At 38.2% G+C, this 288,358-nt stretch overlaps 8 protein-coding genes, 1 long non-coding RNA gene and 2 other non-coding genes across 14 annotated transcripts; 7 read left to right on the plus strand and 4 right to left on the minus strand.

Moving 5' to 3' along the window:
* The first annotated feature begins 9,652 nt into the window (after positions 1–9,652).
* LOC111901732 (protein DEFECTIVE IN MERISTEM SILENCING 3) lies at positions 9,653–106,727 on the plus strand. Its single transcript, XM_023897617.2, has 11 exons — positions 9,653–9,834; positions 14,094–14,175; positions 81,442–81,621; positions 100,434–100,520; positions 104,106–104,234; positions 104,475–104,598; positions 104,701–104,926; positions 105,031–105,222; positions 105,316–105,636; positions 105,904–106,129; positions 106,650–106,727. Exons 1-11 carry the CDS (start codon positions 9,653–9,655, stop codon positions 106,725–106,727), a joined length of 1,827 nt encoding a protein of 608 aa, XP_023753385.2.
* A 2,318-nt stretch (positions 106,728–109,045) lies between these two features.
* TRNAQ-CUG (transfer RNA glutamine (anticodon CUG)) lies at positions 109,046–109,117 on the minus strand. Its single transcript has one exon. It is a non-coding gene; the product is annotated as a tRNA-Gln (tRNA).
* A 25,939-nt stretch (positions 109,118–135,056) lies between these two features.
* On the minus strand, positions 135,057–140,611 carry LOC111901752 (uncharacterized). The gene is made up of 12 exons (XM_052767709.1): positions 140,476–140,611; positions 140,195–140,323; positions 139,926–140,015; positions 139,692–139,826; positions 139,351–139,596; positions 138,807–139,242; positions 138,321–138,718; positions 138,074–138,256; positions 136,664–137,743; positions 135,737–136,396; positions 135,536–135,637; positions 135,057–135,451 (listed from the first exon to the last, which is right to left on the minus strand). The coding sequence occupies exons 1-12, from the start codon at positions 140,609–140,611 to the stop codon at positions 135,057–135,059; spliced, it is 3,990 nt and encodes a 1,329-aa protein (XP_052623669.1).
* A 1,970-nt stretch (positions 140,612–142,581) lies between these two features.
* On the plus strand, positions 142,582–147,207 carry LOC122195942 (uncharacterized). Of its 2 annotated transcripts, none has more exons than XR_006187065.2 (4): positions 142,582–143,087; positions 143,170–143,316; positions 145,660–146,142; positions 147,079–147,207. It is a non-coding gene; the product is annotated as an uncharacterized LOC122195942 (long non-coding RNA). The 2 variants fall into 2 exon arrangements; XR_008226444.1 differs by having other exon boundaries at positions 145,660–146,134.
* Positions 147,208–149,459: 2,252 nt separating this feature from the next.
* LOC111901591 (RNA polymerase sigma factor sigA) lies at positions 149,460–153,188 on the plus strand. 3 transcript variants are annotated; one of them, XM_023897466.3, is made up of 10 exons: positions 149,460–149,550; positions 150,427–151,226; positions 151,407–151,605; positions 151,711–151,803; positions 151,879–152,007; positions 152,089–152,142; positions 152,242–152,292; positions 152,400–152,462; positions 152,593–152,705; positions 152,885–153,188. In XM_023897466.3, exons 2-10 carry the CDS (start codon positions 150,577–150,579, stop codon positions 152,991–152,993), a joined length of 1,461 nt encoding a protein of 486 aa, XP_023753234.1. In that variant the 5' UTR covers positions 149,460–149,550; positions 150,427–150,576; the 3' UTR covers positions 152,994–153,188. The 3 variants fall into 3 exon arrangements, with proteins under 3 accessions (XP_023753234.1, XP_023753233.1, XP_023753232.1); XM_023897465.3 differs by having other exon boundaries at positions 149,463–149,568; XM_023897464.2 differs by having other exon boundaries at positions 149,494–149,651.
* A 3,837-nt stretch (positions 153,189–157,025) lies between these two features.
* Positions 157,026–157,334, minus strand: LOC111901733 (60S ribosomal protein L6, mitochondrial). Its single transcript, XM_023897618.2, has one exon. It carries the CDS (start codon positions 157,332–157,334, stop codon positions 157,026–157,028), a length of 309 nt encoding a protein of 102 aa, XP_023753386.1.
* A 1,551-nt stretch (positions 157,335–158,885) lies between these two features.
* On the plus strand, positions 158,886–160,877 carry LOC111901593 (ras-related protein RABD2a). Its single transcript, XM_023897467.2, has 8 exons — positions 158,886–159,106; positions 159,535–159,607; positions 159,693–159,740; positions 159,823–159,870; positions 159,941–160,012; positions 160,122–160,277; positions 160,358–160,461; positions 160,551–160,877. The coding sequence occupies exons 1-8, from the start codon at positions 159,093–159,095 to the stop codon at positions 160,645–160,647; spliced, it is 612 nt and encodes a 203-aa protein (XP_023753235.1). The 5' UTR covers positions 158,886–159,092; the 3' UTR covers positions 160,648–160,877.
* A 7,178-nt stretch (positions 160,878–168,055) lies between these two features.
* LOC111901594 (ethylene-responsive transcription factor 2) lies at positions 168,056–169,255 on the plus strand. The gene has a single exon (XM_023897468.3). The coding sequence runs from the start codon at positions 168,152–168,154 to the stop codon at positions 168,845–168,847; it is 696 nt and encodes a 231-aa protein (XP_023753236.1). The 5' UTR covers positions 168,056–168,151; the 3' UTR covers positions 168,848–169,255.
* A 60,642-nt stretch (positions 169,256–229,897) lies between these two features.
* Positions 229,898–230,004, minus strand: LOC128129439 (small nucleolar RNA R71). The gene has a single exon (XR_008227338.1). It is a non-coding gene; the product is annotated as a small nucleolar RNA R71 (small nucleolar RNA).
* A 5,396-nt stretch (positions 230,005–235,400) lies between these two features.
* LOC111901763 (uncharacterized) lies at positions 235,401–236,269 on the plus strand. Its single transcript, XM_052767710.1, has 3 exons — positions 235,401–235,610; positions 235,686–235,990; positions 236,059–236,269. Exons 1-3 carry the CDS (start codon positions 235,401–235,403, stop codon positions 236,267–236,269), a joined length of 726 nt encoding a protein of 241 aa, XP_052623670.1.
* A 20,250-nt stretch (positions 236,270–256,519) lies between these two features.
* Positions 256,520–257,679, plus strand: LOC111901595 (ethylene-responsive transcription factor 5). Its single transcript, XM_023897470.2, has one exon. The coding sequence runs from the start codon at positions 256,704–256,706 to the stop codon at positions 257,493–257,495; it is 792 nt and encodes a 263-aa protein (XP_023753238.1). The 5' UTR covers positions 256,520–256,703; the 3' UTR covers positions 257,496–257,679.
* The last annotated feature ends 30,679 nt before the right edge of the window (positions 257,680–288,358 follow it).

Below are 288,358 nucleotides of genomic sequence, written 5' to 3' on the forward strand. Positions count from 1 at the left end.
TCCAAAACCATAATTATAAATCAGAGTATCCCAAAATCATAAGTCAAATAAATATCTAGGATGATGTACACAATCACGCCTTCACCTTGCCCCTATCCTTTAATGTACCTGAAACATAAAATCAAATTGTAAGTTAAAGCTTAGTGAGCTCCCCCAAAGGACTACATACAACAATGTAATACAATGCATGCAACTAGGCCTGCAACACTAGGCCGGACCACCATCGAGCCTTCAGCTACTTGTTGGACCACTCCCGAGCCTACATCATAAGTTGGACCGCTGCCTTGCCTACAACATAAGATGGACCACTCCCTTAGGCCTACTGGATCAACTGGACCGCCCAAGTATCTTGGCCTTCAAAATAAAGCAGGACCGCCTCAACCCCACAACACAATAACACGTCGACATATACAACTATAACCAATAGCCAACAAGTATAGGTAATCATACAGATTTACCAATCTAACATATAACCGACATAGCATCATCCTATATACTAGGATACATAATGTAGTGGGTCGACACTAGTGCCTTCGACCCACAAGTATAGTGAGGAAAACTCACACCAACGTCTGAAGGGTAGCTGAATGGATCATTGCTCCCAACATTGTCTCTACACGTCACTTATATAATAAACAGTGACCAAACCTCAATCAACTACTCAAGTTACTCTATTTGACCTAAAGTCAAACTTGGTCAACGGTCAAAGGTCAAAATTCACACTCTAAGGTTTCTCAGCCAGTCTTCACGTCGCCACCATCTAGTGGTCACATCGTGGCCTAGAAGACAAGGAAATCAGGGGTCATTCCAATCTCACGCCGTGAGCCATAAGTTTTCACGTCGTGAGAAACGCGATGAACAACTCGATGCAATAAGTTGTTAATCATTTTAGACAAGCAATCAAAACTTTCGGAATGTCTTATCTACTTCAAAACATCATAAAGATCTTGGATTTTTGGCCATACATGTCTAATGCATGTCCCAAACACAAGCTTGAGCATAGAAGGAAGAAATGGCATTAAGAGCTCATACAAGAGTATCAAAACCTAACCATACTTCAGATCCAACACTTATATCATCAAAGGGGCACTATAGATCCATAAATTTGGCAAATTTATGGACCCCAAACACTATATCAACCTACACATGAAAGATAATGCATATAAACCTAGATCTAATCTTATTAACTCATAAAGCATTAAACTTGGAAAATCACAAGGGTCTAGAAGCTATGAAGATGGATGATGGTGAGACTTGAATGCTAAGATGGTGTATTATATGGTCTTCTTCATCTTCTTCTTTGCTAAAATCACCACAAATGAGCTCAAAATCAACTATAGGGTGCTAGGGTTTCAAGGGGAAGTATTAAGAGGTGATGGAGGCTGAGGGTGGACTAATCCTAGCCCTCACTTCCTTTAAATACTGGGATAAATCCCCTAAAAATTAGGGTTTGCCTAACATATAGGTCTCACATCGTGAGTCTCGAAGGTATGCATGTTTCTTCCAATTCGGGTTACGTTGTGACACCTAAGTCTTCACGTCGTGACTAGGGTTTAAACTTAAGAATTTAATTAGAAATTCAAAAATGGTGCTTACCTGGAATTGGGTGTTACAATTCTCCCCCACTTGAATCAGACTTCGTCTTCGAAGTCCGGTGCTGCAAATAAATCTGGGTGATGCTCGCGCATCTCCACCTCGGGTTCCTACGTCCACTCATAACCCTTCCGATTTTGCTACTGGACCTTGACCAAAGATACTACTTTGTTGTGCAAGGCCTTTGTCTTCCTATCTAAAATAGTCACCAGCCTTTCCACATAATTCAGGCACTCATCGACTTGAATTTCGTCAATGGGAAGTGCCACTGAATAGTCAACCACACACTTTCGAAGCTGAGAAACATGGAAGGCGTTGTGAATCTGGCTAAGCTCCTTAGGCAGATCCAATCGGTAGACTACCTTGCCTACCCTGACCACTATTCGGGATGAATAAATCGGGGGCCCAACTCCCCTCTCTTCCTGAAGCGTACATGTTGATAAAAATGTGTACTTGCAAGTATACGAGGTCGTGCAAGTAATACAATCATAAGACCAAATATCATACCCACAAAGACTATCTATCTTACAGGAAGATGAATAAGGTAGTTGTTGGTAAAAATGTTTTGGTTTGATTTAACTAATAAAACTAATTTTAAAAACTAAAATTAAATAAAACTAATAAGCAACTAATATCTTTAAAACTAACTCAAGTAAATTCAGTAACACAAGATTATGAACCAAAGTGATTGAAAGAAACAAGCGCACAAATTAGGATTTCACAGACAAGAAAAACGGGGTTTAGTTGACATTTACAAGTCTATAATCCATCTAATGCAATTAATCAACTAACACAAATGCAGTGCTAATAAATTTGCTAACACCATCTAAAGTTATCAACTACCTCTCGGTCTTATGATCCGATTTACAATCACTCACTCATATCTCTATGCAGCTCATGAAATTAAAAAGCATTAAGTTCAATGGCTTTGTTAAAAGTGCATCAACACACGTATATGTTGATTTTAAGTGGGATCACGAAATTACACACTCATGTTTAAATGACTTCCCAACTAAAGTTTCTCTCGAAATCATTAGTTGCAAATAATTACGGAACGAAATCCGAATTAATTTTTAACATCTATTACTGGCGAGATAATAAAAATTGTCAATAACCTAATTTCATTAAATAATTTTGACATTAGATACACGTTTAAACATCAAACAGTTACCACACATTGCATCAATTAATTTAAAGCATTAAACTTATCAATTTCCCGGGTCAACTAAACCCACAAATAAATTACTCCATAAAATTAAAACCAACAACAATCACTAAATCAGGTTTAAACATCATTTGTTTAACAAAATTAATTCTAAATCTCACACTAAATACTAAATGATGTTAAAGAAGTAGAATAAAAGTACTCCCCTGACTTGTTTCCTGCGTGTGATTGGAAGCCCAAAGAAGAGATCAGATTAACCCAAAAGAAAATATAGTCCAACTCATAGACAAATTGGGCAACAACCTTCTTGGATCACTTTCTGCGTGCGTATTTAGTACCCCAGACGATGACATGCCCTACTTCTGCTTGTATGACATGCAACAGAAGGAAAGGTCGATCTTTTCTTCTTCTTCTTCAAATCCGATCGACACCTTCCCAAATTGCAGGTACTTCTCGCTCTCTCCACTCGATCGCACCTTTCTCCCCCTCCCTTCTTCTTTTCTGTTTTGAATCGATCGCAGCCCCTTCTCTTTTTTTTGGCAGAATATGTGATTATTGGTGGTTTGGCAATGGTTAACAGGTATAAGGTTGGGTTGTAATGTTGGTCGATGGCTGTTGGTGAATAGATGAAGGGATAGTGGAGTGATCGATATTGGTTGTAATGGGGTGAAAAGGCGGAAATGGAAGAGGCTGATGTCGTGGTTCAGAAGAGGGAGTGAAGGAGTGATTAAAGTTTCAGCTGGTCTAGGTTGATGATGGTGGTCCGAAGATGAGATGTGGTTCCAAGGAAGTTGAATGGGGGGTGGTCTTTGGTGGAGGCTGTTGAGGGTTAAGGTGAGTGTATGTTGTGGTGGTGGGGAAAAGGAGGGCGATGGGTATTGTTTATTTCGGTTGAAGGCTGCTAAAGGTGAGGGTGTTGACAGGTGGAAGAATGGTTATTGTAACAGTTGAAGATGGAGGCTGGAGTTGAGGTTAATAGAGGTGGGGTTATGGTGGAGGTTGGCTGAAGATGGTGGTGAGAGGGTTCGGATATGGCTGAGAAAGGAGAAAGGTGGTGGTGAAGATGGCAAGGGGTGAGGGGTGATGGAGAAAGGTTCAGGTTGCCCTCTTTCGAATAGTTCCAGTCTTTTTTTAATTCCAAGAAATATTTTAAAAAGTGCAAGCCAACAATTATCTTTTGCTTCTTGAAATCCATGTTAACATGAAATAAGAAACTAGCAAAATTTCTTTTTCCTTGTGTGTTTGACATGTTAAACCGTCAAATTTAGTCTTCTTGGTGTTTCTTTTTGTCCAATTGTTTGTGTGTTTCCAGCAGCATAAAAAACCACATCAAATGATGCACCTAAATGGACTTTAGACTAATTGATAGCCTTCTAAAACTTGCCCATGCCTTGTATGTGGATGTGTTGATCAATTGGTTGCTGAATAATTTATCTTGAACGTTTGACCTTTGAACAACCAAACCTGAATATTTTCACAATAGATCATTCATGGAAAAACTTGGACGCGAACCACATCCGTCAAATCCTTGTGAAAAATCATTTGGACTTCATAAAAAAAATGACCGTTGCACTGTCAATTCCTTAAGATTTTGGACTTTATAAAAATTCAAACTCCTATCATCCAGTCGAATATGAAATGAGGGACCCACCAAAGTAGGCCGCACTTGTTTTAACAAGTCAAATAAAATCCATCAATTCATTTGCAAGCACAACATTATACTTTGATTTTCATAAAACAAAAACCAACTCCCACCAACTCATTTAATAAACAGAGGCGAACTTGAGAGCCTCAAGTTGCACTTATGATGACAAGTGGTGATACAAGCCGTCAATTCATTTCATAAAGCTTATAAAAAGTTATATTTGGATTTCGCGAGATGAAAACCAACTCCCGTCAATATCCGTGGAATAGGCGATGGGGACCTAAGAAACTTAGTCGAACTTTTAAAAACAGTTAATGAGCCACCAATTCATTTAAGAGTTTTGGACTTCATAACAAGGAAGCCCAAATCTCACAAACCTATCGAATAGACGATGAGGGACCTACCAACGTAGATCAATCCCAACTGAATGGGACAAAGAAACATCAAACATGAGATTTGAAACCCATCACCAAATTTAACATAAAATTGTCCTTTTAAGCTAAAAAACCATGTAAAAATTTTAAAATTAGGGTTGAAAATAGGCTTTTTAAATCATTTAGTGAACGTAAAACGAGTACTAAATAATATAACACCCTTCCAGGGTGATACTTTTAGTAAAACCATATCCCCGACTTGGAACTCTAACTTGAATTGTCATCTGTCGGCATAACTCTTTTGTCAGCTTTGGGTCGTCTACAATCTCTATCCGATCTGCTGGATGAGCTCTGTCGTCTGAAGGACTACTTCGGTCCTCCCCATGACCGTGTAGCTGACCTCTCCCTAACACACTATCGTACGACATTTCCTTCCATAGAAAAGCTCGAAAGGCGGTGCACCAATACTAGAATGATAGTTGTTGTTATAGGAAAACTCGACTAGGGGAAGGTAAGAGTCCCAACTCCCACCAAAATCGATAATACAAACCCTTAACCTATCCTTGAGTTTCTGAATGGTATGCTCACTCTAACCATCAGTCTGAGGGTGATAAGTTATGTTGAAATGCAACCAAGTACCCAACTCCTCGTGAAACTTCTGCCAAAATCAGGAAGTAAACCACACATCACGATCAGATACAATATAGACTAGTACACCGTGGCGAGCGACAATCTCATGCACATACACGTCGACCAAATTCTCGACCGAAGAACTCTCCCAAATGGTAAGAAAGTGGGCACGCTTGGTCAACCGGTCAACGATAACCCAATTTGCATCAAAACCTTGGCCGTCCTCAGAAACTTGGTGATGAAATCCATATTGATATGTGCCTATTTCTATATGGGAACCTCTAAGGGCTACAACTTTCCATGCAGCCTCTGATGCTCAGTCTTGACCATCTTACAGGTCAAACTTCTCTCCACGTACCATGCAATCCCGCGATTCATGCATGGCCACCAGTAACTAAGTCTCAAGTCCTGATACATCTTTGTGGCTCCAGGGTGAATCAAGAATCGAGACTTATGGGCCTCTTCTAATACTATCTACCGAAATCCTCCAAAAAAGGAACCTATACCCGACCACATCGGATCAAAAGTCTGTGACTATCAGTAGAAAATCTATCAATCTCATCTATGATCCTCTCCCGCTTCCAATTCTACATCTTGACCCCCTTAGCCTAAGTCTCCCTAATCAGATCCAAAAGTAGGGAGTCAATGGTCATCCTCAAATAGTGCTCTCGAGCAGGAGTACTAGCCGCCTTGTTGCTCAAAGCGTCGACGACCACGTTGGCCTTCCCTAGATGATAAAGAATCTCATAATCATAATCATTTATTACGCCAAGCCATCTACACTGCCTCATGTTCGGATTCGGCTGATCCATAAGATATTTCAAATCTTGTGATCCGTGTAGGTGGTACATCGGACCCCATAGAGATAATGTTTCTAAAGCAAGAGGATCCTGAAGAATGAATAAATGAAGAAGAGACATCAGAAGATGATCATGAAGAATGGGTAGATGAAGAGGAGACATCAGAAGATGAGGGGTTGAACATTAAGGGTCTCATGGAACTTGTAAATGGTTCCCCTGATGACATTTGTGACACTGATGATTCTTATGTTGTTAAAGGATTAAGTCAAAATCTAGGTCAAACTTGGTACCTAGACAGTGGAAGTTCTAGACACTTGACTAGTTACAAGTCACTCCTAGCAAATTTTGGATGGTCTAATGGTGACTTTCGGTGACAATAGTGGAAGAGCTGTAACAGGTGTTGGGACTTTTGAATGCAGGATAATTAAGCTGAAGGATGTGATTTATGTAGAAGGACTGAAAGGAAACTTCATCTTCATCAGTCATCTTTATGACAATGGTTTCAAAGTTCTTTTCAACCGTGATGTGGGAAAAGTGTTTGATTCTGAAAACAAAATCTTGCTTTCTTCTCTCAGAGAGAACGATATTTATATGGTTTGATTTCTTGATTTTGACACTGATACTTTATTTTTGTTTTATGATTTGCTACTTTTAAAAATGTGAACATAACCTGCTACACTTTTAATTTATTTTTGGTTTGTTTGCATTAAAAAATTTCTTTTATTCTTTACCAAAGAAGTATACATTGTGAATACACTTTCTTTTTCTACTAACATTTCCTACATGATCTTCTCTATCAATAGTGATCTTATCGGACTGATCTACTTTGAAGGGATCAACATTCCTTGATTGCATCACTCTTCTTATAGAGCCAATTGACATTGACTCTGCATCTTTTCTTCAACAACAACCGCCCTCTCGCCGACGCTAATACACACTGATTGACATGTTGTTTTATGCTGATGAGACCATATAGGGGATAATTGTGCCACTAAGTGTTCTTCAGGCACATATTATATCTGTCTTGAACAACCTATTTCGGTCGCAGTGGGATGAAGTGAAGTTAGCTGGCATAGCACGTCTAATTTCTATTGATGCTAGTACCAACACTCCATCACCTCAAAGATCCAAAGGCCTCTTCAACAAGACAGTAATCCCATTTTCTGTTCCTTCATGGATCTAAATGAATGGAACCTTCCAGTTTTATCTTGGTGACTCTTATAACTCGAAGGTCAGAAAGATTGGATCCCTCTAACTCGTTGGTTACAAAGACTGGTTCATGTTCTTCGTTTGTTCTTGGTGAACATGAAGCTTGGAATCCATCTGCAGAACCTCAATGATTAAAGGCATTCTCTCTCCTTGTTTACTATGAATTGTGTTATTGTTTGATATGGTTGATCTTTTTTGTTCTCTTTTATTGCTGAAATTTCAAGTAGTAGATATCTCGGAAAATGGAAGTGCATTAATGAGCATTCAATTCCAAAGATTTGATGGATCGAGTCTTTATCACCTTTCTGAAAAAGCTGCACATTTTTCTCTGTTTAAACTATTTTCTTGTTTGGCTATTTATTTTGTTTGTATTCTTAAATTGTTTATTCTTTTGTACCATTTTGTAAAGGAATCTGACGGTGGCAATTTTGAGCCTAGTATGCAACTTTTGACACATGATCGTCCCTAGAAGCATGTTGCTATATGTGACAAAATCTCCCTATGTTTCTCATCAGTGAGACCATCTGCTGAGAACATTGAGTCACCCTCTCATGCTGATTGTTTAGCACTATCTAAACTCTTAAAGTGAGATTGCCTAGTCCAAATAAAATTATTAATAAAAGGCTAGGGTGTTTATTTTTAAGTTAATAATATTTACCCGACCCTATCCCTGGAAGAATACTTATTGTATGCGTCAAGTCTCATGTTCTGATGTAACATAGAGCATAACCCAATGTCTTACCCTGATTGTATAGTCATCAACATAAGTGATCTTTTCAGGTCCTTAAATGACAAAGGGTTGTTCATGTCGATGGGTATATGATTGTCCGTGATATATTACACGTACCTATCCAATCTTGCTATTTTTCTTCTAATAAAAGATATTTATGATTCAGTGTATGAAACCACATGCTAATGAGATACCACAATACTATGTCAGGGAATGGTAGTTTAAGCCCATACTATCAGAAGGCATCACAGCCTTACTAGGTGACCATCTTGAGCCACTCACTGATCAACTTTGTTGATGCTGATGACATGTATAAAGTATCTATCTTATCCAAATAATAACTTTTGAATGACAATTAAAAGGTCTATCATTATCTTAGGACACAAGATTTTTACGACATAAGATCTCTTCAGTCATGATTACATAGGAAGAAAGTTTTTTGGGTATAAATTAGGAATTCATTATCCTATGTCACATTTACAAGCCATTCAAGAAATTAAGCTCTCTCTCTCTCTCTCACACACACACACACTTAAAAAGACTCCAAATCATCATCTTCCTCAATTCTTTCACCATGTCAAAGCCCTTATATGAGTTTTCCCCTAGCACTAACATCATCAAAGTTTCTCATGCTCCTGACTCTATCATCATCATCCAATCCACTAATGTTGTGTGCTCTGTTGATACTGTTGCTCGAACCATTACTGGTACCATTGGAGATGGTCAATATATGGTTACCATTGATGTGGAATCCCTTCGAACTGCTCTTCGTGTTCCTCAATTTGAGAGTTACTATGAAACTCCCTCTGAAGAAAGTTGTAAATATGTTCGTGAAAAATTAGAGTATAATTTCAAACTTAAGGGCCTCACTCGTGATCCCTACAAGAACACTCTTTTTCAGTGTTGTAATGTAGGATGGAAATACTTAACAGATGTGATTATAAAATCTCTTGGTCACAAGATTGGAAGCTTGGATCAATTGAATCTCTTTGAGTAAAAGATTTTATATTCTATTGTTTACAACAAGAAATTGAATTTTGCTCAACGTTTTCTCGATCAAATGGTTGACTGCTTTACTGGGAATAAGAAGCCATTGAATGTTCCTTATCCTCATTGGCTTGGTCTGATCTTGTCTCGAGAAGAAGGCTATGTTGAAAGTCATGGGATTATCATTCCAATTCTTGCCCTTTCCTCAAAGATTATTAATGCAGCTTCATCTCAAGGTGATTTGTCTATTACTGCCAGGATGCAAAAGTGGATTGAAAAACCGTATATGATTGAAACCTCAGACTCTGAAGAGGATGCTCATAATGATGATGCTGGTAATGAAGAAGATAATGATGATGAGGATAATGATAATGATGATGCTGGTGATGAAGAAGATGATGATGGTAAGAATGATGATGATTGAGAAGCTGGTAATAAAGAAGGGGCTAATGAGGAAGAAGACACTGATAAATATGAAGAAGAATCAGTAGCTGACATAGGAGAAGACTTCACTCAAAAATGAACCCTCCTCCAAGGTTGAACAAGCATATTCGTTTTTCAACTACTTCTTCATCCTCCTCCTCTGCTGATGACACTGAACATCATGGATCAACCCGTCCTATTGGAGATACTACTAAGCCAATGATCCAAGATGATTCCCCTTACACCATCATATATTATTATTGTTGCTCTTCATCAGGGTGATCAGGGAGAATACAGCTCCAACTTTGAAATTGATGTGCTTTCCCAACTCTCCTTAATTGTGCAGTTAACTCACTCAATGGATGAAAGGTTGACTAAAGTTGAAAGGAATGTAGCTACAATGTCGGCATATAAACAAACAAGAAATCAAGTAGGCACATAAATATAGACCACTACCAATATACCTATCAAACAACTCACTACCGCCTACTTGGTCCCTTAGAGCACACTGCTCTACTACCGGCAGTCTCCAGGGAATATTGAATAACCATATGTAACCAAATGTGAGATAGACACCCAAACAAATGATCCTACTCTAGAGCCACTACCAAACAATGAACATGAAAGAAAGCCTACATCAAGAGTTCTCTGGATATTCTACGTGGCTAGATACATCCTATAGAGTATTGCCATAGACGATAACCCGCCTATTGGTACTCTAATTAGCTTACACCACTCCTATATCCTACGCACAACGATATATATATATATATATATATATATATATATATATATATATATATATAGTAGATCGTGACAACATAGCAACATCTATACACAAGGATACATAATCAAATCTAGTGGGCCGACATTGGTGCCTTCGACCCACGGGTACAATGAGGAAAACTCACCCGAATCAAAGAACCCAGAAACACTGTGACATGATCCCTTCCTACACTCGTTGCTCCCACAAACCTACTAGCACCAAAACATGGTAGAATCTTAATCAACAACCTAAATCCTTCAAGTTTGACCCTAAGTTAAACTGGTCAAAAAAGGCAACGGTCAACTTGGTTAAAGTTAATGCCATGTCGTGGCCCTTCTTAGTCATGTCATGTGAATGCAAGGTCAACCAGTCAACATGATGGACATTTTTACGTCGTGGCAATGATAGGAGAAGACAATCACGATCTTAAACTTAGCCACACTGTGGCTACCCGTTGCCACGCCATGGCTACTAGCAGAATGTCATTTCTCTTATTAAGAGCTTAATCCTTATAGATCAAAGATCATACTTCTACATCTATTCTTCCACCCTGACCCAATGGATAAAGTTTCCAACATTATCCATTAGGACTCCATTCCAAGGCTAGATCTAGCATTTTAAGTCTATTAAGTCATTAATGAGTCTATAACTTAAACATAGACACAAAATACACCAAACATGGTCCTTTTCTCAATCAACAGAAGTCCAAGGACTTAGGAAAGCCACCACACATTCTGGAGTTCTTCAAACTCCAAGAACATTCAAGAAAGGGACCAAAACCACCCAAATATGACCTAGAAATTGAATCTAGAAGAAAATGTGTAATGTCCCAAAATTCAAGACAAAAAATTTCTTTTAATAAAGTATCACTTAAAGTAAAATCATCATTTCAAAACATAAACAGAGTATTAGTTTTCAAAACACATGTTCATTATCAGAGTAAAACATTCCCAGGCTGACTAATCTATGGTGTGTGCCATGCGATCATCCCGAGCTCCATCATCCGCTACCGGAAGTACCTGAAACCAAAACTGAAAGTCGTAAGCACGAAGCTTAGTGAGTTCCCCAGATACCACATACCATACAAACCATTCATAGCCAAGAACCATACATAACCGACTTATCCATAACCAAGTAAGGTGCTATGTGCCAAACATAGTCTTGCCATTATGCCACGGGCCGCACGTGGTCTTCCTGGTCAAGCCTGGGCCGCTCCCTGGGTCTTACAGACAAGTGCCAAGGGCCACCCCCTGGTCTTACAGACATGTGCCAAGGGCCACCCCCTGGTCTTACAGACAAATGCCAAGGGCCACCCCCTGGTCTTACAGACAAGTGCCAAGGGCCACCCCCTGGTCTTCTATGCAAGTATCACAAAGACAACCGTACATACTACTCTACTTAGCTAAAAAGCATACAGTGTGCCAGAAGCCACCTCCTGGTCTTTCATATCTATAGCATACAATGCGCCAGGAGCCACCTCCCGGTCTTTCATACATATTGCCTAGGGCTAACCCCCGGGTCTTCCTATCATCCATAATAACATACTGTATGCCAGGAGCCGCCCCCTGGTCTTTCATACATATTGCCTAGGGCTAACCCTCGGGTCTTCCTACCATACATAGTAACATACTGTGTGCCAGGAGCCGCCCCCTGGTCTTTCATGCATATTCTAAATGGGTCGGCATTGGTGCCTTAGACCCATACAAACAGTGAGGAGACTCACCTGATACTGCTGAACTGCTGCTGCTAATCCATTTGACCGCTACCCAACCACTGACTGAACTCCTGCTCTACTTGCTTCCCGAGCTATTAATATCAAAGCAACACCGAGTCTAATTGACCCTCGAAAGATAACCAAGTCAACTCAGGTCAAAGTCAAAGTCCTGGTCAAAGTCAACCTTCCAGGTCAACCCTACTCGTCGAGTCACCCTACTGACTCGCCGAGTTCATAAGTCCAGAGTCCTTCCACTCGCGACTCTACTCGCCGAGTCAGCCCCTGACTCGCCGAGTCTACTGATTCCCGATTCCTGTCCTGTCCAACTCACTGAGTCCTTGCTCGACTCGCTGACTTGAGTCTTAACTCGAAGGGTTTGGGACTCCGCGACCTGACTCGCCGAGTCTAAGAACAGACTCGCCGAGCACAAGGAAATCTTCATCCAACTCGCCGAGTTGTTCATCCAACTCGCCGAGTCCATGCCCATCTTCATCCGACTCGACGAGCTGTTCATCCCACTCGTCGAGTTCCTCCTCATCTTCATGGTACTCGCCGAGTCCACTCAAAGGACTCGCCGAGTCCATTCAGATCTCCAAACATGCAGAGGGCTTTTGAGTCATGCAGGGACTCCAATCCATAGATCCATACTTCCAAAACTCAATCCCTACGTAAAGTTGCAAACTTTACGTATAACTAAAGAGATCTAGGCTCAAAACACATTAGGGTTTGGTTTAAGGACACAAGGGCTTCACCAACTACTCATCTACTGATGCTTATGACATAATGGACCAACCCAACAATGGATCTGAAGTGGCAACAACATATCTAAGCCCCTAACCCGATTTGGGTCTCAAACAACCATAAAACCCCCAAATCTCATGACAAAAATAGATCTAGATGCAAAGAAGGGAAAATGGCAGCTTAATACCTCCAAGATGAACACAAACTGAAGTAGATCTCGAGCACACACCTCTCCCTTGAAGCAACCTTCTTGATCTTCAAGTTTCTCTCCAAAGTTTCCTTCCTCCAAAGCTATTTCTCTCAATAATGGAAGCTCACACGAATTATAGGGTTTACAGGTCCTCTGGAATGATATGGGGGCTGAGGGAGGGACATAACACCCTTTATATAGGATACAACTCCCGGAATTAAGGTTTTCCTCGCACAGACCAGACTCGCCGAGTCACCTTGGCCGACTCGCCGAGTCGATCACTAACTCCTCGACCCGGATCCCGATCTGACTCGCCGAGTTCCTCCTTGGACTCGCCGAGTCGTCCCTTAACATTAAAGTTTTCTTTCCTTTCTTGGCCTTAAAAACTTGGGTGTTACAAAAGGTGTCAAGGTATGAACTTTATACCTTCAACAATTCAGAAAACTGAAGAGAATGTTAGATCCAAACTTGCTTCTTCTTCCCTTGCTTCCTTGTGAACTTTCCTTTTCCAAAGCTCCACTAAAAACCCAAGAATATGGCTCAAAATCAAGGAAATGGACTCTCAAGATTGCATGGAGGCTAAGGTTTTGAGATGGGGAGGTGGAGGCTGAAGATGATGCTCTAAACCTAAGGTTTAAGGGCTTAAATATGGAAGAAACCCTAACACTTCGTGGGCTTAGGCTGCACCACCTGCCACACTGTGGAATATTGCCATGCCGTGGCGACCATCCAAAGCACGCATTTAATTTCTTCCTTGCCACGTCGTAGCTATCCATGCTCCATGTCGTGGCACTCTGTAACACTCGGTCTTAGTTATGCATTTAAATTTAAGCCAAACTTCATATTTTGCCCTTGGACTCGACGAGTTGGAGGCTCGACTCGTTGAGTAGGATCGACTCTGGGTCGGGGGATTAAGTGACCTACTCAACGAGTCAGAAGACTGAATCGGCGAGTAGGAGATGTGTGAGTGAAACCCTAAATTGGAGGGTTTGCACCCTATTTAAACAACTTTTCAGGCTTCCACCCCAGCCTCCATCACCCCAAACCCTGTCCTCGAAACCCTAAGCAGTTGTTAGCATCTTTGAGCTATTTAGTGCCATTTTGAGTATTCTTGTGTAAATTGAAGCTTGTGTGAAGAAGAGGAAGAAGGAAGGCTTCAAGAGAAGGTTGCAGATCCAGGAACAACATCATCTTCGCTTCACTTTCTGGTAATCAAGCTTCATACTTGACTTGTAGTTTCTTAGATCTCCTTGTGAGCATTTTTATGGAGTTTTGGGCCAATAAGCTTAATTCATGGGACTTGGACATCCCAAGTCGATACACCTACAGATTTGGAACCTTAAAGGGTCCTCATGGCATAAAGGTGCCATCTTTATAGCCATGAGAACCATATACATGTAATAAACCCCATTTTTGGTCCTTTGAGCATAAATGTCCTATGCATGCATGTAAATTTCATGACTTTACGTGTTATATCGACCTTAGGATCCCAAATCTACCTTTTGGAAGAGATTTTCACAAAAGAAATCGAGTTATAGACCTGGACATTAGTCGACTCGACGAGTCATTCTTGGGACTCGGCGAGTCGAGGGTTTGGTTCCCCAACCTTTTATGATTTGAAGGAATCCATTTGAGTTTAGAAGGGATTTAAATGAGTCCAAAAGAAGGACTCAATGAAATAGACGAAGTTATGGACCTGAAAACCATGGGACTCGGTGAGTGTATGAACAAACTCGGCGAGTCCAAGGCAATCTCCTAGCCCATGAAGATGAAATCAATGAGTTGTTCATACAACTCGGCGAGTCACAGACTAGACACGCTCATATGATGAATATGAACTCGAGGAGATCAAGGAGGAACTTGGCGAGTCAGTTGAAGATTGTCCCGATGTTATGATTGAAGGAGAACTCGTCGAGTTCTTGCTAGAATCGACGAGTAGAGTCTGGTTGGGGACAAATAAAAGAATAGGGGCTCGGTGAGTTGGCGGACCAACTCGGCGAGTCAAGTCAACTAGAAGTTGACTTTGACCAGGATGTTGACTTTAGATAGGGGTTAAATGGTCATTTTACCCTAAGATTAGTTATCAATGTTTGACTAAATGTATTTATGTAAATTATAGCTGAAGAATTGCCGGAGCAGCAAGCAGAGATTCCTCACCTAGAGTTTCAGTAGTTAGACACACGAGGTGAGTTTTCCTCCAGTAGGAACCGGTCTAAGGCACCAATACCGGCCCGTTTAGGTAGTAGAGTATGTCGGGGTAAGCCCGATGTCGCGATTATCCCGATGCAGTTTATATGTTCAGTTTATTCTGGACTTCGGTCCAATGCCGGGGCGGTCCCAAGAAGTAGTTAGGAATGGTTGATGTCTTTGTGATTCATGCATGTTTATGTGTTATGTGTTATATGCTCCAGGCTTCGGTCCGATGTCGGGCAAGCCCGATGCAGTATATATGATTATGTTATATGTTATGTGTTCCGAGGTAATCCCAATGTCGGGGCAAGCCCGATGTATGTTAGTCATCATGCCATGTATTATGTATTCGGGGCAAGCCCGATGTATGCTAGTTATGTGTTATATGTTCCGAACCTCAGTTCGATGCCTGGGTAAGCCCGATGCAGTTTAGATGATTATGTTATGTGTTTATGATATATGTTATGTTGAGTATGTGTGGGGGTAAGCCCGATGCCGAGGTGAGCCCGATACTCGATGCGGTTGGATTCCGGGGTGAGCCCAATGTCGGACATGAGTTCGATGCCGGGATTCGTCCCGATACAGTTGGGAAGAGTCCCAGAGTTATGTTATTTGTTATATGTTCTTTATATGGTATGTGGTAGTTTGGGGGAGCTCACTAAGCTTCGTGCTTACATTTTCAGTTTTGGTTTCAAGTACTTCAACTAGTAAAGGGAAGGGCTCGAGTTGATGGCATGGCACAAACCACAGTTGACTAGCCTGGGAGTTTACTCTGATATTTGTTATGAGATTGTTATATGTTTGTCAGATTTTATGAATTTTCGAGATACATTTTTTATGGTTTTACACTATGGCAATGATATTTATGTTTGATAAATGATTTTGAAAACGAAATTTTTGTCTTGTATTTTTGGGATGTTTCACACTCAGTCTTTCCCAGCAATCCTTTTTTTGATTCATCCAAGCTCTCAGCTGACCTACACATGAAAATGGGTGTCACATCTTTGTAATTTTGTATTGAATTGATTTGTGACTACCAAGGTATCAACCATCGAAAGTAGACAAAAAAAAAAACAAAATCAAACAACTTTAATGACTTTAAAATGTGAATTGCTTCAACTTTATGATCGTGATCACTATTATCTTCACCAAGCTTTTCAAGTATTTCACAAACGAAAGAATATATGTTCTTGATATTCAGTAGAGATGCAAAATGAGAACCGCATCAAGTATCAAATGGTCGTTTGATACCTACTTCATGGTTTAAACTGGTACCACTCTCACGATTACCTAAATTCACCATAAAAAATTTAATTAGCATAACATAACTAAACAGTATTTTACTAATTAATGTAGTCCAACTATAAATCAAACCTTCAACCAATGCTTCCACAAATTTATTTTTGTGTTTTTTTCTTAAATTATTCCATGGGTTGAAGAAATATCCAATAATGTTTAACAGCCGAGAAACCACATCAAACAAGTCATTAACCTTCATGTGATTTTTTGCAATAAACATCAGGGATAACTACAACTGGTGAAAAATCAATAAACAAAGAGTGTAGATTTTTGTTTTGTAACACCTGTAGGTTCGGGCTAGTCAATTAAGATATAATAAGTATTAAAAATGAATTTTGATAGAAGATTATTTAGGATAAATAATATTAACCAAAGTTATAGTATATGTGAAAAGGATTACGTACATATAAAGAACAATGAAATTTGACTTCGTATGAAGAACTTATGATTCTTCCAAGTTTCGCGATTAAACCAGCACGACTCTGAAGAATATAAATTTTTAATAAATTACTTTTTAGTCTAACTGATCTAAATGAAAGTCACACTGGTTGTAAAATCGAGAGCATGCATATAGATAACGTCCAAATATGACTTCATGAGAGGAGGTTATGATTTTTCGAAGTTTCAGCATAGTAGTGCAAACATAGAAATAGAAATTCTAATCGGTTGATTGTTAGCCGAAACAATCTAAACGAGAATTGAATAGCTCATGAATATGAACTTTTCGATATAAAGACAGTCGAGAACGAAGTTCATATGAAGGAGTTATGAATTTCTCATGAACTTTAACAAACTAAACCGGTCTAAATATGATTCTTTGTTAGCACAAAAATTAGATGTTGAGACCTTAATGAATGTTGTAGAGCTCGTTGAATGGATTTCGGGGATATAAAGAATGTCTAAAACGAAGCTCATATGCGAAAGTTATGGTCGTTCGAAGATCATGAGAAACTGCATGGGTTGATGACGTGGCAGCACCAAAGTACGCCACGTGGCAAGTTGGCCGCCCACTCCGCCAAGAGACAAGTGACATGACATGTTGTGGACGTGACACGTGGCCCCACAAAAAGTGAACATGTGGCAGTCTTCTAGAATGTATGATGTGGAGGGACCATAGCATAACACATGGCGAAAATGGGATGAAGCCAACAAGGTTGATAGGTGTGGCGCGCCTCATGGCCTTACACGATGTGCCTCCCCTGCACTTTAAATACTCCTTCAAATTTCTTCATTCTCACACCAATCTCTTATTCCATTCTCTCTGGGATATTAGTTATTCTTGAGTCTGAACTTTTTGTGGGTTTCCTTGGAATATTTAGCAAGGTTTTGAGGGGTCTAGGTGTAATAGCGTAAAAATTAAAACAATTTTTTGCATTTTCAAACACATTTTTACAAACTCATTCATTCATTAAATGTCATAGTATCATGTCTTTGTTTCACAAAATATCCCCCAATATCAAAATACATAAAATCCCATGTGTGTGTACGAATCAAGCCGGCGCCTTCCCGCGGTCATCACTGGTACCTGAAACACATAACAGTAACACTATAAGCATAAGATTAGTGAGTTCCCCAAAATACGATTCTAACACATAATAGCCACTCAAGGCTGAAACTTTGTCGACCCTCTGGTCAACGTGTCTCAGTGGGGCCCTCCAGCCCCAACTCTCTATGGGCCCTCTGGCCCTAACTCTAGGGACCCGAAAGTCCCAACTCTATAACTCTGAATCATGCATATCATATATCATAATAAATCACAACACATAAATAACATGCAAATTCACTGGCATATAACTCTATAGTACTCTGTCACATAACTCTGTTACCACACTAGGTAAAGTATAGTGAGAAGACTCACCTCAGGCGTCTCGGTAAATCTCTGACTTGATGGGAAATATTGCCTAGCCTCCGTCTATTCACATAAATAAATACTCTTATAAATATAACTCTCGAGACTAGACTCAACCTGCCATTGGCACCCTCAGAAGGGTAAAAGACTATTTTACTCCCTCTTGTCACAAGGACTCCATTGATGACCAACCCTAAAAGTCAACAAAAGTCAATGGTCACATTTTGACCCTACTCGCCGAGTGCACCCTGGTGACTCGGCGAGTTCACACATGTCCTCTAACTCTTTGTCCCGCTTAACACGCCGAGTCCCTCCCTATGCTCGACGAGTCATACCAGTCATGAATCGCGGGGCCACCCCGACTCAACTCGCCGAGTCTCAAGAACAACTCGGCGAGTACCGCCTTGAACTCCAGTCCTCTAACTCCCTCCTGACTCACTGAGTCATCCCCCAACTCGGCAAGTCTACTCACTGAACAATTTACGTGAAACCCTAACCCTACTCGCCGAGTCTCAAGAATAACTCGGCGAGTTCATGCCATGAACAAACTCTACTGGCCCCCTGAGGTCAGATCTGTTTCCCCAAACCATAGATCTGGCCTCCCCAAGCATGAACGTCACGTAAAGTTTGAAACTTGATGCTTGCACAACCACAACAAGGCATCAAAAGGAGATTTAGTCCCAAAAATGGCAACCTAAGTCCAATAACCCCAAACTGATCCATAAAGCTCCAAGGGTTAAGGTCTCTGGACCTCTTTGAGTCCAGATCCAAGGCACAAACTCGAAGAGGGACCATTTGCTCCACATAATCACTCTCCAAAGGGGTTAGAAAACCCTAACTCTAAAGATCAACACCAAAACTGAAGGAGGTTCGAACTATTACCTCAAAATGACGTCTCTAAACTCTGGAACTGCTTGAATCGCACCTCCTCTTTGCTCTTGTCACCTTCTTCTTGCTAAACCAAAGGTACAAGGATCAAAAAGTGACTTCTTCTCCCTCACAATGATTTGGCTCACTTAGAGTTCTCTCAAGGGACTGGTAGCCGCAATGGGAGGCTATAAGTGCCCTTAAATAAGCTCCAAACCCAGGGGATTAGGGTTTCATTAAACAGCGTGGACTCGCCGAGTCCGGATGTTAACCCGGATGAACATCCGCGACCCTACTCGGCGAGTCTTGGCTCCAACTCTCCGAGTTCCTCCACAAACTCCAAAATAATTAAATAAAATAATATACCTAGGAAATCAGGATGTTATAATTCTCCCCCACTAGATTTAGACTCCGCTCTCGAAGTCTCACTCTGGAAACAACTCCGGATGCTGCTCACGCATCTCGCGCTCCGGCTCCCAAGTAAGCTATGACCCTTTCCGGTGTTGCCACTGGACCTGCACCAGAGGCACCTCTTTGTTCCTCAGAACCTTGATCTTTCGATCCCGAGTAGCCACCGGTATCTCAACGTAGTTCAGGCCCACATCCAACTGAATATCCTCTAATGGCACTAATGCTGACTCATCGGCTATACATTTTCGTAGCTGCGACACATGGAAAGTGTCATGGATCTGACCTAGGTCCGCAGGTAGCTCCAACCGGTAGGCTACCCTGCCTACCCTTGCGATCACCCGAAAATGGCCGATATATCGGGGCCCCAACTTGCCCCTCTTCCTGAATCGGATCACTCCTTTCGAAGGAGAGACCTTCAGGAGTACAAAGTCGCCGACCTGGAACTCGAGCTCGGACCGGCGCCTGTCCGCATAACTCTTCTGACGACTCTGAGCGGTTAATAACCTTTGACTGACCTGTTGTATCTGCTCAGTCTTCTGAAGCACGATCTCGGTACCACCCATAACACGTTGCCCGACCTCTCCCCAGTAAATGGGGGTCCGACACCTTCTCCCATACAACAATTCAAAGGGTGGCATACCAATGCTCGAATGATGGCTGTTGTTGTAGGAAAACTCTGCCAAGGGCAAATACGTGTCCCAACTCCCACCGAAATCCAACACACATGCCCGGAGCATATCCTTGAGCGTCTGAATCGTCCGCTTGCTCTGACCGTCAGTCTGGGGGTGGTATGCGGTACTAAAGTGCAGCCTAGTACCCAATTCCTCATGAAATTTCTTCCAAAATCTGGAAGTGAAACGCACATCTCGGTCCGAGACAATCGAGATCGGCACTCCATGCCGCGATACCACCTCCCGCACGTACATCTCTACCAATTTCTCTGCGGAAGAGCTCTCACTGATAGCAAGGAAGTGGGCTCTCTTTGTCAACCTGTCCACAATCACCCAAATTGCATCGACTCCCCTAGCAGTCCTTGGCAATTTGGTGATAAAATCCATGGTAATCTGTTCCCACTTCCACTCGGGAACCTCCAACGGCTGCAACTTACCATGCGGTCTCTGGTGCTCGGCCTTAACCCTACGACAGGTTAAGCACCTCTCAACAAACCATGCGACATCCCTCTTCATACAGGGCCACCAATAATCCTTTTTCAGGTCTAAATACATCTTAGTGGCCCCAGGATGGATCGAGAACTTCGACCGATGAGCCTCTTCCATCAAAATGTTACGCGTCCCTCCCATAAACGGTACCCAGATACGACCCTGAAATGTCATAAGCCCCCGGCTATCGGTAACGAACTCCGATACCAACCCGACAACTCACTCTCTCTTCTGGCTCTCAGGCTGCACAGCCTCAGCCTGGGCCCCACGAATAGCATCCAAAACCGGGGTCATCACCATCAATCTCAAACATACATCTCGCAATGGGGCGCTCTCCGCCCTACGTCTCAGTGCACCGGCTACAACATTAGCGTTGCCCGGGTGGTACAGGATCTCACAATCATAATCCTTAACCACGTCCAACCACCTCCTCTGTCGCATATTTAGGTTGGGCTGATCCATCAAATACTTCAAGCTCTTGTGGTCCGTGTATATCGTACACCAAACCCCATACAGATAGTGACGCCAGATCTTAAGGGCGAACACCACTGCCCCCAACTCTAGATCGTGGGTGGGATACCTTGTCCTCATGTGGCTTCAGCTGCCTCGATGCGTATGATATCACATGCCCTCTCTACATCAGCACCGCACCCAATCCCAAGATCGACGCATCACAATACACCACAAATTCCTCCATTCCCTCTGGGAGGGCTAACACCGGGGCTTCGCATAGCCTCTGGCGAAGTGTCTCGAAGGAGGCCGACTGCTCTGGGACCCATGAAAAAGCGACACCCTTCCGGGTCAACCTGGTGAGTGGCACGACGATCTTGGAGAAATCCCTGATAAATCTCCGATAATAGCCTGCCAGCCCTAAGAAACTCCTGATCTCGGTGGGTGACCTCGGTACCTCCCAACTCATCACTGCCTCAACTTTGGCCGGGTCGACCAATATCCCTTTCTGGTTAATGAGGTGCCCTAGGAACTGGACCTCTCGCAACAAGAAATCACACTTGGAGAATTTGGCATAAAGCCTCTCCGATCTCAGAACTCCGAGGATCTCCCTCAAATGCTCCTCATGCTACTCTCTAGATCTCAAATACACCAAAATGTCGTCGATGAATACGATCACTGAGCGATCCAACATCGGCCTGCACACTCTGTTCATGAGATCCATGAATACTGTCGGGGCATTGGTGAGTCCGAAGGGCATCACCACAAACTCATAATGCCCATAACGATTCCTGAATGTTGTCTTCTGGATGTCCTCATCTCGCACCCTTACCTGATGATACCCAGACCTCAAATCGATCTTGGAGAACCAAGATGCTCCCTGCAACTGATCGAACAAATCGTCAATCCTCGGCAATGGGTAATGGTTCTTGACCGTCAGCATTGTTCAACTCCTGGTAATCAATGCACATCCGGTGTGAACCATCCTTCTTCTTGACAAAAAGGATAGGCGCTCCCCACGGCGAAGTGCTCGGCCGAATAAACCCCTTTCCCAGCAACTCCTGAAGCTGCGAGGATAACTCCTACATCTCTGGAGGTGCAAGGCGATAGGGCACCTTGGTGATAGGCGCGGTCCCTAATACCAAATCGATACTGAACTCCACTTGCCTCACGGGAGGCACGCCTGGTGATGTGTGTAAAACCCACTAGTTTTAAACCTACTTTTAATTATCAAATAACACACAAAAGGCAGTGAACCTATCAATTGTGGTATAGCTAAATAAGCAGGGTATCGAACACAGGGAACGGCAAATTAAACTAAAAACTAATTTAATCTAAGTTAATTAAAAAGCAGGGTTTTTTCTCTAGTTTTACAAGACTAGAAACTTGCTAATATTTACTTATTTAAGCTAGAAAATAAAGACTTTGACTAGATTCAATAACGGAGAAGTACTTCTATTTAGTTCAACTCAATTGATCCTATGGTTGATTTCAAGGTAAAAGTGCAATGGATTAATTCTTTTGCTAGTTACCGATTCAATTGATTAGTTCCGTATTCACTTCATTAATCCTTAGCAAATAAATCAATTTAAACAATGGCCAGTTGTCTATTTCAATTAAATTTACTAGATATAATATTCGGGTTAAGTTAGACTTGCAATAGCTAATTAATTTATTCTTTTAATTAACTTCTTGTTTAATGGTCATCTCACAAGCTTGCACATAAATTTACTTGATTTTCTTATTAATCCTAGTTTCATGTTCACTACACTAGACATATGACAAAAAGTGCTCACTAAGCATATGAGATTGATAACTAATAGATGTTCATGCTAGTTAATTATCTCCCTATTAACAGAAAATCAATTATCATTCACACACAAGGTTCTTTAGCAAGCTAAAATAACTAAATTAACCAACATAGAATTAATCCTACCAAGAATCAAACCATATTACCAATTTCGTATCCCCAAATAGAAGTTTAAAGAATTTAGTTCATAACTAAGGTAAATAACAGCAAACAAATAAGTTCAAGTTGCTTAATCATGTTGACAAAACAAAAGAAATAAATAGAATGGTGAAATTATGCCTTAATTACTTCCGGAATTGGATTCTAGCTTCCTTGGTCGACTTCTAGGGTTCTTCTGGCTCTTATTCGCAGCTAAGCACCTCTGAAACTTCCCAGAACTCTTCCAGAACTCCCCTATCGATCTGTGGAATTATCTTTAAATATAGGATCCGACTCGTCGAGTCAAGTGGTGACTCGTCGAGTCCCTCTCACATTCTCCGTATTGCGATAACTATCTGGGATCCCGAGTCATTATCCTTCTGATTCCTCGACCGGACTCGTCGAGTATCTATCTGACTCGACGAGTAGAAGCTTCTTTTTCAGTGTTTTCCTTCTTCATTCCACTCTCAATCTTCTAATTGTTTCTCTTGCTTCCTTTTGCTTCCGAGCTTCATCTTGGGACTGAAAAACATAATTTAACACTTTTAAGTACCTTTTGTCCATAATATGCGATAATTTAGCTAATATATGAATAAAAAACTATACTAAATACACACTAAATATGCACATATCAAAATACCCCACACTTGTCTTTTGCTTGCCCTCAAGCAAAACTGAATTTTAACACATTAGAATTATGTATAACAACTCCAATCTAACCCAGCCATTATGCCAAGACCGCAACGCATGCATTTGTGTCTAAAATTTTTCCTAAAGAACCTCCCATATTCCAAATACTCACAATCCTCATAAACATTCACCCACTCACCCCGAACTATGCTCATTTTATGCAACCCTCCGAATCCATCCGCAGAAAACCTCTTTACCCTCAAGGTATTTTTAATTGAGCAACCCAAGCATACATATTCTAGAAAATTACAACTTTTCGATACCACTATGGAATTCTTTGAATTCTTCACTTTCTTGATAATTTGATCTTTGATATCTCTGAATTCACCAACTTGTATTGACTTACGGCATCTTCAACTTTTTTGGATTTCTTGGAATTTTGATCTTTTGATCTTCACTTTATTTGCTCCAAAACTCTTATAACTTTTCTTGTAATTCTCTTTTTTTTTCATGTACCTTTCTTTTTTCACTGAAAAACCTACATGCTTAAGCAGGGGCGCTCAACTTCAACCTTTATTGGCTAACGATAATAATTTTCCTGGATACATTTCAGGTTTAGGCTGCTAAACATATTGCATCCTTCAAACTAAGCAAGGTCGTGTTTTTGTCCCATGATTTCACTAGAATAAGGAAGCCACAAATGCACTAGAACGTATATAGGCTCAACTAAACATTTGGGTCTTCATGCAATTATTAACACAACTCTAACATGGAATCCTAATTTTACCAAAATTTTCTAATTAAAGACCTAAGTAAAATTTTTTTTTTTAAAATAAATTGACTATTATGTAACCAACCCCCTACCCCACACTTATGTGATGCAATGCCCTCATTGCATATGATGCATAAAAACATAAAAAGAAACTAAAGAGGGAATTGGAACAAACTCCCCTGGGATAGCAATCCATAGGCTGATCACACTCATTTAAGCTCCAACTTCAATCAACTTTAGACATGGTAACATCTCATCCATGCCTTGGGTGTCAAGTATCGTGTGGTATAGATCCAAATGTAGACGAAAAAACTCTCGGAAACGCTCGGAAAATGTTCTTCAAAGGTGTAGCCAATTGTCGTATCAAATCATCAGCTTGAGAGACAAAATAAGGATCAACTCGTCGAGTTTGTAGGGTGTCTTGCCGAGTTGTAGCGTAATACTTGCAGAAGTCGAGTTTTTATACTGGGACTCGTCGAGTAGGTAAGTGCACTCGCCGAGTCCATCGTTGTATAAAGAAAATGTTTCTGCTCCAGGTCCGATTCTGATGTGTGTGAGGAATATTAAATTGATACTTTCCCCATTTTTTTCTTTAGTAAATGAGCTCTTAATAACCTCTTTTATCACTGGGCTCTTAACTAAACTCAAAACTTCGTTTTCTCTCTCGCCTAGACTCGATTCTTTCCTTAGGTTATCCTTGACTCTAGACTCTCGCATGCATCCTTACACTCAAACTGAAAAGATCAAAACAACACACAAGTAATAGAAAAAGGAAAACAAACGTTAAATTCCTAAATTACCCTAATAAACTAGAAGTTTAAAAAGAAAAAGAAAAGCAAACTCTAATGACGGGTTGCCTCCCGCAAGCGCTTCTTTTTGTGCGAGTCTTTAGCTGGACTCCCAACTTAATAAACTTCCAATAAACTCAATGTCGTTCCATCCATTGCATTGAATATCTTCTTTGGACCAATTTGTAAAATTTGGCTCTTTTCTTCTAAAATTGTCCAAACAAGCTTGAATACATAAAACCCAAGAATATTGACAAGGGTTGGAACCGGTTGGATACTAATCAGAAATGGATCGCGCTTCAGAACTTTCTCCAAAGTTGGAATCATCACCCCATGCTTCGAAACACAAACTGAAAATACAGGGGGCCATGTCGTGGTAATGGTCAAACCACGGCTTGGTTCCTGCAACTCAAGTTCTTCTTGTTCTTCATCTGACCTCTCTGCTAGCAATCTTTCCAGCTCCTCCAAATCCCTTTCTGGATTAAATTCTTCATCTTCTAACTTTAGTTCTTGTGACTTAAATTGTTCTTGATCGTTAGACAAGATGTTATCTAACCATCTATCAAATTTCTTCAAATCATCATCTGAGTCATAATCCTCATCTTCCTGCTCAATTTCCTGCACTACTTCCTCAAGAAAAGCATCAAAAGCATCGAGATTTGGAAAATACATAATAAATCAAAATTAAAATTAAAATAAAAAAAACTAATCAATAAAATAAAAACGATAACAATTAGCAAATAAAATTAACTATTTGAACCGTTCCCCGGCAACGGCGCCAAAAACTTGATGTGTGTAAAACCCACTAGTTTTAAACCTACTTTTAATTATCAAATAACACACAAAAGGCAGTGAACCTATCAATTGTGGTATAGCTAAATAAGCAGGGTATCGAACACAGGGAACGACAAATTAAACTAAAAACTAATTTAATCTAAGTTAATTAAAAAGCAGGGGTTTTTCTCTAGTTTTACAAGACTAGAAACTTGCTAATATTTACTTATTTAAGCTAGAAAATAAAGACTTTGACTAGATTCAATAACGGAGAAGTACTTCTATTTAGTTCAACTCAATTGATCCTATGGTTGATTTCAAGGTAAAAGTGCAATGGATTAATTCTTTTGCTAGTTACCGATTCAATTGATTAGTTCCGTATTCACTTCATTAATCCTTAGCAAATAAATCAATTTAAACAATGGCCAGTTGTCTATTTCAATTAAATTTACTAGATATAATATTCGGGTTAAGTTAGACTTGCAATAGCTAATTAATTTATTCTTTTAATTAACTTCTTGTTTAATGGTCATCTCACAAGCTTGCACATAAATTTACTTGATTTTCTTATTAATCCTAGTTTCATGTTCACTACACTAGACATATGACAAAAAGTGCTCACTAAGCATATGAGATTGATAACTAATAGATGTTCATGCTAGTTAATTATCTCCCTATTAACAGAAAATCAATTATCATTCACACACAAGGTTCTTTAGCAAGCTAAAATAACTAAATTAACCAACATAGAATTAATCCTACCAAGAATCAAACCATATTACCAATTTCGTATCCCCAAATAGAAGTTTAAAGAATTTAGTTCATAACTAAGGTAAATAACAACAAACAAATAAGTTCAAGTTGCTTAATCATGTTGACAAAACAAAAGAAATAAATAGAATGGTGAAATTATGCCTTAATTACTTCCGGAATTGGATTCTAGCTTCCTTGGTCGACTTCTAGGGTTCTTCTGGCTCTTATTCGCAGCTAAGCACCTCTGAAACTTCCCAGAACTCTTCCAGAACTCCCCTATCGATCTGTGGAATTATCTTTAAATATAGGATCCGACTCGTCGAGTCAAGTGGTGACTCGTCGAGTCCCTCTCACATTCTCCGTATTGCGATAACTATCTGGGATCCCGAGTCATTATCCTTCTGATTCCTCGACCAGACTCGTCGAGTATCTATCTGACTCGACGAGTAGAAGCTTCTTTTTCAGTGTTTTCCTTCTTCATTCCACTCTCAATCTTCTAATTGTTTCTCTTGCTTCCTTTTGCTTCCGAGCTTCATCTTGGGACCGAAAAACATAATTTAACACTTTTAAGTACCTTTTGTCCATAATATGCGATAATTTAGCTAATATATGAATAAAAAACTATACTAAATACACACTAAATATGCACATATCACCTGGCAACTCCTCTAGGAATACGTCCGGGAACTCATGCACTATCGGAACCTCATCAACTGACCTCGGTCTCTCTGAATCAACCCGCGTATCCATCACATACACTACAAAACCCCTACAGCCCTGCTGTAGACATTGCCTTGCCCTAGCGGCCGAACAAAATGCTGACCCAGAACGTGTACCCTCGCCGTACACCGTAAGAACTCCCCCACTAGGGTCTCGTATGGTCACCAGCTGTCGCTCGCAGACGATAACCGCTCCGAATCTGCTCAACCAGTCCATGCCCACGATGACACAGACATCTCCCATCGCAATAGGCACTAAATTAATCGGGAACCCAACACCGAAAATCCCGAGTACACACCCTCGAATCACCTCTGTGGCATATACCGCCCTTTCGTCAGCTATGGAAACTCTCAGAGGTCGACTCAACGCCTCTCGACTAACACTGATGTGCTGACTAAAAGTAAAAGATACAAAAGACCGACTCGCACCCGAGTCAAATAACACCAAGGCAGGTACAGAACTCATAAGAAAAGTACCTACGCATAACATAATATAAGCACAATACCTCAACATCAAAATAAATACACGAAAGAATACATACCAGCCACGACATCGGGCGCTGCGCGGACCTCCTCCGCGGTCAACTGAAAGGCTCTCCCTCGTGTCTTCGGTGCCTCGGCCTTCACTGGCCGGCTCTCAGTAGCTCTGATGGCAGCAGGGGTAGATCCCTGAGATGCTCCCTGTGCTGATCCCCGCAGCTGCGGATCTGCCTTTTGGTGTCCGGTCTGGTTGCATTAAAAACATACTGCAAACCCCTTGGGGCAGTCCTTGGCCATATGCCCCTCCTTGCCACATTTGTAGCAAGACCCTGCTCTGCACACCTCATCGTGGCTCTTGCCGCACTTGCCACAAGTGCGGCCCCTCTGGTTCCCTTATCTCGAATCAGCGGGCTTGGCCCGCTTGTTTACCGGCTGAGATTGCACCGGTCGCCGATCCCTCCCCTGAGACTCAACCTCCTCCCTAGCCTGGGTCTCCAGCTTTATCTCTCTCTTCTGGGCATTTGCCTGAAGCTCGGAAAATGTCCTGTACGTTGATTTCGCCACAAACTCTCGTATATCCCTTCTCAAAATGCTCAGATATCGGCTCATACGTGCCTGCTCGGAGGACACGTGCTCTGGGCAGAACATCGCGCGCTCATGAAACATCTTGGTAATCACCGTAACCGACTCAGTACCCTGCTTGCGGGTCAGAAACTCCTGGGCCAAACGCTCCCTCTCCACCTGGGGAACGTACTCATCTTGGAACATAACAGTGAACCTCTCCCAGGTCACTATAGCAAGCTCAGCAGGCGTATAGTGCGCCGTCACAAACTTCCACCAATCCTTCGCTCCCAAGCGAAGCTGGTTCAGCGCGAACCGAACTCTCAAATGCTTTGGAGATGAGAAAGTAAAGAAACACCCCTCTATGTCTGAAATCCATCTCATCGCCACAATCGGGTCCTGGGTCCCGTCAAACTCTGGTGGTTTTGTGTTGCTGAACTCTCGGAACAGCAACGCGTCACCACCCTGCGGCCTAGTTGCAGCTATAGCTGCAGTGGCCGCAGCAACAGCAGCCTCAGAAAGAGTAGCGTACTTCTCATCAAATGTCTCTATCAGCGTGGTCTTGATAGACCCGAACATCTCTGGTATCTCTGCCCTGATGGCCGCAGCCACCTCCTCCTAGATGATCCTACGGGTCTCCTCATCACTCGTACTGCTAGTCCCTGGTGTGTGGCGCATCCCAACCATGATCTCCCTCTCCCTAAAATACAACACAAGAATAAATATCAGGGACTCGATCGACTATGCTCACACTCAAATACCCCACCCTACTTGTCCCTTGGTACTCCAAGGATTCTTACTTGGACTGTGCACTAACCCCGTGTCTTCAGTAGTACGGGCCCAATACTACCGTCCACACCGCATCAGCATCCACCCCAAGTCCTCCTCCTAGAGTCCCAAATCACAAGTACTCTACTCTCTCTAATCATATGATACTCGCTAGCAGATCTCTCACAACCTCCTCGCTGCTACCCAAACACTCTGAAGTATTCCTAGCAGCAAGACTCCTAGACTCAGGCATCACATATCATGCCACTCTAGTCCTAATAATAATACCTAGTCTACTCTAGCATGAATAGCATAGCTCATCATATAACATATCACATCATATCTTATAACACTTATAATAATTGTATTTTGGGAAATCACCGTTCGGGCGTTGGCTGTTTGTACACACGACTCTGCTCTGTTTGTCTCGTAAGTTCTTCTTTTGAAAACTTATTTTATTAACAAAATTTCCTCAAATCCTCGGTTTGAGTTCAGATATGCCCGAAGGTGCACCCAAATCCCTCAAACCAAGGCTTTGACACCAACTTGTAACACCGTAAAAATTAAAACAATTTTTCGCATTTTCAAACACATTTTTACAAACTCATTCATTCATTAAATGTCATAGTATCATGTCTTTGTTTCACAAAATATCCCCCAAGATCAAAATACATAAAATCCCATGTGTGTGTACGAATCAAGCCGGCGCCTTCCCGCGGTCATCACTGGTACCTGAAACACATAACACGTAACACTGTAAGCATAAGCTTAGTGAGTTCCCCAAAATACCACTCTAACACATAATAGCCACTCAAGGCTGAAACTTTGTCGACCCTCTGGTCAACGTGTCTCAGTGGGGCCCTCCAGCCCCAACTCTCTATGGGCCCTCTGGCCCTAACTCTAGGGACCCGAAAGTCCCAACTCTATAACTCTGAATCATGCATATCATATATCACAATAAATCACAACACATAATTAACATGCAAATTCATTGGCATATAACTCTATAGTACTCTGTCACATAACTCTGTTACCACACTAGGTAAAGTATAGTGAGAAGACTCACCTCAGGTGTCTCGGTAAATCTCTAACTCGATGGGAAATATTGCCTAGCCTCCGCCTATTCACATAAATAAATACTCTTATAAATATAACTCTCGAGACTAGACTTAACCTGCCATTGGCACCCTCAGAAGGGTAAAAGACTATTTTACCCCCTATTGTCACAAGGACTCCATTGATGACCAACCCTAAAAGTCAACAAAAGTCAACGTTCACATTTTGACCCTACTCGCCGAGTGCACCCTGGTGACTCGGCGAGTTCACACATGTCCTCTAACTCTTTGTCCCGCTTGACACGCCGAGTCCCTCCCTATGCTCGACGAGTCATACCAGTCATGAATCGCGGGGCCACCCCGACTCAACTCGCCGAGTCTCAAGAACAACTCGGCGAGTACCGCCTTGAACTCCAGTCCTCTAACTCCCTCCTGACTCACTGAGTCATCCCCCAACTCGGCAAGTCTACTCACTGAACAATTTACGTGAAACCCTAACCCTACTCGCCGAGTCTCAAGAACAACTCGGCGAGTTCATGCCATGAACAAACTCTACTGGCCCCCTAAGGTCAGATCTGTTTCCCCAAACCATAGATCTGGCCTCCCCAAGCATGAATGTCACGTAAAGTTTGAAACTTGATGCTTGCACAACCACAACAAGGCATCAAAAGGAGATTTAGTCCCAAAAATGGCAACCTAAGTCCAATAACCCCAAACTGATCCATAAAGCTCCAAGGGTTAAGGTCTCTGGACCTCTTTGAGTCCAGATCCAAGGCAAAAACTCGAAGAGGGACCATTTGCTCCACATAATCACTCTCCAAAGGGGTTATAAAACCCTAACTCTAAAGATCAACACCAAAACTGAAGGAGGTTCGAACTATTACCTCAAAATGAAGTCTCTGAACTCTGGAACTGCTTGAATCGCACCTCCTCTTTGCTCTTGTCACCTTCTTCTTGCTAAACCAAAGGTACAAGGATCAAAAAGTGACTTTTTCTCCCTCACAACGATTTGGCTCACTTAGGGTTCTCTCAAGGGACTGGTAGCCGCAATGGGAGGCTATAAGTGCCCTTAAATAGGCTCCAAACCCAGGGGATTAGGGTTTCATTAAACAGCATGGACTCGCCGAGTCCGGACGTGAACCCGGATGAACATCCGCGACCCTACTCGACGAGTCTTGGCTCCAACTCGCCGAGTTCCTCCCCAAACTCCAAAATAATTAAATAAAATAATATACCTGGGAAATCAGGATGTTACACTAGGTATTCAGAAAATTGGAACTTTCGGTTTTAGAATTCTATTCGTGCGTTTTCTTGGTTTCACTAAAATCTATGTTAGTTAAGCTATACTCTTTTGCTTTCAGTGTAACTTATATTTATAGTCATAGGTCATTATTACAAACCTATAAATAAGTTTTATCAGTAATTCCAAGTCATTATATTGATTGATCTACTTACGAGGATGATGTCTAGGTTTGATTTAGTGAGGTGTTTAAAGTGGAATTTCCAAATTGTATGCTTTGTATACCAAACAGAACCTGTCTCCGATATGGTGCTACCTTGTTGTTACTTACTTGATAGATCTTGATATGGACAATGGGATTGTTGTAGTATGTAGACTATCATTTATCATGGGGAATATAAGACTAAGACTTAGTAGTATGAAATTAGGTCACATCAGAGGAAAAGAAAAAGTACCAAGGCGAAGTTCTGCCCACATTATGAGGCATCCACTTTTATCAAGTGGGTGCATAGTTACTTTCAGCTTACACATAGATATCAAGTAATTGGTTTTCTTTGATTCCCTATCTGCTTATTATTTGCGTTCTTGGTAATTGTGCTAAATAAGATCATGATTTTTACTCGTAACAAATTATATATGTATTTTTACTACACTTATATTGTATCATGTAAAAAGGGTAGAGAGAGAAAAGAGATAATATAATGGTGAGATACCATACCAGAGATAATATAATGGTAAGAGGCCATGTCAAAGATAAAATAGTGGTGAGAGACCATACCAAAGATAATGGTGAGAGACCATGCCCAACTAAGAGTAGTCATCTAACAGAGTATTGATGACAACCATTGACTCTTCTAGATAGTCCAGTGGAACACTAGCAGACTTGCAATCTGTAGGTGTTAACGAATTATGCTATCCAAGATTATGGATTGTATGTTCATTTGAGTACTCTATCCCCATCATGGTTTCCTTACTGACATGTATTGCTAAGGAATCCCCGAAACAATATTGTCTATTCTTTGTTACAAAGATCCTCTAGGGTAGGTCCCTTGAGATTATCATTAGGATCAAGGAGTGAGAATAACGGGAATGGATAATTAGGATTAATCTGTTTGGTGTGTTATATATAACAATATAATAATAATATTGTGGGTTGGAAAACCTATGTTCTCATCAGGCTCCCTATCCTGACCCACTTAGTTTATTTGTATCACAGGTACCGGTACGAATGAACAATCCACTGAGGGATTTAAGGAATATAAGCCATTAGTGCAACGAGTTATTGTAAGGCCTGTAATGATTACGTTGATTCTTATGTTTCTTGTATTGGTTATGACATCCTAAAGTTTATCATAATCAATGAAAAACATTTTATCGAAAATACTTTTTTTATGGGACAAATTTTGCATTTATAGTAAACTCTATTTTAAAATTAGCATAATTAAACGGTCTCTTTTTGGCCGAGAAAATTGGGGATGTCACATGTTTCATTCATAATCAAAGTCCTCAATCCATTGAATGCACCACTAATGTCATTAGCATGTGACTCGTCTACAAAAATTGCAAACTATAACACTAATGTAAATTGTTCATTACAAGAAACATCATGTGACTCCTTTAGTAAAATTTCAACAAAAAAAATCCAAGATCTTCAATAATAACATCTACAACTTCATCTGAACATGCATGCATAATATGTTTTTGGATACCAGTGAATTTCATTTGTGAGCTTTTTGGAATATTTATAACACAACACGATCTAACACATCACATCAATCGACTAACCTTTCTAAAAGTTCAAGAAAGTTACCTTTATTATCTGAGTCTTCATTCTTATTATAACCACAAAATGCCAATCCTTAACGCAATAAGAATCTAACACAATTAGTTATAGCATTCAAAAGAGTACAATATTCTTTATCATGTAAAGTGGTTTGTTTCAAAAAAGCAGACACGATGGATTGCCTTTGGTTTATCAAAATTTGACACTTTTAGACAATAATATTGTGTGTATTTCCATCTTTGTGATCATCTAGTCCCAATTTCCTGTTGTATGCTTTGAATCCATATTTGACAAAATAATTTGATCCACCTTAGTTTGGTATATGGATTTGAATAGATAAGAATATACGGAAAATACAACATCCTCTTTTATACTATATTCTAGTCAATATTTATTATCATCAAACCACAATAGACTAAGTTTTCGCTGTTTACCTATGAAAGCATGTTGTGAGAACTTATAGTTTTGAGGTTGATAAGGTCCATTTTGCAAGTATGCTCTTCTAATTTAATGTCTTTGCTTCACATGATAAAAATTTAAACTTGGCCGTTGATGTGTATTTTTATATAAATTTTAATCACTCAAGTGTAACATCCTGAAATAAGGTACATTTTATCATTCTTTGAATCTTTATCAAAAGTGTCACATTTGGACCCTAATAGAACAAAGTTGGCAAAAGAGGTTGTACGCGGGGAGTACATATGAGTACACTTAGCGTACTTATGCAGCCTGCATGGTCGCAGATAGCTAGCTAGTACGTTGGGCGTACATGTGGTATGTTGGGCATACTAGCTCAGGTGTAAACCCTAATTTTAAGGGTTGTCCATATTTAAGGAACATTATGGCTTTATTTCTAGCCACCCTTATCAACCTCCAACCCTCCCATAAACCCTAATCTCGTGCGCGTGTGGCTTGTGTGTGTGTGTGTTATTGCAAGTTTTTAGTGTTCTCGGCTCTTGTAGTTGAAGAATGAGGTTAGATAAGAAGAAGAAGAAGAAGAAGGTGCTAGCTGTGACCTCCCCATTTTCACGACCATAAAAGACCGGTTTTGTTTATGCTTTATAAAAATCAGAGTACCTTCTTTTAATAAAAATGTTACGAAATTTGTTCCTAGTAAAACATGATAAATATGTTATCAGAGCATTTCCGAAGAAAAGTATTTTTATTCATTTTAAAACATTTGGGATGTCATCGTCAATACAGAAACATAAGCATAAACAAAACTTACATTCATTATCACTAGTGATTTATATCTCCTTAATCTCTCAATGTAATGTGACTTCATATCCACACCTGTGATATAAATAAACAGAGTGGGTCAGGTTGGGAAACCTGGTGAGTACATAGGGTTTTCAACCCACAATAATATAATTATTATGTTTAATTATCAAACAGTTAACCTAATTACCCATCCCCATTATCTTCTTTACCCTTAAGGATCTACCCTAAGAATCAACTATTTCTCTTTCATTCACTCCTAAGGATTGTCCTAAGGAATAGGTAAGAAGTCCATCGTTGTCAATGACACAGCTGTCAAGCATAGCTACTAGTTCTATCACTTAGGCGCAACTGCCAGAATTGTGACATTCTCTATGAGGCGCATCTGCCGGTATTGTCCATTAGGCGCAGCAACCAGGGTTATCTCGTTTATTGACAGTATCGTTTTCGAGAGTCCACTTGCAATACATGTCAATGGGTTTTTAGAGTACACCGGTGAACACATTGTTCACAAGACCTACAGGTTGCGAGCCTACTAGTGTTCCACTGGACTGTCTAGAATAGTCCATGGTTGTCATCCATACTCTGCTAGATGATGGGGCCATCGCTTGGGTCATCACTTAGATCATCGTTTGGCTCATCGTTTTGGCTCATCACTTAGGACATCGCTTCTCACCATATTTTAGCACTTATATATCATCGTTCATCATTAATCTCATCTCTCATCGCTCATCATTTATCTCATCTTTAATCTGCCCATGTTCTACCCAACACATTTTGTAGATATAAAATACGTATACAGTTTAAATCATTTAAAACATATATAAAATCGTTCATCCAACATAAACAGCAAGTATTCAAGTAATATGCACACATAGCACGTAGTTTATATAAAATACTTCATATCTATGTGTAAGATGAAAGTAACTATGCACTCACAACACATAATATATATTAAATACTTCATATCTATGTGTAAGATGAAAGTAACTATGCACTCACCTGAAAAGGTGGTGACTCGGCACTCGGACAACACTTCGTTACTCTTAACACAATTTTCCTCTGAAAAAACCTAGTATCATTACCACCAGAGTTTTAGTCTAATATTCACCGAGACTAATTAATAGTCTAACTATTATTACTATTAAATAAGTGTTAAACAATACTCTTCACCCACTATGTACAGACAGGGGCCAGACATAAAACACCGGAGGGCAGGACCGTTTTGGCGTATAGCACTTCTGAAATCCAACAACCCTATACGGCCCTTTAAACTATATTCCCCGTACCGCGAGTGGTTAAAAAGATATTATAACGACACTTATATAACTCATAATAATAGCCCAAATATTTATTATAAGGTCCTAATAACATTACTATATTGAATCATAAGCTATACTAAAGATAGGTTAGGCGTAGCTCACTTACAGCAGGGTTTTCTCAAAACTGGGCTCCGTCGAAGTAGAGTTTCTGAGCCGAAGGCTTTTCTTTTTGGAGCCGTCAAGTGCTCCTGGGCTTCTGCCTCGTGCTAGGGAGTTGCCCTAGGCTTTGGGGGGGGGGGGGGAGGGGGGGTTTGGGGCTTAGAGAGATGTTTTAGAGAGAGAAAGAATTGGGTAAAGGTGTGAGGAAAAGAGGCAGCCCCGAGCCTCTATTTATAGGCCTCCAGGAGCGTCAACACGTCGTGGTGTTGCGTAGGCTCCAAGGTTTCGCCTGGTGCCGACACGCGGCGTCGCACACAGGGTGAAATCAGCCGATTTTCAAAAAATTCATAACTTTCGCATAAGAGCTCCGTTTTCAACGTTATTTTTTCCACACGTAAGTAAAAACAATATCTACAACTTTCATTTAGACTCCGTCGGCTAATTCTCGACCACTCTTAAATTTAACAGTAGGAGGAGATTAGATTGTTAAATGACTGTGGAGAATTCGTAACTCCTTCATACTGACTCCATTTTCGTCTGTCTTTTTATCGTTGAGTTCTTATTAATGAGATCTTCAACTCTCATTTAGGTCGCGTAGGCCAAAAACCACTCGAACGAAAATTCGAGTTTCGGGTCGTACACTGCAAAACTGAAACTTCGAAAAATCATAACTTCCTCATACGAAGTCAAAATTGGGCGTTCTTTTGTTGATGTTCTCATGTTAACATATTATATGAATTTAATTTAGATTACTAAGGCTAAAAGTCACTCTATCATAAACTCACTATTTACGTCTTCCCGGTGTCGTGTCGGTTCCGTCGCGAAACTTCGACGAGTCATAAGTTCTTCGTTATAACTCGGATTTCGACGCTCTTTATATGTACAGAACCTTTGAGATATACTCTACAACTTGGTTAAGATTATTTATTCTGAAAATATTTTTTTCAAATAGTCATTTTCGACCCCTATTATCTCTAAATTGACTAGCCCGGATCTATGGCATTACACTAGCAAGCTTGAAGATCTAGAAACTTCCAACCTTTGTGCATCATTTTCAAGTATAAAGCGTATTACTCGGCTAGTGTTCTTCTAGATCTCTTTGGTTTAATATTTATGAGCTAAAAGTCCCCAAGTTTGGACCTTTTTGAGTTTAGGACTCTCTAGAGGGTTTAAGTTGTCCTTTCATGCATATTAATACATCAAGATTGATAAAATGTTTGCTTGATCTTCCCCTTTGACTCATGCATGAGTAAAGTAGATTAAAATGGAAGAAGTGATGGTTTGATCCTTTCCTAGCCATGTAATGGCTTAAAGCCCATGACTTTATGGATTAAGAGGCTTTAAATTAGTTGGATCTGTAGTTGGTTTGGTTGTCTTAAAGGATTAAGACACCAACTTAGTGGATTGGAGACTGATGGAGTACACTGGGAGTACTCCTGGCTACGTGCAGTGTAGCCTGATTACTCCCCGATGCATGCTGACCTAGTTGTACGCCCAACGTATGGAGTGGTACGCTCAACGTACGCGCTGAGTGTTGACTTTCGTTGACTTTGAACCTTCCTCAAGTTTTATGGTTTTTGGACCATGGGAAGGGAAAAATGGTCCTTTTTCCCTTAAAAGGTTTATATGTGGGATTTACACTCACAAGTGAGTTTTAAACTTTAATTATTTTTAGGGTTAATTATTTTGTTGACTAGGCAGAGTCTAGATCCAGCAGTTCGGGTGCTAGGTTTTTTTGTGTCATTAGTATAAGGTGAGTCTCCTTACTTACTTTTACATGTATGGTAGGATAGATGTATTATGATGACCAACTGGGTCTATCTACTATGTTATGTTATATTATGATAATTATATGTGATTGAGGCTGCTGATAGCCATCCAGAGCTGCTGATAACCCATCGAGCATGTTGTTAGCTTACCGAGACTGCTAATAGCCCTAGAGTTGCAAATGACTCATAGCGGAACTCACTAAGCTTTGTGCTTACAGTTGCTAATTTATATGTGGCAGGTACTTCACAGGACTGCGGGAAGGTGAAGGTCTGATTATACACACGCGTTGGGGAATTTACTACTAGGACATGTTTATGAATTCTGATAATTATGATACTTTTTGTTTTCGAATGATCCTGTATTCGATAACTTGGTTGTGAAACTATGGTTTTTGGTAATTTAGAAATAAAAATTTTGGTCTAAAATTTAAGGTGTTACAATTTGGTATTAGAGCCCTGGTTTGAGGGATTTGGATGAAACTCTGGGTGATTCCAAACTCAAACTAAGGATCTAAACATTTTTAAGAACCTAACAAGAAATTAACACTTTTACAGGAGGAAAAACCCAGAGAAGCAGTGTGTACAATCGACCAACGCTCGAGCGGCAGTTTCCCAAAATACCTCAATTTACATTTTGAATAGTGCAGAGCAGACATGTTTATATATGAGATGATAGAATTGCATGCTAGCTAGGGGTAGGCTAAGGAATCTTGCAGTGTTAGTGTGAAAATGTTGCCTGATTTATGATGCCTTAGCCTAGGAGTTCATCCCTTATGAGATTGAATTTGTCTTTATTATTTACTTAGTGTATGCTATATAGTTGTACATTGTTAGGATTTTATAGCCTTAGAATGTACGATTAGACTTTCTTCTTGTTGCTTGTTTGGTTGTGGATTTGAGTTAGGATCATTTATTCGAATGTCTATCGAGTCTCATACTATTTACAATTGGCATACGCGAAGCAAATAGCGAGGGCATCGGAGATATCATGAGGCAGAGCAGTGCAAGAGCAATCTAGAGCTAGTGTCTAGATGTATGGTTGTGGTTCTAAGGAACCAGTAGGGCAATTCCATAACTGATGTGAGGAGGTAGAGTTCTTGGGGTCTCGGGGGTACGGCTCGAGACAAATACGGATTGGTGTGGAAGGTAGTATTGGGCCCGTACTACTGGAAGCACCGAATCTGTACGCGGCTCAAGGAATAACCTTAAGGGAAAAAGATCTTGTAGGGGTGTGAATGTCGGTATATGTGTTTACCCTATTTCTGATAAATTTATTATGCATTTTAGTATGGTGGTTACCCAAGGTTCAGGCTACAGCGACCTCGAGAGGCCGAGTGCCAGTGATGATGAGATCTGCAGGATTGCTGCCGCAGAAGTGGCCGCAACAATCAGAGAGGATATCCCGAAGATGTTTGGGTCTGTCAAGACCACATTGATTGAGACTTTTGATGAGTGTTATGCTGCTGTCACTGAGGTTGTTGCTTCCACAGCCGTCATGGCTCTTGCTGCCGTGATATCGTAGGGGTGATTCGTTGTGGTATCAGGAGTTCACCAACATGAAGCCACCCGAGTTTTATGGTACCTAGGATCTGATTGTTTCTATGATATGGATCTATGACGTTGAGGGATGTTTCTATACCTGCTCCTTTCTGGAGAATTTGAAGGTTTGATTCACATTGAACCTGCTTCGCGTGGGAGCAAAGGACTGGTTGAAGTTTTTGACGGCTGACTACACGCTTGCAGAGCATGCTGTGATGACATGGGAGAGTTTTACTGTGATGTTCAGGGATAAGTTTGTACCCTTATTTTAGCGGGAAAGGTTAGCCCATGAGTTCCTGTCTCTCAAGAAGAAGATAGAGACCGTAAATGAGATCACCATGATGTTTCATGAGAGGGCTTTGTTCTACCATGAGTAGGTATCCATAGATCAGGTTCGTGTGACTCGGTATTTGAGTATTCTGAAGAAGGATATCAGGGAGTTCATGGTGAACACCACATATAGGATACTGGCTGAGCTGCAGACCAATGTCAGGAGGAAAGAGATCAAGCTGGAGACCCATGCTAGGGAGGAGAGGGATTCCCAGGGAGAGACAGGAGGCCAATGCAGTCGCAACCGACGACTAAACGGGTCAAGCCCGCTGATCATAGAGCTGGAGTCCAGAAAGTCCGCACCTACGGGAAGTGCGGCAAGGGGCATGAGGGAATATGTCGGTCCGGGTCGGCTTGATACCTGTGTGAAAAAGGAGGGGCATATGGCTAGGGATTGCCCCAAGGGATTTTGGGTTTGTTTCAGCTGCAACCAGATGGGCCACGTGAAGTAAAATTGTCATCATCTTGCATCTAGGGCGGTTCAGACTCCTGCTCCAGCGACCCTGCATATCACTGATGGCCGACAGGGGAAGGCTGAGGCACTGAGGGCTCGAGGTAGAGCATTCAGTTAACTGCACAGGAGGCCGGTGCAGCTCCATACGTCGTGCTGATATGTTTTCTTTTTATTTCTATTGATTTATTTATGCTGCTTATATTATCAATTGTGTAGGTACTATTCTTGTGAATTGTGTGCCTGTGTTATTGCTGTTTGACTCGAGTGTGATTCGATCATTTATGTCATCATCATTTTGTCGCGGTTTTAGTATTCTATGGGAGACTTTAAGTAGGCCATTGAGTATCTTGATACCTGAAGAGCGTCCCGTCTCTGTTACTGATGTCTACCAAAGTTGTGTATTAGAGATATTTAGTGTTGGATATCCTATAGATCTCATCCCTATCACGATGGGATATATTTGTTTGATTGTGGGTATAGATTGGTTAAGCCGGTTTGGGGATCTGATTGACTGTGAGCATCAGCTAGTTACAGTTCGGGATCCTAGTGGGCGAGCGTTGACTATCTATCAATAGGGTACTAGATCAGTGTCAACTTTCTATTCTGCCGCCAGGGAAAGATAGATTTTGCAGCATAGGTGTATGGGTTATATGGCATATATAGTGGATACTCGGGTTGAGAAGAAGGGATGTACCTTTGTTTCTGATGTTTTGGTGGTATGTGACTTTCCTGATGTTTTTCCCGAGGAGTTACCGGGTGTGCCTCTTGTGAGACTGGTGGAGTTCTGAATCGATCTGATTTCGGGTGCGGTGCCTATCACCAAGGCGTCGTACCGTCTTGCACCTCCTCAAATGCACGAGTTATCCTCTCAGCCGCAGGAACTGTTGGGAAAGGGGTTCATTAAGCCGAGTAGTTCTCCTTGGGGAGCCTTGATCCTTTTTGTCAGGAAGAAGGATGGTTCACACCGGATGTGCATTGATTATCAGGAACTGAACAAGCTGACAGAGAAAAACTGTTACCCTTTTCCAAGGATTGATGATCTTTTTGACCAACTTCATGGGGTATCTTGGTTTTCCAAGATCGTTTTGAGGTCTGACTATCATCATGTAACACTCTAAATTTTCAAATAAAATTTTCATTTATAAAACCACACAAAACACAATTCATATTTCTCAAAACCAAATTTATAAGTTATGCAAAACACAAGACAACAAAATGATTGACAATATGCAAGAATCCTCAAAACATAATCTCTAACTGGTGTGTACAATCATGCCGGCTCCTTTCTGTGATCCTAAGAGGTACATGAAACACATTTCACAAAACATTGTAAGCACGAAGCTTAGTGAGTTTCGCAAAATACCACGCACAAATAATTAGCCTATCATGGCTATATCTCGATAAGGACCCTCCGTTCATGTGTCTCAGTGATGACCCTCCGGTCTCACAGCTTGGGTCGGACCCTCCAGTTCGGTATCTCAATGAAGACCCTCCGGTCTCACAACTCGGTTCGGACCCTCCGGTCCTAACTCAATAAGGCACAGAAATAATATACACCATAAATCACAAAGACAAAATGCATGATATGACATAACTCAGTATAAGGACATAAGACCCTCCAGTTAATAACTCAAAGAAGATCCTCTGGTCACACAGTATTACCACTTAGGTAAGTATAGTGAGAAAACTCACCTTGTAAGTAAGCAAGTATGTCTCGTACTCAATGGTAGGGTCTAGACTCCGCTCACATATATCATAATCATTTATAATTAACAATTTATAATAACAACTCTAAGGATGTTTGAATATTCCTTTACTAACTCTCAAAAAGGGTGAAAGACCATTTTACCCCTCCATGGTCTTCTAAGTCCATAACTTGACCAAACCCTAAAAGTCAACAGAAGTCAACCCTGAAGTAAACAGTCCATGTTGACCCAACTCATCGAGTGCATCAATGCAACTCATCGATTTCCTTCGTTTCTCTAAAAAATCAGGAAAATTCAACTCAACTTGTCGACTTGTCTCACCAACTCGTCGAGTTTGTAACGCGTCCAGACTATCGGGGAAAACCCTAACCAACTCGTCGAGTTCCTTCAATCCATTATCTCATTCATACGTTTTTAAGCAAGGCTAAGGCCCCAAATGATAGGTTTTGTGCATTCTAACACTCCTATGGTGTACATGCAAGCCTAGAAACCCTAGATCTATGTTTGACTAAGATACATGCAAACAATTATTTTTCCAAGGTTCTTATCCTATCTAGCATGGCATGGGGATCTTGAATCAAATAAATCTAGTAGAATTACTTACCTTGTAGTTGTAGTTGATTGTGTCACACCCCAAAACCGGAACGGCGGAAACGTTCTGGGGTGGATGACGTCATGTCAAGTATCACAACACATGCATATAGTAATCAAAGTACAACAAAACATTGCATTAATAGTAATAATTTTACATGGTTACATTACATAGTATCAAAGTAATACAAGCAAAATATATATAAAGTGCAGCAAGGTACTTAAGCCATCTTCATCAGCAGCTCCAGGGGATGTACCTGTCTAATTGCTGACCTGAGATTACAAGTTATTTGAAAAGCGAGTATCAGCATTTTTACAAATGCTGGTGAGTTCATAAGTATTTAGTGTCATTTAGTCAAATAACTTTAATAAGTAGTAGTTTAAGTGTTTTCAGTGCATCAGTGTTCTTTCCAGAAAATCCTATATTTTCTTTAAATAAAGCAGCCTTCTACCAAGACTGTTCAGTGTATTGTGGTAAGAAGCAGTTTTCCCTTAATTGCTATTATTATCAAAATACTGAATTTGATTATTAAAGAAAGCAAGAGACATCAGGGAATAACATATGCCTCAGCAGTGAGGACTGCTGACTAAGGCAAGGAATCATAGACTCCAGGAGGGTATCGAACTGACGACACACCTGGTTCAGTCTAACAGAGGAGAGACATAGACCCCAGAAGGTACCAAATGAAAGATACAGCTGGTAAGGTCTAAAACAGTGAATATAGACCGAAGACGATACCAAATGAAAGGTATCTCTCGCAAGGTCAAAACAAAGACTACAGACCCCAGACAGTATCAAATGAAAGATACAGCTAGCAAGGTCGAAACAAAGATTACAGACCCCAGACAGTATCAAATGAAAGATACGTCTAGCAAGGTCAAAACAGTGTGACTCTGAAAAGTGATATCAGCATACAGTGTACATTGCTGACGAAATACCGTTACCTTAAAGCCATGAATTATAAGGTAACCCCAGGATACTCGTAACCATACTGACTAGAGTTCCAGACGCCCTACAAGCATCTATATAATGTGACATTTGTCACCCCTTGGCTTGGTGAGCCGTGGACTGTAGCTAGCAGTCAGGGTGCGGGGGTGTCAATCCCGTATAGATCTATACACACAATGTCCGCTCTCCCTACAGGAGACTCTGGTTACCAACTAGACGACGAAGAAGACCGTGTCCTGAAGATGCATCCCAAATAGTGGGTTTCTAATGAAAGTGCTGAACTAGAAGTAGAGACTTCCCAATAGTGGGTTTCTAATGAAAGTGTAAAATAGAGGTAGAGACTCTTAATTGAACTGACTGAAGTGACCCGTATGTCTAAGCTTGTATACATAGTATATAACTAATGAATCAAACGACCTTCGGATGGACATCCGATCCCACCAGACCACATCTCAACGAAGAAAAGAAAATCGGGCGGACAACCTTCCTAAGTCCTTCAACCATTATTTATATGCATCTACACAAACATAGACATACATCTAACTATGCTTGAGTGGGTATCAAGTAAAAGTGATTCTCGTGAAGTAGGAGTGTCTAACAAGTGAAGTAAGAGTGGTCGGAAGTGAAGTATAAGTGTCGGATAAGTATAAGCGCATCGCGAAGTGGAGATGACCACAAGTGAAGTAAGAGCGGTCGCAAGTGAAGTATAAGTGTTGGATAAGTATAAGCGCATCGCGAAGTGGAGATGACCACAAGTGAAGTAAGAGCGTATCAAGTATAAGTGAAGTAAAGTCGATCTCAAGTATAAGCGAAGTAGACTCGTATTACTAAGTAAGAGTGTGAATAAGTATAAGCGTCATCAGGTATAAGTGACTTCAGGTATAAGCGAAAGCATTACAGAGTAAGAGTATAAAATAAGTATAAGCGAAACAGCAGTAATTAACAATTAAGAGTATTCATGAAACCTTTGAAAACTTTATTACTCAGGAAAATCGCATTTGTATTCTTTGATAAAATAGGTGTGAAAACCTTTAGAAATCTTTGGGAATCTTTATAAACCAGTTTGAAAATGAATCTTTGATAAGCTATGAAAGTAAGAACTTGAACAATTTAACAACCCTTTTTGAAAGCCATTTACAGTGTCCTACTCGGTAAAACAGTGTACAGTGGTAAAATCTTGTGCATGCGGGTTATCAATCACATGTGATTGATATGATAACTGGCATGTTTAACTTGTAATCCCCCCCATAAAACATTTAAAAGCATTTAAAAGGTTCATTCAGGGTTATGAACTCACCTGGTGTAAGTAGGTCCGACGGAAGTGCCGTTTAGGCGTTCGGGGTCACGCAAGGACTTGAACACACACAAGGACCTATTTTAACATATGATAACATATGTTCACATACAATTAGCATATAATATACTAATTAAACAATTATACACACTCAAAGGAGTGGAAAACACTTTTGGTTGAGTGTTTGTGAAACGACCCAAAAATACGACCCAAAAATTTCGTTTTCAACATAACCAAAAACCATAATTTGAGTGTCATATCATAAACCATACATGATGGTAATGCCTCCAAATCTTGAGGGCAAACACAACTGCCCCCAGCTCCAAATCATGGGTAGGATAATTAGCCTCGTGAGGCTTCAACTGTCTCGAGGCATAAGCTATCACATGGCCTCGCTGCATCAGAACTGCTCCCAAACCTGTGATCGAGGCATCACAATAGACTACAAAATCCTCTACTCCCTCTGGCAAGGTAAGGATCGGAGCCTCGCACAATCTCTGCCTGAGGGTCTCGAATGCTGTCTGCTGCTCCGGACCCCAACGAAATACCACTGATTTCTTGGTCAGTCGGGTGAGCGGCACTGCTATCTTGGAGAAATCCTGAATAAATCTCCGATAATACCCTGCCAACCCTAGGAAGCTCCGAATCTCAGATGGAGACTTCGGGACCTCCCACTGCATCACGGCCTCTATCCTGGCCGGATCTACCAGAATACCCTTCTGGTTGACGAGGTGACCAAGGAACTACACCTCGCGCAACCAGAACTCACATTTGGAGAACTTTGCGAAAAGTCTCTCCCTCCTCAAAACCTCTAGCACCTCCCGCAGGTGCTCCTCGTGCTACTCCTGCGTCTTGGAATACACCAAGATGTCATCTATGAACACTATCACTGACCGATCCAGCATCGGCCTACACACGCGGTTCATGAGATCCATGAACGCGGCTGGGGCATTGGTGAGCCCAAATGGCATCACCACAAACTCGTAATGACCATACCTGGTCCTGAAAGCAGTCTTCTGCACATCCTCATCTCTAACCCGCATCTGATGATATCCGGAGCGTAGATCGATCTTGGAGAACCAAGACGCTCCCTGAAGCTGATCAAACAAATCATCTATCCTCGGGAGTGGGTAACGGTTCTTCACCGTTACCTTATTCAGCTCCCGATAATCAATACACATACGATGCGACCCATCCTTCTTTCTCACAAACAGGATTGGCGCTCCCCAAGGCGAACTGCTCGGCCGAATGAAACCCTTGTCTAACAGCTCCTGCAGCTGTGTAGACAACTCCTGCATCTCAGGGGGAGCTAGTCGATACGGTGCCTTGGCTATCGGAGCCGCACCAGGGACGAGGTCGATCCGGAACTCGACCTGTCTCTCAGGAGGTATCCCCGGCAAATCCTCAGGAAACACATCCGGGTAGTCTCGAACAATAGGAACATCATCCACTGTCGACTTTCCCTTCTCCCGGCATCCAAAACGTAGGCTACAAAACCGGCGCAACCCTGCTGAACATAGCGCCTCGCCCTTGCGGCGGAACAAAAGGTCGGTCCTCGCTGTGGCCTTTCGCCCTGAATCACCAACTCTCCCCCACTGGGAGTGCGAACCCTCACTAACTGAAGCTCGCAATCAATCACCGCCCCATTGGGGCTTAGCCAATCCATACCCACAATAACCTTATTCCCTCGCAGGGGAATAGGTACCAAATCCACTGAAAACTGCTCATCAAATAACTGAAGAGAACACCCTCTGTGCACTCTGCCGACCCTCACGGTCCTATCATCTGCTATCTCAACCTCTAATGGACAATCCAGCTCCCCTGGGGCCCTACTGAATCTCTTGCTAAGCGCAAGTGATACGAATGATCGGGTAGCCCCCGAATCGAATAATATCAAAGCAGAAATGCCGTTCACAGAGAACGACCCTGAATAAAACATGTAACCATAAGCAACATTTAATCAATAATAATAACAAGATAAAAGGGAAGATACATACCCGACACCACATCAGGAGTCGCTCGCGCCTCCTCTGCTGTCATCTGAAACGCCCTACTCTTCGCCACTGGCGCATCAGCTCGGCCCTGCCGGCCATCTGTAATCCTCAAGGTAGCAGGGGCAGGTGCAGCCACCTTCCCTGCTGAAGCTAAACTCGGACACTGGGACTTTTTATGTCCCCTCTGATTGCACTGAAAGCAAATCAGATCTGACGCAGCAACGGCAGTAGCAGGAGCCGTACAATCCCTACTCAAATGTCCAACCCGACCGCACTTGAAGCAGCCGGAACTCCCTGCCTTGCACGCTCCCTCGTGCATCTTCCCACACCTACCACATCGACCGTAGCTCGGCTGCCCCCTGGACCTATGATCTGAAACCCTGGGCTTTTTGCCCGAACCTCCCGAACCCGAAACCGCCTCCGGTTTCCTCTTCTTCTCCATCTCGAGATCAATCTCCCTCTCCCAAGCTCTAGCAATCATATCTTCCAGCGTTTTACAGCTGGACCGGCTCACAAACTGGCGGATGTCGCTCCGCAACATCTCATGATAGCGGGCCTTCTTCATTTCCTCATCAGCTACATACTGAGGAACGAGAAGAGCCCTCTCCCTGAACTTGGCGGTGATCTCCGCCACTATCTCTGTAGTCTGGGTGAGGTCCTGAAACTCCCTAGCTAGCTGTTGCACCTCAATGACCGGTGCAAACTCCGCCCTGAACCTGGTAGAGAAATCAGCCCAGGTCATAGCGTCCAATGCTGCATCATCCCCAATAGCATGCCCGACCTCCTCCCACCAATCTCGTGCCCTGTCCTTCAGAAGACAGGACGCCAATCTGACCTTGTCCCCCTCGGGACATCTGCTAGTACGGAAAGCGTTGGCCACATCTGCCAACCATCTGGTGCTCGCTATGGGGTCCCGCGCCCCATGATAGTCCGGGGCTCCACATGCCCGGAACTCCCTGAAGGTAAGGGTGCGCGACCCCATCATGGCCGCCACCTCGGCACGGAAGGTGCCCAGTCTCTCATCCATCAGCTCTAGAATCCCCTCCTTGATCGAACCAAAGATCACAGGAGTCTGCTCTATAATGATGCGCGTAATCTCCGAAGAAAGAAACTCTCGGGTCTGCTCATCCATGCGCTCATCCCCCGAGCCTGAACCTGATCCCTCCCCGGCACCTCCGCTGCCGGCTGCTGGTCTCGAACGCAAAACCACCATTCTGAAACACATCACAACTACATCAGAAAACAGAAATATCTTGAGGGATCATTGCTACTACAACTAGCTTCCTGGTCTTGTCTCAGCCTTTCTTGATTCGAGTACGGATCCTCTGCTTCCAGTAGTACGGGCCCATACTACCTTCCACATCTATCCGTACTTTCTTCAAGAACTGCCCTGACTCCACCAAGTCACTTCTACTACTACTGATCTCTGCTACTCTCATCCTAGGCTTGCCCCAGGGAAACCTCAGACTTAACTCAACTAGTCCTCAGCTGCTGCAGGTCTCCTTATAATGCTAATTAACCATCACCTGAACACCATCACATGGGATGAAGATCAGATAATCCTTCAAGTAAAAGACCCGTCCCTATAACGGTTGGACTCAAACAAGAGCTGCGCAATAGGGTCAGTTCCAGCACTCTGGGATTATTCAACCCTGATCACATGTGGTGTAACGTGTTCACCTAATGGCTAACTTCCATCACTCAGAACTCCCACAAAGCACGAAGCAGGCAGCATTCGGATAAAGGAAACATACTCAGGCAAAACTATTCTCAAATTGAGAAACTGATCTAGCATACAGTGCTAAGCTCATATTATCAGGCATAACCTAAACAGGCTATCCTACTGCTGTCTACTCAATACTAGCATGCAATACTCATAAAGCAGGCACATAAGGCATCCTCCTAGATCCTTAGTCCTATACTAGCATGCTATTCAACTGAAACTGAAACTGAACAAATAACTTGTATGGGTAATTTGGGAGTACTTACTTGAGCTCGGCTGATCGCATGCACCACACCCTTATCTTGTTTAAAAAAAATTTCTTTCTTTCTAAGTGCTTTCAAAATTTCTTTTAGAAAAACATTTTCCTTTTTAAAAAAAATCTTTTTGTTTCCCCTTAGTTTGAGTTCAGATACACCCGGAAGTGTATCCGAATCCCTCAAACCAGGGCTCTGATACCAACTTGAAACGACCCAAAAATACGACCCAAAAATTTCGTTTTCAACATAACCAAAAACCATAATTTGAGTGTCATATCATAAACCATACATGATGTATCTCAAAATAATAATAAAAACACTGTGCGGAAAACTGTATCATATCCATGTCATATAGAAATCAAGAACCAAATCATCTCCCAGGATAAAAGCTGAAGCGGTGGTGTGTGCGATGCCATCATCCCGAGCTCTTCCCTCTACAAGCGGAAGTACCTGAAACCCAAACTGAAACTGTAAGCACGAAGCTTAGTGAGCTCCCCCAAATTACCACATACCATACAATAATATATCAAGCACATACGGGGCCTTGCCCCCTCCATCGGACCGAAGTCCGAAGCTGACTGACTGGGACCTTATCCCCTTCATCGAACCGAAGTCCGAAGCTAACTGGGACCTTGTCCCCTACATCGAACCGAAGTCCGAAGCTGACATCGGACCGAAGTCCGAAGCTAACTGGGACCTTGTCCCCTACATCGAACCAAAGTCCGAAGCTGACATCGGACCGAAGTCCGAAGCTAACTGGGACCTTGTCCCCTACATCGAACCGAAGTCCGAAGCTGACATCGGACCGGAGCCCGAAGCTGACTGATCATAGCATAACATATCACTAACATGAACACACATAATCTTGTCTGAGCCACGAAGGCATCAAACATGCTAACTACTGCATCGGATAACATCCGGATACTACTGCTAGCTAAACGGGCCGGCATTGTGGCCTTAGACCCGTTCCTACTGAAAGGAAACTCACCTCGTAAACTGGCGGCTGAGTGTGTGTGTCTGAAAGCTACCGGCTGCTGCTCCTGAATCTCCTCGGCTACAAGCCCATGAACACACTCAATCAAATACTAAACACTGCACTTGGGGTAAAATGACTCTTTTACCCATGGTCAAAGTCAACTTACTTTTGGGGCTGACTCGCCGAGTTGGGCCACCCAACTCGCCGAGTCCTACTCTCACTTCTCAGTTCTACATGCTGCTACTCGTCGAGTGTGGCATCGACTCGACGAGTACCCTCTTGATCCAAGGACTCAGACAATCTTCATCCGACTCGCCGAGCCGTATGAACAAACTCGACGAGTTGTTCATGATCCTAAGAAGATTGCCTTGGACTCGCCGAGTTGTATGAACAACTCGCCGAGTCCCTCCATCACTGAGTCTACCCTCAACTCGCTGAGTCCACTCTCTAACTCACTGGATTCACTCGACGATGCTCAAAATGAAGGACTCGGGAACCCGCGACCCAACTCGCCGAGTCGTTCTTCCCGACTCGCCGAGTTGCCGCCATGCAACTGATTTTTTCTCGATCTTGTTTGAATCCAACACATACAATTGATAGATCTGAGTCCAATAAGCTGATTTACCACGTAAAGTTTCCAACTTTACGTGCACAACCTCATGAATAAGGGAAATAAGGCTAAAAGATGCATAAAATGGGTAGATCTATGATTATTATGCAAAGTAACTCCAAAAAGACAGTAGATCTGGGCTCTACAACACCCCAACACTCAGATCCGAAGGTATTTCGACTTATTAAGACATTCATGCAAACATAAGGCTTTGAACAACATCAAATAGCTCTTAGAAGAGCTCTAATGGAAGATTAAAACATATAACAAGAAGGGAACTCCGAAAATACCTCAATAAACTCAGATTTGCCCTTGGATCTTTGCACTACAACTCGATTCCTTGCTTCTTTCTTCTTCTCCTTCTTCACACCTTCACAAAATGGCACCAAATCACTTATAGGCTCTCGAGGAAGGATTAGGGTTTTCTCACTGTGTTCTCAGGGTGAGGGAGGCGAGAATGGGGCTATAAGATGGTTTAAATAGTGGGCAACCCGGGGATTTAGGGTTTCATCCAGACGGATGGACTCGCCGAGTCCAGGATATGGACTCGCCGAGTCCCCGGCTCACGCGTGCTCTCAGCCGCGACCCCACTCGGCGAGTCAGGCTATGAACTCGCCGAGTTCCTCTTGCAAAACTCACAACAATTACCAATAAATTAACATATCGGGAACGGGTCGTTACAATTCTCCCCCACTTGACTCAGACTTCGTCCTCGAAGTCTGCTACGGCTGGATCTGCAAATAACTCTGGGTAGTGCTCTCTCATCTCCTCCTCAGCCTCCCACGTCCACTCAGACCCCTTCCGGTGCTGCCACTGCACCTTTACTAACTGAATTTCCTTGTTCCTCAAGGTCTTGGTCTTCCGGTCCAGAATCGCGACCGGTCTCTCAATATAATTCAGGCTACTATCAACCTGAATATCCTCTAGGGGAACGACTGCTGATTCATCCACCAAACACTTCCTCAACTGAGACACATGGAAAGTGTTGTGGATCTGACTAAGCTCTTCAGGAAGATCTAACCGATAAGCAACCCGACCCACCCGGGCCAAAACCCTGAAAGGACCAATAAATCTGGGGCCCAACTTGCCCCTCTTCCAGAACCTGATGACACCCTTCCAAGGTGAGACCTTCAGAAGGACCATATCTCCCACCTGGAACTGCAAGTCCGAACGCCTCCTATCGGCGTAGCTCTTCTGCCGACTCTGAGCAGTTTGCAGTCTACTACGGACCTGCTGGATCAACTCAGTCGTCTTGAGCACCACCTCTGTGCTCCCAATGACTCGCTGACCGACCTCGCCCCAACAAATCGGGGTCCTACACTTCCTCCCATACAGCATCTCAAAGGGAGGTCGGTCAATGCTCGCATGGTAACTGTTGTTATACGAGAACTCCGCTAACGGAAGGTACGTATCCCAACTGCCACCGAAATCTAGAACGCATGCCCTGAGCATATCCTCTAGAGTCTGAATCGTCCTCTCGCTCTGCCCGTCTGTCTGAGGGTGGAAAGCGGTGCTGAAATGGAGACGAGTACCCATCTCGTCGTGGAATCGCTTCCAAAATCTGGATGTGAAACGGACATCTCGGTCAGACACCACTGATACCGACACTCCATGGCGTGCCACGATCTCACGCACATAGATATCGGCTAACCTTTCCGCCGATATACTCTCCTGGATCGGGATAAAATGGGCACTCTTCGTCAACCGATCCACTACTACCCATATCGAGTCCACTCCACGTGCGGTCCGGGGAAGCTTGGTGACAAAATCCATGGTAATGTCCTCCCATTTCCACACGGGAATGTCTAACGGCTGCATCCTGCCGTGAGGTCTCTGGTGCTCCGCCTTGACCTTCCGGCAGGTCAGGCATCTCTCGACGTACCAGGCGACGTCCCGCTTCATGCAGGGCCACCAATAATCGGGTCGAAGATCCCGGTACATCTTTGTCGCTCCTGGGTGGATAGAAAATCAAGACTTATGAGCCTCGTCCATCAATACCTGCCGTACCCCACCCCAGTACGGTACCCATACCCTACCATGAAGCGTCAGCAAACCCCGACTGTCGTACTCAAATGAAGCTACTCGGCCTACTATCCTTTCACACTTCTGCCTCTCCTCCTTGAGGCCCTCCATCTGAGCCTCCTTGATCCGCTCCAACAGTGGAGTGATCACTGTCATCCTCATACACAGATCCCTGATAGGGGCCGCCGGCACCTTGCGGCTTAGGGCGTCGGCCACCACGTTGGCCTTCCCGGGATGATAAAGGATCTCACAGTCATAGTCCTTCAGCACGTCCAACCACCTCCTTTGCCTCATATTCAAACTCGGCTGATCCATAAGATACCTCAAACTCTTATGATCCGTGTATATAGTACATCGGACCCCATAAAGGTAATGCCTCCAAATCTTGAGGGCAAACACAACTGCCCCCAGCTCCAAATCATGGGTAGGATAATTAGCCTCGTGAGGCTTCAACTGTCTCGAGGCATAAGCTATCACATGGCCTCGCTGCATCAGAACTGCTCCCAAACCTGTGATCGAGGCATCACAATAGACTACAAAATCCTCTACTCCCTCTGGCAAGGTAAGGATCGGAGCCTCGCACAATCTCTGCCTGAGGGTCTCGAATGCTGTCTGCTGCTCCGGACCCCAACGAAATACCACTGATTTCTTGGTCAGTCGGGTGAGCGGCACTGCTATCTTGGAGAAATCCTGAATAAATCTCCGATAATACCCTGCCAACCCTAGGAAGCTCCGAATCTCAGATGGAGACTTCGGGACCTCCCACTGCATCACGGCCTCTATCTTGGCCGGATCTACCAGAATACCCTTCTGGTTGACGAGGTGACCAAGGAACTGCACCTCGCGCAACCAGAACTCACATTTGGAGAACTTTGCGAAAAGTCTCTCCCTCCTCAAAACCTCTAGCACCTCCCGCAGGTGCTCCTCGTGCTACTCCTGCGTCTTGGAATACACCAAGATGTCATCTATGAACACTATCACTGACCGATCCAGCATCGGCCTACACACGCGGTTCATGAGATCCATGAACGCGGCTGGGGCATTGGTGAGCCCAAATGGCATCACCACAAACTCGTAATGACCATACCTGGTCCTGAAAGCAGTCTTCTGCACATCCTCATCTCTAACCCGCATCTGATGATATCCGGAGCGTAGATCGATCTTGGAGAACCAAGACGCTCCCTGAAGCTGATCAAACAAATCATCTATCCTCGGGAGTGGGTAACGGTTCTTCACCGTTACCTTATTCAGCTCCCGATAATCAATACACATACGATGCGACCCATCCTTCTTTCTCACAAACAGGATTGGCGCTCCCCAAGGCGAACTGCTCGGCCGAATGAAACCCTTGTCTAACAGCTCCTGCAGCTGTGTAGACAACTCCTGCATCTCAGGGGGAGCTAGTCGATACGGTGCCTTGGCTATCGGAGCCGCACCAGGGACGAGGTCGATCCGGAACTCGACCTGTCTCTCAGGAGGTATCCCCGGCAAATCCTCAGGAAACACATCCGGGTAGTCTCGAACAATAGGAACATCATCCACTGTCGACTTTCCCTTCTCCCGGCATCCAAAACGTAGGCTACAAAACCGGCGCAACCCTGCTGAACATAGCGCCTCGCCCTTGCGGCGGAACAAAAGGTCGGTCCTCGCTGTGGCCTTTCGCCCTGAATCACCAACTCTCCCCCACTGGGAGTGCGAACCCTCACTAACTGAAGCTCGCAATCAATCACCGCCCCATTGGGGCTTAGCCAATCCATACCCACAATAACCTTATTCCCTCGCAGGGGAATAGGTACCAAATCCACTGAAAACTGCTCATCAAATAACTGAAGAGAACACCCTCTGTGCACTCTGCCGACCCTCACGGTCCTATCATCCGCTATCTCAACCTCTAATGGACAATCCAGCTCCCCTGGGGCCCTACTGAATCTCTTGCTAAGCGCAAGTGATACGAATGATCGGGTAGCCCCCGAATCGAATAATACCAAAGCAGAAATGCCGTTCACAGAGAACGACCCTGAATAAAACATGTAACCATAAGCAACATTTAATCAATAATAATAACAAGATAAAAGGGAAGATACATACCCGACACCACATCAGGAGTCGCTCGCGCCTCCTCTGCTGTCATCTGAAACGCCCTACTCTTCGCCACTGGCGCATCAGCTCGGCCCTGCCGGCCATCTGTAATCCTCAAGGTAGCAGGGGCAGGTGCAGCCACCTTCCCTGCTGAAGCTAAACTCGGACACTGGGACTTTTTATGTCCCCTCTGATTGCACTGAAAGCAAATCAGATCTGACGCAGCAACGGCAGTAGCAGGAGCCGTACAATCCCTACTCAAATGTCCAACCCGACCGCACTTGAAGCAGCCGGAACTCCCTGCCTTGCACGCTCCCTCGTGCATCTTCCCACACCTACCACATCGACCGTAGCTCGGCTGCCCCCTGGACCTATGATCTGAAACCCTGGGCTTTTTGCCCGAACCTCCCGAACCCGAAACCGCCTCCGGTTTCCTCTTCTTCTCCATCTCGAGATCAATCTCCCTCTCCCAAGCTCTAGCAATCATATCTTCCAGCGTTTTACAGCTGGACCGGCTCACAAACTGGCGGATGTCGCTCCGCAACATCTCATGATAGCGGGCCTTCTTCATTTCCTCATCAGCTACATACTGAGGAACGAGAAGAGCCCTCTCCCTGAACTTGGCGGTGATCTCCGCCACTATCTCTGTAGTCTGGGTGAGGTCCTGAAACTCCCTAGCTAGCTGTTGCACCTCAATGACCGGTGCAAACTCCGCCCTGAACCTGGTAGAGAAATCAGCCCAGGTCATAGCGTCCAATGCTGCATCATCCCCAATAGCATGCCCGACCTCCTCCCACCAATCTCGTGCCCTGTCCTTCAGAAGACAGGACGCCAATCTGACCTTGTCCCCCTCGGGACATCTGCTAGTACGGAAAGCGTTGGCCACATCTGCCAACCATCTGGTGCTCGCTATGGGGTCCCGCGCCCCATGATAGTCCGGGGCTCCACATGCCCGGAACTCCCTGAAGGTAAGGGTGCGCGACCCCATCATGGCCGCCACCTCGGCACGGAAGGTGCCCAGTCTCTCATCCATCAGCTCTAGAATCCCCTCCTTGATCGAACCGAAGATCACAGGAGTCTGCTCTATAATGATGCGCGTAATCTCCGAAGAAAGAAACTCTCGGGTCTGCTCATCCATGCGCTCATCCCCCGAGCCTGAACCTGATCCCTCCCCGGCACCTCCGCTGCCGGCTGCTGGTCTCGAACGCAAAACCACCATTCTGAAACACATCACAACTACATCAGAAAACAGAAATATCTTGAGGGATCATTGCTACTACAACTAGCTTCCTGGTCTTGTCTCAGCCTTTCTTGATTCGAGTACGGATCCTCTGCTTCCAGTAGTACGGGCCCATACTACCTTCCACATCTATCCGTACTTTCTTCAAGAACTGCCCTGACTCCACCAAGTCACTTCTACTACTACTGATCTCTGCTACTCTCATCCTAGGCTTGCCCCAGGGAAACCTCAGACTTAACTCAACTAGTCCTCAGCTGCTGCAGGTCTCCTTATAATGCTAATTAACCATCACCTGAACACCATCACATGGGATGAAGATCAGATAATCCTTCAAGTAAAAGACCCGTCCCTATAACGGTTGGACTCAAACAAGAGCTGCGCAATAGGGTCAGTTCCAGCACTCTGGGATTATTCAACCCTGATCACATGTGGTGTAACGTGTTCACCTAATGGCTAACTTCCATCACTCAGAACTCCCACAAAGCACGAAGCAGGCAGCATTCGGATAAAGGAAACATACTCAGGCAAAACTATTCTCAAATTGAGAAACTGATCTAGCATACAGTGCTAAGCTCATATTATCAGGCATAACCTAAACAGGCTATCCTACTGCTGTCTACTCAATACTAGCATGCAATACTCATAAAGCAGGCACATAAGGCATCCTCCTAGATCCTTAGTCCTATACTAGCATGCTATTCAACTGAAACTGAAACTGAACAAATAACTTGTATGGGTAATTTGGGAGTACTTACTTGAGCTCGGCTGATCGCATGCACCACACCCTTATCTTGTTTAAAAAAAATTTCTTTCTTTCTAAGTGCTTTCAAAATTTCTTTTAGAAAAACATTTTCCTTTTTAAAAAAAATCTTTTTGTTTCCCCTTAGTTTGAGTTCAGATACACCCGGAAGTGTATCCGAATCCCTCAAACCAGGGCTCTGATACCAACTTGAAACGACCCAAAAATACGACCCAAAAATTTCGTTTTCAACATAACCAAAAACCATAATTTGAGTGTCATATCATAAACCATACATGATGTATCTCAAAATAATAATAAAAACACTGTGCGGAAAACTGTATCATATCCATGTCATATAGAAATCAAGAACCAAATCATCTCCCAGGATAAAAGCTGAAGCGGTGGTGTGTGCGATGCCATCATCCCGAGCTCTTCCCTCTACAAGCGGAAGTACCTGAAACCCAAACTGAAACTGTAAGCACGAAGCTTAGTGAGCTCCCCCAAATTACCACATACCATACAATAATATATCAAGCACATACGGGGCCTTGCCCCCTCCATCGGACCGAAGTCCGAAGCTGACTGACTGGGACCTTATCCCCTTCATCGAACCGAAGTCCGAAGCTAACTGGGACCTTGTCCCCTACATCGAACCGAAGTCCGAAGCTGACATCGGACCGAAGTCCGAAGCTAACTGGGACCTTGTCCCCTACATCGAACCAAAGTCCGAAGCTGACATCGGACCGAAGTCCGAAGCTAACTGGGACCTTGTCCCCTACATCGAACCGAAGTCCGAAGCTGACATCGGACCGGAGCCCGAAGCTGACTGATCATAGCATAACATATCACTAACATGAACACACATAATCTTGTCTGAGCCACGAAGGCATCAAACATGCTAACTACTGCATCGGATAACATCCGGATACTACTGCTAGCTAAACGGGCCGGCATTGTGGCCTTAGACCCGTTCCTACTGAAAGGAAACTCACCTCGTAAACTGGCGGCTGAGTGTGTGTGTCTGAAAGCTACCGGCTGCTGCTCCTGAATCTCCTCGGCTACAAGCCCATGAACACACTCAATCAAATACTAAACACTGCACTTGGGGTAAAATGACTCTTTTACCCATGGTCAAAGTCAACTTACTTTTGGGGCTGACTCGCCGAGTTGGGCCACCCAACTCGCCGAGTCCTACTCTCACTTCTCAGTTCTACATGCTGCTACTCGTCGAGTGTGGCATCGACTCGACGAGTACCCTCTTGATCCAAGGACTCAGACAATCTTCATCCGACTCGCCGAGCCGTATGAACAAACTCGACGAGTTGTTCATGATCCTAAGAAGATTGCCTTGGACTCGCCGAGTTGTATGAACAACTCGCCGAGTCCCTCCATCACTGAGTCTACCCTCAACTCGCTGAGTCCACTCTCTAACTCACTGGATTCACTCGACGATGCTCAAAATGAAGGACTCGGGAACCCGCGACCCAACTCGCCGAGTCGTTCTTCCCGACTCGCCGAGTTGCCGCCATGCAACTGATTTTTTCTCGATCTTGTTTGAATCCAACACATACAATTGATAGATCTGAGTCCAATAAGCTGATTTACCACGTAAAGTTTCCAACTTTACGTGCACAACCTCATGAATAAGGGAAATAAGGCTAAAAGATGCATAAAATGGGTAGATCTATGATTATTATGCAAAGTAACTCCAAAAAGACAGTAGATCTGGGCTCTACAACACCCCAACACTCAGATCTGAAGGTATTTCGACTTATTAAGACATTCATGCAAACATAAGGCTTTGAACAACATCAAATAGCTCTTAGAAGAGCTCTAATGGAAGATTAAAACATATAACAAGAAGGGAACTCCGAAAATACCTCAATAAACTCAGATTTGCCCTTGGATCTTTGCACTACAACTCGATTCCTTGCTTCTTTCTTCTTCTCCTTCTTCACACCTTCACAAAATGGCACCAAATCACTTATAGGCTCTCGAGGAAGGATTAGGGTTTTCTCACTGTGTTCTCAGGGTGAGGGAGGCGAGAATGGGGCTATAAGATGGTTTAAATAGTGGGCAACCCGGGGATTTAGGGTTTCATCCAGACGGATGGACTCGCCGAGTCCAGGATATGGACTCGCCGAGTCCCCGGCTCACGCGTGCTCTCAGCCGCGACCCCACTCGGCGAGTCAGGCTATGAACTCGCCGAGTTCCTCTTGCAAAACTCACAACAATTACCAATAAATTAACATACCGGGAACGGGTCGTTACAGTTTGGGGTCCCGGGTAGCGTTTAAGGGTGCTAAGGGTCTCCTATCAGCTGTGGGACTTTGCTATACTCACATATCAAGTGTGTAAATGGATTTAAAACACCAACATGGACCAAAAAAGGAGTTTACGGCCCAACCTAAGGGAGTTTACGGCCGTAAACTCCCAAGGTCAATTTCTTGGGTGTTTGATGCTTCTAGCTTGTTCATAGAATTATTCCAAGCACTTTTCCTCAAAGGCATGAGTGGGTTTGAGGTTTCTAAGGGCCTTATAATGGAGTTTACGGCCTAAGAACAACTCCTAAATGAGTTTACGGCCGTAAACTCTAAATCATTGAGTTTTGTGATGTTTCAAGCCCCTAATGCCTTTCTAGTGATTTCTAATGAAGTGTGATGCCATTTTGGGTGATTAAAACCAACATTTGAGGGGGTTTTGGGGAGTTTACGGCCTAGATAATGCTTGGTCCGTAAACTCCAAGAAATCCCTCATTTTCCTTGTGTTTAAGCCCTTAATTCCTTTCTAGCATTTTATAGAAATAGCCTATGGTCATTTGGGGGGCAAAAACTACACTTTTGGGCATGATTTAGGGTGTTTACGGCCTTGACCATGTCTGGGCCGTAAACTCCTTTCTTTAATTCATTTTGGAGTGTTTCAAGGGTCTAAACTCAAGAGGATAAGTCCCTAAATTATGTAATAAGCCCTAGGATGAGTTTGGGAGTGTTTTGGGGCACTTTTGACATGATTTTGAGGAGTTTACGGCCTAAGCTTGTGCTTGGGCCGTAAACTCTTGTTTGAGTCCTAAAATCATGCATTTTAATGTTTAAACACCCCTAGGCTATATCCCCTAATTATTTCCAAGCTTATGGACAAGTTTGGAGGCATGTTTGGCACCATTTTAGGGGTTTACGGCCCTAGAATGTTCCTGGGCCGTAAACTCCTTATACCATGCCTTCTTGGATGATTTTTGGGCTATAAACATAAATTAATACGTTTAGAATACGCTAGGGTAAGCGGACTTACAATATGGAAGCGTTTGGTTGCGAATTCGGGGCGAAAACGGGTCTAGAGAGAGTGTTTAGAGAGAGAGTGTAAAAAAGTCTCCAATGGACTCCACTCACCCATATATAGGTTTCACAGTCGGGGCTCAGTGGAATTTTACCCGATACTGCCGTTAAACGGGGCTTTTGGTCGCACCCGATTTAGTGGTCGTAATAATAAAACTTGACATTTTCCAAATGAATGAAAATGTGTGTCTGTGTTTTTATTTCCTTTTATTACGACCTAACGACATGTTAAAGGTAATCAAATGGAATGTTTATTAAATTGATGCCCTCTAATTAACGGAACTTTTATACAGTGGAATATTCCGTTAACGGTAACGGGGAAATGTAACAGGGCAACTTGGGTTGTCACATCATCCCCCCGTTAGAGGGAATTTCGTCCCGAAATTCAAGTCTAGACAAGGAAGTAGGTATGAATGGCCAAGTAGAGATGAGGGAGTACTTCCTATACGGTTGCCCTCGCATTCCCAAGTGATCTCTAGTCTGTGTTTGTCCTTCTCACAGACCATCACATACGGGATGTGGATTCCGTCTAGTGTAGCTAGCGGGTTCCGACTGGTGTATCTATGAAGTCAGGGTTCCCGATGGATTCTATCAAGATGAGTGAGGCACGAAAAGTGTTGTCGGGAAATCACATATCAAGTCTAAGAAGTGGATCGATCGGGTGTGAATCTGTTGGCATATCCGAAGGTAGTGGCAGCCTGGAAAGGGTTGGACCAAGTCTCCATGAGTATTCTCGGATGGTCCTACGCTCTCGGAAGGGTAGAGCCTTTCAGTACTTAGAACATAGTGTACTTCTATGCCAAGATCATCACTGGCGTGATCGCCATTCCGAAGTTCCTAACGTTCTCTCTCGTACTAGTAGTGTAGTCCTTCGGGTTGGTTCTTAGGAATCTCAAGTGGTCTTCAGTTTCATGTTTTCTGTCAACTGGCTGATAGAGACTTCCTAGATCGTCAAGTGGGTTGCGCGACTATGGTCATCGGTTTGCTATAGAGTGTCTATCTCAATCTTGTGCAACATGGACCTGCACTAACGAACCTTGAGATACGGAAACCCTGAGGGTCGGGGAGATAAGGTTTCACCAGACGAGTGTTGGACTATCTCGGGAGGTGGTTCTACTATCTCTGCCCGAGATAGTATTCATGGAACACCTAATAGTCCAAGGAATCTCTAAGACTGTGGTTTATTCTAGTGTGGAAAGTGCGTGCTCCTGCATAATCCCTCGACTAATACCAAGGCTGGTGTCGAGTCTATAATCTCTTCGGGATCCGGGTCCTGAGATTTAACGCAACTACCTTCGCACTTGACCAAGTATTCTTGGCTGCGAAGGTTATCCTATGGTTCTCGGTATCCTAGTGTTTACTTCGGAGAATGAAGTCTATCGTCTATAGGGCGACGACGATTTCCCCCTTGCGAGAGGGTGGAGGATGATAGGCACTACCTGTCTATAATTGGGTGGGCAAGGTGCCTGGGTAGTGTGAGCATCTACTGCAACTACTCTCCTGAAGGTTCTGAGTTTTCTCGGTCTAAGTCAAATCTAGTGGGTATAAGGTCTCTTCACTCGGAACTTTACTAGCTCAATCCGCAGTAGTTCTCTTGATTTCGGCCCCTATGTTTTCGATTAGGGTGAAAGTGTTTTGCGAAGAGGTTCGTGGTAGAGCTCCTGCTTGGTTTAACCGCCAATACCTGATGGATGCCAGCAGTATACCTGGTTATAGTGGTCAGCCTCATGAGTTCTATTCTCTGGGTTCACGAACCTGATGTGCGAGGTGAGAAGGGTTTCCCAGGGAAATCTAGGGAGTATGCTCCGGATGGTTGTCATCTTCTAAAGTATCTGCAGTGTCCTTCGCTTCGGTGTTCATCTGACTACGAGGGGTCGGTCGACGGCGTGGGGTACCCTCACTGAGGTACTTCGGAAGGTTTGAAATAAGAGAGATGGTTGACGGATCACATTAGGTTTGATTATTTGTGTTAGGTTTAGGTTCGGGAGAACCTTCATTTGTCGATATGGCTATGGAGAAAGCTCACAGCACTAAGAATGTACACAGGATTGCACGAAGTCAAACCATGCTCAATAGAGTCGTCAAAGTTGGCACACTTCGACATGATATAAAGTGGAGATCGATAGAGTCATGTGCCGAACAGGCACACAAGTCCTATGCGTCTCGGGGTTTCGTCATATGTATCCCTACCGCAAATACTTGGACCGATTAGAGTCGACGCGGAACTATAGTGAGTTCTAAGTGCTTCCGAATAGAATATCTTTTCATGAATGGATTCTCACGAGGCATTTCTATAATCTCCTCACACATACTAGTCATGTATATTTAAGGTGGGGAGGACTGTTGACTGAGCGGCTCCGCCCTAAATCCACAACCAAACGAGGAACAGGAAATGAGGCGGCATTCGCTCACTCTAGGTCTGTCCATCTCAAATATACATGGCCGTAACGTATATGTTTAGCCATCATAGTTTTACCTAATGAATTTTAAATTTTATAACAGTGCTGCGACTTTCGCCTTACTGGAAAGAATTTATATTTGAATTAGTCTTTTATTGTTCTTAGCTTAGTTATCCGAGATCAAGAGACGTACCAAAATCTAACGAGTTTCCTTGCTGCCTCTCCCTAAGCAGTAGTGTCAGGCTCCTTCTGTGTCTTTGTTGTTTCTTTTAGTTGGGCAATCCCTTCTGAAGTGTCCCATTTTACCACATAGGTGGCAAACTGTACAGGTCGCCATATTGGTGGTTGATGTAATGAGCTCAACCGGGGTTCTGCAGACGCGAGCAGTATGCCCCGGCATGTGGCACCTAGCACAATAGAGTTCCCGGCAGGCACCATGATGATGGTAGCTGCACTTGCTGTAGTGGGGAAGGTCTCCTAGGTATGGTCTTCTTGAGGTCGGGAGGGAAGGATTGACAGGGGTATAGACTACCTCAACTCGTTGCCCTTCGGAAGGTCCTGGAGCCGAGGAACTTCCCTTCTCTATCTTGAGTTTTCTCTTTAGTAGGTTCAGTGGAGGTTCTTGGGTGGCTGAGTGTGGAAGTGTTGGTTGTTGCTGTCCATTGCCAGGATTGGAAATCCCGACAGGGCCCTTGCTAACATTGGCGTTGTTAGCATTCAGGTGAGCCATGACAGCTGCTACGGCTGCTGAGACTGCAACTTGGAACGTAGCTTCATCGAATAAGAGGGCAGGTTTCTTGCTTGCGGATTGGTTACGCTTCTTCGGTGGCATGGTTTTTCCTACACGGAAAAGAATACAAGGTAATGAGAGACGATGGTTAACCCTGGACATTTCTGTCCTGAACGTATTAGGCCTAAACTTTTCCCGTGCCTCGGGTACTGGTTGTCTGAGTGTCGACCTACATCCCTATGATGTAGTCCTGGAAATCAAGGTAAGAGTATGAGTATCGGAAGAAGGCCATAAGATGCGAGCCGTTCCTACTAAGTTACCTTTATACTGGGAAATGTTTCACTCTCCGGCCTGGAGAGAATTGAGAATGGTTCGGAACGAAATCGTGGAAAGAGAGGCTCACAAGGGCAGATAGCTAAAATTCTCTCAATTAGGGATGCGAGAATCCGCCCTAATCATGTATCTGGCAATGGGAAACGACGATTTACCTAACACATAGCGTGAGTAGTGTAACCACTAACTCACTAAATTGCATTATTTTAAGGGTGAATTATCGTGACGAATACGAGGAAAAGACAATTCCCGGGTTCCATGTACTAGCTCCCTCGGTCTGCCCCATATTTTTGACTGGAATCGGCATTGGCTTCCTTCGGGTAGTTTCCTAGGGTTCTCTTCTTGTATGGACTTATTGAATTCCTACTCCGCCTTCCCTCTGATTCCAACTGTGGGTGTCATCACTTCATGATGGATGACTGGGAATCTCCGAAGTTTAGACGAATCTCTCACCACTGTCCCTAAAAGAATATGGGCACTTGGTGCATTCAATAGTCTCGACCCAGTTCATTTATTTCCGAACAGGGAATTTTCTCAATGAATCTCCTCGGGGTCGGAATCAACTCTTCTGTCAAGCACTGAAGTGGGTAGGGTTTTCTACAGGGTTCGCGCGAGAATGGAAATGTCTAAAGAATCCTAAGGGATTATTAACATTTCACTGTATGATCCATATCGAGTCCTGCTACGATTACACAGGGTATACAACTCATATATAGCTTAGATCCGATAGGCCTTCGAATATGTGATACTACTCCAGAACCACATCCCAACGAGGAAAAGGAAATAGAGCGAAACCACACATTCTCAGCCTATGGGGTCCTTATTATATATAACCTTGGGAGTACACCCTCTGTAGTTGTAGGTATACCAATAAGGATCTTTTTAGTTATTCACGCAAGGTTACTTATGTATTCTAAAATACCCCTATGGTATTTTAATTCTTGTTTGAGTCTTATCTTCTGATTATGATTCTGGGATTAGTGTGGATCTTTTAGCGTCCTAAAATACTCCTATAGTATTTTAACTTTATGTTTGGCTCTAAAATTCCTATTTGGTAAGTTTCAGATCTGCTGCACACCACTATCACTCCCAAGCACACGTTCATCGCATCTTAGATAAATGTAGTTGATCAGGTTACATTTATCCCAGCTTACGATTACATAACTGCCCAGGTTTGACTGTAGTGCTCAACATCCGAAGACTTTTATTATTGTTCTTCTTGTGATACTTTTGTTCAAGTGTTTAGATTCTGGATGTTATTATACTTTGGTAAAATATGGTTATATTTTAAAGTATAATTCTTGGTCAGAGTGTTTTATCCCATTGTATTTATAGGCTGTATATCTTTTATGAATTGATATACTTAGCTCACTATAAACAATGCTCTGATACCAATCTGTCACACCCCAAAACCGGAACGGCGGAAACGTTCTGGGGTGGATGACGTCATGTCAAGTATCACAACACATGCATATAGTAATCAAAGTACAACAAAACATTGCATTAATAGTAATAATTTTACATGGTTACATTACATAGTATCAAAGTAATACAAGCAAAATATATATAAAGTGCAGCAAGGTACTTAAGCCATCTTCATCAGCAGCTCCAGGGGATGTACCTGTCTAATTGCTGACCTGAGATTACAAGTTATTTGAAAAGCGAGTATCAGCATTTTTACAAATGCTGGTGAGTTCATAAGTATTTAGTGTCATTTAGTCAAATAACTTTAATAAGTAGTAGTTTAAGTGTTTTCAGTGCATCAGTGTTCTTTCCAGAAAATCCTATATTTTCTTTAAATAAAGCAGCCTTCTACCAAGACTGTTCAGTGTATTGTGGTAAGAAGCAGTTTTCCCTTAATTGCTATTATTATCAAAATACTGAATTTGATTATTAAAGAAAGCAAGAGACATCAGGGAATAACATATGCCTCAGCAGTGAGGACTGCTGACTAAGGCAAGGAATCATAGACTCCAGGAGGGTATCGAACTGACGACACACCTGGTTCAGTCTAACAGAGGAGAGACATAGACCCCAGAAGGTACCAAATGAAAGATACAGCTGGTAAGGTCTAAAACAGTGAATATAGACCGAAGACGATACCAAATGAAAGGTATCTCTCGCAAGGTCAAAACAAAGACTACAGACCCCAGACAGTATCAAATGAAAGATACAGCTAGCAAGGTCGAAACAAAGATTACAGACCCCAGACAGTATCAAATGAAAGATACGTCTAGCAAGGTCAAAATAGAGACTACAGACCCTAGACAGTATCAAATGAAAGATACGTCTAGCAAGGTCAAAACAGTGTGACTCTGAAAAGTGATATCAGCATACAGTGTACATTGCTGACGAAATACCGTTACCTTAAAGCCATGAATTATAAGGTAACCCCAGGATACTCGTAACCATACTGACTAGAGTTCCAGACGCCCTACAAGCATCTATATAATGTGACATTTGTCACCCCTTGGCTTGGTGAGCCGTGGACTGTAGCTAGCAGTCAGGGTGCGGGGGTGTCAATCCCGTATAGATCTATACACACAATGTCCGCTCTCCCTACAGGAGACTCTGGTTACCAACTAGACGACGAAGAAGACCGTGTCCTGAAGATGCATCCCAAATAGTGGGTTTCTAATGAAAGTGCTGAACTAGAAGTAGAGACTTCCCAATAGTGGGTTTCTAATGAAAGTGTAAAATAGAGGTAGAGACTCTTAATTGAACTGACTGAAGTGACCCGTATGTCTAAGCTTGTATACATAGTATATAACTAATGAATCAAACGACCTTCGGATGGACATCCGATCCCACCAGACCACATCTCAACGAAGAAAAGAAAATCGGGCGGACAACCTTCCTAAGTCCTTCAACCATTATTTATATGCATCTACACAAACATAGACATACATCTAACTATGCTTGAGTGGGTATCAAGTAAAAGTGATTCTCGTGAAGTAGGAGTGTCTAACAAGTGAAGTAAGAGTGGTCGGAAGTGAAGTATAAGTGTCGGATAAGTATAAGCGCATCGCGAAGTGGAGATGACCACAAGTGAAGTAAGAGCGGTCGCAAGTGAAGTATAAGTGTCGGATAAGTATAAGCGCATCGCGAAGTGGAGATGACCACAAGTGAAGTAAGAGCGTATCAAGTATAAGTGAAGTAAAGTCAATCTCAAGTATAAGCGAAGTAGACTCGTATTACTAAGTAAGAGTGTGAATAAGTATAAGCGTCATCAGGTATAAGTGACTTCAGGTATAAGCGAAAGCATTACAGAGTAAGAGTATAAAATAAGTATAAGCGAAACAGCAGTAATTAACAATTAAGAGTATTCATGAAACCTTTGAAAACTTTATTACTCAGGAAAATCGCATTTGTATTCTTTGATAAAATAGGTGTGAAAACCTTTAGAAATCTTTGGGAATCTTTATAAACCAGTTTGAAAATGAATCTTTGATAAGCTATGAAAGTAAGAACTTGAACAATTTAACAACCCTTTTTGAAAGCCATTTACAGTGTCCTACTCGGTAAAACAGTGTACAGTGGTAAAATCTTGTGCATGCGGGTTATCAATCACATGTGATTGATATGATAATTGGCATGTTTAACTTGTAATCCCCCCCATAAAACATTTAAAAGCATTTAAAAGGTTCATTCAGGGTTATGAACTCACCTGGTGTAAGTAGGTCCGACGGAAGTGCCGTTTAGGCGTTCGGGGTCACGCAAGGACTTGAACACACACAAGGACCTATTTTAACATATGATAACATATGTTCACATACAATTAGCATATAATATACTAATTAAACAATTATACACACTCAAAGGAGTGGAAAACACTTTTGGTTGAGTGTTTGGGGTCCCGGGTAGCGTTTAAGGGTGCTAAGGGTCTCCTATCAGCTGTGGGACTTTGCTATACTCACATATCAAGTGTGTAAATGGATTTAAAACACCAACATGGACCAAAAAAGGAGTTTACGACCCAACCTAAGGGAGTTTACTGCCGTAAACTCCCAAGGTCAATTTCTTGGGTGTTTGATGCTTCTAGCTTGTTCATAGAATTATTCCAAGCACTTTTCCTCAAAGGCATGAGTGGGTTTGAGGTTTCTAAGGGCCTTATAATGGAGTTTACGGCCTAAGAACAACTCCTAAAGGAGTTTACGGCCGTAAACTCTAAATCATTGAGTTTTGTGATGTTTCAAGCCCCTAATGCCTTTCTAGTGATTTCTAATGAAGTGTGATGCCATTTTGGGTGATTAAAACCAACATTTGAGGGGGTTTTGGGGAGTTTACGGCCTAGATAATGCTTGGGCCGTAAACTCCAAGAAATCCCTCATTTTCCTTGTGTTTAAGCCCTTAATTCCTTTCTAGCATTTTATAGAAATAGCCTATGGTCATTTGGGGGGCAAAAACTACACTTTTGGGCATGATTTAGGGTGTTTACGGCCTTGACCATGTCTGGGCCGTAAACTCCTTTCTTTAATTCATTTTGGAGTGTTTCAAGGGTCTAAACTCAAGAGGATAAGTCCCTAAATTATGTAATAAGCCCTAGGATGAGTTTGGGAGTGTTTTGGGGCACTTTTGACATGATTTTGAGGAGTTTACGGCCTAAGCTTGTGCTTGGGCCGTAAACTCTTGTTTGAGTCCTAAAATCATGCATTTTAATGTTTAAACACCCCTAGGCTATATCCCCTAATTATTTCCAAGCTTATGGACAAGTTTGGAGGCATGTTTGGCACCATTTTAGGGGTTTACGGCCCTAGAATGTTCCTGGGCCGTAAACTCCTTATACCATGCCTTCTTGGATGATTTTTGGGCTATAAACATAAATCAATACGTTTAGAATACGCTAGGGTAAGCGGACTTACAATATGGAAGCGTTTGGTTGCGAATTCGGGGCGAAAACGGCTATAGAGAGAGTGTTTAGAGAGAGAGTGTAAAAAAGTCTCCAATGGACTCCACTCACCCATATATAGGTTTCACAGTCGGGGCTCAGTGGAATTTTACCCGACACTGCCGTTAAACGGGGCTTTTGGTCGCACCCGATTTAGTGGTCGTAATAATAAAACTTGACATTTTCCAAATGAATGAAAATGTGTGTCTGTGTTTTTATTTCCTTTTATTACGACTTAACGACATGTTAAAGGTAATCAAATGGAATGTTTATTAAATTGATGCCCTCTAATTAACGGAACTTTTATACAGTGGAATATTCCGTTAACGGTAACGGGGAAATGTAACGGGGCAACTTGGGTTGTCACAGATTGCTTGGAGTTTTAGAGCCTAGCACCAATAGTGTGGATGCCTCAAATGGAAATCACAAATCACCACAAACTTTGGAACCTTGAGAGAATAGTCATAACTATCTTGATGTCGGCCCTCTTACTTTACTCACCACAACTAGTGTGATTTCAAGAACCAAAGACTCCTTTACATAGTGTGATGGATTAGGGTTACATCCATGTAAACCTTAATACCCATGTCTTTTCATTTCCATGAGATCCATGGGTTAAAGCTCCATGGAGTATCCATGTACTTTCCATGCAAGCCTAGCCCACACTATATAAATACAAGAGCCCATATTTAATAAGTCATACTTTTGATCTCTAAATTAATCCTAGATTAATTATAGATCAATACTAATTAAATAATATGATTTTATATTAATATATTAGAGCTTATAATATATTAATAAATCATAACTTATACTATTCTCAAAAGATTATCCATAACTTGTTCGGGTGAAGTGCTACCCAAATGGACCATGCCGGGTCGGGTCAAGTACATACCAAATATAGTTATGGACTTAGACACTATATCCAACAGTTTCCCACTTGGATAAGTCTAATAACTATAGTTGCAAGTATGAATTCAGGAACCGATCAGCAATCGTAGCTCTTTAAACTCTGTTGAACTAGAACACACCATTTTAGATAAGTGATCATATAATCCTCTGTTCTAGATATCAGCCAGACAAATACATGGAACATGGTCTTGCTTATTGTCCAGCAATTGTTTCTCGATTTCCGATTTGTTTGACATAGAACTTAACTGAACACATCAATTTAGTTCTGACCGGGATCGGTACATAAGTCAAAACAAAATCATCGAGGGGCCCAGATATCGCTTCTAATCCTAGAAGGAACATATAAACTTCAACTCATATGTTTTCTCTACTACTTGTTGAATTACACACAAAGGTACGTTTTATAACATCGAGTTACCAATGCGTTTTTGTACAAGCAATGCATAACCAACTCATTGGCAACAAATCATATCTCTAGGTTTGAAGACTTATATGATATTACTGTCTCACGATCAATCAAGATAAATTCCATGAAGTGATACAAGTGAGCGTGGGTTGAATCCAATACTCAGAACTTATGAGCACTCATGAGTGTTGTAGCCCTGCTTTGTCTAACATCTTAGACCTCTACAAGCCAACCCATGACAGTCTTGATTCATATATACTTCCAACCTATGACCGACTTGTGGAGAGTTTGAATAATATGATATAAACCATAACATAATTATTCTGGAAGTCAAAACATGCAAAAGAAATATAGTAAACGATTGACAAGATATAGCAACACTTTACTCATAAATAACAAGTTTTATTTATCATTGAATGTCAATTACATTTTACAAATCTCAAGATTATCTAACTACTAAAACTAATATCATCCTTCAGCCCTATGCTCTGAGCATGCTGGAGATGCTTAGCCCGAGTCAGTCCCTTCGTGAGGGGATCTGCTGGGTTCTCATCCGATGATACCCTCTTTGCCACGAGGATTCCTTCTTCTATTCGATATCTGATGAAGTGATATTTTCTATCAATGTGTCTGGATCTCCCATGATCTCTTGGTTCCTTGGCTAAGGCAACCGCACTATTGCTGTCACAGAAAATCTCCATTGGCTCCTTTATAGCTGGTACAACTCCAAGGTCTCCGATGAAGTTCTTTATGATGGGTTTTAGCCATAAGAACATCCTATGTGCTCATACAAACCCTAATTCTTGGATCTAGGTTTCTCTATTGTACATGCAATTCATCCAAGACTATAAACCCTAGATCTAGTACATGATAATCAATATAACATATGAATTAGGGTTTAGATCATACCTTGATTGTTATGTAGCAATAACAATCTCAAATCCTCCTTGTAATGACTTTAGAAAGCTTAGAGTCACAAATGTCACTCCTCTAATGGTTCACAAACACCAAGAGCAAGAGGATGAAGAAGAGAAGAGAAGCAGGCTGCCCAAAATGTGTGGAAACCCTAACCAATTAGTTCACCGCATTTTTGGGGCTTAAGGGTTCTTTAAATAGTGAGGCTATTAGGGTTATCTAACAAGGAAACCCTAATTTGGATGCTTAGGCCCTAAGCAACCCATGGACTCCTTCCTTAATAAGCCTTGGACGATTTCTAGTGGGTTTCCCCATAGAATTCGTCCAACCTTATAATATAAGGTAATCCATGGCCTAATTGCAATTATCTTATAATTACAATTCCAGTCCCTTAAGTTTAATTAATCTCTTTTAGTCACAAACTTAATTCTTATTAATTCTTGACTAATATTAATTAAACAATATGATTTCTCCCTTAATATATTATTCTCATAATATATTAATAAATCATAATTAATCCTTTCTCTCCATAATTCATCCTATCAAGTTGCTTTGGTGAAGGCAACCCAAAAGGACCATGCACCATCGGGTCAAGTACATACCAAAATAGTTATGGACTTAGACACTAATCCAAAACTTTAGCCATATAGCCTCCTTTGTTTCCTTGCTTGCTGCTATATACTCTGATTCACAAGTGGAATCAGCCACTGTCTCCTACTTGGAACTTTTCCAAGTAATTGCCCCTCCATTTAGGGTAAAGACCCAGCCCGACTGAGAGCGGAAATTATCCCTGTCAGTCTGGAAGCTAGCATCAAGGTTCTAAATGGCGTGAGGCGTGGCGGCAAGGCCAAGCCTCAAGCTTAACGAGCCATGGCGAGCCACAGCGTTTTTCAAGGCGTGATGTAAGGCGGCAATTTTGTATTAATTTAAAATTATATTACCACATAAATATAAATTTATATTAAATATAACTACTTTTTAGAAGTGTTAAATCAATAACTAATAACAAAAAGTTAACAAAAACCACAATACTTGTATCTCCGGTTTGAAAAGACATAACAAAGAGAAAAAAACTGTGTCTCAAACGAAAAAACACGCGCCATAACACGCCATAACGCGCCATGGCGCGCCATATCACGCCTTGCCATGCGTTACGCCTAACAGCAAGGTTATGAAGCTTTTCGTAACGGCGAAGCCACGCCTCACGCCATGGCGCGCCTTGGCGCGCGCCATGGCGCGCCTTTTAGAACACTGGCTAGCATCAATGTACCCTACAACTCTCAAGTCATCACTCCCACCGAGGGTAAGGACCCAGTCCTTAGTCCTCCGTAGGTACTTGAGGATATTCTTTACCGCAGTCCAGTGTACCTTGCCAGGGTTCCCCTGATACCTGCTAACCATGCTCAAAGCAAAGGCTACATCAGGTCGAGTACACGTCATAGCATACTTGATCGATCCTACAGCTGAAGCATAAGGTATTCGACTCATTTCTACTATCTTACCCTCAGTACTAGGGCTTTGTGTCTTACTCAATCTGGAGTTACTCTGGATGGGTAACTCTCCTTTCTTGGAGTTATGCATGTTGAACCTTTTCAACACTTTGTCCACATAGGTGCTTTGACTAAGTCCAATTAGTCTTTTACTCCTGTTTCTCGAAATCCTTATCCCTAGGATATAGGTAGCTTCTCCAAGGTCCTTCATAGCGAAACACTTCCCAAGCCAAGACTTAACTTCCTGCAGGATTGGGATGTCATTTCCTATGAGTAGTATGTCATCCACATACAGTACCAAAAAGCTGACTATAATCCCACTAGCCTTGATATAGACACAAGATTCATCTTCACTCCTTGAAAAAACAAATTCTTTGACTTTCTCATCAAAGCAAAGATTCCATCTGCGAGGTGCCTGTTTCAATCCATAAATGGATTTCTCGAGCTTACACACTCTATTAGGGTATTCTGTACTGACGAAATCCTCTGGCTGAACCATGTAAACATCTTCAGCCAACTTTCCATTAAGGAAAGCAGTTTTGACATCCATTTGCCATATTTCATAGTCATGAAATGCAGCAATGGCTAACAGAATCCTAATAGACTTAATCTTGGCCACTGGTGAAAAAGTCTCATCATAATCAACTCCCGGAGTTTGAGAATAACCCTTTGCAACCAGTCGTGCCTTATAAGTGTGTACATTACCGTCCATGTCGGTCTTCTTCTTGAAGATCCATTTGCACCCAACTATCTTACGATCAGGTACATTGTCAACCAAGTTCCAAACTTGATTGTCATACATGGACTATATATCGCTATCCATAGCCTCTTTCCATTTAGCAACCTCAGGGCCTGCCATGGCTTCCGTGTAGCTGTTAGGCTCATCCAGATTTACCAGTGTATTATCACTGATAAGTGTCTCACCTTCTGCAGTAATATGGAAACCATAGTAATTCTCAGGTGCATTCCTAACTCTGGTGGAACGCCTCAGAGGTATAGATTATTCAGTCGGCTCAACAGGAGTTTCCTCCTTAGGTTGAGGGCTAGGGTTTGAGGTTCCTTCACCACTTGACTCTTGAATTTCCTCAAGGTCAATTTGCCTCCCACTGTCTCCTTGGCTCATGAATTCTCTCTCTCTCTCTCTCTCTCTCTCTCTCTCTCTCAAGAATCCTCTTCTTGCTACAAAGACCACATTATCACTGGGTCTGTAGAAGATGTAGCCAAAGGAATTTTGTGGGTAGCCGATGAAAATACACCTTTCGCTTCGGGGTTCGAGCTTATCGTGAGTCTCGTGTCTCATGAAAGCCTCGCAACCCCAAATCTTGATGTGGTCTAGATTGGGAACTTTTCCAGTCCATATCTCGTGAGGTGTTTTGGCAACCTTCTTTGTAGGGACCAGATTAAGGATATGGGCAGCAGTCTCTAAGGCATACCCCCAAAATGAGATTGGTAGCGAAGCTCGACTCATCATGGAACGAACCATGCCCAACAAGGTCCGATTGTGCCTCTCAGCTACACCATTCAACTGTGGTGTCCTAGGAGGTGTCAATTGTGAGAGAATCCCACATTCCTTAAGATAGTCAAGGAACTCAGTACTAAGATACTCACCACCACGATCGGATCGAAGCATCTTAATGTTCCTGCCCAACTGATTCTCCACTTCTTGCTTGAACTCTTTGAATTTATCAAAGGTTTTTGACTTATGCTTGATTAAGTAGACATATCCATATCTACTAAAATCAACAGTAAAAGTCACATAGAAGCGATTATCATCTCTTGTGGCAGTTCTGAAGGGTCCACACACATCCGTGTGTATGAGGTCCAACAAACCTTCACCCCTAGCACAAGTGACAGTAAAAGGTGACTTTGTCATTTTACCAAGCAAACAAGATTCACAACTATCATCTGACTTTAGGTCAAATGGCTCCAAGACTCCATCCTTTTGGAGTTGGCCTATGCGTTTCTTGCTTACATGTCCAAGACGACAACACCATAAAGATGCTTTATCAAAGCTAGTGGAAGAGTCAGAACACAATACCTTATTTCCAAGATTATCTACAACAAATACAGTTTCATACACGCCATCACAAGGTAATGCTTTAAAATAAAGAACATTATTAAAGAAAGCATCAATACCACCATTATTATTATCAAAATAAAAGGTAAAACCTTGTTTATACAATGCATGAAAGGAAATAACATTTCTTGCCATCTCTGGCGAATAACAACACTTATTCAAATCTAATGTAAACCCACTATTTAGCACTAAGGAATAAACTCTATCTTGGTGACAGGTGAAGCTTTCCTGTTTCCATGATCAAGTTTATCTTTCCCTGCTCCACATTCTCACTTCTTCTTAGTCCCTGCAAATCACAACATATGTGAATACCACAACCTGTGTCAAGGACCAAAGACTTAGAATGAGGTGAGTGTTTAGACAATATAGTGTATATACCTGCATGGTTAGGTTTTACTTTCCGATCCTTCAAATCTTGTTGGTACTTTGGGCAGTTTCGCTTCTAGTGCGACTTTTCATGGCAATAGAAGCATTCATCCTCATTAGGGTTAGTAGAAAGAGTGACAAAACCTTTCTAGGTTTTGCTTGAAGAGGAGCCTTCAAGGGTCTTACCCTTGGTACCCTTAGAAGGGTTCTTTCTCTTCTTCCCTTTACCATGCCCAATTGCCAAGACATTGGCCACGGTTGGAGTAGGGGTAGGAGTAGTAACAACCGACTTACCCTTTAGACCACTTTCGGAGATCTTCAAGAGTCCTTGAAGTTTGCTGAGGGTGACTTCTTCCTTGTTCATGTGATATGTCATGCAGAATTGATCATAACACGATGGTAAGGAGTGCAAAATGATGTCTATTGCTAACTCCTTGGGGAAGTTCACATTCAGCTTCTGTAAACGATCCACATACCTTTTCATTTTTTGCATGTGGCCCGTGATGGGTTCACCATCCTTCATTCGGGTTGTTATCATGGAGGAGATTATTTCATATCGCTCTTGACGAGCACTTTGATGGTAGCGGTCCATCATGTCCTGGTGCATCTCAAAAGGATAATAGTCCTTATAGGACTTTTGGGGCTCGACTGTCATGGTGGCCATCATGATGCATGCCACTTTTGTAGCATCTCTTTCATGTACCTCATATTTAGCAAGCTCTTCAGGAGTAGCAGTTGGCTCGGGTACCTTCAGCTCCTTGTCGGGAACATATTCTTTGTGTCTCATACCGAGTGACCATCCTGATGTTTATGATCCAATATGTAAAGTTGGACCCATCAAAGATGACTCTCCCATAAAGATTCATGAGAGAGAAGGAGCTAGTAGGGTTTGAGCCAGAAGCATTGTTATTGGAAGACATCTGAAAAGAAGAGGGAATAGATTAGATTAGATTTAGAGATAGTCCTTAATAAAACACCCAAATGTAGTATTAAGGCTAGGACCCAACACAATATTTTATAACTTAGAAGAAGGATGCCATAATCTAAGCTATAAGATATCTGAAGGTAGGTGAATGACGATTCACCAATTTCCACCATGAAAAACGAAATATTTAATTAGGTTTTTAATTGGTTTAGAAACTCCTAAATTCTTTGAGATTCATTGAACTTTATTCAATGGCATGTTTCAATCTCGAGTGTGCCCTTCAAGTTTTGTGACTGGGATGCCGAGGATCACAAAACAAGGTGTGAAGTAACCATGCAAATTAATTGGTACCCTTAATGTATTACCCCTCAATCGATGTGCCGGTTAACCACACTAGCTCCATCGATACTATGATAAACATTAAGTCACCCTTTACCTACCTTGTTAAGTTCAAGTTAGTGTGCCGGTTAACCACACACGCTCTACTAACGACTTAAACAAAGTGTAAAGTGTAATTTCATGGATTAGCACCTTATTCACATTTTCCTAAATTAACTAAGATTGAGAATTCAATAAAGTTTAGTTACTTTAGTATTATCATTATACTTTTAATGAGAATTTATAAGTCCTTGTCCTACCCGTTCGGCTAACGACCCTCCACCGATCAAGGAAACGGTGGCTGAGAGTGGACACCCATTAAGTTGTCATTTTATAGGCAACAACCTTATACCCCCTTATAGACCGGCTTTGTCAATGAGGCGTACTAGCGGTAAGACACTTGATCTTATACATACATATATATATATATATATATATATATATATATATATATATATATATATATATATATATATATATATATATATATATATTATTAACTTATAATATTATAAAGTATTAGGGTTGAATTTTAACTTTTTATAACTCTAAGGGTTGGAACTAAAGTTTTTAATCATGACTTTACTTGTTCCAAACTTGAGGGCAAGTTTTGTAAACTTTCAAAACTTTTCATTTCTTATAACTTCTGAATTTAATTAAGTATTAAAATGAAGACTCTTCATTTATCTAACTCTTGTGTTCTTTTAATGGATTTTATTAAAGTGTGACCTTTGGTTTTCCATAACTTGAGGACAAGTTATGGACTCCATTAAAACACATAATGACCATGAATTAAACTACCAAGTAGGTTACAAACAATTCCTATGATCATCTAATCTTCATAAGTTCAAGAACATGAATATGAACATTTCAAGAATCATAAATTACTCATAAAACCTGTAACTTTTTATTGTAGCCATTGTAAATGGATTAGCATAAACATTATACCATCTAAAACAAGTTTTAATACACCAAAACAGTTTAGGGTAATGTTTCTAGTCCATTTCCAGCAGCAAAAGTCGAAAATCTGCATTCTGAAGCTTCTACTCGTCGAGTGCACGAACCTACTTGACGAGTAGGATGAATTTGGTCATGGACTCGGCAAGTCCCCCCATGGACTCGGCGAGTTCATCATTCAGACAACAAGAAAATCGATTTTTTTCACTATTTTGCATCAAGTATCAAACAAACAAGCCTAGGCTCTGATACCACTGATGGGTTTTGAGCATTCTAACACTCCTATGGTGTACATGCAACCCTAGAAACCTTGGATCTATGTTTGAATAAGATACATGCAAATAATTATTTTTCCAAGGTTCTTATCCTATCTAGCATGGCATGGGGAACTTGAATCAAAGAAAGCTAGTAGAATTACTTACCTTGTAGTTGTAGTTGATTGCTTGGAGTTTTAGAGCCTATCACCAATAGTGTGGATACCTCAATTGGAAATCACAAATCACCACAAACTTTGGAACCTTGAGAGAATAGTCACAACTATCTTGAAATCGACCCTCTTACTTTACTCACCACAACTAGTGTGATTTCAAGAACCAAAGCCTCCTTTATATAGTGTGATGGATTAGGGTTACATCCATGTAAACCCTAATACCCATGTCTTTTCATTTCCATGAGATCCATGGGTTAAAGCTCCATGGAGTATCCATGGACTTTCCATGCAAGCGTAGCCCACACTATATAAATACAAGAGCCCATATTTAATTAGTCATACTTTTGATCTCTAAATTAATCCTAGATTATTTATAGATCAATACTAATTGAATAATATGATTTTATATTAATATATTAGAACTTATAATATATTAATAAATCATAACTTATACTATTATCAAAAGATTACACATAAATTGTTCGGCTGAAGTGCAACCCAAATGGACCATGCCGGGTCTGGTCAAGTACATACCAAATATAGTTATGGACTTAGACACTATATCCAACACCAAACTCTAGATCTATCCTTCTATGTCTGAAATAACACATAAAGGTGAAAGCTTTACGTCCATGCATGGCATTTAGGGATAAGTTTTTCAAATCAAAGCTCAAAAAAGGGTTTAAGGTATGGAAGTTGGATAAAACTAGATAAAGCTCGAGTCTTTAGGCCTAAAGGGCCTAATAATGTCTAGATCTGAAGTCTTAGCTTCAAGGTAAGCTAAAAGCCGATAAGGATCCAAGGGAAATGCTAAAAATGGCCATAACTCTCTAATGGAGAGATGTAACAATCAAGTGATCAAGTTAGTGGCTTTTTACCTCCAAATGGCCACTAACACTGAAAGAATGTCAGATCCAAGGAATTCTTCACATTCCAAGCCTTTTGCTCCTCAAGTTCCTTCAAAAGAATGCACCAAAACACACACTCTTAGCCACCCTCTCTCTTTCTCTCTCTCATAGATGATAACTACGCAATTAGGGTTTCTCTCAGGGTGCTAAGGTGATGAGGGAGGCGTGGTAAAGGACTTAAGATCCTTTAAATAAGGATCAAACCCTGAAAATTAGGGTTTTCTCGCTCAGCTCCTACTCTTCGAGTTTGGTCCTCCAATTCGTTGAGTTCACTCTAAAACCCGCGCGTCTATTTCAATTTCTACTCGACGAATTGGGGCCTCCAACTCGTCGAGCTGCCCTGTCAAAATGAATATAAATTAATTTAATTTTATACCTAGGATTCGGGATGTTACAATTCTCCCCCACTAGAATCAGGGTTCGCCCTCGAAGTCATTCTCTGGAAACAACTCTGGGTACTGCTCATGCATCTCAGACACCGACTCCCAAGTCCACTCGGATCCCCTCCGATGCTGTCACTGGACCTAAATCAAGGGCACCTCTTTATTCCTCAAGACCTTCTCCTTCTTATCCAAAATTGCCACCGGCTTCTCAATGTAGTTCAAGCGAGCATCAACCTGAATGTCCTCTAAAGGGACCACTGCCTTCTTGTCAGCTACAAAATTCCTCAGCCGGGACACATGGAAGGTGTTATGGTTCTGGCTTAACTCTGCAGGAAACTCTAACCAATAAGCTACCTTACCTACTCGAGCAATCACTTTGAAAGGACCAATGTATTTAGGGCCCAACTTGCCCCGCTTCCTGAAAGGAGCAATCACTTTGAAAGGACCAATCACTTTTAACGGACCAATCATGTCCCGGCCTGTTAAAAATATAACTTAAAAGAAATAAAGTCAGAATTAGCCGACGGAGTCTAAACGAAAGTTGTAGAGTACGTCTCCACCTATGCGTGGATATAAATAACGTCAAAAAACGGAGTTCGTATGAACGAGTTACAAATTATAATAGCATATTTACGTATTAAAATAAATTATAAATCATATATACGTACACATATATATACATATGTATATATCATTAGAAAGGTATCGACGATGCGGTCATTATAAGACTAATGTTGACTTCATTCGACATTAGTTTAGTAAAAATATCGTTAAATCTATTTAAAATAGTATTATAAAGGGGTGTTTATTTCTTTATATAACTATAAGGTCATTAAGTAATTATGGAGGGTAGTTTTTGAAAATTCAATTAGTATAAATAAGGGTCTCTAGCTCTCATATTTCTTGCACCATTCTAATGATTCAAGAGTATTTCTCTTCTTATCCCCAGAGCATTTCGGTCCCTCGTGATTCGACTTCTCTTTCTGTAGTTTTAGTATAGTAAGGTGAGCGCTTAAGCGCTGAACAAATATTTCTTAAAAAGATTCAGCGACAAAGTTCTGTCCCTGTAGAGCCCGACTCCTAGCTAAAATCCCCTTGTAAGTAAATTATGCTTACCCTATTTTAAATATAATTTATATTTAAAATTAGTATTGTTATTATAAATTTATAATAAATATTTGAGCTATTATTATGACTTAATTATATAAGTGTCGTTATAATATCTTTTTAACTACTCGCAGTACGGAGAATCTGGATTAAAGGGCCGCATAGCGTTGTTGAATTTCAGAAGTGCTATACGCCAAAATGGTCCTGCCCTCCGGTGTTTTATGTCTGCCCCTGTCTGTATATAGTGGTTGGAAAGTGTTGTTTAAATGCTTATATAATAATAATAAGACTAATAATTAGTCACGGTAAATATTAGACTAAAATCTAGTGGTAATAATACTAGGTTTCGTCGAAGGAAATTATTTTAAACTAAACGAAGCGTTGTCCGAGTACCGAGTCACCACCTTCTCAGGTGAGTGCATATTTACTTTCATTTTACACATAGATATGAAGTATATAATATAAATTATGTGTTGTGAATGCATGGTCCCTTTCATCTTACACATAGATAGGAAGTATTTAATATAAATTACATGTTGTGAGTGCATAGTTACTTTCGTCTTACACATAGATATGAACTATTTTATATAAATTACGTGCTATGTGTGCATATTATCTGAATACTTGTTGTCTATGCTGGATGAACGATTTTATACATGTTTTAAATGATTTAAACTATATATGTATTTTATATCTACGATAATGTTGGGGTAAAACATGGGTAGATGTAATAGATGGAATATGAGTTTGATGATGAGTTGAGAGGTGTTATAGACCACGAGGTGAGGGTGAGAGGTGGACGATGTGAGAAGCCTTTTACCAAACGATGGCCCCGTCATTCAGTAGAGAATGGGTGACAACCACAGACTATTCTAGACAGTCCAGTGGAACACTAGCATGCTCGCAACCTGTAGGTGTTGTGAACGATGTGTTCACCCGGTTTACTCTAAACCTTGGCGACCATGCAGACTTGGTGCCTAAACCTTTGCGATCATGCATACTTGATGCCTAAACCTTGGCGACTATGTAGAATTAGTGCCCGTTGTGTAAACCTTGGCGATCATTCAGACTTGATGCCTAACCCCTGGCGACTATGCAGACTTAGTGCCTGTTGTGTAAACCATGGCAACGATAGATTTTGTGCTGATTCCTTAGGATGGTCCTCACGAATAAATGAACGAGGAATAGCTGATTCTTAGGGTAGATCCTTAAGAATAAAGAAGATAACGAGGATGGGTAATTGGGTTGATTTCTAAATTGTTTAAACATAATAATTATATTATTTTGGGTTGAAAACCCTATGTACTCACCAGGTTTCCCAACCTGACCCACTCAGTTTATTTATATCACAGGTGTTGTTATGAAGTCACATTACACTGAGAGATTAAGGAGATATAAATCACTAGTGATAATGAATGTAAGTTCTATTTATGTTTATGTTTCTATATTGACGATGACATCCCAAATGTTTAAAAATGAATAAAAAATACTTTTCTTCGGAAATGCTTTGATAACGTATTTATCATGTTTTATTGGGAACAAATTCTGCAACATTTGTATTAAAAGAGGTACTCTGATTTTAATAAAGCATAAACAAAATCGGTCTTTTCTGGCCGTTAAAATGGGGATGTCACATCTAAGCCCATAACTATAATTGGTATGTACTTGATCCGGTAGTAGCATAGTCCATTTGGGTTGAAAAGGGTAGCTTGATGTTTATCATAGATCAATGGAGTGTGTGTGCTTAACCGGCACATTGATTAGGTTATAAATGACATCGAGAGTACCAAGCAAATTTGCATGGTTATTCATACCTTGTTTGTGATCCTCGGTATCCCAGTCACAAACTTGAAGGGCATAATCGAGATTTAAACATGCCATTGAAAAGTTCAATGAATCTCAACATAATCTCGGAATTTCAATTCATTTAAAACTTAATCCTCAATTTTGTTTTTCATGGTGGAAATTGGTAAAAAATCATTTACCTACCTTCAAATATTTTGCAATTGGATTACGACATTCCTCTTCCAAATTGTGAAATATTGTGTTTGGGTCCTAGCCTTAATATTTCATTTGGGTGTTATATTAAGGAATTTCTATCTAATAAAACTTGTATTTTCTTTTCAGATGTCTACCCTAAACGCTGCTAGCTCGAATTTCAATGACTGGATTCAAAATATTTGGATGGTCACTCGTTACGAGGATAAGGAATATGTCTTTGATAAAGAGATAAAAGAGGTTGATGAAGCGACTGCTACTCCTGAAGAAATTGTTGAATATAGGGCTCATGAGAAGGACACGACAAAGGTGTCGTGCATCATGCTTGCCACTATGACAGTTGAACTCCAAAAGTCCTATGATGACTACTGTCCTTTCGAGATGCTCCAAGACTTGATGGGAATGTACCATCAAAGTACTCGACAGGAAAGGTATGAAATCATTGCCTCCATGATAACAACAAAAATGAAGTATGGAGAGTCCATCACGACCCACTTACAAAAAATGCAATGGTTTATGGACCGCTTGTTGAAGTTGAATGTTAACTTCGATGAAAAGTTGGCTATTGACATTATCCTACACTCTTTGCCTCTTTGTTATGATTAGTTTAGAATGAATTATCATATGAACAAGGAGGAGGTCACTCTAAGCAAGCTTCAATGCCTACTGAGAACTACTGAAAGTAGTTTACAGGGAAAGTCTGTTGTACCCACTCCTACTGCTGCTACCCCTGTCCTGTCAGTTGGACATAGAAAAGGGAAGAAGAGGAAGGCTCCTTCTAAGAGCCACAAGGGAAATTCCCATGACGGATCCTCTTCTAGTAGGACCAAAGGTGGTTCTGCTAACCCCTTTTCTAATCCAAAAGAAGCAGGGTGCTTCTACTGTCATGAAAAAGGGCATTGGAAACGAAGTTGCCCCAAATACTTGCAGGACATCAAGGATGGGAAGATAAATCCCACCTTCGTAGGTATTTATACTATTCTATCTAATAACTCATCACATACTAATTCTTGGGTCCTGGATACAGGATGTGGTTTTCACATTTGTTTTGATTTGCAGGGTCTAAAAGGAAGTAGGAACGTGGAGCATGGGAAGATGAACCTGATCATGGGGAATAGGAAAGTGTCGCCTGTCACCAAGATTGGAGTTTATTCTTTATTGCTTAGTAGTGGGTTAAAATTAGATTTGAATAATTGTTGCTACTCGTCATATATGGCGAGAAATATTATTTCTTTCATGGTTTGTATAAACAAGGTTTTATATTTTCATTTAATAATGAAATTGGTTCTATTAATGCTTTTTATAATGGTAAATTTTATTTTGAAGCATTGCCTTCTAATGGTATACATGAAATTGTGATGGTTGTAGATAACTTAGGAAATAATATATTGCATATTGATTTTTCCAGGGGTTTGGACAAGGCATGCTTGTGACATTGTCGTCTTGGACATGTCAACAAGAAGTGCATAGCCAAATTCCAAAAGGATAGAGTGTTGGAGTCATTTGACTTAAAGTCGGATGACACATGCGAATCTTGTTTAATTGGAAAGATGACCAAGTCACCTTTCACTGGTACTTGTGAAAGAGGCGAGGGTTTGTTGGATCTCATACACACCGATGTATGTGGGCCTTTCAGATCCACCACAAGGGATGCTAACCGCTTCTATGTGACTTTTACCGATGATTATAGCTGATATGGATATATCTACTTAATCAAAAATAAGTCAAAAACATTTGAAAAGTTCAAAGAGTTTAAACAAAAAGTGGAAAATCAATTGGGCAGGAAGATAAAAATGCTTCAATTCGATCAAGGTGGTGAGTATCTTAGTATCGAGTTCCATAACTATCTTAAGGAGTGTGGAATTGTTTCACAACTGACGCCACCTAGGACACCGCAACTTAATGGTGTGGCTGAATGTCACAATTGAACCTTGTTGGACATGCTTTGTTCTATGATGAGTCAAGCTTTGATACTTATCTCATTCTGGGGGTATGCCTTAGATACAACTACCCATATCCTTAATCTAGTCCCAAATAAGAACGTTACCAAAACACCTCACGAAATGTGGACATGGAAGGTTCCCTCGTTTGCACATATCAAGGTTTGGGGTTGCGAGACTTTCGTAAGACGAGAGACTCACGACAAGCTCGAACCTCGTAGTGAGTGTTGTATTTTCATCGGCTACCCACAGAAATCCTTTGGATATCTCTTCCATAGACCGAGTGACAATGTTGTCTTCGTTGCGAGGAGAGGAGTCTTTTACGAGAGAGCTCATATGCCAAGAGGACAGTGGGAGGCAAATTGACCTTGATGAGCTTTAAGAGTTAAGCAATGAGGGAACCTCTAACATTCACGCTCAACCCGAAGAGGAAACTCCTGTTGAACCAGTTGACGAGTTCGTACCTCTAAGACATTCCAGTAGAGTTAGTGTTCCACTTGTGTTATATGGTTTTTGTTGGGTTAGGTGTCTAAGCCCATAACTATAATTGCTATGTACTTGACCTAAGAGTAGCATGGTCCATTCGTGTTGCATATCACCAGGACAATTAGATAGGATGGATACTTGAGTAAGAGGATATTTATGATTTATTAATATATTATAAGTTCTAATATATTAATATGATGTCTTTCAAGATCTATAAGCTCCAGCCACTCAACTCCTTCTTGGACAACTTCCTCTTTCTTCTTCTAGCCTCTCTTTTGCCAAAACAAGCTTTCCAAGGCCAAACACACCCAACAATGGAGGTGGAATGGCTATCTAGGGTTTCTGAGGGTAAGAGAGTGTCTATGGAGGCTGAGGAGGGAACCATTATGTTCCTTAAATAGTGGTTGCCCTTAAAATTAGGGTTTTAAGACTCTGAGAGTACGTTGGGCGTACCACTAGTATGCTGGGCGTACTCGACCTTGCACCCGCGTCCATTTACTTATTACGTTGGGCGTAACCCAGCCTACGCTAGGCGTACCCACGCGTGTCTCATGCATGCATGGCATACATTGTCAACCTTTTCCATTAAGGGCCATAAATGCCAAAATCTTCAAAGTTTCATAAATCCCTCATTCTAACTCCGATTTCGATGAACTTTATATCCACGAAGAGGTGGCGAGAAGCCCTACGCTTCTAAATACATACCCTGGTCCGAAACCTTCTCGGATGAAACCCATTTCCCATAAAAGGACAAAAATACCCTTCCTCTTAAATCCCGGGGACTCATAAATAAGTACTTTAAGAACGGGGCGTTACAATTCTCCCCCACTTAAATTAGGCTTCGCCCTCGAAGCCTGCGGCAACTCGACTCCAGAACTTCTCCCGCAATGCACCACCTGCCATTAACCGGACCAGGTTCCTCAAGACACAATCATCGAAACCCGAAACCCAACCTTCCCTTTCTTGCGGTGTTCTAACCACCACTTCAAATCGGCCACCGACCTCATCCTCTGATAACCACACTTATCAACTGAATAACACTCCATGATACATCACTTGTTCCAAAACACAACAATCTCTCAACTCATACGAGCTAGAAAAATCCATGAACCACCGGAATTCCCGATCTGAGCCCAACTTATCCACTCCATGCTGACAGGATGACACATCCTTCAGCCTCATAGCAACTCCCATGAGTTCTCCACCGTAATCTCATACCCATGCTGGACTGGCTCTAGCATCTTCGGGTTGGGAAAACCTGATACACTGACGACACCTCCAAACATCCCCCAGGATGAATTTCCACCACATAAATAAAAATCAGACTGGAAATCCAAGATTCCATCCCTCCATTCCTTCCGAGCCTCAGCAAACATTCATCCCGGATGTGATTCCATGCCACAGCCGCCAACACACTGCTCATCAACCATGATTGGAACACCCCAATCATAACTCTACACTACTGCTTTCACTTCCGTGAACTTACACTCCCTCTCGGAGCTACATTCCTTTCCTTTCCCTTACCAAGAAAATCCACTTGGCTGCCTTGACACTACCACCAGTGCCATGGTGCTCACTCAATACTACATCATTCTCTTATAGCATAACCGCTATCCTATGCACCACACATGCTCTGGATCCCCCCGCAAGGACTCTCAAGTCCATGCTCTACCTTCCACCCACCATGATCAATACCCGGGGCCAGACCTTCTACGCTAATACATCACGACATACTCAATCCATTTCCTCATACCGATCTCACGACACATGCATAGTCTTCAGCATGACTGGACCGCCTCACCAGGCCTTCAGCCAATCTGGACCACTCTCAAAACCTTCAGCAGATCTGGACCGCCCTCCAGGGCCTTCAGCCTGGCTGGACCGTTCTCCGAGGCTTCGGCCTGACTGGTATGCCTACCGTCCTTCAGTCTATCCGGACCGCTCAACTAGCATTCATCATTCCGATTTATCCCTCCGGGAAACTCTCCCATACATACTGTTCTAGCCCTCTAGGGGTTCCGAACTCTATCTCCATCCTACATACTCAATATTGGCCCGATTCCAGGCCTTCCACAATCAATCACCCTAGGTCTGTATCCCGCCCCGCATGCCTGCCACTTACTCATACCAGCCTACGCTATTGGTTGGCAGAAACACTGCTAAATCCCAAGCAGCTAAACAACCTCTCGTTCTCATCGATCTTCCGAAGAATTCTCCAATTCTCCCCCACTTAGAGCACTGACTATCAACCACCGGTCGCCATCACCGACCTCCCTCAACAATTCTACACAACACAAACACTTACACGCGAACTGATTCCCACTAGCATGAGCAACCTTCACAAAATCACATATCAACAGTGATCATCCCGGGCTCGAAAGAAACTCGATCTTCAGCTAACCACTCCTCAGATTGCAGATGCTACCCGACATTCAGACCAAATGCCAGATTTCCACTAATAACCCTCATGCATGATAACCAACGAAATTCCCAACACTAAACCCATAACCATACCATAACCCTCAAAGAACAACGAATACAATACCGAAAACCACACAACAAGACTAGCAGATAAACAATACTCCACAATAATCACAAGATAACAAGACATCAAGAAAGAAACATACCCACAGCTGCATCCGGCACTGCCCTGACCTCCTCCGTTGTAAGCTGAAAAGCACAACCCTGAGCCCTTGGGGGCTCCGCTCCACCCTGACCTCCACCCGTGATCCTCAAAGTGGCCGGTGCTGGAGCCTGCACCGGTCCTGCAGCAAGCTGTGGACAGTTGACTCTCAAGTGTCCAACCTGATGGCAATCATAACAAATCCTCAAATCCCGAACCGGGGCTGACTGCCGACAATCCCTCGCATAGTGCCCCTCCTTTCCGCACTTGCGGCATGCACCACCGGACCTACAAACTCCGGTGTGATCCTTCCCACACTTCCCACAAGTGTGGCTGCTCTGATCTCCCACCCTAGAATCAACGGTCTTGGATAGTTTCGGCGCCGGCTGCGACTGCACCGGAGCCTGCCTCAGCTCTCGCAACTGCAACTCAATCTCCAACTCACGCCGCCTGGCTGCCTCCTGCAACTCTAACAAGGTCTCGCACCTCTGTGTAGACGCAAACTGTCTGATATCCCTCTTGAGCATACTCAAATATCGGGACATCTGAGCCTGCTCCGAAGCGAACTTAGGGCAAAACATCACCCTCTCAGTGAACATCCTGGTGATCTCCATCACCGACTCCGAATCCTGCTTCAGCTCAAGAAACTCCTAAGCCAATCTCTCCCTTTCAACCCGCGGAACATAACGAGTGCTATACATCTCTCTAAACTGATCCCATGAAACCGCAGCCCTCTGCGCATCCGAATATGACCCCGTGGTCAATCTCCACCAATCCTTCGCCCCGAGCCCCAACAGGTTCAGAGCAAACCTCACCCTCTGATCAGTAGGGCACGAACACGTGAAGAAACACCCCTCCACGCCCGACAACCATCTCATAGCAACAATCGGGTCCTGAACTCCATCGAAGGTAGGAGGCTTCGTATTATCGAAGTCCCGATACTGAAAACCTCGACCGGCTCCTCCCCCTGCCGCTGCTGCAGCCGTTGTAGCCGCCGCGGCAGCCGTCTCTGTGAGAGCTGCATAGCGCTCAACAAAATACTCAATCATAGCGGTCTTGATCGACTCGAACAATTCCGGCAACTCGGCGCAGAACAACGCAACAACCTCATCATGTAGGATCTCACGAATCCTAGCGTCCAACTCTCCTGTACTCATCTGACCAATAACCTTGGGCAGTACTGACCCACCCTGACCGCCCTCTCTGGCTCCCCATCCTAACCCGGATCTGCTCCCAGCATGCCTCGTTACCACCATACTGAAAAACACCACAAGATCTCAGTTACTTCCCACTTTCCCGGGAACCAACTCCCAAACCAACCCTACAGGTTATGGTTTCCCTGATACGCGTATGGGTCCTGTGCTTTCAGTAGTATGGGCCCATAATACCTTCCAAACCTACCCATATTTGTATGAAGTACTACCACAACACCCTAGTGAAAAACATACATAACAAGTGCGCAATCCTCACTCCTAGAGGAACACCGGAAATCTCCCACAAAGGAACCCTAGGCTAGCAGGCATCATAAATCAGGCAACATTATCATGAAATCCTGAAGATCTTTAGCCTAATACTAGCATGTTGTTCTATCAAAGCTCAAAACAAATATCATGTATGGCATTTTGGGGTTACTTACTAGCTCCGGCTGATCGTACCTCCGCGTCCTCCTTTTACTCATTTTGAAAACCATTTAAAATTCTCTTTTAAAAACTCTCCCTGATTTGAGACTGGATTCACACGAATGTTCCTCCAATTCACTCAAACCAAGGCTCTGATACCAACTTGTAACGACCAAAAAAATTACAACCAATTTTAACTTTTCAAAAACAACCCATTTTCTTAATGTTATTACAAAAAGGTTTTCAATACAATTATTATTAGAGTCTTCCCAGAATCACATCATCAGACATAATCATGAGGAGCGGTACGATCACGCCTTTGCCTTGCCACGGTCTCCTGAAGAACCTGAAAAACATTAACCACAACTGTAAGCCCGAAAGCTTAGTGAGATACCCCCAAAATACCAACCACATATACCATACACGCATAGCATGCCATATCATATCAGAACACAGAATAGCCATGCACTTCGGGTCTACTGTGTGACTGGTCCGCCGCACCGGCCAACAGTCCACCTAGTCCACCCTCCGAGTCTAGCCATATACGTCGAGTCTGCAGTGTGATTGGTCCGCCCGCACTGGGCCTTCAATCCACCTGGTCCACTCTCTGAGTCTACAGTATGACTGGTCCGCCGCACCGGGCCTTCAGTCGGCCTGGTCCACTCTCCAAGCCTCGGCACGTCTGGTCCGCCCTCTTGGGGCCTACAGCCTTTCCGGACCGCTCGCTGGGCCTTCGGGACAACCGGTCCGCCCTGGGTACGTTGGCTTACAGCACAAAGCAGGACCCGCCTCAACCCAACCCCAGTCCAACAACCATGTGCACATAAACATACAATCATATAACAATTCACAGTCATCAAGCCGATCTAGCAGATCACATATCATCATCGTAACCAGGATACCGACCTAATCGGTCACTAGCATAATACCATCCTAATTACCAGGATGCAAACATAGCAAAGCAATAACATAACAACGATACCCGGATCTCAGTCCGATAAAAGGGCCGGCATTGGTGCCTTAGTCCCAGTTGATATAGTGAGGATAACTCACCTCGCAACTGCCGAAACTCTGAACTGAAGAAGCCGATTCCCGAATCACCGCCTCACCGAAAATCCCGAACTATCTGAAGCATCAAAATAACCATTAGACCCAACACAACATCCTTCCAAGGGTAAATTGACCAATTTACCCTTAACTTAGTCTGGTCCACAACTAAGGCCCACAATCAAAATATGAAAGGCCCGTCACTAGATAAGCTCTCAAGCCCACTAATGGTCCAAAGACCAAAAATCCGAAGCAAAGCCCAATATTGGCCCAATTTACTAAATTGGGCCCACCTCACCAAATGGGCCTAGACCTATGGTCCATAATAATTAATGAGTCCACAATACTCCATCCAAAATGTCCAGTCACGGCCCAAAATCCAACAGCCCAATAACATCCCAATCCCACAGGCCCAAATTGAAAACCCAACAGAGGGAGTATGCTGGGCGTACCCTCCTTGGTACGCTGGGCGTACAACGCTGATCGCGAAAAGGAAACGGGACATAGACCCACTACGCTGGGCGTACCCATTGTTACGCGGGGCGTAACCTCGCTGCTCAACAAGTTCACATAATTTCTTAATGGCTTAAGCTCTTAAGCCCAAACTTCAGATCCTTAGGCCAAATATGCCTAAGATTCTTAAAGTCTCAAACTTTATTACTCGGGACGTCCATAAAGCTCTTAATCCATGGTCTTAATCCATTAAGACCTATCTATTTCACACATGGAACAACCACAGCCCTTGGGACCTCATTTTTCTCACTCAAGACCTCTCATAAGGTCTGAAAGGACAGATAATCTCGACCAACTCGAAACATGCATCAAGATGAGGACTTTTGGGATAAGAATGGTGTCAAAGCTTCACAACACATAGTTCTACACAATATAAATGTCAAGCAAGAAGCTTTATACCTCAGATAGGCTCCAAAGGATGATGTCTTTCCAGATCTATAAGCTCCAGCCACTCAACTCCTTCTTGGACAACTTCCTCTTTCTTCTTCTAGCCTCTCTTTTGCCAAAACAAGCTTTCCAAGGCCAAACACACCCAACAATGGAGGTGGAATGGCTATCTAGGGTTTCTGAGGGTAAGAGGGTGTCTATGGAGGCTGAGGAGGGAACCATTATGTTCCTTAAATAGTGGTTGCCCTTAAAATTAGGGTTTTAAGACTCTGAGAGTACGCTGGGCATACCTCTAGTATGTTGGGCGTACTCGACCTTGCACCCACGTCCATTTACTCATTACGTTGGGTGTAACCCAGCCTACGCTGGGCGTACCCACGCGTGTCTCATGCATGCATGGCTTACATTGTCAACCTTTTCCATTAAGGGCCATAAATGCCAAAATCTTCAAAGTGTTATAACTCCCTCATTCTAGCTCCGATTTCGATGAACTTTATATCCACGAAGAGGTGGCGAGAAGCCCTACGCTTCTAGATACATACCCTGGTCCGAAACCTTCTCGGATGAAACCCATTTCTCATAAAAGGACCAAAACACCCTTCCTTTTAAATCCTGGGGACTCATAAATAAGTACTTTAAGAACGGGGTGATATAATTACCATGACCAGTTGGGTCTAGCTGCTATGTTATGTTATGTTATGATAATTATATGTGATTGAGGCTGCTGATAGCCAACCAGGGTTGCTGATAACCCATCGAGCGTGCTGTTAGCTCACTGGGACTGCTAATATCCCTAGGATTGAGGATGACCCATAGTTGTTTATTTATTCTCTGTTATGTGTGTTATCTTGGGGAACTCACTAATATTTGTGCTTATAATTGTTGATTTATATGTGGCAGGTACGTCACAGGACCGCGGGAAGGCGAATATCTGATTGTACAACGCGCTATGGAATTTACTACTTGGACATGTTTATGAACTCTAATAGTTATGATACTTGTTGTTTTGGGATGATGTAACATCCCATTATTTTTCTTAACATTGTAAAAGTCAACAAAATTTAAATCAAGTCAAAATCCTCAAATAAAAGTCAAACTTGATGATATGTTATTTTAATAAAGTTAAAAATTTATATATTTAATACATATAAACACTTGGTAAAATGTTGTTTAAATAAGAAGTGAAAAACTAAAAGGAACCAAGAAGCCTCGCTAGGACCGAAAACTCTCACTTTTTCCATCTTTCTTCGGACCGCAAACGACCTTCACAGCCGCACACCTTGGACCACAAACGACTTACGGCCGCAAACCATTTGTACCGCTGCGAGGCGGTTTCTAGAAGTCCTATCTTCTCAGGATGAGTTCACAGCCGCGTACCCTCGCCTCGGTTTGAGTTCACAGCCGCAAACCTCGCCTCAGGCTGTGTTTACAGCCGAGAACTCGTAGGTATATATATGAGCAATCCGAATTTTTCCCTCATTCTTACACTTTTTGTTGAAAACCACCCATTCTCTCTCAAAGAAGTTGACCGAAAACTCCCTCCTCTCTCCTTAAGAACATGCGAAACTTCTTCTTTTCTTGAATTACATGCGAAATCCACTTGATTCATCTTAAAATCTTGCAAGTATCATACCTTGATCTTTTAATCAGTTTAAAAACACCTTCCAATCATCTTAAAATCATTAGTTTTCACGAAGAACGCGAAGAACACGAAGAACACGAAAAACACACAAATGCTATTCTAAGTATTATCGTAAGTTTTCTTATGATAATTAAGTTTTTTTAAACAGTTTAAACATCATTATAACATCTAATTTATATTGGATATTAATATTAATATTAATATATATTCAGATTTAGTATTGTCACGAGTTCTAACCCGAAGATCTACACAAACAGCCGAGAACTCACACAAAAGGTGAGTTTATACCCCTTCATTTTTATGATTTTTAACTGTTTTAGGGGGGAATACAAGTGAAACACAATAAAATTGTGTTAATAGCTAAAATGTTTTTAATGTTTCTAAATTGTTATCATTAGCAATATTACATATTTATATATGTGTAAATTATATAATTTGGATTCAGAAGATTTAGAATATGTAATTTGACCTCATTTCCTGTTCCTTGTTTGGTTGTGGGCTTGGGGTGAAGTTATTTATTTGAATGTCTAATTAATCACAATTATATAAATATTATATTTATATAAATATAAAATGGTTCTCAAACTCTTTAGTATTATTTGAGTACAAACAGTGGATTTCATGGAACAATAGTATTACAGATTCTTATAAAATTCAACAAAGATTTTCATTACAGTAAAACAAACATATAAACTATAATAGGTATAGTTTATGGAACTTATTTATTGATTTCAAGGTTCAGATAACAGAAAACAAACAAATTATCTTACTGAAAGAAATATGTAAATTATATTAAATATAGTTTATGAAACTTACTTACATTGTATTTATTACAAAGTAACTTTTCATTATTCTACGCGTAATCATCAATATGGCATTTGTGAGACAACATTCACGTACTTTTCTAAGTACCCACCAAATCCTGAAATTATAACCAGAGTCTCCTGGAGGGAGAGTGTGATACTTGTGCAGGACTGACAATCCCGCACCAAAGCTGCTTGCAACAACTAGGTCCGCAGATCTGTGGTGACAAATGTCCTACCAATTGCGATGCCTGAAGAACATCGTGTTGAACCGATCATAGGTCATCAAGCATGGTTATAATAACTCACAATTTGGTATTGAACACAATGATTAGTGTATGAATAAGTAAACTTCACATAGTCTTATTTAATTATAAAACTATAACACAATATTTTACAAGTATAGTTGGTTATACTAGCCAATTACAAATACATGAGTTGCATAGTAGTACAAGAACAGAATACTATTTCAGTACAGAGAAAACATACTTTTCATGGTTTTATGTGAACTAAACTACATTTTACTACTTCAGAGTATAGTAACTTTCACACGTTTTGCTTACAATATAACACAACAAAAAATATAAGATTTTCTGGGAAAAACATGTTTACAATATCAAGGAACAAGAAAACAGATTTCAATTACAAACATACTTATGAACTCACCAACTTAATTGTTGACACCTTTTCAAAACTACGTGTATTCTCAGGGAAACAGTAAGACAGGTACAACCACAACTTTTGAGAAGACGAAGATCTATAAACTCATGTCTTTTAAACTTGTACTTTTGGGGTCATACATACTAGGTTTTGAACACTGATGTAAAACTTATAACTTTGTAAATATAATGGTTGTTGTACTATGATTACTATTTTGCATTGTTGTGATACTGTACATGACGTCCTCCACCCCCGAACATTTCTGCAGTTCCGGTTTGGGGGTGTGACATATGATCCTGTATTAGATAACTTGGTTGTGAAACTATGGTTTTCGGTAATTTAAAAATTAAAAATTTGTTCTAAAATTTGAGGTGTTAGATCAAGTTTTAAATTTATAAAACTGATCTTATCTCAACCGGACTAATAAACACACACTAGACAATGTACATAATTGTGTAATAGTATAGTTGTGGTAAGACCAGGTGTCGAACACAAGGGGGACTATGGGAATTAATTTTAGAATGTTTGATTATAGGTTACACAAAACACGCAAAAGCTATAATAAGGGTTTTATTAAAACTCAAATAACACATAACATCAAATACGATAAACTGACTAGAAGACAAATTTCTTTAGGTACTTTGGTCTAGATAAATTACATCTCAAAATAATGGCTAACTAATGATATAATGGATATATACTCATTATTCACCGATTCCTAATATGACTAGCATCATGGTCACGCTAGTAATCCTTTGATTTCAACATAACTATTAATTCATTGATCAATTGAACAAACAATCATGCAAATTAGTATTTAGTTCGTGTTAAGCAAGATTTGATCTTATTTAACCCTAATGATCATAGGAGTTAAATCATGCATAGAATGGTCATCTACTCATGAACACACATTAAAGTTCACCACTTTCTTTCCTAACCCTAGGTTTTGGTCAAACTCTAGTCATAATCACCAATAGTAATTGGACAACTATGATTCAAATTAACACAGTCAGATGGTCATCTAAACTCTATTAATTCAACAATAGAGAACAAAGTAACAATATTTAACACATATGGATCTTTCAATCAAACTTGACAAAATAAATTAAATAATAATAAACAATCCAAATAGCAATTAAACCATAAACTCGAAGATTCATTCAATCATAAACACAAAGTAAAAGGTATTAACACCCAAATCGGAAAGTAACACATAATGGAATCATAGTGGAATGCTAATAATGGTAACGACAACAAACCACATGATCTTCGACATGAATCTGCTCTCTAATCCCTCAAATATTTGTTCATGTAAGCTTAACGGCCTTCCGGCCACCTTCTAGACCCTCAAAATAGCTTCTCTTGTCAACCAAGGATCAATAAAAATTCGTAAATCCCCTCTAAAAATCATCAAGATTCTCGAAATATATAGATTCCCGAAAACATGATTACCACAACATGGTAATGGCACCACATCGTGGTCCTCGTGTATATCCCGTATTCTCCAAGTCAATTTCAACGATCACAAAGTTTCGATTTACCACATCGTGGTGGTGTCACCATGTCAGTAATTAGGAATCAATATTTTCTCAAAACATGAAAGTCGTCCGAAAATTTGTCTAATTTTCAGATCATTTTGAATCTCGTACATCAGAGTTACGATTCATGAGATATGGCCAAAACACTGAAAAGGGGTCAATAGAAGTATCACAATCACTGTTAAAGCAAGAAGCTTGTAGCTAGAAGTGCTACATTCTAGACGTGGTTATACCACAATAGAACATGAAGGAAGGTATCTTCCATTCTGGAATTTGACTCAAAAAGACCTAAGCTTAAGCGTTGCATCATACAATGAGAAGTCGTTAGAACATGACCTATTGTTCAGTTATGATAATCAAAGTAAAGAACTTATTTTAAGTTAAGTTTGTTTTAGAAAGAACATGAGTCTCCAATAAGGATCGAGTATGTAATACGATTGAAATTCCAACATGAGATGAAGAACGGGTGCAAGATTTAGAACCGCCAATAGTAATCAAGTCCTAGACTTAGATACTCATTTAAAAGGACATAAGAATTACAATTACCACCTAGGATGGAAAGGTAACGTATGGAGTCACCATACAAACCCTGTTTTGTTGATGATTCCAAGATGTAATTAACCTAAGGTGGAGATAATTGTGACAACCACAGATTCGGGCTAGTAAATTAGAGATAATAAACGTTAAAATGACTTTTTTATAGAAGATTATTTAGGATAAATTATCTTAACCAAAGTTATAGTATACAAGGATTCTGTACATATAAAGAACATTGAAATCCGACTTAGAACGAAGAAGTTATGACCCGTTGGAGTTTAACGAATAAACCGGTACGGATCTGCGTATTGTAAAAAGAAAATATTTGATAAATTACTTTTTAGCCTTAGTAATCTAAACAAAAGTCTTAGTAGTCATTAAGACAAGAGCGTGTATATAGAAAACGTCCAAATTTGACTACATTTGAAGTGGTTATAATTTTTCTAAGATTCAGCGTAGCAATATACAGCTCGGAGATCGAATTTTAGATCGATCAATTATTAGCCGACACAATTAAATGAGAATTGAAGATCTCGTTAATAGGAGATCAACAATATAAGGACAGTCGAAAAAGGATGTCGGATGACAAAGTTATTAAATTTTAACATAGTTTAACTGTTTAAGACTGTTAAAATATAACTTTAAAAATAAGGTCAAAATTAGTCGACAGAGTCTAAACCAAAATTGTAGATCCCATCGATAGGTACATGTGGATATAAAGAACGTCAAAAACGAAGATCATATGTGAAAGTTATGAATTTTATAAGATAATTAATTTTCAGATCAACCTTGGTGCGACACGTGTCGCGATCTGGCACACCCCTTCCACCCCAAGGCTTGCGACCAGATGCTAACATGTGGCCCTTAGTACACCCAACGTAACTCGCATAGGCCCAACATATTTTGAGTACGCCTAGCTTACTGGCATTAGCTAACCTATAATTAGAACTCGATTTTCACTCTTCCTCACACCATTCCATTTTATTCTCTCCCCTCCCCCCCCCCCCCCCCCCACACCCCCATCACCAAGGCCTCAATTCCTTTCTTTAGAACTTCCTAGGTGTTAGTAGAAAAGCTCCGGAGTGTCAGAATGCCCTGAGAAATAGAGCTTTTGGTTTAGAAGTTCTGCCCGCACAGAGTCCGGTTTCTTGCTAAACCAACTGTAAGTTGAGCTATGCTTACCGCACTTTAAGTATAACTTATGTTTAAGTTCATTATCGTTATTATGAAGCTATAAACAAGATTTATCATTGATTCTAAGTCGTTATACTGATTGATCTACTTATGAGAGAGGTGTCTAGAATGGTCAGATTGTCTTGGTTGTTGGATTTCAGAAAAGCTATATGCTGAAACGATCCTGCCTCCCAACTGTCCTGTCTTGCTGATCCTTACTTGATAGATCTTGAAGTAGAATTTGATTAAGGATAAATCTAGAATAATAATTAGTCGTAATAAACATCAGACTAATATTTAGTGATAATGATATTAGGTTATGTCAAAGGAAAATACAGTTGCTAGAAGCGAAGCGTTGTCCGAATTTCGAGTCGTCACTTTAACAAGTGAGTGAATAGTCTCTTTCATTAACATGATTTTAGTACAAGTATTAATTAGATTACTAAAAGTATATTTACATGTGAGATATTTTATATTGCTTGAAATACATGTTAATAACATATCTGATAATATATGATGATTTAGGACTTACAGAATAAACCTAAATTCATTAAGATTAATATCGGGTAGTATCTCCTTAAGAGTATGGGTGAGATATACACAGAGGGTAGCAGTCTAAAACTTGTCTTTGATCCGTGGGCATGGATTAGACATAGTCATTCGTCCTTAGTCCAAGAGTATGAATTGGGCATAATCATTTGTCAATAATCCGAGAGCATTGATTAGACATAGTCATTCGTCCCTAGTCCAAGAGTATGGAGTTGGCATAGTTATCTGTCATTGATCCGAGAGTATGGATTAGACATATTGGTTCATACCTGATTCGAGAGTATGAATTGTCAAGCCATTCATTTTAGATCCAAAAGTATGGATCGTGTCGTTGTGAGGATCGATGTGGTGGTGTAAATTGCTTATATGAGGTGAAATTGTATCTTACGAGTTCTAATATATATATATATATATATATATATATATATATATATATATATATATATATATATATATATATATATATATATATATATATATATGTTATAACATTGTGGGATTGAAATCTTTATGTACTCGCCAGGTTTTCCAACCCGACCCACTTAGTTTATTGTATCACAGGTAGCGATATTAAATATACATTTTATTGAGAGATTCAAGGAGTATTAGGTGACTATTTTAATTACTGTAAAGCTTGTAATATTTCGTTATGCTTATGTTTCTGTATTGACAATGACATCCAACAAATAAAATACATTTCTTTGGAAATGCTTTGGTAATATCATTATAATGTTTTTGGGAACAAATTCCGCAATATTTCTTCAAAAATGATTCTCTAATTTTTAAATAAGCATAAACAAATCGGTTTTTTTTTGTCATGATAATTGGGGATGCGACAACTTATTTTACTTATATGTGTTTCAAAAATTCAATCCTCTTCCTCATCTATTTCTTTATGATATTTCTTCTAATACTTTACTAACAATTTGTCCAAAAAAACATAAGTAACTAATAGGATATGGTCTATAAATTGTATATAAACTCCCAATATAAATTGTCAATATGCAATTCATAATTTTTTTCTGGTTAATAAGATGGGTACCTATCCACTTTGCAAATTAAAAAAATATTTCTATTAAGGTATCTTTTTCTATTAAGAGTACTAGTTACGCTGAAAAGTCTTTTGTGTAACTTTTAATAATAAGATAAATCAGAAACAATATAAACATTTTTTGAAAAGTCTCCAAACCGCACCACACTACACCGCATCTAACCGCAACACATATCGCATTTTATACTTTTGTGGTGCGGTTTGTGGTTTGAAATTTTCGTAATCCGCACTATATGGTGCAGTTTGTAGTTTTGGGTTTAAACCGCACCGCGAATGCCCCTAATTAAAATATAGAATATGGGTTGTAAAAACATGATTTATACATATTTTTTGCGAAAAATATTAGAATAATTCACTTAACCTGTTTAAGATAGGTCATAATTTTTAATTCTATATAACTTGATATAAAAAGAAATATGTGGGTCAAGTGATCCACTTTGGTTACATATACACTGACCTTTGTCATTATTTCAAAGCATCAAAACATTCAAGGAGAATTCAAGACTCGATCAAGCCAAATTTAAGCATAGTTCAAAGACCTATAAGGGAAGTAATGTTTAAAGATTTCAAAGATAGCCCGTGCATTAGTCTTATTCTATCTCCAACTGTGGCGTGTATTGGATAGCATTTACCATATTGTTTAGATCAGGATAATTTCCATATTATCTTGATATAGTTTCTTTATTTTAGTATTAGATTTATAAAAGATTTCCAAGCTATACTATATAATACATTTGAGATTAATGAGAATGGACACACAAAATTATTATAAATATCTCTTTATCTAACAACAGCTTCTATGGACACTCATTGATCTCTTTGAGTTTCTAAACGTCTTAATCATTAAGTCATGAGTGGATGTTAATTGAGTATTGAAATCATTCAAGTTAATGGGTCATAACATGCTCATTAAGTGCAATGGGGCGAATTATAGAATGCTTGGAAGCTGCCTAGAGATCAAATTATAATGGCTAATTGAGTGAGAATCAACATTTTCTCGTCCTTGTTGGGCTAAACTCAAGTGGACTTGATGCATGCGTTAATAAATGTAGGTGGGTTTAGGCCTTGGAATATTTTCATACAAGTTAGTAACTTTAGTTTGGTTTACACATTAGACCTTTAATTTCTTTATAGCTTATATATAAACTTGAAGAATGTAGAAACATGTCAAATAAGTAAAAACAACTTTGTAGGTGTATTTTTGATCTTCTTATAACCCTTAAATAGCATTCAATAGGTGGTGATTAGAAGTCTTTTGTATTGAAAAGAATAAGGAAGCATATGAAACTCTTGAGGTGACTTCTATTACAAGTACATACCCTTAAACTATTTATATGCCCTGCTTTTTCTATGATTTTTCATGCTATACACCTTGCTTGCAATATGACTACTATAAGTATTCATTGCATTCATGAAATGAATTTTGGAAAGATTTGAATATTTGAAAGTTTAATGTCTATTTTGGAAAATCCTTTTGGTCATCCTATATGTATATTCACTTAGGATAGGATTGAGTCAAGGAGACACGGGTACCCAACTTTGACTTGGGATATTACCTTTGAAAGTTTGAAATATTCCATTTGTAGATTGGCCTCAAAGCGGGATTAAGATGTTCCCAAATGTTGGTTTGAGATATTCCATTTATGGGTGTATGTGTAGAATATTTCCTCCCATATATGGACTGATGTGATTGTTTATTTCGTTAGATCCTAGTTTATTTTTATGGGTAACACTTGGATAGACATGCTTTATGCTAATTATTCACAAGTTCTTGTGAGTTTGGACTATTAAGATGGACATAGAACTGGGGATACAAAAGCATTTTCATTGCATGCTTATTTTGTTGGATTATCCCCATGTTTGTTTGTTTAAGTTATTACTATCAATCTTTGCTAATCATTATTTAGCGCTTTGGAAATCCTTGGAGTTTGATATATTGGATTATATGTTATTACACCCTTTTGCTTTGTATTATAAGTTTATATACTCTTTTACTTTGCTTTATGCATTTATATACCCATTGACTTTAGGTTTTGGGTCTATAGTACCCTAGAATTAGATTATTGCACTTTTGGAAACCTGAAATGTTTTAAAAATATTTTCGGAGGTTTGATTTTGAGTTTGGACAATTGACATTGTCCAAAACACTTTAAGAGTCAACCTCAAGTATACTCAATAGGCTTTCCAAGCCAAACATAACTATTTTGAGATGTGCTTAGACTAGATATTTGTATAAATATAGATTAAAGATAGCATGAATATTTTGAATGTCATGTATCATGTAGTAGCATTTGAACTATTTCTTTGTTATTGATTGTTACTACCTTGCATATTAAAATTTATACTTTTTTGGGACATTGGGACATTAATTTCATACTTAAAATCTTTTAAAGTATTCGAACTAAAACTAAATAGGTTTTATAAAGTATTTAAAACCACATGTGTGAAGGATGCTTCATCTCTCCTTCGTTGTTGTCTCCTACCACCGGTGAAAATTATCGTCTGAGTGATACTCAGATCTGTACAATAAGGTATTGTTGTTTTTTTTTTCAGAAGGAATTTCGTGACCTCTTTTGCCTCTACAATAAGACATTTTCTCTAGCAGAAAATTTGTTTTTAGAAGGCCGCATACCTAAAAAGGTATGTATATCCTCTTCTTGGAGAAAATATGGACTCACCTATTTTCATATCTGTAAATGTCTTCCTAGTAAAATAAAAAAGGAAATTTTTTAATTATATCCTTACAAAATTTGAGTATTAGTTTTATGTCCTTACAAATTTTAAAACTACATATCTAATTATATATATGTCTATCTAAAACTATAAAATTCACATTTATACTCAAACTAGCATTTTAATTTTGATTAAACCAAATTAATATTGAAAAACTTATCTAAAATCCAAAACATCATATGATATTACTAAACTACTGATGTGAAAATTTAAAATTAATATTAAATGAATTTAATTAGAATTAGAACCAATTAATATTTAAAAGCTTCAAGCCTTCAACAATATTTTTTAAAGTTTTCTAACATATATATATATATATATATATATATATATATATATATATATATATATATATATATATATATATATATATATATATATATATATATGTAATAACATGCTAAGAAATAAACAAAAGTCCTAAAATTAATACATTATTTAATATAATACTACCTTAAAATAAGTCTATGAAAAACATTATTCTTGTGATGTTAACGTCATTTCAAATAGTTTGATGTTATTAACTCGATCCATTGATCAAACAAATACATAATCTTATTCAACCGACTTGATATCCATTTTTGTAATCAACAAACCATTTTTAACTACGCAGTGTATTATCAAACAATAATAAATAATGTTGTTCAACTCACTCGATTCTCATATGTTTAAGGGTTTTAATGATGCATCCTATCTTTTGTATTTATTGTTTCTAAATCATGTGTTTAAGTGTTCCAATAGATGGTTTCATGTGTATAGTTTTTTCCAATTAACTCTTTTTAATATGATTTTCATTAGATTGTTTTATGAATTTTCTCTTACATAGTATATTTATATTTTTCTTAAACGGTTTGAAGCAATTAATTGATTCTATTTATGCATGAATATTGTTTTGAATTTACAACTTAGTTTATTTATATAAATTATAGAAACTATATTGATATAAAGTAAGTGTTAAAAACTCTTTTATGTTTAAAAAACGAGTTTATTTAAATTTCTATTTATTTTAGTACCGTACAAACTTTAAAAATAATATTTTTCTTGCAGATTGCAGATGTTTGGTGCATCTTTTCTTTTGTGGATGTCTGCAAATGTGTTCCGCAGCCTACATATATTTTGTCTCTTAAAAACAAACAACACCTAATTCTTTATCATCTTTGTATGCGTTTAGTTTATTTCACTTCTTTCTCACTAATACTTGGATTTGTCCTTATGAACAAAAAATCTCAAACAATGTTTTCCGATGATGCATTTGATATGTTCTTCAATTATCTTCTTATTTTTTTCTCTAGTGGTAGAGTATAGAAAAGGAAGTTCTCGAAACAAATGATATTTTTCTCTAATGAATGGATCACCACAATAAGATACACAAAAGACGTGTGATGATTTGCTTTAATGAAAGAGGTAAGTCTTAATATGTGAATGTATAGCTTTTGTATATAATTTATAGTAAATTATGAATGTTCTATGAACGTATAATAGTTTTGTGTTAAGATGTGACTGATGAATGTATGAATGTTTTGTATTAATTTTTGTGAATGCATAATTTTTATTTTTATTTTTATTTTTTTTGTTATGTTAACATTATGAATATTTATTAATATTAAAAACATTTTACATATTATTAACGACTTATAAATGGTTATATTAAACTGTGAATGACTAGGTTTAAAATATTCTTCATACCGTAAATGGTTTATATATATATATATATATATAGTGGCGGACTTATGTAGTGTCTTGAGGTCCCGGGTCACAACTCCGATTCCAGCCGTTAGTGTAAATTTATCTTTTTTTGTCTTTCTATAAGATGCAACTTCTTTAAATATGATCAAGTCCCAATAAGTTTTAAAATCACATAATTAATAAGTTTTTCTATAAATGTTAGTATATCTTAAGAAAATACATTATATATCACAATAATTTATTTTAATAATTTAACAATAAATTTTTATACGCATATTGAATTTTTAATCAAAACTACTTGTAATTTGTAAAGAATTTAGATATACATGGCCAAAAATGTAAAATGCGTTGCACAAATGAAATATCTTTTAGTTCCAAATGATTGTGAAAGCTAGAGTAAGTGAGAATATATATTTATAGTAGTAGTACCCAGAGCTATATCTGCTGCGCGTATCTAGCCGCAGTACTGCAAACCCTATTCCTACGTACCGCTGTTTGTGTTTAGAAAGTGCACTAAGTTCACCCATTTCAGGTTCCGACTTTTGATTCCTTTCGATCATCATGGATTCGCAAAATGAGAAGGTAGTAAACTTAATTATGGTGTGTATCAATTATTGTTACTTCTCTATTTTTCTCTTGTTAAAGCTTGTTACAGTAAATCATGTTCATGCACTCGTTTCGATCGGTCGATCTTCCATCTCATACACTGCATGCACCTTATCTAAGTTCTTTTCTTTGAATCTGTGCTAAATCTTAGTTTTTTTTCGAGGTAACATTATGGATCGGTGTTAAATTGAAGTTACGAGTCTTTTTTTTTTTTTTTGAAACTGCAATTTTTAGCGGTGCTTAATTGGTGATATCTGAGCTCCGATTTATAACATAGTCTTGCATTCACTTGTCGAGGCTATAGAGCTAAATTATACAACAACATTCGATCTGCTTTGAAAATTTTATCCGATTATACAAACCATTTTCCGTCATTAGGTAGATATATCAAACAAGGACAAGCGCTCAAACTCAAACAGTGTAGTCTCATTTTTTAACATCTTTGACTTGGTGATTTTTGACCTTAATTCCTCTCCATTTTGACTCTTCTTGACCAAGTTCAAACAACCTCATCTTTGGCTTTCTTAAAATGACCAAATTGCCCCTGCAGTGATAGTCCCACATGCAAATTCACATAAAAAATGACCAAATTACCCTTGGTGCTAATCCATCTGGCAAATTTACATCAGAAACACAGAAAATGTCCCCTGAGTCTCTTATGCAAACAAATAGAAGTAAAAGATTCATGATTTTTACTACAAATATTACAAATTTGAAACAAAATAATATAAAGAAAGCAAACAATAAAATATGGTATAATGAAAGTAGGATGCTATAACCATAATAAACATATATACATGAAAGTAGGTTGGTATATCTTATATATAGGATGGGGGTGTTAGAAGTGCTTTCAAGTTGGCCTTACGCTTAGAAGCATTTGACTTCATATATAGGTTGTCATTCAGCCACTGGCTACAAGATGTGATGATAATGCATGCTAATACATATATCATTAGAATACTAATTGCAATTAAGATGATACTTATTTTAACAATTAAACGAATACTCACCCGCATAAGTGTTATACTCATGGTTGGTTCATAACATTGGCATAACCCTTAATTTTGAACTCTACATAGGAATGGAGTAACTTATTGACATCTCAAACCTTCATGCATATACAGTCTGCTAGATTCTTTGCCTTTTTACTCTTGCCACATTTTTCGCCTTACTAATATGATGTCTGTTTTTGTTTCTCAGATGCCAATAAATGCAGGGAGTGAACAACCCCCTTCTCCGATGGCTGCTCAAAATGACTCGTCAAGTGTTGCAATGAATGGAGGGGGAAACAGCTTCGGGCAGGCGAAATCACCCATCTTCACAACTAAGGTTGTCTTCAAATTAAGTTGTCATTATTATTTTTCAATTAAATTAGCATCTCAACAAGAAAATTTGGAAACTTGTAGATCAGTCTTTACCAATATATCATTAAATTTGGTAAGAAATCTTTCAAAGATAAGTTTAGTGTTCCATTTGTTGTCACACATAACTCATATGGCTGCCTAACAATCTTGCCTTATTATCCTTTTTTGTATCAAGATGATGCACTAATTAATTGGCTGCTTGTAGGCTTTTCAGAAACTCGAGGATGATATAAAACTGGTAGGAAAGAACATATTATACCATGAAGAAAATATCAAGTATTTGAACAAAGTTAGAGGCAGCTTTGCCCACAAGATTGCGGATATGGAAGGTATATATATTACCTCTATCAACTGTCTGTACATGTTCTCCTGATCATTTTGTAACCTTGATCTTACTTTGAACTTTGTTTCTGGGGACATGCATATTCTAGTTACTCTTGCCAAGAATCAATCCTCAAACAATGATATGACCAAATGCAACGTTCTTTCTCAAAAAAGGAGCTTGGAGGAAACAGTTGAGAGTATCATGCAACACGAGAAATCAGCTGCCAGTGTTCTCTGTCATCTGACTCGAAATGTTTCTAAAATGTCATCCGCCAGGAATGTCATTGGTGTTCTTGCCACTCTTGGGCATGTTGACAACATTAACCTCAGCAGGTTGGTTGATCTTTTAGCCCCTTTTACCTTTTTGCACTCTTTACACATGAGTATGTATCATATATCAATGTCAATTTATATGTAACTAATTAATATGATATCAGGCTTCTCTCGGAGTATTTGGGACTGGATACCATGTTGGCAATAGTTTGTAAGTCATATCAAGCTGTTCGCTGTCTGGAGACATATGACCAAGAAGGCTCTATAAAACAAACAACCGGTCTTTATCGGCTTGGAGCTTGCCATGGGAAATCTATTGATGGACGATTTAATGTGATCTGTCTTCAAGGTCTGATGTATGTATGCCATGTCATCCTGTGTTACATTTAGGATCTTTTTTATCTACATTCTTGATGTATTAATTGGTCTCTCTTTTGATCCTGATCCAGACCATATGTTGGTGAGTTTATGCCTGATGATCCACAAAGGAGGCTTGTTATTTTGGAACCAAAGTTACCAAATGGTGAATCACCAGCAGGGTTTCTCGGGTTTGCTGTGAATATGATCTATATTGATAACGAGAATCTAGCATTCGTTACAGACAATGGGTATGGGCTTAGAGAGACTCTTTTCTATTCTCTCTTCTCGAGGCTGCAAGTGTACAGAACCAGGAACGATATGCTGCAGGCCCTCCCTTTAATATCTCATGGAGCCATATCTTTGGATGGTGGGATTATTAAGAGTCGTAGTGTGCTTATCCTCGGGACTCCGTAAGAATCTATTCTCACTAACTTTTTGAAATGCATGGTGGCCTCCACATGCATGCTTAAGAATTCATAAGTGAGCTAGTTAAAAGGTTCAAACCCACATGCTAGTTGTGGAACCGGTTGGTAGGACGCTAGGGGGCAAAGATTCGCCCGTCTAAGTTTTTACCATTGGTCCTAGGATTAGTCTTTTCAGAAACGTTTAATCTACTTATAATGTTTGATTCTGCTTATTTATAATACTCTTGTTGAATCTTGATTTATCTTATTTAGGAAAGAAATAGGTGTCCGTTTTGGAATATGGTCCGGAGATTCTTTTCCATCAAAAGACTACACAAAGATTGAGAAAGAGATAAAGGAATTAAAATGGAAAAGTGACAAAATCAACTATGATATCAGGAGAGAGCAAGATCTTTTGGCCAATGAAAAGTCCAAATTCGAGGTCAAGAAGAAAGAATTTCTTGATTTCATATCACAAAGGTTGATTGATCCAATGCAGGTAACATCTCAAGCATATTTTGGTCATATATCAATCTTTAGGCCAGCCATGTTAGAAAAAAATGGGACAACCATGTGTTACATTTAATATGCATTAATTAACGGACTAAGACACAGACTAATGTCAAATTTTTGTCTAATCCAAAAAGGTGGTACAAGATAGAGTAGGGTTTACTTTTTCATAAATGGTACAAAAGATATATATTCCCTACCATCCCATCCCCGTAATCAAAAATATCCCTAACAAACTTGTCCAGTCTTGTCAAATTTTCATCGTAAGCAGCTTAGGCTTAGGATTTCTGATGGAGGTGTATTGTTCGTCAGTAACCAGTACATAATTTTCAAGCACCATATGCATTAACATTACATTGTATTTTTCAAAAGATGTATCATATGAATATATTCTTTTATTTTTACTCTTACGTACATTATAACACAACAAAAAGTTTTCAAGATATCCACGGCATACTTGGTGGACCCTATTCTGTTCTGATTGTTGATTTATTGAATGTTGTATGCAGCACCCGGTTCAAGCAACACATGAAGGGGCGACCACACCTAAACATGGTCTTTCAAAGACCATTGTAGAAATAGATTAGGCATCGTCTATATAAAGGTCAAATTTACAAGTCGTGAAGGAAAGTAAGTTAAATAAAAGCATAATAGCTCAAGCATTTGTAGTTCATTATATGTCATGCATGCTTGAATACCCTGAAAAGGCTGTCATTTATAGCATAAGACTATTTGTAGTTTATTACATTTTGTTTTGTGTATTTGTTAATCTCTCTGGGTATCAGAGATATAAGGGTCTTGTTGTGACTCCTTTTTTTATCTAATTGTACTTGGATTGTTGTTACAATTGTCATTTGATTTTTGTTACAATTTGCAAGGTAGAACGATTGGACAAAAGATGTTGAGTTTAATGATTTTCCTTTTTTGTTGCATTTAAATTCCTACATCATGTCCAAAATCACTTATTGCTGGAAACTATATGTGATATTTTATAGAAGGATTTTTTGCACTGTAGCACAACAAATTTTGGCAAATTTACACATTTAGTCACTCAAGTATTTTTTTTTTTTTGTTCAATAAATCACTAAACTTGTAATTTACCTGTTAAAAAAGGAATTGATCCCGAATTTTACCGGTTTGTAGGTCACCAATACTTACATGGTACTTATGAAATGGAAACTAACAAGTTTACAAATTATTATGCCTATGTGGCATATGTGTTATGGCATTTATTAAAAAAAGAGTCTCCATGTCTCAATTCTACCTTTGCCATTTATCAAAAAGGAAAAAAAAAAACTCACTCCCAAAAACTTTGAGTCTGGAAGTTCTGCAATCGATCCATCTCTCACATGATCTAGTAAACCAACAAACGAAGGTGTAGGTTCTTGATTTTGTTCCTGATTTTGAGGTTGAAGATGAAGAGTTGGGGCTGGGAAGGACTAGGTGTGAGGAAAAGAAAAGGAGCAGGTTTTTGAACACCAAAATCCAGCATATATGGGTTCATCTTCAAAATTTGATTTACTTTCTTTTTCTTGATCGGCTTAACCCGATGTCTAATCTCCTTGATCGATTATGTCAGTGTAGTAGACAAGTGTAGGAATTTAATTTATTAAGAAAACTCTGTATCTATTCGTCAAACTTTGTTGTGCTATAGTGTCAAAAACCATTTATAGAAAAATTGTTAGTTTATAGAAAAAAAAAAAGTTTTAGGTGTCAAACGGTAAAAATAAAAAATGCAAAATGTAGTGTTTTATAGAAAAAAATACTCAATTATGTGTTGGTAACATGATGAGGGTGAAATAACAAGTAATAGATAAAAATTGAATCATTTTCTAAAAAGAAAAAAGTTTTAGATTCAAAAAAGAAAAAAAAATCAACATGTGGGGTTTTTAATGGAAAGAACACAAGTTTTTACAATGATATCATTAAAAAGTATTCAATGGTTAAACCAAAATTACTAAAATACGAAAAAGTAGTGTTTTTATATAATTTGTCTTAAATAACATGAATCATAATTTTATATTTCGTTAATCCTGAAGTAATGAAGTTATTTTGTATACTTCTTATTTGAGGTTGCGTGGTGCTAATTTGGCACTATAGTATCTACGAGAACATTAGACTGCATGGCGGACACTGCCAAATGAAGATATTGTCTGTGTGAAGGGGCCAATGTCCCTTACTCCTCTTCTCTTGCTGCCAATTCCACCATTTTTCTCTTTTTATTGTGCATTGCCTATTGTGGAATTTTACATTTCTATAATCTATCGTATTATTAAAAAATAAAAATGAAAGATAAATATAATATGGTTTAAAAGAAGAAGAAAAATTAGGAGTGGCAATTGATGACACGACACGACAAAAATACACGACACGAAACGAAATTGAGACGAAATTGAAATTCGAATTCGTGTTCGTGTCAGATGTAAAAAACACGACGTCGTGTCGTGTCGTGTTCAAAATTTGACACGAAATTGACACGATTTAACATTTTTTGTTGTGTTTTTCGTGTTTGTCGTGTTTTTCGTGTTATGTATGAATAAATATTAATTAAATACATTAATTGTTAATTAATGTTATCTTTGTCGTGTCGTGTCGTGTTTGTCATTTTTTAATCGGTTCGTTTTCGTGTTAGTTCAAAAAAACCCGAGATCGTGTCGTGTCGTGTTACATAAAACCTTGTCGTGTCGTGTCAGACAAACACACGACACGATGGCCTGATTTGCCACCCCTAAGAAAAATGAGTAAATAACTAAATATCTATTATATAAACGAGCGCTAATTTTACCATGCCATTATAATATCCGGTCAAATTTCTATATAATCTTGCCAGCTTTAGTTATTTTTCTTTTAATGCAATTTGACAAAAATTAGATTCTTTACAAATATGAGATAACACAAAAAAAGAAGGTCCCACCGAGATTTGAACTCGGGTTACTGGATTCAGAGTCCAATGTCCTAACCACTAGACCATGGGACCAATTCGAGGATAACGTTACCTTTTTGACATTTTATATCTTTCAGAAACGTCAATTCAGTTTTGATTTTACAGCTTAGGTAGGTCTTCAATGCAGCCATTATGTCCGAAACTTTCACAAAAATAAGTTAAGTCGGAGATATCAATATCAGCAGGCGAAATAGTTGTGATGCAATTTATTTAATAATGAGCAAAAAAAATATTACAAAGAAAATGAACTAGATTATGACCCGCGTTAAACGCGGGGAACACACAAATAAAATAAAAATTTATATAGATATTACAAAATAATTATAAAAAAACAGGGTTATTGGTATTATTGAAATGTGTTGAAATTACACTAAAATAGGTAAATATATATAACGTTGAAGGACCTCTTTATAGACAATACTTTTTGTTTTATTAATTCAATGACTTTGCTTGTCGCATATAAGTATCTTCAAACATTTTTTACTTGTGACACGGAAAACAACTATATACAGCCAACCATGCGTGAAAATGGGTCTAAACAAGTATAATCCAACATTTGACAATGTACTTTCAAAATATATTGTTATTTTATAGCTATATTGCGAAATATAACTGTTTATTTTAAAAAATAGCAACTTATTTATGTTCTTTCAAAATGAACCACATAAAACCCCCCACAAAGAAACTATAACCAATAAATCTGCAACGAAGCTAATCATCGCTTCCACTTTATCTCTAATATCAGGTTTTTTTTCCTTAATCTGAGTTGTTGTCACTATCATCGAGAATGTTAAGATTCATTGATGACTTCTTTTTTTTAGGGATAACTATGACATAAATCATTTATCAAGTCCATCATTTATGTTTATATCTTCGTTTTTTTTATGTTGATTTTGATATGCCTTCTTCCGTTTACCATCATCTTTTTTTTCAGAATCCTTTTTTTTATGAAATAACATTTTTTTTGTGAAATCCGTTCTACGGTTTTTAGTATGTGTAGGTACGTTGATTTTTTTGAAGTAAAGAAAGTAAGGTTTTTGTTCGATGTTGGTTTCTAGGTTTGGTTCTTATTTTTTGTGATTTCTCATAATCCATTGCGTTTTATTTTCCATCTTTATCTACAATCTTTAAGTATAGAACATTTTATTCATATATTCATTCACTACAGAGTTTAATAAAGGAAAAAAGAAACACCCCCTTAGTTTTATTTACTTTGCAGATCATCGAGCCTCCATGCAAAGCTTACAATATAATGAAAAAAACAAAAAACCCTTATCAGGTAAATGCTAATTACGATTCTACCCATTTTCCTCTTGTAACAATTAACTCACTTCAATACTTCAAAACATCTGTTTTTGTGTTTAAACATATTATTGATAGCATGAAAGATCCAAGCATTGTTGCATTTTGGTTAATCACAATGCCTCAAATTATGGAAGGATTTAAATATGATGATGAGGTCAAACATAAAATATGATGGTAATACAAGGTTCGTCTTCTTCTTATTAATTTATTTACTTATTTTTTAATTCAACTTTATTACAAAATTAAATAGCTTTTTTTATTAATATTAGAGTTTCTTATTTAGAAAAATATGTGATATGATCAGCTTCTTGATGCCATAGCAATGAGAAAACTTGGATGAGCAGGAAGTGAGATAAATTTATAATTTATTAACTTTAATGAGTAATTAATTAATTACAATTTTGTTATTGAATTTGAAATATAATAGGGATTATATCAATGGATCCTGAACATGCAAGAAATGATCCAGTAGTAGCAAAGAACATTCGTTACTATAAAGCAAAGAGCAAATTCGAGGCAGAAGTGATGAAGCTCTATCCACCACCATGACCTCAAAACTGTGTGTGGGGGGTGGGGGGGATCAGTATAAACAAAAGTTTTTTCATTTATTTTTAGTAATTTACATATTTGGTCCCTTTGTTTAGTTGTCGGTTTTGGTCCCTAAAAGAATCAGGTTGTAGTTTTTGGACTTTGTTTCACTGTTTCATAAAACTTTTATGATTGCCTAAGTTAACAGCCTAACTGTTAGTTTTTTTTTAAATGACCATTTTGCCTTTGAACCAAAACTAAAAACCATATAGCATAACAGCAAAATTTATATTTTTTTTCTTTTTTTACTTAAGTTTAGAGTAAATTACATTTTTGCTCATTGAGTATATCTGATTTTTTTTTTTCAGAAGATTCTGAGGGATGTTTTTGGTGTTTCAGGGTCAAATGCTGACTCTAGTTGAGTACACACTTCTATTATACCGTGCATTCTTACCCGCCCATGTATGGTACCGATTCTTTTTGAACAAAGAATACGGGAGCCTATTTTCATCATTCACAAGATGCTTATATTTAACTTTAAAGCTCACATCAATTGTTGAGAAGGTATATTTCTTATTCTTATTCTGTTACTACCGGAGACATAAGAAAACTTTCTAATGAGGGCGTTCATGTCTTTTGTACAACCCATCTGTTATATTATGTCATGTCATCTCTTGTCTTGTCTATTAATTTTTACAAAGGTATACACACACATGTAACATCATAATTTCATTATATATATATATATATATATATATATATATATATATATATATATATATATATATATATATATATATATATATATAACATCTAATTTTAACATTGAGTTTACTGTTTTCGAAAATAGGATCATAGTTACCGATTAAAAAGATGGAACCAAGAACCAAACACAACATCAAAAAAATTCAAAAACAACATTATACATCCAAATTATAAGTATTCAACAAAGAAACATACGAATGAGTAAAAACATATAAATTCGAAAACAATATCAAACTTATAGATTAAAAGGATTTAACGAAGAAGTATATACATTTATTCGACTAATCCGACTGATGGGAAGGTTGAAGTTTTTTTGCATTTGTTTTCTGCGGAGGAATTATGACATAATGTTTGTGTATATCGATTATTAAAAAGGTTTGAAATATATATATACAAGTGAATACGATGAAAATTAGCAAGTAATCAATTCAAATCCCATTTAAACTTAAAATAGAAGATATCATGCTTCAAAGTGTATTGGCTCATAATAATATCCGAAACTTTTGAAATTTGAAATTAATAGTTTCTGAGATTTCAACATATAATATATTTGGAAAGCAATTTTGAATGGAAATAGAACCTAAATTTAAGGTTTACATTAATAAGGAACCAATTTTGTAGTTGTAAGTTTGGAAAGAATTCAAGTATCATTTTCATTCAATTCCTACATTTAATTTCCTAATATAACAGGTTGACTTCTTGTTTGATCAAAATGACGTAAGCAAATTGATCTAAGGGTGTAAAAACTATAAAGAAAACACAATCAACGACCCAGATTGTGTTAGATGATGTCATAAGATTTCTCTTTTAATAATATTTAGAGATTATAGAAACTAAAACAAGAACCAATTTTAACATCATAATTTCATTATATATACAACATCCAATTTTAACATTGAGTTTACTGTTTTCGAAAATAGGATCATAGTTACCGATTAAAAAGATGGAACCAAAAACCAAACACAACATCAGAAAAAAAAAATCAAAAACAACATTATACATCCAAATTATAAGTATTCAACAAAGAAACATACGAATGAGTAAAAACATATAAATTCGAAAACAATATCAAACTTATAGATTAAAAGGATTTAACGAAGAAGTATATACATTTATTCGACTAATCCGACTGATGGGAAGGTTGAAGTTTTTTTGCATTTGTTTTCTGCGGAGGAATTATGACATAATGTTTGTGTATATCGATTATTAAAAAGGTTTGAAATATATATATACAAGTGAATACGATGAAAATTAGCAAGTAATCAATTCAAATCCCATTTAAACTTAAAATAGAAGATATCATGCTTCAAAGTGTATTGGCTCATAATAATATCCGAAACTTTTGAAATTTGAAATTAATAGTTTCTGAGATTTCAACATATAATATATTTGGAAAGCAATTTTGAATGGAAATAGAACCTAAATTTAAGGTTTACATTAATAAGGAACCAATTTTGTAGTTGTAAGTTTGGAAAGAATTCAAGTATCATTTTCATTCAATTCCTACATTTAATTTCCTAATATAACAGGTTGACTTCTTGTTTGATCAAAATGACGTAAGCAAATTGATCTAAGGGTGTAAAAACTATAAAGAAAACACAATCAACGACCCAGATTGTGTTAGATGATGTCATAAGATTTCTCTTTTAATAATATTTAGAGATTATAGAAACTAAAACAAGAACCAATTTTAACATCATAATTTCATTATATATACAACATCCAATTTTAACATTGAGTTTACTGTTTTCGAAAATAGGATCATAGTTACCGATTAAAAAGATGGAACCAAAAACCAAACACAACATCAGAAAAAAAAAATCAAAAACAACATTATACATCCAAATTATAAGTATTCAACAAAGAAACATACGAATGAGTAAAAACATATAAATTCGAAAACAATATCAAACTTATAGATTAAAAGGATTTAACGAAGAAGTATATACATTTATTCGACTAATCCGACTGATGGGAAGGTTGAAGTTTTTTTGCATTTGTTTTCTGCGGAGGAATTATGACATAATGTTTGTGTATATCGATTATTAAAAAGGTTTGAAATATATATATACAAGTGAATACGATGAAAATTAGCAAGTAATCAATTCAAATCCCATTTAAACTTAAAATAGAAGATATCATGCTTCAAAGTGTATTGGCTCATAATAATATCCTAAACTTTTGAAATTTGAAATTAATAGTTTCTGAGATTTCAACATATAATATATTTGGAAAGCAATTTTGAATGGAAATAGAACCTAAATTTAAGGTTTACATTAATAAGGAACCAATTTTGTAGTTGTAAGTTTGGAAAGAATTCAAGTATCATTTTCATTCAATTCCTACATTTAATTTCCTAATATAACAGGTTGACTTCTTGTTTGATCAAAATGACGTAAGCAAATTGATCTAAGGGTGTAAAAACTATAAAGAAAACACAATCAACGACCCAGATTGTGTTAGATGATGTCATAAGATTTCTCTTTTAATAATATTTAGAGATTATAGAAACTAAAACAAGAACCAATTTTAACATCATAATTTCATTATATATACAACATCCAATTTTAACATTGAGTTTACTGTTTTCGAAAATAGGATCATAGTTACCGATTAAAAAGATGGAACCAAAAACCAAACACAACATCAGAAAAAAAAAATCAAAAACAACATTATACATCCAAATTATAAGTATTCAACAAAGAAACATACGAATGAGTAAAAACATATAAATTCGAAAACAATATCAAACTTATAGATTAAAAGGATTTAACGAAGAAGTATATACATTTATTCGACTAATCCGACTGATGGGAAGGTTGAAGTTTTTTTGCATTTGTTTTCTGCGGAGGAATTATGACATAATGTTTGTGTATATCGATTATTAAAAAGGTTTGAAATATATATATATACAAGTGAATACGATGAAAATTAGCAGGTAATCAATTCAAATCCCATTTAAACTTAGAATAGAAGATATCATGCTTCAAAGTGTATTGGCTCATAATAATATCCGAAACTTTTGAAATTTGAAATTAATAGTTTCTGAGATTTCAATATGTAATATATTTGGAAATCAATTTTGAATGGAAATAGAACCTAAATTTAAGGTTTACATTAATAAGGAACCAATTTTGTAGTTGTAAGTTTGGAAAGAATTCAAGTATCATTTTCATTCAATTCCTACATTTAATTTCCTAATATAACAGGTTGACTTCTTGTTTGATCAAGGCGACGTAAGCAAATTGATCTAAGGGTGTAAAATCTATAAAGAAAACACAATCAACGACCCATATTGTTTTAGATGATGTCATAAGATTTCTCTTTTAATAATATTTAGAGATGAGTCGAACAAGTTGAATGGACCATTGGACTGAAAGTTACATCATATGTATTCATATATTTATATGTATTGTCTTCCTTAAATAAGTTAGATTATTATTTTAACATAGAAAGAGTTGATACTTTTTATATAAAAACAAATCAGTTCTTAATTTATCTTACGATTTGCTAAAGTTTAGACAAAATTGCAAGATTATTCTCTGTCGTATTCAAAAAACTTTGGACGGAATTCAAAAACTTTTCTACTTGCATAGAAGGTCCAAAATCAAGGTTTTTCCGAGTTTTTAATCCATTCAGTCATACTCGGTTTATTTGGAGCCGTTAGGGCCATCACGTGCCCTTCATGTGAGGACATTTTGGTCTTTTTGGTTCATAGCCTCTGTTGCCGCCACTTCAAATAATAAGATGTATTATGTAACGCCCGTGTTTCAAGGCTAGACACTAATGATGATGTAATAGTCTAGGTCAATCTATGTAATTTGTTTTGAAATAATAAATTGTATTATTTGAGTATTATGTGAATTATGTGTTTTATGCTTAATTGTTGTGATTTGATATATTAAAGATAAAAATAAGCATTAAAATAAAATATTAGATAAACCCAATATCTATGAAGGAAGTTGTAGTGGTCGTGACAAGGATTATGGATATATAAAGAATGCCAAAATCCGAACTATAACGAAGAAGTTATGACATGTCGAAGTTTCGCGACAGAACCGGTACGACACTGCGTGACGCAAATAGTAAATTTATGATAGAATGGTTTTTAGCCTTAGTGATCTAAACGAAAGTCGTACAGTTCGTTAAACCGAGAGCGTGTATAAAAAATGCCAAAATCTGACTTCGTATGAGGAAGTTATGATTTTTCTAAGTTTCGACTTAGTAGTATGTACCCCAAAACTCGAAACTTAGATCGAGTGATTTTTAGCCGAAACAATCTAAACGAGAATCGAATATCTCGTCGATATTAGTGCAACGGTAAAAAGACAGACGAAAACGAACGTCGCATGAAGACGTTATGAATTTTTAACGGACTTTTCCTATCCCGACCTGTAAAAATATAACTTTAAAAAATAAAGTCAAAATTAGCCGACGGAGTCTAAATGAAAGTTGTAGAGCATAGTCTCACCTACGCGTGGATATAAACAACGTCAAAACGGAGCTCGTATGCGAAAGATACGAATTTTAGAAGTTCGGAAATTCAGAGTACTTGACCTTCTGGCCATCCGGACATGAACACATGAAGAAAAAACCTTCCACATCAGAAAACCATCTCATCGCAACAATCGGGTCCGAGGCCCCATCAAACTCCGGGGGCTTCATATTTTCGAAGTCGCGGTACAAGAAAGCTCTCTCTCCTCAAACTCCAATGGAAACAACAGTCGTGGTAGCTGCAGCAATAACAACCTCTAAAAGTTCAACACAACGATCATCAAATAGCTAAATCATGGCGGTCTTGACCAACTCAAACAACTCCAGAAAACCTCCCTGATCGCCTCAACCACTTCTACAGCAATGATCCCACAAATCTCCTCCTCACTCAGACTTGCTCTCCTAGTGTCGCCGGCTCCTAATCCAGAACCTTTAATAGCCGCCATACTGAAAATACATCAAGGAAAGATCATACATCACAATACAGTGCTCAACACACCAAGTCCTACTCCTATTAGTTCCTTAGTAGCCTCAAAATTCCTCCTGAATCTCATACGGATCCTGTGCTTTCAGTAGTATGGGCCCACACTACCTTCCACACTTATCCATAGTTGATTCAAAATTCATCCCAAGGCCCTAGGTCACTGCACTAGACCACTCCTAGGTGTGCTAACACCCACTTCTCCTACGACCCACAACTAACTTCCTAGGTACTCTTCCTAGGATTATCCTCGCTCCCACACCACCGGTTGCTTTTGTGCATGCTTGTTGTACACAATACGAGATTAGATAGACTGTCGAATAATCGACTCTGCCCCAAATCCACAACCAAACAAGGAATAGGAAGTAAGGCCAAGTCGATCATTCTAGGGCTATTCAATTCCAGCTATATACAACTAATCAACATACACGTAGCAATCACATAATCAAGTAACATATAGCAAGCAACCCCTTATATCATAAGGCAATATTGAACTCATGCACTTCTATTCAACAGTTTCTAAAAGAACCTTATCCACCAGCATGCTTTTTCTAACAATACATATATCAGCAAAATCAAAACTCAACAAACATAAAAAGTATGGGTATTTTGGGAACCACTCCCCCATTCGGGCTCTGGCTGACTTTACACACCGCATCTTCCTGTAAAACCAAAGTTAGATCAAGGTCCACGTTCCCGATCCCAAGCCAACAATCAAACAAGAACATGACAAGAGACAGAGGCTATTTCCCTAACCCAACCCTTTTATTATAAATTCTTTTTCAAAAACATTTTACAAAAACTATCGGATCCTAGTTTGAGACTGGATTCACACACGTGTTCCTCCAATTCGATTAAACCAGGGCTCTGATACCAACTTGTAACATCCCATTTTTTAAAACCAAAGTTTTTCATTTTTATTAAGGTAAAAATTCCTAATTTATAAATCCATTATTAAGAAAATCGTTTATTCAAAATTATATTTATTAAAAATGAAAACCAATTCATATATCAGCAAAATAAAAACTCAACAAACATAAAAAGTATCAGTATTTCGGGAACCAGTCTCTTGTTCGGGCTCTGGCTGACTGTATACACTGCATCTTCCTGTAAAACCAAAGTTAGATCAAGGTCCACGTTCCCGATTCCAAGCCAACAATCAAACAAGAACATGACAAGAGACCGAACCCATGTCCCTAACCCAACCCTTTTATTATAAATTCTTTTTCAAAAGCATTTTGCGAAAACTCTCATGTCCTAGTTTGAGACTGGATTCACACAAGTGTTCCTCCAATCCACTCAAACCAGGGCTCTGATACCAACTTGTAACATCCTATTTTTCACAGCCAAAATTTTTCATTTTTATCAAGGTAAAAATTCCCAATTTATGAGTCAATTATTAAGAAAACCATTAATTCCAAATTACATTTATTAAAAATCAGAGTATCATAGAAAACGCGAAATCCTCAATGTTGTTGATGAGTGTGTATAGTCCTGCCTTCGCCTTCCCATAGCCACCGATGATACCTGAAACAATAAACAAATGTGTAAGCATAAAAGCTTAGCGAGTTTCCCCAACAATACCCCATACGATAAACATACAAGCATGCATCGGGTGCACTCAGCCATCGGGATGGAATACCCTGGGTTTGTTGGCCTACCACCTCATCCCACCCGCTCTTCTAGACCCTTTGTGCCTACGGCTTACAGTCGGCCCACACCGGGTATATTGGCCTATAGCACACATCAGGGCCGCATCAACCCATTACTACCATATGTCGACATATAAACAAACAAGGTTCAAGTAGAAATATAATACAGACAAACAACAATCATACAACTCACTACTGCCTACTAGTCATCTCACAACACATAGTCCCGCTACCAGCTAACCTCCATAAAATGCATAACCATAAGTACCCAAAGGTGAGATAGCCACCCAAACAAATGATCCTACTCTAGAGCCACAACCAAACAAGGAACAAGAAATAAATCTTACATCAAGAGTTCTCATGCTATCCTACAAGACTACATACATTCCCTAGGGAACTCCACTAGATGATAACCAACAAGTACAAGTAGAAATGCAGTTCTACATATCACTGCCGTATAACAACTTTTTATATACCAGGATATAGATCTAACAGACCACTACGACACAATAACATACTCGATACCAGGATGCAAATCTAACAGATCACTACAACATAGCAACATACTAAACATCAACATACCAAGAATGCATAACCGTATATACTCTAAGGTGAGATAGCCACCCGAACAGGTGATCCCACTCTAGAACCACAACCAAACAAGAAACAGGTAAAATAGTCTACACCAAGAGTCCTCACTCTATCCTACCTGACTATATACAGTCCCTAAGGCATCCCTCTACTAGCAGATAACTACAACTAGTGTGTCGGCATTGGTGCCTTCGACCCACGGTACAATAAGGCAAAACTCACCTGAAATGAAGAAACCCGAGAACACCGTGATACGCTCCCTACTAGGGGTGTCGAAGGGGTAAAATTTTCGGGTTTCGGGTAGAACGGGTATTTCCTTAAGAAAATAATACCCAATACCCGACCTATATTGTAATTCGGGTTTTCGGGTATTCGGGTTTGAGGTCGGGTCGGGTAATTATCGGGTATACCCGAAAATTTCCTAAATGACACTTATTGATAATTTTTTTTATATTTACATGTTGGTTTGTTTAATAAGGAATTGGGTAGTAAAATACTCCATACAATTAACAAGTACATATATAATAACAATACAAATCATTATAATATGTTATGTACTTTTTTAATTCCATTATGTGCGATAGTGAGAAACTGAGAATTATGATGACGGTTCAAGACTTCAACTTTAGCGTCGTATTCCCTTTGCAAATTTGCGTCGACTGTCGAGCTGTCGTTCATAAGAAGGAAACAAAGGGTTTGTTTTATTTGAAGTGTGCGTACTTGACTGCATTGTATATTTGGTATTATTGAAAAAAACGAATTCGGGTATTCGGGTATACCCGAAAATAAATATTCATACCTAAAACCCGACCTATATTATTATCGGGTTAACCTATTACCCGAATATTCATACCCGTTACTCGTTCTACCCGACCCATTCTACCCGAATTCGGAACGAGTCGGGTGGGTAGATGTAACGCCCGCAAATCCGGGCTAGTCAATTTAGAGGCAATAGGAGTCGAAAACGACTTTTCGACAAAAGATTATTTAGAATAAATAATCTTAACCAAGTTTTAGAATATGTGACAAGGTTTCCGTACATATAAAGAACGCCGAAATCTGAGTTATAACGAAGAAGTTATGACCCGTCGAAGTTTCACGACAGAACCGGCACGGCACCGGGAAGCGTAAATAGTGAATTTACGATAGAGCGAGATTTAGCCTTAGCGATCTAAACAAAAGTCGTAGAATATGTTAAACTAAGAACATCGATAAAAAGAACGCCCAAATCTGACTTCGTATGAAGAAGTTATGATTTTTCGAAATTTCGGACTAGCAGTGTACAGCCCGAAATTCGAATATTAGATCGAGCGGTTTTTAGCCAACACGACCTGAACGAGAATCGAAGATCTCGTTAAGAGTAGCGTAACGAGAAAAGATGGGCGAAAACGGACGTCGGATGAAGAAGTTATGAGAATTTAACGGACCAATCCTGTCCCAGCCTGTTAATAATATAAAATTTAAAATCGAGCCAAAATTATCCGATGGAGTATAAACGAAAGTTGTAGAGTACGTTCCCACCTTCGCGTGGATAAAAAGAACGTTGAAAAAGGAGCTCGTATGCGAAAGTTATGATTTTTAGAAGTCGAGAAGGAAATTTGCAAAACTGAGATGACGTGGCAACATCCGGACCCTCCATCGCTGATCAGACCTCGCTTCAGATCATGCCACGAAGCCTTCGCATTACGCCCCGCGTACAAGGTTCGGTACGCCCCGCGTACCTTCGGTCTTATCCGGGTCCTGTCCGAGTGCGAGCCAGCTGGATCATGCGTGTCTGCCTTATCCGAAGTTACGCCCCGCGTAGCCAAGGATTACGCCCAGCGTAGTCCGAGGCCTCGCAGGGTATAAAAAGGGGCGAGGGCCTTCGCATTTTTCACACAATTTTCCTTCTCTCTCTAGATTTCTTTCTCTCTCTAGGGTTTCTAACCCCCCCCCCCTAAGCCCTAGTTAAACCCCTTAGCTCCCAAGGGAAGCCCCGAGGCTCCCGGAGTCCCGAGAAAAAGGAGTCTTTCGGTTTTGAAACGCTGCTCCAATTAAGTTCCGGTTTTCGATAAAATTCGCTGTAAGTGTGCTACGCTTACGCAATTTTTAATATAGCTTTCAAATAATTATAAGAATGTTATTAGGTCCTTAAAATAATTATTTGGGTTATTATTATGAGTTATATCGAGTATTATTAACACTTAATAATACTCGGACCAATTAATTTGTCGCGGTTATCGTTACACTAAACCCTAGTGGTATCGATACTAGGTTTTATCGAAGGAATATCGTTTTGAGAGTATCGAAGCGCTGTCCGAGTGCTGAGTCACCACCTAATCAAGTGAGTGCATAGTTACTTTCAGCTTACACATAGATATGAAGTATTTTATATAAATTACGTGTTGTGTGTGTATATTATCTGTATACTTGCTATCTGTGCTGGATGAACGTTTTATACATGTTTTCAATGATTTAAACTGTATATGTATTTTATATCTACAAAATATGTTGGGTAAAACATGGATAGATGTAATAGTTGTTGTGTGACAAAATAAAATAATGAGAGGCCTCGTTATAGCTGTTCTTGATGATCTATTCATCTAGCGGAGTATAGATGATGACCACGGACTATTCTAGACAGTCCAGTGGAACACTAGCAGGCTCGCAACCTGTAGGTGTTTATTCGAACTGTGTGTTTATCCGAACTGTGTGTTTATTCGAACTGTGTGTTTATTCGAACTGTGTGAACTGTGTGCTCACCAGGTATACTCCATCCCAATGATAGTCCTTTGACTAGGTCCCTTGTGTTAGATGTTTTAGGGACGTAATGTGAGGATAACGGGAATGGGTAATTGGGTTGATTGTTTGATGTTTAAAAATAATAATTATATTATTGTGGGTTGAAAACCCTATGTGCTCACCAGGTTTCCCAACCTGACCCACTCAGTTTATTTATATCACAGGTGTTGATATGAAGTGACATTACACTGAGAGATTTAAAGAGATGTAGATCACTAGTGTAAATAATTGTAAGTTCTGTTTATGCTTATGTTTCTGTATTAACGATGACATCCCAAACGTTTTAAAATGAAATAAATACGTTTCTTCGAAAATGTTTTAATAACGTATTTACCATGTTTTTCTGGGAACAAATTCCGCAACATTTTTATAAAATGAAGTACTCTGATTTTTATAAAGCATAAATAAAATCGGTCTTTTCTGGCCGTGATTTTGGGGATGTCATAGTAGAACGGGTTTCGGGTTTTTTCGACAGGCCTACTCCCTGCTACACTGCTTGCTCCCACAGATCCACTAATATGAAAACCATATAAAATCTTAATCGCCAATCAAAACCATCAAGTTGACCTAAAGTCATACTTGGTCAAAAAGTCAACAGTCAACAGAGTTAACGAAAGTCAAAGTCTGAGGTTGGTTGAGTACGCCCTGCATACTCAACTTATGCCTTATGTATATGGGATGGCTTAGTATGCCCAATGTACAAAAATTACGTCCAACGTACTCGAGTTGATTCCATCCTTTCCATTAAGCAATTAATCCTCTAAGGACTTTTCACCCAAACTCATATTTAGCCTCAAAACATTGTCTTAAGTCATAAAGTTTCCACCTTATGACTTTCCATGGATAAGGAAGGTCCAAAAGCTAAAACCCCAACTTATTAATCCATTAAGACATCACAACTCTTGCATGGAAGGGATAGAAGGACCAAGAACACATTTTTATGGTTCCTAATAGGTCCATAATGGATCAACTTTCAAACTTTATCCATTAGAATGGTTCCAACAAACAAGATCTAGTCTTTAATTCATAAAAGGACCAAATGTGCATCTTTTTCAACTTAATCCATTAAGTCCAAGTGTTCAACCTCCAGATCTGAATCAATATGATGTTTAGATGGATAAAGTTTCCAACTTTATCCATAACAAGGTCACAGACTTCCAAGATCTAAACTTTATGCACTTAAAGTGACCAAAAAGCTCATAACACCCAAAACTAGCAAGATCTAACAATGTTTATCATCAAGATTCAAACTTTATACCTCCAGAAGAAAGATCAAGGTGAACAAGGTCTGTATCTACAAGCTCCAATGCAAACAACACTTCTTCGATGAGTTCCTTCTTCTCCAAGGTGAACCAAGAACACTCCAAAGCACATAAAAACACCTTCTTTTTGCTCACAAGGCTCAAACTAGGGTTTCAATAAAGGGTGTTAGAGAAGTGGAGGTTGAGAATGGAGTGGGTTTGGGGAAGTTAAGGATCCTAAATATAGCTCAAACCACGAAAATAGGGTTTGGGCACTGATTGCGTACGCCCAACATACTCAATTTACGTACATCGTACTAGGGATGCCCTAGTACGCCCAACGTATTCCCCGTACGCCCATCATACGAGGCTAACCCAAAAATCGTCCTAATTTCAAACGGTAGTAACTTCTTAGTTCCAACTCCTTTTTCGACGTTCTTTATATCCACGGAAAGGTATTGAAGAGCTTTACAATATTATCCAAATATCTTGGACTAAAACATTCTCAAATAAACATCCATATTTCATGCAAGAACCAGACCTATGACTTCCCATGTTCTTCCCTTTGGCCCAAAACACAATTCAAAGGTTCGGATCTCATAACCATCATTGCCTCCTTCCAAAAGGTCGAAACATGAACACCTTAAGGCCCAAAGCCTTTACACAATCAACTTCCGCCCCACATCCCTGAAATAAGAAATGATGGGTCATAGGATGTTACAGATCACCTCTGCTGACAAAGAGTGTTTGGTTGGTATTGTCAAATCCAAGCGTGGGAGGCATGGCCGTTTATTCCAACATTTCTTTTTATATTATCCAATTGTAGACTTATACCTTTTGTGCTATAAATAGATGATATTGTTGATCGATTTAAGTGTCTCTCATCTCATCTTCCTTGTAATTTTCTCAATATTGAAATTCAGGTCTCTTTATCTCCATTATCTTGTATTGTGTTGTTCATTACTTACCAACTTGTGTTTGAATGCAAACCATGTTACGATTCAACAAGTATCTTTAATCTTGTGTATATTTATTGATGTATTTTGTTGCTAGGTTTCATTTATAATTCTGTGAACTTATTATTATTATTGTGTCTCTCTAAGATCATGAGATTAACTTAAAATACATACCCTAATCTCTATAATCATAAGTTATTCTCTCAACATAGTCATTTTATGTCTGGTAAAGGATAAAACATGCAAATTTAAACTAGCGTTGGTGGTGGGTGGTGGTTGGAGAAGGTGCTGACAGTGAAAGGAGATGGTTGCTGGTAATGATATGAGGTGGTTGCCCAAATTGAGAAAAATGACATGGAAAAAAGAGAAAAGGAGAGAGAGAGAGAGAGTAAGAGAGAGAGAGAGAGAGAAAGAGATGAAAATGATATAAATTTTTTAGAATTTATAATTTGTAACACCCGTGTTTCCAGGCTAGACATTAATGATGATATAATAGTCTAGGTTAGCCTTTGTAACCCATTTTGAAATAATAAGAATGTATTATTTGAGTATTATGTGATTTATGCCTAATTGTTGTGACTTAATTGAATTAAGGATAATTTAAGCGTTAAAAATAAAATGTTAGATAAACCCGATATCTATGAAGGAAGTTGTAGTGGTCGTAACGATGTTTCCGAATATATATAAAATGCCGAAACCCGAGTTATAACTAAGAAGTTATGACCTATCGAAGTTTCGCGACTGAACCAGCGCGACACTGTGTGACGTAAATAGTGTCATAGTGAATTTACGTTAGAGTGATATTTAGCCTTAGTAATCTAAACGAAAGTTGTAGAATAAGTTAAACCGATAGCGTACATAAAAAGAACGTCTAAATCTGACTTCGTATGAGGAAGCTACGATTTTTCTAAGTTTCGACTTAGCGGTATGCAGCCCGAAACTCGAATATGAGATCGAGTGATTTTTAGCCGAAACAGTCTAAACAAGAATCGAATATCTCTTCGATAGTAGTCCAACGGAAGAAAGACAGACGAAAACGGACGTCAGATGAAGAAGTTATGAATTTCTAACGGAGTTTTCCTGTCCCGGCCCACAAAAAATAAATAATAAAAATAAAGTCAAAATGAGCCGACGGAGTCTAAACGAAAGTTGTAGAGTATAGTCTCACCTACGTGTAGATATAAAGAACATCGAAAACGGAGCTCGTATGCGGAGGTTACGCAATTTTGAAGTTTGATTTTCGGGCTACGCCCAGCATACCCGTATGCATGAACCGACATGGGCCACGTCGACCTGACCCAACACTCGAGTGCCCCGAGTCTGTAAGCAGTGACGCATTCAGTCTGATCTGCTTATTACGCCCAGCGTACTGCTTGTAGAGGGAGTACGCTCCGCATACTTTGAGATTACGCCCAGCGTTATCCGATGCTCAGCACCCTATAAGTAGATGTCGTGGGCTGCCGAGTTTTAGTGCTCAAATTCTTCTCTGTCACTCGTTATTGCCTCATTTTGCGTGCTAGTTATACCTCGAAGCCTCGATATCATTCCCGAGACGCGAAGCAAGTCCCGAAGCCCCGAGGATCCCGATAAGTAAAGTTTCCGAGCCGAAACTCTGCCTGCAAGAAACCCGGTTTTCAAGGAAGCATCCCGGTTTCACCGAAGAATACTAATCTTAGAGCCGTAGTGTTGTCCGATCATCTTCTGATCAAGTGAGTGCATAGTCCCTTTCACATACACGATTTTAATACAAATATTGATGAATGTATTAGATATATTATATGAGTTATACTCTATGAAATACGTGCTATGTGATTATATACTATTTGTTATGTGGTATGAGTATTGAATGAATATGTTCTGCAGGTTTTAAGTTGTATACAAACAAGTATATTTTATCTACAAATATGTTTGGTAGAGCATGGGTAGATAGTGATTGTGATGAAATAAAAATGATGAGAGGCCTCAATGTGATTGTGATCTAGTCGTCCAACAGAATATGGATGACGACCACAGACTTTTCTAGACAGTTTAGTGGAACGTTGGCAGGCTCATAACCTGTAGGTGTAGTGAAATTGGGTGTTCATTTGTTGTATTCTATCCATATCATGGTTGCCTTAGGACATTCATTGCTGAGGAAACCCCTTTGTAATAGTGTCTGTCCCGATGAAAATCCTAGAATTAGGTCCCTTGTAATAGTTGTTGTCATAGGGACATAAAGTGAGGATAACGAGAATGGGTAATCGGGTTATTGTTGGTTGGTGAAATTAAATATAACTATTTATTGTGGGTTGAAAACCCTATATGCTCACCAGACTCCCAAGTCTGACCCACTCAGTTTCTTTGTATTACAGGTAGTGACGCGAGAGCATAAGTTGGGGGACTTGTGAATATGTTTTTGTTTATAGACTAGTAGTTGTATATAATTGTGTAAGGTCTATGTTTTATTGTTTATGATTTTGTGTTTGTATCGGAACATGACATCCCGAGTTTTGATATATAATGAAAATACATTTTTCTAAAGAAATGCTTTGATAAACCTTATTTTATAATGTATTGTTTTGGGGACAAATTCCGCAACTCTTTTAAATCAATGGATTTACTCTGAAATTATTTTAAAAGCATAAATGAAACCGGTCTTTTCTGGCCGTGATTTTTGGGATGTCACATAATTAATCTAATTTCATTGATAAATTATTATTAACCGAAGAAAAAAATAGCAATATAGTATTTTAAAAAGAAACGAGGAACTGAAATGATAAATTTAAAAAGAAACAAGGGACTAAACGTGCATTTGGGGTACTTAAACGGCTAACAGTGATAGAGACTAACCGTGCAAGGAAATGGAAACATAGGGACGGTCCGAGTTAATTTTTGAAAACAGAAACTAAAAGTTCTTTTTGTTACCTAACCAAGGGACGATTTGTGTAATTTACTCAAACTTATATATGAACATGGATTAAACAAATAACTCATGCCACTATGATGATCGAGGTAAAATATGGTTAACGTAATGAAAATCTTAGATAATGAACTCAATTAAGAAAGAAAGACATGAACCAAAATTAAAAGTGAAAAATAAGGATTTGGTTTGTCACCCAAAGACAATCATGTAGTTATAAGAAATGGGGTGTTATAAAAGTTTGAAATCACTTAAAATGTACCGATTTTTATCATTACATACAAGTATAATTCTAAAAGGCGCGCCAAGGCGTGCCATGGCGTGAGGCACGACTCAACCGTTACGAAATGTCTTATGGCGTTGTTGTTAGGCATGCCGCGTGACAATGTGTGATATGGCGTGTCATGGCACATTATAGTATGTTATGGTGTAGTTTTTTTCATGAAGAAGTTAAGTTGGAAACAAAAGAGGAATAAAAGTGAAGCCATAACAAGATTCGTTCCAAAAGAAATATTTGAGTGAATTCATCAAGGGGACCATTTCAAAAGTAGTGGGATCAGTTCTAAGAGAGTACCATAAGGAAAATAGTGAATGGACTTCAAATGAATGACATAATGAAGGAACTTCAAATTTGGTATAATAGCACTCGATAGGTATTAAAATAGATACGAGTATCCATATGGTTTCAGAAAGTTTGGGGGAATAGAGGTGAGTTTTGATATAGATGATGAGGTTGAATCCTCAAGATTGAGTAGTTTGACAAGCTTATCTAGTCATGCTCCGTGGGGTCTTCAAGTGGTATTTAATGAAATCAAGATTGAATTTTACATTACCTTTGGTTGTGGAAAAGATGTCGTATTGCATCATGGAAGCTTCCTTATTGCCCAAAGTTTGCAACTCATTAAGGAAGGAATATCGATCTTTGTTATCTTAATATGTTCTTAAAAGAAGGGATTTGACATTGCCTTTGGTGGGATTGCGTTTGGTTTGGTAAATCTATAAAACATCCCAATCTTATGTAAATTAGAATTGTTATCTAACTGATCTATCCATTACCCTGTTTCATAAAACCCCCTTTCTTCCCTTTCTGATTGATCATGCCATGTAATCACAGATTGATTGTTTAATTCCCACATGAAGTCTTAGATTACTTAAGGGGTGTTTGGGATTACTTTTTAACCTCAAAAAGTCATTTTTTTAACTTTAGCTTCAAAGAGGACAAAAACCAAAAATTATTTTTAAAAAGTGTTTGACTTAGTATTTCTTGACTTAAGTGGCTAAAAGTCACAAAAATACATCATTTTTTTACTTTTCAAAAACCACAATTTTCTTCTTGACAACAAGTTAATTTTTAAATAAATTTTCTAATTATCAAACTTCTTTTTGAACTTTTTGACTTTTGGAGAAACCAAAAATCAAAAATTCATTTTAAAAACAATCTCAAACACCTTCTTTCTATTTGTAAACAATTGAAAAAGGTAGATGTTGAGAAGGCAAAAAAACAAAGATGGTAAGAGGTTAAAAGATGAGCGAGATAATAGACAAAATTGCAAAAATGGTCCCTGTGGTATGCAAAATTTTGGGGTTTTAGTCCAAACAGTGACTTTTTTGGTTTCGTAGTCCTTTTGGAATGGTTTGTTTGTGAAAATGGTCCCTGCGAAAATTGAAATGACTATATTACCATTGGGATATTTATTTTTCATTTTTCTTTCATTATCTTAAAATTTAATATTTATTTATTTATTTTAACAATTAAAAAAAATAAAAAAGGGTCCACCTCTCTCTCTCTCTCTCTCTCTCTCTCTCTCTCTCTCTTTCTCTCATTTCTTTGGGTTTGTTTGTTCGTTTCCTCATATTTTGAACATAAGAAATGTAATCCTAAAATCTCCATGAGAGCTCCTGAAACGACCCAAAAATACGACCCGAAAATTTCATTTTTAATATAACCAAAAATCATAAAACTGAGTATATCATAATAAGACCATGCGTTGCGTATCTCAAAACCATACTAAAATACTGTAACAAGAAAACTGTGTCACAACTGTATCAAACATATCTAAGAAAACTAAGTCAACTCCCAGGATAAAAACTGAAACTGTGGTGTGTGTGTGTGCGATGCCATCATCCCGAGCTCTTCCCCTTGCTTGCGGAAGTACCTGAAACCAAAACTGAAACTGTAAGCACGAAGCTTAGTAAGCTCCCCCAAACTACCACATACCATACAATACATATAAAGCACATACTGGGCCTTGCCCACTGCATCAGACCGAAGTCTGGAACTAGCTGCATCGGACCGAAGTCCGGAACTGACTGGGACCTTGTCCCCTGCATCGGACCAAAGTCCGGAACTAACTGCATCGGACCGAAGTCCGGAACTGATTGCATCGGACCGAAGTCCGGAACTAGTTGCGTCGGACCAAAGTCCGGAACTGACTGGGACCTTGTCCCCTGCATCGGACCGAAGTCTGGAACTGGCTGATCATGGCATAGCATAACACATATCAACTATTATAATCACATATACTGCATACTGCATCGGAACAGAGTCCGGAACACATAACACAAACATGCTTGTATCACAAAGACATCAAGCACTCTAACTACTGCATCAGACCAAAGTCCGAGACTACTGCTAATTAAACGGGTCGGCATTATGGCCGTAGACCCGTTCCTACTAAAAGGAAACTCACCTCGTGAACTGGCTGCTGTGTGTATGGCTCTGGAAGCTATCTGCTGCTGCTCCGGTATCTCCCCGCTACAAGTCCATAAACACACTTAATTAAATACTAAGCACTGCACTGGGGTAAAATGACTCTTTTACCTTTGGTCAAAGTCAACCCTCTCGGTCAAAGTCAACTCACAGTTGACCTGACTCGCCGAGTTGGGCCGCCAACTCGCCGAGTCTCTAATCTCATTTCACAACCCCACTCGAGGCTACTCGTCGAGTATGGCATCGACTCGACGAGTAATCTCTCGATCCAAGAACTCAGACAATCTGCATCCGACTCGCCGAGTCATATGAACAACTCGACGAGTTGTTCTTGAGCTTAAGAAGATTGCCTTGGACTCGCCGAGTTGTATGAACAACTCGCCGAGTCCCTCCATTACTGAGTCTGACCTCGAAATCGCTGAGTCCACTCTACTACTCACTGGCCCACTCGGCATCACTCAAAAAGGAAGAAATCGGGGACTCGCGACTCGACTAGCCGAGTCGTTCTTCTGACTCGCCGAGTCACAACCATGCAACTAATCTAAACTCGATTCTGCTTGAATCCACTACATACAAATGATAGATCTGAGTCCAATAAGCTGATTCACCACGTAAAGTTTCCAACTTTACGTGTACAAACACATGAAAAAGGAGATAAAGGCTAAAAAGGCACTTAAAAGGGTAGATCTAGGGTTCTTATGCAAGGTAACTTCAAAAAGGCAATAGATCTGGGCTCTACAACTCCTAGATGAACAGATCTAAGGATATCTCGACGTAATAGGGTATCCATACAATCATAAGGCTTGAGAAAAGCATCAAACTAGATCTAAAAGAGTTCTAATGGAGGTTTAAAGCATAAAACAGGGGGAAATCCGAAGAATACCTCAAAGAACTCTAATTTGCCCTTGAATCTTTGCTCTACAACTCTTCTCCTTGCTCCTTTCTTCTTTTCCTTCTTCAATCCTTCAAAAATTTAACACAAGAACACTTAGATCACTCAAGGATGGATTAGGGTTTTCTCACAACTTTCTCAGGGTGAAGGAGGCGAGAATGGGGGCTATAAGGTGGCTTAAATAGTGAGCAACCCGGGGATTTAGGGTTTCTTCCAGGCAGGCAGACTCGCCGAGTCCCGAATATGGACTCGCCGAGTCGCCGACTAACATGTGCTCAAAAATCCCGTCCCTACTCGGCGAATCAGGCTATGAACTCGCCGAGTCCCTCTTGCAAACTTCTAAATAAATACCATAGAATCATCATACGGGAGACGGGTCGTTACAGCTCCACACAACCGTTTCCTCCTTTACCAGCCTCACCTTCATCTGTTAATCCCAGCCAAACACCCCTGCTTCGACAAGTCGCCTTAGCAACGACCTGCTTTCTTCTTCGATCTTCACCTTTCTTCCCTCCCATCAAGAAAGCATCCATCGAGAAGTCGTCCAATGTTACCCTCCACTGTTGCTGAAAAAGAAACAAGCGTGTGAGTTATTGGTTCGTTCTGAAAAACAACAGGGGTATAAAGGACGCCCTACTGATTTAGATAATCGACATTGGAGCCCTAACTTCGATTATCTACCACAATGATTTTGTTGCGGCTTGGTTGTTTCACCGACACACCAAGCATGGCGCTTGATTATTGATCCAACATTGTCGAATTCTCATTCTGTTCTTGGATACTGAGCCAAAATCAATTTCACAAGGATGTTTATTGATCGTCTTTCCTTCTCCATCGGCAACAACTTCAGGCTTCAGGTTTCTTTCCGCCTTGTATGATTTTGAAGACTGTAAGACTGTTTACTTAGTAATCTGTGTGTCCGGGTGATCTAAGTTAGAATTATGATGTTTGTGTTTGGTTTCAAATGGTTAATTTCTTGAAATCTAAGGTTCATATCCCAATTAATTTTTGCGGTCTAATTTTGACCATAGTTAATTGCTGTTTTTTTTCCATATTTAGATTTTGGAGAATTAACCTTGCTTGTTCTTTATCTGTTTCTTCTTATTTTCATTGGTTGTATCTGAGTGAAATTTTGTAATTGAAGCATATATGTGTTTGTACGATTGTTCTTCAAGGGTGAAATTTTGTAATTGAAGCAGATTTGTATTTGTACGATTGTTCTTCAAGGGCGCATCGATTTCAAACCTTGATAACAGTGGTTTCAATGTCGATTCCTGTTATTCAAGTACAAAAAAAGCTTGATTTCTTTATAGATGAATCAGTTGAGAACGGAAGGGAGAGAGAGAGAGAGAGAGAGAGAGAGAGAGAGGTGAGTCCTCTATTATTTTTTTAATTGTTAAAATAAATAAATAAATGTTAAATTTAAAAAAATGAAAGAAAAATGAAAAATAAATACCCCAAGGGTATTATAGTCATTTCAATTTTCGGAGGGACCATTTTCACATACAAACCACTCCAAAAGGACTACGAAACCAAAAAAGTCACTGTTTGGACTAAAACCCCAAAATTTTGCATACCACAGGGACCATTTTTGCAATTTTGTCGAGATAAAAAGCAAAGGAAATTGGTCAATTTAGTTCTAGCCATTTAGAACGAAGGACAATAAGGTCCATTTAGGCCTGGCAATCGTGTCGTGTTCGGGTTGGCGTGTCGCGGATTGGCAGGTTGGCGGGTCAAAATATGTCAACCCAAACACGACCCATTTAAATATACAGGTCACGGGTTGGCGGGTCACGGGTTGACGGGTTTGGAACATAAACCCATATATGACCCACGAACCCATTTATTTAAACGGGTTCACAAGTTGGCGGGTTCGTGGGTCAGATTTGGGTTCATGGGTCCAAATTTTACATATTTAAGTCTTAAACATCCAAATGAAAATTAAAATAGAAACATGTTACAAACTTAGCCTTATAGGTTACCACTTATGACATTAGACCATTCACCACGAGTCATAATGTCAAAACAGTCAAATGGTCTAAGAATAAATGGTATATTTTTGTAATACTTATTAAATATTAATACTTGATACATAAATACATTTAAAAATAAAATAATTTTTTTTATTAAGAATATAAACGGGTTGGCGGGTCAACCCATTTATTTTTTGAGAAACCCATATATGACCCGTTTAATAAACGGGTTGGCGGATTGGCGGGTTAGCGGGTTGGTGGGTTGAAAAACTCAACACAAACTCATTTATTTCGTGTCGTGTCGCAGGTCGTGTCGCGTGTCGTGTCGAGAATTGTCAGCCCTAGGTCCATTCACTTTTCTCTTTCATATTTAATGATTTAAAAATAGAAAAAATAATTACAAAATATTAAAAAAAATACTTAAAAAAATATTTAGACAAATCTTTATTTTAAAAGATTAATAGAAATAAATATAATATTTAGATTTTAAGTCGAAAATATATTATTTTGATGTTTAATAAGGACATATACGAAATTCTCTCATATTTTAAAAAGATAATCAACACAACTTTTTTTTTGTATGTTTATCTGTTTTTTTAGGTTAATTAGGTCATCCATCTTTTAAATTTTACACTTTTGATCTAGATTTTAAATTGTATTATAAATTTGTCCAAATTTAAATTTTGTTACAAATCCGCTAGAAATTCAGTTTTCTTGTACAATTTGTTTTTTCTACAATCTTTTAAGACTTTTTATAATTATTTATAAGATTTTTTCTTAATTTGTTTTCTAACCTTTTTTTTTTAAATTCCTTTACAATATTTTTTAAACTTTTTTAAAAAACTTCTTTTACAATATTTTTTAATTTTTTTTCAAAATATATATTAGCAAACCATTTTTTCTAAGTGATTGTGTGACACTGGATTCGATGAAATAACAAATATGATTTAAAATAAGTGGAAATAATAAAACAATGATTTTGTAAACGATTTTTTCTAAAAATGTTGGTTGGCAAAAGTCGCACGATACGATAAAAGTACACGACGTGAAGCAAAATTGGAATGAAATCGAAATTTTGAATTCGTATTCATGTCATGTATAAGAGACACGGCATCGTTTTCAAATTTCGACACGACAATAACACAAACATCGCGTTCGTGTTCATATTCAAAAGTGTTGTATATTTAGTAGCATTCTCTTTTTTTATGTTATTTTTTTTCATGTTACTCGTGTTTAAATTATATTTTTTTGCAAGAACTTATGTATGAATTTATGCAAATGATTACTCCTCGTCCGCCCATCTCATACTCCTAAAGCATCTTTTTATTTCATATTTCATTTTCCTTCGCCCCTTTCAAGCTCCCTTAGACTCGTTACGTTGTTCGACCGAACTTGTTGGCTTCACGCTCTATTCGGTCGGAACCCGATTCATCGAGAACCTTCTCTCATAGATTCCCTTCTCCAAGTCATCGCCAACAGTCCGTTCATATCCCTTGGTGTCAAAGGGCGAGTTCCTTTCTTGTCTTGTCAAAAAAATTTCTTTATTCTCATTTGAGAAAGACTTTCCCTCAATTTTTTCTTATTTTTGTTGTGTTAACATTTTTTCTTTTTTGTTGTGTTTTTATTGAGTCATTAACGAACAAAAAGATGTCAACGTGTCTTGTCATGTTCGGGTTAAGAAAAAGTAATTTGTATCGTGTCGTCTAAGGCAATAATACGGAACGACTGCCTGATTTGCCGCCCTACGAATTCGTAACAAAATTTTAAATTCATACCAAATTTGTAATAAAACTAGGCCAATAATGAAAGATGATGAGCTATTTAACCACATGTAATATTAACCATACATAAAATATTAGTTGGTTACTATTTTAAAACATAAAATCTGTTATTCGATAACTTTAAAACATTGCAAAAAGTTAGATTCCATAAACCTAACAACTGAAATCTCCATTTGCATCAACGAAAGATTTTAGCAATCATATTTAAATCATTAATTACTTAAAATAAACATAAAAATATAGACATACCAAATCACTCATTTTGAATTGTGATCAAATATATTCTATATACTAGGTTATAACCCGTGGGCAGCACGGGTTAGAAATTAAAATATATTTTTTAATTAAATTATAAGTTATTTTTTTTGAAATTTATATTGATAATAGATAATAAAATCTTTAATAATTAAAGTGTATATGTTTTGCAGTAATATGATAATGACATAACTATTAGTTGAAATTACGGGCCTTTGTTATTTAAAATGCAGGTATTTTGTATTTGTGTATATGCAAAAAATTTATAATTTTATAAAATGAAATATAATAATAAATAAACCAAATATAGAAATTCATATAAAAAATAAATTTGTAGAAAGTTTTTTACAGATTTCTAAGAACTTCTTTATACACAACATTTGATGTTTTATTTGTTAGTCTACCGTGTTTATCTAAAATCAACAATCTTAATCCTTGTCTACTTTGAACTCTGGATAAAGCAACGTACAATTGACCATGTGTAAAAACAGGATCCTTTAGAAACAAACCAACTTTCGATAAAGACTGTCCTTGGCTCTTATTAATTGTCATTGCAAAAGACACAGCTAATGGAAATTGTCTTCTTTGGAATTTGAAAGGGATCTTGTCTTCAGAAGGAGTTAAAGACATTCTTGGAATAAAAGTCTGGTTTCCAATATTACTTCCGGTTAAGATAACTGCCTCGATAACACGTTTGCCCAAAGATATAACCTGTAGTCTAGCCCATTACATAAGCCGTTTTTCTGATCAATGTTTCTCAATAACATAACTGGAACACCGATTTTTAAAATAAGCTTATGGTTTGGCAGACCTGAGACTTTAAGACCAGTTAAAACATCAGGTGAGTATAAATTTGTATCAAACTTATCATGAAGAAACTCGGATTGGCATAGGCTATCTGAACTTAAGTATTCAGTTGGTTCTCCTGGAAACATTGACAACAAACGATCGTTTATTTCTTGGACAACTTCATTCTTGGGAGCAATTATTGCTCTTTCTTGAAAATAATCAGGAATGTTGAAGTTTTCCAGTATAGAAGGATATACAAAACTAATTAATGAACCTATAGGATCATGTGGATTAGTAATGAGAATATCTTATGGAATATCAACAATTGCTTCACCGTCATTCGGACCACCAAGATTACCTTCTCCTATGTCTAAAAGCCAAGTTGCAAAATCCCTTATTTGTTTAATAGAAGATGGATCGCTTCCAACTGTTAACCTCATGTTTTTGGTTAGTTTATGAACTTTGCATTGTTAACATAAATAAAAAGAACTTAAAGAAGCATTAACAATGTTTTGTCTACTGCCACCTGGAACAACATGTAGAATTTGTCTGAAATCACCTCCAAAGACAATCACTTTCCCTCCAAATGGGATATTTGAATTCCTAGGATTGACACACTTTAATATATCCTTGAGAGTTCGATCTAAAGCTTCAAATGCATGTTTGTGAACCATGGGTGCTTCATCCCAAATGATCAATGAGGTTTTTCGCACTAAACTGGCAAGATCACTCTTTGGATTTATTCTACAAAAAGAATCATCGGTAAGATTTATGGGAATTATAAACCGAGAGTGTGTTGTCCTGCCTCCAGTCAATAATAATGAAGCTATCCCACTTGAAGCAACATTTAAAACCATCTCACCTTGACCTCTAATTGCTGTAGAAATTGTTTTCCAAAGAAATGTCTTACCAATTCCACCATAACCATAAACAAAGAATACACCTCCCCTATTATGTTTAACTGCATCCATGATATCAAGAAAAATGTCTCGTTGCTCGTTTGTTAATGCAACAAACAACCGATTAAACTCGTTCTTTAAATTTGGTATGTCATAATCTAGCTCCTCAGTAATAAGACGATTGTTTGAAGATGAAACAGAATCAACATCTGGGTAAGGCATCTTTCCATAGTGTTTGAGACTGGAATTGTTACGGAGTAAAATTTGTTCTATCTCAAACAAAGTCAAGTTTTTAAGTTGATCTTCGTTTAGTGATAAACCTATACGGAAAATAATTTATTAATTAGAACGTATAAAAAAATAAGTTATTATGATGTAAAATATAATTGGATTTATACTGAAATTGTATATGCTAATATTTTAACAATAATGAGATAAAGTTATATTACCTGGAGACTTTAATCTCTGTTTTTTATTGTAAAGAATTCCATCTGATAGGTATTCCCAAGTGTTTTGTCAAACTATCTCTGGTTTACACAAACTGTAGGATAATAGCATCGTAGCAAATAAGAACAGTAGATAAAAACCAGATCTAGAAAGACTTGCTTCCTTAATTGCATCGACGAATTCTTTGTCATCATCTAAAAGGCCAAGAGTATAACATACATCTTTAAAAGAAGAACATAGTTCACCATTGACTGTGCGAATTTCTTCAAATGATTTAGGACCTTTCACTTTATTTAAAAGAATTCTTAAGAAATATGCTTCTCCGAGTTTAGGTGAAACAGAGTGAATTCTACCAACTGCATATCCAACTTTCCTTGGCTTCCAAATAAGATCTTTACGATGCCAAACAAACTTTGTAGGAAATTCAACATATGTCAGTTTTCGTGCTTTTTTACTGATTTCATTACACTTCATCCAAGATGTGAACATTGAAGAAGCAACGGAAGTTCGGTCAAGAACATCTTCAATGTCATCGTCTGCCTCATATACAACTTGTTGTTGATTGGGAAGATGAAAAGGTAGTCTAATCACAGCAGGATATCTATAATGAACATCGTATTTAAAAATCCGCCATGATGCTTCACATGCAGAAATATATCTACAATCATAGTATTCTTTAATTTCATCCACTGCATCATTGTTATCGGAATAATTATTGCTTGGCACCATAGATACAGTAGCTCTATCAGGACCCTTGTTTATATATTTAAACAAATACTTTATGGAAGATCCTTGATTGCACCATTCAACATTAATGTGTGCCTGATATCTTTTCAACGGATATTTGTTGTATGGAACAACATTTCTGTTATCTAACTGAACACCAGACTTTTCTACAAAATGTCCATCATTTCTTCTCCGGTATAAGGGAAAACCATTTGAATCAACTGAAGTATGATCACAAAATTGCTTTGGAAAGTTTTTAGAACACTTTCCGTCGACCATGCATGGGCAATTCAAATTTTCAGCTCCGCATGGACCATGAATCATGAACTCCTTGACAAGTGAATACAATTCTGGATCATCATCAATATTTGGAATCTCAGCAGAAATTATGGGATCGATATCTTCAACTGTTGGAAGCTTGCATTTAGCATGCATAAACAGACATATATGACTATGAGGTAAACCTCTTTTTTGAAATTCAATTGTATAAACCACTGCATGCAAAATATACAAATAAGATATAAGTTAGCAACTAAAATTTATATATATATATATATATATATATATATATATATATATATATATATACACACACACACACACGTTAAACTATAAATTGTAATACCTGCTTGAACCTTGCCGAAAATTTCATTTTCCCTTAAATCTTTAATGAATGCATCCAACTTGATCTTAAATAACCTACATAATATATCTGGCCTATCTTCTGGATGAAGTGGAGTGTCCTTAAGGAACCTTTGAAGTTCCGGCCATTTTGGATTACAAGTAAATGTTATGAAAAAAATCAGGATATCCAAACCATTTACAGAGCGACATGGCATCCAAATAGTTTTGCATCATATAGCGTGCACCACCGGTAAATGAAGAAGGTAAGATCACACGTTGTCCGACGTTGGAAATATCTATACTTCCAAGTGCTTGCTGATTACGCAAATTCTCATAAGCGTGCACCACCGGTAAGTGAGAACGATTGATCACTATCTTGAATTCTATAAGCAAAAAATTCTCTCATTGTACAGGTTGGGCGCTTGCTATTACTTGAAGATGTAATACCTCTATGAAGGATATCAACTCTATAACTATCATCGCCATATGGAAATAGTAATGGATACTGAAGAGCAAGGTAAGAAGGATGTAATTCACTGATACGCTGTAAAAATCCTGATGAAGTTTGAACAACGATATCTCTTTTTTCAATTGAATCACAAAAATCACCGACAACTAAAGCTGCAACCTCAGAAGAAGTTGGTAAGTTATAGGTCCTTCCATCTTGTTCTCTTTTTCCAATTAATCTTAACTTCAAATTAGCACAAGGATTTTCATGAAGAGTGTCTCTTACCATCCTATAAGACTTGACCAATGCATTGTTCGAATCTAACATAACCTTCAAAAATTCTATAATTTGGAGATCATATGATGTTGAAGTTAACGTAGAATCGCTTGTCGGACCACTGAAAATATTATGGACAATTATTTAATATTAGTAAAAAAATTTAATGAATTGAAATGAGTTATTAAAAGATAATTGCAAAAATATACCCAAAAGTTGTCGATCTATTTGAAATCTCGTTCTCCGTATCGTATATGTATAACTGACAGAATTTCGGTCTTGAACCAGGTGTAGGTAAAAGACTTCCTATACTATGATAATCTTGACCACTAAGTTTGAATATGTACGGTGCGTTGCCTCTATTGATGGATGAATCAACTTTGCCTCCCATCGATGTAAACGAAAACATTGAATTGTAACGTCGAATGTTCTTCATGAAGTGTTTGCTTTTTGAATCTACCGATCTATATAGATTTTGGTAGGATGACGGTGCTTCTTTTAAGGGTGGTAGCTCAACTTTGCCGTAACCACAACATAGGGAATAAGACGTATTATCTTTTTTTTGCCCTCTAACCGATTCATCTTTCCATAATTTTGCATGACAAATCTGACATATAATAATCTGATCTCCATGATCAAAGTAATCTGTTATATGCAAAAAATATAAAAATTAATAAATAAAATAGAAAACAAAAATTAGAAAAAAATTTAATAAAATTAAAATTTTCGAATTATGATCACTTTTGGATATACCGCGGAAAATATCTTCAATAATATGATCATCTATTTTTTCTTCATCTAATGTCAAGTCAAACATAGGTATAGCGGATATAAATGAAGTCTTTCTTTTTAAATGATGTTTTCCTCTTGGTAACTTGATTGATGAAGAATTCTGGATTATTGCCGAACGATTGATGGATGTTGTGGCATTACCAAACACTAAATTATTTTTGTTAATAGAGAGCGGTGTTTGAAAGTTATTATTGAATATATAACTGCCTGAAAAAAATACAAATCACAAGGTTAGCAATAGGTATGATTTATATAAAAAGTGAAGCATATATTTTTAATTTGGTGTATTTAGAAATACTTACCATTTGAAATGTTAGAAAATGGTGTTCTAACATTTATATTTGAAATGTTAGTGGATATAGTGGCGGTACCAAACAAAGAATTATCTTTGTTAGTAGATAGTGGTGTTCGAAATTTATTATTGAAAATATAATTGCCTGACAAAATTAAAATACAAATTAGAAAGTTAGGAATTGAAATGAGTTATATAAATGTGAAGAATATATTTTTATATTTGTGTATATAGAAATACATACCGTTTGAATTTGTTGAAGGATGATCAATAATTGTATGTTGATATACAAATGATTTGACTGGATTTATATTTTCCTTATCTAATGTAACACCTGTATAATTATTTGTAGATATTAATCTTTGACGACGATTGTTTGTTATATAATAAGAAAACATAGTTAGTAATAAAAGAAATAATATTAATTATTAAAAAAAATAAGTTAAAGAGTCATAAAATTTTGAAATAATTTTTATATTAAAAATAAATTTAAGTAAAAACGAATATACTTACCTTTATTCAAAGATGAATTTTGAGAGTTTGATGATGTATGTAATATTTTGGATTTTTTATTATCCAAATATAATTTTCTAATTTTTCTCTTCTCTTTAGCGTTTGTAGATTCTGTAGTGTTCTTTGAACCTATAAAATAGTATAAAACAATTTATTTGAACCTGTAAAGTTAAATATATTTTTATTTAAAGTTAAATGTATTTTTAAAATATTAATAAATAACATATTCAAAATAAATTAATAAAACTTATAATTAGTGAAAAATAAAGTAAGAAAAATACCGAATTGGGTACAATGAATAACATGTGCAATAGGTGTACGATGAGACAATGATGTGGTATATTGTTTTTTGGATTTTCTGTTATCCAAATATAACTTTCTGCGTTTTCTTCTCTCTCTAGCGTCCATTGCATTCATGTCCTTGTTTGGTATGTAATGAAAATAATAGAATATAGTTAAAAATTAAATTAATAATTTAAAAATAACTGTTACAGAAATACAATTAGAGACTATTGGTAGCTCATGTAATATGTATACAATTGAGTAATAATGAAAATGTAAATAATTTGGGGCCGGAACAGGATAAAGGATATTCATAGGATAATGATAATAACGGTTTGAAATTAGGTACCTATTTACTGAATATTAATTCTGGCAAAAAATGATCATTTCGGACCAAATGGTCATTTTACCCAAAAAAGTATAATTAAAAAAAACAACAAAAATGGTTACATTTTTAAATCGTAATAAGTATTAAACATCTAAATGTAATTAAATAATCAATATCGAAATGCATGAATACTTTATACAAATCGTTAAATATTAGGTTTATAAAAATCAATTTACTTTGCATATCACAGTTAATACGTATGTATTATTCAAAATTTAGATTTAAATTATTTCCCTTTCAAAACCAATAAAATAAATGGAACCCAATCTTGATAAAACTCCATAAGTGCTTGTAAATATAACAAATGTTGAGACTGTATAAAGTTTCAGCAATGAAAACAATGATTTTATCTCATCTTCTAATCAGGTTATCTTCACAATTATTTGTTCTAATATGGCAACTTACACTATTAGTATCAAGAAATCTGATGTGAGTTTTTTTTATTAAATACCCAAATCATGTTACAAGATGAAGATGCTACAACTCCAACATCCTTTAGTCACAGAAGTTTGGTTCCATTCTTGATGACTGTTTTATGGTATGATTCTGGTAATATTTTACTTAAGTTAGATTCATTTCTTACAAAATATTTACAATCCATGTTGCTAATGTAGGTCAAGTTACTTAAGTTAGTTTCCTTATTCTTCCACCACCATCGATATTGTTGGTTTACAATTTTTGTTATCATAAATACAGTTCACTATTGAGTTTTATTGTGAAAAAAAAATAGTTTGTAAGCTAATTATGTCATTAACCGTTGAAATATTTACCCGATTTCACTTATTTCTACGAATCTGCACAAAAATCGACACTCTAATGCATACTATTCTTAGTAGTGAACGAATGCTTCATTGTCTGAAATTGATTGCGTCTTCTATCTATGCATTGCTAAATTATAATTTTAATTTTTATATGTTGTGCGAGTTGTAAAAGATATATAATCGTTTTTAACCATAAGAGCATCTTACTTTCATTTCTAACCTATTAATTTAGCATTTTATTGTGATTACAAGTTATCAACCCATATTCCACTTTATGGGCATAATTATAATTTAATCGTCCTCTTATTAGTCCAGGAGCATATAAGTACTTTAAATATAATCATATTTTAACATATCAGGGGCATAAAGGTAAACTTGCTAAAATTGCATAATGTTTATTTTATTAAATGTGTTTCCACATATGATTATATTTAAAGATGTTTCAATAATGACTATAAATATAATCATATGTTAACACAACTGTGCTTTCCATTTTATTATTAAATGTATTCTCCAAGTAAATCCCTCTGTTATGTATATGCCATTTTTTAAATGTATTTCCACATATGATTATATTTAAACATGTGTATCAGAATGACTATAAATATAGTTTTATGTTAACATATTTGTGCTTCCCTTTTATTATTAAATGTTTATTTTATTAAATGTATTTTCCATAGGGGCAAATCCCTCTATTATGTATATGTATTTTGTCATATACACCATTCTTTGAAAGATGTGTACCATAATGATTGTTTTGCCCCTGCACGGGAAATTTACGTATATTGATATATTGTTTTTATTTTATCCTATTTTTCCTATTATTTAAGAACAACGAACATTAGCCAAGCTTTTAAACTATATAGAAACTAAAAAGGGTGAAATTTGTCAGAATGACAAACATGAAAAAAAATATATTTTTTGTTTTAATTGTTTCCTATTAGTGTATTGCTATTTTTATGTTTAAGTTGACAAATTAAGAAGAAAAATAAAGTAAAACTGACCAAATTGGACAAAAAGGTCTTTTGGGTCAAAATTCAACTTAACGGTTTAGTAGGTATAATGCTAAAATGGGACTTATTTAAGAAAATCAAACTTTATGCTTGTGACCTTATTTTGTGATTATGGGTGATCGAAAGTAGAATACTCAATAACTTAATTTTATATAATTGTCTAAAAGTAAACCATTCTATTTAAAAAATGTTGTTCTTGGTAGTGATCTGATCCGGTCCAAATGGTGTCATTTTTTTTAACACAGGGTTAATGAGGATTTATTATACAACATGTATTTTGTATAATGTCATTACTAATTTTTAGTAATTTGGGTTCAATTACATAATTACTAATTTTCATAATACATCTGATAATTCATGTTATTAAAATGGACTCATGTTTATTATTGCAGCTGATTTAAAAAAGAAAAGCAACAAACCAAAGAGACCAACCATCAAGTCACTATTCGGTATGCTTCTTTATTTTTATTTTTCTTTTTGGTTAATGCAACAAAAAATGATTTTGATAACTTGGTATCCTTATTTTTACAGAGGAAGGGCCAGAAACAGAGGCAGTTACAACATCTGATGCTGACATTACTTCTTCTGATCACTAAAATTGGTGATGAATATATGGAGTGGGAGAATATTTACAGCATGGATAAAAGACATAATCAAATTATAAACGATCATATACAAGTATGTTTATTTAATTTATATTAATTCTCGTCACGTGTGAATCCAAGATTTATGTTATCAATAACTATCCGTTTTAGGGATAATATTATTAATGTAGCATGAAACAACCATTTTAAAAATAATAAGAATTCAAAGGAAACAAATGTTTGAACAATGAAAAACCACAATGTGAAAAAAATAAAATGAGAAAATTAAAAGATGCAATCGTTAATGTAAATGCAAAATGGAATACCAATTCAATTCCCCACCAAAAGATAAATCAATCATTTTTCTCCAACTTTACCTTCAACAAATGTTTTCCTGGACCATCTGGAGATATTTTTGGAGTTTTTGTTGACGATAAGTGATCATTAGACCCCAAATCAAAAACTTCTTTCAAATTTCTCTTTAAGATTGGTGTTGTCGTTAAAGTCTTCATCGGGCTTGTTGTTTCGTTTTTGTCAAGAGTGGAAGGAGTAATGTTATCATCCGTTCCAGAAATTGCATCCTAATAAAAATTAATCATATAATATAATAATTGTAAAATAGGAATAGTTTATCAGGGAATATGTGAAAATGTTAATGTGTAATTAACCTTTGCATTTTTGATATCTTGAGATTGCAAATCGGCTGAACCAAAATCTAACGATTGTTCGTTAGAAGGCTGTATGTTACATAAAAGTGTCAATAAAATAATGTACTAAAAAGTAGAACAATATATAAAAAACAATAAAAAATTAGTAATTTAATAACCTGTGAATCGTTCAATTTTTTTTTAAGTTGTTCTATTATACTCGCATCCTCACTGATTCTAGCAATACCATACTGGTTGTTTTTTTTGGACACATTGAAATTTGTAACAGAAACTTTAAAGGCCAATTTCAAACCTTTCAATGCATTTATCTCATCCGGATAGAAATCAAGACTGTCTCCACGCTGCAATTAATAATAATAATAAAAAAATTGTTTAAAGTGATTGTATATAAGAATATTATTTTGAGTATGATTAAAAAAAGGCGTGTAACCTCGATAGTTTTCTTAACCAACTCTTTTGCTGATTGCTTCAATAGATATTTTCCATCTCTCTTAAACATAGTTAGGGTTAGAGTTACAGTATTATCTTGCACACGTATAGGAATCATGAACCTAACAAAAAATAAATTCAAAATGTGTCATAAATTTATCTTAAACATGGATTATTACATAGTTAATTATTAAAGAATTGTAAAGTAATTATAAAAGAATTGTAAAGTAACAACCTTGGAACAACGGAAGTGATATCTTTTGTACAATCTCCATTATGACATACATAAGATGTGGCTTCTTGATCATCACTTCCATCCGATGGAACTGCTTTCCCAAAACAGTTGGTACATGCTTTATAATACCATGTTTTATTCTGTAAAATTCCCTTTATAGTGCCCACTATAACGAAACTACATTTCTACAAATGAAAGGTGTGTACTTTAAACATACATACATAACACAAACATAAAAAAACACAAACTTACAATAAAGATGGTTAAAAACAACAATTTAGATTGAAAGAAACAATAAGACATTAAATACCTCAACAGGTTCCCAAACCTCAGAGATAGCATTCAGTTTATTTTTTATCATGAAATCATCATATTCAGAAAGTTGTTTGGATGGAATAACTGAATATGTATTTGTAGATGAATCTGGACCATCATCTCCATCCAAACTGTTATGTACAGAAAAAAAAACATATTAGTCACGTAAAGTATAAATGTACAATAAACACAATTATGCATAAATTACCTTTTGTTGAAACGAATAATTTCATCTATGTGAGAGTTAATGAACAACTTTGAAGAGGTAAAGTATGTGTTTACACTTGGACGATCTATAAATAAAATATATAAAGATTAATTTGATCGTGACAAAATAAATATTAATAACATTAATAAAATAATCAATATACCTCTGAAAACATTAATCTGACCAAATTGAAGAATAACAACGATACGACGATTATGTGGATTGTTATGTATATACTCTTGCATCTTGTATGCATAATCGCCCCACAAATAGACATGAAGTTGCAAGCCTCTAAAAAGTAAATTATTTATAAAAAATGATATATTAACATAATATAATTTAAAATTTTTTAAAAAATGTAAAAATATAAAAAAAAGCAACTTTGCATCTTGGATGTTGATGTTGAGCTTGTGTTTTGATTTATCTGGATCCTGTCGTTGTATCTCAGCAACTGCGACAACTAAACCCATAACATCTATAAAAATAAAAAAGGAAAATGAAACTTATTATAGGATTTGGAAAGCATTTTATTATATTTAAAGATATAATGATATATGTACTAACCAACAGATTTATCTGTAGGATGGGCGAATGATAAAATGTTTTCATAATCAACAAATGAAAACCCAAACTCATGTCCAGAAAAATCGATACACTCTGTAACAACAGTTTGTTGGACGAATGTGAGTTTCTGATCTTGAGGAGTTAACCTAAAAGCATCTATCTTCAGTGCTGCAAAGTCTGGACCTTTGATGTAAAATGCCATGCCTTCCTTTAATATATTTTTGAATCGATATATGTTTCTTTTTGAAACCGTTACTTGGATTTTGTTTCCCTAAAAATATTTAATACAACAATAAAAACTTTAGAAGGAATTTAAAAATAACGAAATATGTGTAAGAAATATATCAAATTAAGTTTTGGAAGGTATTTTTTCATCCAATAAGATCATTTCAATTGACCAAATTTCATTTTTTTTTGTAGAAACACATTTGATGCCAAAGGTTTATGACACGAAGCTTGAAGGTCAAGTCATCCCTGGTTACATCCAAATCAGGTATGAAGGTAAGATTTGTTGCTGCCATTGAACTGCAAAAAATAAAACTGTTAGAGAAAAAAAGTTTTATTATAAAACTGTTAGAAAAGAATAATATGATGATAGAATATGATAATAACAAAATAACACAATAAATAATATTACATTGTTATTCGAACATGAAGTATGATGTAGACATGGTACACATGCATGAAAATAAATTGGACAATAGATATGGGGTTCACAGAAAATTCAAACAGGGATAGTTGGTAAGGATATCAATCAATGAAAAGAATCGGATTGAAGAAGAAGTTTTGATTAAAAGTTTTGATTGATTCTCTGTTTAGCAATACAACTTGTTTGCTTACATTTAAGAATCGGATTGAAGAAGTAGAAGAATAAGGATATCAATCAATGAAAAGAACAATTATTATGATGCAGATATTTGGGACTATCCTTCTTGGCGGATTACTTAAAAGTTTTGATTGATTCTCTGTTTAGCAATACAGGTTGTTTGCTTACATGTAAGAATCGGATTGAAGAAGAAGTAGAAGAAGAAGGATTTCAAATTAAAAAATCAAAAGAATGAACACTAATAATTGATGATGATATGCTAACCTGATGATTTTGGTTTTTTGTGACAGAAACTTCTGTGAATGAAAGTGCAGTTCTGTTGAATTATGTGGGATTATATTTACCGATAGTTGATGTATATAATTTAGCCTATAAATCAGGAATCAGTATCAAATATTTTGAATTGATTCAAATTGATTCAAATTCCGGTAATTAAGGATGTTTAAGATATTTAGGATATATATTTTAGGATATAAATCACATAAAATAACGAACTCTGCATTTATAATTTTTGCATATTCTGTTCCTATTTTTATGCATATAAACTCCAGCGATTTTTTTTCTTAATTATGTTGATTTATGCTGATGCTGATAATTATGCTGATATGTAGGGTTTTGAATGTGAACAAAATCTGTTGGGATTATATGGGCGGGAAATGAAGATGTAGAATTCTGGAGTAATGACACGTGGCAATATGTTGTGCTAATAGTTGGACAAGTGGCATTTAGTATAGTGTTTTATTAGGTAGAGAGATTCGAGCATATTACAAAATTAATCTAACTTGTTGATTTTGTCATCTATAATGTATTTCTTGGAATACGATGTCCTTTGGTTTTTTATTGCCTCTCGTATAAAATGAAATAATAGGAGGTTGTATAAATACGTTTCTAAGTCCTTATCACTTAACTTTTATATTTAGAAGTGTTTTGATAAATTAGCTTATGGGCGTGTTTGGCAAAAGTAGCTGTTAGCTAGCTGGAAGCGGGTAGCGGTAACTGGTAGTGGGTAGTTGATAGTGTGTAGCAGATAGCTGGTAGCGGGAAGCTGTAGCTTTTATTTGTTATATGAATGTTTGACAAAAGTAGCTGGAAGCTTTTGAAATATATAAAATTACATAAAATGACAACTGATTAAAAATAAATAAATATATAAATATATTTTTAAGGGTAATTATGGAAATTGATTTCAAAAGCTCAGGAGCGTTTTGTTAAACGCTACATGAAGTAGCTTTTAAAACCGGAGCGTTTTGTTAAAACTAAAAGCTAAACGCTCGTACTGCCAAACAATTTTTTTTTTTTAAATTAGAGCATTTTATCAAAAACCAAAAGCTAGAAGCTCCCAAACGTTTCCAAAAGCTCCGTGCCAAACACGCCCTATAGCTTATTAGCTTATTGTTTATTAGTTTATTAGTTTATTAGTGGTGAGAAAAAACAGTTTTTGCAAAGTGTTTTGATTAGAAATAAGAAATAAGCTATAAGCAAGGGGAAAATGCTTATTAAAATTAATTTATTTAGTTTATCCCCACCGCCAATAAACTGATTTTTAATGTTTTTTTTTTTATCCAAACACTTAAACTTAGCTTATAACGGTAAGAATAAACAATAAACTAATAAGCTATAAGTTCTTCTATTTTACTTATCCAAACACCCTTTTATATACACTTTATACATATTATACATATAGTAATCAAACCACTAATAATTAATGGGAAAAATATTAATCTAGCCTTTTTGTTAATTACCTATCAAAAAATAGTAAAAAAAACACCACTTAGTCAAAAATAGCCCACAAAACCGTAGTCAATTTATGGTTGACTACGGTCAAGGCCGTTGACTACTGTTTTAGGCCAAAAACTATTGTTTTGTGCAAATGGGCTACTGTTTCAAGGGTCCGTTTACTTTTTCGTGGCCCATTAGCCCAAAATATATAATGAAATTTTTTTCAGATTAGGTCAATTTGCCTATTGTTTTCTTTGGTGTGGCTACTTTTTTCTCTCAATTGAGCACCCGAAAAACAATCAGGTTTTTCTATTTTTCATCAAAATTTTACCGTCTTTGTGATTAGGAGTATGTTTTATATATGTGGTTAATTTTTTTTTGAAAAAAAAATCGAAAAAAAAATATAAAACCGTAGGTTTTTGGACAAAACAGTAGTTTTTTGGACAAAACAGTAGATAAAACCTCCAAAATAGTAGATTAAAAAAAAAACCATAGTTTTTTGGATAAAACAGTAGATAAAACCGTCAAAATAGTAGATTAAAAAAAACATAGCTTTTTCCCAAAAACCGTAGACTACGGTTTGGAAAACCATAGGTTTTATAATACCTACGGTTTTGTATGGCAAAAATGATTTTTTTTATAGAAAACGCGAAACAGTAGACGAAATGTCGAAACCTACGGTTTCGTGGGTTATTTTTGGCCATTTACTAATTTTTGGCTAAAAATTACTAATTACCCCTTAATTTGGCTAAATTAGTAATTACCCCATAATTAATTCCCTTTAAGTCAATTTGTTACACGTCACCTGTGTATAGGTATGCAGCTGAACTAAATTACACAATTTTATTGCCATACTCAACACAACACTCACAAGTCATAATTGGTTGTCCAAACCCAATCTCCTCCACCTTGGATACATCACCCAGTTGAATATAATATATACTGATTATATTTATTTTAAAGTTAGCTAATTGTAATGATTCATTTCGTTTTTAACTAAAACTTTGTATTTTTACTTATTTTTTATTTGTTAGGAGAAAATATATAACAAAAATCTAATCAGGATATTAAATTTTAGAATTTATATCTGATTATAGTAATAAAAATAGTTTTGTATTTAAAAGATACTGTTATAATATAATGAACGTTTAAATATAAAAGAAATTTATTATAATAAATAAATAAATAAATAAATAAATAAATAAAAATACGCTTTATCCAATCACTTGCTGCATTTAACGCATAAATTTTTTATGATAAAATTATTAAAATTGAAAAAAAAAGGGAGAAAGAAACAAGAAATGTTGTTTTCTAGAGGAAAACGAAGGCAGAAGTTGATACAGTTGCACCTCCTCTGCATTCAGGTTCACTCGTTCATCCTGGTTATCATCACTTCTCTCTCTCTCTCTCTCTCTCTCTCTCTCTCTCTCTCTCTCTCCACCATTGAATGAGCTTGGTACCGAAGGTAATGTCGAAGACGACTTCGTTTTCGTTTTTATGTTATCCTTCATGTAACAATTTGTATCGTTTGATGTAGTTTTGTGATTGATTACTCCATTTGTGATCTATCTTTTTTGAGATTTTAGTTACAATGCATCTGCTGAGATTTTTGATATTGTGACGAGGCTTGTGTTTTGCAATTTGCATCAATTGAACAGTTAACACAAGGAATCAGGGATGGTGGTTCTATTATGAAATCGGTTGTGTTATAGTGTTCTTTCTAATACATTGTTCATTACCGATAGATTAGTTAAATTAAGTGATTCGTGCTGTTATTGACTGAACGTTATTACATGTATGTTATCGGCGATTTGTTGAATGTCTATGGTTTGACCTGCGATTAGGATTGTACATGATCGATTCAAATTGGAGAATGAATCATTGGCATAACATTTGAATTGGATGTACTTTATAACTAAACTCAATTATAAATTCAAAGTTGTGGAACAAACGTTAAACTAAGCTGATACGATCTTGCGCATTTGTGTTGCGAAATAAATTGGGGATGATTAACATCATGAACATACATTTAGATAAGCTGATAGGTTATTATGTATTTGCGTTGGAGCAACAGATTGGGGCTCGCACAGTTCCAATCTCTGTTCCAGATCTTGGGATTTGAGTGACCTGATTGTATTGTAGCATCGCAACCCCTTTTTTTTTTGTAAATTTAATGATTACTTTGATGGTTGTTATACATTTTCTCTTTTTATTATAATCTTCTCTTTTCTTTTGTTCAGAAACTTTAAGCAAGTAATTACCAGTAATCGTGAAGACCTGTTCAACAATCATGTACTTTATGCTCAAGAGGAAGCATATCATGGTTTCTGTAAAACAATGTTCTGAGAGTAAATGACACAATTTCATACAAGTTGAATCAAGCTACACAAATGATGTCTACAACTGCAATTGGACTAAGGGCAACAAATAGCCTCTTGGGTTCATCCTATTTTTACTCAGATACAACTGAAAAATTCTCCTGCAATGGTGATATTAGCTTCACATTTGTCACTACAAAGAACACAATCACTGCAAAGAAACAATCCAACTACAGCCATAGTCTTACATCCAAACGAGATACAGATTCCCATTCCATAAGAGCTTTAAAACAACATGTAGCTACTTCTTCTGATCCTTCAATCTCTACAGACCAATGGGTTCAAAGATTTCACCACTTGGAAGACAAAAGCTCTGAACAAGAACTTCCTGTTGAAGCTTTACTACTTTTACAATCTTTCCTGGAGAAGCAGTGGAAACTTCCAACCGAGAAGAATACAAATACAACTACAGATACTCCCACAGAAAAAGACAGCAAAAAAATACACATCATTAGCTCACAGATATCTGCACGAAAGCGTAGAATAGAAGCAAGGAAGAAAACACCAAATAGTTGCTCTGAAATTGGTTCAGAGCTCCTTCAAAATCAATTTAAAGGTCATGTTAAAGGGGTAAGAAGTGAAGGACTTCTCACTCAATCAGAGGTGATCATTCTATCAAAGAAAATCAAAATCGGTTTACGCTTGGAAGAGCAGAAATCAAGGTAACAAAAATTTTCATATAGTAAAAGCAATGTACTTGATTCCTTATTAACTATAATAACAATGTACATACATTTTTTTTATGAATATGGGCATTGAACTTTATCTGTTACATATTTTTTTTATCAATATCATCAAAAAAATGTTAATGTAAAATTACTGATATTGAGCTTATTTTTCAGACTGAAGGAAAAATTGGGATATGAACCTTCAGAAGGGCAACTTGCAAGTTCCATGAGGATTTCAAGAATGGACTTAAGAAAAAAACAAATTGAAAGCACTTTGGCAAGAGAGAAGCTTGCAATGAGCAATGTTCGTTTAGTGATGTCTATTGCAAAAAGATATGATAACATGGGAGCTCAAATGGCTGATCTTATTCAGGTGCCTTAAGAAATTATTACTTTTTAAATATAATAAATTGCCATTACTTATAGCTGAAGAATTCTCTTTTTTTTTTTAACCATTAACTAACTTGTTGTCATGTAGGGAGGTCTAATTGGACTACTTCAAGGGATAAAAAAGTATGATTCATCAAGAGGTTTCAAGATTTCTACCTACGTTTATTGGTGGATACGACAGGTGAATTATGGAAGATTTTTATTTATTTTTAAATTCACCATCAAGGAGGGTATTTACGTCTTTTTTTTATGACAGGGTGTTTCAAGAGCTCTGATTGAGAATTCTAAAATCCTAAGATTACCTACTCATTTGCATGAAAGACAAAGTGCAATCCGGAATGCCAAAGCCAAACTAGAGGAACAAGGAATAACTCCATCAATTGATGTAAGTTAACATAACAAGTTATTTATTTCTTTTTATTTTTATTTTTTTCTTATGCTTGCTTGCTTTCTTTCTTTACCACAGAGAATTACAGAAAGTCTGAACATATCCAGAAAAAAAGTTATAAACGCAACTCAGGTACTAAAGATTTTTGCTAACTTGGTATTTCCATATTTATTTTTCTTTTTCTTTTTTCCAGGTTCTTAATACAAATATAAATATTATTACTTGATGTAGGCAATCACTAAAGTATTCTCACTTGATAATCCTGGACAAACACTGGATAGTGTAAGTAGTCAAGTATTAGCTACTTATTTTATATTAAAATTCTCTCAACTGCCAAGTCACCTTCTTTATTCTTAACCTTTTTTTTTTTTTTTTTGTAACTCCTGCAGGACATTGCAGATAATTGCATGGAAAACGACCCATGGCATGGAGTAGATGAAGCAGCTCTCAAGGTATTTACTTCAACATAAAAATGTAATATTCAAATTAGATACTTTTTATCACACACAAAAAGGTGGAACAAGATATAAGACAGAGACTCAAACATTGAAAATAGCCCTAAAAAGTCTGTTGATTTTGCAGTATGAAGTAAACAAGCTCATAAACATGACTCTAGGGGAACGCGAGAGAGATATCATTCGTCTTTACTATGGTCTTGACAAGGAATGCCTTTATTGGGAGGATATTGGTAAAAGGTATAAACTTATAGCACTCTCATTAAATTTCTATTTTAGGAAATGTACTTTTAAAGTCAAGTTTAAGAGCCTATGTTATAAGTTTATAATCAATTCACCTGATTACCAAAAGTTAAATTTTATTTTAAACAACTGATCTCTTCTTTGATTATAAACTTCTATTTAATATGAATTTTCAGAATAGGGTTATCGAGGGAACGTGTTAGGCAAATTGGACTTGTTGCATTAGAGAAACTAAAACATGCTGCAAGAAAGAATGGACTTGAGGAAATGTTGGTGAAACATTAATTTTCGGTATGTTTTTTTGTACTAGTAAAGTTTGTGTATTCAATTCCCTAGTTAAACATAGTAAAGTATATATACTACACTAAGAGTTGAGTACACTATATAGAATAATCTTCATACACATAATGCAACAAAAAGTTGCATGTATCATTTTGTTCCAAGAGAATATATATATTATTGCGAGTTTGTTTCGATGTACATCTTGTGTTTGTTACAATGAATGTGGTTTCTAGGGCTATTTTAGGGTGATGAGGAAACATTTTTGGGTGGGACAAAAAATTACAACTTTTATCCTATTGACATCATCAGTTCAATGCATGTCAAACACAATACAACTTGTTTTTGTGATGATTCATCTTGGATAACCAAATGTACTTAAATTAACACTAATGGCAATAAATATGAGGCGAAGGCTATCAAGATGTTCCAAGAATATGTGAACAAAGATAACATGTTATGATGGATAACAACTTAAATAAAAGCGTCGAAGTATTTTGCAAAAGGAAAATGATTATTAATCTCGTTCACGTTCAACCATTTATATAGGAATAACTAAATTTTGCAGGTATTGCAAATTTCTGAAAATTAAAATATAAACAATTTTATTGAAATTAACTAGTAATCTAATCGGGAGCTGATTCGTACATAATATTTCTTTTACATAAACAACAATTTGTGTCTTAAAATATTATATTGTATAACTCTATAAAACATAAATTGTTATGTATGATTTTTTTTTGTATACGAACCACTTCCCAAATCAAATCAAATCAGGTGAATTTTGGAAAGAAAGTAAATCACATGATTTTACAATCAAACATAATATTTTAAAACAAAAAATGAACAGAAATTGGGTGAAAGTCAAACTTGAACTCCATCAAGCTCCAGTAGTGCACTTCTAACTTGAATAACTTGATAAAAACTCGCAATGCTAAATACAACCATGTAATACGCATGCCAAAGACCAAGAAACAACTGGTTTATGAAATATTCCAACAAAAAAAGTGATTTATTTATTTTTTTTAGCAAAAGAACACAACATCTCGTGGTTTCATACTTTTTTCTTATCAAGTCTGCTATTAATCGGGTTTCATTTTCAGAAAAACGTTTTAGATATGGGTGTCCTAAATGCAAGGCATACTCATGATTATTCATTTCACATATCGCTTTTAAGAACCAACGATTTCTACCGAATAATACTTGACTTTCAGTTCAAATGGACAATTTTTTTTCTACCAATATTTTTTGTAGATATTTTTTATTTTTGTAAACCGCACCACGATCTTACTAATAGATAACTTTTATAATAATGTAACCAAGTCCTTGCCTTGTTTTTTGAGCACAGTCTATTAATTGTTGACAATAAGTGAATGCATGAAAATGGTGTTTTTTATTATTATTTATCAGAAACTAATAAAGTTATTGATTAATAAATGTATTAATAAACCTAAAGCCTCTTGTCTGCGGACGAATATATATTTCTTTTACAAACTGTCTGTTTTTTAGAAGACAAAAAGACATGATCCAATGTTTTCCAAATTTTGCAAACGTCATCCGAAATAGAAACTCTTGCACGAACATTTATAACGACGACTTTTGTTTGTGTTGGTGGCAGCTTCCCATCCAAATGCAATGTTCCTTTCGGTGTTGATTCAAAACACTCATGCATTTTATTTGTTTGTTTTATTAATTACATAAATAAGTAAGTCATCTCTTTTCTAAAAAACCTAAGTTTTTTATTTAAGTTTCATATTTTAATTGATATTTTAATTTTGAAGTGTTTTTTGTATATTTATAATTTATAGGAGTATAGGAGTATTTGTTTTAGCAACATGCAAACTTTAAAAACAATCAATTTTTTCTAGTAGAGTAAGCCCTTCCCACATGTAAAAATGTATTGCAGCCTCAACCATAGATATCAACCTACACTTTGATGTTAGGCCTTGATGGAAAGTTTTCCGAAACCGAACTAAATGGAATTGTTAATTTCAAAAAATGCTTTCTAAAAGAAAGAATATCCATTTTCCACAAACCAACAATTCTCTTCTCAAAGTAATTATAGGGATATCCTTTTCTAGTTAGACTTCTTGCAATGAAAGAACCATCCCTTTCTATATTTATAATTTATATTTGTTTTAGCAACATACAAACTTTAAAACCAAACATTTTTTTTATAGACTGCAGAAGTTTGGTCTATATTTTTTCTATAGCAATGGTCTGGGGACTACATATACTTTTATTTTTTGTAAAAAGAAACATCTAAATTTTTATCATTATCTTTTAATATTTTAGAATTCATATTTCTTTTTATTTATTATCTTTGCCACAATATGCGATACATATTTGGACATAAACAAATAAACTATATTCAATGAATCTTTATGTTGAGAAAACATTTGCAAATTTAATATTTAAAGACCTATGCTATAAGTTATTAATCAAATAGTTTATTACTAAAAATAATATATATTTTAGATAATCAAAATTTTTATTTGATTATAAACCTATAATGTAACTTATTAAATGTTAAGTTTTTAAAAGTATTTTCCTAAAATAAAAATGACTAAAGTTACGGGCGTATCAGGCACGGAGCGTTTGGAAGCGTTTGAGGGATTCTAGCTTCTAGCGTTTGACAAATATTTATACTATCTTTGATTTGGAACAATTTGGTTGTATTTTTGGGTGTTTGAAATACAAATATTTTATTATCATTGTTGGGACGTTACAGTTTCATACACCATTCGTTGTCGATAAAGTGTGGTGAAAAAAGAAAGTTAATACTAAAGATTTTGTTATTGCCAAAAACAATTGCACAAAACTTTATTCATTATGATAATGTTGTCACATTCATGGCAAGTCTAGACACTTAGGTGTTAGATATAACATGACTAAGGAGTTAATCATTAATGGTGTGATATCGGTTGAATTTATAAGAACACCACAAGTGTTAGATATAACATGACTAAGGAGCTAATCATTAATGGTGTGATATCGGTTGAATTTATAAGAACACCACAAAATTCGACAGACTATTTGGCTAAAGGTTTAATTGAGGACTCTGCATAAGTCCATGATCCTGATGTGGTTTAAAGTGCTATGTATCTTTAACCACCAAATTCTCTCTATATGTCTTGGAACTTCTTGGAAATTGAATTGAATATGAAAAGCTCACACTTAAAGAACGAAACTTACTTTGAAGCATCTCAAGTACGATGTGTTCAAGCCTACAGTGGGTAAGGATGACATTATCTTCTTTAATAATAGTTTTGATAAAATGTATTGTAGTTGGTAATTAATGATGAAGTTATATTTTTAACAATAATGATAATACATATTTAGCACCTAAGGATAAGTTAGCATCTTATTAAATGGATTTTTCTAACATTAACAATGGATATAAAAAGTAATTATAATGAATTATAAACATGGAAATTAATTATAATGAATTATAAAAATGGAAATTTACATAATGGTCACTGTGTTTATTACATAATTGCACTTCCAATCCCGGTGTCCTTGTTCTCACTATCGGTGTAACAAAAAAACCACATTGCTGAAATAGTGACAAAAAAAAATCGGACTGAGAATGCAATTATGTAACAAACACAAGAACCATTTTCGTAATTTACTCTGAAAAAGGTAAAAGTTTGATTGATAGTTGAAAAGTAAAATGTTAAAAATGACATAGAAACAAATAAGTATTTATGGAATGAAAAAGAAAAGGAGAACAATTTAACAACTAAAATATTTGAAATCAAGTTTATATTAACAAATAATTGGCTATAAATTTTGTCTAATTTTGATAAAAAATGGAAAGTAGGTAAAACCAAGAAGGATCTTTGAGACCAATATTTCAATCTAAGACCAAAAATGCAAAAAGGTGTAAACTATAGGGACCAAAACTGTAATTACTCTAAAGCAATAAACTTGAAATAAAAACTGGTACCATTTGTCCAAAAAGTTATTCATACGATTCCAGAAAATACAAATCAATTCAATGCACAATTCTAAGAACACAGAAGCTAAAAGGTAAAGTTATTTTGATTTATTCCCTTGTTTTTTCTTTATAACTTCATGAACATACATAATACCTTTCCCTTTGTTAACCTCCGGTGGCTTACAGCTGCGAACGGCGGCAGCAAACTGGTGCACCCTTTGTTTGTCAATTCCGGTGCAACAAACGATATTTGGTTTGAAACAAAATAAACGAACAGCAGGAGGCACTGATAATTCAACTTCGTGGTTGTACCCCAGCTTCAGAAACAATAAACGACCTTCTGATTCCGCTCTAGCTTTGAATCCAACTCCCACGATCTTCAAAAACCGAAAGAATTGAGCTTCCATTTTAGCAATCACTGTTTATAAAGATTAAACCATAACTCCAACTATCTTTAGAAACTCGATTGGTTGCATTAACAACTCAATTTGACTATTAGGTTAAACAACAATTCCAGAATTGATGATATTATCGATTATAAACCGAATCATTTTCTCGATTAGAACCCTAATAGGGAGAAGATAGATACCTTAAGGTCGCTGGAGAGAGCTAATGTCGTTGTCGATGTTAGAAGAGAAGCAGTCACCTGAGGAAAACAATCAACGATCGTGATGTGGTGTGGTCACTGTGGGTTCCAAGTGAAAGAAAACCGAAACCCTTCAATCATCTTTTACCAAAATTTAGTTTTGCCCCTTGTAGTTTTAAGTTTTGATAGTGTGGTTGTTACTTTTTGGTTAAATGTTAATTTTTTGTTTACATGTTTATTGTTAAAATTTTCATTTATTATTAGCAGTAAGGAACTGGCTTCCAATATGGGATGTCAAATGTTCAATCCATTTTTATTTTATTGAAACATAGATATAACATGTTTAGTAAAGTGAATAATACATATTCTTCTAACACCAAATATATCATAACTAGCAACTTATTTTAGGTTAATAACTACCAAACTACATAAAATTTTCAAACTGTAATAATATAAGAGTTTAAGGATAAAAGATCATTACACATTTCTTTCAAAATAATTCATATTTCTTGTCTTAAACTATATTTCTCAAGTCGAATCTCGTAAGGGTGGATGAAATACCTTTGTAGATGTTCGAGAAGGGGAGGCGGGAGGGTATCTATGAGAACGTCGTCCAATGGTTTCTTAGTACAACTAATTTGTGATGTTTCGAGTTAGGTTATTTCTTTCGACCATTCTACAATTATCTTTTGTTTTATATGCAATAACACTTGTAACATACATGTAATCAACATGTACTAGCTATGTGAGATGAGAATGATGAAAAGAATATCATTTTCGTGGCCTTGAAAAGTTAAATAATTTTCAAAAATGTATTTGTGATGTCTACCGTTGTTCCCCGTACTTTCATGTGTACATTTTAGCTAATAAATTATTTTCAAATATAATGTTAATAATATTAATTATATGTTTAATTAGTCCTTAGTCATTTGTGACATGTTAACTTTTATTAAATAATATTTGTTTTGTAATTAACAAATAACAATCTTTTTATTATTCTAATAAAAGAATAAGTTTATTATCCTTTTGTTATGTGTCATCCTATTATAGGCGTGTTCGGCACGGAGCGTTTGAGAGCTTCTAGCTTCTAGCGTTTGACAAAACGTTTCATTTTGAACAGAAAGTCTCGTTTGACATTACAAGCTTCTAGCATTTAGTTTAAACAAAACGCTTCAAAGCTATTCGCTACCCGCTAGTTTTGTCAAACACGTCCTACAATTTTTTATGTATAATTTACGAAAATATCAGTTATTTTAATTAAATTAGTTTACTAATATTTTATTATTTTTCATGAATAAAAACAATAAAAATTTCAAACGTAATGTTAGGATATGGTGGCAGTAAGGTTAAAAGCAGAGACACCTCGTAAATTCCCATGTTTGTTTGTTACATTCTTCCTCTCTCCCATCTGTCGGTTTGTTAATATCATCCTCCCCTCTTCATTGCCTTCCATTGATTAACGAATCAAGGTCCCATAATTCTCTTCTGCTCTTGCTTTTCCGGTGAAGATCCAGTTTTCCGGCCGTCAGACACCGTTGGATCAGTCGGCCCCTTTATATATCACTGCAAATTCTTTATCATGAATCACGAGTAGTAAGTCCCCGATCTCTGTTTTCTCATATCGAATTTAAATCCATTCGCGTGTTAGATCTGCTTCTATTGTTAATTATCAACAATGACTAATCTCTATTGCCATTGTTGTCGATTCGGTTTAATTTAATCGGATCTCATTTCGTGTAATTGCTTAAGCTTTTCATCCTTTTCTCTGAATTAATCGCATCAATTTTAACATTATGTGCTAAAACTCCGTTGATCTTCTCTAATCGCTAGAACTTGAAGTTTGAAAACGGTATATACGTTTGCGAGAATTGCTTAGGGACGTAACGCTATACATCCAATTACATTAGGGTTGTGATTAGTGATGAATTGACAATTGTATTACAGTTATTCGAAATCGATTCAATTCGTCCAAAAACAAATGCTCTTTTTATTGCATGTAACACTTTCCATATCTATTCCAGTGATTACTTGTTCAAGCTTTTGCTGATTGGAGATTCAGGAGTTGGAAAATCATGCCTCTTGCTTAGATTTGCTGTAAGACATAATTCATTAATTCCACCTATTGCTTGATTTGATATTCCATGGCTTCTTATTTCTTGCTTTGATCTCTTTGATACAGGATGATTCATATCTCGACAGCTACATAAGCACAATTGGTGTTGACTTTGTAAGAATCTAATCTTATTTGTATTGTATCCATGATCAGAGTTTATCATGATGAAGATTATAATCTCTCATTCACTCTGCAGAAAATTCGTACTGTGGAACAAGATGGAAAAACCATTAAGCTTCAAATTGTGAGGATTTTCTTAATCAAATATATATAAAATAATATTTGTATGAAACTAATGTTGAATATTTATGCAGTGGGATACTGCTGGACAAGAAAGGTTCAGGACAATTACTAGTAGCTACTACCGTGGGGCACATGGCATTATAGTATGCTTTTTCAAAATTCAAATTCTTATCTCTCTCTTTAAGAATTAAAAAATCATAATTTGATAAGAAATAAGTAATAAGTAATAGAAATTGATGATCTTTTATGCAGATAGTTTATGATGTCACTGATCTAGAAAGCTTCAACAATGTTAAGCAATGGTTGAGTGAAATTGATCGCTATGCAAGTGAAAATGTGAATAAACTTCTTGTTGGAAACAAATGTGATCTTGTAGAAAGCAGAGCTGTGTCTTTCGACACTGCTAAGGTACATATTTTATTTTATTTTTTTGTAGTTTTGTATTTTAAAAAGAAAGTAAAAATATAATACTCCTCTATTTTGTTTAGGAATTTGCGGATGGAATTGGTATTCCATTTATGGAAACTAGTGCTAAAGATGCTACAAATGTTGAACAGGCTTTTATGGCCATGTCTGCTGATATCAAAAACAGGTACCCCACAAAAGGAATTCATTTTTAACATTCTTGGAAAAATACAATGATGGAATGTAATTACTGATTCCATTCCTTCAAATACACAGGATGGCAAGTCAGCCCGGGTCAAACAACATGAGGCCACCATCTGTGCAGCTTAAGGGGCAGCCTGTCGGGCAGAAGGGCGGTTGCTGCTCAGGTTAATAAATCAAACATTCCAATTTGGTTTTCAAGTTTTTTGCTTTTTGCTTTTTGCTTTTGATATCATCATTTTCATGTAAGCTATTTTTTTTTTCAAGAGTCTGATTTTTATTAAATGGGTTGTACAAATTGCTGCTAGTTTTCATTTGCTATTCTTTATTCATGGAAGCATTTAGACATAATTTGTATTTTTTTGGAACTATCTTTCAAATAATATACAAAATTCTTGCATATGTGATTTGGAGTTTCGGGATTAATATGTTAGGTCTGTTTTGAAAGTGATTAACACTAATGTTTGTTCACCTCATATTTCAAATATGAACTATTCTAGCAACACATAAGAATGCACTATTGTTGTAGGGGGCTCAACATTGTGTATTTGACATTTAAATAATCAGATAATTAGAATCGTTTTATATAAACAATTAAAATTAATTAACTCCAACTTGATGTCAAATTAATCGTATAATCCGTCCCAAAACCCCTTATGTGAATGTATGATTGCTTGTTACCTATTGGATTAAAAGAATGAATGGTCATTAGCATAAAATTGCAATCAAGTTCCCAATTACAACAATTTATTTCCATGTGGTAACTTTTATAACTTCCTTACGATCTATTTTGTAACTTTTATACATTCTAGATTCAATACGCTGAAAATAACATCTAATTTTCAATTCATCTACATTCACTTTCTTTCTAATAAAGACAAACGTCACACATTGAAGCCATAATCAATAGGCAACTAAATTTTCACTTGTTTTCATCTGGACACGAGTTGTTAATTCATATTCTCCTTTAACTTTGACATATAACATCAATTCACTTAAAATTTCCACATTAAATAAACCATTGATATCAACCCAATTCAGCATCAGTCTAATTGGATTATTAGATCCCTCTTCATCAAAAACTACAGCTGTTAACTTAATTCATCAAAAACCTTGATCAGAACAATACATAAGTTGGGGATTTGGCTTACATCAAAACAACCTATCAAACACAAGGGCTCAATTTATGTTGACCCGTGCAAATCTCAGCCACCATGGTCTGGGTCCGGTTCCGGTTCCAGCAGTCCTAATGCTCATCCTTAGTCATGTGTCATCTTATTAGGTCTTGTAATTAATGTCATGCCACTTGTCAACCTATTGATTCTTCATTTCAAATTTTAAATTCTCATTCTAATTACATTAAATTAACTAGGTGTGAGACCCGTATGTTATACGGGTTAGATAAAACAAAAAAATTAAATGTAAAGGTTTAAACAAAAAATTATTTAAATTTGAAATTTAAAATTTGAATTTAAAAGGAAAGATATTCAATAGTATATGAGTTGTAATATTGTAATTTAATTATTATTTTCAATTAAGGCAATTATTAATTGAGATGTAAATATGATGTGTTAATTAAGAAAAGATAAACAATAAGAAAATGACAAATGTAAAAAAACATTTATTCAAAATTACCAAAAAATGACATGTGTCCAAGTTAATGAGAAAGTGACATCTGACAAAATTCTTTTCATTTATTAGGAAGGATAACATAACATTAGAATAAAAATAAAAAATAAAATTAATACAGATTATAAGGTGATATAATTTAACGTATTTATTTGAATCACTAAAATATATCTTAATTGGTAATTCATTTAAAATAGTTAATTAATAATTTTGAGTTTACTATGAAAATTTAATTAATTTTGTAACTATGGTTCCACAGGTTATAAACTAATACCTTCATCCCATCATAATTAAATTCAATAATAAAATACAATAAATGCATTTCGTTTTTATTTCTCAACCAATAAATATAATAATTCCGACCTATGTATTAATCTTTTTCTTTTGAACATTTGTGCTTTTGTGTATTATATAAATCAATTGAAAACATGGATAGACACTCTTTAGCCCCAAAATGTCATTTCTTTATAGTATTTAAAAGCCTTAATACATTTGATATGTATTCATAATTTTTACAGATATTACATATATTCTTGATTAAAGGATGATATTAGTTATAAATCATAATCTAACACTTTTACTTATCGTCAGTCATCAGATATGATGTTTTTATGGCATACAGTTTGCTGATTATTCTTGAGATGTTAAATATCTTGCTACACATGTTAAATGATAACAAGTAGATTAAAACACTATTAAAGAAAATTAAACGTGATACATGTCATCATTTGATATGGGTAGGAGGATGGTAGAAAGAAATTATAGAAGAATATTTAATTTCTCTTCTATAAAAAATGGTTTCACAAACTACTTCACTACAAAAAACTAATCCGGAGTAATCATATTCTTGTGGGGTTTCACATAGTAATTCACTTCAGAAAACATTTTTAGACTTGGTGATTTTGATGATATAAGTGATATTAGTGGGTTGTTTAGTTAGTATAATGTTAGATAGGTCTGATAACAGTTATTTGGAAAACATTTGGTCAATAAACGAGTTATTAATTTTAATTTTGTTTTCGTATAGAAACCCTAGTTTTTGGTTATTGGGAATTTTATACTAGATTATCTTGTTTTTGTTATAAATATGTTTATATTGAAGTGTATCTATCTCAAGGTTGGTAAAAGATTAGAGTTGTATAACATAATCAACAATAATTTGTGTGTTTTGGGTTCGATAGTGTGTTAATGTAGAAAATCCACCATATTATTATAGCTCTTCATTTTTGGTGCAATCTAAATTTTTATATTTGTTTAAACCATGGAAGAGTATTAATGTATATTCTTCTTGATCCGTTGGCTAGAAGACCCCACGGCTAGATTCTTTTGTATTATATTCTTCTTTAATAATATAATTAAATTGTTGAGAATCAATTTAATTATACTATTTCATATAATTTGTTATTAACAATTCTTACAACTACCAACATTTGATGTGACATGATGAATAATAATTTTAACAACTTTAACTAATGTTTATATTTAATAAGTCGCAACTTTAAATATAAATAAATTCTAGCCTACTAGATTCAGTGGTGTATGATGAAGAGGATGATTCATTCATGGCATATTTTATTTTCTGTGTTCTGTCTGGGTCCGGGCTAACCCGCTATCCTACCCCCATGAACGGCCCAACTTTCTTTCTTTTCATTTTCATTTTGCAAACATTTAATTTGTTTTACAAATTTGGTCAACATTTTTTTTTTTAATTTATTTTACAAATTTGGTCACATAACTTTATCTTTTTATCGTTTTGATCCACTTTTAATTTGTTTATAAATTTAGGCCATTTTAAAAAAAAAAAAAAAAATCGCCAATTTTTTCTTTTAATCATTTTGGCTCGATTTGAACTTGTTTTACAAATAGGTCCATTTTTTTAAGAAAAATTTGGACAACAAAATTAGTTTTTATAAATGATATTTTTATAATTTCCTTTATATCTTTTTATGAATTTATTTTTACATAATTAGTTTTTTTTTTACATATCTACTAATTTGTTTTACACCTTTGTGTTTTGAAATTACCTTATCTGTAGTAGTTACTTTATTTGTTTTATGATTTTTTTTTACATATTTATTTTAATCTTAAATGGTGTGTCACTAACCAAAGTTATTTATTTATTTATTTTTATCATGAACGAGCTACATACCCCTTCAAATTTCCATCAAATTTAATATTTAATATGTTGGTAATCCGTCTGAAATGGTTTTAATGATGGATTTACCACAAATCAGTTATAAACCATTTTAAAATGTTGATGGAGTTGAGTATCCACTAATATATGAAACCCCTAAATCTTTTTTTTTTTCTTGATCCACAGCTCCTGATTTTTATGTATAATCAATTAATAATCATAATGTCTATATCTCAATTTGGAAACTAGTTATAACTTATAATGTGTAATATTTCTAGGGTTCCTATGTATTGTTGGGATGCACCCATAGTTGTTATGACTAATAAAATTTTCTTACTTTATCTAATTTGTTGACGAAAACGCTTGTCAACTTAACGACATTTAGTTAACAAAGCTATTTTGAGATGAAATAACCCAATCGAAAAATCAATGGGCTGAAATTGCCGATTGTATAATAATAAACGGACGAAATTTGAAGTTTACAGAAGTCATCTAGAACATGACGTCATCAGATACGGTAGTTTATACATTCATCACGTGATTAATTTAATTTTCTAAATAATATATTTGTTTTCTTTTCTTGGTCTCAACTTGTCCACTTGCAATTTCCAACCATATGAACCTTCATTGATGGTTCCTGTGGCCCACATTAATATCTTTAATTACAAATCTGTCCTTCAAGTTTTGTTTACTTTTTAAGATGTTATTGTTTAATTTGTTTTTATACAAATGAAAATCAGTTTTTATTTTGGTCATTGCATTTATAATCTTTTAGATTATTGCTAGATTTTAACATTGAAAGTAAACTTTTGGCTCTTCAAATCCTTCTCAACCTTATCCACGAGCTCATATGCACCAATAGTGCTATATGCATCGGTTTATTTAGCTCTAGTGACATTTAAGTTAAAGTTGATGAATCCTTATATTTTGCAACATATTGCTTTGGATTCTTGTACTTTGGCCAGTTTTTCGGTGGTTTCTTTTTTCTCTTATTGATAGTTCGCTATTCTAAAACTACCTAAGAAACAACAAAGTGAAATATTAGAAAATAAATAATTAAATGTAATGGTGTATGTATAAATGCCATCCATGCACGTTCCTACATATAGATTTTTACTTTCTTACCACTAATGCAAGAACGTGGGAACAATTAAATAATAATGTAGATACATAGTTGTGTGAATAATGATTAAATAGGAAGTCTTTTTGAGCAACAACATAACGACGATTATTCTATAAATATATCCCGTCCTAAAAAAACATAACCTTGATTATTAACTGCAGAATGAAACAAATATAGTAACCAATGTACTCTTAACATCCAAAATTACCTTTAGAGTATTTTCCTAATAATCAACATGAGTTTTGCTGATGATTTTAATGCCACCAAATGATTTTAGTATAATAAAATTTATAAGGTTGCCAACGAGAGCTCAAATCTTGATTATCTTCGACAAGTTTTAGGAGGCGCATAATGAGCATTTAATATTGATTTTAATATGTTATCTTTAGTAATCAGAATAGTTCCAATTCATATAAATCTCTTGTTTGTGATTTATTATTTGTGTCCTAATTTGAAATTGTTTCTTGAAGGATTATCTTCATAATTTTGTGATACCCAAACATAAGGTTGAAATATCATATTCGGAAAGTGTTTTACACGATTCTTGAAACAATCTAGGAAACATCTTGGTTCCATGAATGCTCCTATTCCTTCCAAACCCAAACAAGTTTCGCGTTGCATGACAACTTACTAGGTTCGTGTGCAAGTAGTCATGTCGTATTTGTAATTAAGGAATAATGATTTTTTTTCGAGAAAATGACAAAAATAGCCAATTACATTAATTGCATTACAAAAATAGCCAAAAAAAATCGGGATTACATATTTAGCCACCCATTTCGCAGATGAGAAGGTCCCATCTGCGAAATGGGCTTCTCATCTGCGAAAGTACAAGTGCCTGAAGCACAACTGTGCTTCAGGCACTTGTACTTTCGCAGATGATAATTTTTTTTTTTTTTTTAAATTTTTTCGGTATAAATAGGGGTAATTTCGCAGATGGAGAAGGTCCCATCTGCGAAATCCTCTGATCCTATCTGCGAAATGATGCAATTTTTTTTTTATTTTTTTTTTTTTTTTTTAAGTTTGACTATGGAATAAATTGGTTTGACTACGAAATGAGCTTTGCTATATAAAAACTTTTGTAGAAAAAATATCATTTTGGTTGTTATTTGTTTGTGAAATACTCTCTATCTCTACAATTTGCTCAAAAAATGATTGAATACTTGGTTTGTCTTGTAACCAAAATGATATTTTTTCTACAAAAGTTTTTATATAGCGAAGCCCATTTCGTAGTCAAACCAATTCATTCCATAGTCAAACTTAAAAAAAAAAAAAAAAAAAGAAAAAATTGCATCATTTCGCAGATAGGATCAGAGGATTTCGCAGATGGGACCTTCTCCATCTGCGAAATTACCCCTATTTATACCGAAAAAATTTAAAAAAAAAAAAAAATTATCATCTGCGAAAGTACAAGTGCCTGAAGCACAACTGTGCTTCAGGCACTTGTACTTTCGCAGATGAGAAGCCCATTTCGCAGATGGGACCTTCTCATCTGCGAAATGGGTGGCTAAATATGTAATCTAGATTTTTTTTGGCTATTTTTGTAATGCAATTAGTGTAATTGGCTATTTTTGTCATTTTCTCTTTTTTTTCCCAAATTAAGGATGTTATCAAACATGCATTAGTAATTAGTTATAATGAAAAGAATATGATAAAACTAGAATTCGAATATTGAAATTGAGTTGTCAAAAATTTTGTCAAACATTCTATATGACACCCTAAAACGTATATAGAAATAACTATTTTAGATAGATAATAATACAAAGACTTTGAATGTAACTTTTCATAAAATAATGAATATTCATCGGGCATGGTCAAACTATTACACGACAAATGGCTTATTACAATTGAGATCGTGATGAAATATTTGGAAATATGGTTTAAAGAATCTCATACATGGTTACATTTCTTATGTAAGATTGGATTTGTTTTATTTTTTTTTTTTGGAAAGTTCATAAATCACAAAGCAAGAGTCTTCATATGAAACCAACATAATAAAATCGAAAAAGATGTTGTGATATAAATCACTCGTCGTGAACTATAATATCAACTTTTTATTGAAAATGAGGAGAGTACGTACTTGCGTAATTTTTTTTACCAAACATACATCGTTATAAACATGGCCAATATTTAAGTCATTAAGTGTAAATACATGAAATCCTTTGCTTTCCATGGATTTGTTGCATAATCTCATAGATATTACTTAACCTCTCCCCTAGCAAAAAAATTAATCAATCACAATTACGATCTTTCATATGTTCTCGTAGACATTACTTAATCACTCCTCTAGCAATAAAACTTTACAAAATTGTCCTATATCGATCTAAATCAAATCCCAAAATTTTAAGAATTGTGTCATTATACACATCTCAAGTTGAAGATGAGGTTTAATATAATTCAACCTCATCAAATATAATTATTCCAATTTCCATAGAAGATGTTATTCTTGAAGGATAAATGGGAAAATTCTATTTTTTGTTTGCTAATTCACCAAAATAGACAAATGACTAAAATGAATAACAAATATGTGTTTGTGGACCATATGTGTAAAAGAACATGACTTAATTGATGGAATGTTCATATTGGAATTTGTAGTGGACCATTGTTGTACTTTTACTATATCATTTCTTAGGTTACCATATTACCCCCCGAGTTCGTAACCTCCCGTCATTATATAAACCCCTCGTTATCCTCTTTCTTCAAAAGTTCTTCTTTCAAGTCTTCTCTCATCTACTTATCTTAATCCATCAAAAATCAAAATACCCTCTTATTAAAATCCCAAAATCACTCACAATGATGCAAACAGAAGCATTTCCGGCGACATATCCCGGCGAACTACCAGTATTTTGCCGGAGCATCAGTTTCAGCAGCCTCATGCCATGTTTAACGGAAAATTGGGGTGATTTACCGTTGAAGGTGGATGACTCTGAGGATATGGTGATATACGGCTTCTTACGTGACGCTGTTACAGCTGGGTGGACGCCGTTTAACTTCTCGGCTAAAGAGATAAAAGCCGAGTCAATGGAAGAGACGGCGCCGGCGTCAAGTACAGACCATCTCCAATCATCAGAAGTGGCGGCGCCGGTGGAGGAAACTGCTGCAACTACGGCGACGGTGATTGCGCCGGCTAAGGGAAAGCACTACAGGGGGGTTAGGCAACGGCCGTGGGGGAAGTTTGCGGCGGAAATAAGAGACCCTGCTAAAAATGGAGCGAGAGTTTGGCTCGGGACCTATGAAACGGCGGAGGAAGCGGCGATTGCATATGATCGAGCGGCGTATAGGATGCGTGGCTCGAAGGCTTTGTTAAACTTCCCACACAGAATCGGCTTGAATGAGCCGGAGCCAGTTAGAGTGACGTCAAAAAGGAGGTCGCCGGAGCCGTCAACATCTTTATCATCGGCTTCTGAGAGCGGTTCACCAAAAAGAAGAAATACTAAAGTAGAGCCAGAAGTACAAAGCCGATCATTAAATGAGTTTAAACATGAATAGTTGAATACTAAATGCCACGTGGCATTGAAGAATGAATACATTTCTTATTGCAACTACTGGACCAGGGACCCACAAAAGATCCGACCCGGGAGTCGGAGTGGGAGAGTGTAGCAATTAGGAAACTTGAAATGCCGAAATTGCCCTCCAAATGGGAAAGTGAAATGATTCCTCTCCTTGGCTATTTGAAAAGGTGTGAAGCATTATGGGATTTGCACCAATGGCTACAATGGGAATTGGTTATCTACAAGTTCTTGGATTAAATATTTCAAAAAAGAGAATGGCAAATATCATAATGACAAAAGTGCATATTAAAATATATAAAAGATAGATTTTGTAGAGATGTGTTTTTAATAGATTATATATGAATGTTGAGAAAAATAATATATATATTCTTGAATGAGTTTGATATATGAGTAGAAGAACTAACAATTATTTTGGTTGTTACATAACCATTTACACTTGATTTTGCCTCAATGTTTAACCTCAAATACATACATGCTCCATACAGTATATTCATGTTTTAATTGGAGTGTCTGGTTGCAGAATCCAACAATGTTTTAATTTTGTTGTTTGATAGCTTATAGTTAGTTTTTCCTCTCGGTTTATATATATATATATATATATATATATATATATATATATATATATATATATATATATATATATATATATATATATATATATATATATATATATTTGTTTTAATTGGAGTGTCTGGTTGCAGAATCCAACAATGTTTTAATTTTGTTGTTTGATAGCTTATAGTTAGTTTTTCCTCTCGGTTTATATATATATATATATATATATATATATATATATATATATATATATATATATATATATATATATATATATAAGTATTACTCATAACTTTTGTTGCTATAAACAATAAACATTAAGAATAAATCATCTTAATAAGAAATAAGATCATTTTGATCATGTACAAATAAAACATAAGATCACAACGGATTATTATGGTTGTGCCCTGTCTAACTCAAGACGAAATTGATAAGATGATGATGTTTTAGAAAACTTTTTGCAACTTATGACGTTCGATTTCAAGTTGAATAGACGATTCTTTGATGACCGACTATATAATAAAACTACAGAGATGAGATGGGGATTGTAATGTGATTAGGATTGTTTCACTTATACAATCTTAAAATCGTAAGATTCGTAAGATTAAAATCGATATTTTAATAACTTTGGTAAAGCCAAACATAAAATCGCCACTTCTTTTTTACTTTAAAAAAAGAAAAAAAAAACAGATGGTTAGCAGTTTAGAATATTTCCACAAACATTGCCCTTACTTTTAGAACCTTCACCCAAACTTCCTACACTTTTAAGCTTTTAAGAAAAAAATACATTTTATGTCATGCATATGTTGCTTTACAACAACAACAAAAAATAATAATAATAAAAAAAATAAACAAAAAAAAACCCTTACAAAAGCCGTTCTCTTTACAAGTTGTTGCTTACTTGCTTACGTTGATTCCAGGTGTATCATCATTTATTCCAGGTGTATCATCATTGTTTATCAGTGGGTTAAGCACACACAACTCAAGTATTGTATGTTATATGCAAAAATTATCGTTAGAAATTAGGGTTTTGTCTCAGGTTTTCAAGAATCCTATGAATTTACTTTCCATATTAATATCTCTCTTATATATTTGGGTTAACAATAAATTCTATTTGCTAATGACTTAAAGGAATGTTTTTATTTATTTTTTGTTTTAGTCGCATAATATTAAAATGAATGTTACATTTCGTAAGAGTTCCAAATAATGGAAGTATGTGTATGTATACTAATCTATCCGAAAAATAGATAAGGACAACAAACACGACACAGACAAATATATAAACAACTTTTAGGCAGCCTGAGAGTTCCCTTTTGGTTGTTAGACAACTTGAGCAAGAGGTATAATATATACTTATGAACTCGGAAAAACGTTTTCTCATTAACAAGGGAAATACATATAAACACAGATTGACTGCCACAAGAATAGGAAACTACAAAAGAAAAAGGAAACTATAGCAAATTAGGATTTGACATTGATTATATACAATAATTCAAATAAATTCAAAATTATTGATGGGAAAGGGAATCGGGTTTATATTCACCCGCAAGATGGACGACCAACAAAGAAGTCCAATCTTGGACATAAGAGTATCATAACGATGTTTAAGGAGGGGTTTAGTGAGGGCATTCACAAGGTGATCATCACATGCAATGGGAGTAACCCGTATCGAACCGGCTTGAACCTTTTCTCGAACAAAATGAAAGTCTAATGCTAGATGTTTCACTCCGAATGAAAAAAATGGGTTTGCCAAGTAGTGTGTAGCACTTAAATTCTCACAATAAATAGTTGGAGTGACAAGGGATTGATAGCCAAGCTCAGAAAATAAGGACATTAGCCATTGTACTTCGATAGTTGTGGAGGTGACTGCACCAAGAGATTGCATTTGAGCCAAGGTAAACAATATAACCGGTTGTGCTTTTGTAAGTTAGTATGTCACCTGCCCAATCAACGTCTATATAGGGATGAAGATGTAGTGAAGAGTTGTAACATGCTCTACAGGGGTTTGTATTTCAGATGATGGATTTGTACTGGAAGCTTTCGTGAGAACACAACACAGAAGAATCATTAAAGGACGTCCGGGTGTTCTCCCGGGACATCACTCCGACGATCAAGTTAGTTTGCTGAGAGAGGTAATTTTAGGGTAATATTCATGAGAGAGAAGATGGATCCCTTCCTTGAGGCAGAAGATATCCTTTTATACCTGTTACTAACAGATCGTGGGGAACTCGTCCAATGGGTGTGAGACATGGCCTCCTTTGACTGGGAGGTTCAAGCCCACGTTAGCTAACTGCCTGGTGACGTCAGGTCTGGGCGTCACCTAAGCTTCATGTCACGTCCTGATTGTTCGTGAGTGAATGAGAAGATCACGGGAGATATTCGTCCCTCGAATATGGAAACAAACTGCTACCCCGATGCTGGACTACTTGGGCCAAGGTCGAGCCTTGGCCAAGGTCCTGACGAGATAACATCTCGTTTATGCTTTCCGTTACATTTAACGTGGCCGTTCATGGTAACGTTAACAATAACAAACCATGGTTCATCGTCCCATGCAAGTAACATAGCAATCTCTTTAGTGCAGCCCAATGAGTGTCAGTCAGTTTATGCATGAATTTTGAAAGTTTGATGACTGTAAATGCAACATTAATACGTGTAAGACAAAAATATTCTAAAGCTCCTACAACAACACGATACTTGAAAGACCCCAACTTTCGTATTTCTGAAAGACCCAAACTTTCATACTTCACAATATTATTACTCCAAAACATGTTACTTGCATATTCATAAAATCAATATTTTACATTGATAAAGAGGTTACAAATTATTGGATACAAACCGACTATTACAAAGTGTTATATAATACATAACTACCCAGGATATTGTAATTTATACAAACATAGGCTGAAGTACAAAAGTATTATTACAAACTATTCTAAATCTTTCAACAGTATATGATCATAATGGTTACTTATCACATGCAATTGTTAAACAATGATAGGGTAAGCGGTGACAGTTAATGAGTTCAATAATAGATACAATATAACGTTATGTTGTAATGCCCCATCTCTGGTATGTTGTTCCTGTGGCATTTATTTAGAAGTTTTATTGAGGGACTCGGCGAGTCTATGGCCTGACTCGTCGAGTGGGGTCGAGTTTTCGAGCACGTGTTAGTCGGCGACTCGGCGAGTCCATATTCGGGACTCGGCGAGTCTGCCTGCCTGGAAGAAACCCTAAATCCCCGGGTTGCTCACTATTTAAGCAATGCTTTGTGCCCCAAACCCGCCTCCTTCACCCTCAGAGAGCTGTGAGAAAACCCTAATACATCCCTTATTTGCTTTAAGTGCTTTTGTGTGGATTTTGAAGGCTTGAAGAAGAAGAAGAAGAAAGGAGCAAAGAGAAGAGGTGTGGAGCAAAGATCCAAGGGCAAAATCAGATTTCATTGAGGTATTTCTCGGATTCCTTCTGTTTTATGCTTTAGATCTTCATTAGAACTCTTCTAGGACTAGTTTGATGCATTTTCTAAGCCCTATAGTTGTATGGATGCCTTTTTGGGTCAAGATCTCCTTAGATCTGTTCATTTAGGAGTTGTAGAGCCCGGATGTATTGCCTTTTTGGAGATGCCTTGCATAAGAACCCTAGATCTAGCCTTTATTATGCTTTTTGAGCCTTATTATCTTCTTGGTCGCTTTTGGGCACGTAAAGATAGAATCTTTACGTGCTAATCGAGTTAAGGAAGCCCAGACCTACAAGTTTCAGCCGCTGGATTCAAGCAGAATCGAGTTTAGAGTAGCTGCATGGCTATGACTCGACGAGTCGGAAGAACGACTCGGCGAGTCAAGTCGCGAGTCCCGTTTTTTCCCCTTTTTGAGTAATGTCGAGTGGAAGCCTGTGAGTAGTAGAGTGGACTCAGTGAGTTGGAGGGCAGACTCAATAATGGAGGGACTCGACGAGTTGTTCATACAACTCGGCGAGTCCAAGGCAATCTTCTTAGCTCAAGAACAACTCGTCGAGTTGTTCATATGACTCGGCGAGTCGGATGTAGATTGTCTAAGTTCTTGGATCGAGAGGGTACTCGTCGAGTCGATGCCATACTTGACGAGTAGCCACGAGTAGGGTTGAGAAGTGAGACTAGAGACTCGGCGAGTTGGCGGCCCAACTCGGCGAGTCAGGTCAACTGTGGGTTGACTTTGACCAAGAGAGTTAACTTTGACCAAGGGTAAAAGAGTCATTTTACCCCAGTGCAGTGTTTAGCATTGATTGAGTGTGTTTATGGAATTGTAGCCGGGGAGATATCGGAGCAGCAGCAGTTAGCTTCCAGAGACACACACGCAGCAGCCAGTTCACGAGGTGAGTTTCCTTCCAGTAGGAACGGGTCTAAGGCCACAATGCCGACCCATTTAGCTAGCAGTAGTTTCCGGACTTCGGTTCGTTGTAGTAGTTAGTATGTTTGATGCCTTCGTGACTCGGATAGGGTTATGTGTTTATGTTAGTTGATATGTTTATGCTATGTTCAGTCAGCTTCGGACTTCGGTCCGATGTAGGGGACAGAGGTCCCAGTCAGCTTCGGACTTCGGTCTGATGTAGGGGACGTAGGTCCCAGCCAGCTTCGGACTTTGGTCCGATGTCCCAGTCAGCTTCGGACTTCGGTTCGATGTAGGGGACAAAGGTCCCAGTCAGCTTCGGACTTCGGTCCGATGTTCCAGTCAGCTTCGGACTTCGGTCCGATGTAGGGGGCAAGGCCCCAGTTAGCCCGGACTTCGGTTCGATGTAGTGGGCAAGGCCCAGTATGTGCTTTATATGTTATTGTGTGGTATGTGGTAGTTTGGGGGAGCTCACTAAGCTTCGTGCTTACAGTTTCAGTTTTGGTTTCAGATACTTCCGCAAGCAAAGGGAAGAGCTCGGGATGATGGCATCGCACACACCACAGCTTCAGTTTTGTCCTGGGAGTTCATTTAGTTTTCTTGATATGTTTGGATATAGTTGTGACACAGTTTTTCTCACAGTATTTTATTATGGTTTTTGAAACATGCAGTATATGGTTTTATTATGTGATACTTAGTCTCGTGGTTTTTGTTATAATAAAAATCGAAATTTTTGGGTGGTGTTTTTGGGTTGTTACATATGCCATATATATATATATATATATATATATATATATATATATATATATATATATATATATATATATATATATATATATATATATATATATATATATATATATATGGCAGAAGCAAAGAGAAACAAGGAGCAACGAAGGCATATGTGAATCATGTGTTAAACTTTCCATATCAATCAATGACTTGTTTCAAAGGTATACAATCAATGAGACATAACAATTTCCATACTTGATATATATCAATAAAGCTTTGGCCCAAATGGCACAGAAGACATAAGATTTCTGATTAACATCTAGGTAGATTTCAGGCTTATAGCCCTGTCTAACCATTTGCCAATGCCATAGAATAGAAGTCATTCTCTTACGGAGACATGCTCTACATGGCCAGAGGCTACGTACCAGTACCAATGTGAATCTAAGTCCTTTCACTGATCACATGGTCAAAGGTATTACTTTTGCTATAAAAATAGCGAATAAAATAACACGAGAAAAATAACTCGGAATAATAACACTGAAAAGCACATAGCACATATAAAACATAACATACAATTGTTCCTATATATTAACCTCACCTTGAATTAAACAGGGGTCAAAATAGTAATTTGGGCAGCACTTTGGCTTTAAATATGACTTTCTATGTTGAAAACCGGGAGCTTAATTGAAAACCGGGTACTGCGAAGGTAAGGCTTCAAAACCGAAAAGATAAACTTTGTGGGCTTCACAGGCACTTCGGGACGTATTCCGGTCTTTAAAAACGATACCGGGGCTTCGGGGGATATGGAAATAGTCAAAATATGGAAAAGGGGCCAAAAATGGCAATTTCTTAAAAAAATCCAAGAAGGCTCGCAACCTTCTATTTATAGGGAGGAGGGTCGGCCGAGAAGGGTGAGTCAGCGAAGGCAGGTGGCCACGAAGGAGAGAGACACACGGAAGGTGCGAGGTTCGGACACGCGTATCATGTGAGGGCTAGATAGGCCTGCAAAGGCGTCTTACGAGCCGTCTTAGACGGCACCTAGGACGCGAGGCGCGTTGTATGCCCAATGGACCTCGGCTTCAGAACAATCAGCGATGGACACGGGGGAGGACACGGGTTAGCTTCGCATGTGAGGCGATGTGGCTGAGTGCTGACCATGTGAAAATTTCCGATATTATCCACTTATTTCTCGGTTTTTGAGCCAAAATCTTCTAAAATCCATAACTTTCGCATACGGGCTCCTTTTTTGACGTTCTTTATATGCACGTGTAGGTAAAATTACGCTCTAGAATTTTCGTCTAGACTTCGTCGGCTAATTTTGACTTTAATTTTTATATTATTATTTTTAACAGACCGGGACAGGAAAATCCGTTAAAAATTGATAACTTCTTCATCCGACATCCGTTTTCGTCAGAATTTTTACCGTTGTACTACCAATGACGAGACCTTCAATTCTCGTTTAGGTTGTGTCGGCTAAAAATCACCTGATCTAAAATTCGAGTTTTTAGCTGTCTACTGCTAAGTTGAAACTTCGAAAATTCATAACTTCCTCATACGAAGTCAGATTTTGGCGTTCTTTTTATCAAACTTCTCGGTTTACCGAATACTACGACTTTCATTTAGATTACTAAGGCTAAAAAGTAGTTTATCAAAAACTCACTATTTATGTCATTCGGTGTCGTGCCGGTTTTGTCGCGAATCTTCGATTGGTCATAACTTCTTCGTTATAACTCGGATTTCGATGAGATTTTCGTCTAAATGTTTCTAACGAGATTATCTACAACTTTCAATAATAAAATTTTACTTATTCCAAATTTTATATTTTCGTTAAATTTCACTATTTGACATTTGATTGGAATCTCATAAGACTTCCAATACTTTCTGAATGATTCTAAGCATAGTTTTACTTCAATTCTAGTAAAAACTATCTGTTAGAACTCAACATTCAAATTCACATAATATTTCATAGTATTATTTACTTAAAACACGATTTCAAAACTTGTATGTTACAATACTCGGTTGGGTCAGTCGGTTTATGCATGAATTGTGAAAGTTTAATGACTGTAAATGCAACATTTGGATGTGTAAGAGAAAGATATTGTAAAGCTCCTACAAAAGCACAATACTCGATTGGGAAATCGAGTGTTGTGTCAACTGTTTTGTATAGAGTTTCAGAACTGGACATTGGTGTGGTCATTGGTTTATAATCTTTCATGTTTTCTCGTTTTAGAAGGTCGGGAATGTATTTTTTGGGAAAGAAAAAGAACATGGCTATGAGGAATGACTTCAACACCAAGGAAGTATGAAAGAGTGCATGGCTCTTTAAGAGAGAATCTGGAAGCAAGAGCAATGAAGAAGTCGTTGATATTGGATGTGTTTGGGTTAGTGATGATTATATCAACATAGACAAGGATGAATATAGGAGAGGAGCTTGTACGATTTATAAAGAAATAAAGATCCGATATAGTTGGTTTTAAATAAACATAAAGAATGTAATGTTTCAACTCATCATACTAAGCTCGCGAGGCTTGAAGAATGCCAAATATAGCCTTATTAAGCTTACATACGTGATTGGGAAAAGATGGGTCGACAAATCCTGGTGGGTGTGGCATGTAGACGAATTCAGTAAGAGTACCTTGGAGGAAATCATTATTTATATCCGGACGTAATGGATAAGTAGATGAGATATCTAAAGTAAGAATTAAGCACAAGGTAACGGGTTTTATGATGATATTGAATGTCTCGACGTAGTCTAAGTCAGGACGTTGGTGAAAACCTTTAGCTACAAGGCAGGCTTTAAGTCTACCAACAGACCCATTTGATTTGAATTTAGTTCGATAAATCCATTTTCAACCCACTAAATTTGGTGTTGAATTAGATGGAACATGAGACCAGGTTTGATTTCTTTTGAGAGCGTCAAACTCTTCTAGCATCGCTTTTCGCCATAATGGTTTTTTGAGAGCTTGAGTTATACAAGATGGTTCGGGAACAGAAGTAGTGGTGGTGTGATATAGGATGTAATTGGAGTTATGGTACTTTGGATTGTATTTCCTAATTGTACATGTTTGATAGGGGTTGATGGTAGATGTGGGTTTGGAGGTAGGTGTTATTAAAGAGGGTTTGTCGGCGTGGAATGAGCTATTAAGGGAGGTTCTACGGGTGTAGATGGAGTTGATAATGCAAACAATTTTTTAAGAGGGTATAATGGCTGGTGAAGAGAGCAGTTGAATATTTACGGCTAACCAAGTGTCTGAATTAGGAGATACAGGCGTGAGACATTTGACTAAGGATTCATAAGGAAAAATATGCTCTTCAAAGTGAACATAGTTGGAAGTGTATGTTTTGTTTTTTGAGGGATTCGGTAAGCAATAAGCACTTTGAGATGAAGAGTAGCCCACAAAGATACATAGTTTTGAACGAGGAAATAGTTTGTGGTTCGAGTGTAATATCTTGATATTGATGTGTTTTCATTTCATTTCAGACCTTGGATGAGAATTAATTGCAATTTGGACCAAAATGGCATTTTCGTAAATATTGTGTAACACCCTATTTCAGATCGTTTTCATTTCAGGGTGGTGATCAAGGATTGGGTATTAGCAGGTTTAGAATCCTTCAAGAAGTTAGTTTTGGGCTCATTTGGAGGTGGGTGATATATATTGGATGATTTGGGTATTCGGTTTGTGTTTTGGAGTAAAAGGGGTATTTCAGTAATTTGTCAGCTTGGGCTTCTATGGAAATGGATGTTTGATCGGGATATTATAAGACGGGTACGAGTTGATTAAAGCATGGAGCTTCTCGTTACCTTTTCATGGATATTTGGATCGTTGGAATTGGATATGTATCGAAGAAGTTATGGTCTTCAGAATGTGTAGGGTTTTAAGGGAAGTCCAAGTACGCAGGGCGTACAAGTGCGAAGGGTGGTACGCAAGGCATAGTTCAGGGTACGCGTAGCGTATTGTGAAGGTTGTGTCGGGGGTGTGGAAACTCGTATGCTAGATGTATGAGGTGTACACGGGACATCTGAAGGTTAGAGGAAAACCTTATTATTTGGTATTGGACCCTATATAAACACATGTAGTGCTTAGGGCTGGCCTCTTTACCAGCCTCCAAGTCCCCAAAACCCTAGAAACAGTCCTTTAGCCTTCAAGATGGTATTTTGAGCTCATGGTGTTCATTCTTGGTGTGTTTGGTCCATTTCCAAGAAGATGGAGTATGGTGCAAGGATGGGGATCAAGGAAGAGCTTATGGATATGGATTTTGGGCTTCAATTCCAGCATGTTCGAGGTAAAAAGCTATGAACTTGATCATGGATGTCTTAAACCTAACATGTGTGAGTTTTTGGTTCATTTTGGTCCCATTGATGAGATCTCATGAGTTCATATCATTTCTAAAGCTTAGAGTTACCACTCTTGGTATTATTTTGGTCCTTGAGTCATAAAGTTGCCATTTTTGAGATCTAGATCCATTCATGCACAAATTAGGGCCATTTTCATGGAAGTAAAATTATATATTTTGAGTTTGGGTTCATTTGGGGTATGTAAAGTCACCAAGTCAGTGACTTTATCGGTCTAGACGTTGATTAGGACTCAGATCTGTGGTTTGGACCTTTGGGCTAAGCATTAAGTGCTTAATGGAAAAAGTTGGTTTAAGTACATTGGGCGTACAAGTCTGTATGCGCAGCGTACAAGCCATCAAGCATGTACGCACAACGTACAACTGAGTACGCCCTATGTACTCAGTCAGAATAGGCTTTGCACCTTTGGGCCTTGGTTTGGGCCATTTCATGGACCTAGTTGCTTTGGGACTTCGTTGGGCATCTGAAACCAGGATTTTGGATTAAGGTAATTATTGGGCTTTAGGGTAAGGCCCATTGGAGGGGTCTGGGCCTAATTTGGAAAATTGGGCCATAATTGGGCCTTAGTTGGTTATTTGACTTTTGGGCCCTTCAGGTTATGAGTCGGGCCTTGCTCTTGGACCAATCTGGATTAGGGATAAAATGGTCTTTTTAACCCGAGTATGGATTTTTTATCATGGTTTGGAACCCAACTGGTAATTGGATGTTGTTTTGATATTAATAGTTCGGAAAATGTCAGCCAGCAGCCAGGGATCATCTGTGTTTCAGCAGTGCAAGGTGAGTCTCTTCACTGGGTTTAGCGGGGCGAAGGCACCAACACCGACACATTGTTATACGTTAGGATGCTAGATGTCTGTTCGACTCCTGCGTGCGTTATATGATGATATGTTTACCGAGAAAGGCTCGATGTCAGGTGAGGCATGAGGAGGATATCATATGTTAATTATCAGTACGATGATATGATTATCGGGCGGGGTCCGATGACTGTATGGTATGCTATAGTCATTGTGATTATTGAATGTGCTAATATGGATATATGTTATATGATTATATGGTTATGTGTGTACCGGGCGAGGCCTGATGAATGGAACATATGCTAGTGTTTATGATCATTTTATGTGTTAGCATGATTATGTAATATATTGTATGGGTATAGTGGGCAAGGCCCAGGGGTAGGCGAGGCCTAAGAATAACAGATCTATAATCCGAACGGGGCTTGATGTTAGGCGAGGCCCAAGGCCGAGGGAGACTCAAGACCGAGCGAGGACCGATCGAGGGAGGGGGCCCAAAATGTGATTTATGTATGTGTGGTATGTGGTATCTTGGGGAACTCACTAAGCTTTGTGCATACGATTTTCAGTTTATGTTTTAGGTACTTCGGTTTTCAAAATGGAAGGGCTCAGGATGATTGCAGAACACACACCACATGTTTCTGCATTCTATGAATTACTCTGATTTAATGATATTTTGCTAAATCTTGATTACCTTGGATGTATTGAGTTGTTGTGTATTAAGGATTTTTCAATCTAAAAACGGAAATTTCGTGTCTTTATTTTGGGATGTTACATATTGGGACAGAACCATGTATACTGGACATAATCGCAGGTACGTTGGACGTACGTGATAAAATCCCAAACCCTAATATTTAGGGTTTGGACCCTATTTAAACTTCCTTAAGTCCCAAACCTTCCTTCTTTCATCAGCTTCTAGACCCAACCTCGAACTTTGCAACCCCTAATCCATTTGAGAGAATTTGCAGCCTTTGAGTGTGTTTTGGTGATTTTGAAGGATGGACAAAGACGAGAAGATCATATTGGAGAAGTGGAACACTTGGATCTAGAATCATATCATCTTTTGGCATAATTTGGATGTAAAAAGCACTGAACTTGATTAAGTGTTGATTAGATCTTTTTTGGCCATGAAATGGTGTTCTTTGGTCCCATAAGCTTGGTATTATGAGTATGATTACTCTAATCCATATAAGTTTTCCTTTCATACATTTTGAAGCATTTAGAAGCATAAAAATGTAATCTTGATTGTTAGTTTCCTTCCATGCATGAGTTATAATGTCTGAATGGGTTAAGTAGTTAGGGTTTTTGTTATTGGGCACTTATTGGCCATGCAAGGCAATAAAGTTACAAACTTTATAGTTCAGGATGTTAGTTTATGACTAAATCTAGATTATGGGCAAAAGAGCTTAAGGATTTAGCTCTTAACAAGAAGGAAAGGACTCAGCTGCATATATTGGGCGTACTGAGTCAACACATCGTGTTTTGGTCAAGCCTGGTGTACTCCATGCATACCAGCTGAGTACGTTGGGCGTACTCAGCTCTGTTGACCATGTTAGACTTTTTGACTTTGACCTGGATTTGACAAAGTTTGACCTAAGGGTATTTTGGGTATTTTGAGTTGTATTTGAGATTGGTCACTATTTGATGAATATGTGACAGGTAGAGCTGAGATTCAGAGCTAAGACCTATTCAACTATTTGTTCAAACTAAGAGGTGAGTCTTCCTTACTGTACTTATGGGTCGAAGGCACCAATGCAGGCCCACTGGGTTAGTATCTTGGTATATAGGATGATGTTATGTCGGTCATATGATAGATTATTTGATTTGTATGATTACCTGTATTTGTTGGATATGTGTTTATGTTTATCTGTTGTATATGTCGACATATTATGGATGGGTTGAGGCGGTCCTGCTTTGTGCTGAAGGTCAAGATACCCAGGGAGGTACGGATAGGATGTAGGCCCTATGAGGCGGTCCAGTTAACCCGAAGGCGCTGAGAGCGGTCCAAATAGGCTTTAGAACCTGCGAGGCAGTCCAATCATGTTGAAGGCTCATATATGCATGATGTTGTTTGTTATGTTGTGTCTCCGTACTTTTGGGGAACTTACTAAGCTTTGTCTTATAGTTTTTGTTTATTGTTTCAGGTACTTCAAAGGATCGTCGGAAAGCAAAGGTGTAACGCCCGTAGATCCGGGCTAGTCAATTTAGAGACGATAGACGTCAAAAATGAATTTTTGATGAAAGATTATTTAGAATTAATAATCTTAACTAAGTTATAGTATATGTTACAAGGTTTCCGTGCATATAAAGAATGCCGAAATCCGAGTTATAACGAAGAAGTTATGACCTGTCGAAGTTTCGCGACAGAACCGACACGACACAGCGCGACGTAAATAGTGAATTTACGTTAGAGCGATATTTAGCCTTAGCAATCTAAATGAAATTCGTATAGTTCGTTAAACCGTGAGCGTGCATAAAAAGAACATCCAAATCTGACTTCGTATGAGGAAGTTATGATTTTTCTAAGTTTCAGCTTAGTAGTATGCAACCCGAATACTCGATTTGAGATCGAGCGGTTTTTAGCCGAAACAATCTAAACGAGAATCGAAGATCTCGTCAATTGTAGTGAAACGATAAAAGGATAAGCGAAAATGGACATCGGATGAAGAAGTTATGAATTTATAACGGAGTTTCCTGTCCCGGCCTACTAAAATAATATAATAAAAATAAATTCAAAATTAGCTGATGGAGTCTAAACAAATGTTATAGAGCGAAGTCTCACCTATGCGAGGATATAAAGAACGTCGAAAACAGAGTTCGTATGAAGAATATATGAATTTTTGAAGTTTATTAAATAATTAAAATATAAATTTAATTATTAAATCCGATATTATCCGAAGAGGAGTCACCAGACTTATCCGGGTTACGCCCAACGTAAGGCTGTACGCCCAGCATACAACGAAGCATGACCAGCCTCGCACTCGAGTTCTTCCGATGATGTAAGCGCTGACGATCCGAGGCGTACGCCCCGCGTAGCCTCGTACGCCCAACGTATGTGCGAGGGTTCAGCCCTATAAAAGGCTTGCGAGGGCAGCCGATACTTTTGCTCTTTTTCTCTTCTCTCTCTCCCGTTTTGCATCGTTTTTCGTTCCCGAATTATCCCGAAGCCCCGTTATCATTCCCGAGCCCCGAAGCAAGTCCCGAGGCCCCGAAGATCCCGAGAATTGAGATTCCCGAGCCGAAGCTCTGCCTGCGAGGAGCCCGGTTTTTGTGAAGATCTTCCAGATCTACCGAAGAATACTACTTCTACAAGTCGTAACGTTGTCCGATCATCTTCTAATCAAGTGAGTGTGTAGTCACTTTCTTCTTACGCATAAGTATTAAGTATTTGTTATGAAATACGTGTTATGTGTATAATATATCGTTGTTTATTCGAGATGATTGCGGAATGGATAAATTATATAAGTTTTAATGAGTTAAACTATATATTTATTTTGTATCTAAAAATATGTTGGGTAGAACATGAGTAGATGAGGTTGTTGGTAGGTGATAAAAGATGGGTTGGACCAGGAGATAAAAGGGTAAAGAGATAAACTTGTTTTAGATCTGGATGTATGGATCCGGTCAGGAGGTTAGTTTTAGATCTGAGAGTATGGATCAAATCAAGAGGTTAGTTTTAGATCCGGGAATATGGATTAGGTAAGGAGGTAAATTTTAGATCCAAGAGTACGGATTATGTATTTTTGAATTATGTGTTCATATGATAAGGTATCATGCGTATAGTCCCTTTTAGGAACGTGAATTTTATACGTGTATTGACTAAAGTATTAAATATACATATGTATGTGAAGTATTTGTTATTGTCCGAAATACGAGTTAGATATATTTGATGATATACAACGTGTGAATCAGATATGGTTCAATATGTGTTAAGATGTGTATATATGATACTATTACTTAAAACCTTGTGTTAAGTATTCACTAGTTAGCGTTTCCTAAACGGAGATAGTATCAAAAATTGATTATAAACATTGTAGGTTTGCCTAGTGATGGGTTAACACTTAAATGGGATGTTTAGTTCAATTAAGATTGGAATTTGGGTAGTCTCTTATTAAGAGTACGTGTGGGGTGAGATTGATGATCGGTGTACGTCCTACGTACAGAAGTACATTTTATGTATGAAGTATTTTTCAAAGCTCTGTGTCTTGGATGCTGCTTGTGCCAGGGTACTATTATGTTCTCGGGTACGATTCTTTCGCATACCAGAGTACTATAATGTACCAGAAGTACTATCATGTACAAATTCTTTTTGACAATCTTGTGTGTCGGCTACGGGAGCGTACGGGAGTACTCTAGTAGTATTTCCCCATACTTTTATTTTGAGAGAGCTTTGGAGTCAGCATTTTTTTTATGAAGTGATCGACCGAGCTTCATATGTCAGCGTTTTCTTTCACGAAGTAATTAAGGGAACTTCGTAGACTGGCTAATAAAGTGTGTCGGTTATAGAGCACTGATAGGTATGTCTAGTGTTATATTGCTAGATAGGGTGCGTCTGGGGGTGAAATACCTCATGTATTCAGGCCACTGCTAGGCAAAGTTCGATGCTGGGATAGGTAAAGTCTGGGGGTATAATACCTCATGATAGTCGGACCACGCCTAGGCATTGTTATCTAGATAACTACCCCTGACTTAAAATGTCTGGTGGTTATTTCTTTTACGAACGAAGGTTTGTGGTGAAACTTATTCCATTCCCCTCATTTGATGTCTTTATTGATCCTCGTTTGCTGCCAGGGAATTTCCGAAGCAGCTTCGTCAGTTTGTTGTTCATATCGATTCCTTAGGCTAGATCTCGTAAGATCATCGTATAGGGTCAGTATGTGGGGATCGACGGGATGAGATATATTGTTTTAGAAATATAATTTATATGTGTTTATAACATTAGTGGTTTCGCAGGATCGAGATATACTTTATTATCACGTTGTTTGAACTAAGAGCTTTCATTCTCTGTGTTCCTTAGGTGATTGGGGTCACCAGGGATATTCGAACTAAGTGTTCATTAGATATTTGAACTTAGTGTTCATCAGGGATATTTGACTAAGTATTCATTAAGTGTTTGTGAACTAGGTGTTCATTGTGTAATATTGGAACTGAATGTTCATTAGGTGTTCTTGAACTAGGTGTTCATTAATTATTGTGAATTGCGTGTTCACCAGAGGTAATCTAAGAACCTTGGCAGCACTAGACTTTGTGCCACTTCCTTGGGGCAATCCTTAGGAATGAATGGGAGAAGGGTAATCAGTTCTTAGGATAAATCTTTAAGAAATAAATGGAGATAATGGGGGTGGGTATATGAATTGATTGTTTGATAATTAAAAATAATAATTGTATTATTGTGGGTTGAAAACCCTATATGCTCACCATGCTCCCAAGCCTGACCCACTCAGTTTTCTTTGCATTATAGGTAATGGCACAAGAGTATAAGTTGGCGGACTTGACGAGAGATTTTGGATTATAGGCCAGTAGTTATGATTAACTGTTGTAAGGTCTATTTTGTTCTATTTATGCTTTTGGTCTGTATTGAACATGACATCCCGAGATTTTGTTATATAATGAAAATACATTTCTTTAAAGAAATGCTTTCATAATTTTTATCATATTTTGTTTTGGGAACAAATTCCGCAAATGTTTTCTTTAAAAGATTACTCTGATTTTATAAAACAAAGCATAAACAAATCGGTCTTTTCTGGCCGTGAAATTGGGGATGTCACAAAAGGTGTGATCGTGCACATCTTCCTGTTTTTATGATATTGGATCTTGGGATACTCTAATTATGATTATACTTTTGAAAAAATGGTTTTGTAAACACTTTATGGTTAATGGGTTGTTTTTGAAAATTTAAGTTTCTATGATTTTTGGAATGTTTGATCGAGTATAGTCGTAACCATGGGTAGTATAGACATCCAAAGCCACAAAGTTTGGCATAGTTTGGAGATTTATGGAAATGATGGGGAAAAGGGGGGAATTGTTTTTTAGTGTGGCGGTGGGTAGACGATTGATAAGATAGGTGACGGTAGTAAATCCAAGGAACCAAAATTTTAGGGCATTTTGGCATGAGATAATAGGGTTAAATCTGTTTCGACTATGTAATGGTGTCTCCATTCAACATAGCCGTTATGCTTAATTGTATGGGGGAGGAGATATGAGATCAGAAATACAAAAAAAGGCAAGGTGAGAGGATATTTTGAGGTGTTAACCTTCATTGTTAGAATAAAGTTGTTGGATTGTTGCTTTGAAATAGTTTTCAATGAGTTTTTAAAATAGAATGAAAGTATTTAGAGAATCAAATTTATGTTTGAGCGGGTAGAGCCAAATGTATTTAGTAAAGTGGTTAACAAATACGATGTATTATTTAAAACCATGAAAATATTTTACTGGATAGGACCATACATCAGAATATATTAATTGTAATGGTACATTTGTAGTAAAAGAAGAAACTACGAAAGGAAGTTTATGACATTTATTAATGCAACAAGAGTTACAACAATTATTCTTATTTGAAATTAAAGGAAAAGATAAAGGTAGAGAATGAAAGACTTGAGAATGTGGGTGACCTAAGCGATGATGCCAAAAAGAGGTTGTAGTAGTCTACAAGTGGAAGGATTGAGATGACAATGTATAATGGAGCCGATAGATGCCACGACTAGTTGCCATGTGAACAAGAGTTAGGTTGGTTTTGAGATCCTTGATGAAAAAAATGAAAGGAGAAGAATTAGATTAGTATATGGTTATCAAGGCATAAGTGGGAAAAAATAATGTTACGAGAAATAAAAGGGGCACTAAGGACATTATGTAAGATAAGCAAAACATTATAAAAATAAAGTTTAATTGAGCCAACATGAGTAAAAATTAGTGACAAAGCATCACCAATTATGATTTCATCAGTACTATCATATGGACTGTGGAGAGACAATATGTTGAGCTCATTGGTGATATGGTGAGATGCACGACTATCATATAGCCGAGACAAATTAGATGCTTCAGTGTTGTTAAGGCCCATCATACGTGCTTGCATTTGTGAGATGGAGTAGCTCGAGTGTAGGTAGGGAGAGTGATATATGGATGGGTTTTCTTAAAGGTGGGCAAGAGGTGAGGGAATGACCTTTAGTGAAGCACCATTGGCATTTTCCTAGAAAAGTATTGGAGGAGGTATTTTCTGATGAAGCGAGAAGGATGTAGGAGACGAGTTTGGATTTCAGTTGACGCATGGCATGTGTGTGTAACGAGTATGGGCTGCAAAGGCAGTAACAGGCTGATGCATATTAATCAAGGCATAAGATTTTTAGGCTAAGAATAATTCATGATTAATTATTTTTTCATGTAATTCATGGAATGAAGCAGGTGTTGGGTTTTGAGCATTCTAACACTCCTAAGTTTACATGCAACCCTAAATACCTTGGATCTATGTTTTCTCTATTATACATGCAAATAAGAACTTCCAAGGTATTATCCTAATCTAGCATATAAAACAATAAGTGTAACAAGATAGAATACATACCTCTTTGATGTAGAAAGTCTTCATGAAGCTTGAGTGCCAAGTGCCCCAAGTGTGACACCTCAAATGGTTCACACAACACCAAATACACTTGGAATAACTTGAGAGAATTCTACACTTCATGAAAATCGGTTAACCCTCTCTAGATTGATACTAGTCGCCGATTTTGTCAAGAATAAGATCTTTATATAGTGTTACAATTAGGGTAAACCCTAATTGTCATGACTTTCCATTTCCTTGGATCTATGGGTTCAAATACACCATGGAGCATCCATGGACCATCCTATGGGTTTTAGCCCAACTTGATTATCCATGGAGCATTAGCCCACTATACAAGTATGGATGATTTACACAATCAACCCATATATTTAATTAGTCTTCTTTTGATCACTTAATTAATCCTAGATTAATTCTTGATCAATACTAATTAAATAATCTTATTATTCTTATTATTAATATACTAGAACTTATAATATATTAATAACCATAAGTGTCTTATTTCTCTCATTATAGTCTATCCAAGTGCATGATGCCATGCAACCCAAATGGACCATTCCGGGTCGGGTCAAGTCTTACCAATTATAGTTATGGACTTAGACATTAATCCAACAGTCTCCTACTTGGATAAGTCTAAAACTAATATTACGTATGACTTCAGGAACTGACTGGCAATCGTAGCTCTCAAAAGCTTCTGTCGAACTCTGACCTTGTAGATGAACTCTGACCTTTGTCAATGACTTGTCCATTAGATAAGGGATCATATATTCCTCTATTCTAGATATCATATGGACTGAGACATGGATTATAATCATTCTATTTGTCCATTTGTTGTTTCCCGATTTCCGATTTATGACGACTGACTAATTGAACAAATCAAATCAGTCCTGGCCCGGCCGAGCACTTCCATTTGTCATCATCAAATCATCGAGGGGCCCACAGATATCGCTTTTATCCCAAAGGTAAAAGGAATGGATAAACTTCGACTCATATGGCTTGTTCTACTACTTGTTGAATCATACACAAAGACACGTTTTATAGCACCGAGTTACCAAATGCGTTTTCGTGCAATCAATGTACAACCAACTCATAGTAACAACCCATATCTCTAGGTTTGAAGAATATAAGATATTATTGTCTCATGATCACTCGTGATAAAATCCATTAAGTGATTCCAATAAGCGCGGGTTGAATCCAATACTCAGAACTTATGAGCACTCATGAGTGTTGTAGCCCTTTTTCCAACACCTTAGACCTCTACAAGCCAACCCATGACAGTCTTAATTCATATCTACTTCCAACATATGACCGATTGTGGATGGTTTGAATAACTTAGTCATTCCGGAAGAATAACCCAGTTTATTCAGGAACTCAAAACATGCAAAGTGAAACACAATAATAATTGAATCCAATATGGTATCAAAACCTATGAACATAAATAAAACACCTTTTATTTATCACCATATGATTACACATTATTCATTGTATACTGTTTCAGCTATCAACTTTATTCTTGAATTTAAAACAATAGTTGTCCCATGCTCCAAGCATGTACACTATGTTTTCTAAACACCTGTCATGCCATACACCAAGTATGCATACTATGTTTGTCGATGATCTTCACTTTGTGAACTAGATCAATTGAACATAACTCCAATGATCCTCTTTTCACAGTCCCAAATCCTTACGGCAAATGCAAGAATTCCAAATTCATGCCATTTACTGAAATCTGTTAGATTCTAAACTTATATGCATTGATCTTCTACTAATGATTATGTACAAAGTCAGAAAGACTTGACAACCATCATTATAGAGCATTCCAAAGGAGATCAGCTCCTAGGAATCATCCTTCTTGCATTAAGTTTCCTTAATCTTACACAGATTGAAAATTCTAACTTTGAAACATTTCCAGATTCCATTTTTGACTATCACTTCTGAACAAGAGTTGCCTCATTACAGACTATGTCAATATGGTCCTTCCAGAATTATCACTATACTTCCAACTGTCCTTGAGAACCCAATCTTTGGTAAACCTTAGATTGTCCTCGACAACTGTTTAATCCTTTTTAGTCACATCCAGTTCTAAACTTTTTCCCTTCTTAATGCCCCAGGCATTTGGAAAATTTTAGAAAGGATGAATATAGCACATGTAATCGATCCTATATCCGAAGCATATGGGAATCGATTCATGATGTCTCACATAAAGACTAAACCAGTCTTTTGCTATAACATTTCCATTTCAATTTGCCAAGTTCTCATAATTCAGATTATGAAAAGGGATGCCGTAATCATAATCGAATTTTAGAACGCAAATAATGGACACATATACAAAATTTCCTTATGTTGAGCCATTCCAACATGAAATTCATATATATCCTTGACTAAATGATTAAAACCTCACGATCTAAGCTTACAGATTTGAGATGAGTATAATCTCCTCTCCCTTAATTATAGCAAAACAACTTTTTCCCAATTGAAACCTTTAGTTTTCTATAATTAACATTGCTAACTTGCAACCTTTATCATAATTATCATGCTCCCACTAACATGATGATTATTAGCATAACACTTATGCTCCCACTAGCTTTGACATGTACTCAGAAATCAGCTGACTTTCTTACCAAAGTTCAGATTTCTGATACTAGATTGTTTTGATAAGACTTTATCAAAATCATACACCTTCCCTTAGATAGCACACTTGTGTGTCTAAACAATTATGAAGAGGGATGTCGTAATCATAATGGTTAGACCTTTTTGCCACTTCTCACAAGTCTAGGTTAGTGTGCCGGTAAACCACACACGCTCCACTAACGACTTTGAGAATGCAAATATCACAATTGCTATCTAACTAAAATCTACTTAGTGAAAGTGTTTCCTCACCATCATTTTCATGAATCGGAGAGAAACCTTATGACACTTAGATTTAATGGTGTTTGTGTTCTTATCCATGTGAATTGTCAAAACCATAGTCACAAGACAGGGATAATGACAAATCCAAACTCATATGGACTGAACTCAATCTTAATTTCTTGCCACCTGGCAGCTCAAGGGCCTGCCATTGCTTCCAAGTTGTTGTGCAACAAATTGAGAACTCTAAGAACTCATATGCAAAGCCATCTTTAACTGGAATGGGCACAGAATATGTCAACACGATAGGTTATAAACCTCAAGTCGTGTGCTAGTGAAGAGCTTCAGGTTTTTATTCTTGATTAGTTCTTGAGACTTTCAAGACCTTTAAGACTCCCACTGTCCTCTTGACATATAAGACTTTCTTGTCAGTTATTCAAGAGATAGTTTGGATTCTAATCAAGACAAACACTTCACAAAATTGGCCTAAGTTGGTATTTGTTTTATCCAAAACATCACAACTTACCAATTTCAAATGTACAAGAGTAGAAAACTTTTACTCTTACATTTAACAAGTGTTTTAAACCTTCTTTAAGACATGTCACTCAAGTTACAATCTTGGAGTATGACTCTAAGACTTGTATTGGAACGAAGTACGACTCATCTTCTTGATTTAACCACTTCAACAATTCATAGCTCCTCTTCTTAGCTATCAGAATGCACTTAGAGGATGAATTGTGATTAGGTCTCTAAATCATTAAGATGATCATAAAAACTGATACTAAAGTACTCTCCCATCTTTTCAGATTTGAGAAACTTTTATCTTTCTGCCTAATTTGATTCTTTTTATTCGCTTTGTCATACATTGGAACCTTTTTCCAATGTCTCAGAGTTACACTTAAGCTTGTAAGTATAATCATATTTACTGAGCTTTTGTAAACTATGACGAATAGTTTTATCAATCTTTTGTGGTGGACTTGACCAGTGCACAAGAATGTGTACTTGATCCCTTAGTCCTTCACTTGACTCACACATCCATGTGAACAAGTAATTAGTCTTAATTTTCCAATACTTGAAAGTTCTCATTCATCATGCTATACAACTTGCATGATTCCAAGTTCCGGTCCAATTGAAACTTGGGTGATGAGAATCTTTTCTTATTTGGTAAATTTAGACATTACCACAAATGAAAGAATCAATTTCATATTTCCACTCTTGCTATTAATGGAATCATATAAGCAACAATTTTTCCTCAAATGCCATTGTAAGGATATTTTAAAATAAATAAAATAAAAAATTTTCTTTTGTTTTAAAACTATGAGGAAAAACTTATCCTTACAATCCATATGAAAACTTGTTGTTATCTATTCCTAAGCAATATCTCATAACTCCTAAGAAGTAGCTCAAGAATCCGATCTCCAAACTACACGATAGAAATCCATCTACGCCATCAGATTCAGCATATTCTTTCTTTAAATTTCTTCACTTTTCTTTGATTCTTAAAACATCACCATGTGACCCAGTCACATCATGTATCAAGAATCTCATAATAGAAACTTAGCAGAGTTAGATAATTGACTTTACCTGAAGTAGTGTCAAACTTATCGACTTCAACATCCTTAGGTAAATTTGGCAGATTCGTAACCAATGTCCCTTCCTTTGGCAATATAAACATATGGACCCTTTGATAATGGTACACGGGACTATCACAGACTTAGCTTTTCTCTTTACCATTTGGTCAACCGAGTTGACTATGGCCGATCCCTTTCCATTGGGAAGAGAATGCTTTACTAGATATCCAATGTCATCATTTTCAATGTCCATAAAGCTTTAGGAAGTTGATCTTAGAAAATAGATAAGATCATTAAGAGTCTTGTCATAGTCTGTTTCATAGGTGTCCCAAAGGAACTCACTATGTGACTTAGAAAGTGATTGAACCACCAACTTTATCAAGACTTTGACACCCAACTCTCCCAGCTTGTCAATATGTGACTACATCTCCAAGGCGTGACCACACCTAGACCTTACTGTAACACCGTAAATTTCAAAAAAAAATTTCATTTAAAATAATCGTTATATTCTTAGAAACACTTGTTTAAAATCTCATTTATAAACGAATTACAAAACATAACTCCTTTTTCCCTTGCATAGAAAACCAGGATCCTCCAAAACATGACTCTTTCTCTGGTGTGTACAATCAAGCCGGTGCCGTCCCATGAACCTGAGAAACCTGAAACACATAACACAAAACACTATAAGCACGAAGCTTAGTGAGTTCCCCAAAATACCACACATAACACATATTAGCCACTCGAGGCTATAACTCTGTGGGTCCGTGGACCCTGCTCTGTGAACCCTCTAGCTCTAACTCTGTGAACCTTCCGGTTCTAACTCTGGGAACCCTTCGGTTCCAACTCTGTAAACATGCACAGCATAAATCACATAGAAATAATGCAGTACAACACATAACATACATAGCATACAAATACTCTGTCACATAACTCTGGTTACCTACTCAAGGTAAAGTATAGTGAGAATACTCACCTGGCAAGCAGAAAGCAGATATCTCCACACTTGAATCTCGAACTCGCCACTGCCTAACACGTAAGGCAAACACTCTCATGAATATAACTCTCGAGACTAGAATCAACCCTCTCATGGCACCCTCTTAAGGGTAAAAGACTATTTTACCCCTCACTCAGCCCAAAGGCCACATTGCTGACCAAACTCTAAGCCAGCGATCAACCCTTGGTCAAGGACAAGGTCAAAGCCAACCCCTGACTGGCCCTACTCGCCGAGTCAACCCTATGAATCGCCGAGTTCCCATACTCAGAACTTCACTCAATCCATGACTCAACTCGCCGAGTCACCCCGAGACTCGCCGAGTCCCACAACTCTGAGTCCTCTCGCACACAACTCACCGAGTCATCCCTTGACTCGCCGATTCTCGACTCAACCAGAAAATATTGGGACTCTTCGACAAGACTCGCCGAGTCCAAGAACAGACTCGCCGAGTCTTGGGCTTCCTTCATCCTACTCGCCGAGTTGTTCATACAACTCGCCGAGTTCCAGGCCATCTTCATCCAACTCGCCGAGTTGTTCTTCCAACTCGTCGAGTCCCAACTCATCTTCAAGCAACTCGTCGAGTCCACTCATGTGACTCGCCGAGTACCACCGGTCTGAATCCATTCAGAAACACTCCGGGCCATGCAATTGATCCAAAACATAGATCTAGCCTCCTACAACTCATCCATCACGTAAAGTGGCAAACTTTACGTGAATCCAAAGAGATCTAGGCCTTATTCACTTTAGAGCTAGGGTTTGGGACATGATAGCTTCACTAAACACTCCAACACAGGGACTTTCATGCTCTCTGATTCTTCTTCATTCCAGATCTGAGGTAGCAACCTCAGATCTAACCTCTAGACTTCCAATTACAACCATAGACAAGTTCCCATAAACCCCAAAATGAATAAACAACATACAATCAGTCCAAGAACGAGATATTACCTCCAATGGACGCCCCAACTGCAATGTAATTTGAATCCAAGCAAAGCCCCTTGCTCCAAGCCTTCAATCTCTCAAGATTCCTTCAATAATCATCTCCTTCAAGCTCCCAATTGAGATATAATCACTCCCACACGAAGGCTAAGGGTTTCTGGGTTTGGGGATGAATAATGAGGCTGAGAGTGGGCTGATATGTTCCTTATATTGGGCTCAACCCCGGGAATTAGGGTTTTCTCCACTCAGCGCCTACTCGCCGAGTCCTCCTTACTGACTCGCCGAGTCGGCTACTTAACACGCGACCCAGTCGCGACCCTACTCGCCGAGTCCATCCTTGGACTCGCCGAGTCACTATTTCACAACTTACCCCTATTTGCCCTTCAACTCTACTCCTGATATTTCGGGATGTTACACTTACCTTGCCAATTGGGCTTGAGTGACCTTAAACTTTTCAAGAACTTGTGGGTGGGGGAGAATAATTGGAGGAGGTGAAAGAAGTATGATTTCCATGTGACATCATCTTCATTTAAGAAAGCTTGTTTCAAGAGATTTGGGAAGATCATAAATGTCTAAACCAGACATCTTTTGGGAGATATTCAAGATAGTTGATCTTAAGTCCTTAATATGACACCCAATATGAAATATTAAGGCTAGGACCCAACAAACTATTTTATAACTTAGAAGAGGTATGCCGTAATCCAAGCTATAAAATATTTGAAGGTAGGTGAATGACGATTCACCAATTTCCACCAAGATAAACGAAATGTATTATTAGGTTTTAATTGGTTTTGAAACTCCTAGATCTTTGAGATTCATTGAACTGTTCAATGGCATGTTTCAATCTCGAGTGTGCCCTTCAGGTTTTGTGACTGGGATGCCGAGGATCACAAAACAAGGTGTGAAGTAAGCATGCAAATTACTTGGTACCCTTAAGTGTTTACCCCTCAATCGATGTGCTGGTTAACCACACACGCTCCATCAATACTATGATAAACATTAATTTACCCTTTGCCTACCTTGTTAAATACGAGTTAGTGTGCCGGTTAACCACACATGCTCCACTAACCGACTTAAACAAAGTGAAAAGTGTAATTTCATGGATTAGCACCTTATTCACATTTTTCCTAAGTAACTAAGATTGGGTATTTTTTAAGAGTTTAGTTACTTAGTATTTATCATTAATACTTTTAATGAAGGGAGAATTATAGTCCTGTCAAACCCGTTCGGCTAACGACCCTCCACCAGTCAAGCAAGCGGTGGGTGAGAGTGGACACCCATTAAGTTGCCATTTATAGGCAACAACCTTATACCCACCTTATAGACCGGCTTCGTGAATGAGGTTTACTAGCGGTAAGACTGACTTTACTCTTATACATATATATATTATTAACTTGTAATATTATAAAGTATAAGAGTTGAATTTTAACTTTTAAAATTCTAAGGGCTAACTTGGAACTAAAGTATTCATAAGAGAAAGCTTTACAAATTCCAAAACTTGAGGGCAAGTTTTGAAACTATTCAAAACTAATTAATTCCATAACTTATGTGTTTAAAGTAGTTTTAATCCAAAAACTCTTCAAGTTCCATAACTTGAGGACAAGTTATGGAAGACTTTAAACTAATAAAATAATTAACTTTTCTTTATTTAATAACTTATTGAATTAATTAAGGTTACACTTTTTTTTTAATTTATTATTTAATGAAGAGACTCTTGGTCCTCCATAACTTGAGGACAAATTATGGAGTCATAACACCATTTAATTAGAACTAGACTCTTCATTTTGTAACCTTTGCCAACTTCTATGAGTTTTATGAAACTTAAATGTGACTTTTCATATAACTTGAGGACAAGTTACAAAAACACATTTTAGAATCAACTCTTAGATTAATTTGGATTGAAAACAACTATTTCACTCAACTTTTCTATTAATCTAAGCAACTCATAAGAACAAGATAATTCAAATCAAATTTTTTCATGTAATTAGTCTAAACCTTAAACTAATACAAAACATGAATCTATTGACAATTATCTTTGAAATTGGATTAGCATGAACATTACCACATCAAAAACAAGTTTATAAGTTCAAAAACATCTTAGGGTAATGTTCCTAGTCCAATTCTAGCCAAAAAAGTCGAATTTATGCTGTCTGGGGGTCTAACTCGTCGAGTGCATGAACCAACTCGGCGAGTTGGATGCTTTTTGCCTTGGACTTGGCAAGTCTGCTGGGCAGACAACATCAAAACTCGATTTTCTAGCTTCTTTTGCAAGTATAACAAGAAAACAAGCCTAGGCTCTGATACCACTGTTGGGTTTTGAGCATTCTAACACTCCTAAGTGTACATGCAACCCTAAATACCTTGGATCTATGTTTTCTCTATTATACATGCAAATAAGAACTTCCAAGGTATTATCCTAATCTAGCATATAAAACAATGAGTGTAACAAGATAGAATACATACCTCTTTGATGTAGAAAGTCTTCATGAAGCTTGAGTGCCAAGTGCCCCAAGTGTGACACCTCAAATGGTTCACACAACACCAAATACACTTGGAATAACTTGAGAGAATTCTACACTTCATGAAAATCGGCTAGCCCTCTCTAGATTGATACTAGTCGCCGATTTTGTCAAGAATAAGATCTTTATATAGTGTTACAATTAGGGTAAACCCTAACTGTCATGACTTTCCATTTCCTTGGATCCATGGGTTCAAATACACCATGGAGCATCCATGGACCATCCTATGGGTTTTAGCCCAACTTGATTATCCATGGAGCATTAGACCACTATACAAGTATGGATGATTTACACAATCAGCCCATATATTTAATTATTCTTCTTTTGATCACTTAATTAATCCTAGATTAATTCTTGATCAATACTAATTAAATAATCTTATTATTCTTATTATTAATATACTAGAACTTATAATATATTAATAACCATAAGTGTCTTATTTCTCTCATTATAGTCTATCTAAGTGCATGATGCCATGCAACCCAAATGGACCATGCCGGGCCGGGTCAAGTCTTACCAATTATAGTTATGGACTTAGACATTAATCCAACAACAGGAGCATCACGAGCATGTATCTCTTCAATGATCAGTTTGTAATTCTTCGAATCTAGAACATGGAGGATAATATCAGTAACATCCTCTAGATCCATCTTTATTTCCAATAATGGTAAGTTCATCGACAATGACTTTGATAAACTACATATAGTCGGTAACAGTTTGTTCACGAGTCTTGGAGGACTTTTTTCAGTCTATGTTGTAACTTTTTGATATGGCCACGGGAAGGATAAGCATATGTATTAGACATAATCTTCCAAGCATCCAAAGAGGATGTAGTATTTGTGATCAACAGAATGATATGAGTTGATATACTACCAACGATAACGCCAAAAGGAAGTCAGTCTTGATGAAACCAAGTATTATAGTCTCCATGAAGAGTGGTGTCACCATTTGTGTTTTGGGTTGGAGACAGTGGGAGATGTGTATCAACGATGAATTTGTATATATAATCCTTGAAGTAAGGCTTCCATCTGTGTTTTCCGGCTTAAGTAATTGATAGAAGTTAGTTTTAGACAGGAATGGAAGGTAACCATTGTTATAGATGGTGGTTTGGTGGGGATGGTATGAACTGCAACACTGTTGTTGGTGCTATCAAATGACATTGACAAGGAGGTGTTGGATCAAAAGAGAAGTACGTGACATGGAGATTCGGATGAAATCCGCTAAGTCAACTTATCCATACAATTAACCCTCATCTAGACAAGGCTCACAACACTAGATCTCATCCTATGTTTTCCTAGGGAAAACTTCACACCACTCTCCGCCATCAGCCGCAGAAGGAGCTCCCACTAACTTTCTCTAACTAGCTTGCGAATACAGTTACATATCACCAAAACCAAATAATTCTTCAAATGAGATGTCTCACACTACAACGGTTGGACTCAAACAAGAGCTGCGTAATAGAGTTAAAACCTAACATTCTAAAATTATTTAGTCTTAGTATTATGTAACTTGACATATCCGCTTACTAGTTCGTTGAAACCAGTGAGAACTCCTAAAAGCACAAAGCATGCAGCATTCGAGCATTAAGTAATCAGAACCAAACATAACCTAATCAGGCCATCTTATCATTGACTTATCAATACTAGCATGCACATCTACAACTCATACAATAGGCATAAAAAGGCATCTCTCCTAGCATTCTATCATGCAAAACTGAGCATATATGTAATGCCTAGTTCCTGGTATGTATTTAATTAAAGATGTATTCATTTCTTGTATAGAAACTCGACGAGTTGGAGGCCCCAAACTCGTCGAGTAGAAATGGAAATTAGACGCGGTCGTTAAAGCCTACTCGACAATTTGAGAGCCTCAAATCGACGAGTAGGACTGGCAGAGTGAAACCCTAATTTTCAGGGTTTTGCACCTTATTTAAACACCTTAACCTCCAAAGGTTGGCCTCATTTACAGCCTCCAAGTCCCAAACCCTAAATCTCGAAACCCTAATGCTTTGTGTGAGCTTGTGAGTCATTTTTTAGAGAAACTTGTGTATTTGAAGCTTGTGGAAGAAGAAGAAGCTTGGGGACTAAAGAAGGAGTGAGTAGATCTAGAAACTTGATCCCATCCTCGTCACTTTTTGGTAAGCAAGTCTCAAACTTACTTAATGATTTCTTAGATCTCTTTATTTTTATTTTTATGGGGTTTTTGGTCCAAATACCTTGATCCTTGGGAAATGGACGTCCCAAGTGAGTATACTTCCTGATCTAGGTCCTTGAAGGGCTTTCATGGCATAAAGGTGGAAACTTTATGGCCTTTGACGCCCCATCCAAGCTTAAGGGTGTCATTCTGGCCTTTTAAGCTCCAAAAGGCCATGCCGAAGAGAAATTCTGAGACTTTAAATGTTCATGTAGTGTCTAGGATCTAGATCTCAGTTTGTATGCCTTAGCTTGAAGTAGTAATGGCTTTTGGGTCAAGAGCAAGGTCTTAAAGAGATAGGGTTTGAGCTAAACCCATTAAGGAAGGGTATTAACGGGTAAAGTTGGAGATTAGATCTAATAGATAGGGGCTTAATCTATTAAGATAGCTTAACAGACGGGAGAACCCGACAAGTTCATAAAGGAACTCGACGAGTTGGGTCGAAATGTCCTAACCCCATAGAAGGAAAAACTCAACGATTGGAGTTGGAAAGTCCCAATTATGTTGATAAGAGAAACTCGATGAGTTCGTGAGGAACTCGATGAGTTGGATCGCGATTTTAGGGTTTCTGAATTATGGAACTCGGCGAGTTGATGGGTCGACTCGGTAAGTTAAGTCAACCCATAATGTTGACTTTGATCAGGGGTAAAATGGTCATTTTACCCTAAGAAGGATTTTTGGATTTTGACTAACTGTTATTGTGATGGTGATAGTCGAGGAGTCGTTGGAGCACCTGTTAGAGATTCCTCACCGCAAGATTCCGCAGTCAGCTTTTCAGGGTGAGTTTCCTCCTGTATGAATGTGTCGAAGGCACCAATGTCGGCCCGTATGTGTATGCTAGTATGTTCCGAGCTTAGGCCCGATGTCGGGGATAGCCTGATGTAGGTTCATATGTTTCTGGACTTCGGTCTGATGTCGAGGAAAGCCCGAGGAATGTTTGTATGCTAGATGTCTTCGTGATTCTTTCATGTACTTGTTTATATGTTTCGGGCTTCAGTCCGATGCCGAGGTAAGCCTGAGGAATGCTTATATGTTATATGTTTTCGGATTTCGGTCTGATGCCGGGTGGGGCCAAAGGAATGTTTATATGTTTATGTTATATGCAGTGTTGACATGTTTATATGTATTTCGGTCCGATGCCGGGGGAAGCCCGATGTAGCGGACAAGGCCCAATATTATGTTATTATATGATTATGTGATTATGTGTATGGTATATAGTAGTTTGGAGAGACTCACTAAGCTTCGTGCTTACAGTTTTCAGTTTTGGTTTCAGGTATTTCCAATAGCAAGGGGAAGAGCTCGGGATGACTGAAGCGTACACGCCATGATTTTAGCCTGGGATGTTTTTAGTCTGATATGTTTGACAAATGTTATGATGTTTTGAGAAACAATGACTTGTGATTTTCATGTGATGTTTGATAACTATGGTTTTATTAATATTTAAAAACGAAATTTTTGGACCGTATTTTGAGATGTTACAAGTTGGTATCAGAGCCTTGGTTTGAGGGATTCGGACACACTCTCGGGTGTGCCTGAACTCAAACTGAGGACTTGGTGTAAAATTTTTTTAAAAGAAAAACCATTTTTACAAAAAGGGTTTTTAAAAAAGAAAAAGGGTGAGGTGCATGCAATCAGCCGAGCTCAAGTAAGTACTCCCAAATTACACATACAAGTTTGTGTTATGATGTTCTTATGAGAACTGCATGCTAGATTAGGAACAATGATCTAGGAAGGATGCCTTATGTGCTTGTTATATGTGTATGAGCTTTATGAAATGCATGCTAGTACTGATTAGTCAGTGATATGATGGCCTGATTAGGATATGATTGATTATGTTTACTCAATGCTCGAATGTTGCTTGCTTTGTGCTATTAGGAGTTCTAGTTATCTCTAACTAACTAGTGAACGAATATGTTAAGTTACATATTTCAAGGACTAAATAATTTTAGAAGTTTAGGTTTAACTCTATTTCGCAGCTCTTGTTTGAGTCCAACCATTGTAGGGTAGGACCTCTCATTCGAAGAATTATCTAGTCTTAGTGATATGTAATAGTATTCGCAAGCTAGTTAGGAGAAGATATCAGGGACTTCTTATGCAGCTGATGGCGGAGAGAAGGTTGGTGATTACCCTAGGGAAAGCCTAGGATGATATTAGCGTGAGAACATCAGTAGCAGTAGAAGGGACTTGGTGGAGTCAAGGCAGTTCTTGAGGAAAGTACATATAGATGTGGAAGGTAGTATGGGCCCGTACTACTGAAAGCAGAGGATCCATACTCGAATCAAGGAAGGCTGAGATAAACCTAGGATACTTGTAGTATGTGAGATCCCTCGAGTTATGATGAGTATACTAACATTTTTTATGGTGTATTTTCAGTACGGTGACGCTACGCACTAGGCCAGTTGGCTTTTCAGGTGCCGATGAGGGATCAGGCTCAGGCTCTGGAGCTGGGTAGCTCGACGAGCATATGAGAGAGTTCATTTCATCTGAGGTCACGTGCAGTATTTTAGACCAGACTCCTGTGATCTTCGGGGCGGTCAAGGAGCGCATCTTGGAGATACTTGATGAGAATTTGGGTGCATTCCGCACCGAGATGGCGGCCATGCTAGGGACGCGCACGATGACTTTCAGGGAGTTCCGAGCATGTGGATCTCCAGACTATCATGGGGCTCGGTAACCCATTGCTAGCAGCAGGTGGTTGGCTGATGTCGCCAACGCCTTCCGTATGAGCCGATATCCCGAGGAGTAAAAGGTCCGACTTGCTTCCTTTCTTTTAAAGGACAGAGCACGTAACTGGTGGGAGGAGGTCGGACATGTCATTGGAGATGTAGCAACTTTAAATGCAATGAACTGGAGTAACTTTTTGGTCAGGTTCAGGGCCGAGTTTGCATTTGTGATCGAAGTGCAACAGCTTGCTAGGGAGTTCCAGGATCACCAGCACATGACTGAGACGGTGACTGAGGTCACCGCCATGTTTAAGGAGAGGTCCCTTCTCGTTCCGTAGTACGTAGCGAACAACGAGATGAAAAAGGCCCGATAGCATGAGATGTTGCAGAGTGAAATCCGCTAGTTTGTGAGTCGATCCAGCTGCAAGACGCTGGAGGATATGATTGTGAGGGCCCGAGAGAGAGTTGGATTTGGAGATGGAGAAGAAGAGGAAACCCGAGGGGGTTCAGTCAGGGAGTGCGGGCAACAAGCCAAAGGTATCAAATTACCGACCGAGGAGCCAGCAGGGTCGCAACCGCTATGGTAAGTGTGACAGGTTGCACGAGGGGGCGTGCAGGGCGAGTAGTTCGGGCTTCTTCAAGTGCGGCCGAACTGGTCATGTTTGTAGGGATCGTACCACCACCACCACGACAATATCAGATCTGATTTGCTTCTAATGCAATAAGAGGGGACACAAGCGGTCCCAGTGTCCGAGTTTAGCAGCAGCAGGACAGGTGGCGGAACCCGTTCCAGCTACCTTGAGGATTGCCGACGGCCGCTAGGACGAGGTGGGGGCGCTAGCGGCGAAGAGCAGAGCCTTCCAGTTGACAGCAGAGAAGGCACATGCAACTCTCGATGTGGTGACGGGTATGTATCTTCTCCCTATCTCTTTATTTATATTTATTGTTGTTAATGTTTATGTGTTTCCTTATAGGATCGTTCCTTGTGAACAGTATATCTACTCTGGTATTATTTGATTCGGGGGCTACCCGATCTTTTGTGTCCCTCGCACTCAGCAAGCGGTTCGTGGGAACTCTGGGGGAGCTGGACTGTCCACTAGACGTAGATATAGTAGATGATAGGATCGTTCGGGTTGCGAGGGTTAATTGGGGATGTACATTGCAGTTGTTTGATGAGCAGTTTTCTGTGGATTTAGTCCCTATTTTACTACGATGGAATAAGGTTATAGTGGGAATGAACTAGTTGAGCCCCAACAGGGCAGTGATCGACTGCGAGCAGCAGCTTGTGCGGGTTCGGACCCCAAGTGGGGGAGCTTTAGTGATTCAGGGCGAGAGATCGCAGGGTGGACCGAGTTTATGTTCAGCGGCGAGAGCGAGGCGCTACCTTCAGCAGGGTTGCGCAGGTTATGTCGCCTATGTTATGGATACCCATGATAAGGGTAAGGCGAACGTGGATGATGTAACGATCGTACGAGAGTACTCGGACATGTTCCCAGAGGATTTGCATGGGGTACCTCCGAAGAGTCAGGTAGAGTTTAGGATTGACCTAGTCCCTGGTAGGACTCTTATAGCCAAGGCACCATTTCGGTTGGCTCCTCCCGAGATCCAGGAGTTGTCTACACAATTGTAGGAGCTATTAGACAAGGGATTTATCAGGCCGAGCAGTTCACCATAGGGAGCCCCGATCCTGTTTGTGAAAAAGAAGGACGGGTCACATTGTATTTATATAGATCATTGGGAGCTTAATAAGGTAATGGTCAAGAACCATTACCCCCTCCCAAGGATTGATGACTTATTTGACTAGCTTCAGGGTGCATCTTGGTTCTCCAAGATTGATCTACGATTGGGTTATCACCAGATTCGAGTCAGGGACGATGACGTGCCGAAGACAGCCTTTCGGAATCGCTATGGTTAGTATGAGTTCATGGTGATGCCGTTTGGGCTCACTAATGCTCCTGCAACATTCATGGACCTCATAAACCACGTGTACAGACTGATGTTGGACCATTCTGTGATAGTCTTCATCAATGACATATTGGTTTATTCCAAGACTCGGGAGCAGTGTGAGGAGCACCCGAGAGAGGTGCAGGAGACACTGAGGAAGGAGAGACTTTTCGCAAAGTTCTCCAAGTGTGAGTTCTGGTTACATGAGGTGCAGTTTCTGGGGCACCTTGTCAACCAGAAGGGTATTTTGGTCGATCCGGCCAAGATAGAGGTCGTGATGCAGTCGTAGGTTCTGAGGTCTCCATCTGAGATTTAGAGTTTTCTTGGTCTAGCGGGTTATTATCGGAGATTCATACAAGATTTCTCGAAGATTGTTTTGCCTCTGACTGACTGACCAAGAAGGCGGTGACATTCCGCTGGGGGCCTGAGCAACATGCAACCTTCAAGACTCTCAGACAACGGTTATGCGAGGCATCGATTCTGACTTTGCCAGAGGGCGTCGATGAGTTTGTGGTTTACTTTGATGCCTCGATCATGAGCATGGGTGCAGTGTAGATGCAGCGGGGTCACATGATAGCATACGCTTCGAAGCAGTTGAAGCCTCATGAGGCGAACTACCTAACGCACAATTTGGAGCTGGTGGTTGTAGTTTTCGCCCTCAAGATTTGGCAGCATTACCTCTATGGGGTCCATTGTACCATTTACACGGACCACAAGAGTTTGAGGTACCTCATGGATCAGCTGAATTTGAACATGAGGCAGCATCGACGGTTAATCTGGTGAAGGATTACGACTATGAGATCCTTTATCACCCAGGGAAGGCCAATGTGGTGGCCGATGCTCTTAGCCGCAAGGCAGTGGCGACATCGATATGAGACATATGTCTGAGGATGACAGTGGTTACTTCATTGCTGGAGCGGATTAGAGAGGCGCGGGTCCGAGTATGAAGAAGGAGTGCCGAAAGTGTGAGCGGATCATAGGCCAGCTGGCCTCATTTGATTATAACAGTTGTGGGTTGTTAACCCTACATGGGAGGGTCTGGGTTCCGTACTGGGGCGGTGTACGCCAGATTCTGATGGATGAGGGTCACAAGTTGAGGTTCACCATCTATTCTGGGGTGACGAAGATGTATCGGGATCTTTGCCTTGATTATTGGTGGCCCTGCATGAAGCGGACGTATCATGGTACGTAGAGCGGTGCTTGACTTGCAGGAAAGTCAATGCCAAACACTAGTGACCGCATGGCATGATGCAGCCGTTAGACATTCCCATGTGGAAATGGGAAGATATCACTATGGATTGCATCACGAAGCTTCCCAGGACCGCACGTCGAGTAGATTCGATATGGGTCATCGTGGATCAGTTGACCAAGAATGCTCATTTCATCCCAATCCAGGAGAGTATATCGGCTGAGAAGTTGGCCGAGATCTACGTACGTGAGGTAGTGACACGACATGGAATGCATATTTCGGTTGTGTCAGACCGAGATGTTCGTCTTCACTTTATTACCGCTTTCCATCCTCAGACTGATGGGAAGAGTGAGAGGATGTTTCAGACTCTATAGGACATGTTACGTGCATGCGTATTAGATTTTGGAGGCAGTTGGGGTATGTATCTTCCGTTAGCAGAATTTTCGTATAACAACAACTACCACGCTAACATAGATCGACCTCCCTTCGAGATGCTCTACGGGAGGAAGTGTAGGACCCCAATCTGTTGGGGCAAGGTCAGTTAGAGAGTCATGGGGAGTACTGAGGTAGTACTCAAGGCTACTGAGAGGATCCAGCAGGTTCGGAGCAGGCTCCCGACAACTCAGAGTCGGAAGAAAAGCTATGCTGACAAACGCCATTCCAACTTGGAGTTTTAGGTGGGTGACATGGTTCTCCTGAAGGTGTCACCTTAGAAAGGCGCCATCTGGTTCAGGAAGCGGGGTAAGTTGGGCCCCAGGTACATCGGTTTGTTCAGGGTTTTGGCTCGGGTGAGCCGTGTTGCTTATCGTTTGGATCTTCTAGTAGAGCTCAGCCAGATCCACAATACTTTTCATGTCTCCCAGCTACGAAAGTGCTTAGTGGATGACTCCGCAGTTGTGCCTTTAGAGGATATTCAGGTTGATGATAGCCTGAACTACATTGAGAGACCGGTGGCTATTCTCGACAGGACGGTGAAGGAGTTGAGGAACAAGAGGGTCGAGCTGGTGAAGGTGCAGCGGCAACACCGCAAGGGCTCGTTTTGGACTTGGGAGCCCGAGGAGGAGACGAGGGAGCACTACCTGGAGTTGTTTCCCGACACAGGAGACTTCGAGGACGAAGTCTAATACAAGTGGGGGAGAATTGTAACGCTAAGTTCCTGGTATGTATTTAATTAAAGATGTATTCATTTTTTGTATAGAAACTCGATGAGTTAGAGGCCCTAAACTCGTCGAGTAGAAATGGAAATTGGACGCGGGTTGTAAAGCTTTCTCAACGAGTTGAGAGCCTTAACTCAACGATTAGGACTGGCAGAGTGAATCCCTAATTTTCAGGGTTTTGCATCCTATTTACACACCTTAACCTCCAAAGGTTGGCCTCATTTACAGCCTCCAAGTCCCAAACCCTAAATCTCGAAACTCTAATGCTTTGTTTGACTTTGTGAGTCATTTTTTAGAAAAACTTGTGTATGTGAAGCTTGTGGAAGAAGAAGATGAAGCTTGAGGACTCAATAGGGAGTGAGTAGATCCAGAAACTTCATCCCGTCCTCATCACTTTTTGGTAAGCAAGTCTCAAACTTGCTTAACGATTTCTTAGATCTTTTTTTCATTGTTATGGGGTTTTTGGTCCATATACATTGATCCTTGGGAAATGGACGTACCAATTAAGTATGCTTCCAGATCTAGGACCTTGAAGGGCTTTCATGGCATAAAGGTGCAAACTTTATGGCCATTGAAGCCCCATACAAGCTTCAGGGTGTCATTTTGGCCTTTTAAGCTCCAAAAGGCCATGCATGGAGAGAAAGTTAGAGAATTTATTGTTGGATTTAGTGTCTAATTCCATAACTATAATTGGTATGTACTTGACCCGAGAGTAGCATGGTCCATTTGGGCTGCATGGCACCAGAACAATTTGTAACGATGGATTTTTGAGAAGAGGGTATTTATGAATTATTAATATATTATAAGTTCTAATATATTAATATGAAATCATATTATTTAATTAGTTTGATCAAGAATTAATTTGGGATTATTTTTATGACCAAAAGAGACTAATTAAATATAACGGGTTGATTTGGTAAATCATTCATTCTTATGGTGTGGGCCAATGATCCATAATTCTTTAGGTTGGGCTAAACCAATGTGACAACCCATGGATGATCCATGGAGGTTTAAACCTATGGAGCCTAAGGAATATGGAAGGTCATGCTCATTAGGGTTTACATGGTGTAACCCTAGTTTTGCCACACTATATAAGAACCCCCTTGTCTCCTAAAATTGGCACCTAAGTAGTCTTTGGAAGAGCTATAGCCGATTTTGAGTGCAAGATATTCTCTCTCAAGTCATCCATTGTTGGTGGTGTTGTGTGAAGCATTTGAGGCATCGCGTTTGGGGTGCTAGGCTCTTAAAGGTCCAGGGAATCAAGCTACAAGAAAAGGTATGTTATCTAACTAGTTTTTGTTATACAAGTACCCATGTTTTGTATGCTAGTTAGGGTAATGCTTTGGAAAATCAATTTGCATGTATAATTAGAGAAAACATAGATCCAAAGCATTTAGGGTTGTATTTGCACCTTAAGGTTGTTAGGATGCTCAAAACCCTTCATTTACATGTTCATGTAGTGTCTAGGGTCTAGATCTCAGTTTGTATGCCTTAGCTTGAAGTAGTAATGGCTTTTGGGTCAAGAGCAAGGTCTTAAAGAGCTAGGGTTTGAGCTAAACCCATTAAGGAAGGGTATTAATGGGTAAAGTTGGAAACTTTACACTTAAAAGGACATTTCTAGTGTGTATATGAAGTAAGGAGACTAGATCTAAAAGATAGGGGCTTAATCTATTAAGATAGCTTAACAAACTGGAGAACTCTATGAGTTCATAAAGGAACTCGACGAGTTGGGTCGAAATGCCCCAACCCCGTAGAAGGAAAAATTCAACGAGTTTAGGATGGACTCGACGAGTGGAGTTGGAAAGTCTCGATTATGTTGATAGGAGAAACTAGACAAGTTCGTGAGGAACTCGACGAGTTGGATCGCGATTTTAGGGTTTCTGAATTATGGAACTCGACGAGTTGATGGGTCAACTCGGTGAGTTGACCAAACCTAGAATGTTGACTTTGACCAGGGGTAAAATGGTCATTTTACCCTAAGAAAGATTTTTGGATTTTGTCTAAGTGTTATTGTGATAATGATAGTCGGGGAGTCGTTGGAGCAACCGTTAGAGATTCCTTACCGCGAGATTCCACAGTTAGCTTTGCGAGCTGAGTTTCCTCTTATATGAACGGGTCGAAGGCACCAATGTCGGCCCGTATATGTATGCTAGTATGTTCCAGGCCTAGGCCCGATGTAGATTCATATGTTTCCGGACTTCGGTCTGATGCTGAGGAAAGTACGAGGGATGTTTGTATGCTAGATGTCTTCGTGATTCTTGCATGTGCTTGTTATATATGTTCCGTGCTTCGGTCCGATGCTGGGGTAAGCCCGAGGAATGCTTATATGTTATATGTTTCCGGAATTAGGTCTGATGTCGGGCGGGGCCCGAGGAATGTTTATATGTTTATGTTATGTGTTTATGTTATATGCATTGTGGATATGTTTATATGTATACCGGATTTCGGTCCGATGCCGTGTGGGGCCCGATGCCGGACTTCGGTCCAATGTCGGGGCGCGCCCGATATAGCGGGCAAGGCCCAATGTTATGTTATTATGTGATTATGTGATTATATGTTTGATATGTGGTAGTTTGGAGAGACTCACTCAGCTTCATGCTTATAGTTTTCAGTTTTGGTTTATGGTATTTCCGTTAGCAAGGGGAAGAGCTTGGGATGACTACAGTGCACACATAATGATTTTAGCCTAGAATGTTTTTACTCTGATATGTTTGGCAGATGTTATGGTGTTTTGAGAAACATTAACTTATGATTTTCATGTAATGTTTGATAATTATGGTTTTATTAATAATTAAAAACGAAAAATTTGGACCGTATTTTGGGATGTTACAAGATCCTTAGCCCTAACTAGCATGCGATTTAATGATTCTCAGTTCAAATCATATCAGATAACATGTATGGGTATTTTGGGAAAATTTACTTGAGCACAGTCGATTGCATGCACCACACCCTTTCTTGTCTTAGAAAGCCTTTTTCTTAAAAATACATTTCTTTTTTGTAAAACTTAACCAAATCCTCAGTTTGAGTTCAGACACGCCGAAGAGTATGTTTGAATCCCTCAAACCAAGGCTCTGATACCAACTTTTAACGTCCCAAAAATAAGACCCAAAATTTCATTTTTGATTTAATAAAAACTTTTATTCAAACATTGTCACACAGCCACAAAAAGATGAAAGTATGTCACTAAATCCAAAACATATCAGAGAAATCCAAAATGCGGAAAAATGTGGTGTGTGCTCTGCAATCATCCTGGGCTCTTCCCTTTCGATCCGGAAGTACCTGAAACACAAACTAAAAACCGTAAGCCCAAAGCTTAGTGAGTTTCCCAAAATACCTCATATCATACATAATAAACACATACTAGGCCCCCACCCTTTATCGGGACCCGCCGACATTGAGTCCCACTCGGCCTCAGGACCCGCCAGACATCGAGCCCCGCTCGGTTTACAGATCTGTCATTCATTAGGCCCCGCCTGACATCAGGACCTGCCTGGTACACATAACAAACATATAAATATAAACATATAATCATGCTAACACATTGCATAACCACAACCAATATCATACAAAACAGTCATCGGGCCTCGCTCAGTATACATATCAGCAAAAAAATATGGAAAAAGGTGGTGTGTACTCTTCAATCATCCCGGGCTCTTCCCTTTCGATCTGGAAGTACCTGAAAACATAAACTGAAAACCATAAGCCCAAAACTTAGTGAATTTCCCAAAATAACTCATACAATACATAATAAACACATGTTGGGCCCTCGCCCTTCATCGACCTCGTCCGGCATCGAGTCCCACTCGGCCTCGGGCCCTGCCCAACATCATGTCATGCTCGGTTTACAGTTCTGTCATTCATTAGGACCCGCCTGACACCGGGCCCCGCGCGGTACACATAACAAACATATAAATATATAAACATATAATCATGCTAACACATGCCATAACCACAACCACTATCATACAATAAAGTCATCTAGCCTCGCCCGACATCGAGCCTCGCTCTGATACCAACTTGTAACGTCCTAAAAAATAAGACCCAAAAATTTCATTTTTGATTTAATAAAAACATTTATTCAAACATTGTCATAAAACCCCCAATAGATCAAGTATGTCACTACATCCAAAATATATCAGAGAAAACTTAAAATGCGGAAAAAGGTGGTGTGCTCTGCAATCACCCGGGATTCTTACCTTTCGATCCAGAGTACCTGAAACATAAACTGAAAACCGTAAGCCCAAATCTTAGTGAGTTCCCCCAAAATACCTCGTACCATGCATAATAAAAACATATTGGGCCCCCACCCTTCATCAGGCCCCATCGGCATCGAGTCCCACTCGGCCTCGGGCCCCGCCTGACATCGAGCCCCGCTCGCTTTACAAATTTGTCATTCATTAGGCCCCGCCCGGTACACATGACAAAAATATAAATATATTAACATATAAGCATGCTAACACAAGCCATAACCACAACCAATATCATGCAATACAGTCATTGGGCCTCGCCCGACATCGAGCCTCGCTCAGTATACATATCAACACAAAAATGCGGAAAAAGTGGTGTGTGCTTTGTAATCATACATAACTCTTCCATTTCGATCTGAAAGTACATGAAACATAAATTGAATACTGTAAGCCCAAAACTTAGTGAGTTTTCCAAAATACTTCATACCATACATAATAAACACATACTGGGCCCCCACCATTCATCGGGCCCTGCTCGGCATCGAGTCCCACTCGGCCTCGGGCCCCGCCCGACATCGAGTCCCACTTGGTTTACAGATTTGTCATTTATTAGGACCCGATTAAGACTTCAACCCCAACTCAGATACAACTTTCTTAAGGTGGTTTATCACATAAATTTGTCAACTTTACATGCATGCATGGCTTAATGAGGCTCTTAGAGCTCAAAAAGAGCTTAACAAATGTCTTAACACATGCATGAGACCACAAATGCCCTAAATCTTGGATTTTTATGGACAAATGGACCAAAAGGGTCCTAGATCTACCAACAATCACTTCTGGAGTGAAGCAAGAGCCTCAACAATCAAACCATGGACTCAAAGAGCATAAAATGACACCAAACTAGATCTAGCATTATTGATTAGCAAGATGGAAGATTTTTACCTCGCAAGGAAAGCAAATGAAGAGTTAATCTCAAACCTTCATGCTCCAAGAAAAATCTAAATGGTTCATTTCTTCTTCTCCTTCACAACAAACCAAAAATCACACTTTAAGGCTCAAACTCTCAAGATCGCACTTAGGGTCCGTTTTCTAGATAAGAAGGGATGGATTTTGTCTAAACACGACCTAGTGAGGCTATCACAAGGTTTAAATAGGGTGCAACACCCTAAAATTAGGGGTTCACTTATCCACACGTACGCCATGCGTACGTGTTCGAAAGCGCGATCATGCATTGGGCTAGTACGCTAAGCGTACCACCCTGTACGCCCAGCGTACTAGCCTTAAGGACCATTTTGCAAAAAAAATTCGATTAGGGATTAAATATGAAACTTACCATTTTCCAAGTGTTATATTTTGTTCTTGCATGTAACCCAAAATGACACTATTATTTATAGTAATATAATCGGGCTTGTTATGACTGTGAGCACCAACCTCCATTAGTTATAGTTGATCTGGAGATATCAGAATGGTATGTTATTTGGTGGTTCAATGCCGGCTAAAGCTTTACTCCTTGATAACATAGCTATTTTTTTTAAGAACTGGTTTGTGTATAGGAATAATAAGGTTAAAACTAGTTAGGTTAAGTTGTTTCCAAACCCAATTCTAGCTATTTTTGTGTAATTTTATATCCTCTTGCTAATTTCATAATAAAATTTTGTTGTTCTAAACAAGATTCTCTACCAATACATTTTCTTATGAATATAAGCTTTATTGATTAAAAATTAAGGCAAATAACATTAAAAATGGTATGAACTATGTTGAAAATGAATAAAGACAATGTATAAACACTTTTACACAACGGTGACCCGCAAACCTGATTAAGACCGCAAACCTACTTATGACCCATGAAATCGAATATGACTCGTGAATATGATTATGACCCGCAAACCTATGAACTCATATAATTAAATGAGATATGATTGTGTTGTATGTGTTTTCCATATATGGGTTGGTGTTGAACCATAGGACACATTTAATTATACGAGTCATTTTTTTGTTCTTTATACTATCGTACAACTACTAAAATAATTGTGCTGCTAGTATTTGGTCCAACATCAAACAAATATGGTGCACCAGCTTGTAAAAAATTAGCCCAGTCTTGTAAAAGATTAATCCATTGCAATTTAAAAAATTAACCAAAAAAACCATAAATTATATCTCATAAACAATACAAAGTTAAAATAAGTCCGGTCTTTGTTTACAAAAAATTGTTATATGTGAAATAAGAGAAAATAAATAAGCCCAATCTTTTTGTGTATTAGATGATTTTTTTGTATTAGAGTACACGTACGGCAAAAAGAGAAAAAAATAGAAAGTATCAAAAAAAGAAACAAAACAAGAGCAAGTCCCGCTCAAGAAGAGGGAAAAAATTGCACACTCATATCTCCAATTTTCGATTCTCCAAGCTGCAAATAGTTAAGAAAAACGTTTTTAAGCATTTGAGCTTCCTCCGATCCCATTTTGAAAGCTCTTTCCAAACCCTAAAATAAAACAAGTTTTGAAATTTTATCAGTTTTATGATTTATTAAATTAGTTGGTTTTTCGTTGAATTTATTAATTGTTTTGGTGAGATTATTAGTTGTTTTTCATGAAATTAGTAGTTGTTTGTCTTGAAATTAGTTCTCGACATGTTAGGGGAAAATTGAGTTTTTTTTTAGAAGACCGAGTTCGAATGACTCAACTGTTGAAAGATCATTCAAAAGACAATGCTCAAATTCCTATCGTCATTCCATTTGGTTTCTAATGCAATCTAACAAATAATATCCCAAAATAACCTTGACAAATACAAAAAGTCTACATAATTTATTCTATGTAGTAATACAAATCTTAAAAAAAAAACAGCTAAAATTTTTATCTAACAAATAATAGCCCAAATCATAAGCAATGCACAAAGCCAAACCTTAGTAAAAGTTTTTTTATTGGTTTGAATTCGTCTAAGTTTGACGAGTTTCATGAGTTTTGTCTGTTTCATGTGTTTCACGAGTTGACATGGGATTAACAGTGTTGTGTCTGTCATGTTTTTAATATGTTTATTAAATGTATCGTGTTCGGGTCCATCACTCAACCATTTTATGTCTCGACCCGACACGGATCACACCCGACACGACCCATTTTTCTAGGTCTATCTTATTATTTTTTATTGGAAGAAAATTAAGGGAAAACTGTACAAAAGTCTTTACATATTGGTCTTATAATCGATTTAGTCCTTGTATATTTTTTTATTCATTTAAGTCCTAAAAACTGGTAACGTATTCAATTTTACCTTTTACCTGGTCAATAGGTCATCCAACTTTAAAAAGTTACACTTTTGACCCAGATTTCAAAATTTATTACAAATTCAGTCTAAAATTTACACTTTTGGCCTATATTTTAAATTTTATTGTAAATTTGGTAAAAAATTTACCCTTTTAGATTAGATTTTATAATTTTGTTATGAATTCATCTTAACTTTAGTTTTTTACAACTTTTTTTCTCAAAAAAGTTTTCTAATATGTTTTTTTTTATAAAAAAAAATCATATTTATACAAAAGAACATATTTTTACAAAAAAAATATTATATTTTCTATATAAAAACATTTTAATTTTTTTTTGTATACGAATTCGTTTTTATAAAAAGAAATCTACTCAAACACCTATTTCATAGTAAACGTGTATGTGTACACACACACTAGCCTTTTACCTGCGTCAAACGATGAGTGTGAATAGTTTCTTTCAGAATTTTTCTATTCGGTAACATGTATGATTGGGCACCCAACTTTGACATGAAGGTAACGAAAAAGTAAACTCCTAATAGTGAAATCTAATTTGCTTTGGAATATAATAACTTATAACTTGGCAATTAACTCATTTTAATGTATTATTTTGGGTTTAAAACAAAAATATAATGTTGCGTGGGTTGAATTTTGAATATGAGTTATAATTTTATGGTATTAAGTCTTATATTACTATTATTTAGAGTACACATTTAAAAGGATAATTTAATTGTTGATAATGTACTTCTCAAATAATGCGTTTATTATAAAATACATGTTTATAAAAAATATATATAAATATGTTTTACAAAAGAAATGTATACAAACACTTATTTAGGTGCATATAAATATGTTTTTATAAAATGTATTTATAATAAAATAGATGTTTGTATAAATTTTTTCTTGTAAAATACGTGTTTGTATATATTTTTTATAAAAATAGATTTGTATATATTTATATACTTAATAAATACCTACTTTTAAAAATAGTATTTCGTATACAGAAAAGTTTTTATATAGAAAATATAAGATTTTTTATGTGAAAATATATTTTTTTTGTATTTATATGATTTTATAAAGAAAAAATAAATTCGAATTTTTTTCTTGAGAAAAATATTGTAAAAAAACTAAAGTTATGATGAATTCATAATAAAATTCTGAAATTTGAGCTAAAAGAGTAAATTTTGGACAAAATTTGTGATAAAATTTAAAATCTTGGCCAAAAATATAAATTTTGGACCAGATTTGTGAAAAAATTTGGAATCTAGACCAAAAATGTAATTTTTAAAAGTTTGATAACCTGTTGACTGTGTAAAATTGTCAAATTAAATATAATTCCCGGTTTTTTAGACTTAATTGTATTAAAAAATATGCATAATGACTAAATCGATTATGAAACCAATATATAAAGACTTTTTTGCAGCTTTTCCAAAATTTAATATCATTACTGTTAGACATTCATGTTTTCTCCCCTAGGTGTAATTAGGATGGTAGTGGTTGCGTTGATGGCGACAGTTGTGGTGTTAAGACCGATTGATTTTAGGAGATAGGAATTTTCATATATATAACGTTTAAAAATAACAAATATAATCTTGCATTTTGCTTCATAAACTAGAAATAATTCTTACGTCTGATCAATTGAAATGAACTTTCCCTCTTTGATATAAAATTCATCTTATTTAGGATTTTAATTCGTTCTTAAAAGTTAATGAAACATAAAAAAATATGATAAACCAAACAGTCCTAAGATACCAACAAATTCAAATAAAGTTGCTAGATAAATCCGAACAAACCATTTTTACCCACACTTAAAATTGTTGCGTATTTTGACCAACTTAGATTTTATCTGATACTCAACATGTTCGAGGTGTCTCTTCTTTCAAGAATTAAAGTTTTTTTAAACGATATACTAAAAACAGTTATTGGAAGACAATTAAAATATCTAAAAACCGAATGGGGCTTGAGGAACAAGTTGGTTGGCCGTCATTTACGTTTGTTTTGCAACTTCGAATGATTGTTTTCGTTAGTCAACCTTGCCTTCGCATTTCAAGCTGTCATAACACAAAGCTCATACATTTTTGTTTTTAAAGTTACAAATGATACAAAAAATATAAAAAATATATATACAATGTTTTATTTTTTGTAATTAACGACATAAATAGTTAGAAGGAATTTAAAAATCTCAATAAGCACGTTGAAACACTATTATAAATAGCTTTAACATAAATTAATTTGTAAACTATTTATTTTGGTTTGTAAGCAACTTAAAATCTAAAAAAAATAAACTAATTTATCAACTATTTATATTTAAAATTTATGGATCGTATATTGTAATAATTGATTGTTTTACTGTTTACTCTATCTTATATTTGTATCATCATAGAATCTATATCTTATGTTCGTATCATCATAAAATTGCAGACCTCGTTTCATATGTCAAAGATCACTTGTATAGATTGCTACATTGCCTGCATATAAGGCTAAAGATTATAGTAAAGTTTTTACCTATGAAAAATATGTGTCACATAGGCATCATGTAAGCATTTGTCTTTCTTAATAATTTTTACCTATGAAATTATAAAATAAAATAAAATAAAATAAAAAATCTTAAGTTGTAAGTGACCAATTAACGACCATAATAGAAACAAAATTCTAATTTACCATCGGTGAAAATATAACGGCGACTTAATACCGCAGACAAAAAGATAAGTGAGGGTCCATGCTACTACCCATTACCATACCATGCAGTCTAGTATGTGATTTTGGGTTGATGATAATAATGATGACAAGGTTATTTGATGTTAAAATAAGATTATAAAAGATTGTATGTGATTTTATATTCTTGTGGTTACCAACAAATTTTATAAAAAAGTATATGCTTCGACCTCATGATTTAGCTAGTTCAATACAAGTAGATAACCGCCTTATCTTTTTTTATAATACAAAATGAGCACCTCTCCTAAAATCGACATTGAATATTTCGAGTGCTTTTATTTAGTTTCTAGCAATCGTGCTAGATTATAGTTCTATAAAATAAATTATGTTGTTTTCAATAAATTAAATTAAATAAGTTTGTGTGTGTAGGTATTTGTCGACGTGCGAGGACAATTATCAATGTTGTGATATAAGAGTTTCAAAAAACACAAATACGTTGAAAAAATTGATGTTTGATGGTCACTCATCGACTTAAAAAAATATAAAGAATTTAATCAGTTAAACGATTATTTTATTTTTCTTTGACCAATAAGTTTTTCATTCGTAAAATTCTTATATACCATTTTTTAATAGACATAATTATATAGATGGAGTTTGAATAAATGAATGAAATTGTTTGAACTTAGAGGAAACATATGATTTATGTCGTAATGGAAACACCCATATTAAAATGCGTATAATAGTCAAGAAACATAACATAATATTTGAAATTAAAATAACTAGTAATCAGAGAAGTCCAAACTTCTTAGTAAATAATATAAAAAAGAAATGAAACAATGAAATTTGATAACTTAAATGGAAGCCAAGTAATTTTGACTCGATTACAAGCTTGACAAGAAGTTTTATAATGAGAATTATTAAGAAAAAAATAATGTTGAGACGTACGTGGACAACTTTATCGTCAGGGTAACCAAGACGTTGATGCCAAATAGAATAATTGGAAGACATGAGAGCTTCAATTGTGGGAGACCTGGCCGAGTAAAGGTCTCCCGAACTATAACATCGGAGGATGAGACGTCGAATCCAATAGTCTTTCACAAAAAACCTAAACTCATCAACCTGTATGCAAAAATTGTTGTCACGGGTGAATTGAGGACAAAATTAAAATTTTGATAATAATAGGAGTGATGAGGATGTAGTGAAGGTGGATGTGAAATGATCGATATGGGTTGGTTAGATGAGATTGTCCCGATTGAACAACATGAATTTTGGACTTTGTTAGGAAATCTAACGATATTTGTCAAAACTTAGAACAAATTTGATGTTACTTGCCAAGCTACGCTACCACTTGTTAGGAGGTAAAGCGGAAAACAAGCAAAACCAAAACACACAAGACACGGTATTTACATGATTCGGTCAATGTGACCTACGTCTACGGGCAGGAGGAGAGTATTTTTATTCACAAAGTTCTCAAACTGATTTTACAAGTACAACTAACAAAGATTCGACTTACTCACTCAGGATATAAAAGACATAATCAAATGACTAGCATACATCCCTATTTATAGTGATGTGATCATACCTAAAACCCTAATGGTTCAAGCCCATTGGCCCACGAATGGAATCAACCAATCATAGTCTGTCATGCAGTAGCTTTTGGATTCTTCAACCTCATGAGCATCGACCATGAGCATCATCGATGAACATCTTCGATGAGCATCATAGCATAAATGGCTCATCAAGGAACATATGCGGCACATCTTGATCATGGAGAGGGGCATCTATCTTTAAGGAAGGGGCATCAACTTTTAGATGACGCATCTTCATCATGGAGCATCACAAGATGTTCCATTCCCTTCCTAGGTGCTCCATACCCCTTCTAGAATACACGTTCCTTTGTCACTTGATCTGTTCCTTGTCACTTGTTTCGTTCCTTTGTTTGATGAGCCATTCCTTTTTCAGATGATGTGTTCCTTTGTCACATGCTCCGTGAACCCTAAGTGTTCCATTGAGTTCCAAGTGCTTCATTAAACTCAAATACTCCATAAGAATGCTCTAAATGTTCAAGTCATTATTAACAATCTCCACCTTGACTTGAGTATCCTCTAAAATCCACCTCAAACAAGAACTTCCTCTCCCTTCCCGTCATCCATCCCCGAAGGGACTTAATCTTGCGAACATCAACAAAGTCCAAGAAAAGCTTAAAATTTTCTCTGGGAAACAATCTTGTCAACTTGTCTTCCAGATTCTCCTTGGTACCTGAATTTTGAATGTAAAAACTGTCATAGAAAACGATAGGTTTATCCACCTTCAAAACAAGACTCTAAACGAGACCAACCACCAATGATCTTTTTATCTCCAGATCACCTTCATGGTCTGAGTCTATCGATCCGACCAAGTCCCTATGTTATGTATTAGCACCATACACCATACAAACATCAAATGTTCCTTTCAAGTGTCACAAGATCGACTTAACCACTTCCTAATGAGCTTTCTCTCGATTTCCTCGAACCGCCAAAGAAGTACCAACAAGTTTGGATTGATCACAATAGAACGACCGTAAGACTTTCACAATGTAGTGAGAAATATATAACCATCCTGCTCTTCTATCCCTTTGAACAAGGGATTCCTCACCAGAAACTTCTTCAATTTGTTTTTCCAGTATCAGCATCACCATACACTTCTTCTCTGGGTTGAACAAGGGATTCCTTGTATCTATGTTGTTCCATGCCACCCTGTTGTTCCCCATTTATCACAAAACTGTGTGGGGTTTGTGTTGCAAACTCCACGTTCTGGCTAGCATCATGATCGTTCCCCACAACACTTATACCACCTCCTCTCTAGTGACATATAGCAGATTCAAAGGTGACATCTCTGCTAATAACGCTAATAACGGATTTTAGAGTTTTTCCTTCTTATGTACACAAAAGACAAAGACATTTCCCTCAATATTCATATCCTAGAAATATGCACTTTATTGCCCTCAGCTCCAGTTTACCATCATTCACGTGAGCGTACGTAGTACATCCAAACATTCATAAACCATAATAATCATAGGGTTTCCCAGACCACACTTCTTGAGGAGTCTTATAGTCAATTGTAGTTAATGGAGATCTATTCACTAGATAGCAAGCAGTGTTGATTGCTTCCTCCCAAAATTTCTTTGATAAAACAGCAGATAATCGCATACATTGAGCATGCTCCATCAGTCTTTGGTTCATCTGTTCTGCCACTATGCTTTGTAGTGGTGTTTTCTATATTATGCGATGTGTCACTATACCTTCGGTTTTGCAGAAGTTGTTAAACGAAGCCTTGCAGAACTCCAACCTATTTTATGTTCTGAGTGACCTGATATGGTTCCTGGTCTGTTTCATAATCATGGTCTTCTCCTCCTTAAACCTCCCAAACACTTCATCTTTGTCTCTTGTCTTCAGAAAGTACACCCATGTATTCCTTGAGTAATCATCGATAGAAGTCACAAAGTATAGATATCCACCATGAGATTCACAGGAGAGGGATCCCATATATCTTAGTGAACACACTCATGGATCTCCTTGCTTGAGTGTTGAACCAAACTAAACTTTACCCTATGTTGTGTCTCTAGAGCATAAGCTTCACCAAGTTTAACATTTTTTGTTACATCTCCACCAAACAACTCATTCTCACTCATATGTCCCAACTTATGATGCCACTACTTTCTTTTATCATCACACTGATCCAAGGATTGGTATACAGTCAATGTTCCTCTAACCGTACATCCTTCCATGATATAAATCCCATAAGGAATCATTTTTTCCTTCGTAAATACAAGAGCACCCTTAGAGACTCCTACCTAGTCACTCTTTCCAGAATACTTCAATCCATCATTCACTAAGTGCCAAGAGAAATCAGATTTTTTCGAAGCTCCCGGATGAACCAACAATCTAGTTTCATGATCATACCATCATGCATGTTGATCTACACTGTACCACTGCCCTTGATACTACTCAACCGATCATCACCTGTCTTGACTATGCCATTCCACTCTCTGAATGAGTCGAACCAGTCACGATTGTATGTCGTATGATAGGATGCTCCAGAGTTCAAGACCCAAGCATAAGTAGAACTACTTATACATACAATCAAAACTTCACCAACATCCCTTTCATTAGTATTTACATGAACCTCAACAACATTGTTGTTGTTGCTTGACTCAATCACATTATTCCCTTTCGTTAGCAACGAACAATCTCTTTTGAAGTGCCACTTTTCCCTATAGTTATAACATTGAATGTTGGCTTTAGATTCGGAACTTGATTTCCCTTTATTACCTCCACCTCTATAAGATGTTCTTCCTCTGCTTGCGAATAAGCAGTTACTGGAAACTTGCTCTCCAACTGAAACCTTTCTTTTCAGTTCCATGGACATCAAATAATACTTCACATCATTCACAATGTTCTTTGTCCTATCATACAACATGGTATCGATGAAATTCTCATAAGAATTCGACAGTGAACATAAGTGGATACGTGATTGATCTTCATCTTCCATCTTTACATTCACACCTTGTAAATCCAAGATGGTCCTATTGAAGTTATCCAGATGATCCTTCACTTGGGTTCTTTCTGAGATCCTAAGAGTATACAAATGTTGCTTCTGATATAACCTATTCGTGAGAGAATTGTTCTGATACTTGTTCTGATACTTGTTCATAATTTCTCTCAAAGTCTATCAGCACTCGTTTGATCCACGAACTCTCTCAGTACTTCATCTATCAAACTCAAAAGAATAGCACTATGCACTTTTTACAGAATATACACATTCCTTTCAGCCACCATGTCCTTGACACTTTCGTTTCTCCTTCCAGTGCCGTTGTACATCCTTGTTGAAATAGAAGAGTGTTCATCTTCACCTTCCACAAAGTGAAATCATTCGAACCATTAAACTTATCCAAATTGAATTTATGAGATGCCATCTTCAATCAACAGAACACTAACCTCATCTCTTATACCACTTGTAAGGAAATCAGACGATACTTATCAAGACTTAGAACAAATTTGATGCCACTTGCCAAGCTCTAATACCACTTGTTAGGAAGTAATCCAGAAAACAATCAAAACCAAAAGCACACAAGACACAATATTTATGTGGTTAGGTAAAGGTGAACTACGTAGACGGACAGAAGGGAGTATTCTTATTCACATAGTTCTCAAACAGAGATTACAAGTACAACCAACAGAGATTTGACCTACTCACTAAGGATAGAAAAGACACACTGAAATGACTAGCAGACATTCTTATTTATAGTAAAGGTTTCAAACCTAAAATCTTAATGGACCAAGCTCGTTGTCCCACAGGCCAATGAATGTAATCAACCAATCACAATCTGTCATACAGTAGCTTTTGGAATCTTCAACCTCATGAGCATCAACCATAGGCACCATCGATGAGCATCTTCCATGAGCATCATAGCATAAGTGGCTCATCAAGGAACACATGTGGTGCACCTTGATCATGGAAAGATGCATTTACCTCCAAGGATGGCACATTTACTTCTAGATTACGCATCTTCATCATGGAGAAAAACAAGATCCTCCATTCCCTTCCTATGTGCTCCATACCCCCTTTTTGAAGATAAGTTCCTTTGTCATTTGATTTGTTCCTTTGTCTGGTGATCCATTCTATTCTTAGATAATTTGTTCCGTTGTCACATGCTCCATGAACCCCATGTATTGCATTGAGTTCCAAGTACTCCATTGAACTCACATGATCCATGAGAATGCTTCAAATGAACAAGTAACATTTAACTAACTCATTATCAACTAAAACCAAATGGAAAGGATTCAAGTCACAAACACTACTAAGTATTGTAACACCCATTTTCCAGAATGGACTGGTTTAGAGCATTAAGGATTCAAAAACATGGTTTTTGGGGAAAACTAGGTGCCACAACGTAACCATAGGGGGGTCATGACGTGACAAGTTGAATGGGAAAGCACATATTTATGAAGCATATCATGATGTGACATAACCATGGTCACATTGTGAGAATGGCTGAAGCACAAGCCCATGATCTTTTATGGTTTCCTTCGTATTTAAACCCCATTAACTCGAAGTTAGGGTTCATTATCAGTCTTCATCACTCTCAAACCTTAGAAAACCCTAACCCTAATCCCTTTTGGTGGTTCTTGGCTCATTTTGGTGGTTTTGGTGCTCTTTGAAGGAAGTACAAGGAGATTTGGTGCAAGGATCAAGCAAGCAACACGTTCTCATTTTTATATCACCTTCTGGACCATTTGTAAGGATTTAAGCTTCTACTTTTATGGTTTATTCTCTTAGATCTAAGTTTTCTAGTCCCTCTTGATTCATGGTTTTGATTTGAGTGAATGGATGGAGTAAAGTTGGCAACTTTATGGTCCTACAGAGTCCCTAGAGTATCATAACTTATGGATCTAAGGATTGATTATGGATTGTGAACCTTGCATGAGTTTTACGTCATTTTCTTGGCTTTTAACGTAGGTCGGGTAGAGGACATGCTTGGAGTATGCATTTCCATAAATTTGTCATTTTCATGAACCCATGGAGTCCCTCATAGCTATCTGGAAAGTTAGAGTTGATGACTTAATGGATTAAGGAATCAAACTACTAAGATGTTGCCTCCGACAGTGGTCACGACGTGACATAGGGAATGTCACGACGTGACAATGGTGGATCATTTGTCTATCTTGTCCTGTTGTGTTCATAACATGGCCAAGGAAGGTTCACATTGTGATGCTTGCTAAGTGAGTTGCCCGTGACCAAGTTGGCTGAGTTGGTGCGAGACGAGTTGGAATCGGGATGAGTGCGTTCTCACGATGTGACAAAGGTTGTTCATGACATGAGGGTCAACTATTGGTATTGTTGGATGTTGACTTTGACATTGGATGTTGATGTTATGGAATGGTTGACTTTCGTTTAAATTTCTTGATTCAGGGTATAGGCTAAGATTGGACCTTGTATGTTTTGTTAGGTGTGTTTTAGTAGTGGTTTAGCTGATTTCAGGATTCGGGCAAGTCTTCTCACTATACCGTGTAGGATACTAGCTATCTTTGTGACTTTTGAATTTGTACGCTGGGATGGGCCCATGAACATTATGGGTTGGGCCCATTGATATGTTGGGTTAGGCCCAAAGTTATGTCGGGTTGGGTCTGTTGATGTGTTGGGTTGGGCGTATTGTGTGTTAAGTGGTATTTTAGGGAACTTACAAAGCTTTGTGCTAATGCTTTGTGGTTTAAACATTTTCAAGTACTTCTAGTTCCAAAGAGAAGAGAACGGTCGGATCGCACAACATAGCCTTGATTTTATTTCGCATTGTTATTTGGTTTCACTTTGATGTTAAGATTATATATACTATGATTGGATTGGAACAACTAGTTATATCTTTGGGTGTTTAAAAAATTGAAAATTTTACTATTATTTTTGGTACGTTACAAGTTGGTATTAGAGTCTTGGTTTGAGGAATTCTGGCACACTCTCGGGTGTGTTTGAACTCAAACTGAGGAATTGGTTATCTTTTTGAAAGAAAATAAGTTTTCTAAAAATATTTTTACAAAGAAAGAGGTATGATGCGTGCAATCAGCCGAGCTCAAGTAAGTGATTCCCAATATACCCATACATGTTGATATGTTATTTCACTTATTTGTATTATAGAATGTTTTGCATACTAGAAGTTAGCATAAGGATATGTACATGATTGCATGATAGAATACCTATGAGGATCGATGCCTATTAGGAAGGATGCATTTTGTTGTTTTGTGGCATATATGGTTATACTGCTTGAATGTTGCTTACTTTGTGCTTTGTAGGATTCATATTGATGTGAGTAAAACTATTAAATGAATTGATAAGTTACATGCTGCAAGGGTTAAATAATATTAGAGTGATTGATTTGGTTATATTGCGCAATTCTTGTCTGAGTCCAACCGTTGTAGGGTTGAGTCTTTTAGTCGAAAGATTATATAAGTTTTGTTGCATGTAATTGTATTCATGAAGTAGTTAGCTAACATTTGTTGGGGTCTTTCAGCATTTAATGGCACGGTAAGGTGGGAATCTTAGGAGAGCCTAGGAAGTGCTTTAGTACGAGTGGTGTGCTGTTTAGCGGATTTTAGGAAGTATCGTTATGAGGAGGTGACTTAGAGAATGCGGGATGATTCTTGAGGAAAGTATGGATAAGTAGGGAAGATAGTATTAGGCATATACTATTGAAAGCACAGGATCCATACTTGAGTCAAGGAAAGTCGTGAGGATTCTAAGAAACCTATAGAATGAGGACTCTTTGGGTATGTTTTGATCGTATGATTGGTTTCTTTTCATTATGGTGATGAGCACTCGTGGAGTTGGTTCTGGTTCTGGTTCTGGATCAGGTTTAGGCTCTGGTGCTGATCCAATTGACGAGATGATACATGAGTTCGTTATCTCTGAGATTGCTTGTGGTATTTTGGATGCGACTCCTATGATGTTTGGTACCATCAAGGAGGGGATCATGGAGCTGATGGATGACCGGCTTGGTGCTTTCGTGTAGAGATTGCAATTGTTCAGATTGGGGCACAAAATCTCTCTTTCCAGAAGTTCAATTCTTGCGGAGCCCCAAATTTCTTCGGGAAGAAGGACCATATTGCGAGTAGGCGGTGGATTGCTGACATGGAGAATGCTCAACGGACGAGTTTCTTTCCTGAGGAATTGAAGGTGGGATTTACATCTTGCCTTCTGAGGGATGGAGCCAGTGACTGGTGGGAGAAGTTTGGTCACTCTTTAGGAGATGAAGTCGTGGCGGCCGTGTCTTAGACAAATTTTCTGACAAGATTTAGGGCAGATTTTGCATTGGCCATTAAGGTGCAACAGTCAGCGAGGGTGTTTCAGGACCTTCACCAAACAATAGAGACCATGGCAGAAATCACTACCAATTTCAAGGAGAAGGCTTTGCTGGTTCCATAATACGCTGCAAAAGACGAGATGAAGGTCCTGAAGGCTGCTTGTATGACGTTGACAAGGGGAGTGGTGAGGGTACTTGTTCTAGCTACTCTGAGGATTACTAATGGCTGCGAGGGCAGGGTTAAGGTTCCAATGGTGAGGAGCCAAGTGTTTCAGTTGCAGGCCAAGGAGACCCGAGTTCCATCAGATATTGTCGCAGGTATGTATCATATCCACTTTCTTCATGCTTTTGATTATTTATGCTTATGATCATGTGATTATGTGTGTGAGACGTTATGTTCAGCTTATTGAAGTCTCCACTTAAGAATCTGAGTTTCTTTATGATTGTTTGGTTATTATTATTCAAGGTTTTGTCATATGCCATTTTTCATATCGAGAATCATGTTTGAAGGTTATATAGTTGAGATCATTGTAGGCATCGACACAAGAGGCGATGGTTAGTGATAGTGTGAGCCCTACGTAGGTGTAAACTAACTGTTCTTCTTAGAGGATCAACAGCCGAACTGATTTTGATGGTTTCAACACAATGGGTATGAGGAAGTTGTATTGGTATTCGAGAGTGTTGAGATCTATCATGGTTGTGAGGTATAGGGGATTAGTCAGAACGCGGGTGTAGGGTGAGTTGCTATCAGATTCGTGCTTTCAAGAATATGTGTGTGGTCTAGAAAAGATCTCATTATAGCCAACTTTCCCATAAACGAAGTGATATTTGCATAAATAGTCATATATTTAGCATACATTTTTATTTTTATTCATTTTTAGCTAATTATGTGTATAATGTGGACAAAAGGTACTTAATAATGCTTAAATTTTGTTTTCTGTCCAAAAGGCATGCTTGGAAGTAAAAGGGAACAAGGAGAAGCAATTAGAGACCAAAGGTTGAAGAATGAAGGAATGACACACTCCTACTCGGCGAGTCTGCGAGCTTACTCCGTGAGTACCCAAGAATATTCCAGAAGATATGTCAAGACTCCTGGTATAAGACGGATTTTGTGCATATACTCGGCGAGTTGGGTCTTCTACTCACCGAGTACACCCTGTTTTGTGATAATTATAAATACCAAACCATTATCCGAAGGAAAAGGACTTCTGGCATTTTGGGAGCTGCACCTGTGATTGAAGAACCTTTGGGAGAGCTGAGAAACCCTAACCTTCAATCCTTTGAAGAATCAAGGCAATTTAGGTTAATCATTCCACTTAACCTTAGGAATTAAGTATGTTTAGCTTAGTTGAATTTGTTTGTGAGTTTGTTTTTGCTATGACTATAAACTAAATTCGTTTTGTTTCTGTTGGGGAAGACCAAGTTATTCCTATGGTTTAATTATACTTTTTGATTGATTGTTATTTGATGGTTTTATTAAATTAAGTTTATTAAAGAACCTTATGCATTAATGACAACTATTTTCTGTTAATTGGAAGGTAATTAAGCTGCATGAACATCTCTTAATCATTAACCTCATATGTTATGTGAACACTTTATCATATGCCTAGGAATAATGAATATGAAACTAGGATTAATTAGAGAATGGGTAAATTAATGTGTGAGCTTGTTTGAGAAACCAACAAACAAGAGGTTAATTGAAACACCAACTTGATTAACCAATTACAAATCTTATTTAATCCAAACAATTGAACTAGGGAATTAATTAGTTTAAACAATTGGCCACTGCTTGAATTGATTAATTGTCTAAGGGTTAGGAGTAATGAACATGAACGTAACCACTACAGTTGGTAACCAATAATAATTAATCTATCATTTAAATAACCATAGGAGTGAATTGGTTGAACCTAAACAGAAACCCTTTATGAAATTTGGTGAATTTGTCATTTGCTTAAATTGTTTAGTTAGGTGCTTAAGTGCTGTGTTTAAGTTTCTAGTCTTGTAAAACTAGAGAAAAACCCTTTTACTTTTATTACTTGCTTAGTTAAAATTAGTTATTAGATTAATTTGCGTTCCCTAAGTTCGACACCCTACTTATCCAACTATAGCACTAAAAGACAGGTTCACTGCCTTTGTGTGCTTAATTTATTAACTAAAAGTAGGATTAAAACTAGCTCATTTGACACACATCAAGTTTTTGGCGCTGTTGTCGGGGAACGGTTCTAAATAGTTAATCTAATTCCTAATTTTTTTCGATCCTTTGTGTGAGTTTACTGGCACAAAGTTAATTTATTGTAGTTTAGTAGTTAGTAATTAGGTTTTAGCATCTGTTTTAGTTTTATTATTAAGCTTAGTTTTTTTACAAAATTTCGCTACTACTCACCGAGTGCATTCGCACCTACTCGGCGAGTATAGCAGTATTTCGCAGTTAATTTTCGTTTTTTTAGTTGCATTTTTTTGTTCTTTTTACGTTTTTATCTTGTCCTATTTCAAGACTTTCATGACCAAAGGATTAAACACTCCGCTGGTACCCCCGTTTGAAGATCCCGAATCTGCAATGAAAAGGAACAAAGGAAAGGACGTTGTGACAACCCGATATTTCGAGTCAATGTAATGTAAAACCGATCAAATTTAGGTCAAAATGTAACCTTCCTAAAATCTTGTTCGGATTAAATAAAGTAGTAGGAATCATATCAAGGTTTGCGTACATAAAAAGAACGTCCAAATCTGACTTTGGATGAGGAAGTTATGAATTTTTGAAGAAATTCCTTAATCACGTCATTTTAATAAATAAATAATAAAAATAATTTCGGAATTTGCCAACGGAATCTAAACGAAAGTTGTAGATCATGGTCTCACCTTCGCGTGGATATAAAGAACGTCAAAAACGGAGTTCGTATGAGGGAGATATGAATTTTTGAAGTTTATTTATAATAAATATAATTTTAATTATAAATTCCCGGTAATATCCGAAGGGGAGTCATCGGATTGGACCGAAGTATGCCCTGCGTACCTTCGTACGCCCCGCGTACTGAGATCGAGGGTCTCGGATCGTCCACGTCGCACTATCCGAAGAATTCTAAACCGTCCGACCCGTCCGAAGCTCCGACCCGTCCGACTCGTTGTCCCGTCCGACCCGCCGTCCCATCCGACCCGCGTACCCAGCAACCCGTCCCATCCGAACCGAGGCAGTCGAGGCTTCGGTCATGCATGACGTATGCGTACGCGCTGCGTACGAGCGTACGCCCCGCGTTCGGAGGCGGTTCAGCCTTCCTATAAATAGGATGCGAGGCTTTCCGAAAATGTTGCTCATTTCTCTCCTCTCTCTCACAACCTTGTCTCGTTTTCCGTGCCCGTTATAACCCGAAGCTCTGGTCTTTTTGCTCAAGTCCCGAGGGTCGATTTTACTCCCGAGATTCCCGAGAATCCCGAGAGAAATCCGTTTTCCGAGACGAAACTCTGCCCAGTTTTCCATCTCGCTTTCTTCAATCAATCAAGTGAGTTTCATACCCCTTAATCAACCTTTTTAAATATTCTAAATGCTTTTATATGCTTTCAAGGGGGGGAATACAAGTTAAATACTTATAGTTATTGTTTCAATCACATGTGATTACATTAAGCACATGTGATTAATAACTAGGGAAACCATGATTTTATCACTATTCAAACTACCTATCAAACTGTTTTACTTCTAAATGTTTTCCAAATCCATTTACTTTTCGAATTTACACTGCAACTGTGATTTAAACAAATGTTCCTTATACTTAATCTGTTTTAATCAAATCTACGCCTTCAAATTGTTTTATAGATTGACATCAAGTCAATCCTTCTTTAAAAATAATACTTATGTTTCAAATGTCTTATAAATACTTATTTATGTTTTTATATTATAAATTGCATGCCCATATATGTATAGACGTATAAATAATGTTTAAAGGGCTTAGGAAGGCCATCCACCCTATTTCCTTTTCCTCGATTTGGATGTGGTCTGGTGGGATTTTGGGTGACCATCCGAAGGTCGTTTCCATGTTAATTACATATCAAATATACATATATAGACATAAAAGTACTTCCATAATCATACGTACTAGACGCACCGTTAACAAGTTACCATCGGGGTAACACAGAACTATACTATTACAACTGCTAGATCAATGAGTCAGTTCATTCATGAGTCTATACTAGGAAGAGAATATATACAACTATACTATGAGAACATATACAACTATACTAGAACAAGAAACATTTCATCACATATGCAAGAATACGATAACAAATGTGATCCACTGTATCGGAGCATGCCTTAAATGTCATGGCCCGAGTTGTAGCCAGAATTCTCTTGGAGGGAGAGCGTTGAGTTTGCGTATAGATCTATACTGGATTGACTATCCTACACCTTGCTGCTAGCTACAGCCGGACCTGCAGGTCTGCGGGTGCCAAACGTCATTCCGTTATTACGACCGTTCTTTATGTCGTTGTTATCAGTCGATAGTATGGTGCAATTATCACATTATACCTTAATATAAATCCGGTTTAAGGTAGTAGTAATTAGTACAACAGTAGTTCTTATTATACAAAGCTACAGTACTACAATGATTTACCCATTACATATTTTGGTGATAATCTCACTTAAGCATTAATGTACAAACTATATTTTATCAAATGATAGTTATACTTGGGTAATTACACACTTTTACAACAGACGAGTTTACAAAACAGTTAAGCCTTGGTAGAAGGCTACTTTTATAGAAAATATAGGATTTTCTGAGAGATTCAAACTTTTACAAACTTATACATTGAGACAGGTTCAAACGTTTTTGACAACGAACATTGACACTAAAATACTTATGAACTCACCAGCTTAATGCTGATCTACTCTTTCAAAATAACTTGTATTCTCAGGTCATCAGTAGACAGGTACCGATGCCAGCTTTTGAGATGGTGGAGCGTACTCAAGACTCATCATTTTATTATTTTGATTTACGTTATATTTTTGGTGTCTAAAACTGTACAGAACACGCATGTATTAAAATTATATATATTTAATGCAATGGATGATGTTGTTTGCCTATTTACATTTACTGTGTTATGATTACCTTACATGACGTCCTCCACCCCAGAACGTTTCCGCCGTTCTTGGTTTTGGGGTGTGACAGACGTGGAGAGCTCGAATACACCTAAGAAGTCACCTTTGTCTAATTTGAAGACTGTTTTTGGGAAGAAAAAGAGCAGCAAAGCAGGTGCATCCAGCGCATCTTTAGCAAGTGAAGACCCGATCAAGGAAGACACCGAGTACGACATCGAGGAGGAAGAAGAACCTACATACGGGCACGACTCCGATTCTGGCGACGAGTTAGCTCTTACCATGGCTAACATTGATGAAATCCCCATGGGGGAATGGAAGAAGAGGATGCGCGACGACACTGGCCCGGGACTTGTGCAGCCCGCAATTCACGCGACTGCTACTTTTGAGCTCAAGGGTCATATCCTAGCTTTACTTAAAGAAATTCCTTTCTATGGAAAAGACCACGAAGATGCCTACAAGCATTTGGATGAAGTCAATGATGTAGCTGATTACTTTAATGTTCCAAATGTGCCTCGCAAAACTCAGCTACTTCGCATGCTTCCAGTAACATTCAAGGGTGCTGCAAAAGACTGGCTCAAGTCACTTCCCCCCGGATCAGTCACCATATGGGCCAAGATGAAAGAAGAATTCATTGATCACTTTTGCCCACCTTCCAAGATAGCCAAGTTGAAGAAGGCCATTGCTAACTTTGAACAACAAGTTGGAGAGTCGTTATATGAAGCTTGGGAGAGGTACAAGAGTTTGCTTAGAAATTGCCCACACCATGACCTTAATAGCCAGCAAGAAGTCTCCATCTTCTATGATGGAGTCAATGTCACAACCAGGAAGTTACTTGACTCGCAAGGCCCGCTCACAAAGAAGCCACCCCCGGTGATCAAGGAATTGATTGAAGAATTCTTTAAGCACTCTAGAGAATACCACAACCCAAGAAATGATGTTACTAGGGGAGCCGCATATGCAGCTACTGAAGACTTATCCGCGGTTATGGCTATGCTAAAAACCATGGATAGGAGGATGGATAAAATGGATCAAACGATCCATGCTATTCGGGTGGGTTGTGCAAACTGCAATGGGCCTCATCTTACTAGAGACTGCGACTTGGATGAAAATGGCAACAAGAAGGTGCAAGTTTGTTACTCAAGTGGAGACCGATATGATGAAGATTGGCGAAAACCAAAGAAAGAGTGGCTCCATTATGAAGAGTACAAGAAGGCTAAGGAGGAGAAGTTCAGACAGAAAGGAAGAGGTTTTTACCAAAAGGAGGAGCCGGCACAAGAAAGAAAACCAAGTTTGGAAGAAATGCTTACCAAATTTGTAGTTGCTTCAGAAAAGAGACATAGTGATCATGATGCTGCAATTCAAGAAACAAGGACCATGCTTAGAAACCAGCAAGCATCTATCCACAACATAGAAACGCAGCTAGGGCAACTGGCTCAACAAATCAACCAAAGATCATCGGGCGAACTTCCTAGTAAAACCAAAAATAACCCACGAGGCGCGCACATAAACATAGTCGCAACAAGAAGTGGGAAGATTGATGTGCACAAAAGTACCCACTAATTTTAATATTTATAACCTAACAAACTTAGACTATCTATGCACTTATAGGCAGTGTACCTAGTCAGATTACAGTATAGCTTAGGTAAGTCGGGTGTCGATCACAGGGAACGGTGGATTAATTTAATATATTTGATTATAGGTTACAGGTTACACGAAAATAATAAATAAAATGGTTTAATAAATCTCAAACTAACAATTAACAACTCTCGATAAACTAACAGGAAAGCACATCTCTTCAGGTACTTTGGTTTAGATAAATTACACTTTAAAAACATAGACAATTGCATACACAAATTCATTTATTCATGTTCACCGATTCCTAAAATGATTAGATTCGCGTTCACTATAACTAATCCTTTAGCAAACAAGTCAATTCAAACAGTGATCAGTTGATTAAACTAACATGTTTCCTAGTGTTCAGTTCGTATCAAGCAAGACTTGTAAATATAGTTAATCAATGTAGACATTTAATTAACCTCTTGTTGATGGTCATCAAACAAGGCTCACACATTAACTTACTTATTCTCAAATTAATCCTAGTTTCACATTCGTTATTTCTAGTCTTATAATCTCGATGGTCATCAATAATCATAAGAGACAAGCGAATCAAGCAGATGTTCAAGCAACTCAATTCACTTAACAATTAACAGAAAATAATCATCATTAACACACGAGGATCTTTTAACAAGCTTGGCAAAATAAATTAAACACAAATAAACTATTTAATATAGCAATTAGTCTAATAATCAAAGCTTCATTCAATTATAAAGACAAAGTAAAAGGTTTTTACACCTAAATCAGAAACTAAATACAGAAAAGTACCACAATGGAATGCTAAACATGGTCACGTTAACAAACCATATGATAATCGACATGTATCCGCTCTCCAATCCTTCCGATCTCTGCTCCCGTTAGCTTAACGGCCTTCCGGCCGCCTTCTAGACCCTCAAAACGGCTTAACAGAAGTTAATTGTCGACTAAATTAGGTTAGAAGTCGAATCCCCCCTTCTGGTTAGCTAAAAATCGACATTTATAGTCTTTGTGGCCGACCTAAGTACGCTGGGCGTACTTAGGATTACGCAGCGCGTACTCAAGATAACCACGCGATCAAGTTTATCCGGTGCAAGCGTGTACGCGGCGCGTACTATTACCTTACGCGGGGCGTAAGTTGCTTTGGTCATTACGCTGGGCGTAATCACTCTGGACGCGGGGCGTAAGTCACTCCTTCAGCATTTTTGATTTCTTTAAGCTTCTAAGCCCGGTTTCTGCTTCAGTCTTTTCTTTTGTGGTTCATCGGCAACGAATAACTGCAAAACATAATTCAAAGTATTATGAGTACTTTTTAGTTCTAAAATAGAATAAATAAGGCCAAAATATTAAGATAAAGTGTATAAAAATATATATAAAAATACACATATCAAAGATAATCACTCCTCTGGCCCCTATTCAGAATGAAGCACCCAAAGAAATGCAGAAGGAAGATGAAGAAACTCAAGACAAAAGTGAAAATCCTCAATCTGTAGAGCCTACTCGCCGAGTCCACAATATGGACTCGGCGAGTCCACTGCCAAATCCGAAAAATCAGATTCCTGAAAAACCCTTTCAGCCTCCAATGCCATATCCAGCCCGAGCTAAGAGAGAAAAACAGGAAGAAGAGTACCAGAAGTTTCTAGAGCACATTAAAGCTCTTCAAATCAACATACCCTTCATTGAAGTTGTCGCACAAATGCCGAAATATGCGAAATTCCTTAAGGAACTTCTTACAAATAGAAGGAAGATGGAGGAAGTGAAGAAGGTGGTACTTAATGAGAATTGCTCAGCTGCCATGCTCAACAAACTACCAAAGAAGAAGGGTGACCCGGGAAGCTTGACTTTACCTTGCCAATTTGGCAATTTGGCTACCACTCATGCCTTGGATGATTCAGGAGCAAGTGTGAATTTAATGCCTTATTCATTCTTCAAGAAGCTGGATCTCCCGGAACCAAGACCAATTCATATGGCGATTCATTTAGCAAACAAGACAGTCGCTTTCTAAAGAGGAATATGTGAAGGCTTATTGGTCAAAGTGGACAAGTTTGTATTTCCCGCTGATTTCATAATTCTAGACATGGAGGCGGATCCTCAAGTCCCAATCATCCTTGGAAGACCCTTCCTCAACACGACAAGTGCTATAGTAGACATGAGGGACTCGAAGCTCACTTTGCGGGTAGGATAAGATTCAGTCACGTTTGGGGTTGATCAAGCTATGAAGTATGCAAGGAACAGTGACGACACGAAATTCTCAATTGACATGCTTGATGAATTATTGGAGGAATGCATAAGTGAAGATTCCAGCAAGTTCATAATTTTTGATGAAGAATTTGATGCAGAAAAAGACTTAATGGAAATCGAGAGGCTGCTGGAAGAAGATGAGTTTGAAGAATTGGTGAAGCAATCTGACACTTCAACTCGCCGAGTAGGGCCGAACTACTCGCCGAGTCCAAGCGAAGAAAAGACAGAATTCGTAAATTTAGCTACCAACTTGCCGAGTCCCTTACTTGCACTCGGAGAGTACGACAAACAGAACCCAAAAACTGAGCTCAAAAAGTTACCAGAACATTTGGAGTATGCCTTCCTTGAAGATGGCCATCAAAAGCCAGTCATTATAGCCTCTGACCTTTCCAAATCTGAAAAAGAAGAACTAGTGCAAGTTTTGAAGAAGCGAAAGCGGGCCATAGCATGGAGCATCACCGACATCAAGGGGATAAGCCCCTCTTATTGTTCTCATAAGATTAACCTGGAAGAAGGAGCAATGCTGGTTGTGCAGCACCAAAGAAGACTAAACCCAAATATGCAAGAGGTGGTCAAGAAAGAAGTGGTCAAGCTTTTAGATGCGGGGATTATATATTCCATTTCCAATAGTCCGTGGGTGAGTCCGGTCCAAGTGGTTCCCAAGAAAGGAGGGATGACGGTCATAACCGACGAGAAGAATGAGCTTATTCCGACACGAACGGTAACCGGTTGGAGAGTGTGCATCGATTATCGAAAGATAAACGATGCCACCCGTAAAGACCATTTTCCTTTACCTTTTATTGATCAAATTTTAGAAAGATTATCGGGCCATAGTTATTATTGCTTCCTAGACGGATTTTCGGGTTATTTCCAAATACCCATAGACCCAATGGACCAAGAAAAGACCACATTTACTTGCCCAAGTGGGACTTTTGCTTATCGATGCATGCCCTTTGGGCTATGCAATGCACCCGCGACATTTCAAAGGTGTATGACAGCCATATTCCACAATATGGTGGAAAAATTCATGGAAGTTTTTATGGACGATTTTTCTGTTTTTGGATCTTCCTTCCATGATTGTCTCACAAATCTTGACTTAATGCTAGCCAGGTGTGAAAAACCCGACTTGGTCCTCAACTGGGAGAAATGTCACTTTATGGTCAAGGAGGGTATAGTTTTAGGCCACAAGGTTTCCAAAATGGGGATTGAAGTGGATCGGGCAAAGATTGACACCATTGTCAAATTACCCCCGCTAACTAATGTGAAGGGCATTATAAGTTTTCTAGGACACGCAGGTTTTTACCGGCGTTTTATAAAAGATTTTTCTAAAATAACTAGACCTCTAACACAATTACTCCTAAAAGATGCACCATTTAATTTTACTAAAGAGTGTTTTGAGGCATTCGAATTTTTAAAGGAAAAATTGACTAATGCCCCGATCATTGTTGCACCAAATTGGAATTTACCATTTGAAATAATGTGTGATGCTAGTGATTTTGCAAGAGGAGCTGTCCTTGGTCAAAGGGTTGATAAGCACTTTCGACCCATATATTATGCTAGCAAGACTTTAAATCCAGCCCAAGAAAATTATACCACCACGGAAAAGGAATTATTAGCTGTGGTGTACGCTTTTGATAAATTCCGCCCTTATTTAGTTTTATCTAAAACAACTGTTTTTACTGACCAGTCTGCTATCAAGTATTTGTTTGCCAAACAAGATGCCAAGCCAAGATTGATACGATGGGTTCTACTTCTTCATGAGTTTGACATAGAGATACGCGGCAAAAAGGGAATAGAGAATGTAGCAGTTGACCACTTGTTAAGGCTTGAAAACCTGCGATTGCAAGAAGATAGAGTTGGAGATGATTTTCCGGACGAGTACATTATGGTGACCGTGGGAGAAGAACCATGGTTTGCAAATATAGCTAATTACTTAGCTAGCAATTAAATCCCAAAAGATCTCACAAGTCAACAAAAGAAGAAATTGTTTTCCGAGATAAAGTATTACTTTTGGGATGAACCATATCTTTTCCGAAGCTGCGCGGATGGAATCATACGAAGATGTGTGTTCGGGAATGAAAGCCGGAAAATATTGGAGCATTGTCATAGCGGGCCCTCGGGTAGACATCATGCAGCACATTACACTGCTAAGAAGATCTTTGACATTGGGTTTTACTGGCCCATGATTTTTAAAGATGCAACCTAATTTGTTAAAGAATGTGATGCATGTCAAAGAGCGGGAAACACTTCATCTCGAAATGAAATGCCACAACATAGTATCCAAGTGTGCAAAGTATTTGATGTGTGGGGGATCGATTTCATGGGACCATTTCCCATGTCCAAAGGCAACAAATACATATTGGTGGCGGTGGATTATGTATCCAAGTGGGCGGAGGCACAAGCTTTGCCAACTAATGACGGTCGAGTGGTGGTGCGGTTTTTAAAGAAGTTATTTTCAAGATTTGGGGTCCCGAAAGCTCTCATAATTGACCGAGGCACTCATTTTACCAATGATCAACTAGAGAAGGTGTTAAGGAAATATGGGGTAACCCATAAATTCTCTACATCCTACCATCCACAAACTAGTGGACAAATCGAAATGACAAATTGAGCTTTAAAGAGAATCTTGGAGAAATCGGTGCGGAGCAATCGAAAAGAATGGTCGGATAAGCTAGACGATGCACTTTGGGCCTTCCGTACAGCTTTCAAAACCCCTATTGGTACTACACCATATAGGTTAGTTTATGGAAAACAATGTCATTTACCGGTGGAGATAGAGCGTAAAGCTTTTTGGGCTTTAAAGATGTGCAACTTCAACATGGAGGAGCTCAAGAAGAACTGGTTAATGCAAATGAATGCTCTTGAGGAACTTAGATATGATGCATACACTAGTTCTTTGATCTATAAAGAGAAAACTAAGAATTGGCATGACAAGAGGATCAAGGAAAATAAAGAATTTCATGAAGGGAAAAGGTGTTGCTCTATAATTTAAGGCTAAAACTCTTCTCGGGCAAACTCAAGTCAAGATGGGATGGTCCTTTCATGGTGAAGAAGGTGTTTCCACATGGTGCTATAGAGCTATCGTCAAAAGATGGTACCCCTTTCAAGGTCAATGGACATAGAGTCAAAAAGTATGAAGAAGGAGTCCCAAGGAATGAAGGCATGGAAGAGTTGATGTTGCTGGAAGGGATTGCAGCCACGTAGAATGGGAGGAGTCCAGCTAATGACTCCTTAAAAAGAAGCGCTTCCGGGAGGCAACCCGAGTTTAGAGTTTGCATTTCTTTTTCCTTTACTTTCTTTTTAATTTCTTAGGATCTTTTTCATTCATCTTCTTCTTAAAATATGTTCTAAATGATTGCTTGAGGGCAAGCAATGCCCAGAGTGTGGGGTGGTGGGTTAAAAATTAGAAAAAATTCAATTTTTGTCAAAACTGCAAGCTTTACTCGCCGAGTAGGTACGTGTACTCGGCGAGTACTAGTCTAAATAACCCAAAAAACGCGTAAATGCAGTTCTACTCGGCGAGTAGATCCTTTCTACTTGGCGAGTAGCCAACTTACACAGACGGTATATAATCTGTGAAATAAGGGTTTTCACCCATTTTACCCACACACTCGCCGTGCACAGCCACCCTTAAGCGATTTCTGCGATTTTTGGCTCAATCTTCGACTTTCAAGAGAAAAGGTTAAATCTTTATCACTTCTTTGCCCTTATTTTTGTCTAAAGTCGGATTTGGGGGTTTCCTCAAAATCTAGGGTTTTAATTTTACCATGAATTAGGAGGTGTTAGGAGAAATTTCTTTTGGATTAGTAGTTATTGGACTTAGTATAGCAAACCCCTATGCAAAATTAGGTGTTTTGGATAACCCTTATATGTTCGACAGGATTTTGGTCCCGATGTTTATCCTACTCGCCGAGGAGGACATAAACTCAGCGAGTAGGAGGCTATACAGATCTGTTTTATTTGATTTTAATTGTTGGGTGTTGTTTGTTTGTGTTTTTTTAATGTTGTTATGCAGGTACCATGTCCAGAAGAGGTCAGTCTTCAAGAGGGGGAAGCCAAGGGGACATCCCGTGGCTCTCGTTCCGCCAAATCATATCCAAATCGTCTCAAGCCCGTGCCAAAAACAAGTTGGAGGCTTTGAAACAGAAGGAGATTCATTTACCCAATTCAGTGGATTGGGATTGGCTGGGGAAAGTTGGTTTGGAAGAAGAGATAACACCATATTTGGTGAAAGAATGTAATTTGGGGGATCCAACCATCATATGTGATGGTTGGTTACAGCTATTCAAAATTCAAGAACCGGTCTACACTGAATTATGTTGGGAGTTTTTTGCTACCATCTCATTCCGAGGTGGTAGTGAGTACTACAATCCCAATGTAATTTCTTTTTCTCTTGGTGGGGAGATACGACAATGCAGCATGGCAAAATTTTCATGGAGGCTTGGAATCTATGAGCAAGGCACTATGTTGAATGAAGATTTTGAACCTTTTTTAGAGAATTGCCACAAAGATCTCCCCGAGGAAGTGGCTGCTTCTACCTGGTGGAATACTATTGCTAACCGGGTGTACATCCCATCTACCGCACAGGAGGGTCACATACGTTCACCGATCCACCGTCTCATTTATCGGTTCATTTCCAGCACGATAAATATGCGGAAGGACTGGGACAAGGTCCCGACCCTTGACATCTTTTATCTTTGGAGTATTATTACTCCCGATGTTTTCTGCAATCTCCCCTATTGCATAGCCAAGTATCTTGCGGAAGGGGCTGTTAAGGAGAAGGTGAACTCCAAGATCAATGGAGGGATGTTTGTGACGAGGCTTGCAAGGTCATTTGGGATATTAGATTTTCAAGAGTCAAGGGCGCTGACGGTCATTTATCCCCCTCCGTTCAACACCGCATTATATAGGAGGGCAAGGATTGTGGAAAAGTTTGGTGATTCTTTTTCTATTCCTCATGTGGATGAGCCGGCTATCCCCGAGGAGCCGGGAAGGCGAGTGAGGCAAATAAGTGAGCGGGTACGGGAAGATCCACCGGTTATTCCGATGGAAGAAGAGAACGATGGATGGAATCAACTTGAGTACCGGCGCTACTTGGATGATATTGGAAGAGGAGTCAACTATAACAATCAATCATTTGAATATCTCTTCCAACAAATGAACATCGCACCAAGACCCGGACCCGGCTACCCCTACATCATGAGTTGGGAAGAAAGGATGAGGAGAAGGCATGAAGAAGGCGGAAGTGGAGCTGGAGGAGCTAATATGGAGGAAGAAGAATGAAGAATGTTTCTTTTGTGTTTTTAATTTATTTTCGTGATGTTTGATTTGGTCAACTTGTTAAACTTGGATGATTTTATTTCTTGTTAGGACCTTTATTTCTTTCACTTTTGGTTACATATTTTTCAGGGTTGGAAGGTTAGGATGCATATAGAAGTTTTAAGGGTCAAGGCTCAAGTGAGAAAGTGAGGAACGTTCAAGTAAGAGTGCGAAGTTTTGTCCTTAGGATTGAGTCTGTTAGAGTTGAGAGTAATGGAGGGTGTTGCTGCTAAAAGGTTTAGAGAAAGGGTCAATGAATTATTCAAATTCAAAACCTTAATCGAGAAGAAAACGAGTTGGAAAAGTTTTTCTCAACACAGCGCCTACTCGCCGAGTGAATTGGTTGAACCTAAACAGAAACCCTTTATTAAATTTGGTGAATTTTTCATTTGCTTAAATTGTTTAGTTAGGTGCTTAAGTGCTGTGTTTAAGTTTCTAGTCTTGTAAAACTAGAGAAAAACCCTTTTACTTTTATTACTTGCTTAGTTAAAATTAGTTATTAGATTAATTTCCGTTCCCTGAGTTCGACACCCTACTTATCCAACTATACCACTAAAAGACAGGTTCACTACCTTTGTGTGCTTAATTTATTAACTAAAAGTAGGATTAAAACTAGCTCATTTGACACACATCATGAAGAGGGACGCTTGTGCCGCTCAGTTTGGATGTCAGTTGCGTGGTTGGTTGGCTTGTTAAACCAAACACTATTGTTAGTAAGGTAAGAGTTATTGTTGATCAATCAACTTTAGGTCGTCGGTGATGCATTTTTGTGTGGGTTTTGCCCAGTAGCAAGTAAGTCATTATATTGGTTATCTATCTGTTCTGATAGTGGGATTATTCTTTCTTTTTCATCACTCGAGGTTGTCCAAGGATTTGGAATTGTATCAAGGAAGGGTGCTTTGGATGCAACAATTTTTCGGCAAGAGTAGCAAAGTGTATTAACTGGTTTTGGGATATGTGTAGCCCCATATTGTTGGTCATGGAATCTGTAACATCCCATTTATTGTTGGAATAGTGTCTAAGGCTGCAACTATATTAGGCAAGTATTTGACCTGGTTGTGCATGGTCCTTTTGGGTTGCCTTCATCATAGCAACTTGATAGGATGATTTATTAAGTGAGAGTAAATATTATTAGTATATTATGAGAATAATATAAAGAATATTAATATTGTTATTTGATTAATATAAGTCATAGAATTAATTGGAATTAATTTGGTGACTTAAAGAGATTAATTAAATAAGAGGGTAGAAACTGTCAATTGTTTGATAGTTAAACTTTAGACTGTAAATCCATATAGATATGTATTGGACGGATTCTAGAAGCTAGGGATAGCTTCAAATCGTCCAAGGGGTTATCTAAGGAATGGATTTGGATAGCTTTAAGAGAAGATAATCCAATTAGGGTTTAGGTTGTAACCCTTAAGGAGTCTACAAGTATAAATAGACCCTATGGCATAAGGAAATCGGTACTTCACCTAAAGTAGAGAAGCCCTGGCCGAATTCCTCCCCTCTCCTCTCTCCCAAATCATCCTCCTTGCTATTTGGTGTTTGTAAGCCATTAGAGGAGTGACAATTGTGACTCTAGAAGCTCCAATACAACAAGATCAAATAAGGAATTCAAAGGTATGATTCTAGATTTGTTTCAATATTGTTATTACACCTAAATAGTCATTAGAAGTCTTGGATTCAAAGCATGTTTAATTAGAAAGCCTAGATCCAAGCATTAGGGTTTTGCATGCGCACATAGGAAAGTTCTTATGGCTAAAACCCATCATTTATTGCATAAATAAATAGATAAAATTTATGAATGAATTGGAGCCCTAGAATCCATAATATTTAGCGAGGTGTTGGTTTTGGGGAGCCAAATGTTATAATTTGGATTACTCGGGGGTTAAAGCATAATTTTGGGGTTTATTTTGTAAAGATTTTCAAAAGTCAGGGGGTGTTTGGTAATTATTGGACTTACATGGAAAGGATTTTGGAAGGTTGAGGGTTAAATGGTAACTTCTGGGACTTGAATTGTAATGAATTATTAAAGATGAGGGTTATTCGGTAAATAATGGATTTAATTTGAAAAGAATGTGAAAGGAGGGGATGGAAGTGTAAATATGAGCTAAGATTTGAAATTGATAGGCATAATTTGTCACCTTCCAAGTGTATCCACATATAAGGTGATAAACCCTAACCCTAGTTGGTCATCCTACAGCCGCGAACCCCATTTCTTCCATCCGGCCGGTGCCGCCACTCCCACTGTTGAGGTCACAAAACACCGGTCCAATCCCACCGTGATTGCCACCGGTGAAGCCAAGATAGCCGAAGACCGACATCATGGAAAGTGTTGCTTCCATTCCTGAAAACACCTCATATCTTCTTTTGTTCCGCCATCATTCACGTCGCCGGTATCACGCAGTGACCGTTGATTGTCGCCACTGTTTTGTTCTCGGCAAAACCACAAACTATTATCTTGATCTAATTAAAGATATTTATCAACTAATAAAATATTTAATTTCCTTATATGATAATTAATTAATTATTTTGCTTATTTTGGTAATTATCTTGAAAGAAATCTTGAATAAATAAAATATAGATAATTAGGAAATTAATTGTTAATTGAAATTATTTGTTATTTGATCCTCCATGTTTTAAATGTTTAAAATGTGTCCTCAAGTTTTTGACATTTATATTTGTGATTAAGAGTTTTAATTTAGACAATTTAAATTTCAAACCCTAGATTTTTAAAAGGTTTAAAATACAACCCTATATTAATATAATATTACAAGAATAATATATATATATATATATATATATATATATATATATATATATATATATATATATATATGTATATATATATATATATATATATATATATATATATGTATGTATAACTAAAATGCTAGTCTTACCGTTAGTAGGTCTTATTCACGAAGCCAATCTATAAGGTGGGTATAAGGTTGCGGCCTATAAAATGATGCTTAATGGGTGTACACTCACACCCACCGCTTGCTTGATCGGTGGAGGGTCGTTAGCCAAACGGGTAGGATAGGGCAACCTCATCCTCTCATTAAAAGTATAATAAGTAATACAAAGTAACTACACATTTTTAAAAATTTCCCAATCTTAGTTACTTTAGGAAAAGTGAATTGATGCAATCCCATGAAATTACACTTTGCACCCTTGCTAAGAAGTTAGTGGAGCATGTGTGGTTTACTGGCACACTAATTGTTTCTAAGCAAAGGTGGCAAAGGGTGATTCATTGTTTATCATAGTTCGATGGAGCGTGTGTGGTTTACCGGCACATAGAATATGTGATCGTTACAATGAAGGCACCATGTGAATTATCATGGTAATTCACACCCGCTTTGTGATCCTCGGTATCCCAGTCACAAACAAGAGGGCCATATCGAGATTTAAACATGCCATTGAATAGTTTCAATGAATCTCATCAGAACCTAGGAATTCTCAGATACATTTAGGACTTATAGTTAGTTTTTATGGTGGAGAATTAGTGAATCGTCATTCACTTACCTTCAATTTTTTTGCATGTTAGATTACGGCATCCCTCTTCTAATATGTAAATGTTGTTGTTGGATCCTAGCCCTAATTTTTCTTATTGGGTGATAATTAGGGATTCTTATTCTAATCCATCTTTGTCCTTTCTTCTTTTTGTAGATGTCGAACGCAAACAACGCTGCTGCTAGTTCTTTCACGTTGATGAGCCTTTGCCAAAAGGTCACCTTAGATGGAACGAACTTTAGCGAATAGATAAGATACATTCGCACCATTGCTCACTATGAGGATAAGGAGTATGTCCTCGATGAGAAGCTCGAGAAGATCAACCCTGAAATCGCTACTCCGGCTGAAATTACCGCTTTTGAAACTCATGAGCGAGATGCAACGAAGGTACATTGCATCATGATAGCCACCATGAACTCCGAATTCCAAAAGTCCTATGAGGACATGTACCCATACGAGATGCATCAAGACTTATTAGAGAGATACCACTAGAACGCGAGACAAGAGCATTATGAGATTTTCACTAACATGATTTCCGTTAAGATGGGTCATCGAGAATCTCTTACCGTGCACCTGCAAAAGATGCAAAGGTATGTCGACCGCCTTCGCAAGTTAAATGTTGACTTTGGGGAAGACTTGGTGATCGACATGGTGCTTCACTCTTTGCCTCCGATGTACAATCAATTTAGGATGACCTACCACATGAACAAAGAGGAGGTCACCCTAAGCAAACTCCAAGGTCTCTTGAGGGTCGCTGAGAGCAACTTCAAAGACAAGTCTGTTGCACCAACTCCCAATCCACCTGCTGCTCTTGTCTTGGCTATTGGTCAAGGAAAGGGAAAGAAGAGGAAGGCTTCGTCTAAGAACTATCGCAAGGTTAAAGCCCGAGATGGTGCCTCTTCTAGTGGGACCAAAGTTGATCCCGCTAAGCCCTGCCCTAACCCTAAGGAGGCAGAGTGCCACCAATGCCACAAGATAGGACATTGGATGAGAAGCTGCCCAGAGTACCTGCAAGCCATCAAGGAAGGAAAGATCAAGCCATCTTTCGCAGGTATATACACAATTAAATCTAACGATTCTAATCATGCTATTTCTTGGGTTCTTGATACCGGTTGCGGTTACCACATTTGTTCTAATGTGCAGGGACTAAGAAGAAGTAGGGATGTGGAGCAAGGAAGGATCAATCTAATCATGGGGAACAGAAGATCGTCGTCTGTGACCAAGATTGGAGTGTATTCTTTAGTGCTTAGGAATAATTTATGTTTAGATTTGAACAATTTTTGCTATTCGCCATAAATGGCTAGAAACATCATTTCATTTCATGGTTTATATAGACAAGGTTTTAGATTTTCTTTTAATAATGAGAATGGTTCTATTTTGGCTTATCTAAATGGTGTCTTTTACTTTGAAGCTATACCATGTAATGGAATTTATGAAACTGTTATGATTGTTGATAACTTAGGAAACGATGTTTTGAATATAGATTCTTCCACTAGTATGGATAAAGCATCCTTGTGGCATTGTCGTCTTGGACATGTCAACAAGAAACGCATAGCCCAACTCCAAAAGGATGGAGTGTTGGAGTCATTCGACCTTAGGGAAGATGACACATGCGAGTCTTGTTTACTTGGAAAGATGACTAAGTCACCCTTCACGAGTACGTGTGAAAGGGGTGAGGGTCTATTGGACTTAATACATACCGATGTATGTGGACCGTTTAGATCAACCACGAAGGATGCGAACCGCTTCTACGTGACTTTTACCGATGATTATAGTAGATATGGGTATATCTATTTAATCAAGCAAAAGTCAGAAACCTTTGAAAAGTTCAAAGAGTTCAAGAATGAAGTGGAGAATCAATTGGGCAGGAAAATCAAGATGCTTCGATCCGATTGAGGAGGAGAGTACCTAAGTCTTGAATTCCACGATTATCTTAAGGAGTGTGGAATAGTTTCGCAATTGACGCCTCCTAAGACACCGCAGTTGAATGGTGTGGCAGAAAGGCGTAATCGAACCTTATTGGATATGGTTCGCTCTATGATGAGTCGTGCTTCACTACCTATCTCTTTTTGGGTGTATGCCTTAGAGACTGCCGCCCATATCCTTAACCAAGTCCCTACTAAGAAGGTTGCCAAAACACCTCACGAGATGTGGACAGGGAAAGCTCCCGCGTTGGCACATATCAAGGTTTGGGGTTGCGAGGCTTTCATAAGGCGAGATACTCACGACAAGCTCGAACCTCGAAGTGAGCGATGTATTTTCATAGGCTACCCACATACATCCTTTGGATATCTCTTCTATAGACCGAAGGACAATGTTGTCTTTGTTACGAGGAGAGGAGTTTTCCGAGAGCGAGAACTCATAGGCCAAGGAGACAGTGAGAGGCAAATCGAGCTTGAAGAGATTCAAGAGTCGATAGATGAAGGAGCCTCTACCGCTGGCACTCAACCCGAGGAGGAAACTCCGGTTGAACCGATTGACGAGTCCTTACCTCTTAGACGTTCCGATAGAGTTAGAGTTCATCCCTATTTTTATGGTTTTCATATTACTACCGAAGGGGAAACGTATATTAGTGACGGTACACTAATAAATCTTGATGAACCTAATAGCTATAAGGAAGCCATGGTAGGCCCGGAGTCTGCAAAATGGAAAGCGGCAATGGATAGCGAGATCAAACCATGTATGATAACCAAGTTTGGAATTTGGTCGATTATGTGCCCGGACGTAAGACCGTTGGGTGCAAATGGATCTTCAAGAAGAAGACCGACGTGGATGGAAACGTACACACATATAAAGCGCGATTGGTTGTGAAGGGCTTTACTCAAACTCCCGGAGTTGACTATGATGAGACCTTCTCACCAGTTGCGAAGATAAAATCTATTAGAGTGATGCTAGCTATTGCCGCATTTCATGATTATGAGATTTGGCAAATGGATGTCAAGACCTCTTTCCTTAACGAAAAGTTGGCTTAGGATGTTTACATGGCTCAGCCAGAGGGGTTTGTGGATCCGAAGCATCCGAATAGAGTGTGTAAGCTTGAGAAGTCCATTTATGGACTTAAGCAAGCTTCTCGCAGATGGAATCTTTGCTTCGATGAGAAAGTCAAAGAGTTTGGATTTGTACGAAGCGAAGACGAATCATGTATATATGTCAAAGCCAGTGGGAGTATAGTAAGCTTCCTCGTTCTATATGTCGATGACATATTACTCATAGGAAACGACATCCCGACTCTGTAGGAAGTTAAGTCCTGGCTCGGGAAGTGCTTCACTATGAAGGACCTTGGAGAGGCTTCTTACATTTTGGGAATAAGGATAGTAAGAGAAAGAAGTAAGAGACTAATTGGACTTAGTCAGAATACTTACTTAGAGAAGGTACTAAAACGTTTTAGTATGGATAACTCGAAGAAGGGAGAATTACCGATACAAAGTAATGCCAAGTTGAGTAAGACTCAAAGTCCGAGTACCGAAGCCGAGATAGCAAAAATGAGCCGAGTACCATACGCTTCCGCAGTTGGCTCAATCATGTACGCTATGACTTGTACTCGCCCTGATGTAGCCTTCGCTTTGAGCATGGTTAGCAGATATCAAGGGAATCCTGGAAGAGCACATTGGATTGCGGTGAAGAATATCCTTAAGTACCTTCGGAGGACGAAGGAATGGTTCTTAGTCCTTGGAGGGAGTGATGACTTGAAGGTGCGAGGGTATAGTGACGCTAGTTTTCAGACCGACAAGGACAACTACCGTTCGCAGTCGGGCTGGGTCTTTACCCTAAATGGAGGAGCAGTGACATGGAAGAGTTCCAAGCAGGAAACCGTAGCTGATTCAACGTGCGAATCAGAGTACATTGCAGCGAGCGAAGCGTCGAAGGAGGCAATATGGATGAAAAACTTTATTGGTGATCTTGGAGTTGTACCCGCCATAAAGGAGCCCATGGAAATTTTCTGTAATAACGAAGGAGCGGTTGCCTTGACCAAGGAACCGAGGGATCATGGTAGATCACGACATATCGACAGAAAATATCATTTCATTAGACATCGTGTAGAAGAAGGACAACTCATAGTGAAGAGGATATCATCAGAAGATAACCCAGCAGATCCGCTTACGAAGGGACTGAGTAGGGTTAAACACTTGCAGCATGCTAGGAGTATTGGGCTGAAGGATGATATTAGCATAGATTAGATAGTATTAGAAACGTGTAATAGATAAATGTAATTAACATTTGATGATTAAATAAAGGAGTTTTATTTATGAGTAATGTTACTGTCTTATGTTAATGGTTTAACTATTGTTTCACTTTGCATGTTTTGACTTCCAGAATAATTGAGTTTATTAGGAATAATCGAATTGTTCAAATTGTCCACAATCGTTCATATGTTGGAAGTAGATATGAATGAAGATTGTCATGAATTGGTGTGTAGATTGTCTAAATGGTGTTAGACATAGCAAAGGGTTGCTGCAACGTTCATGAGTGCTTATGAACTAGTTTTGAGCATTGGAACAAACCCGCGCTTGCTGGAATCACCTTATGGAATATGATATAAAAGGGTGATCGCAAGACGATAATATCATATAGTCTTAAAACCTAGATATATGGTTTGTTATTTGTTAATTGATTGTACATTGATAATGCGAAAACACATCAGTAACTCGGTGTTATAAAACGCATTGTTGTGTAGAGTTGGTTAATGAATAAGTAAATGCATATAAGTCAAAGTTTATCTGTAACTTTTATCTAAGAAGGTAAAAGCGATATCTTGGCCGCTCGATGATTTGATTTGACTTATGTGTCAGGCCCGGTCAGAACTGAATTGATGTGTTCGATTAAGTTCTATGTCAAATAAATCAGAGATCGAGAAACCTAAATGCTTGACTAACCATTCCATAGGATTGTCAGCATGATATCTAACAGAGGACTGTACGATCCCTTATCTAAAGGACAAGATTGATTAGATCAGAGTTTGACAGCGTATTTGAGAGCTACGATTGCAAACTGAATTATACTTGTGCATATAGTTACTAGACTTATCCAAGTGGGAGACTGTTGGAATAGTGTCTAAGGCTGCAACTATATTAGGCAAGTATTTGACCCGGTTGTGCATGGTCCTTTTGGGTTGCCTTCACCATAGCAACTTGATAGGATGATTTATTAAGAGAGAGTAAATATTATTAGTATATTATGAGAATAATATAAAGAATAATAATATTTTTATTTGATTAATATAAGGAATAGAATTAATTGGAATTAATTTGGTGACTTAAAGAGATTAATTAAATAAGAGGGTATAAACTGTCAATTGTTTGATAGTTAAACTTTAGACTGTAAATCCATATAGATATGTATTGGACGGATTCTAGAAGCTAGGGATAGCTTCAAATCGTCCAAGGGGTTATCTAAGGAATGGATTTGGATAGCTTTAAGAGAAGATAATCCAATTAGGGTTTAGGTTGTAACCCTTAAGGAGTCTACAAGTATAAATAGATCCTATGGCATAAGGAAATTGGTACTTCACCTAAAGTAGAGAATCCCTGGCCGAATTCCTCCCCTCTCCTCTCTCCCAAATCATCCTCCTTGCTATTTGGTGTTTGTAAGCCATTAGAGGAGTGACAATTGTGACTCTAGAAGCTCCAATACAACAAGATCAAACAAGGAATTCAAAGGTATGATTCTAGATTTGTTTCAATATTGTTATTACACCTAAATAGTCATTAGAAGTCTTGGATTCAAAGCATGTTTAATTAGAAAGCCTAGATCCAAGCATTAGGGTTTTGCATGCGCACATAGGAAAGTTCTTATGGCTAAAACCCATCATTTATTGCATAAATAAATAGATAAAATTTATGAATGAATTGGAGCCCTAGAATCCATAATATTTAGCGAGGTGTTGGTTTTGGGGAGCCAAATGTTATAATTTGGATTACTCGGGGGTTAAAGCATAATTTTGGGGTTTATTTTGTAAAGTTTTTCAAAAGTCAGGGGGTGTTTGGTAATTATTGGACTTACATGGAAAGGATTTTGGAAGGTTGAGGGTTAAATGGTAACTTCTGGGACTTGAATTGTAATGAATTATTAAAGATGAGGGTTATTCGGTAAATAATGGATTTAATTTGAAAAGAATGTGGAAGGAGGGGATGGAAGTGTAAATATGAGCTAAGATTTGAAATTGATAGGCATAATTTGTCACCTTCCAAGTGTATCCACATATAAGGTGATAAACCCTAACCCTAGTTGGTCATCTTCCAGCCGCGAACCCTATTTCTTCCATCCGGCCGGCGCCGCCACTCCCACTGTTGAGGTCACAAAACACCGGTCCAATCTCACCGTGATTGCCACCGGTGAAGCCAAGATAGCTGAAGACTGACATCGTGGAAAGTGTTGCTTCCATTCCTGAAAACACCTCATATCTTCTTTTGTTCCGCCATCATTCACGTCGTCGGTATCACGTAGTGACCGTTGATTGTCGCCACTGTTTTGTTCTCGGCAAAACCACAAACTATGAAGTCGACGTCCATCCAAGGGCACTAGAGGATTAAGATAGCATGGCCCGTTGCTGTTGTTCCCGATGATGGATAACCACCACCTCCCCGCCATATTTTTCTTCTTCTCCTCTATTGAAGACGAAGCCGCCGCTAACGCTGGCGGTTAGCATTACTGTTGTTCGTGGTGGTCTCCACTCGTTCCCCTCCACCGTTCTCATGTTGCTACGTTCCAGCCACGACCGTCGCCGCCACTCCAGCGGCCGTTCGTATCGTCTTCGTCACCGTACACCACTAGGTGGGTGGTTGTGTTCCTGTTCCGGGCAATGTGTGTGGGTGTGTTTCTGCTATTAGTGTATGTTGTGTGTGGTGTTGCTTGGCCGGATTTCACGAGAAAAGCCACCACCACCTCTGTGAGGTGGTGGTTGTCACCTCCAACCACTGCCTGCCACCACAAGGGTGGTTTTATGTGTGTGTGTGTTCATTTGCATATTGTTGTATAATTGTAATTAGTGGCCGAAATAATCAAGAAAATTCATAACCACCATTGTGAGGTGGTGGCTGCCGCCGTGACCCGCCATTGACCACCACTACCTGAGGTGGTAGTGGGTGGTGCCTGACTTAATTAGCAATTAATTAACCTAAAAGCTTAATAAATGGACTAGTTGGATCGCAATTGGGTTGGAAACCCTAATTAGGGTTTAGAAAACCCTAATTTTGGATATGTTAATTTGGAATTTTCGGAACCCGCATGTTTGGACCATTGGATTGGAATTATGGATTAATCTCGACCACATTGTATGGTTGACCTAGTAGAGTGATGGACTTAATGGATTAAGTCCTTAATGGGTTGAGCGAGAACACTTAACCCTAATCATCATTTTATTTGAAAACTCTAATTTTGCTTGGGCCTTGAGTCAGGCATTTCTATTGGGCTTTGGTGATTAGGCGATTGATGGTCCATCCAAGAACAAGTATATGGACTAGAATATTTGGATGGGCTTTCCGGTAAGGCCCATGTGAGGGGTTTGGGCCTAATTTAGAAAATTAGGCCATAAATGGACCATAACTGGGCCTTGATGATTATCAAATGTTGGACCATTAGAATGCCAAATGTTTGGACTGGAATAAATGGTTGGGCCTTAGGGTAAGACTATGTAGAGGTTTGGGCCCAATTTGGAAAATTGGGCCATATATTGGGCTTTGGTTCATTGTTTGGCTTTTGGGCCTTTGGATTGGGCCTTGGGCTTGAATCAAGTTAAGTTGGGGGTAAAGTAGTCTTTTACCTCAAGCATGGACTTATGGTTATGTGTTGGAATCCAATTATTAATTGGGTGCTATTTTGATGTTGACAGTTTAAGAATCTGTCATCCAGCGGCTAGAGTTTTGTCTGCAGGACTTCAACAGTGTGAGGTAAGTTACCTTCCTATAGAAGTGGTTCGAAGGCACCAATGTCGACCCATTAGTAGTTGTTTATAGTTAGATGATTGTCTTTGTGATAATTGTCTAGTATGCCACTATCTGTTATGATTTATATGCTAGTATGCTATGATATTATGTGATAGTGGTAGGGGTGAAATAGACTCCGTATCCGGTCGATAAGAATGAATGGATAGCGATTAATGCATGTATGTTGATTAGTTGTATATGGTCGGATTGGATAGCCCTAGAATGATCGACTTGGCCTTACATCCTGTTCCTTGTTTGGTTGTGGAATTAGGGCAGAGTTGATTATTCAACAGTCTATCATATCTCGGGTTGTGTATAACAAGCATGCACACAAGCAACCAGGGATGTAGGAGTGAGGGTAATCCTAGGGAGAGTACCTAGGAATTTAGTTGTAGGTCTCAGTAGAAGTGGGTGTTAGCACACATAAGAGTGACTTAGTACAGTGACTTAGGACCTTGGAATAAGTTCTAAATCAACTACGAATTGGTGTGGAAGGTAGTATTGGATTGTACTACTGAAATCATAGGATCTGTATGCGATTCAGGAGGAATTTTGAGGCTACTAAGGAACTAATAGGAGTAGGACCTGGAGTGTTCAGAACTGTATTGTGATGTCTGATCTTTCTTTGATATATTTTCAGTGTGACAACTAGTTGAGGTTCAGGATCAGCAGTTGGAGCTGGTGGCCAGGATGGGCCAGGATTGACTGAGGACTGGGTTAGGGAGATCATTCGTGAGGAGGTTGTGTCTTTTGTCCAGGGGATGATACCGGAGCTGGTTGGGTCTGTCAAGGACGCTATGATGGAGTACTTGTTGGATAAGGTGTCTAAGTCCATAACTATTTCGGGTCAGTACTTGACCCGACCCGGCATGGTCCATTTGGGTTGCATGGCACCATGCAATTGGATAGACTAAATGAGAGAAATAACACTTGGAGATTATTAATATATTATAAGTTCTAATATATTAATAATATTATTTGATTAGTTTGATCAAGAATTAATTAAGTATGGGTTGATTATGTAAATCATTCATATCTTGTATAGTGGGCTAAGAGGCTCCATGGTTTATCAAGTTGGGTTCCACCCATAGGATGCTCCATGGGAGTTACAAACCCATGGGTCATGGAAATGAAGAGTCATGACACATTAGGGTTTACATGGTGTAACCCTAGATGTGTCAACACTATATAAGAATCCCATTCTCCACCAAAATCGGCTACACATGTGAAACAAGAGGGCTAGGCCGATTTCAAGAAGTGTGTATTCTCTCAAAAGTCTTTCCAAGAGCATTTGGTGTTGTGTGAAGCATTTGAGGCATCACACTTGGGGTGCTAGGCTTACAGGGTTTCAAGGATCATAAGCAACAACAAGGTAAGTTATTCTATCTTTCATTCAACTTAAAAATTGTTCCCCATGTATGCTAGATAGGAATATAACCATGGAATTCAACTTTGCATGATAATTAGACAAACATAGATCCAAGGTTATTAGGGTTGCATGTACACTTAGGAAGTGTTAGAATGCTCAAAACCCATCAGTACTTCGATAACCGATATGCTACACTTTCTGAGGTTGCTATTGATGCAGCCACCGTGGTTGTTGTTGTCATTAGAGCTCGAGGAGAGAGAGATTTTTAGTATCGGGACTTCAATCGTATGAAGCTCCTAGATTTTGATGAGGTCTCGGACCCGATTGTGGCGATGAGATGGCTGTCTGACGTGGAGGGTTCTTTCTTCACGTGTTCTTGTCCGGATGACCAGAAGGTCAAGTGCGCCCTGAAACTTCTCAGGTTTGGGGCAAGGGATTGGTGGAGATTGGTGACTAACTCTTATACTCCTGATCAGAGGGCCACAATGACTTGGGAGCAGTTCTCGGAAATGTTCCGTGTAAGGTATGTCCCCCTGGTAAAGAGGGGGAGACTAGCCCAGGAGTACTTAGATTTGATACAGACGACCGAGTCAGTGACGGAGATCACCACTATGTTCAATGAGAGGGCTTTGTTCAGTTTTGAGTTTGCTGCTTCAGAGTAGGCTCAGATGACTTTGTACTTGAGTATGCTCAAGATAAACATTTGGCAGTTCGTGTCCACCCAGCGCTATGGTTCTCTCGCTAAGGTTTATGATGCCACGAGGAGAAGAGAGATTGAGATAGAGACCTAGGTGAGGGAACAGTGTTAGACTCCGGATCAGTCCTATCCTATAGCGAAGCAGTTCAAGTCTGCCAGCCTGAGTTCAGGATATGTTAAAGGGAGGCATACCTCTTGTATGTTACAGGTGTGGCGCGGAAGGCTATTTTAGTAGAGATTGTAGGCAGGGTGTGTGAATTTGCTATCTTTGCCGCCAGGAAGGCCACATCAGAGCTCGTTGTGCTGTTCTCGTTTTCGGGGAGGTTTTGCATTCTACACCCTTAGCTTGGCAGTTTCCCGATGGTCGTCAGGGGACCGCTGGGATCCCGAGGACCGAGATTTGAGTTGGAAATTCTTCCATTTACCAATTGTGGTAGTATTAGTATTCATATGTAATTTCAGTTTGTGTTTCAAGGTTCAATTGTAATTTTGGATGATCAGTTAAATAGAATTATCTTATAAGCTCTATTCTAATTGAATTCTTATTATGAATGGACTAATTGTCTTTGTCCTCGATTGTATACGTGTTGGAATTTGGGAATATTGTGTGGGTTCAGATTCTCATGTATATGTAGATATCGATAGTTGGGGTCAAGTGGTGGAGTTCAATTTGGTTTGGGTATCTAAAGGTTTGGTGGTTTTTAGACTCGAACATATCTCAAGTGGGGGAAAGTGGAACCTCGCGACAGGAAAACTTTGTGTTAAGTTCAGTTCTTATACAGATTTCTCTAAGTCCTAAATTTCTGCGCAACTATCAAATCTTCTGGTTTCACGGCAAGCTCATTGCAAAATTGTTGAATTTTCCATTCGATTCGTATTTGTCTTGGTTGTGATGGCACTTGTAGGGCATTTCTACTTAGACCCTAAGGTGTTAGGAGCTAAGGTTGAGGGTTGCTTGTCTGGTGTCATCTGATTGGGGGTGAGCGCGAGTGTTGGTTGTGGATAGCTTAACTAGGTTGTCAGAGCCGAGCAGGAGTGTGGTCTAGTTTAGTATGTGATCAGTTAGTCTTCATTGCGGTGATGCCCTTGGAGCAGGATTAGCATGTCGGCGATTGGCTGAGAAACTCTGGGACCAATTGATTCTGTAGATTTTCGTTCATCTTGGTTCTTGTGAGGGAGTGCTTCATGAAGAAGAAGCGAGAACTGATTTCGAGGACGAAATCTAATTTAAGTGGGGGAGAATTGTAACATTCCGTTTAAAATAAAATAAAATAAAACAAATAATAAATCCTAAAAACCCCGAGATGTATTCATATATATATATATATATATATATATATATATATATATATATATATATATATATATATATTATGTTGGCCCTAAATCTATAATAAATTATTAGAGTATTAGCACAAGGAGTTAAATTTCATATTTTTCTTTGAATATTGAGGGTTTATAGTAACATTTGGACTTGTATTGAATAGATTTTTGGAAGCAGTGGGCAATAAGTAAAATATGGACTTGGATTGAAAAGAATAGAGGAGGAGGGGTCGGAAGTGTCATAAACCGTATGAAGTTTGAATTAGAGATGGGTTAAAACCCGTCATCCTCCTCTTGGATTTCATGAAAACCCTAACCCTACATCACATTGCAGCCATCACCCTTATACCCCTACCTCTAGCCACCGCCACCTCGTAGCCGCTGTTGAAGCCGAAAACCACCTAGTCGAAGCAGCCATCGTCTCTGTTTCTAGTAAAGACGAATAACCAAGAACCGACGTCGTGTTAGTCGGGGATGATCAGGAGAACGAGGCTCGTGGGTGCTGTTGCCGCTGTTCACAAGTGGGTTCGCTAATCTTCTCCATTCTCAGTCTCTTCTGTTGCTATGTTGTCACTGTCGTCGCCGCTTTGTGTTGCTGCTCGGTCATCGTCCCTCCCTCATCGTCCTCTTCCAAGAGCGAGTGCAGTTGCATGGTGATTGGAAGTGAGTTGAGGCTGGTAGACTCGTTCATTGCTACAACAATTACCAACGCATATATCGAGGTGAGTTTTGCATCACTGTACCGTGGGTCGAAGGCACCACTGCCGGCCCACAAGTTTTGGTTATCTGTTAGTAGAGGGACGCCATAGGACTGTATGTAATCATGTAGGATAGACTGAGGACTCTTGATCTAGGATTTCTTGCCTTTTCCTTGTTTGGATGTGGCTTGAGAGTAAGACTGTCCGGGTGTCTATTTCACCTCTAAGTACATACAGTTATGCATTCCTTACATTGTTGGTATTTAGTATGCTGTTATGCTGTAGTGATTTGTTAGATTTGTATCTTGGTATTTAGTATGTTGTTATGTTGTAGTGATCTGTTAGATCTGTATCCTGGTAACGAGTATGCTAATATGATTTAGTGAACTATTAGATGTGTCTTATATTATTGAGTATGTTGCTTTGTGGTAATAATCTATAGAATTGTATGTTAACCGTGCTTGTTGGTTATCATCTATAGAGTGACCTTAGGGACTGTTGGTGGTCGTGTAGGATAGCCTGAGAATTCTTGGTCTAGGATCTCTTGCATGTTCCTTGTTTGGTTGTGGCTCTAGAGTAGGACCATCTATTCGGGTGGCTATCTCACCTCTGGTGACTTATGGTTACACATTCTATGGGGGTTAGCTGGTAGCGGGACTGTATGTTGTGAGAGGATTAGTAGGCAGTAGTGAGTTTTATGATTGCTTTTTGCCTATATTATGTGCCTACTTGATCCTTATTGTTTATTGGTCGACATATTGTGTTTGGTTTGGGTTGAGGCGGTCCTGCTCTGTGCGGTAGGCCAAGATACCCGTTGCGGGATGGCTGTAAGCCGTAGGCACGGAGGCTCATGAAGAGCGGCAGGGTTGAAGCGGTAGGCCAACAAACCTTGGGTATTCTAGCTCGATGGCTGATTGGACCTGTTGTATATTGACATTCCAACCTGGGGTATTCCATCCCGAGGATGACTAGACGCGGAGGTTGATTGGGCCTGGGGCATTCCAACCTGATGGTTAACTGGACCCGACATGTTTGATTATATATGTGATCTGTTTATATGGTGGTAGTTTGGGGGAAACTCACTAAGCTTTATGCTTATCCAATTGTTTATTGTTTTAGGTATCAGTGGTGTCTATGAGAATGAGAATGTGGGACTGTACACACGCACACACATCAACAACATTGAGGATTCCACGTTTTCTATAAAACTTTGATTGTGAATAAATTTTAAAATAGTAGGTATATCTGTGTACATCAACTTACATACAAATTTGTGGGTTGGGTTTGTTGAGCCTATCTTAATTGTTGAAAAACGACCCATATGTATAGAAGAGCATCTTGCAAAGAGGACTAGAACTAATTATTAGTGTCCCAACCTTATTGAGGTCTTTGTTGCATCAAGAATGACGGTCGACTTCCGGTTGGTGTTGTTTCGATAGCTGGTGTTTGCCAATTGGTGGTTATTGCTTGTGACATTTAGCTTGGTTAGGCTAGTGGTTGTTTGCGTTTGCATTGTTAATTCCTGTTTGGACCACAATTTAAGTATTAAAACTTTATCTTCAAAATAGATAGAGACAATGAAATATAAATATATGGAGAATGATGGTCAACTTGATACATTCTTTTCTCTTCAAGAAATAATGTAGATCGCGCTTCCAAGAAGGTGGGAAGGAGTGAAAGTTAAGAGATCAGATAGACAATTTAGTGATACTTTGGTGTCAAGCTATATATATATATATATATATATATATATATATATATATATATATATATATATATATATATATATATATATATATATATATATATATATTACAATGTTTTTAGGAAACTGAGAGTCAATGTTTGCAAGAAGGTCAGATATTGTTATGATCCGAGTATAGTCATAAGAGATAGTACTGCCACCAATTATGATGTTACAAAGTTTATTGTCAACTTGAATCGAATTTTATCCTTATTGACTCTGAAGAAGTTCTCGCGGTTGATCCAGATCGAACGGGCAACATATTTCTTCTTGAGTATCATCTATATTAGCGGCTGTGAGATCGTCCCACACATCCAAAGTTTTATAATGTAACCCATCTTCGTACATTCTGGATTAAGCGGGTTGGACGACTGAGCATCAAATGATTCATCACTATAATAATAAATCATGTTGAATGTGATGCAATGTGTTTCAAAAAGTTCTCTCCAAACATCATAATTTAATTGATCTTAACTGTAATAGGAATGAATATTTTGATTTAGTCTCAATCACAAATAATTCTCTATAAATAAACATCAAATATGATCATAAAGTCAACTTTAAGAGAAATGAATACTTTGTAATGCTTTTCAATTTCACATAATTATTTATAAATTAGCATAAAATTATCATACAATGATGTACGTAAATGACTTATTTAGCATGCTTTAATTTTTAATGTCCAAACATGTACTAATTCTTTAATATTTCGATAGAAAAGGATATGGATGAACCAATATTTTTGTAGGATGATATCTTAAAGCTTTTCTCAAAACCGGTCCACGGTAATATTTTTGAAAGTTTGTCGTATAGTATTTAATTCTTTTTATGGGATACTTCCCTTCTCTATCCACGAACCTCCCTCCCCCGTTCATCCAAAATTTCAAGCATTCATTCATCACTTATATAAGTCTCCTTTCATAACACCTTATTTTCCACTTCAAATTCATCACTTCCCAATACTCCAACCTTTAACATCTGCAACAGATACCTTATTTTCCACTTCAAATTCATCACTTCCCCACACTCCAACCTCTAGCATCTGCAACAATGGCTTCCCCTCATGAATCTTCAACTCTCGACCTCATCCGTCAACACCTTCTCATCGACGACTTATCTTTCCTTCAGAAATACTCTCTTTCCCACAAATCACACATCGTTTCTCCCACTCATTCGTCTTCTTCCCAATCCTCTTCTCTTGATAGCCTTCTTGTTAACAAGTCTGTTTCCAGCGAAAGTGGTGTGAGTAATGGTAACAACAACAGCTTAAAAGAAAGAAAACCGTCTTTAAAAAAGCTTTCCATTCCGTTTCCTCCTCCGCCGGTGGTGGCGCCGGTGAAAGTGGACGACGTCGACGAGAGGAGACATTACAGAGGAGTGAGGCAACGACCATGGGGGAAATTTGCGGCGGAGATTCGCGACCCCAACAAGAAAGGAACCAGGGTATGGCTAGGAACGTTCGACAGCGCCATCGACGCCGCGAAGGCGTATGATAGAGCGGCGTTTAAACTTCGTGGTAGTAAGGCTATTTTGAATTTCCCACTGGATATTGGGTATGAAGAGGAAGCGGCGGAGGCACCGGCGGCGAGGAGTAGCTGCCGGAAAAGAGTTGTCAGAGAGACGGAAACGGTGGATATGGAAAGCCAAAAGGTTCCGAAAGTTGAGCCGGTAACGGAAGAACCTGTCGCCGTTAAGACGGACGCTGGTGTTGGGCCGTTAACTCCGTCATGTTGGACGGCCGTTTGGGATTTTGGGGAGGGTAACGGAAAGGGGATCTTTGAGGTGCCGCCGTTATCACCTTATCCTAATATAAACTTTTCGTCTGGTTGTATCGTCAGTTAAAGAACTTTTAACGGCGCTTACTAAATCTAGAACCCCAAATGGCGGCTAACTATGTATATACAGAAAAGGAAACATTTTGCTTAGTATTCATTAAATTTGTTGATTTGTTTGTTCTTTTACGCGAGAAAAGTTAGAAGGTATTTCAAAAAATTTCATTATAAATAAATATTCAATTTATGTTTAATTATTTAATGAATTCAGTTCCAATGGTTATATGCTAAATCTATATATTAAGATAATCTATTAAGCTTATGAGTATTAAGGGCTTCTGGTCCTATCAGATGTTAATTTTCCTTTTTGAAGTGGAAGGTTAAAGTTTTGTTTGAAACATAAAGTAAAAATATATTTAGTTTAGGATAAATTAAATTTGTTGTTTAAAATAATATCCTTTCAATCATTTTATCCTCTTCCCATATTGCCATCTTGATTTGCGAGTCTAAAACTTATCCACAAGTACGAATTTTTTGGTTGAAGGCTCATTATTCAACCATTTTTTTTTTAGAGAATGAAGGTGAATGTAGCTGTGTAGCATATAAAATTGTTTACAATGTTTTATCACCTGAGTGTATCTTTTCACTTCCTCAAAACCATTTTTTTTTTAATTATTTTTCACATTAATAGGTATAAATTTTGTACCATATAAAATTGTTTCCAATGTTTTATCACTTGAGTGTACCTTTTCACTTCCTCAAAACCAATTTTTATTTATATATTATTTTTCACATTAATAGGAATAGATTGATACGTATACCTTTGATGTAGAGATTTATTATTACACTACGTTTATCGGTGCGTCTTGCGACCGATTGTGTATAAAAAAACAAGAAAGAAAGTCAAAGATTTATACGTATAATTTATACGCTAACAAGACCAAACAAGCAAAAATCACAATCGTTTGTGCACTATACATTGCCACATGGCAGTGTGTAATTGGGCTTTGGGGTTTTTTTTTTAAGTTCAATTATATTATATACTAGTTTATAACATATGTAACCACGGTTATAAAATTAATTAAAATTTTATAATAACAATTTATAATTATTAATAAGCTATTTTAAATAAATTATTAATTAAGAGATATATCAAAATTTTAAAGTTATTATAACTTCAAATTTAACATATAATTAGAAAATATAAATTCAAATTTTAAAATGAGTTGCCTAATATATCTACATGATATATGCCATAATATCAATGAAAAGTTGTATTAAGACGATACTTGGCAAAAAAAATTAAAACTATTTATATATTAGAATAGAGATTTGATTTATTTTAAAAATATAAAAACTATACCAAAAACTTATCATTTTTTAATTTATACAAATAAAATATAATATTGATATATTTTAAATACGTCACATTTTTTGTAAAGATATATTGTTGATAAATGTTAAACAGATTGAATTTGGTTGATGGTACTTTTTAAATATAAATAAAATAGAAAATAATATTTTAACATGTAGTCGGATCTGAACAATTGTAGATAAAGATAATCTTAGGGCTAGGCCATGATCCCTCCTAAACCTATAAAACTTTTATTTTGGATTTTTTATTTTGGGTTCATTATTCAATTCATACCTCTTCAACAAGTTAAATCTTAATTTTCACTTTGACATGTTCTAAAACTAACTATGCAAAATTCTATGTTTTGTTCGCCAAACTCCTTCAAACACCACATACAAATTTAAAATTAGAGAAAAATAAAATAAAACACGGATTTATGTGGTTCAACTATGCTGAATTACAAATTTACATGCCTATGCAATTCCAACTGAAGTGTTGCGTTCTTAAACACTTGGGGTCATCGAAGGTGCGGTAACAACTGATACATGGTATTTTCTCACAAGCAACACTCTCTCGTCCAATCCTTTTTCATATTGTTGATACTTTCGGGACACACTCACCTAATCTTCTAAAGCCATCAGGACGTTCGATACAAGACTTCGGGATCAACTTCGTTGGACTAGAAATTACTAGGGATTACGCCACATGCGCCGACCACATCATCCGACCTACGACCATAGCTTTGATACTATTTGTTAGGATCGCGACTAGCTCAACCATGCTCAACATAGAAGAATACAACTTCTCCTTTTACCGATGTGATGGCAAAACCTATAATAATTGAACTTGGCCCATCGTAACTTTTGTCTCGAAGAAAATGATTTTCATTTTCAATATGTTTGGTTATATGATGTTGAAATAGGTTGGCAAATAGGTACACACCACTAACATTTTCACAGTAGACATCGTAGAATTTGTTGGCAATTTGTGAAGACTGCAAAGGGGATTATACATTTAACATGTTTCAGCCACAACGTTAACAAATCTAGTGATATCCGACTTCAACACTCGATTGAGAAATCATCCCTTGACATTTTGAGGAACAGGAGAGAAGAAATTTCTTAAGAAACACACAATAGCCAGATTTGGAACGTTCAGTCGTTAGACAACCTATCGAATCAACATATATTAGCAATAAGACCATGGGATAACGAAGCAAATGATTGAAGATCGTAATCTATAATGTCACAAATGTATTGCATGATGTGTTTGAGAACCATAAAATAAGGATTTTAGGAGTCATGTATGTAGAGATAGATCTATTGCATGACATATGTAATGTATGACCTGGTGAAAGTGAGGTAGTATAGTGCACCAACCACCCTCTGATACAATGTGGTGTAAGACAAAGAGGGACTAGAGTCATCAAATTTAGCCAAGGTATCAAATAGTGTACGATATGCTTTTCAGTTAAACATTATAACAACCCATTTTTCAAAAAAAATTTAAACTTTTATTTTCATAAGCATCATCCATAGGAAGTACAAAAATCCCATTACATATGTATATTATTTTAGAATTCAGAGTACAAAAAGCTAAATGTGAAAACACTAGAGAATGCACGCCACGCCATCAAGCCGGGCCCTTGCCCTTATCAATAGAAGTACCTGAAACATTTAATAAAACTGTAAGCACAAGCTCAGTGAGTTTCCCAATCACACAAATCATATAAACACATAATGACATGTACACACATATACATACAAGTTTTCCATGGACTCCCTCCCTAATCTTCAATAGAATGCCATGCGCTACCCCCATGGTCTTGTATCCCCGTGCCTGGGCTTCTTCCATGGTCTTGCCAAGTGTCATGGGCTCTCCCATGGTCTGCGCGTAAGTCCACATATAAATCCACTAACAAACAATTACATATTCCCATGCGAAATATTTCATAATCAATAATGGGTAGGCCTTGGTGCCTTCGACCCATGAGTGTGGTGAGAAGACTCGCCTCAATACTGAACGGTAGCTGACTAGGTCATGGCTCTGAATATCAGCTCTAGTCGACCCCTAAACAGAAATAACTCCTTAAATATAACTCCAAATGCCCTAACACCCCTTAAAAGTCAAACTTGGTCAAGGACAAAAGTCAAAGGTCAAAGTCAACGGTCCGAGTTGACCTAACTCGTCGAGTTTTCCTTCAACTCGTAGAGTTTCTCAACTAATTGCACAGATTGGGAAAACTCACAACAACTTGCCAAGTCCTCTTAATGAACTCGCCGAGTTGGCCAGGAATCAAACAACTTAATGTATTAAGCTGTTTCCATCGAATCTAGAGGCTTCCATTCTCAGATCTCTTCCCCAGATGATGTCTAGAAGGGTAAATTTTCCAACTTTACCCTTAGAAACCACCACCATGAACCCAAACCTGAATCCATGACTTAATGGAGTGCGGTTTAACCCATTAATCCCTTAAACTCTCAAAACATAGTCCCAAAACACAGATCTGGCACCCCAAGGATGGAATATCATGTAAAGTTTCCAACTTTACGTCCATGCACGTAAGAAAGGAACCCTAGGGCCCAAAATGGCTTAATAAAGGACTTAATGCATGGATGGGACTTAGGACCTAGGAAAGCCTGCAACTTTATGCCAAGAGGGGTCATGAAAGGGTCAGATCTAACATAATAACCCTGGAACCCTTAACCTTTTGGACACCTAACCATATACCCAAAAATCAAGATAAAACATCCAACAAAGAGAACTAGAAGATAACAACACATGGTATCGACTTTATACCCCAAAAGAACTGCAACAAATTGAGAGTTTCTGGATCAAAAGCATTCATTCCAAACCAAGCACCTTCAACTTCAAAGCTCCTTCCAAATAACACCAAAAACCACCTCCTCAAGCTCACCACAAGCTCACACACACAACCTTGGAGGGAAAATGCATGAAATAAGGGTTTTCTGGACAAGGAGGCTGGTAAAGAGGCCAACCAAGAGATTTAAGGTCCTTAAATAGGGTACAAAACCCTAAAATTAGGGTTTTCTTCACAGCCGCCAACTCGCCGAGTTGGGACACCCCGACTCGCCGAGTTGGACCAAAAATGTCTACGACCAAAACCCCTTCGACACGATGAGTGGAAGCCTCTAACTCGTCGAGTCCCCATAGAAAATAGAATAAATTAAGGAGTTTAACTAATACCATATCCAAAACATATTATGATGCTCTAAAATCTTCATGGTATATTTTTGTTAAGACAAAACATGCCCTAGTGGTCTTGGGTGACAACGATATTGAGAAAGAAATTAAATTTCCTAAGATCAGTCATAAAGAAATCAATGTTGAGAGTAGTAGTGATTTGTCAAAGTAAATCGAACGATCACGCAATTAAGAGGATGTCATCAAGCTATATATATATATATATATATATATATATATATATATATATATATATATATATATATATATACATACACACACACATACGGTCAAGCCTTAGTATCTAGTGATGTAAAATAGCCACAATGAATCAATTAGCACCAGCTTCTCCCAAGCGCCAGCGTGATGTTAAGTTTGCAAAGTTGTGTCAGCGTGATATGTACATCTTATGTAATCTTTTGTAATTATAGAATATGCGTAGTTAGTTAGAAAATCTAATATCTTAGTGATATTGTATATACTATATTATTATCGTAGATTAGATAATGTTCCTTGTTTGTATGGATTCACATCATATTTACTTTTCTAGATATACTAGGGTCCAGATCATCAGTTGATCATTGAACCCTGGAGCTTTGTGCTCGTTCTTTTGGTGAGAACAATTTCTTAGTGAAAAATCTTTGTATTATTATCTTTATTCTTATTTTTAATTGATATAGATCAGGGGAACCTACAATTGGTTTCAGAGCAAGTTTTTCATATCAATTAACTATGTCTTTCTCTTCTTTTCTTCAAATCTCACTAAAACCACTTCCGGTAAAAAAATTCCACAGTTCAATGAAAAGAACTTTACCATGTGGAAGTCGAAGGAAATGATAGTCCTTGAAACTATGGACTACTCAATGATGAATATCGTCAAAAATAGTCCTCACATTCCTATGTATTAGCCCATGAAGGCCACTGTTAAAGAAAGTGAGTTAGTCAAAAAACATGTTCGTAAATTCAATGATGAAGAAAAACATATTGTTGCTCTTGATGTCAGAGCCTATGCTACTATAGGAAAATCTATTTTACATGACATCTACCACTTCATTTCAGAATAATAGATCAACTAAGGAGATGATGAATACGTTGATTGTTGCCTATGAAGGTACTAATTAGGTAAAGGTTGTTAACAAGAATAGTCTTAATCGACGATATGAACATTTTTTCACCAAAAGAATGAGACTCTCACTCAGGTCTTTAATCATTTTAATTGCTTGGTGAATGATATGCGTTAACTTAATATGAACGAGACTAGAAGCTCTATGGTTCTCCAGTTTCTTGATTCACTGAATGATAGCTGGGACCATCACATCGATATTTTGAAGAACAGTAAAAAAAAGGCAACCATGGATTTGCCATATTTTCTTGGTAATCTTTGTAATCATGAAGAAACAAAGATTTTAAGAAAGTAAATCATGCAAGATTCTCACAAGAGCAGATTTGTGGCACTCTATTCGTATAATTCTTTTTAGAATAGTGATAGTGACCCTGATTTGTTACACCCGTTTTTCTATGTAGGTCAGCTGAGAGCTCGGAAGAATCAAAAGGAGGATTTATGGGAAAGACTGAGTGCCACGTCGTAGAGAATGGATAGGCCACAACATGGCATGAAAGATTCAACACGTGTTTTGTAACACCCCGTTTATTAAATAAATAAATAGATAAATTAATAAACAAATTGTAACCCTAAAATCCATAATATTTTGCAGGGTGTTGGTTTCAGGGAGCCAAATGATATAATTTTGGATTTTGGGGATGAAAAGTGTAAGTTTTGGATTTGATTTGAAAAGGATTTCAGAAGTTAGGGTGTGTTTGGTAATTAATGGACTTAAATTGAAAGGATTTGAAGGTTTAAGGGGCTGATTGGTAATTTTGGGACCTATTATGAAAGGACTTTTGGAGACAGGGGCTAAAGGGGTAAATTCCAGATTTAAATTGAAAAAGATTTTAGGAGGAGGGACTAATATTGGCATAATGAACAAATGTTTGGGATGAGACACGAGATTAACCTCGGTAACCCTTTCTCCCCCCCCCCCCCCCCCCGTTTCTTTGCACAAACCCTAAACCTAATGGATTCTCCTCTGCCGTTGCCATGCATGAGTTTGCTAGCCGCCACCTTTCCTTTTCTTGCTATCCCATCCAGACAAGGCTGCCGCCTGCTGCCCCGCTGATGAGCGCCACCACAACATTGCTGCCGGAGACGTCGCGGGCACTAGAGAACCGTCGAGATCATTGGAAAACGTTGTGTTCTCATGTGTGGGTCTCGAACTACCAAGAAACTGCTGGTAAGCCCATCTGTCGCCTCTTCCTCTCCTCTCCTTTGCTATTCTCGGTGAGAAGATGTTGTGCACGTTGGTTGCTGCCGCCGACAACCCTATGGTTGTTGTTTTGCTTGTTCCAGCGTCCTCAGCCACCTAGTCGGTGATTGTGAGTTGTAGTCTCGCGTCATGAACATATGAGGTTGTGATTGAAATCATGAATACTTTGTGGGTGCTTGATTGGCCAGAAAACCCGAGGAAAAACCACCATGGCCGCCAACCATGGTGGTTGCCGCCATAACATCCTTTTCTGCCACCACCAGCCACTGTGAGGAGGTGGCTGTGTGCATGAATTAGTGTATGTAGGGATGTAGCTCATGAGCCTAATGATGTATGGTTTTCTCTTGGTCAGAAAAACGAAGAAAACTCATCACCACCACCTGCTACTGCCGTTCCGCCATTGCTAGCCATGCTATAGGCTTTCGGGTGCAATTTGATCGACGTTTGGAGTGCTTTTGGTGTTGCTTTGGCCCAAGATCATAACCACCACCACCATGAGGTGGTGGCTACTGTCGTGAACCACCGCCAACCACCACTGCCCGAGGTGGTAGTGGCTGGTACCCGACTTGATTAGACTTTAATTAATGTAAACACTTAACTATTGGATTAATTGGTTTTGTGATTGGTTGGAAAACCCTAACTAGGGTCTAGAAAACCCTAATTTTGGGAATATCTATTTTGGATTTGTCGGGACCCGCGTAGGACCATTGGTTTGGAATTTTGTACTATGCCCGACTAAGTTTGGTCTAGTGGAGTAATGGACTTAATGGATTAAGTCCTTAATGGGTTAAGTAAGAAACACTTAACCCTAATCATGCTTTTTTGTGAAAAACCCTAATTGGGTTTGGGTTCTTGTTGGGCGATTTATTGGACTAAGCTGTTGTGGGCCTTCATGGGCCAATTGGGAACATATTTATGGACTTAGGAAAATATTGGGCTTTAGGATAAGGCCTATCGGAAAGTCTTGGGCCCAATTTGGAAAATTAGGCCATAAGTGGGCCATAATTGGGCCTTGATGATTATGAGATATTGGAACAACGAAATGTCAATTGTTTGGACTAGAATAATTGGTTATTCCTTAAAATAAGTCTATGTATAGGTTTGGGCCCAATTTGGAAAATTGGGCCATAAGTGGGCCTTGGTAGATTATTGGGTTTTGGGCCTTCAGAGTGTGAGTTTGGGCCTTGGTTTTGAACCAAGCTAGGTTAGGGGTAAAATTGTCCATTTACCCCAAGTGTAGATTTATGGTTATGTATTGAAACCCAAATGGTTAATTGGGTGTCGTTTTGATGATTGATAGTTCGGGAATCTATCAACCAACAGCTAGAGTTTTATATGCGGGACTTCAGCAGTGAGAGGTGAGTCTCCTTACCATACCAATGGGTCTAAGGCACTAATGCCGACCCATTTATCAAGTTGTGATGATTATTGCGGATGTGTTATTGGTACATTATGTATTTATGTGAAGACCATGTGGGGGTTCCCATGACAATTAGTTATATGTGGTATGTTAGTTGATTGTGTGGTATTTGGTATGCTAGTTGTTTTTGCGATACTTGCATGGAAGACCCCGAGGGGTTCCCGAGGCAATTGGATATAAGGCCATGTGGAGGTTCCCATGGCATTCCAGTCTAAGACCATGTGGGAGTTCCCATAGCAGTGAACTAAGACCATGTGGGGGTTCCCATGGCATCCGGTGTAAGACCATGGAGGGTTTCCATGGCACCTTTATATGTTTGTCTGTATGGCTTATAGAGTTTGCATATGTGTATTGTTAATTGATTATGTGTTATGTTGGTATGACATTTGTATGGAATACCCTAGGGGGGGTTCCCATGGCAGTAGCTAAGACCATGTGGGGGTTCCCTTGGCAATGGGCTAAGACCATGTGGGGGTTCCAGTGGCACCCGGAGTAAGACCTTGGAGGGTTTCCATGGCTTCCTTATATGTTTATATGCATGGCTTGTGTAGTTGATATGATTTATGTGATTATGTATATAAAACCTTGGAAGGTTTCCATGGCTCCCTTATATGATTGATATGGCCTATGTGATTGATATGGTTTATGTGGTTATGTGGATTATATAGGGTATGCTCTGGGGAACTCACTAAGCTTCGTGCTTACAGTTTTGTTTATTGTTTTAGGTATCATTGGTTTGGAAAGAAAGGGCACGGCTTGATCGCGGCGCACACACCCATGTTTTCCGCAATAAATGATTTTGGGATGAACTCTCATAATTTTTTTAATTAGTTATGCTTTAGAATGTTTGGAATAAATGATATCTATGTTTTGGCTATATTAAAAATGAAATTTCTACCCTTGATTTTTGGGTCGTTACTGTTGAATAAGGTGTCTAAGTCCATAACTATTTCGGGTGTGTACTTGACCCGACCCGGCATGGTCCATTTAGGTTACATGGCACCATGCAATTGGATAGACTAATTGAGAGAAATAACACTTGGAGATTATTAATATATTATAAGTTCTAATATATTAATAATATTATTTGATTAGTTTGATCAAAGAATTAATTTGGAATTGATTAAGTGATCAAAGGATAACTAATTAAATATATGGGTTGATTATGTAAATCATTCATATCTTGTATAGTGGGCTAAGAGGCTCCATGGATTATCAAGTTGGGTTCTACCCATAGGATGCCCCATGGATGCTCCATGGGAGTTACAAACCCATGGGTCATGGAAATGAAGATTCATGACACATTAGGGTTTACATGGTGTAACCCTAGATGTGTCAACACTATATAAGAGTCCCATTCTCCACCAAAATCAGCTAGACATAAGAAACTAGAGGGCTTGGCCGATTTGAAGAAGTGTGTATTATCTCAAGAGTCTTTCCAAGAGCATTTGGTGTTGTGTGAAGCATTTGAGGCATCACACTTGGGGTGCTAGGCTCACAAGGTTTCAAGGAACATAAGCAACAACAAGGTAAGTTATTCTATCTTTCATTTAAGTTAAAATTGTTCCCCATGTATGCTAGATAGGAATATAACCTTGGAAATTCAACTTTGCATGATAATTAGACAAACATAGATCCAAGGTTATTAGGGTTGCATGTACACTTAGGAAGTGTTAGAATGCTCAAAACCCATCAGTGGTATCAGAGCCTAGGCTTGTTTGTTTGTTATTTGTGCTTAAAAGTTGAAGAAAGTCGAAAAAATTGCTGTCTGACTGCTGGACTCGTCGAGTCCATGGGGGGACTCGTCGAGTTCACTTGTATCTTCAACCTACTCGTCGAGTAGGTTCATGCACTCGGCGAGTAGGGTCGACAGAGTGCAGATTTTCGACTTTAGTTGCTGGAAATGGATTAGAAACATTACCCTAAACTGTTTTGGTACTTGAAAACTTGTTTTAGATGGTGTAATGTCTTGTTAATTCATTTACAACAACTAGTTATAAATATTACAAAGTTTTAAGTGTAGTTTTGATTCATGAAAGTGCTTATGTTCATGTTCTTGATCTTATGATGTTTAGACGATCATAGGAATTATTTGTAACATATGTGGTAGTTTAATTCTTGATCATAATGTGTTTTAATGGAGTCCATAACTTGTCCTCAAGTTACGGAAAACCAAAAGTCACTTGAGTTAAAAACCATTAAAAGAACACAAGAGTTAGAAAAATGAAGAGTCTTCATTTTATTACTCTATTAAACTCATAAGTTACAAGAAATGAAAAGTTTTGAAAGTTTACAAAACTTTCCCTCAAGTTTTGGAACAAGTAAAGTCAAGTTAAAACTTTAGTTCCAACCCTTAGAATTTTAAAAGTTAAAATTCAATCCTTATACTTATATTATTATGATTTAATAATTATATATATATATATATATATATATGTATATGTATAAGAACAAAGTCGTCTTACCGCTAGTACGACTCATTCACGAAACGGTCTATAAGGTGGGTATAAGGTTGTTGCCTATAAAATGGCAACTTAATGGGTGTCCACTCTCACCCACCGCTTGCTTGATCGGTGGAGGGTCGTTAGCCGAACGGGTAAGACAAGGACTTATAAATTCTCATTAAAAGTATGATGAATATTATAAAGTAACTAAATGTTTTATTAAATTCCCAATCTTAGTTACTTTAGGAAAAATGTGAATAAGGTGCTAATCCATGAAATTACACTTTACACTTTGTTTAAGTCGTTGGTGGAGCGTGTGTGGTTAACCGGCACACTAACTTGGACTTAACAAGGTAGGTAAAGGGTGAATTAAGGTTTATTATAGTATCGATGGAGCGTGTGTGGTTTACCGGCACATCAATTGAGTGATAAACTTTAAGGGTACCAAGTGATTTGCATGGTTACTTCACACCTCGTTTTGTGATCCTCAGTATCCCAGTCACAAAACTTGGAGGGCACACTCGAGATTGAAACATGCCTTTGAAAAGTTCATTGAATCTCAAAGAATCTAGGAATTTCTAAGAACCAATCAAAAACCTAATATTTAATATTTCGGTTTTCATGGTGGAAATTGGTGAATCGTCATTCACCTACCTTTCAGATATGTTATAGCTTGGATTACGGCATACCTCTTCTAAGTTATAATATATTGTGATTGGGTCCTAGCCTTAATATTACATTTGGGTGTTTTATTAAGGACTCTCTTAATATCTAAACTAATCTTGTCCTTTTCTTTCAGACGTCTTCAAACAATGATGCTTCTGGCTCTAATCCTAATGGCTCCTTTACCCTTATGAACTTGTGTGGGAAAGTCACTTTTGGTGGATCCAGCTTCAATGAGTGGATCAGAAACATCAGGATGATTACCCGCTACGAGGACAAAGAATATGTCCTTGACAAGGAGCTTAAGGAGATTGATGAGACCACTGCAACTCCCCAGGAGATCGCTGACTTTCAGGCACATGAAAGGGATGCTACGAAAGTGGCATGCATCATGATGGCCACGATGACAGCGGAACTCCAAAAGTCCTATGAGGATTTCTACCCTTATGAAATGCATCAAGATCTGATGGAAAGATACCATCAAAGTGCACGACAAGAGAGGTATGAAATCATCTGCTCCATGATAACAACCATGATGAAGGACGGGGAATCCGTCACGAGCCACATGCAGAAAGAGCTCCTTACCATCGTGCTATGATCAATTCCGCATGACATATCACATGAATAAGGAAGAGGTCACACTCAGCAAACTTCAGGGACTTCTCAAGACCGCAGAATCAAGTCTTAAGGGGAAGTCGGTTGTTAACACTCCTACTCCAAACTCCACTTCGGTTTTGGCAATCGGGAAAAGTCGAGGGAAGAAGAGAAAGAGCTCTTCAAAGGGTACCAAGGCTCGGACCCTTGATGGCTCTTCTTCAAGTGGAACCAAGAAAGGTTTCGTCACTCCTTCTTCTGACCCAAAAGAGGCTGAATGTTTCTATTGCCATGAAAAATCACATTGGAAGTGGAACTGCCCAAAATACCAGCAAGATGTGAAGGATGGGAAAGTTAAACCCAACCATGCAGGTATTTACACTATCATTTCTAATAACTCACCCCATTCTAAATCTTGGGTCCTTAATACCGGTTGTGGTATTCATATTTGTTGTGACTTGCAGGGACTAAGAAGAAGTGAGAATGTGGAGCAAGGAAGAAAAAACTTAATCATGGGGAATAGGAAAGTTACACCTGTCACCAAGATTGGAGTTTATACTTTGTCGCTAAGTAGTGGGTTAAATTTAGATTTGAATAAATGTTGTTATTCACCAGAAATGGAAAGAAAGATTATTTCCTTTCTTGCTTTGTACAAACAAGGGTTTACCTTTTCATTTAATAATGAAGTTGGTTCGATTGATGCTTTCTTTAATAATGTTCTTTATCTTAAAGCATTACCCTGTGATGGTGTGTATGAAGCTGTATCTGTTATAGATAACTTAGGAAATAATGTTTTGTGTATTGATTCTATTAATAATAGTAACTTGGATAAAGCATCATTATGGCATTGTCGTTTTGGACATATAAGCAAGAAACGCATAGGCCAACTCCAAAAGGATGGAGTCTTGGAGTCATTTGACCTAAAGTCAGATGATAGTTGCGAATCATGCTTACTTGGAAAAATGACAAAGTCACCCTTCACAAGTTCGTGTGAGAGGGGTGAAGGTTTGTTGGACCTTGTACACATGGATGTGTGTGGACCATTCAAACATGCCACAAGGGATGCTAATCGTTATTATTTGACTTTTACCGATTCAAACATGCCACAAGGGACCATTCAAAAATGGTTAATTGGGTGTCGTTTTTATGATTGATAGTTCGGGAATCTATCAACCAACAGCTAGAGTTTTATATGCGGGACTTCAGCAGTGAGAGGTGAGTCTCCTTACCATACCAATGGGTCTAAGGCACTAATGCCGACCCATTTATCTAGTTGTGATGATTATTGCGGATGTGTTATTGGTACATTATGTATTTATGTGAAGACCATGTGGGGGTTCCCATGACAATTAGTTATATGTGGTATGTTAGTTGATTGTGTGGTATTTGGTATGCTAGTTGTTTTTGCGATACTTGCATGGAAGACCCCGAGGGGTTCCCGAGGCAATTGGATATAAGGCCATGTGGAGGTTCCCATGGCATTCCAGTCTAAGACCATGTGGGAGTTCCCATAGCAGTGAACTAAGACCATGTGGGGGTTCCCATGGAGGGTTTCCATGGCACCTTTATATGTTTGTCTGTATGGCTTATAGAGTTTGCATATGTGTATTGTTAATTGATTATGTGTTATGTTGGTATGACATTTGTATGGAATACCCTAGGGGGGGTTCCCATGGCAGTAGCTAAGACCATGTGGGGGTTCCCTTGGCAATGGGCTAAGACCATGTGGGGGTTCCAGTGGCACCCGGAGTAAGACCTTGGAGGGTTTCCATGGCTTCCTTATATGTTTATATGCATGGCTTGTGTAGTTGATATGATTTATGTGATTATGTATATAAAACCTTGGAAGGTTTCCATGGCTCCCTTATATGATTGATATGGCCTATGTGATTGATATGGTTTATGTGGTTATGTGGATTATATAGGGTATGCTCTGGGGAACTCACTAAGCTTCGTGCTTACAGTTTTGTTTATTGTTTTAGGTATCATTGGTTTGGAAAGAAAGGGCACGGCTTGATCGCGGCGCACACACCCATGTTTTCCGCAATAAATGATTTTGGGATGAACTCTCATAATTTTTTTAATTAGTTATGCTTTAGAATGTTTGGAATAAATGATATCTATGTTTTGGCTATATTAAAAATGAAATTTCTACCCTTGATTTTTGGGTCGTTACTGTTGAATAAGGTGTCTAAGTCCATAACTATTTCGGGTGTGTACTTGACCCGACCCGGCATGGTCCATTTAGGTTACATGGCACCATGCAATTGGATAGACTAATTGAGAGAAATAACACTTGGAGATTATTAATATATTATAAGTTCTAATATATTAATAATATTATTTGATTAGTTTGATCAAAGAATTAATTTGGAATTGATTAAGTGATCAAAGGATAACTAATTAAATATATGGGTTGATTATGTAAATCATTCATATCTTGTATAGTGGGCTAAGAGGCTCCATGGATTATCAAGTTGGGTTCTACCCATAGGATGCCCCATGGATGCTCCATGGGAGTTACAAACCCATGGGTCATGGAAATGAAGAGTCATGACACATTAGGGTTTACATGGTGTAACCCTAGATGTGTCAACACTATATAAGAGTCCCATTCTCCACCAAAATCGGCTAGACATAAGAAACTAGAGGGCTTGGCCGATTTGAAGAAGTGTGTATTATCTCAAGAGTCTTTCCAAGAGCATTTGGTGTTGTGTGAAGCATTTGAGGCATCACACTTGGGGTGCTAGGCTCACAAGGTTTCAAGGAACATAAGCAACAACAAGGTAAGTTATTCTATCTTTCATTCAAGTTAAAATTGTTCCCCATGTATGCTAGATAGGAATATAACCTTGGAAATTCAACTTTGCATGATAATTAGACAAACATAGATCCAAGGTTATTAGGGTTGCATGTACACTTAGGAAGTGTTAGAATGTTCAAAACCCATCAGTTACATGTTTTGGATGACCGTCATGGTGTGGCAAGGGATATCCTTGGCGTGGCAGTTGGGGCAGCCAAGCCCATGAAGTTTTAGGTTTTCTGCTATATTTAAGCCCCTCAACTTTAGGTTGAGGGCATCCTCTTCAGCTTCCTCCTCCCCATCTCGAAACCCTAGCCTTCATTCATGCTTGAGAGTCCATTTCATCAATTTTGTGCCTTTTTATGGGGTTTTTGGTAGAGCTTTGAAAGAGGGAGGGGAACAAGAAGCAAGTTTGGCTCCAACATTCTCTTCAGTTTTCTGAGTTATTGAAGGTATAAAGTTCATACCTTGACATCTTTTCTTCTAGATTAAAGTTCTAGGTCATATTTGTGTGGTTTTTGTCCCTTTCTTGGATGTTCTTTGAGTTTGAAGAACTCCAGAATGTGTGGTGGCTTTCTTATGTCCTTGGACTACTATTGGTTAAGAAAAAGGGTCATGCTTTTTTGTATTTTGTGCCCATGTTCATGTTATAACCTCATTAAGGGATTAATGGACTTTGAATGCTAGATGTAGATTTGAAATGGAGTCTTAATGGATAAAGTTGGAAAATTTATTCATTAAGTCACTATGTAAGAGAAGATATAGAGGTATAAGCTTTGATTAGAAAGGATTAAGCTCTTGATAAGAGATATGGCATTTTACCTGTGGTCACGGTGTGGCGAAGGGTAGCCACGACATGGCGAAGTCAAAAATCACGGCTGCCTTGTCCTAGCATTGCAATGATGTGGCCAAGAAGGACCACGGTGTGGTAATATCCTTCTTGATTGACTATTTAACCTTGTGTTCCCATGATGTGGCCAAGGAGGGCCATGACGTGGCGTTGGCTTTGAACAAGATTGATTGTTGACTTTTTGACCGGTTTGACTTAGGGTCAAACTTGAAGGATTTGGGTTGTTTACTAAGATCCTACCATGTTTTGGTGCTAGTAGGTTCGTGGGAGCATTCAGTGCAGAAAGGGAAGCGTGTCATTGTGTTTATGGGTTCTTTGTTTCAGGTGAGTTTTCCTCACTGTACCTGTGGGTCGAAGGCACCAATGCCGACCCACTAGTTTTGGTTATCGTATAGTGAAATGTTCTAGGAGGTGTATGTAGTCATGTAGGATTGCCTGAGTACTCTTGATCTTGGCTTTCTTGCATATTCCTTGTTTGGGTATGGCTCTAGAGTAGGATCATCTGTACGGGCGTCTATCCCACCTCTTCTAACATATAGTTATGCATTCTTTGGAGATATAGTTATGTATCCATGTATATACAGTGTTTTTGTGTTGTAGTGAGATGCTAGATAGATATGTATGTATGTATGTATGTATGTATGTATGTATGTATGTATGTATATATATATATATATATATATATATATATATATATATATATATATCCTTATGTATTAGCATGTAGCGTTAGTGGTATGTTGGTTAGAGTACCAATAAATTTGATATCGTCCAGTGGAGTTCCCTGGGGGATGTATATAGTCATATAGGATAGCCTGAGAATTCTTGATTTAGACTTTCTTGCATGTTCCTTGTTTGGTTGTGGCTCTAGAGTCGGATCATATGTTAGGGTGGCTATCTCACATCCTATTATTTATGGCTATGCATTCCATGGAGATTAGCTGGTAGCGGAGCAGTGTGCTGTGAGGGGTTTAGTAGACGGTAGTGACCTATATGATTGGTAATTGCATGTATTATGTGCCTACTTGATCCTTGATTGTTTATATATCGACATATTGTGGCGGTTGAGGTAGATGAGGTCCTGTTGTATGTTGTAGGCTAAGACACTAGGTGCGGGCCAGCTGTAAGACATAGGCATGGAGGCCCGGGAAGAGCAGTTGGATTGAGGCGGCACACCAACATACCCAGGGTAATCAAATTCTGATGACTGTGGACCCAATATGCATGCTTGTATATGTTATGTTATGTGCGGTATTTTGGGGGAACTTACTAAGCTTTGTGCTTACCCATTTGTTTATGTTTTCAGGTTCTATCGGTGGTCATGGGAAGGTGAAGGCGTGACTGTGCACACTCATTAGCAGCATCAAGGATTCCACGTTTATTATATCACTCTGATTTTCGACAAATGTAATTTGGAATAAATGGTTTTCTTAAAATAGATTCATAATTGTGAAGTTTTACCTTAATAAAAATGAAAATTTTTTGTTGTGAAAATGGGACATTACGAGCTAGTATTAGAGCCCTGGTTTGAGGGATTTGGAGGAACACTTGTGTGAATCCAAACTCAAACTAGGATCCGATAATTTTCTCAAAAACGTTTTTGAATAAAAATATACAATAAAAGGGTTGGGTTAGGGACATGAGATCAGTCTCTTGTCATGTTCTTGTTTGATTGTTGGCTTAGGATCAGAAATGTGGACCTTTAACTTAACCTTGATTTTATAGGAAGATGTGGTGTGTATAGTTAGCCAAAGCATGAACAGGAGAGTGATTCCCAAAATACCCATACTTGTTATATGTGCTGAATTTGAACTTGATGATATGTGAATTGTTAGAAAATCAAGCTAGTGGATAAACTAAGGTTCTTTAAGGAACTGTTGGATAGTAATGCCTGATTTTTGTGATGCCTTATGGTATAGGGAATTGCTTGTATATGTTATTTGATTGTGTGATTGCTAAGTGTATGTTGTATAGTTGTATATGGTCAGAATTAAATAGCCTTAGAATGATTAGCTTAACCTTATTTCTTGTTCCTTGTTTGGTTGTGGACTTAGGGTATAGTTAATTATTCAAAAATCTATGTGACCCCATATTGCGTACAACAAGCATCCATAAAGCAACCAACAGTGCAAGAACAAGGACAATCCTAGGAGGAGTGCCTTGGAAGTTAGTTGTGGCTCTTAATTAGCAGGTGAGTGTCAATACACCTAGAAGTGGTCTAGTGAAATAACTTAGGACCTTGGGATGAATTCTGAATCAACTACGGATAGCTGTGGAAGGTAATATATGCTTGTCGAAAGCACATGATCCATATGAGATTCAGGAGGAACCTCGAGGCTAATAAGAAACTAATAGGCAGAGGAGGTGCAAATGTCTTAATACTTGAGTATGCTCAAGACGGAGATTCGGGAGTGTGTATCGACTCAGCTGTACCAGACCTTGACTAAGTTGCAGTCAAGCGCCAGGAGGAGGGATATTGATTTTTAGATCCAGAAGAAGGAGGAGGGGCAGCTTCAGGGAAGTATCAGCTGCCGGCCAAGCGGTTCAAGTCCGTCGACTCGATTTCTGGACCAGCTGAAGGGAGGAGTTCCTAGTGTGGAAGGTGCGAGAAGTTTCATGATGGGAGGTGTCGATCTTTTGCATGTTGCAAGTGTGGAAAGGACGGATGAAGTTTTTAGGTTCTAGCATATTCTGAGTAGGGGAGAGTGAAGTCTTTATAGCATGAAGACATTATGCCAAGGTTCAGTTCTCAGTCGGATTTCCACAATTCAGGATTTTTGCGGAAATATTCAATCTTTCGATTTCGCATCAGGTTCATCGTCAGCTGTTAAATTTCCTTTCGAGTTGTTTTAATTTTTCTAGTATTAGTAATCTGTAGGGAGTCCTCGTGTTTTAGACTCTAGGGTGTTAGGAGCCCGAGTCGAGGGTTGTGTGGAGTACTTCCTTGTCTGTTTTTATTTTATTGGGGCTTTGGAGTCTAAGACACGACCCAAAAGCCTAGTAGGGTTAGTTAAACTTGTTACTTCGATGTGCGTTATGTTAGGCTCGGAGTGTAGTTATTGGTTAGTAGGTTGGGGTTAAGCCCGACTGCATTTATTGGTTAGCAGATTAGGGGTAAGCCCGAGTGCTGTTAGTGATTAGCAAATCAATGGTAAGCCTGAGTGTTGTTTATGGATAACAGAGGAGTGATGTTAGAGCCAAGTAAGAGCATGATCTAGTTTAATATATAATCGTTGGGTTTCCTTGCAATGGTTGCATAGGTTGTAGTTTCCTTCTTCTGATTTTTGTTAGGAGGTACGAGTCAGGAGGTCTTGGTTGGAACAGGTCTATGAGTATTGGTTAGCATTGGTGATAATTAGATTGCACCTATTTACCTAAAGGTTGGATATAACTTCAGGGTATGCAGGTCATGGATTAAGAACTGGATTCTTCTCTTGTGAATTATGAATGCTGTGTGGAGTAGAATTTTTCTTCAGATCGATTGTTTATCGTTAAATTATATGGAGGTGGTTGACTGTTCGATAGATGTTGAAGTGGATGTGATTCAGACCGCTAGAGTCTCTGCTCGAATTGGTTCATGATCCTGGTTTTGGAACCTTGGTTGTTGATGGTTGTAGGTGCATGCCCTCATGTGATCCTAGCTCGTGTGGGAGGGGTCAGGTTAAAAGGAACCACAACGGGTTTAGAGGGTGTTTGAAAGGAAAAATAAAGGACCGATTTTGAGGAAAAAAAATCTAATTTACGTACTGGAGAATTGTAACACCTGTTTCCTGTGTAGGTCAACTAAGAGCTTGGAAGAATCAAAAAGAGGATTTACGGGAAAGACTGAGTGCCACGACGTGAAGCATGGATGTCCATGGTGTGGCACGAAAGATTCAACACGTGTTTTGGATGTCCACCACAATGTGGCAATGAATAGCCACGACGTGGCAGTTGGTGCAGCTGAAGCGCACAAAGTTTTAGGGTTTCTGCCATATTTAAGCCCCCAAACATTAAGTTTAGGGCGTCCTCTTCAGCCTCCACCTCCCCATCTCGAAAACCTAGCCTCCATGCATGCTTGAGATTCCATTTTATCAATTTTGAGCCTTGTTCTTGGGTTTTTGGTAGAGCTTTAGAGGGAAGATTACAAGGAAGCAAGGGAACAAGAAGCAAGTTTGGATCCATCATTCTCTTCAGTTTTCTGAGTTGTTGAAGGTATAAAGTTCACATATTGATACTTTTCTTCTAGATTCAAGTTCTAGGTTATATTTGGGTGGCTTTGTCCCTTTCATGGATGTTCTTGGATTTTAAAGAACTCTAGAATGTGTGGTGTCTTTCCTAGGTCCTTGGACTTTTGTTGATTGAAAAAAAGGACCATGCTTGGTGTATTTTGTGCCCATGTTGAAGTTATAGCCTCATTAAGGACTTAATGGACTTTGAATGCTAGATCTATCCTTGAAATGAAGTCCTAATGGATAAAATTGGAAACTTTATCCATTAAGTCAGTGTGGAAGAGTAGATCTGGAAGTATGAGCTTTCATCTGAAAGGATTAAGCTCTTTATAATAGAAATGACATTTTTCCAGTGGCCATAGCTTGGCGTAGGGTAGCCACGACGTGGAAAAGTCAAAAATCATGACTACCCCGTCCTAGCATTGCCATGATGTGGCCAAGGAGGGACACGACATGGTAATGTCCTTCTTGATTGACTGTTTGACCTTACGTTCCCATGACGTGGCTAAGGAAGGCCATGACGTAGCATTGACTTTGACCAAGATTGACCGTTGAATTTTTGACCAGCTTAACTTAGGGTCAAGCATGAAGGATTTGGGTTGTTGGCTATGATCGTACCAGTTTTTGGTGGTAGTAGGTTCGTGGGAGCATTCAATGCAGAAAGGGAAGTGTGTCATAGTGTTTCAGGGTTCTTTGTTGTAGGTGAGTTTTCCTCACTCTACCCGTGGGTCGAAGGCACCAATGATACCCTACTAGTTTTGGTTATCATTTAGTGGAATGTTGTAGGAGCTGTATGTAGTCATGTAGGATAGCCTGAGGACTCTTGACCTTGTCTTTCTTTCCTGTTCCTTGTTTGGTCGTGGCTTTAGATTAGGATCATATGTCTGGGGTCTATCTCACCTCTGGTTACATATAACTATGCATTCTTTAGAGATTTGGTTATGTATCATTGTATATAGGGTGTTGTTGTGATGTTGTGTGACGCTAGATATGTATATATATCCTTATATGTTAGGATGTAGCAGTAGTGGTATGTTGGTTAAAGTAACAATAGACTGGTTATCATCTGGTGGAGTGCCCTAAGGGTTGTATTTAGTCATGTAGGATAGCATGAGAGCTCTTGATCTAGGCTTTTTTGCTTGTTCCATGTTTGGTTGTGGTTCCAGAGTAGGATCATATATTTGGGCGGCTATCTCACCTATGGTTATTTATGGCTATGCATTCCTTGGAGATTAGCTGGTAGCGGAGCAGTGTGCTATGAGGGGTTTAGTAGGTAGTAGTGAGATGTATGATTGGTAATTTCCTGTATTATGTGGCTACATGATCCTTCATTGTTTATATGTCAACAAATTGTGGCGGTTAAGGTTGAGGTGATCTTGTTGTGTGTTGTAGGCCAAGAGACCAGGTGCGGCCGGCTATAAGCCTAGGCATGGAGGCTCAGGAAGAACAGTTGGGTTGTGACAACAGGCTAACATACCTAGGTTAATCTATTTCGATGACTGCGGACCCGGTATGCATGCTTGTATATGCTCTGTTGTATGCAATATTTTAGGGGAACTCACTAAGCTTTTTGTGCTTACCCAGTTGTTTATGTATTCAAGTTCTCTCGGTGATCATGGTAAGGCAAAGGCGTGACTATACACACTCATTAGCAACATTGAGGATTCCACGTTTATTATATCACTCTAATTTTCGATGCATGTAATTTGGAATAAATGGTTTTCTTAAAATGGATTTATAATTGTGAAGTTTTACATTAATAAAAATGAAAATTTTTGGTTGTGAAAATAGGACGTTACATGATTGTTAAGCGCTACATTAGCAGGAGTGATAGGAAACCATCTAGATTTAAAAGGTTTCAATCAAAGTTGGACACATCAATGTCAAAGGGAAATGACATTGGAAGAAAATATGTAAGTGAAAGGAAAGAAGGCCGTAAGTGTTTCAACTGTGGAGGAGTTGACCATTTTTCGAGGGAGTGTAAGTCCAAGAAGGTTGACGCTAATGAAGACTATTAAGTGAAATGTAAGAGGTTGTTGGCATCCTTAAAGAAACAAAATATTGAGGTAAAAGTATTGACAACAGAGGTGGAAAGTCAGGAAGATGTTGAGGATTCTTCAGATGAAAGTAAAGAAAAAGAAAGGTGTCTGATGGCATGGATGCATTTTTCACTGATGAAGGGAGAAGCAGTGACTCAAGTACTTTTGAAGCTGATCTAGCTAAAGCTGCAAAGGATTATAAGTTAGGAAATTGCGATTCTTCATCCTTGTATCAGGTAAACAAATTTAATAACCTATTATGATATCAAAAAGTGCATGATATTTGATTTCTTGTGTCTTCATCTCTGAGTAGTTAATCAAGAAAAGCACTCACTTAGGATAGAAATTGAGACAATGATGAATAATATCGCTAAAATTGAGAAACCCTTGCTTTTATAAAGATCAAGGTCACAAACCTATCTCTTACAAATATTGATCTTCATTCTAAAAAGGATAGAGTTGAAATGTATGCTGAAAAATTTCAGGGTATCCTGAATAATTGGATTCATTCTTACTGTAAGTTAAATAAAATAATAAACACCTAGATACCTGATCAATGCGAGAAAATTCTTGGTGGAAATATTGATGAGGCCATCAACATTTATAAACAGATTGGAACTGAACAAAACTTTCCTTCCTCTCATGATCTTAAGGAAAATTTTAGGTCCGAGTTCGTTAGTCACTCATTCTTAAATCAATCACTTATTGATAAACACTACTCGACAAATCCTGATGGTGTAACTGTTTGCACTACCCGTCTAACTGCATTAGAAACTATTATGCCTTTAACATTCCTACCTAACCACTAAAATGTATCTTAATTTTCCTATTTATAATGGCAAATTTCACTCCACGCGTGAGATACTCAAATGAGTCCCTAGAATGTACTGTTAGCTGTCATGAAACTGATAATTCTTATTCCTCTGATGCTGATGAATCATTGTGTACGTCAGCATCTCAGGCCCCCTCCACATCCTGTGACACAGACATCCTTTGTCTCCATGGCTTGTTAAAAAATTCATAAAATTCATGTAAAGGTCACAAGTCATTGGAAACCTAAATTTTTGAAAAGATTCAACAAAAATAAAAAACATGGGGTAAGTGTATGTTATTATTGTGGAGATATGTCTCATAAGATAAGCAATTTCACCGTCGATGAAAATACTAAGAGAGCTGATAATCTTTGCATCAGAAATGAGAAATGGACTAAAAAGAATAATTCTTTAAATTGTCTTCCTACTACTTGTTACGATTTTTTATCCTTAGTGAAAAGACCCATTGAAAAATGGGTCAGTGTGTCCTAACTTATTTTTGTTAGTACTATAGGGCCAGGAGCATGTGTGGTATCTTGATAATGGATGCTCTAGGAATATGACATGATTCAAGTCTCTCTTGGATGATTTTGTTAGAAAAGATGGCCTTGTAGTAACTTATGGAGACGATCCATCAAAGGAAAAACAAAGGGTTTTGGAACAATGAAGTGCAATTCTGTTGAATTGAAGAATGTTTCATATGTCAAAGGTCACAACCATAATGTCATTTCAAATAGTTTGCTTTGTGATGTTGATCATGAGGTCCATTTCAATTAGAAGCGAAGGCTACATGATTGACTCAAAGAAATCAATTATACTCACTGCTAATAGAAATAATGATATCTATATGATGCATATGTTTTCTGCTAATTTAGCTCTCAGACACTGTTTTTTATCTCGATCCCAAGCTCACTTAAATTGGTTGTGGCACAAAAAGTTGTCTCATCTGAATTTCAAAGCTCTTTCAAAGATTTATGGAAATGAACTTGTTAAGGGAATTCCCAAGATGAAGTTTCACAAAGACAAGCTTTGTTCAACATGCATTAAAGGAAAACGAACCAAGTCTTTGTTCAAGCCAATATCATGTTTTCCTATCACTTATCCCTTTAGTCTTCTTCACATGGATTTGTTTGGTCATGTTCCACTCAATTCAAGATCTGACAAAAGATTCACTCTTGTAATTGTTGATGAATTCTCAAAATTCACATGGGTGTTGTTTCTTCGGAAAAAGAGTCATGTAGTTGAGGAAATTATCTCCTTATGTAGAGAAGAATACATTACTGTATAATTGAAAGATAAGGAAACTTCGAAGTGATCATTGGAACTAAATTCAGAAATTCCATTATGGAGGATTTCTGCAAAAAAAAAGGGATCACTCAAAATTTCTCATCTATTCATACCCCTCAACAAAATAGATTCTGTAATGCCCCGATTCTAAGGTATGGATTTAAATAAAAGGTTCTTTGGTTTTAAGTCCTACTCGACGAGTTGGTTGCCCTACTCGTCGAGTAGCAGCGGGGTGAGATCGCGTGTTAAGTGACCTACTCGCCGAGTCCAGGGAGGGACTTAACGAGTAAGAGCTGCCAGAAGAAACCCTAAATCTTGGGGTTTTGCATCCTATTTAAGGAAGCCTCAGCCTCCTTTGGCCTCCTTACAGTCTTTGAGAGCTCAGTGAAACCCTAATTCATGTGGTACTCCTTGTGGGGTGTGTTAGACCATGGAAAGAAGATTTGCTTGGAGGGAAGAGCTTGAAGAGCAAAGGAGCTCAGGCAAAGAAGGTGTGGGAAACAAAACTTACCTCATCTAGCATCTTTTAGAGGTATCAAGTTGCAATCTTTACTCCCCTTTTCTTCTAGATCTCTTTATGGTTGAGTTCTAGGGTTTTATGGATTTTTAGGAGTCACATCGGTGACCTATGGGCTAGATCTGAAGTAGTAACTTCAGATCTGGACCCTTCTCAAGTTCTAGAATCGTAAAGTTTCGGTTTTGGTCGTGGTTGAGGCCCTCCTTATGCATGAAACCCCATTAAGAGCTTAGATTTGGCATTAAGAGCCTTGTTAGTAATGTATGCATGTAAAGTTTGAAACTTTACGTGAAAAGCATGTCCTAGAAGCTTGGATATGAAATTTGGAGCCATTTCATGGCTTAAATAAGTCTGTATGGCTTATGGATTGAAGGAACTCGGCGAGTCGCAAGGTTGACTCGGCGAGTCATATGAAGATGGCCGATGAACTCGACGAGTTGATGAACAACTCTGAGAGTCCGATGAAGATTGCCTTAGACTCGGCGAGTTGTATGAACAACTCGGCGATTCGGATGAGTTTTCCCCGAGTTATGAATGTGTGTGTAGCCGACGTGTTGCACGAAGGAAACTCGACGGGTGGCCTTAGTGTTTCGATCAAAAATCGTAAGAACTCGACGAGTCACCCGATGACTCGGCGAGTGGGAAAGAACTTCAAAGAACTCAGCGAGTGAAGGTCAACAGGGACTGTTGAACTTAACTGAGGACTTTGACTTTGACTATTGACCTGGGGTTGACTGGTTGGTTTATGGAGTACTTGTGAGGTTGAGAATTTATGAGTATGCTCGTACTATGGTAATAGGTGGAGGAGTCTTTGGCGAGTGATCCGAGAGTTGGGATTTATCTACTGAGTAGACATCTGCGAGGTGAGTTATCCTCACTATATCAAAGGGTGTAAAGCACCAAGGCCAGCCCTTTATGGTTTGCATCCTGGTTTAGGATGGTTGCTATGTTATTGATATGCTAGATACATCCTGGTTTTGGATGGTTGCTATGTTACTGATATGCTAGATTTCATCCTGGTTTAGGATGGTTGCTATGTTATTGATATGCTAGATACATCCTGGTTTAGGATGGTTGCTATGTTACTGATATGCTAGATTTCATCTTGGTTTAGGATGGTTGCTATGTTATTGATATGCTAGATACATCCTGGTTTAGGATGGTTGCTATGTGACAGATATGCTAGATTTCATCCTGGTTTAGGATGGTTGCTATGTTAGATTTCGGTTAGATCGATATCCTGATTATAGGATGTTGTTATGCTATTTGATCTGTTAGATCGGTTTGAATATTACGAATGATAGCGTATGATATTTATGTGCACATGTTTGTTTGATTGGGGGTTGGGTTGAGGCAGTCCTGCTTTGTGCTGAAGGCCAACATACCCTATGAGTGATCCGGGGAGACTGTAGGCCCAGGAGGCGGTCTAGTCATGCCGAAGGCTCGGTATAGATTCAGTTAGACCGTAGGCCCTGTAGGGCGGTCCAGTCAGGCCGATGGCCAAATATGCATATTGATTTATTGATTATTACTGTTATGATATTATCAGTGTGGTGTTGGTATTTTGGGGGTAGCTCACTAAGCCCTTGGGCTTACAGTTTTCAGTTATTGTTTCAGGTACTTCAGGAGATCGTGGCAAGGCGAAGGTGTGACCGTACCGCTCTTCATCCTTACGATCTGTTTTGGGGACACTCTGATGAATAATGATTTGAAAAAATTTTGTAAACAAACACTATTTGGGTTTAAATTGTGATTGGAAAAGTTTCAATTTGGTGTAAAATTTATGGATGTTACAGAGTCGTTGAGAGATGTAATAGGATGTTGATTGACGATGGACACACTATGGCGGTAGAATTTGGTATACCACTCTCCTTTTGGGCAGCAGCCGTTAACACTGCATGCACCTGAGCCCGTGGTTCAGATAGGGACAGAGGAGTTGGATGCCAGGATCCGGTAGATTCTGCACGATGAGGTCGTTGCGGCCTTTCGAGCGCAGCTGCCAGAGATGTTTGGTTCGATTAAGACCACGATGGTCGAGTATTTTGATGAGCGATATGCAGCTCTAGCTGAGACAGCGACCGCTGCAGCCACATCGGCTATAATCGCGGCAGGGGTTGGTGGAGGAGCCGATAAGGCTTTCCAGAACCGTGACTTCGATAACACGAAGCCCCCGACGTTTGATGGTACACATGATGCGATTAGGGCTATGAGGTGGTTGTCAGACGTGGAGGGTTGTTTCTTCACGTGCTCATGCCCGACTGACCAGAAGGTCAGGTGTGCCCTGAACCTGCTAAGGCTCGGGGCAATGGACTGGTGGAGATTGACGACGGGGTCGTATAGTGATGATCAGCGAGCTGCTGTTACTTGGGAGCAATTTCGGGATATGTTCCGCACCTACTACGTTCCACGTGTTGAGCGGGAGCAGCTTGCTCAGGAGTTCTTGACTTTGAGGCAAGATGGAGAGTCTGTGATGGAGATTACCCGTATGTTCATGGAGAGGGCGATGTTTTGCCCGAAGTTTGCTTCAGAGCAGTCTCAGATGACTCGTTATCTGAGTATGCTGAAGACTGATATTCGGCAGTTCGTGTCTACACAACATTGTGATACCCTCTTGGCTCTTAAGGAAGTCGCGAGGCGGCGTGAGTTGGAGTTAGAGTTGCAGCTGAAGGAGCAACATCAGGCACCGACACAGTCTCAGCCGGCGCCTCAGTGGTCTAAGACCGCTGATACTCGGACTGGGAGTCAATAGAGCCGCACGTGTGGAAAGTGTGGCAGGAGTCATTCTGGGGTTTGTCGAGCAGGAGGTGGGTGCCACAAATGTGGCAAGGAGGGACATTATGCCAGGGACTGTCGTCAGTCCGCCCCTCCAGCACATATGAGGATTTGTTATCATTGTCATCAGGTTGGTCATGTGAAGACCAACTGTCCGCAGTTCGCCGCCAAGCCGGTGCAGGGTTCCGCACCAGCTGCTGTGAGGATTGGGGATGGGAGGCCGGTCAAGGTGGAGCCTCCAAAGGCTCAAGGTCGTGCTTTCCAGCTCACGGCCGAGGTGGCCAAGGCAGCACTGGATGTGGTTGCTGGTATGATTCTATTTTTCTGTTTCAGTATTTATCTGTGTATGCTTATTGTTTGTACCTATCTTTAGGTACGTTTTTAGTAAACTCTTTGCCTGCTTTGGTTTTATTCGACTCGGGGGCGAGTCGGTCGTTTGTATATTAGACTTTCAGTAGAGGGTTTAGTGTGCCGGTAGATGAGCTTGAGTGTCCGTTGTGGGTTTCGATTGCCAACGAGCACATGGTCTCTGCTTCTTCGATTTGTCGGGGATGTGAGTTAGAGATCTTCGAGGTGTCCTTCCCGATAGATTTGATTCCTATTCCCATGGGGGAAGTGTGTGTGATCGTAGGGATGGATTGGCTCAGTCGATTTGGAGCCATGATCGACTGTGAAGGACAGTGAGTGGTGGTTCGAACCCCAAGTGGGGGAGAATCGGTGGTATATGGCGAAGGCACCAGGATGGGATCAGGGTTTTGTTCGGAGGCCTGGGATCGACAGTATATTCAGCATGGGTGCGCCGGTTATTTAGCGTATGTGGTGGATACACGGGTTAGGGATCAGCCCTCGGTTTCGAAGGTCCCAGTAGTTAGAGAGTTTGTTGACGTGTTTCCGGAGGAGTTACCCCGAGTGCCTCCGGAGAGGCAGGCTGAGTTCCGGATTGACCTAGTGCCGGGTGCGGCCCCTATGGCTAGGGCACCATACCATCTGGCACCGCCTGAGATGCAGGAGCTATCATCTCAGTTGCAGGAGCTGCTGGGTAAGCAGTTTATTCATCCGAGTAGTTCACCCTAGGGAGCACCGATCCTTTTCGTCAAGAAGAAGGACGGTTCACACAGGATGTGCATTGACTATAGGGAGTTAAATACGTTAACGATGAAGAACCGTTATCCACTCCCGAGGATAGATGATCTATTCGATCAGCTGCAGGGTGCATCTTGGTTTTCCAAGATCGATTTGAGATTCGGATATCACTAGGTTAGGGTGAGGGAGGAAGACGTAGAGAAGGCTGCGTTTCAGACTCGTTATGGTCATTATGAGTTCGTGGTGATACCGTTTCGGCTCACCAACGCTCCAACAATGTTTATGGATTTGATGAATCGAGTTTGCAGACCGATGTTCGATCGCTCGGTCATTGTGTTTATAGACGATATCTTGGTATATTCCAAGACCCGAGAGCAGCATGAGGAGCATCTTAGGGAGCTGCTGGAGGTTCTGCGGCGAGAGCGGCTATATGCCAAGTTCTCGAAGTGTGAGTTTTGGTTATGAGAGGTCCAGTTCCTCGGACATCTCGTTAATCAGGAAGGGATTTTAGTCGATCCGGCCAAGGTGGAGGCGGTTATGCAGTGGGAGACTCCGAAATCTCCCTCAAACATCAGGAGTTTCTTGGGTTTGGCAAGGTACTACCGGAGATTTATTCGAGATTTCTCCAAGATTGCAGTACCCCTCACTCGTCTTACGAGAAAGGGGTGGATTTCCGGTGGAACCCTGAGCAGCAGAGGGCGTTTGAGACCCTCCGACAGTGTTTATGTGAGGCGCCGGTGTTGAAACTCCCCGAGGGAGTCGAGGATTTTGTAGTATATTGTGATGCATCCATCTCGGGTTTGGGGGCAGTCCTCATGCAAAGGGGACATGTGATAGCTTATGCGTCACGACAGCTGAAGCCGCATGAGACGAGATACCCTACGCACGATCTTGAGTTGGGAGTGGTGGTTTTCGCTCTCAAGATTTGGAGGCATTATCTTTACGGTGTCCGTTGCACTATATATATATATATATATATATATATATATATATATATATATATATATATATATATATATAGATCACAAGAGTTTGAGACATATCATGGATCAGCCGAACCTGAACATGAGGCAGCGCAGGTGGCTGGATGTGGTCAAGGACTACGATTGTGAGATCCTTTACCATCCTAGTAAAGCGATTGTTGTTGTGGATGCTTTGAGCCACAAGTCAGCTTGGTCTTTTACCCCAACAAGGTGTATGAGGATAGCGGTGGATTCCCCGCTTGTGAGCTTCATTAGGGATGCTCAGGTTGAGGGTATGAGACCAGAGAACTAGAAGTTGGAGAGGATTAAGGGCTAGAGCGCCCGGTTTGTTCAGGATAGCCGCGGGTTTTTGAGTGCGCCCGGTTTGTTCAGGATAGTCGCGGGTTGTTGACCCGGTACGGTCGGGTTTGGGTTCCGATGTCCGGAGGAGGTCGGCAGACAGTGATGGAGGAGGCTCACAAGTCTCACTTTTCTATTCATCTGGGGCCACCAAGATGTATCGTGATTTGAGTTTGAGTTATTGGTGGCCCAAAATGAAGCGAGAAATCGTTGGGTATGTTAAGAGGTGCCTAAGCTGTGGAATGGTCAAGGCCAAGCATCAGAGGCCACATGGTAAGCTGCAGCCTATGGAAATTCCCATGTGGAAATGGGAGCAAATCACGATTGATTTTATTACGAAGTTGCCGAGAACGGCAAAGGGGTTTCATGCCATATGGGTCATCGTGGATCGGTTGACCAAGAGTGCCCATTTCTTGGCCATACGGGAAGGTTCGTCGGCTGAGAAATTGGCCGACATGTATGTCAGCGAGATTGTCTTTCGCTATGAGGTTCCAGTTTCTATCGTTTCCGATCGGGATATCAGGTTTACTTCCCGCTTTTGGTAGAAGTTCCATGAGGAAGTGGGTACGCGATTGCACTTTAGTACACCATTCCATCTGGAGAGCGATGGGCAGAGTGAGCGGACCATCCAGACCCTCGAGGATATGTTGAGGGCGTGCGTCATTGACTTTAGTGGGAGTTGGGATTCCCACCTACCGCTTGCAGAGTTCGCCTACAACAACAACTATCATTCCAATATTGGCGCCCCGCCTTTCGAGCTGTTGTATGGGCAGAAGTGTAGAACCCCAGTCTACTGGCGTGAGATTGGGCACAGGGTGATGGGGTAGATAGAGGTAGTTTTGCAAACTACCGAAATGATACAACAGATTAGACAGCATTTTCAGACCGCTCAGAGTCGGTAGAAGAGTTATGCCGACAGACGCCGATCTGAGTTGGAATTTCAGGTGGGTGACATGGTACTCCTGAAGGTCTCACCTTGGAAGGGTGTGATTCGCTTCAGGAAGAGGGGAAAATTAGGTCCCCGTTATATTGGGTCATTCAGGATCTTTGCTAGGGTTGGCAAGGTGGCTTATAAGCTCGAGCTCCCAGAGGAGCTTAGCCGGATCCACAACACGTTCCATGTTTCGCAGTTGCGAAAGTGCATTATGGATCATGAGGCAGTAGTATCATTGGATGAAATTTAGGTCGATGAGCGCATGAATTATGTGGAGAGGCCGGTGGCCATTTTGGGAAG

Source organism: Lactuca sativa, chromosome 9 (genome assembly GCF_002870075.4).
Source record: "Lactuca sativa cultivar Salinas chromosome 9, Lsat_Salinas_v11, whole genome shotgun sequence".
Taxonomy (NCBI): Eukaryota; Viridiplantae; Streptophyta; class Magnoliopsida; order Asterales; family Asteraceae; genus Lactuca; species Lactuca sativa.

Coding starts and splice junctions, on each gene's coding strand:
- LOC111901591 (XM_023897466.3), top strand. CDS start 150,577: ATGATGTCTACAACTGCAATTGGACTAAGGGCAACAAATAGCCTCTTG. Junction 151,804..151,878: donor TTTATTGGTGGATACGACAG/GTGAATTATGGA, acceptor TTTTTATGACAG/GGTGTTTCAAGAGCTCTGAT. Junction 152,706..152,884: donor TGGGAGGATATTGGTAAAAG/GTATAAACTTAT, acceptor ATGAATTTTCAG/AATAGGGTTATCGAGGGAAC.
- LOC111901763 (XM_052767710.1), top strand. CDS start 235,401: ATGTCCAAAGGCAACAAATACATATTGGTGGCGGTGGATTATGTATCC. Junction 235,611..235,685: donor AGGTGTTAAGGAAATATGGG/GTAACCCATAAA, acceptor TGAGCTTTAAAG/AGAATCTTGGAGAAATCGGT. Junction 235,991..236,058: donor AAAGAGAAAACTAAGAATTG/GCATGACAAGAG, acceptor CTATAATTTAAG/GCTAAAACTCTTCTCGGGCA.
- LOC111901733 (XM_023897618.2), bottom strand. CDS start 157,334: ATGGAAGCTCAATTCTTTCGGTTTTTGAAGATCGTGGGAGTTGGATTC.
- LOC111901732 (XM_023897617.2), top strand. CDS start 9,653: ATGAACCCTCCTCCAAGGTTGAACAAGCATATTCGTTTTTCAACTACT. Junction 14,176..81,441: donor CATCTTCGCTTCACTTTCTG/GTAATCAAGCTT, acceptor TTTTCTTTTCAG/ATGTCTACCCTAAACGCTGC. Junction 104,235..104,474: donor CACCCATCTTCACAACTAAG/GTTGTCTTCAAA, acceptor GGCTGCTTGTAG/GCTTTTCAGAAACTCGAGGA.
- LOC111901593 (XM_023897467.2), top strand. Junction 159,741..159,822: donor GCACAATTGGTGTTGACTTT/GTAAGAATCTAA, acceptor TTCACTCTGCAG/AAAATTCGTACTGTGGAACA. Junction 160,013..160,121: donor GTGGGGCACATGGCATTATA/GTATGCTTTTTC, acceptor TCTTTTATGCAG/ATAGTTTATGATGTCACTGA.
- LOC111901594 (XM_023897468.3), top strand. CDS start 168,152: ATGATGCAAACAGAAGCATTTCCGGCGACATATCCCGGCGAACTACCA.
- LOC111901595 (XM_023897470.2), top strand. CDS start 256,704: ATGGCTTCCCCTCATGAATCTTCAACTCTCGACCTCATCCGTCAACAC.
- LOC111901752 (XM_052767709.1), bottom strand. CDS start 140,611: ATGAATGCAATGGACGCTAGAGAGAGAAGAAAACGCAGAAAGTTATAT. Junction 139,827..139,925: donor TCCTTCAACAAATTCAAACG/GTATGTATTTCT, acceptor TAATTTTGTCAG/GCAATTATATTTTCAATAAT. Junction 139,243..139,350: donor TATTGAAGATATTTTCCGCG/GTATATCCAAAA, acceptor TGCATATAACAG/ATTACTTTGATCATGGAGAT.